The sequence below is a fragment of the Poeciliopsis prolifica genome, unplaced genomic scaffold, assembly GCF_027474105.1.
Source record: "Poeciliopsis prolifica strain line A6 unplaced genomic scaffold, Auburn_PproV2 SCAFFOLD020, whole genome shotgun sequence".
In the NCBI taxonomy this organism is placed as follows: Eukaryota; Metazoa; Chordata; class Actinopteri; order Cyprinodontiformes; family Poeciliidae; genus Poeciliopsis; species Poeciliopsis prolifica.
Window position 1 is genome coordinate 7,016,533 of NW_026562395.1, and position 287,567 is coordinate 7,304,099.

General features: G+C 39.1%; 22 protein-coding genes, 1 long non-coding RNA gene and 3 pseudogenes across 27 annotated transcripts; 19 read left to right on the forward strand and 7 right to left on the reverse strand.

Moving 5' to 3' along the window:
- Window positions 1–8,060: 8,060 nt before the first annotated feature.
- On the reverse strand, window positions 8,061–15,310 carry LOC129369173 (adhesion G-protein coupled receptor F1-like). The gene is made up of 9 exons (XM_055044542.1): window positions 15,152–15,310; window positions 12,659–12,716; window positions 12,526–12,538; window positions 12,302–12,388; window positions 11,021–11,199; window positions 10,166–10,342; window positions 8,700–10,073; window positions 8,567–8,608; window positions 8,061–8,449 (listed from the first exon to the last, which is right to left on the reverse strand). Exons 2-9 carry the CDS (start codon window positions 12,707–12,709, stop codon window positions 8,393–8,395), a joined length of 1,980 nt encoding a protein of 659 aa, XP_054900517.1. The 5' UTR covers window positions 12,710–12,716; window positions 15,152–15,310; the 3' UTR covers window positions 8,061–8,392.
- A 2,886-nt stretch (window positions 15,311–18,196) lies between these two features.
- On the forward strand, window positions 18,197–19,663 carry LOC129369283 (trace amine-associated receptor 1-like; annotated as a pseudogene).
- Window positions 19,664–20,957: 1,294 nt separating this feature from the next.
- LOC129369202 (trace amine-associated receptor 1-like) lies at window positions 20,958–22,225 on the forward strand. The gene has a single exon (XM_055044584.1). The coding sequence runs from the start codon at window positions 21,248–21,250 to the stop codon at window positions 22,220–22,222; it is 975 nt and encodes a 324-aa protein (XP_054900559.1). The 5' UTR covers window positions 20,958–21,247; the 3' UTR covers window positions 22,223–22,225.
- Window positions 22,226–30,078: 7,853 nt separating this feature from the next.
- On the forward strand, window positions 30,079–31,054 carry LOC129369284 (trace amine-associated receptor 1-like; annotated as a pseudogene).
- Window positions 31,055–31,618: 564 nt separating this feature from the next.
- Window positions 31,619–46,314, reverse strand: LOC129369164 (adhesion G protein-coupled receptor F5-like). Of its 2 annotated transcripts, XM_055044526.1 has the most exons (25): window positions 46,242–46,314; window positions 45,179–45,285; window positions 44,995–45,046; window positions 44,754–44,897; window positions 44,312–44,485; window positions 42,684–42,719; window positions 40,981–41,025; window positions 40,721–40,765; window positions 40,214–40,369; window positions 39,956–40,123; window positions 39,810–39,839; window positions 38,693–39,483; window positions 38,522–38,583; window positions 37,858–37,979; window positions 37,518–37,724; window positions 37,212–37,403; window positions 36,969–37,100; window positions 36,382–36,560; window positions 35,757–35,933; window positions 34,235–35,587; window positions 34,103–34,144; window positions 33,865–33,918; window positions 33,717–33,783; window positions 33,549–33,606; window positions 31,619–32,214 (listed from the first exon to the last, which is right to left on the reverse strand). In XM_055044526.1, the coding sequence occupies exons 2-24, from the start codon at window positions 45,278–45,280 to the stop codon at window positions 33,560–33,562; spliced, it is 4,377 nt and encodes a 1,458-aa protein (XP_054900501.1). In that variant the 5' UTR covers window positions 45,281–45,285; window positions 46,242–46,314; the 3' UTR covers window positions 31,619–32,214; window positions 33,549–33,559. The 2 variants fall into 2 exon arrangements, with proteins under 2 accessions (XP_054900501.1, XP_054900500.1); XM_055044525.1 differs by having other exon boundaries at window positions 31,619–33,606.
- A 1,460-nt stretch (window positions 46,315–47,774) lies between these two features.
- Window positions 47,775–61,902, reverse strand: LOC129369163 (adhesion G protein-coupled receptor F5-like). Its single transcript, XM_055044524.1, has 22 exons — window positions 61,676–61,902; window positions 61,179–61,262; window positions 58,668–58,762; window positions 58,511–58,562; window positions 58,268–58,411; window positions 58,005–58,178; window positions 56,657–56,812; window positions 56,416–56,574; window positions 55,799–55,837; window positions 54,482–55,638; window positions 54,318–54,379; window positions 53,604–53,725; window positions 53,286–53,483; window positions 52,603–52,791; window positions 52,115–52,252; window positions 51,823–52,001; window positions 51,387–51,563; window positions 49,936–51,306; window positions 49,805–49,846; window positions 49,629–49,676; window positions 49,476–49,536; window positions 47,775–48,723 (listed from the first exon to the last, which is right to left on the reverse strand). Exons 3-22 carry the CDS (start codon window positions 58,755–58,757, stop codon window positions 48,677–48,679), a joined length of 4,605 nt encoding a protein of 1,534 aa, XP_054900499.1. The 5' UTR covers window positions 58,758–58,762; window positions 61,179–61,262; window positions 61,676–61,902; the 3' UTR covers window positions 47,775–48,676.
- A 2,239-nt stretch (window positions 61,903–64,141) lies between these two features.
- Window positions 64,142–104,908, reverse strand: LOC129369162 (adhesion G protein-coupled receptor F5-like). 3 transcript variants are annotated; one of them, XM_055044521.1, is made up of 45 exons: window positions 104,825–104,908; window positions 99,565–99,671; window positions 99,378–99,429; window positions 99,127–99,279; window positions 98,829–99,002; window positions 97,117–97,155; window positions 96,334–96,489; window positions 96,097–96,255; window positions 95,888–95,917; window positions 95,299–95,454; window positions 95,038–95,205; window positions 94,794–94,823; window positions 93,044–93,079; window positions 92,723–92,869; window positions 90,260–90,418; window positions 90,100–90,135; window positions 89,068–89,223; window positions 88,817–88,975; window positions 88,608–88,637; window positions 87,982–88,125; window positions 87,737–87,895; window positions 87,577–87,612; window positions 76,009–76,164; window positions 75,755–75,913; window positions 75,546–75,575; window positions 75,033–75,182; window positions 74,782–74,940; window positions 74,516–74,545; window positions 73,791–73,874; window positions 73,175–73,321; window positions 72,925–73,092; window positions 72,795–72,812; window positions 72,459–72,688; window positions 72,289–72,350; window positions 71,593–71,723; window positions 71,287–71,493; window positions 69,873–70,061; window positions 69,643–69,771; window positions 69,355–69,536; window positions 68,792–68,968; window positions 66,641–68,020; window positions 66,480–66,521; window positions 66,331–66,381; window positions 66,178–66,244; window positions 64,142–65,773 (listed from the first exon to the last, which is right to left on the reverse strand). In XM_055044521.1, exons 2-45 carry the CDS (start codon window positions 99,664–99,666, stop codon window positions 65,712–65,714), a joined length of 6,291 nt encoding a protein of 2,096 aa, XP_054900496.1. In that variant the 5' UTR covers window positions 99,667–99,671; window positions 104,825–104,908; the 3' UTR covers window positions 64,142–65,711. The 3 variants fall into 3 exon arrangements, with proteins under 3 accessions (XP_054900496.1, XP_054900497.1, XP_054900498.1); XM_055044522.1 differs by lacking the exons at window positions 74,782–74,940; window positions 75,033–75,182; window positions 75,546–75,575; XM_055044523.1 differs by lacking the exons at window positions 75,755–75,913; window positions 76,009–76,164; window positions 87,577–87,612; ... (1 more) ...; window positions 87,982–88,125; window positions 88,608–88,637.
- On the forward strand, window positions 80,824–81,610 carry LOC129369213 (uncharacterized). Its single transcript, XR_008606928.1, has 3 exons — window positions 80,824–81,079; window positions 81,177–81,428; window positions 81,504–81,610. It is a non-coding gene; the product is annotated as an uncharacterized LOC129369213 (long non-coding RNA).
- A 4,680-nt stretch (window positions 104,909–109,588) lies between the features above and the next one.
- Window positions 109,589–110,575, forward strand: LOC129369200 (trace amine-associated receptor 1-like). Its single transcript, XM_055044583.1, has one exon. It carries the CDS (start codon window positions 109,589–109,591, stop codon window positions 110,573–110,575), a length of 987 nt encoding a protein of 328 aa, XP_054900558.1.
- Window positions 110,576–112,657: 2,082 nt separating this feature from the next.
- On the forward strand, window positions 112,658–113,554 carry LOC129369285 (trace amine-associated receptor 1-like). Its single transcript, XM_055044699.1, has 2 exons — window positions 112,658–112,901; window positions 112,974–113,554. The coding sequence occupies exons 1-2, from the start codon at window positions 112,658–112,660 to the stop codon at window positions 113,552–113,554; spliced, it is 825 nt and encodes a 274-aa protein (XP_054900674.1).
- Window positions 113,555–115,003: 1,449 nt separating this feature from the next.
- LOC129369286 (trace amine-associated receptor 1-like) lies at window positions 115,004–115,903 on the forward strand. Its single transcript, XM_055044700.1, has 2 exons — window positions 115,004–115,247; window positions 115,320–115,903. Exons 1-2 carry the CDS (start codon window positions 115,004–115,006, stop codon window positions 115,901–115,903), a joined length of 828 nt encoding a protein of 275 aa, XP_054900675.1.
- Window positions 115,904–116,035: 132 nt separating this feature from the next.
- Window positions 116,036–119,269, forward strand: LOC129369287 (trace amine-associated receptor 1-like). The gene is given in 3 exon segments (XM_055044701.1): window positions 116,036–116,048; window positions 118,378–119,178; window positions 119,181–119,269. Coding segments are annotated over 3 exon segments (903 nt in total).
- Window positions 119,270–122,291: 3,022 nt separating this feature from the next.
- Window positions 122,292–123,277, forward strand: LOC129369199 (trace amine-associated receptor 1-like; annotated as a pseudogene).
- Window positions 123,278–124,429: 1,152 nt separating this feature from the next.
- Window positions 124,430–126,756, forward strand: LOC129369288 (trace amine-associated receptor 1-like). The gene is made up of 3 exons (XM_055044702.1): window positions 124,430–124,553; window positions 125,864–126,100; window positions 126,173–126,756. Exons 1-3 carry the CDS (start codon window positions 124,430–124,432, stop codon window positions 126,754–126,756), a joined length of 945 nt encoding a protein of 314 aa, XP_054900677.1.
- A 2,620-nt stretch (window positions 126,757–129,376) lies between these two features.
- LOC129369198 (trace amine-associated receptor 1-like) lies at window positions 129,377–130,366 on the forward strand. The gene has a single exon (XM_055044582.1). The coding sequence runs from the start codon at window positions 129,377–129,379 to the stop codon at window positions 130,364–130,366; it is 990 nt and encodes a 329-aa protein (XP_054900557.1).
- A 1,953-nt stretch (window positions 130,367–132,319) lies between these two features.
- On the forward strand, window positions 132,320–133,315 carry LOC129369197 (trace amine-associated receptor 1-like). The gene has a single exon (XM_055044581.1). It carries the CDS (start codon window positions 132,320–132,322, stop codon window positions 133,313–133,315), a length of 996 nt encoding a protein of 331 aa, XP_054900556.1.
- Window positions 133,316–138,091: 4,776 nt separating this feature from the next.
- Window positions 138,092–139,033, forward strand: LOC129369205 (trace amine-associated receptor 1-like). Its single transcript, XM_055044589.1, has one exon. The coding sequence runs from the start codon at window positions 138,092–138,094 to the stop codon at window positions 139,031–139,033; it is 942 nt and encodes a 313-aa protein (XP_054900564.1).
- A 2,062-nt stretch (window positions 139,034–141,095) lies between these two features.
- LOC129369204 (trace amine-associated receptor 1-like) lies at window positions 141,096–142,040 on the forward strand. Its single transcript, XM_055044586.1, has one exon. It carries the CDS (start codon window positions 141,096–141,098, stop codon window positions 142,038–142,040), a length of 945 nt encoding a protein of 314 aa, XP_054900561.1.
- Window positions 142,041–145,702: 3,662 nt separating this feature from the next.
- On the forward strand, window positions 145,703–146,647 carry LOC129369289 (trace amine-associated receptor 1-like). The gene is made up of 2 exons (XM_055044703.1): window positions 145,703–145,982; window positions 146,055–146,647. The coding sequence occupies exons 1-2, from the start codon at window positions 145,703–145,705 to the stop codon at window positions 146,645–146,647; spliced, it is 873 nt and encodes a 290-aa protein (XP_054900678.1).
- Window positions 146,648–151,335: 4,688 nt separating this feature from the next.
- LOC129369290 (trace amine-associated receptor 1-like) lies at window positions 151,336–152,280 on the forward strand. Its single transcript, XM_055044704.1, has 2 exons — window positions 151,336–151,615; window positions 151,688–152,280. Exons 1-2 carry the CDS (start codon window positions 151,336–151,338, stop codon window positions 152,278–152,280), a joined length of 873 nt encoding a protein of 290 aa, XP_054900679.1.
- Window positions 152,281–156,400: 4,120 nt separating this feature from the next.
- Window positions 156,401–157,344, forward strand: LOC129369291 (trace amine-associated receptor 1-like). Its single transcript, XM_055044706.1, has 2 exons — window positions 156,401–156,680; window positions 156,752–157,344. The coding sequence occupies exons 1-2, from the start codon at window positions 156,401–156,403 to the stop codon at window positions 157,342–157,344; spliced, it is 873 nt and encodes a 290-aa protein (XP_054900681.1).
- A 4,696-nt stretch (window positions 157,345–162,040) lies between these two features.
- LOC129369203 (trace amine-associated receptor 1-like) lies at window positions 162,041–162,985 on the forward strand. The gene has a single exon (XM_055044585.1). It carries the CDS (start codon window positions 162,041–162,043, stop codon window positions 162,983–162,985), a length of 945 nt encoding a protein of 314 aa, XP_054900560.1.
- A 4,124-nt stretch (window positions 162,986–167,109) lies between these two features.
- LOC129369292 (trace amine-associated receptor 1-like) lies at window positions 167,110–168,048 on the forward strand. Its single transcript, XM_055044707.1, has 2 exons — window positions 167,110–167,389; window positions 167,462–168,048. Exons 1-2 carry the CDS (start codon window positions 167,110–167,112, stop codon window positions 168,046–168,048), a joined length of 867 nt encoding a protein of 288 aa, XP_054900682.1.
- A 4,140-nt stretch (window positions 168,049–172,188) lies between these two features.
- Window positions 172,189–206,346, reverse strand: LOC129369293 (uncharacterized). The gene is made up of 53 exons (XM_055044708.1): window positions 206,305–206,346; window positions 203,438–203,583; window positions 202,713–202,825; window positions 202,552–202,600; window positions 202,280–202,432; window positions 202,038–202,202; window positions 200,482–200,634; window positions 200,234–200,404; window positions 200,025–200,060; window positions 198,519–198,671; window positions 198,270–198,440; window positions 197,845–197,886; window positions 197,590–197,730; window positions 197,301–197,471; window positions 197,179–197,214; window positions 196,936–197,076; window positions 196,177–196,347; window positions 195,937–195,981; window positions 195,683–195,823; window positions 195,394–195,564; window positions 194,339–194,383; window positions 194,085–194,225; window positions 193,796–193,966; window positions 192,744–192,788; window positions 192,503–192,643; window positions 192,214–192,384; window positions 190,375–190,419; window positions 190,121–190,261; window positions 189,832–190,002; window positions 189,592–189,636; window positions 189,338–189,478; window positions 189,049–189,219; window positions 187,995–188,039; window positions 187,741–187,881; window positions 187,452–187,622; window positions 186,392–186,436; window positions 186,273–186,291; window positions 183,806–183,850; window positions 180,104–182,682; window positions 179,218–179,580; window positions 178,583–178,695; window positions 178,437–178,495; window positions 178,207–178,346; window positions 177,778–177,987; window positions 176,865–177,074; window positions 176,637–176,771; window positions 176,332–176,510; window positions 175,830–175,994; window positions 174,343–175,737; window positions 174,200–174,241; window positions 173,880–173,939; window positions 173,665–173,725; window positions 172,189–173,589 (listed from the first exon to the last, which is right to left on the reverse strand). Exons 3-53 carry the CDS (start codon window positions 202,821–202,823, stop codon window positions 173,516–173,518), a joined length of 9,900 nt encoding a protein of 3,299 aa, XP_054900683.1. The 5' UTR covers window positions 202,824–202,825; window positions 203,438–203,583; window positions 206,305–206,346; the 3' UTR covers window positions 172,189–173,515.
- Window positions 206,347–209,337: 2,991 nt separating this feature from the next.
- LOC129369294 (adhesion G protein-coupled receptor F5-like) lies at window positions 209,338–231,145 on the reverse strand. Its single transcript, XM_055044709.1, is given in 22 exon segments — window positions 209,338–211,162; window positions 211,245–211,314; window positions 211,481–211,540; window positions 213,331–213,372; window positions 213,483–214,149; window positions 214,151–214,881; window positions 214,979–215,143; window positions 216,386–216,564; window positions 216,649–216,777; window positions 216,859–217,068; window positions 225,090–225,260; window positions 225,351–225,491; window positions 228,283–228,315; window positions 228,420–228,584; window positions 228,655–228,810; window positions 228,904–228,951; window positions 229,087–229,257; window positions 229,371–229,520; window positions 230,257–230,421; window positions 230,498–230,650; window positions 230,941–230,989; window positions 231,098–231,145. Coding segments are annotated over 22 exon segments (3,747 nt in total). The 5' UTR covers window positions 231,116–231,145; the 3' UTR covers window positions 209,338–211,088.
- Window positions 231,146–237,657: 6,512 nt separating this feature from the next.
- Window positions 237,658–275,765, reverse strand: tnfrsf21 (tumor necrosis factor receptor superfamily, member 21). Of its 2 annotated transcripts, XM_055044537.1 has the most exons (7): window positions 275,422–275,765; window positions 266,747–267,443; window positions 260,992–261,570; window positions 250,763–251,028; window positions 245,646–245,747; window positions 242,302–242,563; window positions 237,658–240,693 (listed from the first exon to the last, which is right to left on the reverse strand). In XM_055044537.1, the coding sequence occupies exons 1-7, from the start codon at window positions 275,449–275,451 to the stop codon at window positions 240,464–240,466; spliced, it is 2,166 nt and encodes a 721-aa protein (XP_054900512.1). In that variant the 5' UTR covers window positions 275,452–275,765; the 3' UTR covers window positions 237,658–240,463. The 2 variants fall into 2 exon arrangements, with proteins under 2 accessions (XP_054900512.1, XP_054900513.1); XM_055044538.1 differs by lacking the exon at window positions 245,646–245,747 and having other exon boundaries at window positions 275,422–275,762.
- Between the last annotated feature and the right edge of the window lie 11,802 nt (window positions 275,766–287,567).

Consider the following 287,567-nt stretch of genomic DNA (forward strand, 5'->3'; position numbering starts at 1 on the left):
TCATGTAAAATATTGTTGGAACAAGTACATAGTTGATGAACCTTTCATTTATATGTTGTACTGAAAAGTTGAAGTTTATTTCATTATTTGCAATGAAATAAGGCGCTATCGTTTGCATATTTTTGTGGGATTCGTTTTATTACTTGGACCAAATCTTTTCTGTTAATTGTAGCCACTACAATTAACTGAAATAGTCAAGAGTTTTGCTTAGGATTTGCTGAATAAAACACTGGATGGATTTTTCTGTAGAATCTGTACATCTGTAACCCACTTGTAGTATGTGATTGTGAATAAATGATTGCGAAATCATTTATTCATGTAAAACAAAACGGGGAGACTTTTTAACGCAGGTATTTAGCACCAATCACCTCTGTGGTTTACATAAAACAGATCGATTTTTTTGACGTTGCCTTGGAATCCTACATATTGTTGCTCTCCACTATTAGGCCAGGTTTGAAGTTATTCCCAGAAATATACATTTGCATAACATTCCTGCTAGGCAACGTCTGTTGTTAATGTCCATAACATTTAATGTCAAAAATATATTTTTTTTCTATTTAGATGTTCAGTGATAGTTATTTAGTTAGTAGAATAGAAAATTTTTTCCCAATGGAAACCTTTTAAATGGACTCAGCATTTTCGACAATATGTACCAAAACAGAGTTGTGGATGGATTTAAATTCTATTTTGTTGGGTCAGAAGTGTCCAAAGTGCTACAATACCTCAGATTCACCAAGCAGCTCCATCACAGCTGGAGGGACGCAATCGCCTTGATCACCTCCAGATGTACCATTTTCATTACAAGTTACTGGACCTTTTCTGGTGGCCACCTCTATGAAACAAACAGACTCTTTATAATCCATGACCAAAGTGGAAATAATATTGTTTGGGAAATGTGAAAACTTGATATTTCAATTCTCAATCTCCAGACAAAAACATGTTTCTGTGTTCCATTTTCAGAGAGGAGTATGTCTGGCTAGAGTGAGCATGAAAATCCATCTCTCTGAGAATGCGGATAAGTTATTTTTAAAACTGATAACATTTTACAGATAACATTACAGATGTGTAGAGCTAGATCAAGAAATTGTCTACTCACCTGTGGTCTTTATGGCAGCAGATAGGTGATAATCTATTGTATTATGTGAAGGATTAGATTCTGTCATGGAGTATACATTATCTGCTCCTGTTGGAGTAAAAAAAAACTGTTGTCTTGTGTTCTTTGGTACAAATGAGCTGAATGTGTCACAGTCACAATAAGCAGAGTTTGTAGAAATAATGGTTTATCTACAGTATGCATTATAAATATACTTGTCTATAAACCTATGTGCAACCAAGAACTGGAGACCTTTTGACATACAAAAGGTTTGATTTACAAACCAAAAGGCCTGCAAATCAAACCTTTTGGGAAGAGTGAGCATGAGAATCCATAACTCTGAGAATGCTGATAAAATGTCACAGATAACATTACAGATGTGTTGAGCTAGATCAAGAAATTGTCAACTGACCTGTGGTGGTCATGGCAGCAGATACGTGGTAATCTGTTGTATTCTGTGTTGGATTAAATTCTGTCGTGGGATATGAAATATCTGCTCCTGTAGGGGTAAAAAAAACTATTGTCCTATGTTCTCTGGTACAAATAACAATGAAATTCCAACATTTTTACGATGGAGTTTCATAGCTAACACATATTTACAGAATGTGTAGAAATGACTTGAGAGCTTGTCAACTACTTTGGGGTAATACTGGTGGTACTTATCTCTTTAGGTCCCATATTTTGGTGTTCTGTTAATTTGTGGGGATTTATATCACCACTAATTTCATGTGTGGGCTTGAAATCTCACAGATAACATATTACAGATGTGTAGAGCTAGATCAAGAAATTGTCAACTCACCTGTGGTCGTCATGGCAGCAGATATGTGGTAATCTGTTGTGCTCTGTGTAGAATTAGATTCTGTCGTGGGGTATGAATTAGCTGTTCCTGTAGGAGAAAAAAACCGTTGTCCTGTGTTCTCTGGTACAAATGACAATGAAATTCCAACGTTTTTACGTTGGAGTTTTATAGCTAACACATATTTACAGAATGTGTTGAAATGACTTGAGAGCTTGTCAACTACTTTGGGGGAATACTTAACCTCTTAAGGTTAAGAAAATATACCTTCCAGCTCGTCACATGTGTAGACTATGATGATGTGGGAGAATCTGCTGCTGTTAAATATTTGGAAGTACCTGCAAACTGTACACATTTGTGGATTATGACATATTGGAGAAAACTGCTGCCGTTGGTCTTTTCGAAGTATAGGGGTCTCTGCATGATACTCCTTGCTTTTTGTGTTGTCATCGTCAGGGCAGCAAATTGGATGTTTCCCAGAAACACAGAGTATGCAGTTGGATTAGTTGACAATACAGTCAATGACACAGACACAACCTCTTAAGAAAATATACCTTCCAGCTCATCACATGTGTAGACTATAATGTTGTGGGAGAATCCGCTGCTGTTAAATATTTGGAAGTTTTTGTTCTCCGTTTTCCATGTGACATTGCCGCCGTCACTGATTTCCCGTTCCACGCTTTGGCCGAGAACTTGAATATTCCCATAAATGTAAAAGATACAGGCTTAGCAGCTGATAAGCAAACAGAGAAAATGTTCATTTTAAATAAACAATACATAAAGAACTATGGTAAGGAGAGGAAAATGTTTAAGGACTTAACTTATGTTATATAAATAACATTGTCGTCTTACCAGCAGTATTGTCCTGCAAGAGTAAACACAAGTAAATATCAGAATTATTAGTGATGTCAATGATGTTACAATGTGTTTAAATATAACACGATTTTGTCTTGATCTTAGCAAAAAATAGTTTATTGTTGACTTTGAGAAAAAAGGGTACCTGACAGAGGGCTTCAATAAGAAATAAAACCACCACAAGCTGCATTTTTACCCTGTAGGGGAAACAAATTTAAATTAACACTACATAAGGCAAATACAAAACGAAACATAATTATTTGTGTATGTGAAGTGTGAAAGCCATCCTGCATTCATAAGTGACAGTAATATTTAGAAAAAAGAACAGTTATCTGTCTGTTTGACAAGTAGGAATATGGATTGCCTATATGGAGGAGTATGAGAGGGAATATAGTGGACAGAGAGCTGACCTCAGCCAAAAGTTTGTTCTTGCCTTTGAATTTGTTAGTCATCCTACCAGGTGTTCCAACTAAAAGTGATCAACCCAAAGAAGACAAACTTAAAAGACATAGCACTATGCAGTGCTATGTAGCATGTAGCACTGCATAGATAGTCTCTCCTCTGGCTTTTTTAGGTTGGTAAACCTTCAGAAAGGTTTAGAGCCTGAAAGAAAAATGACTGAAAATAAAAAAAGAGGATGAAAAATGGTTTAAAATCAGTGAAGTCAGAGTTAAAAGACGCTCACATGAGTTTCAACCTCCTTCCATTGCAGAAGCTGCAATCAGAGGTGAGATTGGGGAGACAGTAATAACTAATGATGTATCAGGAAGGGAAATATATAACCTGCAAAGAAATGAAATCAAAGCCTAAACGTAGTCCCGAGTTCTGATCCTGTTTCTCTGTCACCAAATTCTTAAGTGATCACCATTCAGGTTTCTTTCCAACCTCTTTTCTTCCTCAAAGACAGCGGGTCCCCACTTTTCTTCTAGTTTTTAATAATGCATTGGACAATTCTCAACTCAATTTTTGCAGTTTCTGGAATCTCCTGAAACATATCATCTACTTCATGGCAAAGATTTGACCCTTCTTAAGCAGGCATACGTTCTACTAGAATGTCTTTCCACATGGTTGCTTAAAAAAGTCATAGTTAGTGATTGTACCAGCTGTGAATATGTCACTGGTTGCAGCTGCAAAACAGTTGTCCATGCATCTGACAGAAAACTCATCCCTTTTAGCTCAAATAATTCAGATGGCAACTTTCTTTGGCCACACAGTGTAATTGTTTGACTTTACGAGAGGAGGGAAATACTAGAGAAAGGAAACATGAAAATGAGCACATATGTGGAAAGTTTAAGAAAATTCTATATCTGGATCCTTGAATAATGAAGTTAGATTTCCATTCTGATATCAGGTTATGTGGCACCCGGTTCCACAACTTTCTGATTTGCTGTTAAAAACAAATACCAAAGCAGATTTGGATACAAAATGTAACCTGTCTTGGCTAATCCTATCATATCCACAACTGTGTGTTTATGAGTTAACATACCAGTGTTCCCTTGGAAATCGGGTCACTTTTGACCAGTTGACATAGTAATCAGTACACTGTTATGAAGTGTGATTGTGGTGCTACTATAAAATAAAGGTAAAACTAATACACCATGGTTTAGGTGTATGGATATGAAGTGAAACTAGACAGGGATTAAATGCAATATGCAAAGATGAAATGGGCAGTATTAATTTGAGGTGAGGCATATTGACTCATAAACTTCGTATGTTAGGTTTGTGAGTATAAGGCAGGACCGAAATTCAGACAACAGCTAAAGCAAAAGAAAGTTTTAATGAAAGGGGAAGAACAGTTCATGAAGCACAGGAAAAGTAATGGAACAGCAATGAACAACCAAAGAGGCTTAATATAGAGATGTCACTGAAGGGAATTGGACCAGTCCAATGAGGGGGACATAAAACAGAGATCACACACATGGAAGACTAACTTGGACAGAGGAGGATCTATGAATGAAAGAGGGAGAAAAATATTAAGCTAACATTCGACAAAAAATCTAAATGCATAGATGAAATAACATGAAAAATAAACATGGAACTCAAAACATTTGCAAGAAAATGTTTGAATTGGGTACTCTGGAACAGAGACACATCTGAAACATTCAGATACAGGGACTGAGACCAACTAGTTTAGAAAATACGATAACAATTACACATCGAAACACATGCGCTCACGCACCTCGCCCCTTGCTCCCCTCCCCGCCACACACACGAGCTTTGGTGTGTGTGGCATTGGAAGCATTGGAAACCATTAAGAATGGTTTCCAAAGTGGAGTCCAAGATTATGGGCCCCATGAAGACACAGGGCCCTTCTTTGTTGGTGGGCTCCCTGAGTTTTGACCTTCCATTGTAACAAAAACAAGTAATCGCACACACACATGCACACACACAAAGACTATATATTCATAGTAGAATTTCAAAATTAGTTTTAATATGAAGGATGACATGTGAGAGTGAGGATATACCTAAGGCAGTTAGTTGTATTTTATATTCTTATTCACTTAATTCTTATGAGTCAAAATATTATGTATTAAAGGGATTAATATATAGTTAAGTAATTATGTATTTTTAACTTTATTGTTTTATGTAGATTGCAGATAATTTACATACATTGACATTCAAACAATGAATGCAACCATTTGGCAGCTTTTGCTCTATTTTTCAAGAGATAATTATCCAAGTGTTCATACAAATATAAATATAAATGTAGTTTAGTTCAAAGTCTCTTGATGCAAAAAGACCTTTTGGCCTGAATATTTGCCTGATGGGTAAGAAAAAAACTTTTGTTTAGTTTCTGATACATAACAAATCTGATCTTCATTTTTAACATAAAAAGAAATTATTTTCATTAACAAAATATGTTGAACATTGCTTCAATGTTCAACTTTAAAGCAGTTGAACAATCTCCTTCTTCTGAACACTCTGATCACATCCCAAAATCATTTGCTGTTGGTCCCTGAGGCAGACTAACTTACTTTTGACGCTTTTTGCTGACATTTTAATGTCAGGCATTCAATTAAACAGTCCAGTGTACTACAACTTGTCATGTTTTAAACAGTGCAGACACAAAAAGGCAAAGAACAACTTCTAATAAAAAAACAAACCTCCTACCTTTTTTTCCTTTACTGCTTCAGTACAAGTAATATTAGTTTTGCATAAAATCCCTGTCAGCAATAAGACATTAAATTGTCCCATAACACAGAACATCAGCAAAAGAATTTCAAATGTGAATAATGTTATGAAACACTGAGTTATGCTCAGAGGGGTGTGACTGGGAGGGGTGGAGAGTTTCACTGGGATCGTGTGCTGTGGCATCTGCTGCCACATTCAGTAGAAATGAAAGTAAAACAAAAATACATCAAAACACCCAAATAGAGCATGTAACATATAAATTTATAAATAGATACAAAATTAAAACCCTTCATCAAAAATATAAAATTTGTTACATAAACTGAATATTACCATGATATATCTATAAAAGTAACTGCTTTTTGCAAAAATGATTTTACATCAAGGTATTATGAAAAAGTATATTTTCCATTGAAGGTGAGAACTTATGACTATGTTTCTAGGAAGCATAGAGGACACTGCGCCTCTGTCTGTGGATAAAGTGTTTTACATACTTTTAAGGAAGTTACTTTATTTTCCACTTTAATTTCAATGGACACCCACAATGGAAGCGGTAACAGACAAAAATCAAAAACAAACCAAACGGTGGCTGTTGTAACATGCTGCTCTGGCAACTTCTACACCGAGGCTGGTGCCAATGCCAGTGGCATGGTGGAGCTACAACAACGTATCAGAAGCCGTCACCAGATTCACCACCACAACGTTTGAAAATGACAACCAAATGGAGAAAATCTGACTGTATGCTACTAAAGAAGAAGAGAGAGCTCTCACCTTTGGCCGCTTTTGTGCATATGCAAACTTTTTCCATAGTTCATGTGTTACCTATTGATGGATTCTTTTGCAGCAGAAAGATGACACCAGAAAGAAGTATTTTTTAAAAATTATTTTCAGAACTTAAAAAGCCACAGTTTTGTCAATAACTACATTGGAGACCGTCATCATGCCGTCATCTCACCATAAAGCCTGTTGAGGAGCATTGTGTGTGTAAAGATTTAATATTTATAGAAAATGATACAAATTATTGACAGTGCTGCAGACAGTCAGCACTCCCTATTGTCAATGAAAGTATTTTCTGCATATACATTACCTTCCTTATTAGTCCAATAAGTTTTATATTGAAAAATACGTATGTTTGGAAAAAGGACCTTTAATTTTTTAAAAAGTTTTTATAATAATTTTGAACTTCTGGTCTGTCTGCCATCATTTACATTTTTCGAAATCTTTTTTATTGCTGAGGTTTTATTCCCAAAGAGCGTTAAATTGATGCTTTTTACCCTTAAAAGTTTTCTAATGAAACTTTTTCTGATAATGTCTCTTATTTTCATATCTAGCAAAACAGAAAAAAATATCAACCTTATTTTGGCTTGGTCATTGTCAGCATTATTTATACAAATGAACGTCATGATGACGGACGGAGGAGGTTTTCTGAATGTTCGATGCTTACCAGGAAGCCACTGCACACACAAGGATGATGGTGTGACAGACATTTTGCTAAAGTGAATTAAAACAAAAATTGTGTTTCATTTTCAAAGAAAATGATACTTGTGGTGACACCAAAATCTCATTACAACCTCTGTTTCTCTCATTATTCCATGACAAAAGTTCACAAGATTGGAAGTTCACATTGACAATCTTGACAACTTATAAAAACTATATTTTCCCAGCTTGATAAACCAAACAAAAGCTGACTTATGAGAGCTTTTTTCTGTGCAGCTTCCCAGGAATTGCCTACCTGTTTTGCGGTCAGAGCTAGGTGGGCGGGGCTAATGCAAAGTAATGGAAATGAACAGCTAATTTTGAGACTCCCAGGTTGTTCAGTGGAAAACTTTGAAAGCCATTTTCTCTAAATTTTAGGATTCACAGTTCCAATATTCAAACGGCCTTATCTTTTTTTTTTTTTTTTTTAATTTCCACTTGTTTGACATCATTAAATTTACACTCTTTGAATTTGTAAATATCTCAAAAGACCCCCACAGTAAACTTCTTTCTACTTTTGCTGCAGCCTGTCAAAAATGTGAAGCAAACTTTTTTTTAATAGAAGTTACATAAGCTAACTTTAAAGGCACATAAAAAATCTTAACCATGCAAAAAAAGATATTCAGTAAAGCCTTACAATGTTTTATTTTTTACAGCATGTACACATAATAAAAATCAGCAGGCGGCCAAAAAAAAAAAAAATCAGTTTATTTTACAAAAAATATAAATAATTATCTTCCAATATGGCTGCATCTCAACCGTGAAAACATTTTTGCCATGCTTCCTTGTTTTGAAGTTGCTGGGGTTGTTTAGTGTAGGGTTAGAGTTACAATGGTTCCATATATCATCATTTGGGTTTTTCAACCAAGATAAAAGGGCTTGAAAAGGATTTATTGTCATATACAGGGCTTTGGTATTACTGTACATTCCCATAGCAATAACGATAAATAAAATGTAAGAAAATGAATGTAGGACAAAGAGTGACAGGTTGAAATCAACGCTCTTCCTGCTTCATCACAGGAACTCTTCAGGACATTACTGCGTCAACCAACGGTGGACTTATCAGCTGAAGACAGTGACTTTATAGTTTCTGACCGCACCTGAAAAAAAATTGTAGTGATTGATTTATGCACAAAAAAACATTTCAAATCAATGGATTTTAAACAAATTTCCAAAATACTTAAAATTTTGTGTAAAGGGAGCAGAGACATGCACACCTTTTTGTCCAGCAGTGTTCCAAACACCCAAATGAAACAACCCTGCAAAACAGCAACAAGGATTTGAGAAAGAGTTTTAAAACATAAGGAGTTTTAGAATACTGATAGATAGTTAATGTGTGATTGTTGTTACCTGCAGTGAATTGCACAGGGTAAAAGCGAAATGAATCTCCTTGTGTTGTGGAGCAATCATGGTTCCGATTCCCAAACTCCAAGTCAGTCCGAAAAACGGTGTGAGCACAGCCAGACTCCTGGCAATCACCACCAGAACATGCTGCTCTCCTGCCTGGCCTGTACTCCTTACTCCTCTTCTGCTCAACATTTTATAAATCACTACCAGCAGGATGAGGAAGTTTATCGCCACAATCGCAAGTGCAGGAGCCAGAAAAGCCAACAGAGCTTTGGAGTCCTCCCAGTTCAGCCAACAGCCACTACCTTCTCTGACATATTTATGAGACGGGGCAGTCACTGCCATGGTTGTTACGGCGATGACCAGCGGAGCAGCGTACCCCAGAACAAATCCAATGACCAGCATGGACGCCTTGGACAATCCGCCCTCGAAGACGAAGACGGTGCGGTAGAGCAGCAGCAGGCCTGAGGCCAACATCCAGAAGAACATGGCGAGGTAGAAGAGGTGGATGAAGAAGGTCACGACTGTACACAGCGCAGGGTTTTTCTTCTTACCATCTTCTGTAAAGTACGCTCCGATGATGAACCAGATGTTTGCGATCAGGAGAGAAACGGCGATGTTGATGATGGAAATGTGACGCAGGAAGGCGGTGGTGTTGGTACTTATTTTTTTCCAAGTGAGAGCTTCTGTGATAAGACATATGATCAAAGAAGCCATGGATATGCCGACTCCAATTATTGTTATGTCCTTGATGTTTTCGTCCTCAATAATCTCAGGGGACATCAGCATGGAGAAGGAGGTGAGGTGGTTGCAGCTGCAGCTGATGGTTTCATTGTTGTGGGACAGCAGAGAGCAGCCTGAGTCGCTCCATCCTCCAAGACCATCAAAGAGTGTGAAATCCCAAAAAACACACTTTGGGTTTCCGAGGGTGTCATTCAGAATTTCTGACGTTATTGATATATTTCTGATTCTGGCCGTTGTCGTAGCAAGAACAACCTTTCCATTGATAACCATGGATGAGGAGTTGTCTTCATTTCTTGGAGGGAGCACGTTATCCATGGACGCGAATACGATTGTAGTAATGAATTGACTTCCTCCACTGGCCTCTGGTATGTATATTTCCACTGAGAATTTAAAATCTTGATGAAAATGTTTTTCAAACATAGTTTTATTCAGTATAATGTAACTTGTCTCAATGGCAAAGGATTCATTGGCAAGATTGTTGGTTACAGACTCAAAAAGATTCAGCAAGGCAGAGCTGGTGCTTCGTATTGTGGAGCCGTTGTTTTGGTTTTCTTTGCCTTCTTTCTTGTTGAGGGTGTCCCATGATCCCTTTGACCCAGTGGCTGTGAGAACGCCAGCCGTTTCCAGGATATGCTGTTTTTAAAAACACACAATATACGCATATTCGATTTAAACATGTACATTTTGAAATATGGAGAATTTACTTGACATACACCCTCACCTACCTTTGTTGATTTTTTACTTAGCGGCAAAGTTAACAATGTTGATTTGCCAGCCACATTGTTAAGAATTGTAACAATCGAACCGATCGTAGCTGGAGAAACAGAAACGATCTCAGTGTTGTTGACAGTCACATTTCTGAGTTCCTCCAAGAAATCTGGCAATGTTGAGTCATTTATTGTCTGTTGCAGTTAAAGAAACAAATGTCATGGTTTGTATTTGGTTAACTTTAGATTATTTCTGGTGATAAAACCAAATATAAGGCAATCCATTAAGAATACAGTCTTGTTTGCTTGTGCTACATTCAGTTTTCAATTCAAGTATTAAAAGATAATTGTAGGACGATTTGAATTCCGAAATTAGATTTAAAAAAAACAAAAAAAAAACATCTAATTTTCAGGTGTCTGGGACGTCATAACCAAAACATTAAATTTTGGGAGGGTTACATGATCATCATAACCAAAAAGTAAAATTTCCCTTGTACTTCAAATTTGTAATCAGTTTTATGTAAATACAGTTGGCGAAAATTGTACTGAACACATAAATTATTCTTTTAGATGAATTCGGAGAGAACATATAACATAAATATTTCAGACATCCAAACTGACATAGAACAGGAAAAGTTCAATATGATTTCATGTGAGGCAGCGAGAAAAACGGTTCCAAATATTTTCTTTTAGACAAATATTTGTAAAGAGGCACAAGCATCAGAAATACTTATCAAAAACATAACAGGATGTCATATCATTGATTTTTCTTTACCAATGTTGAAAATAACAATACAAATGTTGCATTCTACTGATGTCTGAGTCTGTTTTTATTGTGTTTTGGTGTCATGACAGTAAGCACGAGTGAGTTACCTTAGATTTATCGAGCATCTCCTGAATGGGTGCGAGGACACAGTTGTCCTCTTTTTGTTCATATTTCTCATTTTCCATACAAACTGCGGTCAGATTTCCCACCATGCCCTCACCACAGGGTGCCCAAACTTTGTGACCTCCCAATCCGATTCCAAATGGAGGCTCTGTACATGTAATTTCTGAAGATGGAAAAATATCTTGAGTTGAGCCATCTACCCAAAATTCTGAGAAGATAACAAAACGATTTTGACAGTTTGATTGACGGACACCGATTTCTCAAAATGGGCACAAATCATCCGAACGAAGGCATAACCTCATCACCACACGACGCTTACTAATGTAGAGGGTCGTCACAAAGATCTGACGGTTTAGTTTGACAAGTTGCACATCTCTGATTCTAACATTTCCTAAAACAGGGCAAAAAAACATTCCCTTTCACATTTGCTAAATCAGCTTTACAGCAAATATTACATGCTTGCTTACAGTTAGACAAAGCATGTGGCAGCCACTCTCATCCAGATGCATTATGGGTTTTAATGCTTGGTGCAAAATGGCATAGCAAAACATACTTGCTGAGCAGTACCAAAGGTTTTGACTTTCTTGATCTATCCCAGCAATGCAAGGATACTGTGCCAATATGGCAACCCAAATAGTTACATAACAGTCTGCTTTTGGCAAGCTGTTTGTGTATTTATTCTATATGCTCAACAGCTGTTTTTCTTACTTGATTGCAGGCTGTCAATTTTTCCCAGTAACAATTAGACTTTATGTCTTTGTAATAGATAAACCATCACACTGAGGCCTAATTCATTTGGCACCGACTCAGTCTGCTTCGCTGTCCAGGTGATGCAAATTTTACTTGGACTTTCATGGACGTTCGAGTGCAGCCCAGACTGTGCTGACTGTATAGGGACAATAATCCTGGAAGTCAGCAGGTGGCGCCAAACGCACAATGAAGGAGTGAGCAGATTTGCTGCTTTTGTCCGTTTACATCCGGGGTGGCCATAGTCGGTCCTCGAGGGCCGGCATCTCTCCCTGGTTTAACGCACCTGGATCAAATGGTGGCTCATTAGAAGGCCTAAGAAGAACATTGGCATGCTGAAAAGGTTGTTGGTACCACCAGGGAGAGAACTGAAACATGCAGGATGCCGGCCCTTGAGGACTGACTTTGGGCACCACTGGTTTAGATGGTTTATTTCTCAGGAGCCCCTTAAACACAAAACCCAGATAGAGCCTGGAAAAAACATCATCAGAAACATAAAATTGTTAAAATCAGAATACCAGTGATGTCTTTACACGCATAGATGGACGTGTGGACGATGTAGCTGTCAAACATCTGGAACAGTTGTTCAATATTGGTGCTTTCCGCTGTGTAGCCAGGATCATTCCATTGAAACACATTAGACACAGATGTGTGAGTTTGGAAGTTAAACACAGATTAAAACATTTTTCTAATAAACTAAGTACAAAAAAAAAAAAAAAGAAAATCAGTAAGCCATTGTTACCGTTTGAAATAATCTGTAAAGGAAACGAAATGTCCAAATTAGTCTTCAAGTAAAAAGCTTTGCACATTTTTTCAATGGGTCTCATGTTGGTGCAATATTATAAAATAGAGACAATAAAGAAATGAATGCCTACCTGCCACATGCAGACAGCTCTAATCAGAAACACAGACACTCTGACCCACATTGTCAACCTGATGCAAAAGCACAAAACACAGTGGCATCAAGAAATAACTTTATACAATCATATTCAATAAATTAGAAAATACGCTGGATGGTGTGGAAGTGTTCACCCGCTTTCAGATTGCAGTTTTTGTTTTGTTTGTCACACTTCAGTATCAGAACATCAAACCAATATAACAACACAAATGTCAAAAGCAAAAATAATACACATAAACAACATTTTGTGCTGGTACCAAGCAATTTTTAATACATCCTTATTAGTAAAACTGTAGAATTTAAAAAGGAGCAGCAGTCCAGTTCTGATGTTGTCTGTGGTTCTGGGGTGGCTTGGTCAGGAGGATGCGTCACTTGTAATCGTGTCTCGATGTATTTTGTGCGGTTGCAGTCCACTCCCTGTGAAGCTCCCCTAAATTTTGAAATTGATATTGGTTGACACCAGCTTCAAGGCTGAGGTTCTCCCTGTTGCAACTTTTCCCACCACATTTTTACCATCCACTCAATGTTCTGCCAATATGGACCCAGAACTGTGTGAACAACCAGCTTCTTTAGCAGAACGTTTGTCTTCTCCTCCTTGTGATGGGAGTCTGTGATTGTCTGACATCTGTCCAATCAGCAGTCTTCCTTATAAAGGACCATTTAAAGGCTCTGGGAACCTCTGCAGGTGTTCACAGTTTATTTATTAGCTATTAGAACGTGACACCAAGGAGTTTCGATTTCTGACATTTTTCACAGTATTCTAATTTTCTCAGACCAGGGATTTTGGGTTTTACGAGAACCAAAAGCTTTGAACATTTCACTCTGAGTGATAATGCATTATAATATACGCATTTCACTTCATGAGGTGACTGGCAGGAAATAGTACACGTTTATGCAGTATTAAATGTTTTTTAGATGTACCTGTATGCAAAGTAATTTGCTTGGTTTAGTCGATACTTTCTTTGTCTAACTCGGCTATGTTGGCAGTTTTCTGGTTTGGCTTCACCGGTTGATCAGATGACCTGCTGGCTCGGTGTGGGAGCGACGCGTCATTTGTTTCAACATGTTGGGTTTTTGTCCATGTTCAGAGATGCTGGCGTCTCTGTTCAGAGCTCAGAAACATGCACATCTAGTCACTGATGCAATCATTAAATGACTTGTGAAATTTTATTTCATTGTTGTAATTTGTGTTTTTCTGAACACAAATTAGAAAAACATCACTTTGCATCCAGGTAGGAGCTTTAAAATACTTTAGTTGTACAGTTCATCTCCAGAGAGCTGTGAACTCCTCCAACATGAATAGAAATGTTATAGATATACATATTTAAAAGTAGAAAATATTCTAGAATGGTCAGCTAGTGTTAGAAAAATGTTGAGTTGGTCTTTTCACTAGATTCCTACACTACATCGGTCATAGCTGCTGTAGCTACTAGTCACATTTGATCTTTATTGCATCATGCAAACGTCTGAGGTCAGCACAGTAATATAACTACAAAATTTATGACGCAAATGCGCAATGCTCGACAAATAGTAATAAAAAGTTCTGCCTAAAAACTACAAGCTAACCATGCCAGGTTTACTCATGGTTGTCATGACCACTGCGCTGAGTAATGAACTAGTTTCAGTCAGCAGGTTAAATTCTTATCCCTTGTGCCTTTGCACATTATTACGCAATAATTAATAGATTCTTTAGTGTGTGGATTAGCTTGGTTGTTCCTGATACGTGTTGTGAATGTCATGCCAATGAACGCTCCGTGATCACCAATACAGAGCTGAGAAAAAAACCCCTTCACTTGCCTGTAATGTATTCCAGGACTGCGCCGCTCATGGTGCCAGTTTGTTGATGTAACTCTATTTCATTGGTTTTGTTTGTTTTGTCGACATTTGCTCATATTTTTTGGACAAGTTTTACAATTGGAAGGATTTTTGTCTTTAGTCTTTGTCTTTCGAACAGCTACGATGTGCAACTATGGCACATCGTAGCCAGTTTGTACAGCTGGGAGCAGCGATTCGTATTCGAAAGTTCAAGTAACAACGTAGCACATCGTGATCGTCATGAGTCTCATACAGAAAACGCCTTCAGTCAAATTCATGGCCCGATCACCATCAACAACGACTCTTCGAAGACACTTGGACGATATAAGATATGACAATATTTGCTTTTCTGCCAATTCAATTTAAGTTCAATAGTTCAACTTCAATTTTTGTTTCAGTTCAATCTATGCTTTAGATTCTCATCCCACACAGCTTGTTGGCTGTTATTCCACTGTCAGCTTAGAAAAACCTCCAAATACTTTCATTTAAAATCTCATATATTGGAGACTAAAATACAACTTCCTGTGAAACCTTCTCCTGGTAGTTTAAAACGTCTTGCGTTCAGATTCCTTTGAGCTATTCAGTTACACATTAGTCATGTTGAAAACTTTGATAAAAAAAAAAAAAAAAAAAAAACAAGCCAGAAATATCCTACCTTCCCCGTTGCAATCAAGAAAAGAACATAAATCCTCCAACTTTCTGTAGCTGGACAGCAAAATATTCCCAGTGTTGGCAAGTAAAGAAAGAGAATCAAACTCTTCCTGGAACTCTGCGTTCTGTTGGAGAGAACGTCTGTGTCTGGGTTATGGAGCCAATGAGGAAATGATGGTGGAGATCAAGGATTCTCTTGGATTAGAGCCTTTTTGTTGACAGTCCATTTGCATTCATGGTGCCGTCAGATACAGTCCAACAACAGGACCATCAACCGGCATCGCACGAAAGGTTGTGAATTTGGAAACATTTGTTGCTGTGTGAGAGTTGCATCAAATGTCTCTTGTTTATAATTGAAAACAATTATAATAATAATGATAATACAGACCTTTGGTCACTTAAATAACTTAGAATCATCATAATATGTAGGAGAAAACATAAAATACAGAAATGTGGATGTAATGACTCCATTATTTGGCTAATAGGCTAATGTTCCCCTGGTGGTTTGGGAGTTTGGTTTTGCATAAGTAAATATTCACTTCCTGTTTCTCATCCATTCAACTGGAGGAAGACAAAGTAATGGAGAAATATCCAACAACCACAGGAAGAAAAACGACTGAGAAAACAAGCACATCTGTCCAATAACAACAATAATAATAATAAAAAAATCTGTAAGGTTATAATATTAATATTCATGTTTTAAATAAACACATTCGATCTCATGTACTAACATATATATGTATGCTAGTATACTTGACACTTTAGGAATATAACTAATGTAGAAATGAAAGAAGTTTCATTTAATAGAATTTTCACTTTAAAAAGAAAACAAAACTCAAAACTTTATTTCAATATTTTTAATGTGGTTTGAAAACTATGCAAAACACATATGATCAGGCCGGGTTAGTGTGGTAATGCAGATGAATAAACACACTAATGTTCAACAGCCTGGTTTTGTTTTAGTTATTTGCATCAAATTTAATGTAGCCAGTTCAATAAAAAAAAACAAGCTACGTGGGTTCTGACCTCCCACATTAACAAGATTCATTAAAAAAACAGTCACATATAAACTTTAAAGAAAATAAATCGACATTGATCAATATTTATCTTCCTACTGACACAGACTGAGATAAGATTAACTTAATCATGGCTGCAGGACGTGATTAGACCAGATGTTCTGAGTTTATTTGCTGATTAGTATGTGACACCAGGAGGTTCACATTTTTTTTTACTTTTTTCATACTTTTCCAAGGCCGTGACTTTAGGGGTTTTGTTCCCTGCAAGCCACAATTGTCAAAAAATGATAACAAAGGAAAGCTTGAAACATTTCACTGTGTCATGAATCAAGAGAGAATGCGGGTTTCACTTGCATAAAATTCATGTTTAACATTCCTAGCCATGGAAATCTTTTCTATATCTTAAAGAAAAGACTCCGATTGCGCCATTTCCCTCATTAGACGCCGACGTTGCACTGAGCTGCTGCTGCTTTTGTCCTTGTATTATAAAACCACACAACAGTATTAGGATGCTGCGTTGTGTCCTCATACTGTAGGATACAGTAGTTAAACTTTCCAAACGTTTCATAGATTACATCATAGTTGAGCAGGAAGCAATCTTTGTAAAGAAAAAAAAAAGAAAACTTATTAATTCTCTTGAATACACTGAAGGCTGTAACGTGTCCATCTAATGAAGCTCTTTGGGTTTAACTTTGTTCTTGTTTACGTCGTCTGGTGGCCTTGAAAGGTTTTGTTGTTTCTCTAAAGCTGTAGGGAGCCAGGTGTGTGTGCAGGTGTGTGTGAGCAGACTGTGACGCTGCGTTCGGGTGGAGGGTGAGTGTTAGGAGACTCGGGGAGCTCAGGGACTTCGCACCTTTAATTGATCCACCATGAGGCTTCGTTGGACCCGAGCAGAGAAAGTCCATCCTAATACTGAGGTTTATCATTATTTATTGTTATTATTACGCCACTTTATGTGGCGTTTTAGAGGCCTTAACATGTTCAAAACTCACCAAACTTCGACTAAAATTAAAGTCTTGAGCCGCTCCCAACACAGCTCGTAACTTCAATTATAAGTGTCTATTATTATTATTATTATTATTATTATTATTATTATTATTATTATTATTATTATCAATGGAATAATTCTGGCACAATCCAAACACTTGAACTAAATACAATGAAAATATTTCTCCTGTCCTGGATTGTTTTGTTTCAGAGAATTTTTTTTTTGAATGACACAAAGTCAACCTGAGTCACACAAAGTGGTGATCAACAGGTGAACAATCCATCAGAGTCAGTTTGAAGAGAACAAGGTGAGTGTTCTGGAGTGGCCCAGTCAAAGCCCAAACCTCAGTGTGATGGATAATTTGTGCCCGGCAGCCAAAACGTTCATCTGCAAACCAAAGGAGGCCACTGGTTCAAAGAATCAACACTTTACAGTTATTATATATGTAACTTATTCATTGTTAATGAGCGGAATTCCATTTTTACTTCAAAGGGTGTTTTACTCAAAATAAACAAACAAAGAAAATAACTACATTTTATTTCTCAGTGCTGATTTGTAAAAGCAATCAAAAAAATGACAGAAATGTTGCTCACTTCAAAGTAGCACTTTGGGTTTGTTGCTAACAACAAGAAATGCAAAATGTTCTATAAATTAGCAACAAATTAAAAAGGAACATTGTAAATAGTTTTAGGAAACCTCAATAGATCTGCATGTTTCCATTGTAAGAATTGATATTAACAATCATCTTAATTTTTGTTAGAAAAAATAATAAGGACATGGTGGAGCCTGTAGTGTGTGTTTATGTTACATTTGATTTGAGTAGCTTCAGAAAAATGGAAGGCTCAGATCAAAAATGTCCTCTAAAATCCCACCTGTTTAAAATTGTATTTAAAACGTAATAAATTACAAATTGAATGATGAATGAACATTGCATGACTTTGTGTTTTTGTGTTTATTGTGATGTAAAGCACTTTGAAATGCCTTGCTGCTAAAATGTGCTACGCAAAATAAAATTTGACTGATTGATCGATCAGTATAACTGGAATACTTTGAATAGGCAGAAGTTGTGCCTTGATGACGTCATCACAGACTGCAGTCCCCTGCTTGTTGTTATTGGTCGATCTTTGTGAATCCCACAGAGTGAAGATGAGGAGACGATAAAACCGTGTTGGTGGAGGCTGGTGCTTCCAGAACTCCTCAGGCTGTTAGAGACAGAGCTGATCGGGAAACACACCAACATTACCTGACTTTAATCTGCATGGTATACTGATTCGACTGATTCAATGTCTGTACTGCTGTCTCCGTTTCATGTGAATTAAATGTGATTTGTTTTTGCTCGTCATGGTCACAGAGGCCACCGTGAATGACTCACTCGTCCTGCTTTGAGGCGGACGCCTTCAGTTCCACACGACCTGCGTCCCACTCAGCTGGATGTGTGATCCTGTATGGTTTCCTGATGCTTCTGTCTCTCGTCACGGTGTGCGGAAACCTCCTGGTGATCGTCTCTGTCATTTACTTCAAACAGCTGCACAGTCCCAGTAACACTCTGATTCTGTCTCTGGCTGTGGCCGACCTGCTGGTCGGGTTGCTCATTTTTCTTCTCAGTTTGTGTTTCCCTCTCATCTCGTGCATGTACAATGTCAGCTTGTATTGCAAGATAAGAGACAGCATTGACACGCTGCTCAGCATATGATCCATTATGCACCTGTGCTGCATTTCAGTGGACAGGTACTACGCCGTGAGTCGGCCTCTGACCTACGGCCATAAATCAGCGGCCATGTTGTCGTCGTCATGATCTCTGTGAGCTGGAGCGTTTCTGTTCTGATCGCCATCAGTGTGGTGACGACTAGATCAAACCCCGATGAATGCACAGACATGTGCTTTATGGATGTTGTCATGGCAAATTTTGTTGGGCCTGTATTATCATTTTACCTCCCGGTGGTCATAATGCTTTGCATCTACCTGAAGATTTTCCTTGTTGCACAGAGACAGGCACGAAGCATCCAAAGCATGAAGTCTGGAGCAACTGCCAGTAAGATGGAGAGAAAAGCCACCAAAACTCTGGCGATTGTTCTGGGAATGTTTCTGTTTTGCTGGTCTCCTTTTTTCTTTTTCATAACTTTTCAACCTTTAGAAAACCATCTGGTTCCAGTTGCTGTGATTGAAACTGTTACCTGGCTTGGACTGTCCAACTCTGCACTGAATCCAATCATTTACGCTTTTATTTACAGCTGCTTCAGGTCAGCTTTTAAAATAATTGTTTCTGGCAAAATCCTAAAAGGAAATTTTGTTAACTTTAAGTGCAATGATGATTTTTTAAAATGCCTGTTTTCTCTATTTTTCTTATAAAGAATATAACACTGAAATCTACTGCGTTTGGGAGATTTCAGTGATTCCAGCATTATTAAAACTTGTAAACTCAACAGATATTAGACTTTATGTTAGATACTTCAAGAACACTCTAAGTGCAAAATAACTGATTTTTGTCTCAAAGATTGCCAACACTTCATAGCCAAAACTAGGCTATGAAGTAGCAAAGGCAGATTATCTTGATTGCCACTGGAGCAACACTGAGACAAGCACTGGGTAATGGCAAAGACAAGCTTCCTCAACCTCCACAAAGAACTTGGGAACAGTCAAACATTGTCATTTAAAGAGAAAAGGAACTGATAGAGAAGCAGTTGACCTTTTGACACAAGACCAGTGATCATCAAATCCAGGCCTTGAGGGCCGTTCTCCAGGTTTTAGAAGTGTCTCTGCTTCACAATACCCACATAGTCAAATAGTCAGGTCATTGTGGGATTCTGGAAAACTTGACTAGTTTTTGAGGATGTAATTCAGCTATTTGGTTGTTGTGTATTGAACCAGGTAAACATCAAAAACTAGCAGGACACCGGCCCTCCAAGACAGAATTTGAGAACCCCTACTGTGGATGATGAATGATTGACAAGATGAGGTTATATTTGAATCTATAGTCGCTGAAGTCTATTTTGTTATGAGTTGGTATGGAGCAGAAGGAGCTAGAGGATCGGGTCAGAAAGTTGTGTTAGTTACGGTGTGTCAAGTTATCAAAACTGGAGAAAAACTTTCTTGGGTTCACAATGTGGCCTGAGGTTTCCCTTCTCACATGTCGTCTCTTTGTGTTGATGGACAATCTCAGTCCAGAAACATCAATGTTAAGGATCTTCAGAGGATTCTGACCCTGCTCTATAAGTTCCCAGTTTTCAAGCTAGTTGTTTCCACGTTTCTGGTGATCAGAATGTGTGACACCAGCTCGTTTTTAAACCGGGTTTCAAAATGGAAATCTGCTCATCAGTAACATACAAAGGTGTGAAATACACCACGATTTGTGAAAACGAACATGTGCAGAATGTACAACTGCAGGGTTTGTTTTGGATGGCTGATAGCCTTGTGCTGTGTGTGACAAACTCTTCAGTTTAAAACAGCTTCTGATAAGAAATATAGATGTGCTACATGAGCACTCAGTTCATCGTTGATGAGTTCAAGTTCCTACATGAGGTGGAATCTATGGGTCGAAACTTTGGCGCATTTCAAACAACACGCTGAAATCACAGCACCACATATTGGCCTGGCATGAGAACTACAGGTCTGTGAAAACATACAGCTGAAAACCACATAACAATGCATCAACAGTGTGACATCAGTCCAACCGTGCTGGGGCCAATACACACACACACACACACACACACACCCACACCCACACCCACACACCCACACACACACACACACACACCACACACACACACACACACACACACACACACACGTTGCCATGCTACAAGGCAACATGGAGATTGCCCTTCCTTTTTGGAGGGAAACTGTGGTGTCCAAAGATAGGTCAGTGAGTAAGACATAAAAGCTTGTGCACAGAGACCATCATGCTGCAGAGCAACCTGCACTGACATGTTGCCTTGTTGCACTGACACTCACATTGCTGGAAGCAGTTAGCACAGCATGTAAGGTTGATCTGCAGTATCAGGTATCAGAAAAGCCACTCTTTGTTTAACCCTCTGTTGAATTCATTTTAAATGTCTGTCTTACTTTCAATGTAACCTGAATTCAGTTTTAGGTCTTCATGGAAAACAGGACAGATGTAGTGAATGTCTTACAGCATCCATGCTATGAAATGATTGACTCCAGTTACAAACTAACTGCGACTCCTTCTATTACATGTGTAATGTTATATGGATTTCTCATGCTATTATCTGTTGTAACTGTATGTGGAAACCTCCTTGTTGTAATATCAGTAATTTACTTCAAACAGCTTCACACACCCACCAACACTCTCATTCTGTCTCTGGCTGTGGCCGACATGCTGGTTGGGATTTTAGTATTTCCTCTCAGCATGGCCTTCTCTCTCAGTTCATGTACCTATAATGAGGATTTTCTTTGTAAGGTCCGTGACACATTTCATATCTTGTTTTGTACATGCTCTATTACGCACTTGTGTTGTATTTCTGCTGACAGGTACTATGCTGTGTGTCAGCCTCTGACATATAGATCTAAAATCAGCCGTCATGTTGTTGCCATCATGATCGCAGCGAGCTGGGGTGTTGCTGTTCTCACTGGCATCGGAGTGGTAATTCCCAGACTGTCCCTTGGAAAATGTGTGGACGCGTGTGTACATGATGTAATCACAGCAAGCATTATTGGACCTGTATTATCATTTTACCTCCCGGTGGTCGTAATGCTTTGCAACTACCTGAAGATTTTCCTTGTGGCACAGAGACAGGCACGAAGCATCCAAAGCATGAAGTCTGGAGCAACTGCCAGTAAGATGGAGAGAAAAGCCACCAAAACTCTGGCGATTGTTCTGGGAGTTTTTCTACTTTGTTGGACTCCTTTTTTCTTTTTCATAACTTTACTGCCTTTAGGAAACCATCTGGTTCCAGTTGCTGTGATTGAAACTGTTACCTGGCTTGGACTGTCCAACTCTGCACTGAATCCAATCATTTACGCTTTTTTTTACAGCTGGTTCAGGTCAGCTTTTAAAATAATTGTTTCTGGCAAAATCCTAAAAGGAAATTTTGTTAACTTTAAGTTGCAATGATGATTTTTTAAAATGCTTGTTTTCTCTATTTTTCTTATAAAGAATATAACACTGAAATCTACTGCGTTTGGGAGATTTCAGTGATTCCAGCATTATTAAAACTTGTAAACTCAACAGATATTATACTTTATGTTAGATACTTCAAGAACACTCTATGTGCAAAATAACTGATTTTTGTCTCACAGATTGCCTGCTTCTTGATTTTTTTTCCACAGTGAAGTTTATATTTCAAACTAAATGTCTTGAGTTTATAGATTCATAAAATTATAATTTTAATTGTTTAAAATCTGCTTTTCTGACATAATGTTGAAATACGTTTCATCTTATATAATAAAAAACAATGTCAATATTAATATTGAGTCTCAGTCTAATTGACCTAATTCGGCTAATTCTTCTTTCAGTCTTTGATTTGGGTCCATGAGAGCGTTTCCCATTGAACGTTGATGGTACAAATAATAACTGGGGACTAGACAATCATTGCTTTGATTTTTCATGATAATGTCAATGTTCAGTGGGTGATTGATAGCTTAACATTCAACATGCCAGTTTAAATGTTCATTGAGATTTAGACATGGCCAGAGAAAGTGATGGAAAAAACAATAATGTGAAAAGTTCTGGGTCTGGGAATGTGGAAGACATTCCACAATAAACACAACCCTAATATGGTGGGTGAAGTAGATCTACAAAGAAAGAAAGCAAATATGAATTAAAGCCGCAAGCGGCGTCGTGCGGCCCTAGCATCCAAACGCCGCTCCTGCCTATTGGCCACTGCGGGGTACTAGCAACCGCCGCCCATGCCAGACACCACAGAAACTCTCACGCAGTTTTCAGCGCCTCCGCCCGCACCGCGGAAGCTGCTGCGCAGTTTCCATCAACGCTGCCCACGTTCCAACACAGAAGTTGCTGCGCAGTTTCCGCGCCCGTCCACCAGGCGGTACGCATCGATGCGTTCGGTGGCGCTCCTTGACGACACACGAAAAATGTGGTGCAGATTTGTGGATTTAGTGAGGAGATATAGCTGGTGTATTAATGTAGGGGGCGCAGTGGAGTAAAAATTACATTTCAATGTTGTTGAGGTGTTGAGAGGTCAACAAAGGTCATACATATCCAGTTTGGCGCCAGTCGGATGATCAATGTGTCATTTAGAGCCGATCATATGCACATGGTGAAGAACTGCAGTTCGCCATTTCTACACCCCAATGCAGTTTGGTCAGCAGCCAGCATTCATAGAGTTCATCATGTTATCGTTTTTAGTCAGTATTCACATGATGAAACCCATATAAATTATAGAATAACAGTAAAACACACAGGAGAAAAAACTGGTGACTGCCTTTGAAAAGTGGGCGGGGCTAGGGTGATTTCATCAAGTGACCATGGAAATGTGTTCAGGACTGTTCTATAGAGAAACACAGGAAGCGTGATGCAGCTGTGATCTTGCATTTGGAAGTTTTTTAATGTTTATGTTTCATGGCAAATAGTCAAAGTTTTACACTAAGCCACGCCCACATGCGCATGATCAATGTGTCTTTGACGTTAACTACAACTGAGATCTAAATGCACAATCTTAGAACTCAGAACGTTGTAAGACTGTCGCTCCCGTCAATCGTAACCGATCATCCTGTAGTGTGTGGTCTGTTACGACTGATCGGGTCCAGTCGGTGGAACGTCGGGACCGCTTTGATCTAAAATCTGGGATATTGAGCAGATCTTAGCTGCTCAGGCCTAATAAGAAACAATACAAAAACAATAGGCCTTCGCAGCGCTTAGCTGCTCGGGCCTAATAATTTCGAGAGCAAAATGAAGCAGAAACTCTTTCTGACAACATTTGATTCATTGTTAAAGCAAACACTGATCCTGAGTACAAAGATATTTAATGACATTAAATTTAAGTTTTATAAAAACTTAAATTTTCAATTTAGTACATGTTCTTCTTGTGAATAATAAATATCAATAGATGATATATCTGAGAAAATATTCAATATATTAAAGCAGTAGTCCCCCACCCTGGACCTCAGGGCCCACTGTCCTGCATATTTTAGGCGTTTCCCTGCTGCTGCACTGGGTTAAATGAACAGGTGATTAACCAGCTACTGCAACAATTTCAGGAATGCAAAGAAGGAAATGCAGTCATCTGAATCAGTCTAGACTCATCAAAAACATGCAGGACAGCGGTTCCTGAGGACCAGGGTTGGTCCACTGTATTAAAGAATATTTACTGAACTCTGATCCAGAACCACACTGCATTCTGGGAAATGTAGGCTGAGAAGCAGCTTTAACCGCTCAACCCACAGACATAATAAAAGGATAGGCTCCGCATTGACTGCTTGGAGGCAGGAAACACGGTGGCCATCTTGGAGAGGTCGTCAATCCTACTTGGCTAAACCAGAACAGCAGACGATGCCTCAGCACTGCTGCATATTTTTGTTCAAAATGACGGACTATTCATGTGAGGGTTTGGGACATAACCTTTCAGTACGAGGACAATGTTGTTAATATTTTGCATTAATATATAGGGCTTGGTGTAATACTGGAGTTCAGCTCCTGCTACGAATGCTAACAGATTTATTTAGGAAACCTTCAAACCAAAAATGGAAGATCTGGGAGGTATCTTGCTCCAGCGAGAGGCGGAGTTCACCTTGGACAGGTCGCCAGCAACACAAAGACAGACAGGTGAAAAACAACCGTGAATGCACAGATTCACACCTAAGAATGGGTTTAGAGAAATCAATTAACCTAACAATCATGCTTTTGGACTTTGGGAGGAAGCCGGAGTACCCGGAGAGAACCCACACAAGCATGGGGAGAACATGCAATATTCGTACAAAAAGACTCGGCACAAAGACCCGGAGGTCAGCCGGAGACCAACGGGACTCCATACGAAGCCCCGGAGGTCAGCCAGAGAGTGTCTGATGACCTGGCGACAAATGGGATTAGAGTCTGATGGTCTGGGAACTCGAGGCCTCAAGTTCCCATGGCACCGCAGTCCTGCGGGCCACAAGCTCTCCCTCCAACATCTTCCGCCATCAGCCCCTAAGTGTCAAGCTCCCTTGACACTGCAGTGCGTTTGTTGTAAAGCTTTTATGCCCCAAATAATGAAGTCTGAAGTTTTCAGTTATCAACTTCAGACTGAGATACTGGATCGAATCACAATTCGATCCAGTATCTCAGAGTACCATTTTCGGACATTTTCTGGTATGTGTTGATGATACCTCCAACCACACGTGCGATTACTGACGGCTGGTCTGAATCCGACTGGCTCTCTCCGTGGGTTTCCTTTTTAGGCGGCTGCTGGTTCTGCTGTTCCACTTTGTCCCTCATCTTTTGGTCAGCTTTTCCCCTTCCAAGACACTTCCGATACTTTTCAGTTTCAGGGCGGCGTTTTGCTGTTCAAAGATGGTGTTTTTATCCTCTAAGGCAGTGGTCCTCTTCTCCAGGGTCTCGCTTTTCAGCTTCAGATCGGTGCTTATTTTCATCAAGGCAGCGATTTTCTGCCTCAGGCTGGTGTTTTCCTTCTCCAGCGAGCTTTTTCCCTCCTCCAAAGCAGTGATTTTCTGTCCCTGGGTGGTGATTTCATGCTTGAGGATGGCTCTTATTTGTTCCAAGGCAGTGGTTTTCCTCTCCAAGATGGTTCTTTTCTGCTTCTCAGTGGTGCTTCTCACCTTCAGAGTGGTGTTTTCCTCATTCAAGGCAGTCTTTTCCTGCTTGAGGGCGGTGTTTTCCTCTTTCAAGACGGTATTTATGTGGTCAAAGACGGTGATCCTCTCCTCCAAGGCAGTTTTTTCATGCTCCAATTTTATGTTTCTCTCTTCCAAGGTGGTCTTTTCAATCTCCAAGCCTGCGTTTTTCTGCCCCAGTGTGATACTTCTTTGCTCCAGAGCAGTCTTTTTCGTCTCCAAATCGGTCTTTTTCCTTTTCAAGGTTGTGTTTTGTGTTTCCAGGGCTGTGTTTTTGTCCTCCAAGTCAGTCTTTCCCTTCTCCAAGGCAGCCTTTTCAATTTCTAAGGCTGCATTTTTCTGACCCAGTGCATTATTTTTTTTCTCCAGGGTGGTCTTTTTCTTCTCCAGAGCAGTGTTCTTTTTCTCCAAGTCAGTGTTTTGTGTTTCCAGCGTAGTGTTTTTCTCCTTCAAGGCGGTCTTTTGGTTCTCCAGCATAGTGTTTTTCTCCTTTAAGGCGGTCTTTTGGTTCTCCAAGATCGTGTTTTTCTGTCGCAGTGCAAAAGTTTCTTTCTGCTGCGTGTAGGTCCTCTTCTCCAAGGCGTTCTTTTCAACCTCTAACGCGTTCTTTCTTCTCTCCAAGGCAGTCTTTTCTATCTCTAAGGCTGTGTTTCTCTCCTCCACAGTGGCCTTCTCCTTCTCCAAACGAGTATTTTTCTCCTCCAATGCGGTCTTTTCGTTTTCCAAGGCGATCTTTTTCTTTTCCAGAGCAGTGATATTTTTCTTCAAAGTGCTGTTTGCGTCCAACTGTTTCTTTAATTCGTCGTCTTTCTCCCGAACCAGAGCGTCTACTTCAAGCGCAGCTTTTTTCATATTTAGAACTTGGATGTTCAGCTCCTCATTCGCTTTCAGCAGAGACATTCGCTCGATGGACAACACGCTTACTTTTTCTACAAAATCATTGAGCTGCTGCGTCTGAATCGCTATGGTCTCTTGCATTCCCTTGCCTTTGAAATCAGAAGGCTTACTTATCTTATTGCTCTTACTCATTTTTAATTCGTTCTCTCTGAACAAATCTGAAAATCGATTAGAAAATTGACTATTTGTTAGTGCGATTAGTACAATACTTGTGCTTTCTCTCCAACTGCTGCAATAGCTATGACCGTAGATTCAGAAGTGATGCATTATAGCTCCACATAGGGTGCATCACTCCTTGTGACATCAAATTGCGTGATGTCAGAAATTGATGTCACTACCTCAGAAGGACAACTAGAAAACTGCTGAAGTTTGAATAAAAACAAACTTTACAGCTGAAGCTGATGGCCACTGGAGACAGTTCAGCTGGTAATACATCACCAAGGCTGAAATCCGCACTTGGGAGACAGCGGCTCTTGAGGACAATGGACTGGCACGGCAGGGTGGCAGGACCAACGGTCAAATGGTGCCTGAAAACAGAAAAAGGGGAAACTCAGCTGATGCCTTGGAAGCCACCATTTCCGACTGTTTTTCCCTCCTCCAAAGCAGTGATTTTCTGTCCCTGGGTGGTGATTTCATGCTTGAGGATGGCTCTTATTTGTTCCAAGGCAGTGGATTTCCTCTCCAAGATGGTTCTTTTCTGCTTCTCAGTGGTGCTTTTCACCTTCAGAGTGGTGTTTTCCTCATTCAAGGCAGTCTTTTTCTGCTCGACTGGCCTCAGATTTCTGGCCAGTGTCCATTCACTGGATAAGAAAGTGAATTTGTTTAATCTGAGGCTGAGGGTTTCTGCAGAGATGAAGGTCTGTGCCGTTCTTTGCCAAACGTAAACCTGGCTTAACAACAAGCTGGTATTCAGTTATTGTTACCTAGCAACTCACTCATTCTTTGGTTACCTAGCAACAGCCCGTTGCGTCACTTGCCCAGCAGCAGTTTCTGGTTTCGACTCAACATTCAACGGTGAGCTGAATATCAGTGTTTGCAGTGATTTTTCTGCGAGGACAAAGACAGCTGAAAGACAGTCAAGATAAGTTTCTTTCGGAGTTGAATACTTGAACACAACAATAAGACGGCAAGATAATTCGACATCTTCTTATCTTGTAAATAGTGTTCGCTTCAAATCTGCAGGGATGGCGGTGATTGTGATTAACGCTGCTGCAGCCGTTAATCTTTCCTCATTAAAAGTTACACAATAAACTGATAAGTTTGGTTTGTATCCTTGTATGTTTGAGCAGCACCCTGTGACCATTTTCACTGTGAAATCAACTTGATTAAAGCAACACCATGTGCGTTTTTTTCACAGATTTTAGAGGCGCGGATAGGTTGTTTTGACCTCCGTCATGGCGGAGCGGGTCGAGTTTCAAACACAGTGACGTCGCATGAAAAGAGTCAGTAGAGGAATAATAATAAAACTTAAATATGTAGCCAGTGACTGAACCTATCACTGGAAAAACAGTAATAGGTTCAGTTCTTCCAAATCACTTAGACGTTATAATTCAAGTAAGAGTAGATACTTCCTGATCAAATTACTAAAGTAGAATTAAAAAGTACAACATAGCAAAAATATTATTTTTCAAAAATGTCAAGTAAATGTAATTGAATAAATGCAACTAGGTTATAAAACAATAACTGTCAGAAAAGGGAGTTTAAATATTCCCCAACAGAAACTAACAAGTCATCCTGACTGTTTTTTGTTATTCTTCCAGTTTTTTAATCATTTGTTTTATCAGGCCGCATGTTGACGCAGCAGCTCCAGTTTAACTCACCAGGCTGGATTTGCATTTGTGTCTGTGACGCTCACAGAGCCAAATACATTCATTTATAATAAAAGAGCGAACTCTCAGTGGCTCCACTTCATAATTTAGCAACCTATTATTTTAACAAAGTGGTGACTGGAGTTCTGAGTTTTCTGCTAGTCATTTCAGATTCACTCTCAAAGGCTGCAGGTGTTTGATAAAGATGGAGAAAGTTCATATTTTAACTGATTTTCGATTTTTAAATCTTCCAAAGCATCAAGGATGTTTTGTTCCTCCTTATTTTGCATTATTTTAAAGTGAAATTTGCTAAAACTAAGACTGCATTCACACCTGCCCTGTTTATTCCACTATCATAAAAATCTAGTTTGTTTGTCTAGAAAAACGGAACGAGACTTTGGAGAAAGCGAATTCTGGTTTGCCTACAAACCTTGTCACTGTTCGGCTGAAGTGAACGGCTCCAAAACAGAAGCAGGAAGTGAACGACAACACAGGGCATCCAAGAAAGGTTCACAATGTGGCCTGAGGTTTCCCTTCTCACATGTCGTCTCTTTGTGTTGATGGACAATCTCAGTCCAGAAACATCAATGTTAAGGATCTTCAGAGGATTCTGACCCTGCACTATAAGTTCCCGGCATTCAAGCTAGTTGTTTCCACGTTTCTGGTGATCAGAATGTGTGACACCAGCATGTTTCTAAAGCAAGTTTCAAAAATGGAAATCCACTCATCAGTAACACCCAGAGGTGTGAAATACACCCCTTGTGCTGTGTGTGACAAACTCTTCAGTTTAAAACAGATTCTGATAAGAAATATAGATGTGCTACATGAGCACTCAGTTCATCGTTGACGAGTTCAAGTTCCTACATGAGGTGGAATCTATGGGTCGAAACTTTGGCGCATTTCAAACAACACGCTGAAATCACAGCACCACATATTGGCCTGGCATGAGAACTACAGGTCTGTGAAACCAAACAGCTGAAAACCACATAACAATGCATCAACAGTGTGACATCAGTCCAACCGTGCTCGGGCCAATACACACACACACACACACACACACACACACACACACACACACACACACACACACACACACACACACACACACACACACACACACACACACACACACACACACACACACACACACACACACACACACACACACACTGCCATGCTACAAGGCAACATGGAGATTGCCCTTCCTTATTGGAGGGAAACTGTGATTTCCAAAGATAGGTCAGTGAGTAAGACATAAAAGCTTGTGCACAGAGACCATCATGCTGCAGAGCAACCTGCACTGACATGTTGCCTTGTTGCACTGACACTCACATTGCTGGAAGCAGTTAGCACAGCATGTAAGGTTGATCTGCAGTATCAGGTATCAGAAAAGCCACTCTTTGTTTAACCCTCTGTTGAATTCATTTTAAATGTCTGTCTTACTTTCAATGTAACCTGAATTCAGTTTTAGGTCTTCATGGAAAACAGGACAGATGTAGTGAATGTCTTACAGCATCCATGGTGTGAGATAAATCAGTTTAGCTACAAACTAACCACGACTGCTTCTGTTACATGTGTAATGTTATATGTATTTCTTATACTATTATCTGTTGTAACTGTATGTGGAAACCTCCTTGTTGTAATATCAGTAATTTACTTCAAACAGCTTCACACACCCACCAACACTCTCATTCTGTCTCTGGCTGTGGCCGACATGCTGGTTGGGATTTTAGTATTTCCTCTCAGCATGGCCTTCTCTCTGAGTTCATGTACCTATAATGAGGATTTCCTTTGTAAGGTCCGTGACACATTTCATATATTGTTTTGTACATGCTCTATTCTGCACTTGTGTTGTATTTCTGCTGACAGGTAATATGCTGTGTGTCAGCCTCTGACATATAGATCTAAAATCAGCCGTCATGTTGTTGCCATCATGATCGCAGCGAGCTGGGGTGTTGCTGTTCTCACTGGCATCGGAGTAATAATTCCCAGACTGTCTCTTGGAAAATGTGTTGACATGTGTGTTCTTGATGTAATCACGGCTACCATTATTGGACCTGTATTATCATTTTACATTCCAGTGGTCGTAATGCTTTGCAACTACCTGAAGATTTTCCTTGTTGCACAGAGACAGGCACGAAGCATCCAAAGCATGAAGTCTGGAGCAACTGCCAGTAAGATGGAGAGAAAAGCCACCAAAACTCTGGCGATTGTTCTGGGAGTTTTTCTACTTTGTTGGACTCCTTTTTTCTTTTTCATAACTTTACTACCTTTTACAAACCGTCTGGTTCCAGTTCCTGTAATTGAAACTGTTACCTGGATCGGACTCTCCAACTCTGCACTGAATCCAATCATTACGCTTTTTTTTTTACAGCTGGTTCAGGTCAGCTTTTAAAATAATTGTTTCTGGCAAAATCCTAAAAGGAAATTTTGTTAACTTTAAGTTGCAATGATGATTTTTTTTATGCCTGTTTTTTCTATTTTTGTTATAAAGAATATAACACTGAAATCTACTGCGTTTGGGAGATTTCAGTGATTCCAGCATTATTAAAACTTGTAAACTCAACAGATATTATACTTTATGTTAGATACTTCAAGAACACTCTAAGTGCAAAATAAGTCATTTTTGTCTCACAGATTGCCTGCTTCTCAATTTTTTTTCCACAGTGATGTTTACATTTCAAACTAAATGTCTTTATAGATTCATGAAATTATAATAAATCTTGCGTAAAATCTGCTTTTTAAAAAAATAAAAAGTAGATTTTTGCACCATAACAGCTGAAAAAAATTGACATAATGTTGAAATACATTTCATCTTCTGTAATAAAACCAATGTCATAATTAATATTGAGTCTCAGTCTAATTTTTCTGTTGTACATTATTTCAAAACATATTGGATCTTTTAACTTTTGCTTATAATTTAGGCTAATTCTTCTTTTAGTCTTTGATTTAGGATCATAGTGGGTCCATGAGAGCCTTTCCCATTGAACGTTGTTGGTTCAAATAATAACTGGGCATTAGACAATCATTACTTTTATTTTTCATAAAAATGTCAATGTTAAATGAGTGATTGAAAGCTTAACATTCAACATGCCAGTTTAAATGTTCATTTAAAAGCACAATACAAGTTTTAATCTTGTATTCAATCCGGCTTTGGTACATAATCAGAATCACAATGCATTTTTATTACTGCTGCACAGAAGCTCAATAAGCCATAAAGAATATATGCGAGCGTGTGTGCACTAAGCGTTATACGTCTGTTCCCACCATTGTCTGGTAGTGGAAGCTTATCAGTGGCCTTGGCTGGAGTCCAGCACAGCTCTACAGATGTCAACACAAATACTGATCAGTTGACAATTACAGATTTTTGGCACATGAGATGCGTCACTCTATAGCAGTTAAATCTGATTCCCACGAAAATATGCAAGCAAAAGTTGGATCTCCGTTTCACATCAACAGTCGAAATAAAAGCAACAGTTTTCTTTCACTGTTGCCGTGCGCTTTCCATGCGAGGGTTACAGTGTAGAGAGGTGAGGGTGGGAGTGGCGGGGTGGTGAAGGAAGGAGGTTTGGGACCACTGCATTAGAGGAGACACTGAGACCAGTCAAAAAACCTATGAGGAAAAATACATCATTATCAGTCAACTCATAGTTATTCAATACAGCATTATGTACGCCATGTACACAATAACAGAATGAACTGTCATAATTTGCTGTCTTAAATAAACAGTAATACTGTATAAAATATAAAATTAGGCCAGACCTCAATACATGTGTCACACAGATATATATGTTACAAGGGTTTTACAACAGTACGTGATTTATTGCGTTTGACGCATTCATAGATCTTTAAATGTAGCATAGACTTTGTTGCCAGATGGGCTGGTTGTATTTGAAAACAGCTGATCTACTGGGATCCGAGGATCTCTCAGGTTTATAGTTGCCTACAAGCCACAAATTATTCAGTGTTGATTTCGGAGAAGAGAACAAACCGATAAAAACTCAGTGCCAACATGATCGATACCAGATACTGATACACAACATATGGTCTGAAACCATTTTCATTTCCTTCATGCGATACTGAAAGTACTTCAGTGTCTCTGTTTGAACTTACACCACAGGCATTTCAGTATCCAGCAGCTTTAAGACTGCTGGATACTGAAGATGCCAGGGTGTTTTTTTTTTCTTGTCAAGAACCAGTTACGTGAGTTTAGTCCTCTAACTTTGACTCCGGCCGATGAATTTATTCAAGAGAAAAACAAAATGAAAGCAGAAAGGCGCGAGAAATGACATTTCTGTACAAGAATATTTAGGTTTGGGAAGACATTAATAAATAAAATATAGAGTACTTTTATAAAAGTATAACACACACCATCCTGTCAAAAAGGATTTCTACACTCTTCATCCCAATGCGCACACACACACACACACACATGCACGCACACGCACACCTACACACTCACCTACACACACGCATTTTATGAAACAGGGAAGAGTCATCAGCTACTTATGGAATAAAATTCATTACTTCACATTGATATTAGAAGTATTATGTCATATTAGAGTCATTATTGGACTAAAGTGATTTGGGAAACTTTGCAAAAATGCGACTTTTCTGCATCTACTTTTTATATTATATGTTTATTTAAAATAATGTGATGTAAGCTTCTCAATATTTAACATAATTTGCACTTTTTTTGACCATAAGAAACAAAGGAAACATTTTTGTCAAGAGTTGGGATTAAAAATGTCTACAAACAGATATTACTGCAGATTATTATACATTTTAAAAAGACATGGACACATTATGTGAAGATTTATTATTACAAGTAGCAGCTGCTGAAAGCAGTGGATTCAGTTTCCTTCATTTGTTCACAATCCATTAACAAGCAAATCGAACTTGATGAGAATTAATCTGATCAAATAATAATATTTGAATTTGCTCAACTTTGCATTGGATTAAGTGTTGGATCCATCAGAAGACGTGTGGTAGCCCCTGGTAGAACCTGCAACAAAAATAGGTTTTGTTTAGTTTGAGGTGTGATTTTAAAATCTATGTAATATGACCAAAAGAGAACTATCAAAAAGGTCATCATGAAAAATAAAAATGACGTACGTCTTGGTTTCTTCAGCTTGCTGAAAAACTTGCTCACTCCACTGGAAAACGTTCTGGCGCTGGTGCTCTGAAACAAGAATAGCAGAAAATGTCAGTAGCCTGAACTGTGGCTATTCAATGAGATGAAAGAATTAAGAAAACCTCTTACTGTTGTCCTGCTGAGCGAGGAAGATCCCTGAGATATGGTCATCGCTGAGCGCACCTAAAACGTTAATTCCGTTGGTTAGTATGCTACTGAAAACCAGACAAATTATGTAGAAAAAGGAAATCCTTCATAACTTTTAAAATTATATAACATGAAAAATAAGATGTTTGTACTTTCTGTGCTTCAAATCTACCTTTCTACTGTATCGTTGGCAAAATCCTGACAGAGGAGACAAACTCACCGTTTTGTCCAACAGTGTCCCAAACACCAGAATGAAGAATCCCTTTTAAAAAACATCAAATAAAATCTTTTTCAATTTTTTCACATTGAGAAGCAGGATGGGCATATGAAAAGTATGTACGTGAAATGTTACCTGGACTGAGTTGAACAATGCAAACGTGATGTGTATCGCTCTGTTTTTTGGGCTGACCATGACGCCGACTCCCAAACCCCAAGTCAGTCCAAACAACGGCGTGAGCACAGCCAAACTCCTGGCTATCACGTACAGAACGCTCTTCTCTTCTGTTTGGGCTGCGTTTGCTCCACCTCTCCTGTTCAGTATTTTGTACAACACCACAATCAGAATGATTAAGTTTATCACCACTATCAGGAGAGCAGGGACCACGAAGGCCAGCAGAGCTTTGGACTGGTTCCAGTTGAGCCAACAGACGACATTTTCCCGGATGTACTCGTTCGAGGGAGCAGTTGAAGCTATAGTTATAGTCGCAATGATCAGCGGCGCGCCATATCCCAAAGAGAATCCGATGATCAGCATGGTTAGTTTAGACAGCCCTCCCTCAAAGACATTGAGAGTCCGGTAGAGCAGCAGCAGGGCAGAGGCCAGCATCCAGAAGAACAGGGCCAGGTAGAAAAAGTGGATGAAGAAGGTAGCGGCTGTGCAGGCCGGCGCACTTTTCGTGTTTGAAATGGCCGCTCCAATAATGAACCAAATGTCTGCAATCAGGAGAGACACTGCGATGTTGACGATGGAGACGTGACGCAAGTACGATGTTGAATGTCTTCTTATTTTTCTCCATGCGATGCCTTCAATGATGAGACATACAACCAGGGAGCCCATGGATAGGCCGACTCCAATGTAGGTTATAAAGTCCAACACAATATCCTTTGGGCTGTCGGGTGACATCAGAATGGAGAAGGAGGTGGTATGGTTGCATCTGCACCTGACTGTCCCGTTTTCATTGAGTACAAATGAGCAGCCTTCATCGCTCCATCCTCCAAGACCATCAACCAGATTAAAATCCCAGAAAACACACTTAGGCTTTCCCAGGGTCTCATTCAGAACATCAAATGCTATCGATATGTTGTTAATGTCTGATTCTGGCTGAATAAGCACCACCTTGCCGTTTATGACGCTGGACGATGTGTTCACGCTTTCTCTTGCAGGAAGCACGTTGTCCATGGAAGCAAATAATATTACTGCGACTGACTGCCTGCTTCCCTCGGCTTCTGGTATGTCTATTTCCACGGAGGAATTCAAGTCATCCTTGAAACTGTTTGTGAAGTTAGTTTTGGTGAAAAGAATATACTGTGTTTCTATGATTAAAGGTTTGTTGACGACGAGGGATGTTATCACTTCAAAGGCGCTCAAAAATGAAGAGCTGGAATTTTTGTTTTCTGAACTTTCACTTCTGTTGTCATTGTTCAGTGTATTCCATGTGCCTTTTGCAGCGTCAGTGGTAAGAATGCCCGCACTTTCCAGGATATTCTGAATTAAAAGACAACAAAAAAAGAGCAAATATAATATATCTATTTTTTTCATCAAACAAATGGGTAATTCATTTTTTCTGCTGTCTGTGCAATTCCCTTTTTAATACTGGCCAGGGCAACTGCCCATACAGTCCTGCACAACAACCACACAAATCTGCACTGCCTACCTTTGTAGAGTCCTCAGATAACGTGATTTTTAAAGAATTGGCCCTCTGGCCAATATTTGCAAAGATTTTCACCATGGCACTGATGGTGGCCGGAGAGTTAGTTATGGTCTGAGAGTTATTGATAGTTGCACCCTTGAGGTCTTCCAAGAATACTGGCAGAGTAACCACATCCAATGCCTGTCAAGGTTCACAAACAAACTTTATATTTACAAGTTATAGAAATACTTGCATAAAATGCAGAAGTTGTATCACTGCAGTATATCTATCCAAATTATGGGCTCATGCATGTATCATGAAGTTTGTGTACTTAGCTTAACATTTGCTAAATGTGGGCCTTTGATCAATTTGGTTTTGGATTTAAGAGTCCAGTATTATAGTTCAGGTTTTGTCAGCTTTAGAATGTATCCAATAAGGACAGGAGATGGTATGATTGGAATAAAATGTTATCAGAATTACATAAAATGGTAATTTTACTGTTAAAGGACATCATATATTCTCATATTTCTTGTCAGTCGTCGTTATGTATTGTACTCCCCATTTCCCGGAATTTGTCTGTTTGAGGACCGAACATTTCAGTAAATAAAATGTGTCATGAAGAGTCTAGACATGAGATGAACCGGTTTACCTCCGACTCACTGAGCAGATTCTGTATGACTTCTAGAACACAGTTGTCTTGGAATTCTCCATATGTGCCGTCCGCCTTACAGACGGCTGTCTTGTTTCCCACCTTGCCTGCTTCACAGGATGCAACAGCCACAAAGCCCACCGATCCGGCACTGAATACATCGTTAGCCTTACAAAGAGCTAAAAGAAAAAAGATAAAACGATTTAGCTGATTTTCAACATATTTTCTAATCACTATCCAGATCACTGTACAGCCCCAAAATGTGCACAACCCTGGCAGATTAACAAGTAAAACATTGTGTTAATTTTAAAACCCTCTTCTGATTAAAATAATATTGTTCTGGAGAGGCCTGCTCAGAGTACCAGCCCATTAAAACTCAGAACAAAAAATTGTTCGGAGAGTTTGAGTGTGATTTGACTGCTGGAAAGCCATTAAAGGAATTTGTACAAACTACAAAGATTATATATTATCCCGGTATATTTTTGGAGAGACCTGTGTCACTTCTAAGTTGTGACACAGTTGTACATGTGACCTGGTTTGTATTTTATTTAGCTTTTCAGGGTTCTGTTGTCTGGATTAATGCCCACCATCTTCGATTAATTCCAGAGTTATTATTTTAGAATCCTGTGGGTTTGTTGTCATTTGGCAGGTTATCGTCTCTTCCCGTTGGTTACATCCACCAGGGGCTGTGTATGTGTAGCTGATTTCCAAACCAGGAACTAAACAACAAAATCATAATACTTTGCTTAGAGTACAGTTTATAATACATACTTAACGTGCCATAGGATGTTATTATAAAGCATTAAAATATTTGCTTCTTGAATATTTACTTGGAGGATTCAGGCCTTTAAATTGAACCTGGTAGCCGGTGTTAACAGAACACTTCACAGTCACAGAACCACCACATTTCACCGTTCCTTTGACTGGGTTCACGGTAATCTGTGGTGCTGGTTTGGACGTTAAGGTGAGGCTCTGTGTGAAAGTGGCACCGTCATTCCGCTTCATTTTACACACATAAACTCCTGAAAGACAAAACCAAAGCCATCATTGTTGCTGTAATTTCCTAAAGCCGGATGTTGAATTACACGCAACCATCCCAAGCTGCAATGTTTCAACACTTTGAAGTGGACTCCTACCATCATGAATTTTCAAAAATTTTTGGATTTTGTAATTTGACGTTCTGTCTTGGCTGGGTTTGACTGTGTCCAGGAGAGTTCCAGAACGTGTCCACTCCACCGTCAGGTCTGAATCCAGATTTGTTGGAGGAGGTCCACATGTCAGGGTGACCGGAACCCCAGCAATTATTGTCTCGGGACTAACTGATGTAGTTAATTGTTCAACACCTGCGTGACACAAAGATGGGAAAAAAGAAGCACAAAAAAGCTACAGATTTTCCCCACCATACTATTTATAAATTTATGTGAGAACATATGAAGAAGGTTGAAACATGGTCCAAATTTGTTGAGGGTCACTTACTGACGAAGTCCACAGGATACTTCGTTGCCAGTTGATTTAACATGGCATCTTTTGCTAAATCAAATTGTTTTTCATCCCCAGAAGGACTACTGAGAGTATAGTCAGCGATGGTACTTCCACTCCTGGAATACATAATTATATCTGAATTTAAATTCAGTCACAAAGTGAAGTGAAGTTTCACGCTCTTAGCAGTTCATTATTTCTAAACCTGATTCTAACAGAGTTTTAAACAGTTTGAGGCAGATATTGTTCATTTAAGCAGCAATACAGTAAATTGTTATTTTTTTACTGTGTAACGTCTGAGAATTTTATTGTTATTTTATATTGACTAGTTATTGTCTGGCAAGGTTGGTAAAGTGGCCTGTCCAAGGAAACAACAACCAGACAGACGGTGCAGGGATTCAAACCACCAAGCCACTGATTATAAAATAAAAAAGTAATTTTAAACTTTAAATTCTAATGATTTATATGAACCAGCACATTAACTTTACATAGTAAATGGTTTATACTTACTATATTTAGATAATGTTTTATCAAGTCCAAAAGACTCCAAAGTTCTATTTATTACATTCAGCCATTCACGCACACATTCACACTTTAATGCCATGTGGTTCTGAAACATATATTTCTGAAGTAGTATGATAAACTCTAAATTGTGACTCACCGTAAGGTTAGACTCTTCACAGTACAATCTTTTGACACAAGCTCCTGACACTTTGTTTTAGTCTGTTTGGGACATTAACATGTTCAAGTAAATATTACAATATTACAATTTGTATTATAAGTTCATCCATGTTGCTACAAAATTGAAACATAAAAATTAAATATAACTTACAGTATCATAAATGTCTTTATAAACAGCGTTGCTTTCATCATTATACGACTCTTTGAAATCCATGTTAAGAGTAAATGTCCCTTTTGTAACAGAGGCTACAGTTGTAGCAACTGTTGGGATGTTTGTTGTCATTTCTGGTGTTGCTGCAAATATCATTGTTCTATTTGTCGATGTTGCATGTGTCACTGTTGTTATTTCTGGGGTTGCTGCGCTTGTCACTGTTGTTATTTGTGGGGTTGTTGCGCTTTTCACTGTTGTTATTTCTGGTGTAGTTGCATTTGTCACAGTTGTTATTTCTGGCGTTGTTGCGTTTGTCACTGTTGTTATTTCTGGCGTTGTTGCGTTTGTCACTGTTGGTATTGCTGGTGTAGTTACAATTGTCACTGTTGTTATTTCTGGCATTGTTGTGTTTTCCAATGTTGTTATTTCTGGCGTTGTTGCGTTTGTCACTGTTGTTATTTCTGGCGTTGTTGCATTTGTCACTGTTGGTATTTCTGGTGTAATTGCATTTGTCACTGCTGTTATTTCTGGCGTTGTTGCATTTGTCACTGCTGTTATTTCTGGCGTTGTTGCATTTGTCACTGTTGTTATTTCTGGCATTGTTACGTTTGTCACTGTTGTCATTTCTGGGGTTGTTGTGTTTGTCACTGTTGTTATTTCTGGTGTTGTTGCATTTGTCACTGTTGGTATTTCTGGCGTTGTTGCGTTTGTCACCGTTGTTATTTCTGGCGTTGTTGCGTTTGTCACTGTTGTTATTTCTGGCGCTGTTGCATTTGTCACTATTGTTATTTCTGGTGACAGACAGAAAAATTATCATGCATTTTACATGTGCATATTGTCAATGTGATCTACCAAGGTAAGTTTTCTCTAACCAACCAAAAGTTTTAGACCTCATACATTTATATGTACAGCGAGGCAAGATGGAAGCAGGAAAATACAGAAAGGCTTTTACTGTACATGTGACATGTATAAAATGCTTTTATGTTACTTGTGCTAAAGTATTTATGAAACACATATTTCACATATTTGGTTAAATCATTTCAGTCGACTGTAATCTTTTTGTCCTCACAAGACAAAAAGGTAAAAGTACAATAACCCAGAGCAATGTGTTTCATACCTGGAGAACTTGTGGGACACAAATCAATGTCTGCAAGCCAAAACATAAATGCTCCGGTTAAAAATGATATAACTGCATGTATTAAAAAAAGAGAAGCAGAATCCCCTTGTTTTAGTAATGCCTTAATAGGAAATTAGCAAGCTTACCTGTGATTGGTTGACAGAACTCTTCACTGGAAAGAAGGCCATATTTGCATGCACACGTTTGACTGCTGACATCTTTGCATGAATTGTTTCCATTGCACATGTCACACGGCCAAGCATAGCCATCCTCACATTCACACTTCAGTCCATCAGTGGCGTTTGGAGAGCAGGCTGGTGACATTTTAAAGGATAAAGTCATCATTGTCATCAGCAGCATTGCTAACATTACAAATTAGACTTTGAATGAACAGACTCTTTTACCTGTCGTCAGATTTAATTCTATCAATTCTACAAACTGTGAGAGGGCCACAGGAAATGTTTTATTTTCAAAAGCCATTCTTGTCAAATCAAGGACATCGGGTGGAACGTCGGAGAACGGGATGTGCAAATCAAGAACAATGCCAATGTCCTGTGATTCTGTTGAGGTGAACAGAAGACAACTCATCATTGTTGTTGTTTTTTTGTAATCATGCAATTTGCCATCCATAGAAACCTTTTAGCACTTGCATAAGAGATACTTGATCATTATTTGCATGCATTACTAAAACCCTGCTAGAGTGCCTGTTTGTGTCAAAATCAACTCTTTTTACCAAAACACATTTTACTCAATGGTGGGACAAAAGAGAGAGTTCTTAATGGTGCGATGTACAGCGTTTTACGTGGGTAATTACATTAGTGTACACATAGTCAGATGATGTGAGCAAAATGCAAACACTCGTCATTTCTTCTTACTTGACCTGGGAAAAAACCTTGCAATCGGTTTCATACCATAAAGTGTTGGAGATGATGCAGTTGACATGACGATCAATGTTTCTGTAATTAAAAAAAAGATCTTACAATCATCTCAAATTGCTTTCAAAGCTCCATATAGGATTTAAACAATTGGTTAAATTGTTTGCTTATTCTGAGTTCTCTCTTTCCCATGGATACACATTTGGTCTTTTTATCCTGATATATCTAAAAATTTGAATTTCAAGATCCAAGTCAAATAAATTAAATATTACTGCCTAACATTTAGTGTATCGTACCATAAGGTGGAGGCGATGATGTGGTTGTCAGGATGGCTGAGGTTTCTGTAAAATGTATATATAGAAAACATTTTAGAATCTGTTTTATGTTAAAAATGCTTTCATATACGTAATTCTAAAATCCAGTTTTGTCAACCCTTTGATTAAATCACTTTGCCATCAGAATGAAAGACTCCATTTTGTCTGAACCTCTGAACCTTCTCTGGTTCCTGGCTTTCTTTTCTTCCAGATTTTTCTTTTGAGTCATTGCTTCAAACTATCAGAGTTGGTTTTGAAATCACTTTCTTGGTCTCAGGTGTATAAAACCCAACAGCTATGCATGCAGACATACATGGTGAACTCCAGTATGGTTTTAGTGGCTTTATGTCAAAGACATCACAAAGTGACAGGCTGTGTATAATCACCGACTTGGGTCAGAAGAGGGTGGCATTGTGCATATATGTCGCCAATGTCCTGCATTGTCTCTTGATGCAAACCTGCCTTTCAGATTAGATCCAGAATCGTGAACTTTATGAAGGTCAGTGAACAAACCTTCAACCTTCATTCCAATGCCAGGCATCGGGTGCAGTGGTGCTCTCAGTCACTGAACACTGGAGCTGAGAGACAAGCTTCCTGGTGTGAATCATGTTTTCTGGATATCCAATGAAACAATCTGTTTGGCAGCTGTAGGGAGAATCACACTTGCCTGACTGCATTGTTACAGGTTGATTTCACATCGGTAGGGCTTGCTCTTCTGGCGTTGTTGCATTGACAAGAAAAGGGCAATTAAGGATGTTTATTATTTATTTACTCTTTCAGGGAAATGGTTTTAAAAAGTCTAATGAACATAAATCCTTAGTCCTTGTAAACAGGCCTGTTTTAGATGCAACATGGAGCAACAGGTCCACCAACGTTTTGTGTGTATATGGTTAATGATTTATATTTTTTGATTAATCTGTATCTATCTCCATACCTATGTTCTCTGTCATATTCACATTGGACGACTTGAAAATGTTTTTTTTTTACTTCCAGTCAGAAACATGTTGGTAAAAATCAAATAAAAATATATGGTTTTAAATTGAAATCTACCAGCAACATGAATGATTCAGTCTCACCAAAGATTTTGCATTGCTGGTGAAACTCAGAGGAAATGCTGATGAGAATTATTTGCAAATAAAAGTAAAGAACTGCACTGGAGTAAACCAGGAAAAAGCATTGAGAGCCACTGCTGTGTTCAGTTCTAATGGAAACCAGTTGGAGTTGATATTTCCATGGACAGCGAGAGGGATCTAATGTTTCCTAACCATGATTTCTAAACAGACAACCAGCACATTCACTGAAAGAAGCAGTATGAATATTTGATCCTGAAGCTAAACTCAGAAATGCAAATAAAACATTAAGAGACTCTTAGGAAGCCTTAGAATTTTCCATTTAAAATTCAACTTTTATACTTTTTTTTTGTTGTTGTTATTTTTGCATTTTCACATTTGGTGAATGTGATTTTGGAATAAAATTGCAACTCACAAATAACTCTGCATGACACTAACTAACAAATGTGTGTAGATGGTTAAAGTTATTAGATCTGATCGACATTGCGTGACGTTTGTTTTCAGTCGACGCCGGGTCAACTCAGAAAACAAAAATATCTATCAGAAAAAGTTTAAAATTATCAAATGAAAAAGGAGCGTAAAAAAACAAAAACACATGATCCATTACATTCATACCTGGAGCTGTCGTAGAGGACGGTGTTTGGGTCGTGACTGAAAGTTTCACACATTATTATTAGTAGAGACAGACACACTTATCAAAATCTGAAGTGAAACTATTTTCTGTTGCAGCTCAAACAAAAACATTGTGCATAAACATTTCTGCTTCAGGGTTGAGGGAATGAGAGTATTTGACATAATCACTTCCTCAGCCCTGTATAAACTGCTGCTTCTTACTGCAGTCAAATTCAAATGTTGCGGTTTCCAGAAAACAAGTCTGACGTGTGTTGAGTCCAACACATTCTTCTTCTTTTACACACAGGCATGGAGACAACTTCATTCCTGTTTCCTGCTTGTGTAAATCAGAGCACAAGGAGTTTTGAAAGCTCTACTGAACTGGCCAGGGAAACAGCTGCAGCTCTCACCTCGGATCAGCTCACATAATGACATTCCTTGTTGACGAGCATTTGAAGAACCGGATAAAAATTGTTTGGAGGCCAAAAAAGTTTTAAAAAAGTCATTTGAATCAATTGTAACTGGAACAAGAACAGTTGTCCCCGTTGAGTTACAAAAAAGCTTCAGTTCTAACATGAAGCATTCAACTAAAACCAATCATTTCCAGACTCTGTATGAAAATCACATGAGCTTTTTTCCCCACTGAAGTTAATCATATCATAAAAACATAAAGTGATCCATGGCAAATGATCCATTGTCTATGAGTTTATTCAGCTGGGTGACTGCAAACCTTTTCCTGTTTCAAATTAGTTGAAATTACAAAATGCTTCACGCCAGAATGAATGACATTTTATAGATTGCTCAAAAGTCTACATAAACCTTCTTGATATTTGTTAGAACTACCTTTAAACAGTGACTGAGATTATACATTTAGATTCTGTCCGAAAATGACCTACATTAGAACAGAGCTGGTGTAAGTCAAGTGGAGCTGCCACTTTATCAGCTCTGAAGATACATTTTTTATGGGATGGAAATTAGGACTTTCTGATAACACAATCAAGTAACTATGTTACCTCCAGTTGTTATGAAAATACTGTATATATCAAATATGACTTAGAAGAATTTTGACTTCTTAATTTAGCATCTTGAAATTAGGTCTCTGTCTCTTTAAAATCTCCTCTTTCTAGTTTCTTGACAGTCTGACTCCAGGAAGCCATCACAACATTGGCTCCTCTATTAACTCTTTAACAACGCTCTTACCAGCGTCATTCTGAGAAGGAGCTCGTTTGATGAGCTCACCGGGTCTTTGCTAATTGCTGCTGGCTAGTCTGAAGGAGCTGAGAGAGCGGAGGACTGTTCTGTGAGGCAGAAGCTCGACGTGGAAACGGCAGCTCTGAGGAGGAGCTTCGTCCTCAAAGGTGGAGCTATGTTCACCCAGGTGAATGGTTGCCATGGAGATTAAAGGATTTGTCAAACATGCACGAAAGAATCAAAGCAACATTCCAGGTATGTTTCTGATGAGGAAATAACATCATGACGTAAAGCTCACAAGTCTGTTTGACATGAAACTGCCTCTTTAATGGCAAACTTAAAATTAGTTATATGTATTAAATGTTATTTCCATAATACTTTGGATTCTGGACCTTTTTGTCCTGACATTCCTGAATATGTGACAGAGTTTCTGAACCTACCTGTTTGGCTGCTGTTCACCTGGCAGAACTGACCGTCAGCTGGAAGCTCGTTAATGCAGCCACATGCGTCACCGACGATGGCGTCACACACTCCGTAGGTGATACAGCTGTTATAAGACCAGGCAAAGTTCTCCTCACACACACACTGGTACCCACTTATATTTCGTGAACACACTGTGGAGGGGAGGGGGAAAAAACCCATCAGCACACGGTGGAAATTGTAAATGTTGTTTTTGAGAGAGGAAGAGATATCCATCATTATGAAATGACTCATCAATTTCTTTCACTCATTTAAAATGTTTACCAAATATCAACCTACAAATATCAAATCGTTTGTTTTCTACATGGCCTTGTTGCTCTTGAGACGCTTTATTTAGTGAGGGGGAACAATGGCTCATCGTTTTAGAAAGGTTGGTGACCTTGGCGCTGAACTGTACCGTACCTGTCGTGGCGTGAATGTTGGACATCTCACTGGTGCTGTTGATGGCGATGGGAAAACTGAGGTTGTTGAGAACCGTCTGAAGAATCTCCAGCTCAGACAGACTTACAACAACTTGGAACTCGTAATCAGTGAAATTTGTAAAAGCTAAAGTGAACACAGACAAAGAAAGACCATCAATCATTCTTCACAAAAACTTACACTGATACGTAGACAATAGCCATTGTGCATTGGAGTGACTCACTTTCTCTTTTCTCTCTAACATGAATGCTGGGTGATTTAACAGCCGTCAGTCCCTGTAAAAACACACAGATCAGTCCAGAACTTATCAACATCCAACTATTCACTGTATCAAAAGGAAGCGTCATTGGTTTGTCCCACATTTACATTTTACTACAGGTTTTTGCAGAACTATTTTTTATGCTGACCTCAAAGAAGACGGACACAGAGCGTCTGAATCCAGGCTTGTCCAGAGCGCAACATATTACCAAAAGAACAACAGCCAACCGGATCACCTTTGGTAAAGCCATCCTCGCTGCGGAAAAGTTCAACATCACCATTACAGAAAAAAAACATGTTACACCACTACGTCTAATACGAGGAACTGATTCTAGGAAAAGCTACAAGGACATAATGGTGATGATTTCCTGGTGTTTTCATGTGGTTATTTATCCTGTTTGAGAACATTCCTCTCAGACAGCACTGTAGCCTTAGCTTTCAAAAGTTTTCTCTTTTGTATCAAGGTTTATTCCATCACTGCTGCTTCCCTGTAGCTCGGTGGTAACCTTCTGGCATACAAATCGTAACCTTGACTTTTTACTGCTCTGCCACCTTGACCTGTGGAAGGAATGGGGCAGTATAGGGGCACTCAGGTGACCCTGCAATTTTCACCTCTGATAGATTCAATGGCAATAGCCATGTAGCTCTGCTGGTAAATATACTGCTCAAAAAAATAAAGGGAACACCCAAACAACACAATATAACTCCAAGTAAATCAAACTTCTGTGAAATGAAACTGTCCACTTATAGAAAGCAACACTGATTGACAATCAATATCACCTGCTGTTGTGCAAATGGAATAGACAACAGGTGGAAATTATTTTCATATTTATTTCATTCATTCAGATCTAGGATGTGTTATTTGAGTGTTCCCTTTATTTTTTTTTTGAGCAGTGTAGTTACACAGTTAGAAGCCAACAGTTGAAAGACAAAGACTTACAGACTATCACCTATTTGGTTGAATGTTGTTTCCTACCAGCTTCTAACAGTGTCAACATTTGAATAAATAAGAATTTGAGACATATTGGCTCAAATTCTAACAATCTGACCAAAAACAGGAGTTTTATAAACTCTTTATTTGCTGGCGATTTAAGCAGCATTGAGAAGCTGAAAGATAACAGTTTTTTAGATAAAAAGTTGAAATAAACCAGGCGTTAAGAGATAAAAGTAGTATAGAGTTGAGTAGGAAAGCAGTGGAATTGAATTATTTACCTCTCCATGCAGCCTTGCTTCCAAAGCAGCTGGTGTCTTAACTGCACAACTATTTTGCTGCTCTTGTTTAAAGACGAAAAGTCTTCCAAACAAGTAAAACACCTTTTGCGAACTTCCTGGAGTCTTTTTTATGAATGCACAATCTCTGCCAAACACACCCCGGACACTTAATTATTTTCGGTGTCCAAAAAAAAAAACATTTAGCGACATTTTATTTCCCGTTTGCATAAATATTTGCTCCATTTTCTAGTCAATTTATGTTCTTGTGACATACAAACACAAGAAAACCTAAACACAAATTTACGCAAAACAAGGAAAAGAATTCTCCATGCACCCACATGCACAATCACAATGCTCAAAGAATGTTGCACAGAATCTGTCCACCACAGTTACAATTCATCAGAACAATCAGAACACAAAAAAGGTCTCAGGTAGTTCTACACCTGAAGATCAACATTAGGTAAACTGGTTCCATCTTGTAAGTATGAATTTCCTGAAGACGATTTCAGAGATCTCTCTCTCTCTCTCTCTCTCTCTCTCTCTAGTGCTTGTTTGAACCAGATTTTAGCATTCTGACTTTTAGGGGAGCGATTTATGAATATACATGAAGTTAAAAATAGCTGCATAAACTATAGCTTTTTTTTCTTTATGGTAATTTCTGTAGAGGTTTGGTTGTTGAGACTTTGGTGCAAACATAACTGGTGTCTCTTAAGAGTAAGTGGACGAGGAGAGACGGTTCACTTCTGGAAAAACGAGCAGAGCTTTAAGGGAGGCTTGGAGGTGAGCAAGAAGGTATGTATAATGGAATGTCCTGAGTCTTCTATTATGTTGTGAGGTTATTCCCTCATCAAAACCAGACCCGGAGGACGTTTTGATTCTTTCTTGAATGTTTGAGGAATTCCAACCATTCAGGCTGCCTAAACGCCTGCTCATTACATAAGGCACCGCCTGGTTACCCAAAGCTCCTTGGAATTCCCCACAGAGCAACTCCCCCAGTCAACTCCTCCAGACTAGCAGCAGCAGCAATTAGCAAACACCTGGTGGAACTGTGCTGGTGTCTGCTGATCTCATTACACAGACTATTTCTCAGTGTAAAGCTCCTAAGAAATGAAATATTAACCAACATCTGATGTGTATTGATGACGGCACTAGACAAAATATAATGTTTATTTTTGGTTTTCTCAACTGCTGACCATGTCATGTTTAGAATGTTCATTCTTATGTATTCACAGTGTAAAGTGTGGTGAGCTGCTGTGTTGCTGAAATGTGCTATGCAAATAAACTTGATTGGTGATGATCAGAGGGCCCAGCAGGTGGCACTGGGGCAGCTGTGGCTACTATCCAGTAGCTTGCTGCCAGTAATGTATGTGTGTGTGTGTGGGTGGGTGTGTGTTTGTGGGTGTGTGTGTGTGTGTCTGCTTGGGTGAATGACTGTGAAGCGCTTTGAGGTCCTCTGGACTTGATAAGGCATTATACAAGTACAAAGCCAAGCCATTTTATTAATTGATTGACAAGAACAGTTGTTATCAACATAAGAGAGGAACGTCATAATGACAAGGGACTGTAGGAAAGAGGAGGAGCTTAAAGAAACAGGCATAGTTTAAGTCATATTTATTATATACAGCATTTTAATAACTAAAGGTAACAATTACTTTACTGTACTATAAAGTGGCATCATATTCCTGGGAAGTACATAATAAACCTTCCTTTGAAAAATCCTGAACAGGATCATGTAAGTATAGAAAATAAAAAGATGTACTTTATGGAAACAGATCTTACAGATTGAAACTTCCAAAAATAGTTTACAAGGTTATTTCAAGAAAGACTTTGTTGCTCTTGCAGAAATTTGCGTGACTAAAGTTGGATCACTAGTTTTGGGTGAGATATTTTTATTAGCAAAATGAAATGGTTATAATTTGTAAAAAGGAAAATGATCAGTCAGAAATAAATGGGTCAAGGCTCCCATGTTTTAAGTAATATCAGCCTATTTCAACAAACCATATCATCAAAAGCTCAAGCAGCATTTGCTTGAATGTACAAAAAAAATCAAAAAGAAAAAAAAAACAATAGAAAGCACATAATAAATATGATATACCCCACGTTCAGTTCAGGTTTCCATAATATTGAGGTAACGGAATGCATTATGGATTCCGAGTCAAACATAGAAATTATAAAAACAGAAGCATTCACTTCTCAACCCACTTTGACATTTACCAAACACGTATTCATTTACCTGAAACAACTGATTCTGACAGACTGTAACAAACAGGCAGACGTAACACTGCTCTGCCATGTTTAATATCACCTTAAACATAAACAACAAGGACATACATCAAGCTTAAGGCTTTAAAAACATATCAAAAATTAAACTAGTGCTTCCATCACTGGGCCTTTAAGGCCGTTTGGCTCAGACGGAGGCGTCATTAGTTGGATGATCAATCACAGGATCCTTCAAAAGACGAATGATGGCCTTTTTGGGAAACTGTAACAACAAAATGTTTATTTTTTTAAAAAAAAGGTTTGCAAAATCATTTGGTGAAATAACAGAGGAAAAAAATAATAACTGACAGAGACCTGTAGTATCATATAAACAGAGATATCTGAATGTTGATTATAGACAACACATAAACAATTACTTCAAGAACAGTGCAAACAAACAGACATTAGTGCCTTTTAAAGTTACAAAGTATGAATCAAGATTTAAATTTTCAAATGTTCTACAAAAACACGCCGGTAAGTCTATTTGCTTTGGGTTTTTTTTTTGTTTTGTTTTTTTTTTTGTTCTTGTAGTGCCACCTAGAGTGCAAAATGGCACACAGCTTATGTCCTGAATGTTAATAAGTATACATTTAGGACATAAGCTGTGTTTCTATAGCTACAAATACAAACCTGTGTGTTTATGTACTATCTACAAGAACACAGAAAGGACCATTGTAACATTTGTCACCAACAAAGGGAGGCCATTGTGGAAAGAAAGGACATTTCGCTCTTCTTCACTTTTTTCAATTGGAATGCTTATACTTCTACAAGTTAGGTGTAGAAGTATAGTTAAAGGAGTAGTGCAGGTGTTGACATGCCTGTCTCGAGATTATCAAGGAAGAATGGACGGGTCTAAAAGTTGTTTCCTATAGACATTTCACTAAAAGCTCAGTTGAGCAGAGCTCACTGGAGTGTCTTTGTAAAAAGATCTACGTGTGAATAGCAGCAGTCAAGACGCTTTGCGAACTGATATACCTGAGGATCTTCTTAACTTCCAGAAAAACCTTCCCAGAGTGACGGATTCTGAACCTGTGGTCTGAAACCAGAACAAGGAAAAAAAATTAGAGGACACCACATGAAGTATAAACAAAAACAGAAATGAAAGTTGATTGACCAAACTATTCTTACCTTTGTCTTTCTCTGGCAGGAGAATTTCTTTGCTAGCTCTGATGTTACCTAAAACGTTAGTAAGAGTTATTACACTGCATGAAAGGTTTAATGGAAATATTACAACTTATTTGAGTGCAGTAACTTATGCATAATATTTTTGGCTACAACAAGTCTGACAGCCAAGGGACACTAACCCTTTTGTCCAACAGAGTTCCAAACATCAGAATGCAGAAACCCTTTAGAAACACAAAGATAAGGCATATTTAACACATCAGAATGGTTTGACTGACAAATTGCATTTTAAAAATTCTGTAATTATTATTACCTGAAGTGTATTTAATACTGCAAATGCAACCTGGAGTCCAAAGTTATCTGGAGAAACCATAGTTCCGATTCCCAAAGCCCAAGTTACACCAAAAATCGGTGTTAGTACAGCCGAACACCTGATGATAACCAACAGTGCGTGCCTCTCTCTTGCTTGGGCTCCAATCACTTCGACTCTTCTCCTCAACATTTTGGATATCACCAGAATCAGGATCATGATGTTTATAGCCACTATAGTAAGGGCAGGGATCACAAACGCCAGTAACGGTTTATGCGTATCCCAGGTGAGCCAGCAGGCATTTTTTTCTCCAGTGTAGTGATTTGAGGGAGTAACAGCTATGGTTATTGTTGTAATGATCAGCGGCGCTCCATATCCCAAAGAGAATCCGATGATCAGCATGGTTAGTTTAGACAGCCCTCTGTCAAAGACACTGAGAGTCCGGTAGAGCAGCAGCAGGGCCGAGGCTAACATCCAGAAGAACAGGGCCAGGTAGAAAAAGTGGATGAAGAAGGTGGCGGTTGTGCAGGCCAGAGGATTCTTCTTGTCTGCGTCTGAAATGGCCGCTCCAATGACGAACCAAATGTTTGCAATCAGGAGGGACAGAGCGATGTTGACGATGGAGACGTGACGAAAGTACGACGTCATGTTGTCCCCAATTGTTTTCCAAATTATGCCTTCAATGATTAGACATATAATCAAGGAAACAATGGAAGATGCAATTCCACTGTATGTTATGTAGGTTAATATATAATGATCAGTCCTGTTGGGTGACATGAGAATAGAAAACGAGGTTGTGTGGTTGCACTGGCAGCTGGTCATTCTGTTTTCATGGGATACCAGCATGCAGCCATCGTCGTTCCATCCTCCAAGACCGTCAAAGAGGTTGAAATCCCAGAAAACACATTCAGGATTTATCATCCTATCGTCTAGAACATCAAATGCTAAAGAAATATTTGTGATTTTGTTATCGGGCCAAAGAAGTGCAACCTTTCCATTGATGTCTTTGGATGACGAATTGCTTTTATCCCTGGCAGGAAGCACATTATCCATGGAAGCAAATATTATGGTAGTTATCCAGTGATTTTGTCTGTCAGTGTTGGGTATGCCTATTTTCACCGAGGAGTTTAAGTCGCCACTGAAGGAATTCACGAACGTGGATTTGTTCAAACGCGTATGGGGCGTTTCAATGCTGAAGGACTTGTTAACGAGACGGGATGTGATTCTTTCAATAGAGTACAGTAGTGAAGAGCTGGCACTTTTTACTTTGACGCCTGTTTTTATTTCGTAAATGTTTCTTGTGTTGTTGTTGTTGTTGAGGGTTTTCCACGATTCCTCGCCAACAGTGAGTGTGCCCGCAGTTTCCAGGATGTTCTAGAATGACAGAAAATCAATATATCAAAGCTGAAAAGTATATTTCTCTTTAAAAACAACAATAACTGACAATTACATGCCTTCATGGAATCTTGTTCTATTTTAATTCCTAAAGATGATGACAAATTTGCTACATTAGAAAGGATCTTCACGATGGCATCAATGTCGGCCGGAGAGTCAATTATTGCATCAGTAAAGTCAACAGTCACATTGGAAAGTTGCTTGACGAACAGTGGAAGAGTGAGTTCATTCAAAACCTGCAACATAGAATAGAAAAAAAACAGTCTTTTAAAAAAGATATTTTCTTAATATGATCTGAAAAGGAATTAAAATTTTGGTATATTATTTTGTACTTCACACAAACTGAATAAATCCAAGCTGAAATAAAAGTAAAACAGAATTTTCAGCAGAATTTCGGAGAATTATTAGATTATTGTTCATTTAATAAAATGCAGTTCAGCAGGGGGATGAAATGATTGAGAGTGAGGAAAATCCAGAGAACCAGATGAAGATCACCTCAGATTGATCCAGCAGGTTCTTCACAACTTCTAAAACGCACTTGTCTTGGATCTGTCCATATTTACCGTCTGGCTGACAAACGGCTGTTTTTTCTCCCACCTTCCTCTGTGTGCAGCCCAACACGGCCATAAAACCTATCGGTCCGTTACCGTAAGTGTCATCGCGACATGTAATATCTTTGGAGAAAGAAAAATGTTCAGTTCTGGTTAAAGTTGTCGTTTGAAATATGTTGACATGCATTTTTTTTTTATATGTATTTGAATGTTATTCGGCATTGATTAAAACTCACTGTCTGATGGATTGAACATCAGTGTGATATTCTTTGTAAATCTGGATGAGTTTTGTGATTCACAGGTGAAGATCTTCTCTTTAATTGAACAATTTTTCACCGTATATTCGTGGGTGACGTGAGAAGCCGCCCCGACATCTGCAACACAAAGTTATCAACGTTACATTAGATGCCACTAAAGGGCAAAAGGACACATTCATTCAAGAAACTCTTACAGAGCGGGAACTTGAAAAACCATCGATGTTTCTCATTGTGTACCACAGTAAACCACAAGCTTCAATGTTTAGTGGGATTTTGTGGCAGACCAAGAAAAAGTAGGTTAACATGTAATGATGAATAAAAGTGACGCAAGGTTTTATTTTTTGTTAGAAAATACAATAATTCATCGTATTTAACGTGTGTATTCGTTGCTGTAGTTTCAATTAGAGGATGGTTTCTTTGTGTATATGGTCATATCATTGTCAGTCTTTTTCCTTGTTAGATTTTACCTGTGTTTAGAAATGTAACCGTGTGGCCGTTGTTGACAGAGCAGTCCAGTGGCACAGGGGACGGTGTCTCGCAATCCACCGATATCTTAACCGGGTTCACGACGATTTGAGGGATAGGAATGGCTTTGGCATTGATGCTCTGTTTGAAAGTTGAATTGTCTCCCCGTTTTAATTTGCAGACATAAATCCCTGGTGGAAAAAAGAAGAAAATCAAAGCAAAACGTTGCACAAGGTATTATGGTGACAGAGTAACGAAACAAACATGAAATAACTTCATACAGAAAACAGCACTGCAGTATGTGAATCCACTTATCCCTTCATTCGAACACAGACTGCATGTGCTTGTGGAAGTCGGTACCAATTAACATTCGTTGATGCTCTGCACTGCAGACAGCACAAAACAGTTCTCAGGTTCTACTCTCAACAATTTCCCACCTGATCTTTCTCAATTCTCAATTAAGTTTGTGTGTAACTAAAGTGTGATGTGCATAACTTCTAATATATGAACAAATATATTTCTATTATTCTATAACCTATAAACAATGTTAGCAAAACATTAGACAGCAGTTTTTGCAGTGTTAACATTTGCAATGACATCATTAAATCAGCATTGAAAATAAGAACATATTTAAAGGAACTGGGAATATTATTAGTGTAAACAATGGACAAAAAAACATTCTTACCATCATTCACTGGAAAAAAAGATGGCAGCGTTAGGACCGACTGTCTGTTCTCCAAAGAAATCCCTTCTCCAGTGACTCTACCCATGTGTGTCCACTCTACGCTTGTGACCACAGTAAAATTGAGGTCTTCAGGAGGAGGGCCACAGGTTAATCTCATCTCTTCCCCAGAAAATGCAGTCGTGGTATTAACTTCTTCCACTTTTTTTTTTTTTTTTTTTTTTTTTTTACATAAGCAGAATATTAGACAAATAATTAGACGATCCTCATTCCATACAGGTCATTTTTTTAGAAGAAGAGCATATTCTCCAGTTTACTTACTGACAAACTCCACCGGGTATAATTCTGACAGGCGCTTTAACATTTCGTCTTTTGCTAATTTAACTTGTGAAGCGTCACCAGAGGAGGCGGCGAGGGTGTAGTAAGTGATGGTACTTCCACTCCTGCAAACGACAGTTAGAGATGTAAAAATCCTTCGAAACCATTAGGATGAACATTCAACACTGATATTTATATCCTCCAAAAACAAATGGGGACTATTGTTTTTTAATAAAGACTTCAACGTTAATTTTGTTTAATCCCTAAAACAAAACAGAACAAAAAAACTCTTGTATGCTAGAAGGAATGGAAAGCGAACGACTTGAATTTTTGCTGAATCCTTTTGGCTTTTTACTTTAAGAAATTTCTAATTTGATTCAAAGATAGTTTATATCAACATTTTTGGTTACAAATCAACCAACGGTGACACGTGACGTGAGTGAAAAGCTTAGGAGGGGCACCGTTCCAATCCAGACTTATTTAGATTACATGTGTTTGGTATGAAACTAATGGCATATCTGGAGAAGTCAATCTACAACTTCTATATCAACTAATATGGTACCTTATATATTTGAAATATTCTGTTTCCACAGTTGACCGCTGTGAATGGCTTTATTTGGAAAGTTTTGACACATTTCTAAACTGCTACGTTTGTGCAATATTATGTGCACATGTGTGCACATGCATATTTCAAATGTATATAAAAACCAGACTTACCTGAAGGTCAAACTCTGGACTTCACATGTTTTTGACAGAAACCTCTGACAGCTGCGTTCAGCCTGTTTAAGACCAAATAAAAAGTCAAATAAAAATGTCTCTCTTTATCTAGAAATTCTTCATTGATGTTATAATAATAAAGATGGATATAAAATAATACTTACTGCATCATAGATATCTGCATAAACTTTACTGGATGGATTGTTGTATGAGTTATCGAAATCCATGTTAATTGTGAAGATTCCATTAAACTGTTTTAGTGTTCTGTTAACCATTCCTGGTGAGGTTGCATCTACTAATGTTGTGTTTAACATGGTTCCTAATGAAGATGGATGTATCGTTGTCGTTATTTCTAGTGTAGCTGCATTTGAAGTTGTCTTAACTGCTGCTTGTGTTGTGGATACATCTGTCGCTATATCAAGTATTGTTTCTGGTGACGTTGTATTTCCCATTGCTGTGTTTTGTCTTTGGTCTACTGTGGTTTTATTTGTCACTCTTGTGCTCAGGTTCATTCCTGACGAAGTTGCATCTATGAATCCACTATTCAGTGTTGTTTCTGATGAATATGTATGAGCGTCTGTCGTGATTGGCGTTGTTTCTGGTGACGTTGTATTGCCCATTGTTGTGTTTTGTCTTTGGTCTACTGTGGTTTTATTTGTCACTCTTGTGCTCAGGTTCATTTCTGATGAAGTTGCATCTATGAATCCACTATTCAGTGTTGTTTCTGATGAATATGTATGAGCGTCTGTCGTGATTGGCGTTGTTTCTGGTGACGTTGTATTGCCCATTGTTGTGTTTTGTCTTTGGTCTACTGTGGTTTTATTTGTCACTCTTGTGCTCAGGTTCATTCCTGACGAAGTTGCATCTATGAATCCACTATTCAGTGTTGTTTCTGATGAATATGTATGAGCGTCTGTCGTGCTTGGGGTTGTTTCCGGTGACGTTGCATTTCCCATTGTTTTGTTTTGACTTCGCTCTGGTGCGGTAGTATTTGAAATTGATGTGTTTGGGGTTATTCCCAGGGTAGGTGCATTTACTATTCCTGCTGTGGTTACGTTTGTCACTGTTGTGTAAGGATCTGTTTCACTAATCGAAAGAACAATTTGATTTGGTTCTAGTGTGGTTCCATTTAATGTTGTGTTTGGTAATATTGATGTGGTTGCATGTATCACTGGTGGATCTGGTGTTGAACTTTTCAGAGTTTCATTTTGTATTATTAATATTTCCATGGCTACAACAGTAGCTTTCAATCCTTTAGATAATGTTGTGTTTGTAACTTTATTGTCTGGAGTTGAATAATTTATTGTTGGTGTTGATGTCGCTGTGAAAAAAATCAAAGTACAGTAAGTTTAATAGTTTTAAGTTAAAAAAAAAACAATACAATTAAAAAGCTAACAGAAGCAATTGATTGTTTTTAAGGATTTGGGAGCAAAAATATTTCAATGGTAAATCAACAAAATACAATTCAATGTTTTTCATACCTGTTGGAGGTACAGGAGTTAAATCACATGTAGTGGCATCTGAGGAGCAAGAGAAGAACCAAAACTAAATAAAAGCAACATATGTAGGATCATTAGAACTAGACTCTGTAATACATATTTGCAGTGAAACAAACAAGGTCTCTACAGCCGCGATTCCATTCCGAATGTTTGCAAAACTTTTTTGATATTCTACGAATGTCCTCCTCCTACCACTTCCTGTTGCTTCTTCGTCTTTTCCGCCAGGAGAAACGTTCAGCTGTTGATCAGTGACTCGTGTGATGTAAAAAGTGTTTCCATTGCAGTTTTACAAAATACACACATTTCAATGTGACTGAAAAATGCACTCATCCTAATGCAAAAACTTTTCATAAAAAAAAAAAAGAGTCCTTTTTTTTTCAATATTGCTGTGTTTTCATTAAGCTAATTTATTTTCATAATTCCAATTTTTGTCAGCATTTGCATTGTTAACTCTTCTCTAAACCTATTTGGCTGCTGTTCAGCTGGCAGGTCATTAATGCAGCCACATGTATCACCAACTGAACACAACTGTTGATCTTGGACTGATGTCTATTTGATTAACACTAACTACATTTATTAAAACAAAACTGTATTCTTACTTGAGACCGGCTGACAGAACTCATCATTGGGAGGAAGTCCATATAAACATGTACAGGTTTGATTGTTGCATGAGTTGCTGCTGTTACACGTGTCACATGGCCAAGCAAAGCCGCTCTCACATTGACACTGGAGTCCATTAGCAGAGTTTGGATCACAGGCTGTTTATAAAAAAAAAAGGTCTTGAAATTTTCATTTAATTTGATTCACAAGGTAAATCACTTAACTTACACTGTTACTTACCTGTGGTGAAGGACATCTCTTTCACTCCCACAGACTGAGAGAGGGTTAATGGGAAGGAAATGTTTTGCAGAGTACTTCTGAAGGAGCTGAATATGCTTGACGAAACACTGGAGGTCGGGATGAACACGACGATGCCCACATTGATGTCCACAGCGTCTGTGTGTGAGAGGTAAGAGAAGAGTTCATGAAGCTTGTCAATGAGAAACACCTTCCACATTGACAGCTTAACTTCAGGCGAGTCAAACTGCATAAACTTTAAGAGGCTCAGTTACTTCTCTAGACCTGAACGGATTTATTTCACACCAAATCATCGACTCTTTTGTTCTTAGGACACTTATTAACCACGTCACCTGTGTGCTTAAGGTCATCATACGTTTGACCTCAAGGTTGAACATCCAGGTGGAGTCTGGATGTTGCTTCAATTATGTCATGGGAAACTGTTGCATGACCAAACTGAGTTCATTGGAGGCTCAGCTGTGGATGTACTTTAAGGCCACTGCACCAGTAAGCTGCTCTCTGATTTGACACGGTGGGAAAATCAACAGAAATCATCCAATATGTCAAAAGCAGAATTGATTGTGGAGCTGAGTGATCCTTGGGAACAATTTTCAAAAGCTTAAAGGCGCAGCGTTAATCTGGTCAAACAATTACACCCAAATATATACATGAAGGGAATGTCCAGTCATTATACCACTCAAGAAGAAGACTGTGTCCCAGAACCTGGAAGATTGTGTTTTGGTCTGAAATTTGGAAATTGGCCCCAGAACAAAAACCTTGTGAAGCTGGTAACACCGAGTCGATATTACCGACAGTGAACCATATCCTGTACGCATATCAACTGAAAGGCTGCTGAGCAAGGAGGAAGCTATTACTCTAAGAAAACATACAAAAGACTACAGTTTTCAAGTACTGATAGAGAAATGGCCTTAATATTTAGAAACATGTCCAGTGGACCGGTGAAACTAGAGTGGAACTGTCTGACCGTTGCTACATTTGGAGGAAAAAAGAAGCCTTGTAAAGCTTACTCTTTATTTATTATGTAATTACAGGCACATTGTGTTTCTGTGTGTGCTCTGGTGGCCAAGCAATATTTCATTGCCAATTTTACTTAAGTTTCTTTGAGCAAAGACAATTAAGAAAGTCTAAGTCTAAACCTGGGAACACCATCCCAGCTGTGAGTGGCTGCAGCATCATGTTGTGGGGCTGTTTTGGTGCAGGAGGAACCTGGTGCTCTGGGTGTCGTTTACTCTTTTCCCAGCTTCTACTTAACATCTCCAACAGAGGACGTATAGAAGTTGCACAAATTGAAATGTCAGCATTTGCATTGTTAATCCCTCTCTAAACCTACCTATTTGGCTGCTGTTCGGCTGGCAGAACTGACCATCAGCTGGCAGGTCATTAATGCAGCCACATGTGTCACCAAGCATGACGTCACACACTCTGTATGCAATGCAGTTGTTATTAGACCAGGCAAAGTTCTCCTCACACACACACTGGTACCCTGTTACATTAGGTGAGCATACTGGGGAAAAAACATCAGCACATAGTGTAAATGTGTAATGCCACACTCGCTGAAAGACTTCAAAAGTGGATCTGTAACCTGAAAAACACCTGTTGTTGTGTCCATGCTGGAAATTTGACTTGTGCTGTTGATCAGTATGGGGAAGCTGAGGTTCTTCAGAAACAGTTCAAGAACCTCCAGCTCAGAAAGGCCTAGAACAGCTTGGAACTCATAATCATTGGTATTTGTTGGAACTAGAGTGGAAACAGATACACACATTAAAACCTTTACGTTGATTCTGTAAGGCATATTTCACAAATAAATAATGAACATTGTGCTCTGCAGCGACTCGCCTTCTCTTTTCTCTCTTCCATAAAGCCTGGGTGAGTTGATTTCCATCAAGTCCTGTAAAAGTCATCAGATTAATCCGACTGTGAAACTGATCAATAATTGTTTTTGGTATTTATTGAATGGGCCGTGATGCCTGGTGGTTTAGTTTTCAGTGCTTACCTCATAGAGGGGTGTGAATCCCGGCTGGCTCACAGTGCAGCATGAAACCAGAGGAATAAAACCAAACCACACTGCTTTGATTGAAACCATTCTTACTAAAGAGAGAATAAAAATACAAATCATCATCATCATAAAAGATAAATAAATAAAATTATCGCCTGTGTCAGTGTTTCACAGGGTCAAGACTTAAACCATTAACAACAGGGTTCATTCTTCAGGGTACCTTTCTCAAGATACCCTGAAGAATGAACATCAGCTCCTGGTATAACCTGTGTAAGTTTGTAGTTGTATGGGGCAGTGAAATAATAATCAGAAAGTTCCCTGAAAGTGATCGCATAGCTGGTTATGAAAGTCCTATTGGCGAGTAAGTGGTAAGAGGTATCAAATGTAATGGGAAGTTAAAATGAACAGAACTACTGTCATTGACTGGTTCAACATGTCTGAATGAATTTGTATAAAAACTCCCACAAAAGAACCGAGCTCTAGTGGGTGACACATGGATTCATGGGAAATACCCCAGGAAGCCCACAAACGGTTCGACGTCTCTGTATTGGAACATGAGCAGGAAATGGAACATTCAATCCTGACACAACGTCCTTGGACACAGCAACAGGTGAACCGTCTCATTTTGTAGACACAAATGTGATTCTGCTGTCTGCCAAGAGCTTAGGCAATAAAAAAAAGAAATGAGATAATTATTGCCAGAGATCTTCTGAAAATATTAAGATAATTTCTAAATGACTTACTAGAGAAAAGCTTAGTCAAAATAAAGTTACCTTCAGCGGTTTAATAATTGATTCTACATCCTCCTCATACTAACGGATATTACTAGAGCAAAATCAGGTTTAAGTCCAGAATGTGGAAACACATTTAGCATTTCTGTAAATCAGTGACTTGTTTTATTTTTCATGTGATTTAATTGTTTTTTAAATTTAAATTATGATTATTATTATTTTCTTTTTTCCCTCATGTGAACCTAGTTGTGTCTTTAAAGCTGACAATGATGATGATGACGACGTTGATGATAATTTTAAATAGTAAATATCATGTGAACTTCTTATGCAAAATTCTGATCAATGAAAATGACAAATTTCTCCAATTATCTCACAGTTTTCTGCTAATAAAACTTGATTACTACAAAGACAGCTGTGCGGTCTAATGGGATGTAAACATTGATTTCCAGGAGCAGCGGTGGTTGCAGTTCAACTTACAACCAGTGGGTTGTCAGTTCGAATCCCCTCCTGTCTCAAATGTTGCATCCTTGGGAAAGACACTCCGCTTACATTGCCTGTTGGAAAAGGCTTCATTCAAGTTCAGGTCATTTGAAGAAAGTCCACCAATCCCCAGTCTATCCAACATCACACACATTTTTTGCCTATAAATTCTGGGGCTTAGTAGAAACATTTGGGTGGACAAATTTTACTGGGATTCGAACCGACAGCCCAAGCCATTAAGTAGGAGTTCTGTCCATCTGAGGTGGTAATGCTGTTCTCCTTTCAACAGAAACAAGTTACTCAATGGGATAAGCTAAAGTAAACTTCTGTCTTCACTTCTTACAGATGTCTTATGTTTCACTGGGTTTTTTCATTTGTTTTTGTCACTTGATTTTGTTAGACTTTTCTCTCTGAACTATCTGGCTGAAGGACAGGAACCGCTGCTGCTTTCTGGAACAACATATTCCCTTTTAGAAGTGCTTCATTAGAAGTGATTCAAATGGTTTTGGCTGGCCGCGGTGCCAACCGTCCCCCTGCTTGCCTGAACTGGCAATGCTCATAAATAAAAGCTGTTATGTTCATAGGTATGGAAACATGGTTCACCTGTTTCCATACAGGTGAAGCGTGAGAGTTCTGAGATAAATTTGTTTGACTAATTTGCATCTGATGATACAATAGGCCATTATACTTAGGAAAATGTAAATTTGTTGTACATGTGTGTTGAAATCAAAATTGAACTATTTTGAAAAACTGAGTGCATGCAACAGGTTAGAAAGTGATCAAAGCAGATTTTTCAGTTCAATTTTGCCAGCAAATTGTTTGAATCCTGTTTCTGTGACCAAAGTTATTTATCATATAACTGTTCTCCTCTTAATGCCTTCAAAATGCTCTCACCGGACTCTTCCAGTTAGCAAACTCCCCACACACTGACAACATCTTTAATTACTCTAAAATATTAAATTCAATCAGTGGCGCTCATTTTAATGCCTGCAAACATTTGATGAAGCAGCTCTCATATCAACAATCTTATTCTATGTATTAAGAATTTCTCCCCCCCAACATTTCAAAGCTTTTGATCGTTTCTAATTAACTTTGAGTCATGATAGATTTGTCGCACTGAAATCTTTTATAACTGAATGGTCAACTGTCTGATAATCTGTCATGTCTGATAAAATGGGAATGCAATGCTAAGCCAAGCCAGAATGGTTTCCACGATGAGTTTTGGATATTTGTGGTAGGAATCAAATAATACTTTGTTTTCCCATCAGCTGAGTACAGTGATGTGTGTAGAACTCACCTGTAGTCCGTTTCTAATCGGTGAAGCGGTTCCCACGTCGTCGTCTCTACCAGCTGTTGCAGAGTAACCACAGATCTCTGTTTGCTTTCTCAGAAAAAAGAGAAACCGATTTCATCTCAGAAATAGTACATTTCTGGAATTTTTCAACCGAATTTAAAAATGCGTCACAATTCATTGAATACAAACCGACTCCAAAAAAAGGGGAATCTTTTTTCTTTTTTATCGTTTTTAGTATTTCATCACTTGTCTCCAGTGATGTTTTGTGTTGAATTGTATAAACTTAAAGTAAATTCCCAAAAAAGAATTCAAAGAAAAGAAGAGCTGCTGTTTTTTTAAAAAGATATTTTATTCTAGTCTGTTCTGTAAACTCAAAAATGACAGCTGGAGTTCAAATATGTAGTCATTTCTTAAATACCAAGCTCCACTAAACATCATGAGGTGCTACAGTAGATTGTAGTTCCATGCTGTAAGAAAGGCGTGTGAAATAAAATGATTACCCGTCACTGTGTCCTGGATCCAAAGAAGTTGTGTCAGAGCTGAATGTTACTTTTCCTCCTCACTTTCAAACACACACATGAACCATTTGTGAGCTTCCTGAGGTGTTTTCCAGCAGTCACACGCATTATCTGCCATTATGCAGTCAAAAGCTCGTTCCCTGCTGAGCTATTTCAGTTTGACTGTCCTGCTTGTTCTCAGACTGACGTCAACACACTGAACATTTCAGCAGGACTGGTTTTGAATGGGGCAGTATTATCTATTTTTATTATCTATTTTCCTGGCCCATAGTGACACTTCGTAGCTCAATCAAGTAACTATGTTACCTTCAGTTCAAAATATATCAATTATGACTTCAATAAAATTCAACTTTGCTTATAAATGGGTTGAAATTTGGCCTCTGCCTCTTTAACTCTCATGCGATCTGAAAAGGCGGGGTCCAGTGGACTCTGCAAGTTTTACACTCTGTGGGCGGTCAGGTGGGGTTGCACTGCATGCACTTTCGTGGAGTTTGGGGGGCTGACAGTCTGACGGGACACACCCCGCTTCAACCCTGTCTGACATCTGCCCTGCTCCACCTGCGTGTCACGCTGAAAGACCTCAGGAAGGTTGAGAAGCTCCTCCCGCTTTTGGCACCCCACCTTCAGCATGTCACCACCTTCTTCCATTCAGACGTTAGCAAAATTTTTACAGGCGTTTCACTGAGAAGTAGGTTGAATGAAAATGCGGTTCCACTTCCACCAGATGTTTGCTAATTGCTGCTTCTGCTGTCATGGAGGAGAATAACATGATGACATTATGCAAAGGTCAAACAAGTCAATAACACTGGACCTTTAAGCAACCTTTTCCAATAGTCATTTATCTGTACATCATGCTGGCAAATTCACAAAATGTCAGGTTTACATGTACAATATAAAAATATACTGATATCTCATCATTAGACTGAAAACAGTCAAAGGTTGTTTTCAGCAGTTCAACATTCTTCAACAGTAGTTTGCAATATATTACAACCAAACTTTAGTTGGTTGTAATATATGTAACATAGTTCACCACCTGTATCTGCGCCCTCTGCTGGTGTAGATGTGCACAACGACAATAAATTTATGAAATGCACGTTATGTTCAACAAAAATTAGAGGGAGGACTGGAGAGTATTCTCATACATCACTTACACACAGTTACAATAGTTACAATAGTTACAATATTTCTATGATAATATTTTGGCAACCGCAGCTGCCTGTATTGCACCGTAAATTAAAGAGTTTTTTTTTTTTACAGTGTGGGTCAAGTTTGCAAGGACGTTTTCAACGTTTACAGAATTAGTTGTGGATTTTTTAAGGATGCTGTAAGACCTTAAGGATTACTTTTTATTTTACTTGCATACTTTATTTTTATTGTAAAATAATGGACTGAAAAACGGTTGTGGATTTAAATACCTAAATGTTTCACATTTACAGACAAACTATCATGAAGAAATAACCAAGTGCCTTTGATTAGCAGCACCGAAACGGCTCAAATGAACTCATCAAATGCACCAGACTTGATTGTTCAAATTCATTCATTTTGCTTTTGTTAAAGTTTCTAACATTTAATCTGTCTTGTGCTTTACTTTATGCAGGAATCTGCTTACCAAAACCTGATTCATATTATGAAATAACGGGTATGTGAAAACACTAGATATGGAAAGAGTAGTCAGGATTTGCTGTTTAGAGTCAATGTTTAACATGTTTTTCTTGTTGCCACAAAGACAGGCGCGCGTCACCCACATCAATTAAAACTGAAGGAACAGCAAGCAAGAGGGAGAGAAAGGCCAGAAAAACTCTGGCTGTTGACATGAGGGTTATTCTCATCTGCTGGACTCCTCTGTTTGTATGCATAACCCTGGTTTCATTCAGCGCTGACCCGGTGCCAGTTTCTGTGATTGAGACGCTTAACTGGGTTACTCTGACCAATTCCTTGCTTAATCCTGTAAAGCATGGTACAAGACAGCTTTTAGAATGATAGTTTCCGGGAAACTGTTTCAGGGGGATTTTACTAATTCAAAACTGTCTTCATGTCTGTGATGATGAAGAGCACCTAATATTCTTAAACAAATTATCATGTCGATTTGAGCGCAGCTAGGATATAGAAGGCTTAGCTTGGATAAAAATGACTCCATTTTCTTGGAGTCTGACCATAACCTAAAGGACATCTTAAGAAATCAAATTTAGGAGTAAATGAACCAGACTGAGAGAGAAGTTAAGACAGTTAACCTTTTATTGTTGAAGACTAAGGTCAAAATGCATCACAGCTACCAACTACTGTGACCACCAAACTGCAGGAGAGATTTCCAAAATGTTCAGATGCTGTATTTACTGCCACCTAGTGGCAAACAGGAAAATTGCCAGAACATTATTCTGGCAGGGAATGAGTTTATCATTTATTGAATATAATGATTACTCTGTGTGTAGTAATTATATTACACACACTGCAGTATAAATACTAAGCCCAGATAGACTCAGACCTGAACCTTCAAAACAACATAAAGACAGTTACTGTAAGGATTTCGTTTTTCTGTGTGTGTTTATTGAGCCTCCCTGTTGTCCTGCTGCCCCTTGATTGAGTCTCATTCCCTGAATACCTTCTGTGTATTTAATGCCATCTGTGTTCTATGTTCTTTGTCGGGTCCTTGTTATATCTGTCTTGGCAAAGTTGTTTAGTTACATCTGTTGCTACCGTCCATTGAGTTTCCAGTTGTTTCCAGTTTTTCAGCCTCAGCATCCGCTCTTTGTCTGTGCTGCCTGGATTGTTGTTTTTTCTGAATTCATCGTTAAACCATCGTCTCTTCTTTTGCTGTTTAGAGTTTAGTGAAATGTTTGTTAATGGTTTCTCAATAACTGTATGATGCTTTTAATACTTTATTTTGAACTGCCTTGCTGTTGAAATGTTCTACACAAATAAACTTGACCAACTGCAGACGGTCGAAGGAAGAGGCTTTATCACAAGACTTTATTTTAATATTCAATAATGTACGATAATTAAATTATTTTTCAAAGTAATGTGATATATTCAAGAAAGTGATTGCACACAAAAATAATAATTTCCAAACAAAATCTTAATCATAAGCTTGTGGATGTTTCATTGAGATACAAAGCAAACATGTCTGCCTAACTTTACAATCAAAACACAGATCGTAAAGCAAGATAAACATGTTTTTTACATCTTCAAACACCAGAGGCTCTCTGGAGATGAGCTGCCGAAGGTTTAAAGAGGATTTCTTTGAGTGTTTATGTCTATAGCTGAGTTTTGTGTGGTGCCCTTTAACAAAAACAGAAATCCCAGAATCCTCCCTGATCCAATGCAAATGTAGGAACAGTAAATGTTACACATTTTTAGTATCCTCTTGTGACCAGGAAAGACTCAATACAATGTCTTACATGTAAATAATATTAACCATCAATATAACATGACAAACCAAAACAGTAGAAAATGCTTCTATAAATGGCTGTCATTGCATAACACATCGATTACAGAGAAGTTATGCAAACACAGTGAAGTAGCTGTTCAATACAAAGATTACCATTGATTAATAACTCAATTCCATTTAGGGGATTTGACCATTTTTGCTGCAAGTTACATAGTTTAATTTTAAAAAATCCAATATATTTTCCAAAGTTTTTGTGGATATAAAACCTGACATTTAAACCACAAACAACTTTTTTCTCAAAATTTACTCACATGCCATTCCATCTGAGGAAAGTAAAATATATTACTTTAAATTTTTTTTTAAAATTATGTAGTACTACATTATTGTGCATTTCCCACAAACAAAGGTTCTGTAATATTAAAATATTTAGCTTTTCTGCATTACACATCTTTGAAAAGCTTTCTAAAATGCTGCTTTTACAAGATGGCAGAATTAATGCTTCCTTCATTTTTCAAAAAGAGAAACGAGCGGGGCTCTTTCAGATTATGTCATAACTTAAAGCTGTAGCAATGAGGGAAAAAAACTGATTTGTGTTTGTTGCTTTCCTGATATGGGCATGGTTTCCTGCACATGTTATGTGTTTAATGGCTCACTATTACTTGGTCCAGAAGACACATTGTACCCACTCCTGGAGCCTGTAACACACAAATACACACACATATTGAAATATGTAAAATCTTAAGCATTATCTCATTTTTTATACTCTCCATTGCAACCCCCCCTTCCCCCCATCATATTAAAACAAAAAAATATTGATAATAGAGAAGGTGATATTTTTTTTGCCATTTGGTGCTTTAATTCTTCTTAGAAGTAAAATAACCTCAAACATTCAGATTATTCTAGGGAAACCCAGATTTGTACGAGCAGCAAGATAAAAGTACAAAGTTTTCCATGCCATGCACATTAAAACAGACTGATTTTATTATACTTGCTGCACAAAAAGTGACAAAAAAGGCCAAAATCTCCTGCTAATCGGTCAAGAGGTGGATTGTTTCTCTAAAGCTCTCTTAAAAGAGATACTTTCAATGAAGTAACATACCTCTATTTCTTCTCATTCTCTGGAACAAGTTGCTCAGTCCACTAGATGAGGTTCCAGCACTGGTGCTCTGAAAGCGGAACCAAATTCTCAGTAAGAATTTGTAAAAGAGAATGAACGGAACAATACAACCTTTAACATAGAAACTTTTCTTACCTGTGTTCTACCCTGTGACGTCAGTGATCGTATGTTCATTGCCGACCACACCTGAAAGGTTAATTCTCAGAGGTTAGCACACTGCTGCTGATGCGTCATGACATGTGAGAGTTCTCCATCATGAGCTTCTTTTGAAGTGACAAACTCACCTTTTTGTCCAACAGTGTTCCGAACACCAGAATAAAGAAACCCTTGAGAAACACAAAGGAATAACTTTAGTTTCACTTTTTCAGTCCGTCATTCTGTAGCAAACAGTCAAAAACCAGAACATAGAGTTACAGAGTAATGGGCAGAAAAGTAAAATTCCTACCTGCAGTGAATTGAAGAAAGCAAATGCAACATGGATCCCAAAGTTTTTGGGGTCAACCATGGTTCCGATTCCCAAACCCCAAGTCAGCCCAAAAAACGGCGTGAGCACAGCCAAACTCCTGGCTATCACATACAGAACGTGCTTCTCTCCTGTTTGGGCTGCATTTCCTCCAACTCTTCTTCTCAATATTTTGTACAACACCACAATCAGGATGATAAAGTTTATCATTACTATCGTAAGTGCAGGGATCACGAAGGCCAGCAGAGCTTTGGACTCGTACCAGTTGAGCCAACAGACGACATTTTCCCGGATGTACTCGTTTGAAGGAGCAGTTGCAGCTATAGTTATAGTCGCGATGATCAGCGGCGCTCCATATCCCAAAGAGAATCCGATGATCAGCATGGTTAGTTTAGACAGCCCTCCGTCAAAGACACTGAGAGTCCGGTAGAGCAGCAGCAGGGCCGAGGCTAACATCCAGAAGAACAGGGCCAGGTAGAAAAAGTGGATGAAGAAGGTAGCGGCTGTGCAGGCCGGAGGATTCTTCTGGTCTGCGTCTGAAATGGCCGCTCCAATGATGAACCAAATATTTGCAATCAGGAGGGACAGAGCGATGTTGACGATGGAGACGTGACGCAAGTACGACGTTGCGTTCTTGTTGATTTTTCTCCATATGACTGCTTCAATGATGAGACAAATGACCAGGCAGGCCATAGAAATTCCGACTCCAATGTAGGTGATGAAGTCCAGAATCAGACTTCTAGGGCTGTCGGGTGACATCAGGATGGAAAAGGAGGTGGTGTGGTTGCAGTTGCAGCTCACCGTCTCATTTTCAAAGTAAACTAACGAGCAGCCGTCGTCACTCCATCCTCCGAGGCCATCATAGAGGTTGAAATCCCAAAAAACACATTTAGGGTTTCCTATTGTGAAATTTGTGTAATTTATGACATCAAATGTCAATGAAATATTTGAGATTTCAACTTCAGGACGAACAAGAGCAACCCTGCCATGGACGCGGCTGGAGGAGGTGTTGAGCTTGTCTCTTCCAGGAAGCACATTGTACATTGAAGCAAAAATGATTATGGTGATGAATTCTTCGTCTCCACCAGCCTGTGGTATTTCTATTTCCACCGAGGAGTTATACACACTGCTGAAAGGCTCTGTGAGCCTGGTTTTGTTCAGGATAATGAAATCTGTGTTGATGTCCAGCGTGTCATTGCCAATAAAACTTGGTAAGTTTTCAAAAACATTCAAGAATGCAGAGCTGGAGCTATCTTTCAATAGTTCTTCTTCTGTTGTATTTCTGGTGTCGTTGTAATTTAGAAAACTCCAAGACTCCCTGGCATCGTCAATCATGAGAAGGCCGGCACTTTCTAGGAAGTTCTAAAGGAAAAAATAAAAAGCAACACAAAGAGCATGTATTAATATTTTAACAGAGAAAAATACATGTAGCTTGTGATTGTGAGAATGAATGTTGTGATGTGTTTTGGGCACATTCTAATTATTTTTGTCTATTTTTCTAGATTGTTTTCATTTATAGACATCAGTTAAATGGTATTCTTTGCCCTTTTAATACTTTTTGAGGTTTAAGTAATTCTGTATGTTTTGTAACTAATATCTGATTGTTTAAATCTGTGGCGCCTTAGGGGGTATGTAGACACCTCTTTCATCTCTCTCTGCTCCATCACTGCCAGGATGCGTCCCACCTGACATGCGGTAGCTTCTGTTAGGCTCTTTGTTTTTTCATTGTGATTTTGGTCTAGTGCGGCTGGTTGCCCCGGTGTTGATGAATGTTTGAACCCTTTTTTGTGAGTCTGTGTCCTGAAATACATTGTGTCCTTTTAGGAAGTATCATATTTATGGGGGCTCGTTAAAACAAAGTCTGCCTTTCACAACTCGTGGTGTCCTGGGGTCTGTTGGCTTTGTTGAAGTAATGATGATTTTTTTCCCCCCTAAGCCCTTTGGCCCAGTTTGAGTGAATTTGGACGTTTAATTAGGACATCTGAACGTTGTGTTCTTGTAAATTTGTTTGTGTGTTGGCTTTGTTAATAATGTGCGTCTTGACTCTGCGCTGTGCTGCGGGCGTATGAACTCACACCTGAAGCACGTCGCCTTTTTGGATGGAATGATGTTTAATTGTACACAGGTACCTACCGTTGTGGAATTTCTCCCTAGATTGATTTGTAAAGATGTGGATGCGTTGGCGACGTTTTCAAAGATCTTAATCATGGCAATGAGGGTCGCCGGAGACTCAATGATCAGATTATTATTCTGTACAGTCGCATTTTTGAGATCCTCCAAGAATACTGGAATAGTCAACTCATTCAATTCCTGCCACAAGAAAGAAAAGAGATTTTCTTGGTCATCATGATCACATTACTCTAAGCAGATGTTTATGTATAATGTCTCTGTTATGAATGTGCTATACCTGTTGTTTGACAAAACTGAAAACAGAATCATCATTCTTTTAGTGCTTGTTTATGTTTGTAATAAGTGACTATTCATCATAGCATTGCTCAGACTCACACCCTCTTAGCGTCTTCTTGACTAGGTATCAAGTGATGTGTTGTGACCGACTACAACACATTGACATGCTTCATGTGTGATTTCTTTTTAAAATTCCTAACATTTAAAAAAAAAATCTAATAGGTTCAAAATAAAGCAACACAAGTATCTGTATTGAAAAGCTCAGAAAAAGCTCAAAAAAGAGAGCTCACCTTTGATCGAACAAGCAGGTCCACAATCACTTGTAGGACACACTTGTCTTGTTCATCTCCATATTTACCATCTTCCATACAAACTGCTGTCTTTTCCCCCTCATAGTTAGTGTCACATTTTCCAACACCTATATTCCCAATTATTGCATTTCCATATATGTCACTTATGCAGTCAAAGTTCGCTGGAGGAAAAGAAAACATGGTTAAGGTCATAATTCATGTGTGCTAGTAAACATGACTAGATTTTAAAAAAATGCAGGGAAATACTCTTGTTCGTTTAATACTCACGTTTTCTGGTTAGTATCAGTGTGATTTCTTTTGCACTGTCCCTTCCTGACAATTTACATTTGTACGTCAACACATCACCATCATTACACGAATCAGAGGGCACGAAGTTCCAGCTTGCTACGCCTAAATCTATCAGTAAAGACGAAAAGATAAATTCCCAAATTATAATTTTTTTTTGTATTGTAAAGAGTGTAAGAAATATTTCACTGATGTCTTTGTGTCACACTTACCATTTCCATTTGGATCGATCAATGTAGCTTTCAATTCATCTACTTGGCAGGTCAGTTCCCTTGTCCCAGAACACTTCACTGTGTCTCTGATTGGAGTCACAGTGATCAGAGGGAGTGCTTTGGAAATCAGCTGCCTCGTCTGTATGAAAGTTGAACCGGCTCCCCAGGTTATCTTACATTCATAGACCCCTGGGGAAAAAGATAAAAAGGTAGTGAAAAATTGCTTGATAGCTCATGCCACACCAAAAGCTTTGACGCTGCAAATAACTCTCAGGGTTTAGCTGTTGTGTTAACAATTCATCATAATTGATTGACTGTATATATTCTGATATGTGTATAAGGTTAGAAATTCACCTTATAAATAAGAAGATTTTTTCCTAAAAAATATCAATTAGAAAACTTTTTTTTTTTTTGGCAATAAATTGAATTTCATTTTAATTAAATCTTGTGATCAATATCACATCTACTCCTGAGTTTCAGTGCTATGATGTGGCAACGTTAAAGTCAGTCAAATAAAACTCCCAAACAGTGATGACAAAAAACAGAAAAGGTGAAATATTCGCAGGAAAGTTGGGATGTGTTCCACCCTGAAATAGAAAGGATTTAATTTATTCATTTGGCAAAATTAGGCAAAATAGGCAAGCCAGAAAAAAACAAAAAAAGAATTAAGGTTTACAAATGTGGTTTGGCTCCAACACTCTTCAACCACGTTTACTTCACATGTGAAGTAAAGAAATTCTAGATTCGACCAAATTGACAGCAAATCAACGATGTGCTGCATAGCAGCACAGCTGTAGGAGAGAAGCAGCCAATCCAGTTGAGTTTAGATATATAACACCAATTCAAAACGGATATTCTCACAAGGCACTGCACAGAAATAATGTTGCTCTGAGTGCCAGCTGAATTTTCAGAAAAATTAAAAACGCAATGGAAATCTTTCTTTAAAAAAGACTGAATATGGCAGTAAACAAATAGCTGATGGTAAAGTAACAGCTGTTACTTTAAAAACATTTTCTGTAACTCTATTGGTTTATTATTATTCATTTTTTTACATATAATTTATGTCCTTGTGTTTATTAAAAGTTTCCCTTATTTTCTGACCTGTTTTAAATCAAATCACACCACACACCAATCAGGATCCATTCTTATCTATGCTTATTGAAGAGTGCAATATAAACAATATTTGCTGTTTCTTGCTGTGTAAGATAAACTTTTATCCCATTTCTCCTTGAGTCCTTGTATTCATGGATAAAGTGCAGAAGGAGATGGGAGAAAACATGCAATTTAACAAATATCTTCAATTAAACCATGTTCTTTTTGAATACAGTGCATAGGGGCGCTAACAAAATGTCTTGACATTATTTCCAGTTTTTGATTTTTCTGTTTTATCCCAACTGGTAGATTTCTTTCTTACCGTCATCATATATTGAAAATTTAGGGATTAGGATTGAATATTTATCAATAATGGATTGCTTGGGAAGGGCTCCTTCTTTTCGTGTCCATGACACTGTCTCGTTAATAATGCTGAGGCCAGTTGAGGTGAGGTCAGATGGGTCACAGGTCACTTTTATGCTGTCCCCGACGTAGAGTGGATTTGGATCAACAGACAATGGCTTCGAACCTTCATAGAGATAAGAACATCATTAACCAGCTCTCCTCAAACATTTTAGGATTAAATAGACATTTTAAATGTTCCCCAGGTTTGTTAAGGTTTACTTACTGGGAATGCTGACAGGGTATTTTGATGCCACTTCTGATAAAATTTCATTTTTTGTTATTGTAACTTTGATATCTGGTGGTGGGTCAGGTGAAAAAACATTAAGCTCGTAATTAGCAATTGTACTCCCGGGCCTGCAATGAAAAAAAATAATAAAAATCTGAATTTAAATCTGCAAAGTTGTTGCAAATAAATAGTTACAGAAATGGTACAAGGGTCTTTTTATTACTGGAGACTGCAGGTCCTGATGGAGAAACGCAGACCCAGGTAATCACACTAACATGTCTGAGTGGCTGCATGAAAAGTTTTTCTGAAAAGCTATTTTGTTTTTTTTCTCACATATACCAGGATTCACACCTTGCAAAATGTTTCCATGTTTCATAGATTTCATCTCCCCACATACATACTCCTCCATCTGTCACTCTTCTTTTAATATTGTATGGTCTCCATGAAATGCATAATTGTCTATGGCTGAGTCCATTGGGTACTGATGGCACAAACCAGCTAACAGCACTTGTGGTGCCATGAAAATGAAACTGAACTAAAGGATCCATTTGTGTATGTACAAAGTAAAAAAAATAAAATTAAAAAATTACTGTTTCAGTAAACTTCTAGTTAATGTAAAAGCAAATTATACTTCTGTTTGATTTTTATAGGTAAGTTAATTCACGACAAAAATGAGAATAAAATTTTACTTACGTGAAAGTCAGATTTTTAACCTCACACTTGTTTTTTAAAACAATTGTACACTTGTTTAAAGTCTGTTTGAGAGAATGACAAAGACAAGAAAGAAATAAAAGTACTTGTTGTAATATCAAAGCTATGTTAAGAGAGCAGAAAGACAGGAACATTACGTAATGATGACTTACAGCGTCATAAATGGTTTTATAAACTTGATTGTTCTTGTCATTGAATGAGATGTCGAACGGCATGTCGATGGTAAAGGTGCCTAATACGTTTTTAGGCGTCGGTGTCGGTTCTGGCGTTGCTATGGTTGGCGGTGGTGTCGGTTCTGGCGTTGCTATGGTTGGCGGTGGTGTCGGTTCTGGCGTTGCTATGGTTGGCGGTGGTGCCGTTATGTTTGGCAGGGGTGTTGTGGCTAAAATCACAAGAAACGAATCAAAAGACCCGATTAAGGTTCTCGGATGCTTTAGATCTAAACAACTAAACACACAAAGAGCAGAACGGAAAATGTTTTTCCCTACCGGAACATGGTGTGCTACCTGTGAAGCAAACACAAGCAAAAGTTTTGTTTTATGTGCCTGTTTTTTAATTCCTTACCTTTCTTGCTGACAATAATATCACCTTTTGAAAGACATAAAACGACATGCTTACTTAGGAGGGGTTGACAATACTGGTTGATAGAAGAGAGTCCATTTCTGCATGTGCACTGCTGACTGGTGTCGCCATTGCATGAGTTGCTGGTGTTGCACAGATCACATGGCCATGCAAAACTGTCCTCACACTGACAGCGCAGTTGCACCGGTGTGATGGGAGAGCAGACTTTAAAAGGAATTTGAAAAGATGAAAGTCATGCAATATTATTTATTTATTTATTTCACTTGTTTTTTTTGTTTTTTTTTACCTGTGGTCAACTTTATTTCTTTCACTTTCAAAAACGCTGGGAGAGTTACGTCGTTGGTTAAGTTGTAAAATTTGCTTTTGAGTAGTTGAATTGGATAACTTTGCACAATGGAGGCTGGGATCCGGAAGACGAAGATCACGTCAGTGTCTGGATTTGCAGAAATAAACAGAGGAGAGACTTCATTAGGAGGAATAAAAAAAATGCCATTGTTTCCAGTAATCACTGGACGACTTCACTATTCAAATTGTGATACGAAAGTAATCTCATGTGTAGTCTTCTTCATTAAACGATTTAACACATTTTCCTAAAAAATGAAGTTTATGAAGACTTTTTTAAAATGCTTAGATTTTCATAATTGAGATGCAAGAGCAAACAACAAACAAAAACAAAAACCTAAAATGTGCCACACTAGACACATGTAAGTCATAAGCTGACAGTAAACCAATAGCCAAAGCAATTCGATCATTAATAGTGTGTCCCAAAACAAACATAGGCTGATGTACACAATAATTATCCCTTTTTGTTCAGCGAAGTGAACAAAAAGGCTTTATTTGAACTTACCGGTATACACAGAGAGAGATGATGACATTTCACAAATGAACAGGTTTGGTCATACCTTTCAGCGGCTCGATTGTCGCTACAGTCGTCGCTACAGTCGTCGCTACAGGCGTCGTGGCCGCTGTTGTCGGGTCAGCTGTGGCTGGAATCAGAAAGTTTAGCATTCCATAAGTTATCTTGCAGATTTCATACAGCAAGATAAGTTAAACTCTGAGTTTGTTAGGGTGATTATGGTGTCATGGTGACTGTGAACACAAACTATCCTTGTTACTGGAAGGTCTTTAACAGCAGAGTAATAAAGATCCTCTCTGGCAAAACACTGACTCCTAAATTAAGCAAATGCTGAACTGATGTGTATGGCTATGTGAGACATTCTTTTTCCATGGCCTGACTTTGCCAAAACTCTGTGTGAAAATAAGCTTCACCCATTTGCATGGATCCTGAAGATCCATTTGGATCCATTTGGATGGATCTTGGAGATCCATCCAAATGTTGAATCTTCAGGACTAGAATCTTAAATCCATATTTGCAGATGAACAAATACGGTCTGTAATATCCTGTGTAGACCATAAACAATTTACTCACTAGGTTTGGGTTCAAAGATGAAATCAACCTGGTGATGTTGCATTATATACAACATAGGAGCATGATTGAATCAAAGCTCCACTGTTTTCTCCAAGCTTTGTCGAGATATAATTCAGGTGGATTTTACGTTTTTTTGGTTTCTGAAGCAGATTACATGTGATTAAATGTGTTAAATTACAGCTGAAATTTTTTACATACCTGGAGTAGGAGTTGGGCACACAGAGGAATCTGTGGAGCAACGAAGAAAACTGTTTTTATATTTCAGAACTGGGAGCTAGAACTGAACATACAAGGAGAATTTGCAAGTTCTTAAAGATGCAAACATAAAATGTGATTTATATCCTGTACAAACATCTAAAAAAGAATAGTAGCAGAAGAAGCAATGTATCTATGATCCTCTACAGACGTCTAATAGAATAGTAATAACAATATTCATTTAAAAAGCAACAAAACTGTATTCTTACTTGAGACCGGCTGACAGTACTCATCATTGGGAGGAAGTCCATATAAACATGTACAGGTTTGATTGTTGCATGAGTTGCTGCTGTTACACCTGTCACATGGCCAAGCAAAGCCGCTCTCACATTGACACTGGAGTCCATTAGCAGAGTTTGGATCACAGGCTGTTGCAAAAAAGCCAGACGGTTTTTTAATTCTCATCCAAATCAAATCTGATTCAGGAGGTAAATCACTAAAGCAGCAGACTCTTACAGACCTGTGGTGAAGTTGACCTCTTTCACTTCCAGAGTCTGAGAGATGCGTATTGGGAAGGTAATAATTTGCAGAGTGCTTCTGACATCACTGAAAATACTTGGCAGAACTCTAGAGGTTGGGATGAACACGACGATGCCCACATCGATGTCCACTAGATTTGTGGTGTTTAGGTGGAGGGAGGAAAAAGAGGAGAGTTCATTTTTTTATACACAGCATTTATGTGAGCTGTCAATGTTGTTTTTACAGAATTTTGCATTGTCAGATTTAGAATGAAATCATTATTTTTTTATAAAACAGTAAAATACTGTTGTACCTGCAGTGTTTTTTTTTTTTTTTTTACAGAAGTTTCAACATTTGATTACAATTAGAAACATCCACCTTTTCATGGGATGATTTTACTTGAGCTCTGAGTGAAAATGTGCAGATTTTGCCAAAATGGAACTTAAACTTGAATCTTTCTCTAAGGTAAGTTCAACTGTTAAACTATAACTCAGTTCTTTGTGTTTTTATTTACCTATAGGAGTTGGCTCACATATAGTGGCATCTGGGGAGAAGAAGAGAAGAAATAAGGCTAAAAAAAGCAACTAATGTTGCATCATCAGAAATATAATCAAAGACACATATTGGCAGCAAAACAAGCAACGTCTCTATGATTCTCTACAGACGTCTAATAGAATAGTAATAACAATATTTATTTAAAAAGCAACAAAACTGTATTCTTACTTGAGACCGGCTGACAGAACTCATCATTGGGAGGAAGTCCATATAAACATGTACAGGCTTGATTGTTGCATGAGTTGCTGCTGTTACACCTGTCACATGGCCAAGCAAAGCCGCTCTCACATTGACACTGGAGTCCATTAGCAGAGTTTGGATCACAGGCTGTTGCAAAAAAGCCAGATGTTTTTTTTATTCTCATCCACATCAAATCTTATTCAGGAGGTAAAACCACTGAACCAGCAGACTCTCTCACATACCTGTGGTGAAGTTGACCTCTTTCATTTGCAGAGTCTGAGAGATGCGTATTGGGAAGGTAAGTCTTTGCAGAGTTCTTCTGACGTAGGTGAATATACTTGATGGAACACTAGAGGTTGGGATGAACGAGACAACGACCACATCGATGTCCACTAGCTCTGTTGTGTTCAGGTGGAGGGAGGAGAAAGAGGAGAGTTCATTTTTTTCATGCACAACACTTTTGTTCAATCTGTAAATGTTATGTTTTTCAGAGAATTTTGACTTGTCAGATGTAGAAAAATAATTATTTTTAAAAAGAAGTTTTGGTAATGTTTACAACAGGCACAGTTAGAAAGTAAATTAATCATTTGATTTGTTGTGTGTTGACATGTTAGGAGTTTATTTAAAGTTGAACAAAATCATATTATTGCTAAAGAAAAAACGCCATCAATGTGAAGGATGTTTCTCCGTCACACTGAAAGCTTCTGTTCAGTTCAGTCACAGCCAGGAACAATGCATAAAACACACACTCGCTCTCTCTTGCAGCAGATATGAAGAGCCCCAGTGTGTGTGTGTGTGGGTGGGTGTGTGTGAAGGGAGAAAGACCCGGCTCTGAATGCGCTGATGCCAGTCTGTGGGACTCCTTGTCTCTCCTGCAGAATAAGCCCTGCCTCCCCTCCTCTCTTCTGTGATTCCACCAACCAGACCTGCACGTTTCCACAGCTGCGTCGGAAACACACACTGCCTGCCTCCCAATCCAACCAAATGTTGGGAAAACTTTCTCCAGTATCACAAAAAATGAATGTTTCTTTGGATGTTGTAGTCTTTACGTGTTCACACCTGATAGACTTGGTTCGACCAAAATTGCTGCATTTGTTTTATTTTCAGCTGTTAGTTTGTTTTCACACCACACTGACTCAAACCAACATATTCCCCTCCTCGCCTGTGGCGGCGCTACACCAATGACACATGAACGCAACTTCCAGCTTCACAAAACATTTCCAAAAAATGAGTAGCGTCAGGTTTTAGCAGTTGTAGAATATTTGTTTTATCAAGTCATTTCTCCTGCTATCGCCAGCTTATAATGTTTGTTTTGGTTGTATTTACCCAGGATGCCCTGCGTGGTCGTTCACTTCCTGCTTTCCTGTGCAAGTGACGCAACGGGCTGTTGCTAGGTAACAAAAGAATGAGTGAGTTGCTAGGTAACAATAACTGAATACCAGCTTGTTGCTGTTAATCCAGGTTTATGTTTGGCAAAGAACGGCACAGACCTTCATCTCTGCAGAAACCCTCAGCCTTAGATGCAACAAATTCACTTTCTTATCCAGTGAGCCGACACCGGCCAGAAAAACAGTCGGAAATGGTTGCTTCCAAGGCATCAGCTGGGTTTCCCCTTTTTCTGTTTTCGGGCACCATTTGACCATTGGTCCTGCCACCCTGCCGTGCCAGTCCATTGGGCGTTGTTTTCCAGGGCAAGTTTTCAGTTATTATGGGGAAGAAAAACACAACCTTGGCGGAAATAAACACCGCCCTCGAGCAGGAAAAGACTGCCTTGAATGAGGAAAACACCACTCTCAAGGTGAGAAGCATCACAGAGAAGCAGAAAAGAACCATCTTGGAGAGGAAAACCACTGCCTTGGAACAAATAAGAGCCATCCTCAAGCATGAAATCACCACCCAGGGACAGAAAATCACTGCTTTGGAGGAGGCAAAAAGCTCGCTGGAGAAGGAAAACACCAGCCTGAGGCAGAAAATCGCTGCCTTGATGAAAATAAGCACCGATCTGAAGCTGAAAAGCGAGACCCTGGAGAAGAGGACCACTGCCTTAGAGGATAAAAACACCATCTTTGAACAGCAAAATGCCGCCCTGAAACTGAAACGTATCGGAAGTGTCTTGGAAGGGGAAAAGCTGACCAAAAAGATGAGGGACAGAGTGGAACAGCAGAACCAGCAGCCGCCTAAAAAGGAAACCCACGGAGAGAGCCAGTCGGATTCAGACCAGCCGTCAGTAATCGCACGTGTGGTCGGAGGTATCATCAACACATACCAGAAAATGTCCGAAAATGGTACTCTGAAATACTGGATCGAAATGTGATTTAAAAAGTGTCATGATAACTGAAAACTTAAGACTTGATTATTTGGGGCATAAAAGCTTTACAACAAACGCACTGCAGTGTCAAGGGAGCTTGACACTTAGGGGCTGATGGCGGAAGATGTTGGAGGGAGAGCTTGTGGCCCGCAGGACTGCGGTGCCATGGGAACTTGAGGCCTCGAGTTCCCAGACCATCAGACTCTAATCCCATTTGTCGCCAGGTCATCAGATACTCTCTGGCTGACCTCCGGGGCTTCGTATGGAGTCCCGTTGGTCTCCGGCTGACCTCCGGGTCTTTGTGCCGAGTCTTTTTGCACGAATATTGCATGTTCTCCCCCTGTTTGTGTGGGTTCTCTCCGGGTACTCCGGCTTCCTCCCAAAGTCCAAAAGCATGATTGTTAGGTTAATTGATTTCTCTAAACCCATTCTTAGGTGTGAATCTGTGCATTCACGGTTGTTTTTCACCTGTCTGTCTTTGTGTTGCTGGCGACCTGTCCAGGGTGAACTCCGCCTCTCGCTGGAGCAAGATACTTCCCAGATCTTCCATTGGTTTGAAGGTTTCCTAAATAAATCTGTTAGCATTCGTAGCGGGAGCTGAACTCCAGTATTACACCAAGCCCTATAGCTAATGCAAAAATATTAACAACATCGTCCTCGTACTGAAAGGTTATGTCCCAAACCCTCACATGAATAGTCCGTCATTTTGAACAAAAATATGCAGCAGTGCTGAGGCATCGTCTGCTGTTCTGGTTTAGCCAAGTAGGATTGACGACCTCTCCAAGATGGCCACCGTGTTTCCTGCCTCCAAGCAGTCAATGCGGAGCCTATTCTTTTTGTTATGTCTGTGGGTTGAGCGGTTAAAGCTGCTTCTCAGCCTACATTTCCCAGAATGCAGTGTGGTTCTGGATCAGAGTTCAGTAAATATTCTTTAATACAGTGGACCAACCCTGGTCCTCAGGAACCGCTGTCCTGCATGTTTTTGATGAGTCTAGACTCCAACACAACTAATTCAGATGACTGCATTTCCTTCTTTGCATTCCTGAAATTGTTGCAGTAGCTGGTTAATCACCTGTTCATTTAACCCAGGTGTGCAGCAGCAGGGAAACGCCTAAAATATGCAGGACAGTGGGCCCTGAGGTCCAGGGTGGGGGACTACTGCTTTAATATATTGAATATTTTCTCAGATATATCATCTATTGATATTTATCAAGTGTTTATCACAATATATACTGTTAGCCCTAAATTATGTTCAACATAATCAAGGCAAAAACTGCTGACTCACCGAACAGAAAATTATTGTAAAATTGAGCGGAAAGAAAAAAATGCAGTAGAAACAAGGATAAGATTGTGAGTTTTGGACAGGTTCATAAGGTGAAGACCCCACACAAAGACAACTCTTTGTGTTCCTAAATAAATCTGTTAGCATTTATGTAGGAACAGAAACAGAAACGTTATTTCTGTTTCAGCATGAAACAGAAATAACATCATTTAACTTGAGATTAAAGTAATGTTTGCCTTTCAAGAAGAAGATGATATGCAAACCAACAACCCAGAAGATCCTTTTTAAGGTGACTCAGTATAATTCCTTATAATAAAAAATAAATTAGAATCGATCTATGGGATATGCAAAACATTTTTGTTATATTTTTTGCACAAAATCATTATTAAATAATGAGACTGAAGTTCTGCTCAGTTCTGTCTGTTTTCAGCTATTTCAGTGCTTCTGTCACTTTAAATCCAAATAAGCTGCTGCTGGCCACACCCCCCAACTCATCATTTAAACTCACAAGTGAAAATGGCTGCAAACAGATGTGCAATTATACAACCGTAGATCTTTGAAAAGCAGAAGTGGAGCCTCCTGCACAACCAACAAGAACACATTTTTGTTGATTTCTGGATGGTGAGTCAACAACAAAACACCTTCTGTCTTTTCCAGCAGCCACTCTGCAGCGCATACAGTAGTAAAACCAGGTGACCAAATATGCTGGAACTCTGCCTGGGTTGCTAGGTAACAAACTAGGTTCAGCTGGGGTTGCTCGGTAACGGTGCAGTGAAATGTGGAACCAACCGTCAGGAGGTTTTTGAAATTGTCCAGACACCAAAATAAAAAAGTATTTCCCCAAAATTTTGCTTTATCTCATGTGTGGGTGGCGCATCTCTGTTTAGCGAGCCGCATTCCGTCTGCTGCTGCGAGAAACTGATGGATTCATTGTTATTATGAGAGAAAAGGTCAACTCCAGTGTTTTATTTATACATTTTAAACCTTAAATGAGCGCTTTGTGTCAGAGTTCCCACTGAATGTCATGAATCGATTAAAAAACTGACCACTTTTGACACATTCTGCAAGAATAACAAGATAATATTTACAAGTATATTAAAAATAATATACTAGCTGCTGGTTTTCTGAGTCAACTTTTACCATTTTGGGCAACTTTCCATTTTGATGATTAATATTTTTTGAAGGGCAATTTTGTTTACAGAGACATCACAATCCATTTTACTTATGGTTTCAGTTTTGTTTTTGGTTGTTGTGTTTCATTTTGGATATTTAAAATATCTTCCAGTTCTACTGTAGAGATTCTGTATGAAATTGAGAGGGCAAACTTGCATTACTTAAACATTCTCTCTAAACAGCAAGATTATCATTAATCACAATAATTCATTGGGTAATTTATCATACTGCAATATTTGTTATTTAAAACTGCTATAAAACTAGTCACAAAACAACATAAAGGCAAGTTGTGGAATAACTTGATGAGTGAAAGACAGTTTGTTGCTGAATGTCATTCCCTGTCTGTCAGGGTCTTGGGGTTGTTCTTAGCGTTTTGTCGCCATGGGTTTGGTTTGGGTGGTTGTGCTTCTTCTTTTCCACCAGAGGGCGCTGTCAGGACGGTGGGCTGGATTACGTCAGCGAGCACACCGGTTGCGAGTTGAGCTCATCAGGAGCAGCGTCTTCAGGAGCAACCTGCCAGTCTTCGGCGCCTGAGTGTCTTCCCGTATTGGTACCTCTGAGCCTCCCTGTTGCTGTCAAGCGTTCTTTTCCTCTCGTCTGAGATTGCCTCCTGTGACTGTCTCCTTGTCGCTTTCTTCTTTCACCAGACCATTCACCCGATGCAGTGGAAGGATTTCCCGTTGTGCTGAGTTTCTCGACTCACCTTCTCTGTGCAACAACAGGCTCCCCTCGGATTCCTTGGCTGGCTGCTCCCTCGCTCCTCGTGCCTCGCTCCTCGTCCTGCTCCGCGTTTCCACCGTGGACACCGAGCCCACCTGTCCGCCCGCCTACACACACACACACACCCTGCCGCTACCCTGCAGTGAATCTCTTCCACGCTTCAGCTGTCTACCCCTCAAGTAAGACTGTTCCTGTTTACCGTCACACCGTGTTTCCAACTGTCCCTGAACTCACCACCTCATCTGTTTACATAGTTCCCGATCGCTCCCCCTCCCGAGACGCTCCTGTGGACCGGACCCGAATCCCTGTCATTCCTCGTTCACTGTTGTGTAAAATAAACCTTGTAAATATTTGCACTCCACCTGGATCTCTCTGCGTATTGTGTTCTGCATATGGGCTGGAAATAAAATTCCCCATTATGACAGAACACTCAGGCCAAAACTCTCAGTCCAGCGGACGCAATTCGCAAAACGTTGATCGAGCAGCAATCTGAGATCCAGGCCCACAAGGTGGCGCTTAGACAACTCCATGATCTCCAGACGGAAACGAACCAGCGTTTAGGAGAGCTAACCGCGTTTCTGCAGAGCTCTCATTCACCACCATCTACTCCTGCCCCCGTTCCTGGTCCGATAGCTCCGGTTCCGCCCGTCTTTTCCGACGTCCGCCTCCCCGGGCCAGAAAAATTTTCCGGAGACCGTACAACGTGTAATGGTTTTGTGCTACAATGTTCTATTATATTCAACAGCGCTCCCCAGAGTTTCTCTCAAGACAGCACAAAGATAGCCTACATGCTCGCACAGCTGTCTGGTCAAGCCTTATTATGGGCAGAATCCCGTTTCCCTGACCCCACGGATTACGGTGTTTCATTTGACCATTTCCTGACTGAATTTAAACAGGTTTTTAGCTTGGACTCCGATAAGACCCACATTTCCCGTGAGTTCTTGCACATAAAACAGGGCAAACAGACTGTGGCTGATTTTGCTATCCACTTCCGCACCAAAGCCGCTTCCACGGGGTGGAATGCGGCAGCGCTAAAGAGCGTGTTTTTCCAGGCGCTTAATGAGCCTATACAAGACCAATTAGCCACTTTAGACGAGCCAAAGACTCTAGAGGACCTTATCAGTATCGCCATCAGGCTCGATAATCGTCTCCGCTTCCGCGCTCGTGAAAGAGGTCGGCACCGCTCTCCCGAGGCAGACCACGGACGGCTTAGAGCAGCCCCGCTAGCATCTCCTGCCCGCGTTTCGGCTACCCCGAACCCATGCAGCTGGGTGGTACGCGTCTCACACCGCAGGAGCGACAACGTAGAATGTCGAGTCGCCTCTGTCTCTACTGCGGTGCGCCTGGCCATTTCCGTTCCTCTTGCCCGCTCCGGTTAAACTCCCAGGTCCGCCAGCCGGAGTGAGGGTGGTGGCGGACCACCAGAATCAGAAGACCTCACCGCGACTCCTTTTGCCGGCTACCATAACCCACGCTAATCAGTCATTCCCATTATCCGCTCTCGTTGATTCGGGGTGTGAACGGAACCTATTGGACGAGGTTTTGTCAAAGAGAGGGGCGTTGAAACAGTCCCGTTGCCAACTCCTTTTAGAGTCACTTCACTAGACGGTAAGACATTACAGCCTATTACTCACCAGACGAAACCGCTCCACCTGACCATTTCCGGCAACCACTCTGAGTGGATTTCTTTCTTCGTGTTTCCCACTTCTAATTCTCCGGTAGTCTTAGGTTTCCAGTGGCTCAAACAACATAACCCCCAAATAGACTGGTCCGAGGGGCACGTCGTTTCTTGGTCTACTCCCTGCCACTCATCATGTCTCCGCTCTGCAGTTCCTCCCGGGTCGTCATCCGACTTCCTGCAGACGACAGATCAAATTGACCTCTCCATACCCCCTGAATACCACGACCTCTCTGCAGTCTTCAGCAAGGTAAAGGCTCTTTCCCTGCCGCCGCATCGACCCTATGATTGTTCCATTGACCTGCTCCCGGAGCTCTGCCCTCCAGTCGCCTATATCACATTTCCCGTCCGGAGAGGGAGACCATGGAACAATATTTAAAGGAATCTCTTGCGGCAGGGATCATCCGGCCTTCATCATCACCACTAGGAGCGGGGTTCTTCTTCGTTGGGAAGAAGGACGGATCCCTGCGGCCCTGTATTGATTATAGAGGACTCAAACAACATCACTGTTAAAAATAAGTACCCTTTACCGCTATTATCCTCTGCATTCGAGCCCGTCCAAGGAGCCGCCGTCTTTACTAAATTAGACCTGAGAAATGCCTACCATCTGCTCCGCATTCGCGATGGCGACGAATGGAAAACTGCCTTCAAGACTCCCATGGGGCAGTTCGAATATTGGTTATGCCTTTTGGATTGTCCAATGCCCCTGCGTTTTTCCAAGCGCTGGTAAACGATGTCCTCCGAGACTTCCTAAATGTATTTGTATTTGTTTACCTCGTGATATTTTAATTTTCTCCAAGTCAGTGGAGGAACACAGACTTCACGTGCGGCAGGTTCTCCAGCGATTGCTTGAGAACAAACTTTACGTAAAGGCAGAGAAATGTGAATTTCACCCTCCGTCTCATTCTGGGTTTCATCCTAGGGGGCGGACAGGTGAGGCCTACGGAGGAGAAGATCCAGGCAGTATTGGAATGGCCCGTTCCGGAAACTCGCAAACAGCTCCAACGATTCCTAGGATTTGCCAACTTCTATCGTAGGTTCATTCGCAATTACAGTCAAACCGCGTTACCCTGACGCTCTGACCCTCTAAGGTTCCATTCCGTTGGACCCCAGAGGCTGAAAGGGCCTTTAATCACCTCAAGAGCCTGTTCTCCAATGCCCCCATCCTCATTCAGCCAGATCCGTCTCGTCAGTTCATCGTAGAGGTGGACGCCTCTGACATGGGAGTCGGAGCTGTGCTGTCCCAAATTTCCGCAGTTGACAATAAAACTCATCCGTGTGCCTTCTTCTCACGCAGGTTGTCCCCATCAGAAAGGAACTACGACGTGGGGGACCGGGAACTGCTGGGCATAAAACTAGCCTTGGAGGAGTGGAGACATTGGCTGGAGGGTGCGGAACACCCGGTGCTGGTCTGGACCGATCACAGGAACCTCGCCTACCTGCAGTCTGCCAAGAGGCTGAACCCTCGCCAGTCACGGTGGTCACTATTCTTTTCCCGATTTAATCTGTCTATTTCCTATCGTCCAGGCTCCAGAAACACAAAGCCAGATGCACTGTCCCGGCTTTACTCTCCCGACGACTCTGACAACCTTCCTGCTCCCATTCTCCCACCCAGTTGCACAGTGGGAGCTCTGACTTGGGAGATCGAGGAAATAATCACGCAAGCTCAACACTCCGAACCCCCTCCAGAGTCCTGTCCGGCTAACAAGATATTCGTCCCTTCTTCCGTGCGCACCCAGTTCCTCCAGTGGATCCACGCCTCCCGATTTTCGGGTCATCCCGGAGTCAGCCGGACGATTGCCCTGGTCAACAGACGGTTCTGGTGGCCATCAGTCCACAAAGACGTCCGAGAGTATGTCCGGCCTGTTCCATTTGCTCCAGAAATAAATCCTCCCATCAACTCCCTTCAGGTCTCCTGCAACCACTTCCCACTCCTCAGCGACCCTGGTCTCATATCGCCATAGATTTTGTCACGGGTTTGCCACCCTCTAAGGGTATGACTACCATCCTTTCTATAGTCGACAGGTTTTCCAAGGCCTGTCATTTTGTCCCGCTCCGCAAACTTCCCTCTGCCCTTCAAACGGCTCAGCTCTTAGTAAAACACGTTTTCCGGCTTCACGGCATTCCCGCGGACATACTCTCGGACAGGGGCCCTCAGTTCACTTCCCAGGTTTGGCGGGAGTTTTGCTCTGCGTTAAACGCCAAAACATCACTCACATCTGGTTTTCACCCACAGTCGAACGGACAAACCGAACGGCTGAACCAAGATCTCGAGGCCACCCTCCGATGTTTTTCTTCCTCCAACCCTTCCGACTGGTCTCTGTTTCTACCATGGGTAGAATACGCTCACAATATTCATGTCTCCTCTGCCACAGGTTTGTCCCCATTCGAGGCGTCCCTGGGCTACCAACCTCCGCTGCTACCCTCTGATGAAGATTCCATCTCTGTCCCTTCTGTCCGTCACCACATCCGCCGTTGTCATAAGGTTTGGAGTTCCACTATTCATAATCTCCACCTCACCGCTGCACAGATAAAACGGCAGGCTGACCGTAAGCGGCGCCCCGCCCCGACTTACACACCTGGTCAAAAGGTATGGCTGTCCTCCCACGACATCCCCTTAAAATCCATTTCCAGGAAGCTTTCACCCCGTTACATCGGCCCATTTGAAATTGAGACTATCATTAACCCGTCTGCAGTCCGCCTCCGTCTCCCCGCCTCTCTCCGCATCCATCCCACCTTTCATGTCTCCCAGATCAAACCCGTACAGACCAGCACGCTCTGCCCTCCAGCCGAGGCTCCTCCGCCCCCCCGTGAGATCGATGGCCATCCGGCTTACACGGTTCGGAGAATCGTGGATTCCCGTCGTCGCGGTAGGGGGTGGCAGTATCTCGTAGATTGGGAGGGTTACGGCCCTGAGGAGCGTTCCTGGGTCCCGGGGTCTTACATTCTGGACCCGTCCCTTATTTCTGATTACCGGGCTTCGCTTCCCTCTACCTCGTCTGGGTTGCCTAGAGGCAACCGTTAGGGGGGGGGTACTGTCAGGGTCTTGGGGGTGTTCTTAGCGTTTTGTCGCCATGGGTTTGGTTTGGGTGGTTGTGCTTCTTCTTTTCCACCAGAGGGCGCTGTCAGGACGGTGGGCTGGATTACGTCAGCGAGCACACCGGTTGCGAGTTGAGCTCATCAGGAGCAGCGTCTTCAGGAGCAACCTGCCAGTCTTCGGCGCCTGAGTGTCTTCCCGTATTGGTACCTCTGAGCCTCCCTGTTGCTGTCAAGCGTTCTTTTCCTTCTCGTCTGAGATTGCCCTCCTGTGACTGTCTCCTTGTCGCTTTCTTCTTTCACCAGACCATTCACCCGATGCAGTGGAAGGATTTCCCGTTGTGCTGAGTTTCTCGACTCACCTTCTCTGTGCAACAACAGGCTCCCCTCGGATTCCTTGGCTGGCTGCTCCTCGCTCCTCGTGCCTCGCTCCTCGTCCTGCTCCGCGTTTCCACCGTGGACACCGAGCCCACCTGTCCGCCCGCCTACACACACACACCCTGCCGCTACCCTGCAGTGAATCTCTTCCACGCTGCAGCTGTCTACCCCTCAAGTAAGACTGTTCCTGTTTACCCTCACACCGTGTTTCCGACTGTCCCTGAACTCACCACCTCATCTGTTTACATAGTTCCCGATCGCTCCCCCTCCCGAGACGCTCCTGTGGACTGGACCCGAATCCCTGTCATTCCTCGTTCACTGTTGTGTAAAATAAACCTTGTAAATATTTACACTCCACCTGGATCTCTCTGCGTATTGTGTTCTGCATATGGGCTGGAAATAAAATTCCCCATTATGACACTGTCACAAGAAGAACATGTACGAAATTGAAAATTTAAGTTTTCACAAAACTTAAATTTAATGAGCATTAAATATCTTTGTACTCAGGATCAGTGTTTGCTTTAACAATGAATCAAATGTTGTCAAAAAGAGTTTCTGCTTCATTTTGCTCTCGAAATTATTAGACCCGAGCAGCTAAGTGCTGCGAAGGCCTATTGTTTTTGTACTGTTTCTTCTTCTTCTTCTTCTTCTTCTTCTTCTTCTTCTTCTTCTTCTTCTTCTTATTATTATTATTATTAGTTTGCAGACTTATTTTAACCCAAAAAAGACGTAATCAAAAATCAAAGCATTGGATTAAGAACTGGAGACATCGTGAGAAAGGATTATATTTGTTGCATTGCAACATGGAGGTGAGTTTTTTTTCTTTTTTTCATAAAAAATACAGTTTTTTATGTTTTCGATTTTGTCATTTAATAAATCGTTTACGTTTAATTTTATAATTTTTTGCTGTGTTTATATTGTTGTAAAATATATGCATATCACAGAATGACTGAAACATCAGAGCAGCTTAAAGTAGAAGAAAGCATTTCCTGAATATTCGTTTTTAGAAAATCAAATGGGAGTTATCCTTTTCTCCCCCAACTGACCGTGAAAACTTAACGTAGCCTATTCCAGCTCCTTTAATTGAAACTTATTGTATTGTTTAAAATTGTATTATGACTGCAGAATAAAATCAAATGCGCCTTTTCAACCAAAGATTGGAATGCGCTTCTCAACCAGATGTACTCTGTGCAATAATTTTATAATTATCTTACAAATCTACATGTTTTACATACCTGGAGGTGGTTTTGGTGTCGGGCATATGGAATTATCTGTGGACCAATCAGAGATTAAATTCTAAATGTGTGATTATAATTAATGTGATAATAAAACCTGATCAATTAAATAGTATCTTATTGACTCTGTGCAGGTTCCTCCTTCAGCTGTCTTTCTTACTTGTGATTGGCTCACAGAAGTCGTTGTTGGAAGGAAGTCCATATATGCACGTACAGGTTTGATTGCTGCATGAATTGTTACTGCTGCACATGTCACATGGCCAAGCAAAGCCGCTTTCACACACACACTGATATCCATAAGGGGAGTTTGGGTCACAGACTGTTGGGGACATTTAAAAAAGATAAAAATTACACATTTTCTAATAAACATCGTCATATTTTAAATAATTTAGCTCAAAGTTTTACCTGTGGTCAGTGTTATTTCTAACACTGTGAAAGCCTGATGTACATCAGGGATGGTTTTATTCAGCAGATTCCTTCTGAATGTATCGAGCGTGTTTTTCTGTAAACTGTCCACTGGGATGTGCACTTCAAGAACCAGATTGATTTCTAGTAAAATGAACATAAAATTAACAATACTGATCATTTACAATATGAAGAAAAATGCCAGTGCAAGAACATGTTCCGGGATACAGACGAAAATTGCTACCACATCTTCAGCTTAAGCAGATTTGAGTTATTCAACAGGAGAATGATGTGACATAAACCAAGTCCACCTTTACAAGGCAGTTACACCTGATTAATTGAACTCACTTCTTATGAAATTGTAAACTGCTCTTGTACCCACTCTGGTTAAGATTTATAAGATAATACACAAATGTTGCTTTGCAAAAACACATTTTTATGACATATATAACAGTAATTTAAACATCTGATTACAATTAGAAACATCCATCTTTTCTTGGGATGATTTTACTTGAGCTCTGAGTGAAAATGTGCAGATTTTGCCAAAATGGAACTTAAACTTGAATCCTTCTCTAAGGTAAGTTCAACTGTTAAACTATAACTCAGTTCTTTGTGTTTTTATTTACCTATAGTAGTTGGCTCACATATAGTGGCATCTGGGGAGAAGAAGAGAAGAAATAAGGCTAAAAAAAGCAACTAATGTTGCATCATCATGAATATAATCAAAGACACATATTGGCAGCAAAACAAGCAACGTCTCTATGATCCTCTACAGACGTCTAATAGAATAGTAATAACAATATTTATTTAAAAAGCAACAAAACTGTATTCTTACTTGAGACTGGCTGACAGAACTCATCATTGGGAGGAAGTCCATATAAACATGTACAGGCTTGATTGTTGCATGAGTTGCTGCTGTTACACGTGTCACATGGCCAAGCAAAGCCGCTCTCACATTGACACTGGAGTCCATTAGCAGAGTTTGGATCACAGGCTGTTGCAAAAAAGCCAGATGTTTTTTTTATTCTCATCCACATCAAATCTTATTCAGGAGGTAAATCACTAAAGCAGCAGACTCTTACAGACCTGTGGTGAAGTTGACCTCTTTCATTTGCAGAGTCTGAGAGATGCGTATTGGGAAGGTAAGTCTTTGCAGAGTGCTTCTGACGTAGGTGAATATACTTGATGGAACACTAGAGGTTGGGATGAACGAGACAACGACCACATCGATGTCCACTAGCTCTGTTGTGTTCAGGTGGAGGGAGGAGAAAGAGGAGAGTTCATTTTTGTTCTTGCACAACACTTTATTTGATCTGTTAATGTTATGTTTTTACAGAATTTTGCCTTGTCAAATGTAGAAAAATAATTATTTTTAAAAAGAAGCTTTGGTAATGTTTACAACAACAGGCACTGACAGAAAGTAAATTAATAATTTGATTTGTTGTGTGTTGACATGTTAGGAGTTTATTTAAAGTTGAACAAAATCATATTATTGCTAAAGAAAAAAATGCCATCAATGTTAACAGTTTTCATGTTGGAAGATGTAGATAAACAAAACAGGAGAAAGAGAATTGATACAGAAAAAGATTAGCAGTCAGAAAGCAAGCACAGGAAAACTTCCAGCTTCTGAAAAAGACAGTGATAGATCTGACAGTGATGATGATAATATAGATTATAACAGGTTTGATGATCAAGACTTTCAGGACAACAGAAGGAAGTATTATCATTTATCTGACATCAGTGTGTCTTTCAAGTTGTCGGACAATGAAGCATTTCCATTTAGCTTTCTTAACTCTTTCCAGGTGTTGGTTCTGTATGAATGCATGACCTCATCAACAACTATTGGACCTCTGACTTATCGCTCGGTGCTGAGACTTTGGACCCAGCATTACATGACCACCTTCATCATTCCAGAGGATTACTTGTCATTAATTAAATACTTCTCAGCTTTCTTATTTACTTCAGTCAAATTATTTTCTTGAACATCATCCCATCCTACTTTCTATGCTTCACTGTTTTGCATCTCCTGGCCCAACAGCAATGAATTCTGGGAGATTGAGTTTTTGCTGAACCTGCTTTCTGAAACAGTCAACAAACAAATCTACATGTTTTACATACCTGGAGGTGGTGTTGGTGTCGGGCATATGGAATTATCTGTGGACCAATCAGAGATTAAATTCTAAACGTGTGATTATAATCAATGTGATAATAAAACCTGATAGTTTAAATAGTATCTTATTGACTCTGTGCAGGTTCCTCCTTCAGCTGTCTTTCTTACTTGTGATTGGCTCACAGAAGTCGTTGTTGGAAGGAAGTCCATATATGCACGTACAGGTTTGATTGCTGCATGAATTGTTACTGCTGCACATGTCACATGGCCAAGCAAAGCTGCTTTCACACACACACTGATATCCATAAGGGGAGTTTGGGTCACAGACTGTTGGGGACATTTAAAAAAGATAAAAATTACACATTTTCTAATAAACATCGTCATATTTTAAATAATTTAGCTCAAAGTTTTACCTGTGGTCAGTGTTATTTCTAACACTGTGAAAGCCTGATGTACATCAGGGATGGTTTTATTTAGCAGATTCCTTCTGAATGTATCGAGCGTGTTTTTCTGTAAACTGTCCACTGGGATGTGCACTTCAAGAACCAGATTGATTTCTAGTAAAATGAACATAAAATTAACAATACTGATCATTTACAATATGAAGAAAAATGCCAGTGCAAGAACATGTTCCGGGATACAGACGGGAAAATTGCTACCACATCTTCAGCTTAAGCAGATTTGAGTTATTCAACAGGAGAATGATGTGACATAAACCAAGTCCACCTTTACAAGGCAGTTACACCTGATTAATTGAACTCACTTCTTATGAAATTGTAAAACTGCTTTGTACCCACTCTGGTTAAGATTTATAAGATAATACACAAATGTTGCTTTGCAAAAACATATTTATATGACATATATAACAGTAATTTAAACATCTGATTACAATTAGAAACATCCATCTTTTGGGATGATTTTACTTGAGCTCTGAGTGAAAATGTGCAGATTTTGCCAAAATGCAACTTAAACTTGAATCCTTCTCTAAGGTAAGTTCAACTGTTAAACTATAACTCAGTTCTTTGTGTTTTTATTTACCTATAGGAGTTGGCTCACATATAGTGGCATCTGGGGAGAAGAAGAGAAGAAATAAGGCTAAAAAAAGCAACTAATGTTGCATCATCATGAATATAATCAAAGACACATATTGGCATCAAAAACAAGCAACGTCTCTATGATTCTCTACAGACGTCTAATAGAATAGTAATAACAATATTTATTTAAAAAGCAACAAAACTGTATTTTACTTGAGACCGGCTGACAGAACTCATCATTGGGAGGAAGTCCATATAAACATGTACAGGCTTGATTGTTGCATGAGTTGCTGCTGTTACACGTGTCACATGGCCAAGCAAAGCCGCTCTCACATTGACACTGGAGTCCATTAGCAGAGTTTGGATCACAGGCTGTTGCAAAAAAAGCCAGATGTTTTTTTTATTCTCATCCAAATCAAATCTTATTCAGAAGGTAAACCACTGAACCAGCAGACTCTCTCACATACCTGTGGTGAAGTTGACCTCTTTCATTTGCAGAGTCTGAGAGATGCGTATTGGGAAGGTAAGTCTTTGCAGAGTTCTTCTGACGTAGGTGAATATACTTGATGGAACACTAGAGGTTGGGATGAACGAGACAACGACCACATCGATGTCCACTAGCTCTGTTGTGTTCAGGTGGAGGGAGGAGAAAGAGTTAATTTTTTTCATGCACAACATTTATGGGATCTGTTAATGTTATGTTTTTACAGAATTTTGCCTTGTCAGATGTAGAAAAATAATTATTTTTAAAATGAAGCTTTGGTAATGTTTACAACAACAGGCACTGACAGAAAGTAAATTAATAATTTGACTTGTTGTGTGTTGACTTTATAGGAATTTATTTAAAGTTGAACAAAATCATATTATTGCTGAAGTAAAAACGCCATCAATGATAACTATTGGACCTCTGACTTATCGCTTGGTGCTGAGACTTTGGACCCAGCATTACGTGACCACCTTCATCATTCCAGAGGATTACTTGTCATTAATTAAATACTTCTCAGCTTTCTTATTTACATGAGTAAAATTATTTTTTGCACATCATCCCATCCTACATTCTATGCTTCACTGTTTTGCATCTCCTGGCCCAACAGCAATGAATTCTGGGAGATTGAGTTTTTGCTGAACCTGCTTTCTGAAACAGTCAACAAACAAATCTACATGTTTTACATACCTGGAGGTGGTGTTGGTGTCGGGCATATGGAATTATCTGTGGACCAATCAGAGATTAAATTCTAAACGTGTGATTATAATCAATGTGATAATAAAACCTGATAGTTTAAATAGTATCGTATTGACTCTGTGCAGGTTCCTCCTTCAGCTGTCTTTCTTACTTGTGATTGGCTCACAGAAGTCGTTGTTGGAAGGAAGTCCATATATGCACGTACAGGTTGATTGCTGCATGAATTGTTACTGCTGCACATGTCACATGGCCAAGCAAAGCCGCTTTCACACACACACTGATATCCATAAGGGGAGTTTGGATCACAGACTGTTGGGGACATTTAAAAATGATAGAAGAAATCATGCACCGTTTTATTCTCAGGGTCAAACCAAAAATAGGGGAAAAAAAAGGAGTAAGTAATATAAATCTTACCTGTGGTCAAGGATAACTCTGTAATGTTTAAAGACTTTGAGAATGGTGTGAGGAAAGTTTTGTTGTTCAGAGACTCTCGAAACTCATCCAGCATGTCAGACTGGTAGCTTGAGATTGGGATGTGTACTTCCACGACTAAATCAATCTCTGTCGAGGCAAATAGATGAAAATTCCAACAAAATTAAGACGACTGACAAGGTGGGATAGACCATCCACGAAACTAAACCGTATAATCTCTGACCACTGAGCAGAAGAGGGTGAATGATAGAGACAACACCAATACTTGTTCATTATCATTATGTTTGTTTTATGTTGTCGTACCATAAATTGGTGAAGGAGTTGTTGAGACCGTTGTCACTAGAAATGAAACACAAAGAAATTAAAGAAACACTAGCATTCGCAGAAGTTGTCTTATATTTAAATTTCAATAATTCTTACAGATGTAGATGAGGAACCTCTAAATGTATTCTCTTTTGTTCAAATGATCCACTAGTAGACTATAGAAATGTGACCTCATGCCCACTTATGCAAGCTGATGCATTTCCATTTACCCACACATTTCTCTGTAATTTGAGAAATAATCTCTTTGGACAGTGCTGGGAATCTACCTGGTTTGAACTAACACATGCTTGAAGGCTGACAGCAGATATCATCAAATGACATGAGAACTAATCAGTGAAACCAACCATTGGAATGTAGATCAGCTTGGTGAGAAGCTTTGAGTAGCTGAGGGAAAGGTGCCTAACGAACATCGGAATGCTCACAAAGATCTAAAACACGGATGTAAAACTCCCGTCCTCAGGGGCCTTTAGATGGATCACTGTGTCAGCACTACTGAATCACATAACCCGGTCCTAGTAAGGCTCTGTAGGACTTGAACTTATTTCCTGTGTGTTGGACTTGGGACACACCAGAAGTTGAGTAACATCTCCCCTCACGGACTGGAGTACGGTAAAAGGAATCTCACCCAACAAAACCATCAAATGAGAATCTGAAGCGATACACACTGAACAGAACTCAACACTGAGCTAAGAAAAACACCACAAAAAGTAACCCATAAAAAGAGATGACACCAAAAGATAACATCAAGCCAAAAGGATCCAGGCACAAAGTTCAGTTTAAAAAAATGCAAAGTCGTAGTGATCATGATCAAGATGTTTTTCAAGCAGGAAGCATCTTGTGTGGCAGTCTGTGCTGAGCTGGCTTCAAAGAAATGTCTGGCATAAGAGACTCTCGCTGAGTCGCTGTATTGTGAAGAGGATGATCCAGATACAAATTTCTCCCCAGGTGTAGCACTCTTAGTAGCTCTTCTCAGGCTGTGCTGCAGTTGTGCCTACAAGTTGTCTAGACATCACACAATGGCAGACAATGTGTTAAGAACACATTCCAGGAACAACACAACCACAGCTGCAAGACCAGAATGATATGTTGCTCTTGCAGCTCTGGGAGAGGAGACCAAATGCCTCTGCCTTCAGTGAAGGTACATATGGGCCTTAAGCCTTAAAACTCAACTGATATTCACATCTACCACTTTTATGGAACCAACACAAAAGCTATGAGAAAATATCACAGCGTTGACCAAATAATGGCGTTACTAAATCTTGGGTTCTGTTTGCACTGTGCAATCAGTACCTAGAGAGGCTGCAACCAACTGCAATCCAACTTGTTTTCTAATTATTTCAGCAAACATCTATTTTGCTGCAAGGGGCCACATGAAGACTATAGAGTGTTTAACTTTCATGCTCAGATGGTCAGGCATTTAAAAGGGTAAATAAATCATTTACTTTATCCATGTACAAAAGATTTGTTGGTAAATGGAAATAAATTGCATTCTCATCTTGCCAGCATGATGGCAGAGCATAAACAATTTACTCACTAGGTTTGAGTTCAAAGATATAATCAACTCGGTGATGTTGCATTATATAGAACAAAGGAGCATGTTTGAACCAAAGTCCCCCCATTTTCTCTTAAGTTTCTTGAGATATAATTCAGGTGGATTTTTCTTTATTTGGTTTCTGGAGCAAATTCCAAATGTGTTAAATTATAGCTGAATTTTTTTTTTTTTACATACCTGGAGTAGGAGTTGGGCACACAGAGGAATCTGTGGAGCAACGAAGAAAACCGTTTTTATATTTCAGTCCAGGAAGCCAAAACATTCAGAGAGAAATTGCAAGTTCTTAAAGACGAAAAAAAACAAAACAAAAAAAAAACACACACACATATATATATATATATATATATATATATATATATATATATATATATATATATATATATATATATATATATATATACACAAAACTCAGTTTCCTTACTTGTGATTGGCTGGCAGAAGTTGTTGTTGGAAGGAAGTCCATTTAAACACGTACAGAACAGATTGCTGGGGTCATTGCATGTATTGCTGCTGTTGCACATGTGACATGGCCAAGCAAAACCTTCTTCACATTGACAGAGCAGTTCATCGGTGGAGTTTGGAGAGCAAGCTGGCAAAGATTTTACAAAAGATAGAAAGTAAGTATATACTTTAAAAAGCATCATTCCTGATAAGCCGGATTAATCGTTAGATAAGCTCTTACCTGTGGTTAACTCTACATCTAAAACATCTAAAGACTGCGAGAGCTCAATGGGAAAGGTTTCATTTCTCAAAGCTGCCCTGAGCAAATCAAGTAAGTTTGATGGTGCAGTGGTCACTGGGAGCTGCAGGTCAAGGATTACTTCAATGTCCACACATTCTGTTGACATAAAGACCATATTTAGTGGTTAACAGTTATCATGAGGACAAAAACTTTCTACCTGTAAACAGCCATGTATACTTATAGGTATTTTCTCCACCTACATAAAAAGAGAACCAATAACAAAGTCTTTCATGTATACTTTCACTTTACTTTAACATGATACTTTGTGTAGATGTATCATATAAAATTCCAAGAAAATACTCAAAAACGGGTTTGTAAACACATTTTTATGATATATATTATAGTAACTTCAACATCTGATTACAATTAGAAACATCCATCTTTTCATGAGATGATTTTACTTAAGCTCTGAGTGAAAATGTGCAGATTTTACCAAATGCAACTTAAATTTGCAATTGGCAAAATCTGAAGCAAACTAAGGTAAGTTCAACTGTTGAACTGCAACTCAGTTCTTTGTGTTTTTATTTACCTATAGGAGTTGGCTCACATATAGTGGCATCTGGGGAGAAGAAGAGAAGAAATAAGGCTAAAAAAAGCAACTAATGTTGCATCATCAGGAATATAATCAAAGACACATATTGGCAGCAAAACAAGCAATGTCTCTATGATTCTCTACAGACGTCTAATAGAATAGTAATAACAATATTTATTTAAAAAGCAAAAAAACTGTATTCTTACTTGAGACTGGCTGACAGAACTCATCATTGGGAGGAAGTCCATATAAACATGTACAGGTTTGATTGTTGCATGAGTTGCTGCTGTTACACCTGTCACATGGCCAAGCAAAGCCGCTCTCACATTGACACTGGAGTCCATTAGCAGAGTTTGGATCACAGGCTGTTGCAAAAAAAGCCAGATGGTTTTTTTGATTCTCATCCAAATCAAACCACTCAGCCAGCAGACTCTCTTACATACCTGTGGTGAAGTAGATCTCTTTCACTTCCAGAGTCTGAGAGATGCGTATTGGGAAGGTAAGATTTTGTACAGTGCTTCTGACATCGCTGAATATACTTGGTCGAACACTAGAGGTTGGGATGAAAACGACGATGACCACATCGAAGTCCATTAGATCTGTGGGCATCGATGGGGGGGATAAGAGAAGAGTTGAAAAAATTAGGCCTAGTGCTATTTGCAGGAACAACCCATCAGAGTCAGCAGGAAAGGCTTAGAATAGTCAGTCACACTTTGCCTCCTGCACACGGCGCTTATAAAACTGCCAAGATTGTTGGTTTGGTGCAGCTGTGCTAATTGTGGAGAACAACTTAACATTACAGAAAAACTGTTTATCTGCCATCATCAGTGGCCATGCTAACTAGCCTTAGCATTCACTGCAGGCTCTGTTGTGGTAACTAGCAAATAGTAATGGGGAGGATGTAAGCAGCATGTACATAAGTATGACTGCAACCTTCTTCCTGGCTCTGACTGGCTGTTTCTGACCAAGTGGAGTATTTCTTCCGATGGCAGTAGGGCCACTGGGAGGCGCTTGATTATTTCACACATCATCTCTTATTATACTGCCAGGTCATAGAGACAGTTTTAACAAATATGTAAAAAAAAAACTAACATTGTTATAAAAGTTGCATACTGCAGCCTTAAGAGGCCATGTTACATTTGCATGAACACAATGTTAGAGATTTTGTCTTTTCCCTGCCAGACTAATTTGACTCCACACACAAGAAAAAATAAACCGTGTCATACCATTTGCTTGTGTAGAAGATGGTGTTGCGGTCGTTGTCACTGTGGAAATGAAACATAAAATGGATGGGAGTCCATCAGCTCAACGCTGTCATAGCATACCAAGAAAATTTTCCTGATGCAGCAGATACATGATGTTTTTTTAAATAGCAGACATGGTGGTAAAAGCAGAAATGGAATCTCTTCCAAACAGATATGAGGGTTCTGAGAAAACTAGTCGGAGCACCATCCTTGTTCTTCCAGTTATAACAGAATGCACTTCCTTGTTTAAATTTTTTTGTCAGGTGAAGAATGGTTCAGTTAAGCACATCTGGGTTCTCATTTAAACTAAAGAAAAGCCACAATTAAAAGGACGATTATCTCCAAATGTATTCTAGTCGCACATAAAACGCTGAGTTTGGGTAAAGGTTTTAGTTTAATACCTACTCCCTGTAGTAACTGCATCTTTGTGAGTTTTCAAACACTTGACAGTGTTTTATCATTTTGGTAATTGATGTAACATTGTGAAAATTTTGGAAAAAGCCACTGGTTCAAATTTTCCAGAGGGGGGATATAAACATGTAGCAAAAAAAAAAAGATTCTCAAAACCAGTCTTTGTGTTTGTTGCTAAATGCTCTAACTAACTTTAAAAACATTTAGCTTACCCCAAATACATTTTTCTGGATAAATTTATTTGGTTGTATTGTAAAACTTTTAGTCAAAGTTTGAGATTCATATTCATGTTTCCTCAAGTAGTTCGACGTTTATATTCATGCTCTTATTTTGAAGTGGGTGAAGACTGTTTATGCAGAAGGTAGGTTTTTTTTTCTTTCATTCTCTCCCCATTTGTAATTCATATCAAAATTAAATTGCTGTTTTGAGAGTTTTAGTTTTCATGGACATCTTTTGAATTGAACTTAGGCCTTTAGCCTTAGCGTCCACTGAATACTACATTATTGTGATATTTGCTTTAGCATTAGTAGAACTATATTTTATGATGAGTGCTTTAGGGTTAGCGCAACTAGCCTTTCAGTTAATGGGACCCACCACAGCAAATGAGGGATAAAGTAAAATATTTTCAAAATATCCTTATTTTGCACATTTGTTCCAGTAAAAAAAGTTCTGTTGTCGGTTGTGGTTCACACCTTCAAATAATCTTAACCTTTGATAAACTACCCTCCATCAGTTAGCAAAATTATGAGTCCACAAAACAGAAATGACATCACAGTTTCAAGAAAAAAAAAATCTAACCAACAATATGAACAAATTATATAAAAATTGCTCCTCTTGTCTCCACTACTAGATGTCCTCGCTCAGCTCTGTTCTTTGTTCCAATTTCATCATCTGTTTCTCACACCTCCTTATCACCCACATTATCAGTGTGGTGGTTTCTATCTTGCATCTGCCAGCAACATACTTGCATGCATGTTCACCTTGTCTCTTAGACTTGAGTGGTAAAAGAAGTGGATATATCCACACTATTTTAACCAAAAATACACACACAGTCTCTCTATATGCTCTCCAAACACCCTGTCTGTCCTCAGGTCAGTGTTTTTAATGACATTCACAATTTAAGCATTAGTTATTTTTATTTTTGCAGCAATATGTTGCTATATTGTGATTTGACTTAATGATAGTTGTATATATTCAACATTTTTACAGGTTTTTAGTTCAATATAAAGCTTGAATAAAACTAATGCTCTACTAAATGATGAATGCTGGTTTTTCAGGCCTACCTGTTTGGCTGATGTTTGGCTGGCAGAACTGATCATCAGCTGGCAGGCCATTAATGCAGCCACATTTGTCACCAATAATGGCGTCACAGACCCCATACGTAACGCAGTTGTTGTAAGACCAGGCAAAGCTCTCCTCACATGCGCACTGGTACCCAGTTATGTTCGGTGTACACACTGTGGGAAGAAAAAAAAAACCCGTCAGCGCAATACAAAGACTAAATTTTGTTCCCAGAATAGGAGGAAATGTACAGTATTAATGTTTGTCAGAAGACGAAAACAACACTAAGCCGTGTTATACCTGTTGTTGTCTCGATGCTGTTGACTTCCACAGTGTTGTTGATCGCAAAAGGGAAGCTGATGTTGCTCAGAAGCGTTTGGAGACTCTCGAGGTCAGAGAAGGTTATGACAAGTTGCAGATCGTATTCAGTAAAGTTTGAGAGAGCAGAAGAGGCTGTAACAAAAACTTCCTTTAATGACTGCCCCAACAGTGGCATTAATGAGACACTTACTCTATCAAGAAAGGAGCCATTGTTTTCTACAGTGACTCACCTTGTCTTTTCTCTCTGGCATGTAGGATGGATGATGTGGCATCCCTCAGATCCTGTAAAGCATCAGCACATCTGCTTATGTTTGGAATTTTGACCAATGAAAGCAACTATTTATGTGTTTTACACTGTGAAAGGACAATTTCACGTGGCGTGACACTACAATAAGTTTGGTAACACATCAGGCTCACCTGAAAGAAGACAGACACAGACTGTCTGAATCCTGGTTGGTTGAAAGTGAAGCACATAACCAACATCAAAACACCGAACCGCAGGGCCTTTGGTAAAGCCATCCTCACTAAAGAGAAAATAAAGATAAATACCTTCCAAGCTTTGCAGTTTTCCTAGAAAAAAATCTACAATATGACCAGCAATTACGTATATACAATGCTACTGGTCTAATGTTATAAATTCTTGTAGTTGTTGGACCTGTATGATGCCATTCCATGTACTTAATCTGGTAAGCTGAGCTGTTACATATTCCCGTCCCAGAAATAGACATAAACGCTACATCCATTTCAGAAGAGACCAGTCAGTCATACCTATTTGGGTTCAACCATCAGTATTTACTTAAGAAGGGTTGTCAGAATAATTTAAGAATGGTGAAGGATTACTACAGTTTGGTTTATATTTCCAGTAGTTTGTTAGAAACTTAAACAAACAAAAGAAAAACTCGTCTTGGCAGAAGATAATGTTTGTGTAGCAGAAGAGAAAGTGAAACCACATGTGTGTTGCTTTAATTATTCCTTTGTTTGGCTAAAGCAAAACTATACTACAAACTTTATTTATTTTCCCCCCAAATTGTTACTGTCTTCCTCATTCAGTGTTTTAAGGGAAGATTAGATTCTGGTCAACTCAATTTTCTAACATCAGCAGATATGATCTTAAACAGAAAACATGGCCTTGACACTTATCACCTTCACCGAGTGATGGCTGCTCAGAATCTGAATGATAAACACGAGTTTCACACAATTCTTTAGGTGAAGAAAGACAAAACCCTTACAGTTAACACCATCACTGTAAGAGTGATGGCTTATGGGTTATGCAATGCATGATTTCAAGCATGAATTCAAAATGTAAGGATTAATACAAAACCTATGCCATGTCTTTTAAATTGACCAGGTAAGTAAACTTTGTGCTAACTTGGCCAAATGATTGAGCGTAAACATCTATTTATTTTAAAATCTTTGTAAGGAAAACTTTACAAAACCCCTGCAAACATGCGTGCAACACTGATGCAGCTAATATCAGAAAATTACAGAGGCATTAATGCCTAATGACAGCAATAATCGTAATTATTGTCAGTTTAGATAAAATAAACACAGCTGTTTACATATCAAGAAATATTTTAAATAGTCATAATTATGTAATAAAGGAGTTAATTCCAACCATAGATGCAAAATGATTACAATATACCATTATTAAAAGTTTTTTCCAAACTTGTTATGGAGGCCATGATCTTATAGAAGTACTAAAATCTTAGCAGGGAATAAAAAGTTTTAAGAATTCCTCCAGGTGATGCAGAATTGAAGACAAGATAGGATCACTCCTAGATTTATAAATGACACTATGACAACATTAGGATACAAAATGCAGTGTTTGCAAGTTTTGTAAGGATTGCTTATTGCTACATGAACGTACAGCAGTTGATGTCCTCAGGAAGGTGAAACTCAGCATTTTCTGCTTCAGTTTTTCAAGTTTTCTTATCTGCCTTGTTAGATGTAAGTCATCCGAAGGATAATGTATGTGAACCAAACTAACAAAGTGCGTAACTTACACGTACTTAAATTCCTGACAACTAATGAAGTTTAACCGCCTTTCTCTTTGTGATACAGAAAGTATGGCTCTGCTCCAAATAGCTTATGCATGTTTTGTCTAGTTCTGGAACAAACAGGCCCCAAGGAATTCCAAAATGGTTCTGAGTAGCTACACCCAGTTTTGAGTCTCAACTGTACTTTTTCATACAGCTGTACAACAGTGTTATGTAGATATTTATTTCATTATTTAATTAATAAAAAAAAATCTGATGTGGAATTCACCAATTATGGTGTTTCTTGCTTAGTTAGCGAAGCTACGGTCTTTGAAGACAACTAGTGGCTGCAACATCATACTGTAGTACAGTGACACTTGTCCAGGGGTGCAGCTGCCCTGTTTTATCTGCTGACTCTTTGGACACAATTGTTACTTTACATAAAAATGTGAAGTTTTTATGTAAAAAACTTGAGCATTACTGTTTCAATTGTTATTAACTACATTAATTTTATCCATTGAAATGGCCCTATTTCATGTCATCAATCAACGTATAAATGATGCATTTCAAAAGTGAAGCAAACTACTACTTGTGTAACTCTTCAGAAGTTGCAATACTGGTTTCTCTATAAATACACAAAAGAAAATACAGCTGACTGTACGAGTTTCACTGTCTAGGCAATTATTCATATGGGTGAGGCTGTGCACCAGCTTTTTTATTAATTCATTGGGTTAAAAAATTACTGGCATGTTTAAGCATAAAAGCACACATGACGTCGCTCAACTTGATTGACCATCTCACACTTGTTTTATTCGTAAACAAGCACAAAGTGACACCGGATGTTTTTTCTTGGTGACTTTTTGGCTGCATAATCACATAAACATCCTGAACAACCCACAAAAATATCTGACAGTTGTCTTTTCAACAATTTTCAAAAACAATGAAATATGAAGAATAAAAAGTTTCTTCCTTCTTTTAAAAGATTTACAATGAAGTCCCCCCCCAAAAAGAAAATAAAAATCAACTGGGCACACACATCGTTCAACCAGACATAAACCTATACACATATTCTGTTTTCAAACTCCACTGAAGTTTATTTCGCCCTTCAGGTTGCAACAAAACAAACTACAAACCATCTTTACAGTAAAACACAGTGACTCTTTTTTGTTGTTTTTTTCATTCATGCATACCGCTTCCCGAGTCCCCCATGAAATAGCAATGCGCCCCCACAGGGGCCCCCACAGGGACCCCCACACTTTGGGAACTACTGTGTTTAGGTCTCCAACTTTTATTTCTTTCTTTTTTCTTTTTTCTTTTTTGCAAATAATAAAAACAGAGTTACACAATTCTGGACTTTGTGAAGCAGAGTTTCTAACATCTCAAGTAAGTAAAGTGCTTGGTAATGTCATTCTGAAATACTCTTCAACACGTGTGGGGAAAAAAATATATATATATTAATGTGCCGGAATATTTTAATCTTGAATAAAAATATAACGTCATAAAATTCTAGTCTGAAGTACCACACACACACCAGTAGGTGGTGGTAGCAGAAATTATTCTCAGAAGATTTTTTTCTTCTTTTTCTGCTTCCCCATACAATGAATGAGATGTCAAGTCTAAATCATAAGTAAATCAGATATGGACAGGGTTTTAGTCATGTAAAGTGTTTGGAACATTCATTTGAGGCGTCCAGGAGGCATCCTGACCAGATGCCCAAGCCACATTCATTGGCTTCTCTCGACGTGAAGGAGCAGCAGCTCTACTCTGAGTCCCTCCTGGATGACTAAGCTTCTCACCTTATCTCCAAGTGAGAGCCCAGACACCATACGAAGAAAACCCATTTTGGCCACTTGTATCTGTGATCTTGTTTTTTCGGTCATGACCCAAAGCTCTTGACCGTAGATAAGGGTAGGAACGTAGATTGACCGGTAAATCGATCTACGTAATATATCATGGTCTCACAGATGTGGGTTTGGCCTCAGGTAAACAGGTTAACCCAGAGCCTTTTCGTCTTAGTTTCGACTTCATGATGTCCTCCAGCATCACCCGCATTGCTGCAGACAAGGGTTTTCTCTCTTCACTCCATTTCCTACTTCACCTTACAATTAGTTGTGAACAAAGCACAAAAAAATATTTAAACTTCTTCACTTAAGAAAGTTATTTCTCTTAAGACCTATGCCTTCCGACTTAGTAAAGATAACTCTCATGCAGGTGCTATGCACACTGCTACTAACTGCTGTGAATGCCAAACCTTGCACTAAAAGTGACATACTTTGCAAGCTTCAAAACGCAAGAGGAAAAATAGTTAAAGCAAGCCAATTAAACACACACACATGCACTCAATCAGACTGTACATCAACTTGTCAAGATTAAGACCATAGTTCTAAAAAATCTGCATGGAAGTCTCTTTGTCATGGGATCCAGGTATTCACACAGCCATCATCATCCCAATGGGAAAGGCAATGATGCTTTTTGCATTTGACCATGTCAAGATAGTTGAAATGTACTAGAATTACAAACCATAGAGCTTGGACACAGTAACCCAGTCATTTGATTTTTTCAGTTTATTTTTATTTTTAAAGATTGCCCATGCTGTTAACATCATGCACCACGCTGTTAACTTTTTTCCTTCATGAATATTGAAAATAATCTTACATTAGTTCATATGTGTCTTTTTGTTCATCTCTTCTTTCTGTTGTTACTACATGCTCATCCAGGAGTGACTCAGTGCAATCTGCTGGCTTTCCTTACATAGAGAGAATAAAACTACTTTGAATATTGAACTACAGTTTGATAATTAGGATCAACTGGAATGCATGTCTGATTTGTTGTGAACTTGTGCAAAATAAATAAACTGAATTGATTTTCATTTAAAACTCACAGAAAGCTCGTATGTTATGATGGAAAAGAGAATTCATTAAAAAAATGAATGTAATTTCCAAACTGTGGATAACCTTCATTTTGGACACAAAAACGTTTCCATTATTCTTCTAAATACCTGTATCATCCTACAGCAGTGTTGTTCAACTCATTCTGTATGGAATATTCCAAATTTGTACCTAAAAAACAATGTTTTTTAGGTACAACGTTTTTTAGGTACTACGGTCTGTTCTCTCTCACCATAGCATTAAATGTCACTAGGATAAACTGTGGCCTGTTCATCTTCTAAAATGCAACACCAGAACGTTTGAAAAACTTTGCTCCTTGCTTTCTAACCCATTGGACTAACTACAGGAGTAGTTTCTGACGGCATGAGCGAGACTTGTCTCTTAGTAAAAATATTTAAAGGACAAGACTTTTGAAAAGGTTTTAGCACTTCACAATTAAAAACCATTATTAGGTTTTAAAAATAACTCAGATTTTTTATTATACTTTTAAATTTGTTTTTGCATTATTGTGACTTCCCAAAATTTGAACCAAGCTAAAATATTTAGTCAAAAAGTCAGTTTTTGACTAAATATAGTAGTTAAATCTGTGCCTGGATATGTTTCTTACTCCATCTAGAGAAAATAACTAAATACCAAGTGATGTCATAAAATCATGTGACAAGGTATAGATAGATATTAATACATTAATGTATTAGTTTAACTGGGTGGTAAACAGGGTGCTTAGAACTTAAAAGTGTGACAAGTATCTCTTGGATCACATTAGACATTAATATTAAGCATGAAGATGTAAAAACACATAATATATCAACTCACCTACTCTTGACCTGAGGCTTCCTAAAAGACTCCTGTCAAGACGATGCTTTCATCTTACTGCTCTTCGTTCGAGACACGCTGATTTATGATACCTGCAAAGTAAAAGTCTTTGATTCAACTTCCTCAAAACAAACTCGTCAGGCACGTTGAGCAAGACAGGTTTTTAACAAATACTCAGGCAATTGTCTGTTCACTTTGACTGTGGGGATTGTCCTGTCAAAACAAATGTCTGCGTCATGCCTTTTCAGAGTGCCACTGTGTACCTGGAGGACATGTCTGTTTCCTTTAGTACTGCTTTTGTAGTTATGCTACGCTGACCATCTTTGTCTTTTTATCAATACACACAAAGCAGGCTCACAGATTTCATAAATAATGCAAACTTTCTTAAATCCTAAAGTGTATCTATGAATTACACAAAGTACAATCTGATCTGTGACCTGATATGTGGTGTCTGACTTCAGATAGTAGCAATTCCTGTGTTACATTTGACAAGAGGTCATATTTTCACGACTTCGGTTCTTTCAGTTATTTGCTCCTTTGTTCAGTTGAAGAGGCAAACCATTTAGACAGCAGCCGGTTTATTTAGATGACCAGATTGATTTTATGTCAGCAAATGTTTCCATGATGGCTGCTGGTTATTTATTAGATTCAACTATTAGCTCTATGAAGCCATGTAAATTCACCTTTCACATAAAAGTTAAATCTGTTCATGATGCACAGAAAAATGCTGCTGAATGTGGCAGATGTTTTGGTCAATTCAATGATCAGATCAGGCAACAAAACTTCTTCCACAGAATGAAGTTTTGTTGCACAGATCATGAAATTTTGCCTTTTAGGTAGTTAGCAAGTTGTATAGCTATAAGCTCAATTGTTATAACTATTGAGCTAGTTATAACCTCAATATTTTCAACCAAAGAACTTTTGAGAGCAGGAGAATAAGCACTGGATCAAAAGTTGTTAATTGAGAATTTTAAAAGATGTTTTTACTCTAAGGGTCTTATGAAGATTTCCAGAAATCTTTAGATTTACATAAATATATCACTGCACTTTACTGTATGGCTCGCTTGCTGTTACTGCCTCTTACTCTGCAGTTGTGGAGTCAGAATCTCTGAGATCGTGAGCGCCCCCTGCCATGAGGCAGGAGAACTACCTGCCTCACCTTGAATCTGTTCTTTGCTGTTTATGATCGCTCCTCAGCATACAAAACACATTACACACAGTTGGTGACAAAAAAACAAACACTGTACATTATGTACATAAGCTAAATTATTTTCCATAACTTAGCTCTGCCTCAGCTGTCACTGGTAATGACAATACTAGAAGGTTGGCATCTCAATTTTTTAAAAGAAAGACTGGATAAACGTAGTCAGGCAGGAAAAATAGACTGAAAAAGTGGAGGCAAAGGAGGGGATTACACAACACAACAACTGAAAGGGCTTTGTGATTAGATAAGTGACTTTTTATTGTCTTACATTATAGAAATATAAGCCCTAGAACCTGGGTGTGTGTTTGACAACTGGAAGCCCATAATAGTTAAACAGATGAGAAGGATCAACAGTCAAAGAAGCCTGAGGTAGAGCAAAGAAACATTAACCTCCAGGAACGGTTGTTGGAAATTACCCAATGGTATCAACACCATCTACATGAGACTGATAGAGAGAGGCCACACAAGGAGCAAGACCACAGCAAAAACATCAAACTACACAGCACCATGCAAGTACGTCACAAGCTACTATAAGAACTCTTGAATCTGGAAGGGGTGACCCAGCTCCTCTCCACAGTGCAATGGAAGAAAGGACTAAGAGCTCTAAAAGATTTAATGATTGAACAGTTATTAAAATTTCAGATGTGTTGCTTCAGGACTACAATAAGCTCTGGTGTGGAACACTTTGATTGTTTTATTTCTCAGAAAATGAAGTACTGTACATTGCTTAAAAATACTGTTAAAAAGCCACATTATTACCCAAGGAAAGTGAGTTTTTTTTAAAAATAAATTTTAAACATCCAAATAAGCAGGTCAACTGCCCTCATCTGTTTAATAAGGCAGACAGACAGATTTGCAGTCTTTGTTTAAACTTATAAAGGTCTGTGCACTTTAAGCAAAAGACTGTCATCTTTTTGCAAGACTATACACTCAATCTGTTAAACAGGTCTTTTAGAAAACTAATTAAAAAGGAAAATGTATAGCTTAATGTCAAAGCCAATTTCTTTTTGCAATATTCACATATAGTGGCTTGATGAAAACCAATTTTATCAAGTTTGGCCGTGAAACTGAATCCACACAGTCTTGGTCCGATTTGGAATTTAAGGCATGCTGTTCACCCAGTAACCCACATCCGGTTCTTTCGCTATCACTGGAAGAGATTTTGGGTTGTGCTTCACCCTTTGTAAAACCTTCCCAGGCTATCTGACAGAATTGTTAAAGCTTAGTCTAGTTAGAGCATTGTAAATACATTTGAATGTTTAATGTAAATAAGACTGAGCAGGTTTGTTGTAGCTACTACCCAAAAAGTTGTCAAAAAAGAATTAAGCCTGTTTTGTCATATTACTTCATGGTAATATAACAAATTAGTCAGTAGTCACCTCCAACTTCACTACTTTGAAAATAAACAGGATGCAGTTCTTTCATCATGCAAGTCCCTTGTTGGCTGGTGTCATTTCTGTTTCATTATCACTCTAAACTCTGCGAGTCCATTTTCACCACTTCTATCCTTCAGTGGCCATAACTTTGTTTTCATTTAGATCTTGTTTGCTTCACAAGCCCCTGTGGAAAAGATTAGTTGACAGTGTTCATGAGTATTCTGAGGTAACGGTAGCTAAGGGACCGTCAACAGACCACACACATTCACACCTCTAATTGAAGATTGTCTATCCAGAGACATCATCAAACATGCACTGTTTTTAGTTTGTGTTTATTTTAAAAAGTGTAACATGATATAATATTTCCAAATATGATGGTACCTTAATTTTAACAATTATTTTAAAAAGAAAAAGTCCAAACTAACTTACAACTTTTCATCTTATGATATTGATGGAACTGTTATATAGTTTTCTTGTTAATTGTAATAGTAGTTTGTCTTGCTTTGCTTTTGGATGCAATGTTCTACCTGGATCCCACATAAGGTTGAATTAATGCACCTGATTGAACCGTGCTGTGTCAAGATGGCTGGATTTCTCCCAGCTCCATGTTTTCACCAAATAATCAGAAAGGTCTATTGTTTTATATTTTTTTTCTGAAAGCCAGATGTACGGAAGTGACAAAGTTACCAAGTTTCCCATAACACTCCACTGATTAGAGATCTAAGATATCGTTCTTGGAATATACTGAAGCCAGACCCTTTGTTCAGTCTGTTCACATTTCTACCAAGAAACTTTCTGGAGTTTTTACATTCCTTTTCAGTCAGCAGTCTGTTGAATAACTCCAAAGCAACAGCAACTTCTAGATTCATCTACAGTTTAATCTGTAGATAAATACAATGAAAACTTTTTTTTTTTTTTTTACTTTGATGTAACTTAATTATTTGAATTCAACCAGAATTAAAGATGAATAATCATTATACATAAGTAGATCTATTTATTACATTTATTACTTCCTCCCCAGAAACATTGGAGGCATCATTGTTGAACTATATGGATCAAAAATAGCTTTGCAGGTATTCAGTAGAACCAGATCCCTCTTCTTTATCATTCAATCTAGCTTCTTCCTCCAATTGCTAAATTCTTCGCTGAAATTGCTCATGACTTCCTCCACATCTGTGTACCCGGCCTTAGTTGTTTACGTTTTTATTTACCTTCATTATGTCACCAGATGGGTCTGATGATTGACCCACTTATTACAGATGGAAACAGTGACACAGGTTGCTACAATCGATAGTAGCCATACAAGCACAGTCGCTAAAAGGAAACAAACGCACCGAGTACAACACTTTCATTGGCTGAAAAGTTGCCAGGCGATGGCGCATTTTTGCTCCAGAAGCAAGTAGAAAATGTTTCATAAGAGAGCAGAGAATCCAAGCAGAGACTAGATCTGAGTGTGAGAAGTTTTGAGTACAAGCATTACAAGTTTTGAGAAGAAAAACATGAAATCCTGCTTTCAGACTGAAAATGTCTGCTCTTGGATTATGGCAGAAAATTTCCCCCACAGTGTCAAGATCTTTCTTGCTGAAAATCGGACCAGCGATTAGGGTTACACCAATCTATCTGTGCCGATTTCCTTACTTTTGGGAGATGTGAAGTCAATCTTATCCACTGATCTTATCTAGCTTGGAAAAGGTCTAAGAATCAACCACTGTCTTCTTTTGCTCTGTGGTAAGAAAAAATTGACTGACAGATCGTTGCTCCAAGTTCTGTCTGCACGTTTACAATAAACAATAGTTACCCCATTGTTGCTAATACAAACTTTCTTGCAATGTTGAGTAACATTTTAGACAAGAAAAATTGGCTATATTTTATTCAACAGGTAGGATTTACAGACACATACTCTTAGACTCACTTGTCATAACTCCTGTCTGAAAGTTACAAAAATCTCATTGGACAGTAATTATGATGATGTAAGTGTGGTTGGCAAGAAATTCCTATAAAAGACTGCGCATAAAGTCTCACGGCACAAAGCAAATACTGCTAGTGAACTGAATGCTGGTAAGTGTTGACTGAAAGTTTCAAATAACTAAGAACTTGATGTATTTCTGATGTGCTACTACATGTATTATGTGTTATGTTGTCTATGCTTCAGACATGTTTTTTTATTTTTTTTATTTTTAGGTCATGGACCCAGATGTGTCTGTGAACAGTACAGTTATTACGACTGACTTACATCCATGCTATGAAATGATTGACTCCAGTTACAAACTAACTGCGACTCCTTCTATTACATGTGTAATGTTATATGGATTTCTCATGCTATTATCTGTTGTAACTGTATGTGGAAACCTCCTTGTTGTAATATCAGTAATTTACTTCAAACAGCTTCACACACCCACCAACACTCTCATTCTGTCTCTGGCTGTGGCCGACATGCTGGTTGGAATTTTAGTATTTCCTCTCAGCATGGCCTTCTCTCTCAGTTCATGTACCTATAATGAGAGTTTATTTTGTAAGTTCCGTGACAGCTTTGACATATCGTTTAGTACATGCTCAATTCTGCACTTGTGTTGTATTTCAGTTGACAGGTACTATGCTGTGTGTCAGCCTCTGACATATAGATCTAAAATCAGCCATCATGTTGTTGCCATCATGATCACAGCGAGCTGGGGTGTTGCTGTTCTCATTGGCATCGGAGTGGTAATTCCTAGATTAAAAAGTGAACAATGTTTTGAAAATTGTTTCATTGATGTTCTGATGGCAAATACTATTGGACCTGTATTATCATTTTACCTTCCAGTGGTCATAATGCTTTGCATCTACCTGAAGATTTTCCTTGTTGCACAGAGACAGACGCGAAGCATCCAAAGCATGAAGTCTGGAGCAACTGCCAGTAAGATGGAGAGAAAAGCCACCAAAACTCTGGCGATTGTTCTGGGAGTTTTTCTATTTTGCTGGTCTCCTTTCTTCCTTTGCATCACTTTTCTGCCTTTTATCAGTAATTCAGTACCAATTCCAGTGATTGAAACACTTAACTGGTTAACATTATCCAATTCAATGCTTAATCCATTCATTTACGCTTTTTTTTACACCTGGTTCAGGTCAGCTATTAAAATGATTGCTTCTGGGAAAATATTGCGAGGCAATTTTGCTAACTTCAGACTGCATTAAATAATATCAATATGGAAGTAGTAGAGATATTTTTAAGTGAATGCGAATTCATTGCAATATATCAAATTTTAAGAATTTAAGTTATGCTTATTTTAAAAATCTTGTCAGATGAACCAAAGCACAGATTTGTTGTGTTTGTTAACACATTCTTAAACAGTGAAAAGTTAAATTGTGATTTTTACCTGCAGTAAAAAAAAACAGGTAAGGGTCAACCCGGTCTACTGTTAAAGGAATGGAAGAAATATCTCTTTATATATAAAGAGAGAGATCTCTCTATAGATATAGCTCTCTCATTATATATCTATATGAGAGCTATAGTTCTATAGATAGATCTGTACATGTCTACAAATTAATATCTACAAATCAATATCTATCTTTACATATATATGTATATACAGTATATATATATATATATATATATATATATATATATATATATATATATATATATATATATATATAGAGAGAGAGAGAGAGACAGATTGATGTCGATATGTTGATATATATATATATATAAATATCAATATATAGATTTATATATGTATAGAGATAGACAAATAAATATATATAGATAGATCTATTGATGGAGCTATAAATATATAGATACAGATCTATAGCTGTATATATGTCTATATATACAGCTATAGATTTATACATCTAGATGTAGATGTATCCATCTAGATACATCTATGTATACATAGATATACATCTCTGATATTTAAATTTTTCTGTTTCTCTCTATAGATCTATAGATAGATACAGATATATCTATAGAGCTAGACACATAGAAAGATAGATTGATGTGTAGATATACATAGAAATATCTATATATAGATAGATTTATATATGTATAGATAGAATAGAATAGAATAGAACAAGACATACGTTGTTGATCCCCAAAGGAAAATTGCTTATTTGTTGAAAGCTACTCCATTTTAGATAATACATTCAAAGTTTGTGAAATATATATATATATATATATATATATATATATATATATATATATATATATATATATATATTACCCATCAAAACCATGGCATACACAAACACAAATATCATAATGACAATAGTATATTACATGAGTAATTTAAAATCAACCAAGTCAGAATCATGCCAAGGAACATAACATGAATTTAACATCAGAAATTAAAGCTTTAAGTTGTCCAACAACTAAGACAAAAGAATATCCTATCACTTGAAGAATGTGTGCAAAACAGCTTAAAGATCCAGCAGACTCCTATGGGCCCAATCGATGCCCCAGTCCTCCATATGATGCCAAAAGCCTAAAAAAAGACCTTCCTTCAGCTCCAAAAGGGCTGAAGGGACGTAAGATTTTTAACCAAATGCAACCTTAAATAACGTTTTTATTGTATGCAACTAAAACGGCAGATTTTTAAAGGGATGACTAATAGTTATCTTGTACTGGAATCTTTCTCCTGAGTTGTCAATCCCTGCAGTGACTGAACAATACACCATTAGGTTCTTCTAATCGGCCTTCGTACAGACTTTCAGTTTAGGTGGATGTTGATGTCTTGGTATACTTGAACGTGTGACAGTCTTTTCATGATTTCAGATGATGAATTTCAGATAAAACATATTTTATGCTTGTTTTAAGCCATGCTTAATTGAAGCCTATTGCACTTTAATTTCCAGCTCATGAAAACAATATAAGAAACGCTGTCACAAAAAGAAGCACGCTGCTTCCTCATGTCATGTGTTGCAAATAAAAAAAGACACTGCTCATTGGTCTTCAGTTTCGTCCCTTTTCATTGGACATGCTTTAGATTACGTAATGGGAACGCATACGTTTAAAGGGAAGGGAATTGAACTACATGGGAGCAGGACAGGTGTAGGTAATCTAATGTGGAAAGAAGCTGCTTGTGCAAATGTCTTTAAACTGCTATTATGTTTTATTAACACATTTACTTTGCATTACTTAAAAATCATTTTGCAATCCATTGTATATACAAATATTATTGATATTTGTAGTAAATATTAAGAGCAATGGAAGAAGAAACTGGTTTTTATGTTGGTTATGACTTCCACCCTTGTTATGAAATTAACAATGTCTCTAAGATAATGAGAAGGACTTCTTCTACAATATGTACTTTGCTCTACATTTTCCTTGGTTTACTGTCTGTTATTACAGTGTGTGGAAACCTTCTTGTAATAATCTCCATCGTTTACTTTAAGCAGCTCCACACCCCGTCTAACTGCCTGATCGTCTCTCTGGCTGTGACCGATCTGCTTGTTGGGATCGTAGTCTTCCCTCTGAGCATGTCTTTCTCGCTCAGCTACTGTCTGTATTACAGAGACTTGTTCTGCAAAATACGAGACAGCTTCGATGTCGTACTGAGCTCAACCTCCATTGCAAATTTGTGCTGCATTTCTGTGGACCGGTACTATGCAGTCTGTCAGCCTCTGACATACAGATCTAAGATAAACACTGGTATTGTTCTGGTCATGATCCTCATGAGCTGGGGCGTTTCCATACTCGTTGCAATCGGTTTCATTATTGTGGAGATAAATCAGGGAAGCTGTCAAGACAATTGCTTTTCTGATGCTGTGCTTGAAAAGGTTTTTGCTCCCATGATCTCATTTTATCTCCCAGTGACCATAATGCTGTATATCTACTTGAGGATATTTCTTGTTGCACAAAGACAGGCTCGCAGCATCCAGATAGCAGCAGAGTCTGGCGCAACTGTGAGCAACATGGAAAGAAAGGCAACCAAAACTCTGGCCATTGTTCTAGGAGTTTTTCTGATGTGCTGGCTGCCTTTCTTTCTCTGTTTTTCCTTCCAGTTATTAGGTGGTGTGTCAGTGATGGTGTATGAAACCCTTAACTGGCTCGCACTGTCCAACTCGATGCTCAATCCGTTCATCTATGCGTTCTTTTACAGCTGGTTCAGGTCGGCTTTCAAAATGATAATTTCTGGAAAAATCTTTCAAGGAAATACAAACACTAAGCTATTTTGATACGTTTTAAGTCAAAGAAGCAAACAACCCTCCAGTCTGGAACATACTTGTGAAAAATGTATCATATTGGATTTAAAAAGTTGAATGCAGTCTCTTTTTTTTTTTTTTTGATGACTCTTATTGATTTTGTTTATGGCATGCTGACAATGTGACATCAAATAATTAGATCAGGATCTTGCAATGTTTTATGGACAACAGAATTTATTAAAGTCCTGAATGTAAGGTACTGGTTATTATTAATATTACAAAGGAAAATATTTCCACCATGAAAACCTATTTGTCATCTATTAATTTGAACAATAAACATATTTAAACTATTTTACCACAATTATTCTTTATTGAAATAAATGACTCAATTTAAATCTGATTAAGTTTTGTGTGATGCTGATTACCATGCAGGAGTCAGCTAACATTTCTCTACAGCGATGTAAAGCACTTCATGAAAGCTGCTGCCTGAATTGGCATTTCAGTTGTTGAGCGTTTGGCCTTTATTTACATGGATAGGAGGGAAGTTGAATCCAGAGCTGCATGAGAAGAATGAAAAGAAAGGAGTGAAGTAGTGGTAATATTAAAGAAACTTCCTGCTTCATAACAGGGAAGTTGGCAGAGCAAAAATATCATCATAAATACTTGACAGCAAATTAAATTTCAATCATGGAGCTTCTGTGTTTAGGCTTCCTGGCTGTGATTCAACTGACAGAAGTCATCTTTAATAGATAAAACTACCTACCATAAAGCATAATAAAAGGGAAAGCATGATACTAAATCCATTAGGAGAAACAGATATTGATAGTCAATTAATGAGCTAAACTTGGCTTTTTATGTAACAGACACAACAACATAATGTAAATATTTCAGTCTAAGAAAAACAGAGAAGCTTCAAAGTGGCATCTAGGACTTTTAAGAAAAAAAAAACATGTTAAACAATAACTCATAAATACTATAAGTTTATGCTCAAGCAAACTTCCACTATTTTGCTGTCCTGAAAAGAATTGGGTCCAGAATCAGAGCATAAACACTATTAATGTGCTTTCAGTTGTAAATACCACATGATGTTATGTGAATGAAGGGTCTGTCGCAAAAAATGTAATTAATTACATCAATAGTTACACTGAGAAACAAAAAATGGTCAGTAAAAGCTTCTCATTGGTCTGCAGGTTCCTCCCTTCCTATTGGACGGGTTTCGGGTTGTGTAATGTTTAAGCATAAGAACTACCAAGACAAGGTGATTCAGCAGCACATTGACATGACAGCAAGATTTGACATTGGTTAGGTGGTTTAGCTGATTTGAAAGATTACACTAACACGTTATTTTCTAAAACAAGGTGGTATATGAATGTTTTTGATATTTATAGTAATTACAAAAAGCAATCAATGGAAGAAGAAACTGGTTTTTATGTTGGTTATGACTTCCACCCTTGTTATGAAATTAACAATGTCTCTAAGATAATGAGAAGGACTTCTTCTACAATATGTACTTTACTCTACATTTTCCTTGGTTTACTGTCTGTTATTACAGTGTGTGGAAACCTTCTTGTAATAATCTCCATCGTTTACTTTAAGCAGCTCCACACCCCGTCTAACTGCCTGATCGTCTCTCTGGCTGTGACCGATCTGCTTGTTGGGATCGTAGTCTTCCCTCTGAGCATGTCTTTCTCGCTCAGCTACTGTCTGTATTACAGAGACTTGTTCTGCAAAATACGAGACAGCTTCGATGTCGTACTGAGCACGACCTCTATTTTTAATTTGTGCTGCATTTCTGTGGACCGGTACTATGCGGTGTGTCAGCCTCTGACATACAGATCTAAGATAAACACTGGTATTGTTCTGGTCATGATCCTCATGAGCTGGGGCGTTTCCATACTTGTTGCGATTGGTTTTGTTGTTGCAGAGGTAAATCAGGAAAAATGTCAAGAAAATTGCTTCTCTGATGTTGTGCTTGAAAAGATATTAGCCCCAGTCTTCTCGTTCTATCTCCCAGTGACCATAATGCTGTATATCTACCTGAGGATATTTCTTGTTGCACAAAGACAGGCTCGCAGCATCCAGATAGCAGCAGAGTCTGGCGCAACTGTGAGCAACATGGAAAGAAAGGCAACCAAAACTCTGGCCATTGTTCTAGGAGTTTTTCTGATGTGCTGGCTGCCTTTCTTTCTCTGTTTTTCCCTCCAGTTATTAGGTGGTGTGTCAGTGATGGTGTATGAAAGCCTTAACTGGCTCACTCTGTCCAACTCAATGCTCAATCCTTTTATCTATGCGTTCTTTTACCGCTGGTTCAGGTCGGCTTTCAGAATCATAATGTCAGGAAAAATATTTCAGGGGGATTTAACAAACACCAAACTCCTTTGAGATGTTTGGAGTCTGAGAAGAGAAATTTATCTCAGTACTGAAATGTCTGCAACACTTAATATGGCCTAAATTGTTAGGCTTTAGAACAAAAATTTGAAACATACTGCAATCTTGGGTTTGATTCAGTTAAGAATGACGTGCCATGGTGAGAATGACAGTTTGTGTAGTTTTCTCAGTATCTCTTGTACACTCTGTCAGTTTCATCTCTGTGTTTTATACATTAAGATGTTCACATTATATTATAATTTACAAAGATCACAAAAATATCCCAGCTGAAAAAATAATAATCTTTAAAGAGAAATACATTGACAGAATTAATTTTGTCAATTAATCCTGGCAAAATTACATACTGTCAATGTATTTACATTCATACTCACAGTATGTATAAAATACATACTGTGAATGTATTTCATTGACAGTATTTGATTCTGTCCATGAAATACATTGTCAGAATTAATTTTACAATTTCTACTGTTCAACTGCTATAAAGTACAATCAACTTCAATAAAAGTGATAAAGTTGAAAAGATGAATGTATACAGATAGTTATGATTATGGTTATGATTCTGAAAAGCAGATTGAAATAATAGAATGGATTCTAATGCCTTTAAAAATATTGTTTGATGCTCCATAAAGGTGTCTTGCACAAACCTTTTGGATAGTTTTAGTGATAAAACAGGCAAAAATATCCACAAATAATACAAGTGAAGAGATGTGGCCTCAGTAAATGCTCAGGACCAGCGAGAATTGAAAACAATCGCCTTTACTTATTATCTTGAGTAACCCTGAAACACAGCGATCAGCTTATTTGCACAGAGTTTTCCCCAAGTAAACCCTGGTGACTCAGGAATAATGTAGAGAACATAAGATCTTTACTTTAAAAATCCATACTGGCTTGTTTTTAATTGAATGCTTTTATCCATCTAACCATGTAATATAAAATGTCTGTTTTCTATTCAAATAAATACATTTAAAAATATATCAAATGCAATAAAAATTAAACCAGCTGAGGATGAGGCTTTCATTTTGTTGAGAAAATTACAAAGAAAAAAATTTTCAAATCCAATTTGACTCACCAGGCTTAACTTGGGGAAAACTCCCACCAGGCGAAGCATTTTGTGTTTATTTATTATATATATATGCCTACGCCAGCTATGACTGGTCTCTTTGGTGAATGGTCACAATGTAAACACATGGGGACACTATGTGTCAAGTGTCTTTGTGTCTTTTTATTCACTGGATCTCTGAAACCACTTCCTGTCTTTACTGGTCTACATTTGAACAACTTCAGCAAATAAAGTGACAAAAGAAATTGGACACATTTATTAAGATCAAACAACTAAAGTGCAAAGAAAATGATATTTTCATTCTACTTATTTTTATGTTTACTTTTTTTTCATAAAAATACTTAGAGTTTCTAGTTTGGTACTCCAAGAGTTTTCTACTCTTTTACAAGGTTTATTTTTTGTGGGGTTTTGGAAACTGGCCCACTGACCCCTGGTTTCCTCTGTGTCTGACCGTGACATTTGCCGCTCCCCTCCTGACCGTCATACTGAGATTGTGGGAGCGTTAATAATCGCTTCCAATAACCTGGTCATATTTCAAATTTCAGAACGAGGGGATCATACAGTCGTTTGAATCTGGAGGAGCATAAACATCTCAAATATGCAGGACAGTGGTCCCTGAGAACTGAAATTCAGGAATACTGCTCTAGAGTTAATCTACTGGATGAAATAAACAGAAGTTCACATAGTTCAGAGAGAAGGCTCAGGGTTCCTTTGTGCAAATAGAACCATCTGAAATATTCGTTTGTACCACTCTCCTCAGTCTGATAAATAGTCGACTAGTGAGACCTGTACAGAGTGATAGGAGGCCCAGACAGTGATCAAGAATAGAATGAAGAAGATGTATTGAATGGAAATGACTTTGCTATTTTTATGTACTGCCAAACTGACATTTGTGTTTTTATGCATTTTTTACTTTTTGCAATGATGTTATTTTTATGTAGCTATTGTTATTGTCTTTTTTGAAGTATTGTTTATTGTTGTACTGCAGCCTAATCAATGATCTTATCTTAGTTTACATGACAAATGGTAATGTGTTGCTCATGGTTGTTGCTTGGGGATCTCTTGGGTGCATGATACCTCATCGGACCTATGTAGGGAGTTACTGGTTCATGAAGACAGAGGTAGAAAATGGAGGGTTCACTGCATGAGGACAGTGGACAGAGTAGAGCAAGTCCTGAGGTCACGCTGATATTTTGTTATGCACCGTGAATGAGTTGAAGAGAGACGAGATTACTGACTTCTTGACTTTGGTTTAAATGACTGATCAGATCTTTATTTTAAATTTATTTCTGTGAATATTACTGAGTAATGTGACTAAAAATGGAATTTGATTTTGGTCATTTTGCCGTTAACAACACTGAGTCTAATGTAAACCCTTGCTTTAAAATAGCTTCTTATCTACCGACAGGAACGCCTGCTATTGTGTGTGTATTTCTGAATGTTTTTCTTGGTTCCATATCTGTAATAACTGTTTGTGGAAACCTCCTGGTGATAATCTCCATCGTTTACTTCAGACAGCTTCACACTCCGACCAACGCTCTCGTCCTGTCTTTGGCTGTGGCTGACCTGCTTGTGGGCGCTCTGGTCTTCCCTCTCACAATGGAGTTCTCTATAAGCTCGTGTTTGTACCATGAGGAGACATTTTGCAAAGTGAGAAGCAGCTTCGACATAACGCTCAGCACGTGCTCCATTCTGAACCTGTGTTGCATTTCTGTTGACAGGTATTACGCAGTGTGCCAGCCGCTGGCATACAGAACTAAAATCAGCAGCCATGTCATTGTGGTGATGATCTTGGTGAGCTGGGGAGTTCCAGCTGTGGTTGCGGTCAGTCTGGTCGGGTTTAACAGATCAAAATGTGGACAAAACTGTTTGTTTACCGTTGTGCTGGGAAAAATTCTGATTGTTCTGATTACGTTTTACTTACCACTTCTGGTAATGATATGCATCTACGTAAAGATCTTTTTTGTCGCGCAGAAGCAAGCACACAGCATCCAGAGCATGAAAAGCTCCGGGGCATCTGTCAGTAAGATGGAGAGGAAGGCCACTAAAACCTTAGTGATTGTAATGGGAGTTTTTCTGCTCTGTTGGCTGCCTTCCTTTTTATGTACAACCGTTTTTACGTTCAGCAACGCTTCCCGGCCTGGCCCTCTGGTAGAAATCCTCAACTGGCTTGCTCTGTCCAATTCAACGTTCAACCCGTTTATTTATGCTTTGTTTACAGGTGGTTCAGGTCAGCGTTCAGGATGATTATTTCAGGAAAAATCGTTTCGGGAGATTTCACTGACTTCAAACTTTTTTGATGTTTGATGTTTTTCTGAGAGTAAATCCCTGATGCCTCAGTGAAATGAGCTGATAGCAGCTGTAGCTGTATGAGTGCTTGTATGTGCTTAAGAATATGTTAACTGCAAACAAAGCTTTGTCGAAGCAAAATCTTTGTCAGTGAAAATGGAAAAACTATTTATCAATGTAAAATTGATTAAATTAAACTCCTTTTTGTTCAAGATGTGTTTTTTGTAGACTGTCACCATATTTCAATAATGTCTTATTTACACACTCAAATTAAATGACTGTATATGGGCTACATGGAGGCTTTCAATCACATTTGTCTAATATGCGTTATGAAATGTTCCATTTGTTCTTGGTCTCAACAAATAGAAATTTGTTGCAAAGCAACAGATTTAGGAATGTTTTTTAAAAAATTAATTAATTGATTTGAATCAAATTTTCTTTGAAATGCCGGATATCCATTCATAGAAGCCTTAAATTGATTCTTTCAATACATCTTTTCCCCATAAGTCAAGATCTCTCCCATGAAGTCAGATCTTTCTCCAGACCCACCTTCTGGTCTCGTGTTGGGCCGTGGTGGTAATGCACTAGAGTCCCAAACAGCAATAAAAGTTCAAGAAGAAGCAAGATATCATTACTACATGTCACTAATATCATTGCAAAGCAACTTGGTGGAAGGATTGAAATCACTGTCAACAGACTTGAAGGTAAATGTGTGGAAGTGTTTTGTATTTAAAACACAAAGCAATAAACTGGAGAAGAACTGAACGGTATGTAAGATTTGCTTTGTGGGTGTGAAATACTGTGGAAACACAACCAATCTGAAACCAATTAACAAGACATCACCCACAAACACAATGTGCCTCTGCCCTCAAACAAATTCAGCTGAAGAAAGCTCTTTCATCATGCAAGTCCCTTGTTGGCTGGTGTCATTTCTGTTTCATTATCACTCTAAACTCTGCGAGTCCATTTTCACCACTTCTATCCTTCAGTGGCCATAACTTTGTTTTCATTTAGATCTTGTTTGCTTCACAAGCCCTGTGGAAAAGATTAGTTGACAGTGTTCATGAGTATTCTGAGGTAACGGTAGCTAAGGGACCGTCAACAGACCACACACATTCACACCTCTAATTGAAGATTGTCTATCCAGAGACATCATCAAACATGCACTGTTTTTAGTTTGTGTTTATTTTAAAAAGTGTAACATGATATAATATTTCCAAATATGATGATGCCTTAATTTTAAAAATTATATTAAAAAGAAAAAGTCCAAACTAACTTACAACTTTTCACCTTTTGATATTGATGGAACTGTTATATAGTTTTCTTGTTAATTGTAATAGTAGTTTGTCTTGCTTTGCTTTTGGATGCAATGTTCTACCTGGATCCCACATAAGGTTGAATTAATGCACCTGATTGAACCGTGCTGTGTCAAAATAGTTGGATTTCTCCCAGCTCCATGTTTTCACCAAATAATCAGAAAGGTCTATTGTTTTATATTTTTTTTCTGAAAGCCAGATGTACAGAAGTGACAAAGTTACCAAGTTTCCCATAACACTCCACTGATTAGAGATCTAAGATATCGTTCTTGGAATTTACTGAAGCCAGACCCTTTGTTCAGTCTGTTCACATTTCTACCAAGAAACTTTCTGGAGTTTTTACATTCCTTTTCAGTCAGCAGGCTGTTGAAGAACTCCAAAGCAACATCAAATTCTGGATTCATCTACAGTTTAACCTGTAGATAAATACAATGAAAACTTTTTTTTTTTCACTTTGATGTAACTGAATTATTTGAATTCAACCAGAATTAAAGATGAATAATCATTATACATAAGTAGATCTATTTATTACATTTATTACTTCCTCCCCAGAAACATTGGAGGCATCATTGTTGAACTATATGGATCAAAAATAGCTTTGCAGGTATTCAGTAGAACCAGATCCCTCTTCTTTATCATTCAATCTAGCTTCTTCCTCCAATTGCTAAATTCTTCGCTGAAATTGCTCATGACTTCCTCCACATCTGTGTACCCGGCCTTAGTTGTTTACGTTTTTATTTACCTTCATTATGTCACCAGATGGGTCTGATGATTGACCCACTTATTACAGATGGAAACAGTGACACAGGTTGCTACAATCGATAGTAGCCATACAAGCACAGTCGCTAAAAGGAAACAAACGCACCGAGTACAACACTTTCATTGGCTGAAAAGTTGCCAGGCGATGGCGCATTTTTGCTCCAGAAGCAAACAGAAAATGTTTCATAAGAGAGCAGAGAATCCAAGCAGAGACTAGATCTGAGTGTGACAAGTTTTGAGTACAAGCATTACAAGTTTTGAGAAGAAAAACATAAAATCCTGCTTTCAGACTGAAAATGTCTGCTCTTGGATTATGGCAGAAAATTTCCCCCACAGTGTCAAAGATGTTTCATGCTGAAAATCGGACCAGCGATTAGGGTTACACCAATCTATCTGTGCCGATTTCCTTACTTTTGGGAGATGTGAAGTCAATCTTATCCACTGATCTTATCTAGCTTGGAAAAGGTCTAAGAATCAACCACTGTCTTCTTTTGCTCTGTGGTAAGAAAAAATTGACTGACAGATCGATGCTCCAAGTTCTGTCTGCACGTTTACAATAAACAATAGTTACCCCATTGTTGCTAATACAAACTTTCTTGCAATGTTGAGTAACATTTTAGACAAGAAAAATTGGCGATATTTTATTCAACAGGTAGGATTTACAGACACATACTCTTAGACTCACTTGTCATAACTCCTGTCTGAAAGTTACAAAAATCTCATTGGACAGTAATTATGATGATGTAAGTGTGGTTGGCAAGAAATTCCTATAAAAGACTGCGCATAAAGTCTCACGGCACAAAGCAAATACTGCTAGTGAACTGAGTGCTGGTAAGTGTTGACTGAAAGTTTCAAATAACTAAGAACTTGATGTATTTCTGATGTGCTACTACATGTATTATGTGTTATGTTGTCTATGCTTCAGACATGTTTTTTTATTTTTTTTTATTTTTAGGTCATGGACCCAGATGTGTCTGTGAACAGTACAGTTATTACGACTGACTTACATCCATGCTATGAAATGATTGACTTCAGTTACAAACTAACTGCGACTCCTTCTGTTACATGTGTAATGTTATATGGATTTCTCATGCTATTATGTGTTGTAACTGTATGTGGAAACCTCCTTGTTGTAATATCAGTAATTTACTTCAAACAGCTTCACACACCCACCAACACTCTCATTCTGTCTCTGGCTGTGGCCGACATGCTGGTTGGGATTTTAGTATTTCTCTCAGCATGGCCTTCTCTCTCAGTTCATGTACCTATAATGAGAGTTTATTTTGTAAGTTCCGTGACAGTTTTGACATATCGTTTAGTACATGCTCTATTATGCACTTGTGTTGTATATCAGTTGACAGGTACCATGCTGTGTGTCAGCCTCTGACATATAGATCTAAAATCAGCCATCATGTTGTTGCCATCATGATCACAGCGAGCTGGGGTGTTGCTGTTCTCATTGGCATCGGAGTGGTAATTCCTAGATTAAAAAGTGAACAATGTTTTGAAAATTGTTTCATTGATGTTCTGATGGCAAATACTATTGGACCTATATTATCATTTTACATTCCAGTGGTCATAATGCTTTGCATCTACCTGAAGATTTTCCTTGTTGCACAGAGACAGACGCGAAGCATCCAAAGCATGAAGTCTGGAGCAACTGCCAGTAAGATGGAGAGAAAAGCCACCAAAACTCTGGCGATTGTTCTGGGAGTTTTTCTATTTTGCTGGTCTCCTTTCTTCCTTTGCATCACTTTTCTGCCTTTTATCAGTAATTCAGTACCAATTCCAGTGATTGAAACACTTAACTGGTTAGCATTATCCAATTCAATGCTTAATCCATTCATTTACGCTTTTTTTTACACCTGGTTCAGGTCAGCTATTAAAATGATTGCTTCTGGGAAAATATTGCGAGGCAATTTTGCTAACTTCAGACTGCATTAAATAATATCAATATGGAAGTAGTAGAGATATTTTTAAGTGAATGCGAATTCATTGCAATATATCAAATTTTAAGAATTTAAGTTATGCTCATTTTAAAAATCTTGTTAGATGAACCAAAGCACAGATTTGTTGTGTTTGTTAACACATTCTTAAACAGTGAAAAGTTAAATTGTGATTTTTCCCTGCAGTAAAAAAAAAAACAGGTAAGGGTCAAACTGGTCTACTGTTAAAAAAAATGGAAGAAATATCTCTTTATATATAAAGAGAGAGATCTCTCTACAGATATAGCTCTCTCATTATATATCTATATGAGAGCTATAGTTCTATAGATAGATCTGTACATGTCTACAAATCAATATCTATCTTTACATATATATGTATATACAGTATATATATATATATAGAGAGATTGATGTCAATATGTTGATACATATATATATATATATATATATTTATATATGTATAGAGATAGATAAATAAATATATACATAGATCTATAGACGGAGCTATAAATATAGATACAGATCTATAGCTGTATATATATGTTTATATATACAGCTATAGATTTATACATCTAGATGTAGATGTATCCATAGATACATAGATATACATCTCTGATATATAGATTTTTCTTTCTCTCTCTACAGATCTATAGATAGATATAGATCTATATACAGATATATCTATAGAGCTAGACAGATAGAAAGATAGATTGATGTGTAGATATACATAGAGATATCTATATATAGATAGATTTATATATAGATAGAAAAGAATAGAATAGAATGAAATAGAATAGAACAAGACATACGTTGTTGATCCCCAAAGGAAAATTGCTTATTTGTTGAAAGCTACTCCATTTTAGGTAAAACATTTGAAGTTTGTGAAATATATATATATATATATATATATATATATATATATATATATATATATATATATATATATATATATATATATATATATATATCACCATCAAAACCATGGCATACACAAACACAAATATCATAATGGCAATAGTATATTACATGAGTAATTTAAAATCAACCAAGTCAGAATCATGCCAAGGAACATAACATGAATTTAACATCAGAAATTAAAGCTTTAAGTTGTCCAACAACTAAGACAAAAGAATATCCTATCACTTGAAGAATGTGTGCAAAACAGCTTAAAGATCCAGCAGACTCCTATGGGCCCAATCGATGCCCCAGTCCTCCATATGATGCCAAAAGCCTAAAAAAAGACCTTCCTTCAGCTCCAAAAGGGCTGAAGGGACGTAAGATTTTTAACCAAATGCAACCTTAAATAACGTTTTTATTGTATGCAACTAAAACGGCAGATTTTTAAAGGGATGACTAATAGTTATCTTGTACTGGAATCTTTCTCCTGAGTTGTCAATCCCTGCAGTGACTGAACAATACACCATTAGGTTCTTCTAATCGGCCTTCGTACAGACTTTCAGTTTAGGTGGATGTTGATGTCTTGGTGGATCTGACAGTCTTTTCATGATTTTAGATGATGAATGTAACACTGCTATAGCATATTTTATACTTGTTTTATGCCATGCCTAATTGAAGCCTATTTTACTTTACTTTCCAGCTCATGAAAACAATATGAGAAACGCTGTCACAAAAAGAAGCACGCTGTTTCCTCATGTCATGTGTTGCAAATAAAAAAAGACACTGCTCATTGGTCTTCAGTTAGGGTTAGGGTTAGGGTTAGGGTTAGGGGATCATACAATCGTTTGAATCTGGAGGAGCATAAACATCTCAAATATGCAGGACAGTGGTCCCTGAGAACTGAAATTCAGGAATACTGCTCTAGAGTTAATCTACTGGATGAAATAAACAGAAGTTCACATAGTTCAGAGAGAAGGCTCAGGGTTCCTTTGTGTAAATAGAACCATCTGAAATATTCGTTTGTACCACTCTCCTCAGTCTGATAAATAGTCGACTAGTGAGACCTGTACAGAGTGATAGGAGGCCCAGACAGTGATCAAGAATAGAATGAAGAAGATGTAATGAATGGAAATGACTTTGCTATTTTTATGTACTGCCAAACTGACATTTGTGTTTTTATGCATTTTTTACTTTTTGCAATGATGTTATTTTTATGTAGCTATTGTTATTGTCTTTTTTGAAGTATTGTTTATTGTTGTACTGCAGCCTAATCAATGATCTTATCTTAGTTTACATGACAAATGGTAATGTGTTGCTCATGGTTGTTGCTTGGGGATCTCTTGGGTGCATGATACCTCATCGGACCTATGTAGGGAGTTACTGGTTCATGAAGACAGAGGTAGAAAATGGAGGGTTCACTGCATGAGGACAGTGGACAGAGTAGAGCAAGTCCTGAGGTCACGCTGATATTTTGTTATGCACCGTGAATGAGTTGAAGAGAGACGAGATTACTGACTTCTTGACTTTGGTTTAAATGACTGATCAGATCTTTATTTTTAAATTTATTTCTGTGGATATTACTGAGTAATGTGACTAAAAATGGAATTTGATTTTGGTCATTTTGCCGTTAACAACACTGAGTCTAATGTAAACCCTTGCTTTAAAATAGCTTCTTATCTACCGACAGGAACGCCTGCTATTGTGTGTGTATTTCTGAATGTTTTTCTTGGTTCCATATCTGTAATAACTGTTTGTGGAAACCTCCTGGTGATAATCTCCATCGTTTACTTCAGACAGCTTCACACTCCGACCAACGCTCTCGTCCTGTCTTTGGCTGTGGCTGACCTGCTTGTGGGCGCTCTGGTCTTCCCTCTCACAATGGAGTTCTCTATAAGCTCGTGTTTGTACCATGAGGAGACATTTTGCAAAGTGAGAAGCAGCTTCGACATAACGCTCAGCACGTGCTCCATTCTGAACCTGTGTTGCATTTCTGTTGACAGGTATTACGCAGTGTGCCAGCCGCTGGCATACAGAACTAAAATCAGCAGCCATGTCATTGTGGTGATGATCTTGGTGAGCTGGGGAGTTCCAGCTGTGGTTGCAGTCAGTCTGGTCGGGTTTAACAGATCAAAATGTGGACAAAACTGTTTGTTTACCGTTGTGCTGGGAAAAATTCTGATTGTTCTGATTACGTTTTACTTACCACTTCTGGTAATGATATGCATCTACGTAAAGATCTTTTTTGTCGCGCAGAAGCAAGCACACAGCATCCAGAGCATGAAAAGCTCCGGGGCATCTGTCAGTAAGATGGAGAGGAAGGCCACTAAAACCTTAGTGATTGTAATGGGAGTTTTTCTGCTCTGTTGGCTGCCTTCCTTTTTATGTACAACCGTTTTTACGTTCAGCAACGCTTCCCGGCCTGGCCCTCTGGTAGAAATCCTCAACTGGCTTGCTCTGTCCAATTCAACGTTCAACCCGTTTATTTATGCTTTGTTTTACAGGTGGTTCAGGTCAGCGTTCAGGATGATTATTTCAGGAAAAATCGTTTCGGGAGATTTCACTGACTTCAAACTTTTTTGATGTTTGATGTTTTTCTGAGAGTAAATCCCTGATGCCTCAGTGAAATGAGCTGATAGCAGCTGTAGCTGTATGAGTGCTTGTATGTGCTTAAGAATATGTTAACTGCAAACAAAGCTTTGTCGAAGCAAAATCTTTGTCAGTGAAATGGAAAAACTATTTATCAATGTAAAACTGATTAAATTAAACTCCTTTTTGTTCAAGATGTTTTTTTTGTAGACTGTCACCATATTTCAATAATGTCTTATTTACACACTCAAATTAAATGACTGTATATGGGCTACATGAAGGCTTTCAATCACATTTGTCTAATATGCGTTATGAAATGTTCCATTTGTTCTTGGTCTCAACAAATAGAAATTTGTTGCAAAGCAACAGATTTAGGAATGTTTTTTAAAAAATTAATTAATTGATTTGAATCAAATTTTCTTTGAAATGCCGGATATCCATTCATAGAAGCCTTAAATTGATTCTTTCAATACATCTTTTCCCCATAAGTCAAGATCTCTCCCATGAAGTCAGATCTTTCCCAGACCCACCTTCTGGTCTCGTGTTGGGCCGTGGTGGTAATGCACTAGAGTCCCAAACAGCAATAAAAGTTCAAGAAGAAGCAAGATATCATTACTACATGTCACTAATATCATTGCAAAGCAACTTGGTGGAAGGATTGAAATCACTGTCAACAGACTTGAAGGTAAATGTGTGGAAGTGTTTTGTATTTAAAACACAAAGCAATAAACTGGAGAAGAACTGAACGGTATGTAAGATTTGCTTTGTGGGTGTGAAATACTGTGGAAACACAACCAATCTGAAACCAATTAACAAGACATCACCCACAAACACAATGTGCCTCTGCCCTCAAACAAATTCAGCTGAAGAAAGCATTTAAATGCAAGTTACCAGCAAACTCTTCGCAAGCACAGAAAACAATGAAAGCTGTCACGACAAATATCTGCAAGGACATACGGCCAAAGAACAGAGTTAAAAATGATGGTTTTCGACGACCTTCTAAAGACTCTAGAGTCACTGTGATTCTGGGTCATGTAATATTTATTACATGTACAATCATTTGTGTTTTTGTAGTTTGAACAGGGATAAAGGAAAAAAGAAAGAAAAAGATGCTTTGCATTTCACCTGTGGGACAGTGTAAAGATACTACCCTCATGCAAATAGCTGAATGAAATGACAGTCCCAAATATATATACAATATATGGGAAGATTTGCTAATTCTCGGAAACCGGAGATTTTGAGGTCAGCGCTACCTGTCCCTGCCGATACAGAGTCACAATGCTGTTAAACCTCTATATGTGTCCAAATATTTACTTTATTATGATTTCCAGTCGACATCTTCTTGTGTTTTAACTTTATATTCTAACACGGTATTTAAAAGTGGTTCAACCTGTCTGCTTGTTCACACTTATGTTTTGAAGGGTTGTGACTGGCTGATGTAGGTTTTGTCTTTGCTGCTCTCTACGGGTTTGACATGTTTAAGACACCACTCAGTACTGTAATTCATCAAGTTTGTGTGGATGAACTTTTTTCTTTAGCTGATCAGGTCTGGACGAGATTATTTCATAAAAGCGAATGTCTCCACTACATCATTTTATTTTTTTTATTATTATTAAAGTTTTTATTTTTTTGAACATTTTTTGAACATATGTACATTACCCTCCCCCAACCTCCCCGTATCCCCTTACAGAAAACAAAAAACAGAGAAAAAAAAAAAGCATCCAGGTCTACATATATCAAATCAATAAAATTTTTCACAAAAAATTGGCATATACAAACATCCTGGGTGTTAACATAATCAACCATACTAAACAAAAGATTATAATAAACACTGTTGTCAAAACAGTAATTCCTCAAAGAGGTTTGCTTGTCCCAATATTGCAGGAAAGAAAATTGTTCCAAGACTTCTTAAAATTTTCTAAGTCATCATTTAACTTAGCCAGCATTTGTTCATATGATACTATTTCCAACATTGATCCCAACCAACTTTTGATATTCGGGACAGTTAATGATTTCCATAGTCTGAGGATTATTCTGGCAGCTGTAACCGTCCCCACCTGCACCACGGTGTTTTGTTGTTTTGACATGTTAGGTATCACTGTTTGATCCCCCAGTAAGCATAGTCTTGGTGACATAGGTATCTCCACATCTATCCATTTTCCAATGTGTTGTAACACTACATCATTTTAAAAAGACAAGGTTACATGTTGACAAGGCCTCAGTTTTCATTTGTTCTGAATAGGTTACAGTAATGTACCCCATTAAAATGCTCAGTGGTTACCAACACTAAACCAAATCTGTCCATCACATATACAGAGCTAAACTAATATATTCACATCACCATGGACAAGTTGAAGTGTGTCCCATCTGACTTGGTGACTGAACGTTTGCATTCATTATGATAATTAGACGGACTCCCCTATTTATTTGTCAGGCATGTTGGCAAGGTAATACACAGAGAGGGAAGAGAGTGAGTGCATTCTGACATGCTTGGTAAACTACATGAGTTTTATTCTGATGTTTTGATGTGTACGATCCATTCTGGTGTTGATGTTGTGGTTTTTAATAGTAAAATGTATTTATATTGATTGTGATATTTCAGATATCCTCCACTATGGAAGCCGTGGTGAATGCTAGTGGATCTACCATTCATCCCTGTTATGAATCATACGACTCATCTTACAAATTTATAAGCAATCCTTCTTTTATTTGTGTGGCGCTGTATGTTTTCCTCGGCTTACTGTCTCTCCTAACAGTGTGTGGAAATCTCCTTGTGATAACGTCAATCATTTACTTCAAACAGCTCCGCACTCCCAACAACTACCTTGTCCTCTCCCTCGCTGTGGCCGACCTGCTTGTCGGCGTTTTAGTTTTCCCCTTCAGCATGGCGGTAACTGTCACCTCATGCTGGTATGACGAAGATTTGTTTTGCAAAGTGCGAGGCAGCTTTGACGTAACGCTGAGCACAGCTTCGATTTTGAACCTATGTTGCATTTCCATTGACAGGTATCACGCCGTGTGTAAGCCGCTGACTTACCAAAGTACAATGACTGATCGTATCATTGCAATAATGATTCTGGGATGCTGGGGCACGGCGGCCTTAATTGGAATCGGTATCATCATTGCAGGATTCAATCAGGGAAAATGTGAAGGGGATTGTGTAATTGATGCTTTGATATCGACCACTTTGGCATGTATTTTTTCTTTCTATATCCCAGTCATTATAATGCTTGGTATTTATCTAAAGATTTTCCTTGTTGCGCAGAGTCAGTTGAACAACATCCACAGCACTGGCTGTCGAAGCAAAAAGTCAACTGCAGCTGTTAGCAAGACGGAAAGAAAGGCAACAAAAACCCTGGCTGTTGTGATGGGGGTTTTTATCTTGTGCTGGAGCCCCTACTTTCTGTGCATCGTCTTTCAGCCTTTAACATTCGATGTAACACCAATTTCTCTTCTTGAAACTCTAAACTGGCTAACTTTGTCGAATTCTATGTTGAATCCTTTTATTTACGCTTTCTTTTACAGCTGGTTTCGCTCAGCTGTCAGAATGATGATTTCTGGAAAGATTTTTCAAGGAAACTGTGCAAACACAAAGCTCTTCTAACCTTATGCTTTAATGGACATATAACTTTCCCTGGGAATTGATGTTCATAAAGTGAATAAACGTTAATGTTTCTACAGTATAGTGTTTATTTACGATACATTTACACAAGATGCCGACAACAAAAAAGACCAAAATGTATGAAAATATATGAATCAGATTAAAGCCTATTTCAAAGACTAGTAAAGAGAAATATATAAAGCTCAACCTAACTGCCATAGCTTACAATAAAAGCATAAATGAGTTTTAAATGACTCATACACTCCAGTAAATTATTGTATAAATTAGTTTTGTTGATCTACTTCCAATTGTCAACCCAGAAAACTGTAATTAAAATTCATAATTTCCAGCACAGGTTTTATATGTTCCATATGTATCTTCTTATATACAAGATGCCCAAAAATCCACTATTTGAAGAAATTATTCTCTCAGATTGCATCCAGTAGCTTGACATCATCGGTTAGTGAATGAGCCCTTTGAATCTTCAATAAGAGCATCATAAATAAAATGACTGTTATTGTTATCTGGTCAATAGCAGCACTATCTTAATAGAATTCTACCTTTAAGCGCTACATGCACGTCACATTGCTTTTGTCAACGATACCTTCAAGGAATGTGGGAATTTTTTGTGTCGCTACAGAATCATTATTTTTAAGCAGCAATTTAAAATAAATAAATAAATGAAAACAGCCACGAAGGAGCCGTCAAAGAGCCACCAGGTGCTGGAGAGACGCAGGTTTGCCTGTCCTGCTCTAGATAAACGTTGAATTAGTCCTCATCTAAACATCTGACCCAGTCAGATTTGGCCTCAACTTTGACTGCTGTCTGATGCTTATCATCTGATCTGTCAGCTCCAGCTGTTTCTGATATCTGTGCGTAGCTTTGAAAAGAAAGCTAGTCTGATAGTATGAGATGAGGAGCGCTTGCGTTTCTGTAAATGTTCAAGGAATGCTGTTTGTTGAGGCAACTCCCACAGAGGAAATGTAGCCTCCTATGGAATAATTAGATACGACAGCTTTTTTGTTTTTATTGTTTTGATTAACCTGGCATTAAAATCAGTCTCCACAATGTTTTATTGAATCAGCATGAATGTTTCATGACAAATCTTTTCCACATTATGTGTTGAAATGACCTCAACTTTGAAACTAAACACAGGAATGATTTAACTCTGGGTATTTTATGTAATAAGAAACAAATACATATACTTTTACTTTATTTATGTTTCCAATCACTAAACTGGTGCTACAAACTGTTGTTCCTGTTTCGACCAGAAATGTACCAACTGTGGTCTATATATAGGCAAACCAGTTTTATCTTAGTTTTGATTGATCGGCAGCCTCAGACAGACTCATGCAAGTAAAATGCTGTGAGTTAGTTTCACTTTTAATCTGCACAATTGAGGCAAAAACCACTTGATGCTTTAAAGTTAATTTTAAAAATTAGATCACAAATGGAATAACTCCGAACATCATCCGAGTTTCAGTGAGATCTACAAACAACATTATGCAACATTCATACACGCTGTTGGTGTTTCAACATCAAAAATCACTGGAGTTCTGAAATGCCAGTCAGGAATAGAGTTGCTGTGAGGAGTGTTCACAAAAACGTAAATATATTTCTTGAAATGGCATTCATGAATCTTGCTGGTTGTATGAAGATGACTATTTTTGAAAGTTTTCTTTGGATTATTTCCCTGTAAGGGAACCTGTTTCCACACTAAAATGCATATATTATGCAAACATAATAAAGGAGCTTACATCTAATTGGCTAATCAAATCATGTGGTCAATATGGTAATGAAAAATGGATCCTATAATCCATGTGCACACAGCTGAGCTGTAGACACATCGCAAGGTGAGGGTGAGTGAAAACAGTCCGTATAGCAAACCTGCAACACGCTCAACTGAATCCTGAATGCTTTTCTCATCGTCAGGTTGTTACCAGTGAATTCTTCAGCATGGATGCAGACCTTATGGTCAGCAGCAGCAATGACCCCATGCATCCCTGCTACATTTCAGCTAATGACACTTACATGTTTCCAAATAACCCCTCTGTCATATGTGTATCTTTGTACATTTTCTTTGGATTACTGTCTGTAATCACCGTCTGTGGAAACTTTCTTGTAATATTTTCCATCATTTACTTCAGACAGCTTCACTCTCCTACCAACTTCCTCATTCTCTCTCTTGCTGTCGCCGACCTGCTTGTCGGGGTCTTGGTGTTCCCCTTCAGCATGGCGATCACCGTGACTTCATGCATGCACTACGAGAGTTTGCTCTGCAAAATACGCGACAGCTTTGACGTCACAATGTGCACGTCCTCTATTCTCAACCTGTGCTGCATCTCCATAGACAGATACCATGCGGTGTGCGAGCCCCTGACGTACAGGACGAAAATAAACGCTCGGGTAACCGGGGCGATGATCCTGTTCAGCTGGGGCGTCTCTGTTCTAATAGGAATCGGCATCATTGTTGCGGGATTCAGCCAAGGCGCATGTGAGGACACATGCTCCGTTGATATCATAGTGGCCAACACTCTGGGACCCGTTTTCTCCTTTTACCTTCCGGCAGTCATAATGCTCTGCATTTACTTTAAGATTTTTCTGGTTGCTCAGAGACAACTGAACAGCATCCAGAGCACAAACGGCCAGAGCGTGAAGTCTGGAGCAACGGCGAGCAGAACGGAGAGGAAGGCCACCAAAACCCTGGCAATTGTGATGGGAGTGTTTCTTTTGTGTCTCACTCCCTACTTTATCTGCGTCGTCTTCCAGCCGTTATACTACAACCCACCACCACTTCCTGTGATAGAAACACTGAACTGGCTCACGCTGTCAAATTCAATGCTGAATCCTTTGATTTATGCCTTCTTTTACAGCTGGTTCCGGTCAGCTTTCAGGATGGTCGTCTCAGGAAAGATATTCCGCAGCGATTCAGCCAACTCCAGATTATTTTGATATTCATATACCGCTGTACTTTATGTATTGGGATTTTCTTATAAATGATGATTCATGATAAAACCATGTAACAGGAGTATAGTTTTGAAAAAGTACGTAGTCTATTTTTATTTGCATAAAGAAACAGCATGTCAAGAACTATTTAAACCTTCTCAATAATTAATGCAAAAATCTTTAACGTCAATAAAGTTCTTCTTTCATTTGCTGACCAATTTTCCTTTTGCACATCACTATTTATTTTTAGTTATTCTTTTTTTTTTTTGGTTTTATACATTTGTCAAACACAGGTTTGGTACATATCCGGTCAAAGTCGCACACATTAAATGGTCTGATTCAACTAGATTTTTTATCATTTGGACAAATGCTAAAATTTGAAATCAAAAACACTTTATTGAACACAGAAATAAATAGATGTTGCAGTTCATATCATCCAGCATTCTTTAAAGAGTCATTGCAGATACTGATGACTGTGAGCAGGAAGGAACTCCTGTAGCAGTCTGTATCACAGTAAATCTGAAGAACCCTCTGACTGATAACACTGACGAGGACGATGCTCAGGGTTGTTTATAAATTGTCAGATTTTATGAAGAATATTTTTGCGTCATATTTCGATGAACACTAAGGTATTTATATTCCCCACCAATACTTTGTCTCCTGTAATGGGATTAGTGTTTTTATTGTTCTGCTCACTTTACATGGTCCCACACCATGATACAAAGCTCCACCAGGGTTCATCAGGGTTCATTAGCATCTTTTCCATCTCTGATGAACCCAAAACTCGAGTCTAAAAATACTGTTGTTAGTTTATAAATCACTGAATGACTTGGCACCAGTATGCAATAAAGACCTGCTGATGGAGAACACGAGAACAGCATTCAGCTTCTATGCACCACGAAGCTGGAACAAACTTCCAGAAAACAAAAAAAAAGTTGAACCACTGAGGGCCTTAAATAAAGGCATCATTATTATGGTTCAAGTTGATCTTGAATCATAGTAATTGGAACACTGATCAACATATTTGATGTGTACTGATGATGCTAATGATGGGATTTTGTCATCAGTCACCCAGTCAACTTGTGACTGTATGTATTTTTTTTTAGCTATGGCAGTTTGAACTGCCTTGTTCTAAAATGTGCGATGCAAATAAAAGTGACTTGTACAACTAAAATCTTTGACGCATTTCCTCTCCGTCTCACTGTGTTTCCTGTAGCAAGGAGCCGTGACCTGATCATGAACCGTTGACTCTGAGGTGCAGACCAGAACCTGGTTCTTTTACAGCCTGACACAGATTAGACAGGGATTATCACTGCAGCCAAAGTGGAACTATTCAATGGAATGTTTCTGAAAGCTCTATTGTGTTCTATATTTTCACATTTGTCAACTAAGTGTGGAAAAATTTTGATTACTTTAGAGGTATGTGTAAAAGAAATTTTTAATGTTGCATTTCATGCTTTGCTTTGGCCTCAGATGGCTAAAATAGCCAATTGTCTTAGCAGAGAATAATCCTGGTTAAGGTTGATTGAAATGCTGGACCGAAATTGAAGTCAGTCCGCATATTGTAAGCAAAATTCTTAAGACTTTTCACAGTAGTGAAAAAAAATGGATAACTAATTGGATATAGAAAACAGGAAACCTTAACACCAACAAAGTCGTCTGCCTCTCTGAAACATTGTGGCTGAGGTAACCACAAAAAAGAACACCGTCTGTCTTACCCAAGTATTCCTTGTTTATTTTCTAACTTTATTGGAAACTTTGTAAATAGGACATAATTGCATTGAGACAGTTGGCTTGGTTACATAATGCAGACCTTGGGGAGAAGAAAAGTTCTGCAGCACCAGCAGCTCAGGGACTGAAGCCTCTGTGGTCATTTACACCTTTAATGACTGCAGGTGTTGGGTTGCATTATGTCTTTGCATTAGAAAACAAACCGTTACGTTTGTCACAGTGAGTTAAAGCAACTCTACTGCATCATAAAGACATATTTTTAATAGAAATCAAAAACTTTCATTTGAGATATTCAAATTGAACTCAACAGATTTAAGTAAAAAAAAATATCTCCCTTTATTTTCCTACAAAATGAAAAGAAATGAATCATTTTCTACTCGAATCAAAGCCATTTTCTGGGGCAGTGAAAATCTAGAGAACCTGTTTTTATTGACACAAGGCTCTCAGCCGGGTCAGTGGTGCTGGATGGAAGAAGACCTTCCATCAGTGCGTCTTAGGCCAGTCTCAGTGGAAGGTTTGGTCCTTTAGCTGCTCAAAACTTTTCGTGTCCATTTTCTTGGAAATATGTCCTTGGATACAGAATCAACTTGGAGGTCACAAAGCTCATCTTTGTAGTTAAGGCCAAGCAAAATGCCTGGAATCAAGGCAAAAATACCCAGGGTGGTAATTATATTGAAGAGAAGATTAACAGGCTCAAGCCTCTTTTGTATGTAGACAGAGTCAGATTCAATCAATAAAACCAAAAAGCAAATGGCCTCTAAAAAGAATTGCATGACGCAAAACTCAAGTTGCAAGAATGTAAGTTTAATGAAAACAATGGGAAGTGAGACAAAAAAAGAATCAAACACCGGTGGCATAATGCTCTCCAACAGCTAAAATCTCCTCAAGAAAAGGTGACACTTTCACAGAGAAAGATGGAGGAACGTCCAGCCTTATTTTAATAAGTTTTCACTAAGTTTCAAACTGACATTATTAATCTGTCAGAACAGGCGGCAACATTGGAGGAAGAGCTGGATATAGAAAGAACAGCTGACTCTGAGCAACCACAAACTAAAAGCCTCTTAAGAATGTGAAGGGTGAAAACAAAACTGAAGAAGTCAATGGCAGTGACATCTGACAACACGGAGATGAAAGAATCATACCAGGAACTAAAAACCAATTACCAAACTGATGTTGAAACCCTGATACAACAAGTAGAATCAATATAGGAGAAGTTAAATTGTTACAAAGACGCTCATGTTTAGGTGATGAAAATGAACCAAACACTGAAGGCGGGTCCAGGAGCTGAGAATGAGGATCTTCATCAAAAACTGTCATCCTTGCAAAATGCCTCCAGAGAAACAGAGACTCGTCTCCAGAGCGATCTGGAGCAAGTCAACGAGGCAAACCTGGAAATGGTCAAGAAGCATGAAGCCGATGTTTGAACCTTTAGGAAGCAGATGACAGAAAATTGCATGTTAAGATGAAGGTGAGATGGTGAAGATGAACAAAATGCTGAACGTGGATCTACAAACTGAGAATGATACTCTCTGTCAAAAAATAGCATCCCTGCAAAACACTTCCATAGAGGCAAAGAGATGCTTCCAGAAAGAGCCAGAGCAGGTCAAAGATGCAAATCTTGCAAAATAAACATCGAGCCTGAAAACCTAATATGGTAATGACTGAATGCCATGTTTTTAACGTAACCTCTGCTCGGTTTGTGGGGCCCAGGTGGTTGCCAAGGCAACAGGTGTACCAAAATGACAAAGAGAGAGTAAAGAGGTACAAGTTGTTTTGATTTGATCACCTGTTTGGGTTATTTTACCTCTGCTGTGACGCATCACAGCCGCTGTAATTTCTGAACGTTAAATACACGACAAACTCCGACTAATTACCTCATTCGTTAGCCAGTATACCTCATTCACAACAAACATCAAACACGGTCAATGTGTTTTCATTAAGTACTTAAACAAATGGATTCTATTGTGATAATTATGTCCAATTAAATTAATTGTCCATCATTTAGAAAAAAAAATAGTTTGGTGTTCTCTGGCCTCTGGCTTTGAGCTCAGAGTCTGAGAGGCTTTTCCTCTGTCAAATATGCTAATTATCTTTGACTCTTCTTTAGTGGAAATATTGATGTTGATTTTATATATAAATATATGGTTGCTCATAGTCAGAAGATCTGAAATTTGGTTTGACAACCTCAGCATGAGAAATCGCAGACTGATAGGAACCAAAGAGCACAGCTCAGTTAAAGCCACAGGTTCTGAAGTCTGTGTCACCTCCAATCAGCTGTGTTTCATTTGTCACATTCCACATTGCAATGTGATTCTTGATGCTTTGTATCTATCTTATGATTTTGTTTGTGGAGCGGTTTTTCCAGGCTTCTTTTTGATTCCATTAACAATTTTGGTCAAAGCTTGGTGAGTTTTTAGATACAAGTTTCTATTTTCATGCAGAAATCATGGCATTGTAATGGGCCTTCGTAGCGCTTGAATCTACCAAGCCTAATTAAACTATATGATTTAGGCTAATGTTTTATATGTTACTTCAGACACAGCAGTCCGAAGTAATCCAAATCAGATTTTTTTTTTTTACCTTATGCGACATATATCTGATTTTTGGTTGACAGTCAGTACAACACAGGAGATTCACATACAAGTCGAATCTATTTGAACGACCACTCAAACAAATCTGAACCGATGCAGCATGAATGCATACTTAGTTTGAACTGCAAATTTGTCCCTGTGTGAGTTTAACAAACATGATATGTAAAGGTCATCAAAGTCAAGCAAGCATGACTACGCTGCCTTCAGCACTAATGGCATAAATGACTTGCATATTGTTGCTCTTGGCTACACCCACTAACTTGTTTAGCCAATGAACACATGAAAATGGAATAATAAATCTAGTATAAGTGTGTTTTTCAGTCGTGGAGAACACAATGTGCAGCTTCGTGTGAAACGAACAGTGAAGCACAGAGCACTTAAACATCTGCCATCTCCACAACTCCATCAAAGCAGGCAAGATTTTATTCAAAGATTTTTTTTTCCAATAGGACTGAAAAAAATGGTTGAAGATCAGCGTCTCTGTAATGAGTCAGCACAGCTGCATGGACAGACTGTGACGTCTTCTGTGTTTCATGCTTTTGTTGTTTCTTTGTCACTTCTGATAATATGTGGAAATCTTCTTGTCATCATCTCTGTCGTTTACTTCAAGCAGCTCCACACTCCAACAAACTACCTCATCCTCTCTCTGGCTGTGACTGACCTGCTGGTTGGAGCTTTAGTTTTACCTTTCAGCACCATATTGTCTCTGAGCTCATGCTCCAGTTCAAGTTATTTACTCTGTAAAATGCGAGGCCTGTTTGATATTTTGCTGTGTGCGTCATCTATTTTAAATTTGTGCTGTATATCCATTGACAGATATTTTGCAGTGTGTCATCCTCTGACGTATGGAAGTAAAATGAATGTCCGTGTTACTCTGACCATGATCCTGGTGAGCTGGACTCTTTCAGCTCTCCTGGCGATAAGCATCATTGGACGTGGGTTAACTCAAGGAAATCTCAACCAAAGGTGTGCTATATTTATAGCTACAAAGGAAACCAGTCCTGGACCATTTTTTGAATTCTACATTCCAGCTATTATCATTTTAACTATCTACCTTAAGATTTTAATTGTGGCGAAGAAGCAGGCGAGGCGCATCCAGAACACTATGAAGTCTGAAGCAGCTCTCAGTAAGATGGAGAAAAAGGCCAACAAAACTCTGACTGTAGTATTGGGAGTCTTCCTCATGTGTTGGACTCCTTTCTTTTTATCTTTAGGTTTATGCAGTATGGGAAAATTCACTATACCTGTTGTTGTTATGGAAGCATTTAAATGGTTAGGATGGTCCAATTCTATGTTAAATCCATTAGTCTATGCTTTCTTTTACAGGTGGTTCAGGCAGGCCTTTAAAATGATCATTTTTGGTCAAATATTTCAAGGAGATTTTTCCAATGCAACTTTGTGAGATATTTTGATTCTTATCCAATTGAACATGTTATGTCTTTATTGTTCACAATATTTTAGTTTAACATGGTAGAATTTTGTAATGTTACAAGATACATCTTGCTGACTTTCATTACTTTCAACTGTGAAATATTACAAATCCGAAAAGAAAATAGAAGGTATTATATTTTTTATTTTAATCTGTAACATAATGAAACTGTCATCTATCACATAATTTATTCCCAATTGAAAGCTTCCTGTTTCTGTCTTTTGGAAAGTTGGGAACAGTGTCGTCCATGACAACCTACACTACCTGCGTGATTTCAAATACTTTTAGCACTTCATGCCTCATCACTGAATTATTATTCAATTGAACTGTGCATTGCAATGATTGTCAGATTAAGAGTTGCGTATGACGATGATGTTCAGGGAGAATTTAAAACACTTCACTGGGCTAAGATTTCTATACCTAATTGTTTGAACAGTGTGTTTTGCTAATTTAACAAATACATTTATTTTTGTTGGCAGAAATTCATAGTACTTAACAGAAATAGAGCCGCCTTGAAAACATCTGTCTTTTTTATTGAACTGCGTAGTGGTTCACTCTGTGAATTGGGCTAATGAAAGAAATAGCAAGTCTCTGTGTTAGAAATTAGCGAGGCCTCCCAGATCTGTTTATGTTATTCTAATACATTGTTATAACCATTTTCTTTTTCCTTGTCTTAACTCTTTTCTTGATGTTCATACAGAAGTTTCAAATAAAATTTTGTGCCAGTTTTCTGAATTATACTCTATGCCAACACCTTAAAAGAAATAATAATTTTTTTTTGATTATTTGACTCCAAACTTTTCAAAGACTGACTACCCCACTCATCGCTTCCTCATTCACTCAAGGCCAGCAGGCCGATAACCTCCAATTCATATTTATTGACAGCCCACATCGTCAAAGCCACCTGCTCCTGTCATATCAGTAATTACTTATTTCATTCATATGGCGCTTACAAAGCCTCAGTGAAAACCTGTTTAATATTATTATTATTATTATTATTATTATTATTATTATTATTAATGTTTTGGTGCAATGACTCCAGCCATGAGCCCAGTGATGCTATAATCAGCCCTATGCTTTCATCTTCAAAGAACAGTCTGCAACCGCTTGCCTTCTGCCAATGAAACCACTTGAAATAATAACATATCAATAAAAAGCACTTGAACCATGTCTTCATTGAGCATTCAGAATATAAGTAACAATAATTGATCAGAGCTACATTGGTGAATCTATCAGACATTGTGTGCATCCGCATGAAATCTCATATTTCCATTGGTCCGAAATGCATAAATCCTGTTCAAAAAACTAATTTAACAAAGATACACTTGAATCTTGGTTTTTGAGGCTTCTGATTGGCTGATTTTGAGGAATGCAGGACTTTGCGACATTGATTCTGGCGCCGGAACTCATGGAGCAATAAATCTCGGGTCAGACACCAGAGGCTAGCCGCGAACGTTTGCTTATCGTTTTATAAAGTGTTGTTAAGGACTGCAACGGTTCCTCGAATGATTCGAGTACCTCGATAATTAAAATTCCTCATGGAAAATGTGTCTGCCTCAAAGCTTTTTTTAAATGATGTTTTAGTATTTTGAGCACCGTCTGGCCAGGTCATTATTTGTGTTGCACAGTCAATTCCTTTTTTAGAAACATCCTGCTATTTTGCTGTTTACACCTTTATCTACTCTAAATGACTGAAATGTTAATGCATCGTGGTTATGTATTTGTAAGACCAAAAGGGCAAAGAAGATCTAAAGTAAACGCACAACTCAGTTAGCACTAAAATGTAAATGAGTCTCATCAGTGACACCAGGGAACACGTCACCGTGGATACCAAAGACACAAACCAGTTGAGCCAATAATCACATGGAGATGAAGCAATAAATCTAACAAGAGGCTGCTTGGACAGGACCAGAGTTAAAAACACTGGTCTTCACATTTACTGCAAAGCTTAGAATGAATCACACACTGGACTAAAATCTGAAAACAAGTGCATTTGTATTGTCACTATTGATTCTATTTCAACAGGACCGATGATATGATTGATGATCAGCGTGTCTGTAATGAGTCAGCAGATCTACATGGACAGACAGCGATGTCTTATGCTTTAAATGTTGTCGCTGTTTCTTTGTCAATTCTGATAATATGTGGAAATCTTCTTGTCATCATCTCTGTCGTTTACTTCAAGCAGCTCCACACTCCAACAAACTACCTCATCCTCTCTCTGGCTGTGACTGACCTGCTTCTTGGCAGTTTAGTTTTACCTTTCAGCACCATATTGTCTCTGAGCTCATGCTCCAATTCAAGTTATTTGTTGTGTAAAATAAGAGATATGTTTGATATATTACTATGTACATCATCCATTTTAAACTTGTGCTGTATATCCATCGACAGATATTATTCAGTGTGTCATCCACTAGCATATAGAAGTAAAATGAATGTTTGTGTAATTCTGACCATGATCCTGGTGAGCTGGACTCTTTCAGCTCTACTGGCGATAAGCATCACAGTCCGTGGGATCGGTAAAGTGAATCCCACCTGGAGGTGCAAGATATTTATAGCTACAAAGGAATCAAGCCCCGGACCAATTTTTACATTTTACATGCCAACTGTGATAATTTTATCAATCTATCTTAAGATTTTCATGGTGGCAAAGAAGCAGGCAAGACAAATCCAGAACACTATGAAGTCTGAAGCAGCTCTCAGTAAGATGGAGAAAAAGGCCAACAAAACTCTGGCTATAGTGATGGGAGTCTTCCTCATATGTTGGACTCCTTACTTTCTATTCAAAGGTTTTTACAGTTTGGGAATAGTCACAATACCAGTTTCAGCCATTGAAGGATTTAAATGGTTAGGATGGTCCAATTCTATGTTAAATCCTCTGGTTTATGCTTTTTTCTACAGGTGGTTCAGACGAGCTTTTACTATGATCATTTCTGGTCAAATATTTCAGGGAGATTTTTCTAATACAAAATTGTTGTGATATATAAATAACTATGTTGATATGATCCGATGTATGTCAATAGATTGTTTATCGTTGGCCGCATATTGTAGCGATAGTAAAAAATGAGATTAAATTGAAATTATTTATATTTATTGATAACGTCAGCATCAAAGTTGTAAAGGTCTAACAAATGTGTTGTGTTTGTCTTTGCTCTTGTTTTTGATGTTCCCACTTTCTTAAAAAATAAAAAACATCTATTTATGTTTTTTTAGTGTGTTAGATTTGTCACCTTTATGCTTTTCTCTGCATAATCCTTTGAGTTTCACACATGAAACACTTAAACATAGTCACAGGAAAGTTCATCTTACTATTAAAATATTACACAAAAGTAAAAACAACAAAAGAAAGTTTTTCTTACGTAACAGAACAAGTAAATGAACGTAAAGTAATTCTCATAAGCTATTTGCTTTTGTTCCTCTCGTCCCACTAAAGGCGAGGAATGTGAGGACCGTTGGACAGCGTCTGTAACTTTAGTTTTGGTTGTTCTTGTGTGTAAAGGAGATGGAGTTCAGCATTCTAGGCCTATCACCACAGAACGTTTAGATGTATCTCTTTTCCAACAAACCCAAGTCAAATTCATAAATTTACCAGGCATATTCATAAGCATCCGACTGCTCATAACAAATATCAGCTGTTTGCTTTGCTTGTGTTGGAGCAGTGATGTTCTAACAGAAGCAGGATGGTAGGTCTGGAGGCCTGGACTTAACCTGGACCTTGTGTAAAGTACGTTAAAGCATTATAATCAATTACTTCTGTCAGTCTTAAGTTAATGTTTTTATTAAGTCAGAGAGCTCAATGACTTTTTCTGTGTAAATAGAAAGTGAGAGTCACACTTCAACAGTCATAAAATGTGGCATTTGTTCAGTTGTAAGTTCAAAAACATTTTAATCAAGTGGACTTTTTTTTTCTTCGGGTGGTTCAGACGAGCTTTTACTATGATCATTTCTGGTCAAATATTTCAGGGAGATTTTTCCAATACAAAACTGATGTAATATATGCAGAATTGTGTTCTGATTAATATTTTGTTTCTGGTTTTTCTCTCTAAATAGTTAGTCTTCCATGCCATGCCTATGAAGTAAAACCAATGGCGCTCTGAACATGCACATTTTTTGCTTTGTGTGTATTTCACGTTTCAATTTACTTCATCAGTAATGTTGTTGTTGCTTTCACATTTTTTAAATGTATACGTGTGAATCTTCTTGTTGGAAGGACATCAGAATTTAAACACATGACTTGAACTGGGCCATTTGTCTGGATGTCCAGATATTGTTGAGAGTTAAATTTGCATTAAGTTCACTAAAATATGAAATACAGCACATTTCCACCGCCTCCCCACAATCCTCAGCTTCCTACATTTGTTTCATTCTCTTGCTTAGAAAATTGCATTAAGGAGGAACTTTCCAATACCAATGCTGTACCCTAATAAACAAATATAGGAAAAATGAGCCAGTTTCTATTACTTAATTATAAAACCCTAGAAGAAATTGAAAGTCAATTAAGCTCAAATTCCTGCTGTCTGGATGTTCTACCCACACATTTCTTTAAGAAAGTCCTTCCTTTTATTGCTACTGATCTGATCCAAATAGTAACTCATCGCTCTCATCAGGCGTTTTCCCCCAGGCTTTGAAAACAGCAGTCATCAAACCACTGCTAAAAAAGAACAATCTGGACAAATCGCTGCTGCAGAATTAAAGGCCGACTTTTGACCTCCCATTCATTAGCAAAGTTATTGGAAAAGCTGTTCAAGTAATTAAACAGCTTCCTAACAATAACCAACCGCTTTGACTCCTTCCAGTCTGGTTTCCAATCTCGCCACAGCACGGAGACTGCCCTCACAAAAGTGTTCAATGATATCCATATAAATACAGACTTTAGGGGAACCAGATTGCTGGTTCTGTTGGACCTCAGTGTCGACCATGACATATTACTGAATCGATTGGAGAGTTGGGTCGGACTCTCCGGTCCGGTGCTCGACTGGTTTGAATCTTACATAAAGAACAGGGATTTCTTTGTTTTAGTTGGAAACTTTTCATCAGAGGTCAGAGGTCATATGTGCAGGACCCCAAGGTTCAATCTTAGGACCCCTCTTTTTCAATATTTACATGCTCCCACGAGCTCAATTTAAACAGGAAATAATATTAGCTACCATCACTATGCGGATGACACTCAGCTCTACATTATGATATCACCAGGTGACTCAGAACCATCCAGTCACCGAATAAATGCTTAGAACAAATAAATGTGCCAAAACTTTCTCCAACTGAACAGAAACAAAACTGAAGTTATTACTGTTGGACCAAAAGAAGAGAGATCAAGAGTTATAAAATTAGAGACAATGCACAGCTTCACCTAATACAACTAAAAACAAGAGATCAGGTCAGAAACCTGAGAGTAGTGACCTGAACATTCAGAGCCACATAAAGACAGTTACAAAGTCGGCCTTCTATCACCTGAAGAACATTTCAGAACTAATGTCTCAGCCAGATCTAGAAAAACTCATCCATGTGTTTATCTTTAGTCGCATTGATTACTGCAACACTGTCTTCACACATCTGTACAACAAATCAAACAGCTGCAGCTGATCCAGAAGCTGCTGCTCACTAAAACCAGGAAGATAGAGACATAACACCAGACTTAAACTCTCTACACTGGCTCCCTGTAGCTCAAAGAATAGACTTTAAAATACTGTTGTTAGTTAACAAATCACTGAACGGTTTTGCGCCACAATACATTAAAGACTTTCTACTGTTGCATCAACCTTCCAGATCTCTCAGGTTCTGCTTCTGGTTCTGCTCTGCATCCCCAGAACCAGAATCCAATGAGAGAAAGCAGCTTTCAGCTTCTAGACATAATAAATCTGGAACAAACTCCCAGAAAATTGCTGGAACACTGAATTCCTTTAAATCCCAACTAAAATCCCACCTGTTAAGAATTGTATTTGAAACATAAACAATTATGAATTTAATGATGGCATTTGACTTAATGTCATGTTTTAATTGCTGATTCTATGTTGTATGATTTGTGTTTTTGTGTTTGTTGTGATGTAAAGCACTTTGAATTGCCTTGCTGTTGAAATGTGCTACACAAATAAAATTAGATTTTGATTTGATCACTGTATTTGTTTGCAGTATTTTCAAAAACTTTTCAGTGAAACTTTCTCTTTCCTCCAAGTCCAAAAATAAAGACAAAATACATCTGGATTATTGTGTGTCACGTCATGTAAAAAGTCTCCAATAGATATTCAGTTTGACAGAAAAAAACTTCTTTACTTTATGGAAAGACAGATTATTCATAGAAGTGTAATTAAGATACTAAGCATTGATGTCATAATAGCATTAGCACTAATATGTGAAATGTTCCTCATTGTGACACCAGGGAGAACGTCACTTGGATACAAAGGACTCCTGGCAACGACTATAATATTAACCAATGAACACATGAACATGGAACAATAAATCAAACACATGGATTCACTTTAGTCATGAAGAAACCAAAGGACACAACTCTCCACCCTGACTGACACTGAATCACAGACAGCAACTGAATTGTCTGTTATCTCCATAAATATTTGAAAGGAAGCAAATTTGTTTTTGTTCATTATTGTTTTCAATATTGATTTGTTTTATAACAGGACTGAAAAAATGGTTGAAGATCAGCGTTTCTGTAATGAGTCAGCACAGCTGCATGGACAGACTGTGACGTCTTCTGTGTTTCATGCTTTTGTTGTTTCTTTGTCACTTCTGATAATATGTGGAAATCTTCTTGTCATCATCTCTGTCGTTTACTTCAAGCAGCTCCACACTCCAACAAACTACCTCATCCTCTCTCTGGCTGTGACTGACCTGCTGGTTGGAGCTTTAGTTTTACCTTTCAGCACCATATTGTCTCTGAGCTCATGCTCCAGTTCAAGTTATTTACTCTGTAAAATGCGAGGCCTGTTTGATATTTTACTCTGCACGTCGTCTGTTTTAAATTTGTGCTGTGTATCCATTGACAGATATTTTGCAGTGTGTCATCCTCTGACATATAGAAGCAAAATGAATGTTTGTGTAATTCTGACCATGATCCTGGTGAGCTGGACTCTTTCAGCTCTATTCGCTGTTGTCATCATAGCACGTGGGATAAATCAAGAAAATCTCAGCAGGAGGTGTAATTTATTTACAGCAACAAAACAATTCAGCCCTGAAACCATTTTTCAATTTTACATTCCAGCTATTATAATTTTATCAATCTATCTTAAGATTTTCATGGTGGCGAAGAAACAGGCAAGACAAATCCAGAACACTATGAAGTCTGAAGCAGCTCTCAGTAAGATGGAGAAAAAGGCCAACAAAACTCTGGCTACAGTGATGGGAGTCTTCCTCATATGTTGGACTCCTTTCTTTCTATCCATAGGTTTTTACAGTTTGGGAATAGTCACAATACCAGTTGCAGCCATTGAAGGATTTAAATGGTTAGGATGGTCCAATTCTATGTTAAATCCTCTGGTTTATGCTTTTTTCTACAGGTGGTTCAGACGAGCTTTTACTATGATCATTTCTGGTCAAATATTTCAGGGAGATTTTTCTAATACAAAACTACTGTGAAAAAGGACTTAAGTGTTTGCCATTTGGGGTCATTATCATATCCTAAATGGCAGACACTGTTTTATCCAGACACTTACCTGAGCTCTTTACTTACCAAGATGTTGTATTGTGTTTTCTGTTATCTGCTTCATCATTTTAATTTATGTTTTTGTAGACGAACTTGAGAAATCCCCCACCGCCTTAAACATATGAAGGTGTTATGGCCACTTCAGTGTCTACCTGCAGTCAATCTGTGGGCACAAAACAGGCATGCTATCCAACATGACGGTATCTGAAGTAGATGAGGCATGGAGGGATGCCACGGTTTGAGATTAGGGATTTATTATGAATGTAAGTGAAATGATATTGCACATGCTCCTAAATTGCCAGCGCTTTATGTGTTCCATTGAGGAGCATTCACATGTGCTCCTACTTCCTCTTCTGAGAGGGGAGATGTGCTTCCAGCTCTCCGTCTAACGCAGGGGTGGGCAACCCTGGTCCTGGAGGGCCGGCGTCCTGCAACTCCTCCTAGAAGCCCCTCCCTCTATGTTTGTCTCTGTGGTCTTTTTTTTTTCCCACTGTGATTCTGAGTTTATTTATTATGTGAAGTATTTTTGTTTTGCTAGTTTTGTGTAAATTAAGATTTTAATTTTACAAAATAAATGTAAAATCAGCTTTTACTTACAGTCCCTCTGACCCGACTAAGGAAAGGAGATCGGGCTTTTTCTGTTGTTGCTCCTAATTTATGGAACAATTTGCCTTTTCAGATTAGATCTGCTAGCAGCCTGGATCATTTTAAATCGCTTCTTAAAACTAATTTTTATTCGTTGGCTTTTAACTGAAGCAATTTTTGATATTTTGTTTTTATCTATTTGTGCTACTGTCGTTCTTGTGCAGCACTTTGGTGCAGTTTTATACCTGTTTTAAAGTGCTATATAAATAAATTTGACATTGACATTGACAAAATAAAGGTATAATTTATAAAAAGTCATTTAAAAAAAACGAATAAAAGCAAATAAAAATAAAAGAGGAAAGTTTAGGTGGGTAAAATCATTCAACAACTCCCCCCACTTCATCTGTCGACTGGGCAGTTGAACCTGGGGAGTCGAAGGTCATGCACGGGCCACCGCAATGCCATTTGCAGCTCCCCGGTTTTCTGGCCGCACCCGAGAAAATGAGAAAGTTGTCGATGTGGATATGTGACCATGGCTGTCTTAAAATTCCCTAAAACTCAAAGAAAACCTAAAAACGTCTAAACTGACTAATTCATATTCCTAACAGTAAAATCATTAAATAAGTAGATAAATAAATGAAGGGTTAGGATTAGGAAAGAAAGATCGAGCCTGTCCCCTCGAGAATGCAAGAGCTGCTTGGTCCTTCCTCCCCCATGTTCCATTGTCTCTTGTGTGGAAATAGATAGGGGGACATTACCTTTGTCTCCTCCCATACATAATCACTTGCCAGGTGTCTTCTGGCCACATGTTTTTTGATTTCTCCAGTCAGCTTTATTACCCAGTCAATAAATGTTATTTTAGGTGTCTTTACATAAAATATGTATATATCAATATATTTATTGTTTATGTAATTTTTTTTTTGTTATTTTGTGTGGGTTTTTTTTTTAGGAATAAAAAAACAGAAAAAAAGATCCAAAACCCTTTTTTATGTAAAATAAAGTATATTAAATGAATTAAATAAATGCGTGCCTACTTAGCAATGTTTCGACTGCTGTGCATCTTCTTCAGGTTTTGATATGATGTCACAAGATTTTAAGCTATTTTTATACTCCTCCCTCTATGTTTGTCTTTGTGATCTCTTTTCTTTCATTCTGGTTCTGTTTTTATTTATTATGTGAAGTATTTTTGTTTTGCTAGTTTTGTGTAAATTAAAATTTGAATTTTACAAAATAAATGCATAATTTATACAAATGTATAAAAAAGATAAAAAAATAAAAACAAAAGTAAAAGAGGAAATGTTAAGGCTAGGAAGAGGTTGGGGTTGGGAAAAGCGGAATGGTCAGGGTTAGGGAAAGGTTAAGGTTAGGAAAAAGGGTAGAATTTAGATAGAAAATTTTGGTTTCAATATCAAATCATTCAGATGTTCCTATTTTAGTTTATTTTTTGTGTAATCCATTTGGGCTCTTTGTGTTCAACCAATAAATCCATCTTTCCCATTTTTTTCTCTTTTTACTTTGAATGCCCAAAATTTTAACTGAATTCAAACAATGATTAATAAAATGCTGAACCAACTCTGTGTCTGTTTCTTTTTTATGTGTTATATTTCTGTTGCCAAATTCATACTACTAATGTATTTTTTGCCTCTCCAATATATTGTTTTCCACAATATGAACAAATGACTATGTACACACAATTTTTTGATCGGGATAAAAAAAACTACCTCATCCTGTCTCTGGCTTTGACTGACTTGCTGGTTGGGGCTTTAGTTTTACCAGAGGAGACTCTGGAGGAGCACTAGGGAAGGCCCACTGACTGGCGTCCCTGAGTCCTCAGGAGACTCAGGAGCGTCGGCAGGAGCTGCTGCCGCGGCGAGGGGCAGAAAGGCTGAAGCAGACTCGGGAGAGGTGGCAGGGTCAAGAGCGGAGCTGGGGTGGGCCACGCCACCAATCGAGCTGGCAGTCGACCCGCCTGTCGACCCGGTACCAGGCAGGCTGCCTGGTAACCCATCACCAAAGAATCCATGCCGGGAGCAGTGGCGGGAGCAGCGGCAGATTCTGCTGCGGCACAGACTGGAGCTGGGTTGGTGGACCGAAAGATAGGAACATCCGGCTTGGGAGGCAAAGTGTCACCAACCATGAAGGCGAGAGCTATTTGGCGTTTCCACTCTGCCTCCTGCTGCAGCTCCACCAACCCAAGGTACGGGAGCCGCGGAACCCGGTAGTCATGCAGCAGTCCCAGGCGAATTGCAAAACCAAGCCGTCTGCACGTGGCGTAGGGTTTGGCCATGTCCTCGACATACTCCTTGATTGTTAAAGTTAGTTCCTCCAAGCCTTCTGGGTCTGTGATGCAATCAGCGTCTCTCTGTGGTTGTGGTCAGGTCCTTCTGTCATGAATTGGTGCGATGTGGTGGTGAGGCAGATGCTTGAGACCCAGGTAGAGATGTAAAAGGTGCTTTTAATGGTGACAACAGGGATCCAAAAACATAGTCAAAACAGCAAGTCCATGGCCAGGCAGCACGGCTGAGCAGAAGCCAGGGCTCACACCGGTAGCAAACTGGTCATACGGGTGACCAGGACAACAGGCATGACTCGACAACCAACGACAAGGACCAGACAGGGAACAAAGGACACAGGAGGGATTAAATACACAGAGGGTAATCATGAAGACGAGACACACCTGGAAGCAATGAAGGGGAAGACAGGAGAATCGGACACAGAAAATTCAAAATCAAACACAGAAAAACACAGATCCTGACAAGAGATCAGGTCAGAAACCTGAGAGTAGTGACCTGAACATTCAGAGCCACATAAAGACAGTTACAAAGTCGGCCTTCTTTCACCTGTAGAACATTAGAGGACTAATGTCTCAGCCAGATCTAGAAAAACTCATCCATGTGTTTATCTTTAGTCGCATTGATTACTGCAACACTGTCTTCACACGTCTGTCCAACAAATCAAACAGCTGCAGCTGATCCAGAAGCTGCTGCTCACTAAAACCAGGAAGATAGAGACATAACACCAGACTTAAACTCTCTACACTGGCTCCCTGTAGCTCAAAGAATAGACTTTAAAATACTGTTGTTAGTTTACAAATCACTGAACGGTTTTGCGCCACAATACATTAAAGACTTTCTGCTGTTGCATCAACCTTCCAGATCTCTCAGGTTCTGCTTCTGGTTCTGCTCTGCATCCCCAGAACCAGAATCCAATGAGAGAAAGCAGCTTTCAGCTTCTAGACACCATAAATCTGGAACAAACTCCCAGAAAATTGCTGGAACACTGAATTCCTTTAAATCCCAACTAAAATCCCACCTGTTAAGAATTGTATTTGAAACATAAACAATTATGAATTTAATGATGGCATTTGACTTAATGTCATGTTTTAATTGCTGATTCTATGTTGTATGATTTGTGTTTTTGTGTTTGTTGTGATGTAAAGCACTTTGAATTGCCTTGCTGTTGAAATGTGCTACACAAATAAAATTAGATTTTGATTTGATCACTGTATTTGCTTGCAGTATTTTCAAAAACTTTTCAGTGAAACTTTCTCTTTCCTCCAAGTCCAAAAATAAAGACAAAATACATCTGGATTATTGTGTGTCACGTCATGTAAAAAGTCTCCAATAGATATTCAGTTTGACAGAAAAAAACTTCTTTACTTTATGGAAAGACAGATTATTCATAGAAGTGTAATTAAGATACTAAGCATTGATGTCATAATAGCATTAGCACTAATATGTGAATTGTTCCTCATTGTGACACCAGGGAGAACGTCACTTGGATACAAAGGACTCCTGGCAACGACTATAATATTAACCAATGAACACATGAACATGGAACAATAAATCAAACACATGGATTCACTTTAGTCATGAAGAAACCAAAGGACACAACTCTCCACCCTGACTGACACTGAATCACAGACAGCAACTGAATTGTCTGTTATCTCCACAAATATATGAAAGGAAGCCAATTTGTTTTTGTTCATTATTGTTTTCAATATTGATTGATTTTTTTTTATAACAGGACTGAAAAAATGGTTGAAGATCAGCGTCTCTGTAATGAGTCAGCACAGCTGCATGGACAGACTGTGACGTCTTCTGTGTTTCATGCTTTTGTCGTTTCTTTGTCACTTCTGATAATATGTGGAAATCTTCTTGTCATCATCTCTGTCGTTTACTTCAAGCAGCTCCACACTCCAACAAACTACCTCATCCTCTCTCTGGCTGTGACTGACCTGCTGGTTGGAGCTTTAGTTTTACCTTTCAGCACCATATTGTCTCTGAGCTCATGCTCCAGTTCAAGTTATTTACTCTGTAAAATGCGAGGCCTGTTTGATATTTTACTCTGCACGTCGTCTGTTTTAAATTTGTGCTGTATATCCATTGACAGATATTTTGCAGTGTGTCATCCTCTGACATATAGAAGCAAAATGAATATTTGTGTAATTCTGACCATGATACTGGTGAGCTGGACTCTTTCAGCTCTATTCGCTGTTGTCATCATAGCACGTGGGATAAATCAAGGAAATCTCAGCAGGAGGTGTAATTTATTTACACCTACAAAACAATTCAGTCCTGAAACCATTTTTCAGTTTTACATTCCAGCTATTATAATTTTATCAATCTATCTTAAGATTTTCATGGTGGCGAAGAAACAGGCAAGACAAATCCAGAACACTATGAAGTCTGAAGCAGCTCTCAGTAAGATGGAGAAAAAGGCCAACAAAACTCTGGCTATAGTGATGGGAGTCTTCCTCATAAGTTGGACTCCTTTCTTTCTATCCATAGGTTTTTACAGTTTGGGAATAGTCACAATACCAGTTGCAGCCATTGAAGGATTTTTATGGTTAGGATGGTCCAATTCTATGTTAAATCCTCTGGTTTATGCTTTTTTCTACAGGTGGTTCAGACGAGCTTTTACTATGATCATTTCTGGTCAAGTATTTCAGGGAGATTTTTCTAATACAAAATTATTGTGATATATTCGTCATAAAATTATGTTTCATATATTTGATGTTTAATTGTGTATTATTATGTTTTATCTGTGCAACACGTCTCTGAAAGATGTTATTTCGATAACATTTGCATACGTATCGTACTTCTAGAGATGTTATTCGTTTTTTGTATTATGTTGTTCAGAAATCGCAGTTTAGTTTTGAAATGTGAATGATTATCATAATTTATTGAGGCAGTTATTAGTAAGACTATTGCTTTAGGTCCAAAATTACTAAGTTGGGCACCACTTGGTTCACAAGAAAATCAGTCTATTAGTTGAAGCTCAGTCGTCATTTAAAAACTCCTGCGTGGAAAGAGTAAGTATTTAAGTAATTAATGAAGAAATAAGTCCACTGGTGGACAGCAACACATCACACAATTTATATTCTATTTCTATTTAGAAGAGTTTCTAAAAATAATTCAAATTTTATAGAAACTATAGTTTCTTTTTTTTTAAACAAACTTGCAATGTTTTTTTTTTTAAATGAACAATGCTTAGTTTCTATAAAAATGTGAAATATGAAACTATAGCTACTAAAGGTAGAGCATTAAACTTATGAGAAAAAACTGAACCAATAAAATCCTCCAATGATGTCACAGTTCAGTGTGAATAGTGAAAATTGAGAAACCAGATTCATTTCATGAGGAATCTGGAGTGTTGGTTAGTTTGAACTAATTCAGATTCGTTTACGGCAAAATATCCTGTTGATTCTTCGCATTGCAACACCAGAAATATGAAACAAAGAAAATATGAAATATCCAGGTAACATGATATATAGTAATACTACAGTCCAGTATATATGTGCATGCTTAAAGATTAAGGATTGTATTGATAAGTTTTTTTGTTGAGACCAAGTAGCTCAAAATTAAGAATTAGTTCACACAAATTGACACTTTGCATGGATTTCAAATACCATTTCATAATGCAAAAGAAAAAACATTATTTTGAGGAAGTGATGTTTTTTTGACATTTTCGACTGATTTACAATGTTACATTAAGTCAGGGGTGGGCAGTGCTGGTCCTTGAGCGCCAGTTTCCTGAAACCTTTAGATGTATCTCTACTTCAACACACCTGAGTCAAATAACGAGGTCATTAGCAGGACTCTGGAGAACTTGACTGCATTTAGGAGGTGATTCAGGTGTTGGATTCAGGTGTGTTGGACCAAGGAGACATGAAAGAGTTGCAGGACACCAACCCTCAAGGACCAGGAGTGCCCACCCCTGCATTAGGTCCATCCATATCTAACTTGATTCTCACAACTGAGACACTCTTCTCCCTCCACCTCACTAAGAATACACAAAGAAAATAAAGATAAAATAAATAATAATTCCCTTCTCACCTACCGCGGGTGGTTCTTATCCTCTGAGCTCGGTCCTCTACCAGAGGCCTGGGAGCTTGAGGGTCCTGCAGTATCTTGGCTGTGCCAAGGACTGCTGCACATTTCTGGACTGAGATGTCTGATGTTGTTCCTGGGATCTGTTGTAGCCATTGCTCCAGTTTGGGGGTTACTGCCCCGAGGGCCCCGAGGGCCCCGAGGGCCCCGATGACCACAGGCACCACTGTGGTCTTCACCTTCCAGGCCCTCTCCAGTTCTTCCCTGAGGCCCTGGTATTTCTCCAGTTTCTCGTGCTCCTTTTTCCTGATGTTGCAATCACTTGGTATTGCTACATCTACCACAACGGCTTTCCTCTGTTGTTTATCCACTACGACAATGTCTGGTTGGTTCACCATTACCATTTTGTCTGTCTGGATCTGGAAGTCCCACAGGATCTTAGCTCTGGCGTTCTCCACCACCTTTGGGGGTGTTTCCCACTTTGATCTCGGGGTTTCCAGTCCATATTCTGCACAGATATTTCTGTACACAATGCCTGCCACTTGGTTATGTCGCTCCATGTACGCTTTCCCTGCCAGTATCTTGCACCCTGCTGTGATGTGCTGGACTGTCTCAGGGCCTCCTTGCACAACCTACACCTTGGGTCTTGTCTGGTGTGGTAGATCTGGGCCTCTATTGCTCTGGTGTTTAGGGCCTGTTCCTGGGCGGCCAGGATGAGGGCCTCTGTGCTGTCCTTGAGTCCAGCTTTTTCCAGCCATTGGTAGGATTTACTGATATCAGCCACTTGGGTTATTTGCTGGTGGTACATCCCATGTAGGGGCTTGTCCTCCCATGATGGTATCTCTGGCACCTCAACCTCCGTTACCTGTTGTCTGAGACATTCACTGAGCACATTGTCTGTTGAGGCTTTGTCCCTGATGTATTTATGGGTCTTAGTTGTTTCGTCCTGGACAGTGGTTCTCACACTCACTAGTCCTCTGCCTCCTTCCTTGCGGCTCGTGTACAGTCTCAGGGTGCTGGATTTGGGAACCCTCCATGTATTGTTAGTAGCTTTCTAGTCTTAATATCTGTGGCTTTTATCTCCTCCTTTGGCCAGCTAATTATTCCAGCAGGGTATCTGATTACTGGAAGGGCATAGCTGTTTATCGCACGGATTTTGTTCTTGCCATTGAGCTGGTTTCTCAGGACTTACCTTATTCGTTGGAGGTATTTGGCTGTGGCTCCTTTCCTTGTGACTCATCGAGGTTGCCATTTACTTGTGGTATACCTAGGTACTTGTAACTGTCCTCTATGTCTGCTATTGTTCCTTGTGGGAGTGAGACTCCTTCTGTGCGGATCACCTTCCCCCTCTTTGTGATCAGCCAACCACACTTCTCTAGTCCAAATGACATCCCAATGTCCGTGCTGTAGATCCTGGTGGTGGATCAGTGAGTCGATGTCTCGCTCACTCTTGGCGTACAGCTTGATGTCATCCATGTAGAGAAGGTGACTGATGTTGGCCCCATTCTTGAGTCTATACCTGTAGCCAGTCTTGTTGATAATTTGGCTGAGGGGGTTCAGGCCTATGCAGAACACCAGCAGGGACAGAGCAACTCCTTGGTATATGCCACAATTGACGGACACTTGTGCAAGTGGTTTGCAGTTGGCTTCAAGGGTGGTTTTCCACAGCTTCATCGAGTTTGCAATGAAGGCTCTCAGAGTGCTGTTGATGTTATACATCTCTAGGCATTCAATGATCCAAGTATGCGGCATTGAGTCATAGGCTTTCTTGTAATCAATCCAAGCCATGCACAGGTTGGTGTGTCGGGTTTTGCAGTCTCGGGCAACTGTGCGGTCTAAGAGGAGTTGGTATTTGGCTCCTCTGCTATTTACACCGATACCCTTATGTGCTGTGCTCATGTGTTTATCCATGTGTTTGCTTATCTTGGCCGCTATGATGCCTGACATGAGCAGGAAGAAGCTTTCAGCAACTATGCACCAAAAATTTGGAACAAACTCCCAGAAAACTATGAAACAGCTGAAACCCTGACTTCCTTTAAATCGTGGCTAAAATCCCACCTGTTAAGAATTGTATTTTAAACATAATCAATGATGAATTTAATGATGACATTTGACTTAATGTCATGTTTTGATTATTGATTCTATGTTGTATGTTTTGTGTTTGTTGTGATGTAAAGCACTTTGAATTGCCTTGCTGTTGAAATGTGCTACACAAATAAAATTAGATTTTGATTTGATCACTGTATTTGCTTGCAGTATTTTCAAAAACTTTTCAGTGAAACTTTCTCTTTCCTCCAAGTCCAAAAATAAAGACAAAATACATCTGGATTATTGTGTGTCACGTCATGTAAAAAGTCTCCAATAGATATTCAGTTTGACAGAAAAAAACTTCTTTACTTTATGGAAAGACAAATTATTCATAGAAGTGTAATTAAGATACTAAGCATTGATGTCATAATAGCATTAGCACTAATATGTGAATTGTTCCTCATTGTGACACCAGGGAGAACGTCACTTGGATACAAAGGACTCCTGGCAACGACTATAATATTAACCAATGAACACATGAACATGGAACAATAAATCAAACACATGGATTCACTTTAGTCATGAAGAAACCAAAGGACACAACTCTCCACCCTGACTGACACTGAATCACAGACAGCAACTGAATTGTCTGTTATCTCCATAAATATATGAAAGGAAGCCAGTTTGTGTTTGTTCATCATTGTTTTCAATATTGATTTGTTTTATAACAGGACTGAAAAAATGGTTGAAGATCAGCGTCTCTGTAATGAGTCAGCACAGCTGCATGGACAGACTGTGACATCTTCTGTGTTTCATGCTTTTGTCGTTTCTTTGTCACTTCTGATAATATGTGGAAATCTTCTTGTCATCATCTCTGTCGTTTACTTCAAGCAGCTCCACACTCCAACAAACTACCTCATCCTCTCTCTGGCTGTGACTGACCTGCTGGTTGGAGCTTTAGTTTTACCTTTCAGCACCATATTGTCTCTGAGCTCATGCTCCAGTTCAAGTTATTTACTCTGTAAAATGCGAGGCCTGTTGATATTTTACTCTGCACGTCGTCTGTTTTAAATTTGTGCTGTGTATCCATTGACAGATATTTTGCAGTGTGTCATCCTCTGACATATAGAAGCAAAATGAATGTTTGTGTAATTCTGACCATGATCCTGGTGAGCTGGACTCTTTCAGCTCTATTCGCTGTTGTCATCATAGCACGTGGGATAAATCAAGAAAATCTCAGCAGGAGGTGTAATTTATTTACAGCAACAAAACAATTCAGCCCTGAAACCATTTTTCAATTTTACATTCCAGCTATTATAATTTTATCAATCTATCTTAAGATTTTCATGGTGGCGAAGAAACAGGCAAGACAAATCCAGAACACTATGAAGTCTGAAGCAGCTCTCAGTAAGATGGAGAAAAAGGCCAACAAAACTCTGGCTACAGTGATGGGAGTCTTCCTCATATGTTGGACTCCTTTCTTTCTATCCATAGGTTTTTACAGTTTGGGAATAGTCACAATACCAGTTGCAGCCATTGAAGGATTTAAATGGTTAGGATGGTCCAATTCTATGTTAAATCCTCTGGTTTATGCTTTTTTCTACAGGTGGTTCAGACGAGCTTTTACTATGATCACTTCTGGTCAAGTATTTCAGGGAGATTTTTCTAATACAAAACTACTGTGAAAAAGGACTTAAGTGTTTGCCATTTGGGGTCATTATCATATCCTAAATGGCAGACACTGTTTTATCCAGACACTTACCTGAGCTCTTTACTTACCAAGATGTTGTATTGTGTTTTCTGTTATCTGCTTCATCATTTTAATTTGTTTTTGTAGACGAACTTGAGAAATCCCCACCGCCTTAAACATATGAAGGTGTTATGGCCACTTCAGTGTCTACCTGCAGTCAATCTGTGGGCACAAAACAGGCATGCTATCCAACATGACGGTATCTGAAGTAGATGAGGCATGGAGGGATGCCACGGTTTGAGATTAGGGATTTATTATGAATGTAAGTGAAATGATATTGCACATGCTCCTAAATTGCCAGCGCTTTATGTGTTCCATTGAGGAGCATTCACATGTGCTCCTACTTCCTCTTCTGAGAGGGGAGATGTGCTTCCAGCTCTCCGTCTAACGCAGGGGTGGGCAACCCTGGTCCTGGAGGGCCGGCGTCCTGCAACTCCTCCTAGAAGCCCCTCCCTCTATGTTTGTCTCTGTGGTTTTTTTTTCCCACTGTGATTCTGAGTTTATTTATTATGTGAAGTATTTTTGTTTTGCTAGTTTTGTGTAAATTAAGATTTTAATTTTACAAAATAAATGTAAAATCAGCTTTTACTTACAGTCCCTCTGACCCGACTAAGGAAAGGAGATCGGGCTTTTTCTGTTGTTGCTCCTAATTTATGGAACAATTTGCCTTTTCAGATTAGATCTGCTAGCAGCCTGGATCATTTTAAATCGCTTCTTAAAACTCATTTTATTCGTTGGCTTTTAACTGAAGCAATTTTTGATATTCTGTTTTTATCTATTTGTGCTACTGTCGTTCTTGTGCAGCACTTTGGTGCAGTTTTATACCTGTTTTAAAGTGCTATATAAATAAATTTGACATTGACAAAATAAAGGTATAATTTATAAAAAGTCATTTAAAAAAAACGAATAAAAGCAAATAAAAATAAAAGAGGAAAGTTTAGGTGGGTAAAATCATTCAACAACTCCCCCCACTTCATCTGTCGACTGGGCAGTTGAACCTGGGGAGTCGAAGGTCATGCACGGGCCACCGCAATGCCATTTGCAGCTCCCCGGTTTTTCTGGCCGCACCCGAGAAAATGAGAAAGTTGTCGATGTGGATATGTGATATGTGACCATGTCTTAAAATTCCCTAAAACTCAAAGAAAACCTAAAAACGTCTAAACTGACTAATTCATATTCCTAACAGTAAAATCATTAAATAAGTAGATAAATAAATGAAGGGTTAGGATTAGGAAAGAAAGATCGAGCCTGTCCCCTCGAGAATGCAAGAGCTGCTTGGTCCTTCCTCCCCCATGTTCCATTGTCTCTTGTGTGGAAATAGATAGGGGGACATTACCTTTGTCTCCTCCCATACATAATCACTTGCCAGGTGTCTTCTGGCCACATGTTTTTTGATTTCTCCAGTCAGCTTTATTACCCAGTCAATAAATGTTATTTTAGGTGTCTTTACATAAAATATGTATATATCAATATATTTATTGTTTATGTAATTTTTTTTTTTTGTTATTTTGTGTGGTTTTTTTTTTTTGAGGAATAAAAAAACAGAAAAAAAAAGATCCAAAACCCTTTTTTATGTAAAATAAAGTATATTAAATGAATTAAATAAATGCGTGCCTACTTAGCAATGTTTCGACTGCTGTGCATCTTCTTCAGGTTTTGATATGATGTCACAAGATTTTAAGCTATTTTTATACTCCTCCCTCTATGTTTGTCTTTGTGATCTCTTTTCTTTCATTCTGGTTCTGTTTTTATTTATTATGTGAAGTATTTTTGTTTTGCTAGTTTTGTGTAAATTAAAATTTGAATTTTACAAAATAAATGCATAATTTATACAAATGTATAAAAAAGATTAAAAAAAATAAAAACAAAAGTAAAAGAGGAAATGTTAAGGCTAGGAGAAGAGGTTGGGGTTGGGAAAAGCGGAATGGTCAGGGTTAGGGAAAGGTTAAGGTTAGGAAAAAGGGTAGAATTTAGATAGAAAATTTTGGTTTCAATATCAAATCATTCAGATGTTCCTATTTTAGTTTATTTTTTGTGTAATCCATTTGGGCTCTTTGTGTTCAACCAATAAATCCATCTTTCCCATTTTTTTCTCTTTTTACTTTGAATGCCCAAAATTTTAACTGAATTCAAACAATGATTAATAAAATGCTGAACCAACTCTGTGTCTGTTTCTTTTTTGTGTTTATTTCTGTTGCCAAATTCATACTACTAATGTATTTTTTGCCTCTCCAATATATTGTTTTCCACAATATGAACAAATGACTATGTACACACAATTTTTTGATCGGGGATAAAAAAACTACCTCATCCTGTCTCTGGCTTTGACTGACTTGCTGGTTGGGGCTTTAGTTTTACCAGAGGAGACTCTGGAGGAGCACTAGGGAAGGCCCACTGACTGGCGTCCCTGAGTCCTCAGGAGACTCAGGAGCGTCGGCAGGAGCTGCTGCCGCGGCGAGGGGCAGAAAGGCTGAAGCAGACTCGGGAGAGGTGGCAGGGTCAAGAGCGGAGCTGGGGTGGGCCACGCCACCAATCGAGCTGCCAGTCGACCCGCCTGTCGACCCGGTACCAGGCAGGCTGCCTGGTAACCCATCACCAAAGAATCCATGCCGGGAGCAGTGGCGGGAGCAGCGGCAGATTCTGCTGCGGCAGAGACTGGAGCTGGGTTGGTGGACCGAAAGATAGGAACATCCGGCTTGGGAGGTAAAGTGTCACCAACCATGAAGGCGAGAGCTATTTGGCGTTTCCACTCTGCCTCCTGCTGCAGCTCCACCAACCCAAGGTACGGGAGCCGCGGAACCCGGTAGTCATGCAGCAGTCCCAGGCGAATTGCAAAACCAAGCCGTCTGCACGTGGCGTAGGGTTTGGCCATGTCCTCGACATACTCCTTGATTGTTAAAGTTAGTTCCTCCAAGCCTTCTGGGTCTGTGATGCAATCAGCGTCTCTCTGTGGTTGTGGTCAGGTCCTTCTGTCATGAATTGGTGCGATGTGCTGGTGAGGCAGATGCTTGAGACCCAGGTAGAGATGTAAAAGGTGCTTTTAATGGTGACAACAGGGATCCAAAAACATAGTCAAAACAGCAAGTCCATGGCCAGGCAGCACGGCTGAGCAGAAGCCAGGGCTCACACCGGTAGCAAACTGGTCATACGGGTGACCAGGACAACAGGCATGACTCGACAACCAACGACAAGGACCAGACAGGGAACAAAGGACACAGGAGGGATTAAATACACAGAGGGTAATCATGAAGACGAGACACACCTGGAAGCAATGAAGGGGAAGACAGGAGAATCGGACACAGAAAATTCAAAATCAAACACAGAAAAACACAGATCCTGACAAGAGATCAGGTCAGAAACCTGAGAGTAGTGATGGACTCTGACCTGAACCTTCAGAGCCACATTAAGACAGTTACAAAGTCGGCCTTCTTTCACCTGTAGAACATTAGAGGACTAATGTCTCAGCCAGATCTAGAAAAACTCATCCATGTGTTTATCTTTAGTCGCATTGATTACTGCAACACTGTCTTCACACATCTGTACAACAAATCAAACAGCTGCAGCTGATCCAGAAGCTGCTGCTCACTAAAACCAGGAAGATAGAGACATAACACCAGACTTAAACTCTCTACACTGGCTCCCTGTAGCTCAAAGAATAGACTTTAAAATACTGTTGTTAGTTTACAAATCACTGAACGGTTTTGCGCCACAATACATTAAAGACTTTCTGCTGTTGCATCAACCTTCCAGATCTCTCAGGTTCTGCTTCTGGTTCTGCTCTGCATCCCCAGAACCAGAATCCAATGAGAGAAAGCAGCTTTCAGCTTCTAGACACCATAAATCTGGAACAAACTCCCAGAAAATTGCTGGAACACTGAATTCCTTTAAATCCCAACTAAAATCCCACCTGTTAAGAATTGTATTTGAAACATAATCAATTATGAATTTAATGATGGCATTTGACTTAATGTCATGTTTTAATTGCTGATTCTATGTTGTATGATTTGTGTTTTTGTGTTTGTTGTGATGTAAAGCACTTTGAATTGCCTTGCTGTTGAAATGTGCTACACAAATAAAATTAGATTTTGATTTGATCACTGTATTTGTTTGCAGTATTTTCAAAAACTTTTCAGTGAAACTTTCTCTTTCCTCCAAGTCCAAAAATAAAGACAAAATACATCTGGATTATTGTGTGTCACGTCATGTAAAAAGTCTCCAATAGATATTCAGTTTGACAGAAAAAAACTTCTTTACTTTATGGAAAGACAGATTATTCATAGAAGTGTAATTAAGATACTAAGCATTGATGTCATAATAGCATTAGCACTAATATGTGAATTGTTCCTCATTGTGACACCAGGGAGAACGTCACTTGGATACAAAGGACTCCTGGCAACGACTATAATATTAACCAATGAACACATGAACATGGAACAATAAATCAAACACATGGATTCACTTTAGTCATGAAGAAACCAAAGGACACAACTCTCCACCCTGACTGACACTGAATCACAGACAGCAACTGAATTGTCTGTTATCTCCACAAATATATGAAAGGAAGCCAGTTTGTGTTTGTTCATCATTGTTTTCAATATTGATTGATTTTTTTTTATAACAGGACTGAAAAAATGGTTGAAGATCAGCGTCTCTGTAATGAGTCAGCACAGCTGCATGGACAGACTGTGACGTCTTCTGTGTTTCATGCTTTTGTCGTTTCTTTGTCACTTCTGATAATATGTGGAAATCTTCTTGTCATCATCTCTGTCGTTTACTTCAAGCAGCTCCACACTCCAACAAACTACCTCATCCTCTCTCTGGCTGTGACTGACCTGCTGGTTGGAGCTTTAGTTTTACCTTTCAGCACCATATTGTCTCTGAGCTCATGCTCCAGTTCAAGTTATTTACTCTGTAAAATGCGAGGCCTGTTTGATATTTTACTCTGCACGTCGTCTGTTTTAAATTTGTGCTGTATATCCATTGACAGATATTTTGCAGTGTGTCATCCTCTGACATATAGAAGCAAAATGAATGTTTGTGTAATTCTGACCATGATCCTGGTGAGCTGGACTCTTTCAGCTCTATTCGCTGTTGTCATCATAGCACGTGGGATAAATCAAGGAAATCTCAGCAGGAGGTGTAATTTATTTACACCTACAAAACAATTCAGTCCTGAAACCATTTTTCAGTTTTACATTCCAGCTATTATAATTTTATCAATCTATCTTAAGATTTTCATGGTGGCGAAGAAACAGGCAAGACAAATCCAGAACACTATGAAGTCTGAAGCAGCTCTCAGTAAGATGGAGAAAAAGGCCAACAAAACTCTGGCTACAGTGATGGGAGTCTTCCTCATATGTTGGACTCCTTTCTTTCTATCCATAGGTTTTTACAGTTTGGGAATAGTCACAATACCAGTTGCAGCCATTGAAGGATTTTTATGGTTAGGATGGTCCAATTCTATGTTAAATCCTCTGGTTTATGCTTTTTTCTACAGGTGGTTCAGACGAGCTTTTACTATGATCATTTCTGGTCAAGTATTTCAGGGAGATTTTTCTAATACAAAATTATTGTGATATATTCATCATAAAATTATGTTTCATATATTTGATGTTTAATTGTGTATTATTATGTTTTATCTGTGCAACACGTCTCTGAAAGATGTTATTTCGATAACATTTGCATACGTATCGTACTTCTAGAGATGTTATTCGTTTTTTGTATTATGTTGTTCAGAAATCGCAGTTTAGTTTTGAAATGTGAATGATTATCATAATTTATTGAGGCAGTTATTAGTAAGACTATTGCTTTAGGTCCAAAATTACTAAGTTGGGCACCACTTGGTTCACAAGAAAATCAGTCTATTAGTTGAAGCTCAGTCGTCATTTAAAAACTCCTGCGTGGAAAGAGTAAGTATTTAAGTAATTAATGAAGAAATAAGTCCACTGGTGGACAGCAACACATCACACAATTTATATTCTATTTCTATTTAGAAGAGTTTCTAAAAATAATTCAAATTTTATAGAAACTATAGTTTCTTTTTTTTTTAAACAAACTTGCAATGTTTTTTTTTTAAATGAACAATGCTTAGTTTCTATAAAAATGTGAAATATGAAACTATAGCTACTAAAGGTAGAGCATTAAACTTATGAGAAAAAACTGAACCAATAAAATCCTCCAATGATGTCACAGTTCAGTGTGAATAGTGAAAATTGAGAAACCAGATTCATTTCATGAGGAATCTGGAGTGTTGGTTAGTTTGAACTAATTCAGATTCGTTTACGGCAAAATATCCTGTTGATTCTTCGCATTGCAACACCAGAAATATGAAACAAAGAAAATATGAAATATCCAGGTAACATGATATATAGTAATACTACAGTCCAGTATATATGTGCATGCTTAAAGATTAAGGATTGTATTGATAAGTTTTTTTGTTGAGACCAAGTAGCTCAAAATTAAGAATTAGTTCACACAAATTGACACTTTGCATGGATTTCAAATACCATTTCATAATGCAAAAGAAAAAACATTATTTTGAGGAAGTGATGTTTTTTTGACATTTTCGACTGATTTACAATGTTACATTAAGTCAGGGGTGGGCAGTGCTGGTCCTTGAGCGCCAGTTTCCTGAAACCTTTAGATGTATCTCTACTTCAACACACCTGAGTCAAATAACGAGGTCATTAGCAGGACTCTGGAGAACTTGACTGCATTTAGGAGGTGATTCAGGTGTTGGATTCAGGTGTGTTGGACCAAGGAGACATGAAAGAGTTGCAGGACACCAACCCTCAAGGACCAGGAGTGCCCACCCCTGCATTAGGTCCATCCATATCTAACTTGATTCTCACAACTGAGACACTCTTCTCCCTCCACCTCACTAAGAATACACAAAGAAAATAAAGATAAAATAAATAATAATTCCCTTCTCACCTACCGCGGGTGGTTCTTATCCTCTGAGCTCGGGTCCTCTACCAGAGGCCTGGGAGCTTGAGGGTCCTGCAGTATCTTGGCTGTGCCAAGGACTGCTGCACATTTCTGGACTGAGATGTCTGATGTTGTTCCTGGGATCTGTTGTAGCCATTGCTCCAGTTTGGGGGTTACTGCCCCGAGGGCCCCGAGGGCCCCGAGGGCCCCGATGACCACAGGCACCACTGTGGTCTTCACCTTCCAGGCCCTCTCCAGTTCTTCCCTGAGGCCCTGGTATTTCTCCAGTTTCTCGTGCTCCTTTTTCCTGATGTTGCAATCACTTGGTATTGCTACATCTACCACAACGGCTTTCCTCTGTTGTTTATCCACTACGACAATGTCTGGTTGGTTCACCATTACCATTTTGTCTGTCTGGATCTGGAAGTCCCACAGGATCTTAGCTCTGGCGTTCTCCACCACCTTTGGGGGTGTTTCCCACTTTGATCTCGGGGTTTCCAGTCCATATTCTGCACAGATATTTCTGTACACAATGCCTGCCACTTGGTTATGTCGCTCCATGTACGCTTTCCCTGCCAGTATCTTGCACCCTGCTGTGATGTGCTGGACTGTCTCAGGGGCCTCCTTGCACAACCTACACCTTGGGTCTTGTCTGGTGTGGTAGATCTGGGCCTCTATTGCTCTGGTGTTTAGGGCCTGTTCCTGGGTGGCCAGGATGAGGGCCTCTGTGCTGTCCTTGAGTCCAGCTTTTTCCAGCCATTGGTAGGATTTACTGATATCAGCCACTTGGGTTATTTGCTGGTGGTACATCCCATGTAGGGGCTTGTCCTCCCATGATGGTATCTCTGGCACCTCAACCTCCGTTCCTTGTTGTCTGAGACATTCACTGAGCACATTGTCTGTTGAGGCTTTGTCCCTGATGTATTTATGGATCTTAGTTGTTTCGTCCTGGACAGTGGTTCTCACACTCACTAGTCCTCTGCCTCCTTCCTTGCGGCTCGTGTACAGTCTCAGGGTGCTGGATTTGGGAACCCTCCATGTATTGTTAGTAGCTTTCTAGTCTTAATATCTGTGGCTTTTATCTCCTCCTTTGGCCAGCTAATTATTCCAGCAGGGTATCTGATTACTGGCAAGGCATAGCTGTTTATCGCATGGATCTTGTTCTTGCCATTGAGCTGGTTTCTCAGGACTTACCTTATTCGTTGGAGGTATTTGGCTGTGGCTCCTTTCCTTGTGACCTCATCGAGGTTGCCATTTACTTGTGGTATACCTAGGTACTTGTAACTGTCCTCTATGTCTGCTATTGTTCCTTGTGGGAGTGAGACTCCTTCTGTGCGGATCACCTTCCCCCTCTTTGTGATCAGCCAACCACACTTCTCTAGTCCAAATGACATCCCAATGTCCGTGCTGTAGATCCTGGTGGTGTGGATCAGTGAGTCGATGTCTCGCTCACTCTTGGCGTACAGCTTGATGTCATCCATGTAGAGAAGGTGACTGATGTTGGCCCCATTCTTGAGTCTATACCTGTAGCCAGTCTTGTTGATAATTTGGCTGAGGGGGTTCAGGCCTATGCAGAACACCAGCAGGGACAGAGCAACTCCTTGGTATATGCACAATTGACGGACACTTGTGCAAGTGGTTTGCAGTTGGCTTCAAGGGTGGTTTTCCACAGCCTCATCGAGTTTGCAATGAAGGCTCTCAGAGTGCTGTTGATGTTTTACATCTCTAGGCATTCAATGATCCAAGTATGCGGCATTGAGTCATAGGCTTTCTTGTAATCAATCCAAGCAATGCACAGGTTGGTGTGTCGGGTTTTGCAGTCTCGGGCAACTGTGCGGTCTAAGAGGAGTTGGTGTTTGGCTCCTCTGCTATTTACACCGATACCCTTATGTGCTGTGCTCATGTGTTTATCCATGTGTTTGCTTATCTTGGCCGCTATGATGCCTGACATGAGCAGGAAGAAGCTTTCAGCAACTATGCACCAAAAATTTGGAACAAACTCCCAGAAAACTATGAAACAGCTGAAACCCTGACTTCCTTTAAATCGTGGCTAAAATCCCACCTGTTAAGAATTGTATTTTAAACATAATCAATGATGAATTTAATGATGACATTTGACTTAATGTCATGTTTTGATTATTGATTCTATGTTGTATGTTTTGTGTTTGTTGTGATGTAAAGCACTTTGAATTGCCTTGCTGTTGAAATGTGCTACACAAATAAAATTAGATTTTGATTTGATCACTGTATTTGCTTGCAGTATTTTCAAAAACTTTTCAGTGAAACTTTCTCTTTCCTCCAAGTCCAAAAATAAAGACAAAATACATCTGGATTATTGTGTGTCACGTCATGTAAAAAGTCTCCAATAGATATTCAATTTGACAGAAAAAAACTTCTTTACTTTATGGAAAGACAGATTATTCATAGAAGTGTAATTAAGATACTAAGCATTGATGTCATAATAGCATTAGCACTAATATGTGAATTGTTCCTCATTGTGACACCAGGGAGAACGTCACTTGGATACAAAGGACTCCTGGCAACGACTATAATATTAACCAATGAACACATGAACATGGAACAATAAATCAAACACATGGATTCACTTTAGTCATGAAGAAACCAAAGGACACAACTCTCCACCCTGACTGACACTGAATCACAGACAGCAACTGAATTGTCTGTTATCTCCATAAATATATGAAAGGAAGCCAGTTTGTGTTTGTTCATCATTGTTTTCAATATTGATTTGTTTTATAACAGGACTGAAAAAATGGTTGAAGATCAGCGTCTCTGTAATGAGTCAGCACAGCTGCATGGACAGACTGTGACATCTTCTGTGTTTCATGCTTTTGTCGTTTCTTTGTCACTTCTGATAATATGTGGAAATCTTCTTGTCATCATCTCTGTCGTTTACTTCAAGCAGCTCCACACTCCAACAAACTACCTCATCCTCTCTCTGGCTGTGACTGACCTGCTGGTTGGAGCTTTAGTTTTACCTTTCAGCACCATATTGTCTCTGAGCTCATGCTCCAGTTCAAGTTATTTACTCTGTAAAATGCGAGGCCTGTTTGATATTTTACTCTGCACGTCGTCTGTTTTAAATTTGTGCTGTGTATCCATTGACAGATATTTTGCAGTGTGTCATCCTCTGACATATAGAAGCAAAATGAATGTTTGTGTAATTCTGACCATGATCCTGGTGAGCTGGACTCTTTCAGCTCTATTCGCTGTTGTCATCATAGCACGTGGGATAAATCAAGGAAATCTCAGCAGAAGGTGTAATTTATTTTCAACAAAATTCAGTCCTGAAACCATTTTTCAATTTTACATTCCAGCTATTATAATTTTATCAATCTATCTTAAGATTTTCATGGTGGCGAAGAAACAGGCAAGACAAATCCAGAACACTATGAAGTCTGAAGCAGCTCTCAGTAAGATGGAGAAAAAGGCCAACAAAACTCTGGCTACAGTGATGGGAGTCTTCCTCATATGTTGGACTCCTTTCTTTCTATCCATAGGTTTTTACAGTTTGGGAATAGTCACAATACCAGTTGCAGCCATTGAAGGATTTTTATGGTTAGGATGGTCCAATTCTATGTTAAATCCTCTGGTTTATGCTTTTTTCTACAGGTGGTTCAGACGAGCTTTTACTATGATCACTTCTGGTCAAATATTTCAAGGAGATTTTTCTAATACAAAACTATTGTGATATATGCAGAATTGTGTTCTGATTAATATTTTGTTTTTCTCTCTTAATATTTAGTCTTCCATGCCATGCCTATGAAGTAAAACCAATGGCGCTCTGAACATGCAAATTATTTTATTTTGTGTATTTCAAGTTTCAATTTACTTCATCAGTAATGTTGTTGTTGCTTTCACATTTTTTAAATGTATACGTGTGAATCTTCTTGTTGGAAGGACATCAGAATTTAAACACATGACTTGAACTGGGCCGTTTGTCTGGATGTCCAGATATTGTCGAGAGTTAAATTTGCTTAAAATTCGCTAAAATATGAAATAGAGTAAATTTCCACCGCTTCCCCACAATCCTCAACTTGCCACATTTGTTTCTTTCTCTTGCTTAGGAAATTTCTGTCAGTATAGGTGTCTCACTCTTTTCATCCAACTATGTTTCTGTTAAAAACAGCAGTAAGATTATGCTCTATACTTACATCTTCATTAGAAATAACTTCATAGACAAAGATTTAATGTTGAATAAAACCAGTTTTTGTGAAAAACACTTTGAACAGTTGAGGGAAAAGGAATGTACTGAATTTGTTTTCTCTTCCAGAAGTGAGAAACTATGATTTTGAGTACAAAAATGTGCATGTTTACTGCTTTCTTTAACAGAAGTAAACCTGCAATGAACCAAACTGTGAAGACTGTTTCATCAGCCATGGTAATATTTGCTTATTAAATGGATGCACTTTAACAAGTTGAGATTTTTACAATAATTTTGAACATAATTTAAACTGTGCAATGTATAATCACCAAGGTAATAGAATGACATTTAGTCATGTAGGCTTATGGAAATAAAGGCCAGCTGTCCGCACATGATGACCACTTAGCGGATATATCAACAGGTTCGCCTCGGCATGTCTCCCCTTAGCACTCACGTAGCAAACCTCACTTCATTTAAGCCGCCTGCCTCTGACTCCCCAGTGGATCCACCACTCTGCGTTTCTGAGGTCTGAGCCCAGGGTCCAGATATTACCTTACACCCGTCTTCCTCCAGAACATGTCTGGCCCCCCGGCTCTGCAGAACAGGACATTACCTGTCCGGATTACTACAAGAAAATGTACAAACAACAGAAAAACAAAATACAGCAATCCTAATCTTGTCATGTCGGCTACCAACTCATTTAAACTAGTTGTTTTAAATACCAGATCTCTCTGTGCTAAAGCTCTATTCATGATTTCATCACTGAGCTTAATATTATGTTTCTGACAGAAACATGGCTGAATGACAATAATGAACCAACCTCCGAACTACAATTTTTTAAGTGAGAGTAGAAAACATAAAAAAGAAGAAGGAGGCGTGGCTTCAATATTTAAGAATACTATCAATTGTAGTAAAATCTCTTTGGGTCATTTCACCTCTTTTGAGTATCTTGGAATTGAGGTTAAAGGTCACAAATGAACTTTAACACTCACTTTATTCAAAACTCCAACATACGTGGAAAATTTCTTTATTGACGTGAATGAGCTTCTATCTCTCATATGCATTGATTATTATTGTTTAATAATTGCCGGTATTTCAATATTTATGTTGACAACTCCTAAGACAGAGGAGCAAAAAGCTTTGAATATATTAGAGAATTTTGGTTGGATCTTATCTTAGAGTGCATTTAATTGTTTCACATGTACAATTAAATACATTCCATATATATATATATATATGACAAATGGGCTACTGGAACAAGACGGAAATGGGCGAGAGATGAAAATGTGGATCTGTTGGATTGCTACTACTCAAGTAACCCTAGTCAGAGGGGTTACATGCAAAGACTGGGAAGGAATGGTCACTTCGACATCCCCAGTCAACACTAAGTGCTAAACAACTAGTAGCTCAGTGTTCCAACATCCGCAAACGGCAACTGCTATCACAACTTGAGATTGACGAGATACAACACAAATGCTACGGCAAAAGGGAGGTACCCGGATGTCAGATCTGTGGGGACTTAACTACAAGTCCCCACCCAGTGAGGGGATACACGGCCCCAATGAGCGAAACAGAGCTGAACGAGACAGCTGCTGACCTGAGAGAGATTGCCCGAGACTGCAAAACCCGACACACCAACCTGTGCATGGCTTGGATCGATTACAAGAAAGCCTATGACTCAATGCCGCATACTTGGATCATTGAATGCCTAGAGATGTATAACATCAACAGGATTCTGAGAGCCTTCATTGCAAACTCGATGAAGCTGTGGAAAACCACCCTTGAAGCCAACTGCAAACCACTTGCACAAGTGTCCATCAAATGTGGCATATACCAAGGAGATGCTCTGTCCCCGCTACTGTTCTGCATAGGCCTGAACCCCCTCAGCCAAATTATCAACAAGACTGGCTACAGGTATAGACTCAAGAATGGGGCCAACATCAGTCACCTCCTCTACATGGATGACATCAAGCTGTATGCCAAGAGTGAGCGAGACATCGACTCACTGATCCACACCACCAGGATCTACAGCACTGACATTGGGATGTCATTCGGACTAGAGAAGTGTGGTCGGCTGATCACAAAGAGGGGGAAGGTGATCCGCACAGAAGGAGTCTCACTCCCACAAGGAACAATAGCAGACATAGAGGACAGTTACAAGTACCTAGGTATACCACAAGCAAATGGCAACCTCGATGAGGCCACAAGGAAAGGAGCCACAGCCAAATACCTCCAACGAATAAGGCAAGTCCTGAGAAGCCAGCTCAATGGCAAGAACAAAATCCGTGCGATAAACAGCTATGCCCTGCCAGTAATCAGATACCCTGCTGGAATAATTAGCTGGCCAAAGGAGGAGATAAAAGCCACAGATATTAAGACTAGAAAGCTACTAACCATGCATGGAGGGTTCCATCCCAAATCCAGCACCCTGAGACTGTACACGAGCCGCAAAGACGGAGGCAGAGGACTAGTGAGTGTGAGAACCACTGTCCAGGACGAAACAACTAAGATCCATAAATACATCAGGGACAAAGCCTCAACAGACAATGTGCTCAGTGAATGTCTCAGACAACAGGGAACGGAGGTTGAGGTGCCAGAGATACCATCATGGGAGGACAAGCCCCTACATGGGATGTAGGGGCAAATAACCCAAGTGGCTGATATCAGTAAATCCTACCAATGGCTGGAAAAAGCTGGACTCAAGGACAGCACAGAGGCCCTCATCCTGGCAGCCCAGGAACAGGCCCTAAACACCAGAGCAATAGAGGCCCAGATCTACCACACCAGACAAGACCCAAGGTGTAGGTTGTGCAAGGAGGCCCCTGAGACAGTCCAGCACATCACAGCAGGGTGCAAGATACTGGCAGGGAAAGCGTACATGGAGCGACATAACCAAGTGGCAGGCATTGTGTACAGAAACATCTGTGCAGAATATGGACTGGAAACCCCGAGATCAAAGTGGGAAACACCCCCAAAGGTGGTAGAGAACACCAGAGCTAAGATCTGTGGGACTTCCAGATCCAGACAGACAAAATGGTAATGGTGAACCAACCAGACATTGTCGTAGTGGATAAACATCAGAGGAAAGCCGTTGTGGTAGATGTAGCAATACCAAGTGATTGCAACATCAGGAAAAAGGAGCACGAGAAACTGGAGAAATACCAGGGCCTCAGGGAAGAACTGGAGAGGGCCTGGAAGGTGAAGACCACAGTGGTGCCTGTGGTCATCGGGGCCCTCGGGGCAGTAACCCCCAAACTGGAGCAATGGCTACAACAGATCCCAGGAACAACATCAGACATCTCAGTCCAGAAATGTGCAGCAGTCCTTGGCACAGCCAAGATACTGCGCAGAACCCTCAAGCTCCCAGGCCTCTGGTAGAGGACCCGAGCTCAGAGGATAAGAACCACCCGCGGTGGGTGAGAAGGGATTTTTTTTTTTTATATATATATACACACACACACACACATATATATATATATATATATATATATATATATATATATATATATATATATATACAATGTTTACAATATATATATATATATTGTAAACATTGTATATATATATATATATATATATATATATATATATATATATATATATATATATATACACACACACACACACACACACACACACACACACACACACATCAAAAAGAGAGACAGGACATTTTTATAAAAATGTTTATTTCTTTTTTCAAAGTCACAAGTTTACATATACAGTATACTGAGGCCCCATAGCCAATGTTGTTGCCTTGTGGAGTTAAATTTAAATGAGCCATTGCTGACATTATATTGTGAAAAAGTAATATTTCTCTTGATTTGTGAATAATTTTTAATTCAACTTGTTGTCAGTGAGCATTACTCAGTGAGTTGTGTTTTAACTCAATGCATGGGTGGGGCATGTCAGGTGAGTGATCAGAGAAAATGAGCAGCAACTGGACAATCTTTGGACTGTCGATAATAAAAGACCACCACAACATGTTGAATTTTGTCACAAATCATAATGCTTCAGATGTCACACATCATTTACTAGCATGCCATTGACATGTTGGATGCAGGGATGTCCAGCAGAGCAGTAGCCACATGGCTCAATGTCCACTATCGGACTTCTGGCCGTTTAAGAGTTCGTTTCCAACAGAATGGCACGACTGTAAATCCACCACATCCTTGTCGGTCATGTGTGACCACTCCAGATTGGCACATCCGGCTTGTCAAACTGCAGAATGCGCTAAGCCCAGCGAAATGCAGCTCATGAGACTATTGGTCTGCACAACATCACACCTCAGACTGTCCATAACTGCCTATGAGAAACCAACTGGGTCAAAATCAAATTCCTCAAACTGATCATGTTCAAAAGACTGTCAATCTGCCACAAGATGCCAGACCAAGATGTTGTTAACGCTGATACGAAGATCACTAATTACTAAAAATATACAGTGAATTTCTCTATATGTTGCGGAACCCAAATGTTCATGAAATCCTTATGTTAAAATGTTTGTTCTGTGTATTTCCATGGTATTAGGTAGCTTTTTTTTTGAGTCAAGTGTTTTGGATTTTCTTTCACAATCTTCCAGTAAGAGTTTGCTAGAACTTTGACCCATTACTCCTGAAAGAAGATACATAGATCTCTTTGCTTTGAAGACTCCATTTATGTCTGCACATAAATATTTTAAAACACTGATATTCCTGTGATGTCACAGAATAGTAAATATATTTCACAACTAACTCTTTTATAATCATCTTATTTTGGAGGTTTTTCCCTTTATGTTGCTCTTTGAATTGCACATACAAACCATAACTCTGTGATTTTACACTTCTAATTAAAATAAACAGCAGCGTTATATAAAGACGTAGAAGTTCATTAAAATGCTATTGCACAGTTTCCTTCACAAATTATTGCCACTGAACCTCACATTCAAGATATCATACCTGCATATGTGATTGAATAAAAATAACTGAAAGATAAGATACATTTCAGCTTTACAAGTGAACAGATTATTTGTACAGAATCAGGTGTTGGCAAATGACTCTGATCCACTACTGCTGGTGTTTGAGTTTCCAACCTGCGAAACATTGTAACCATCTGGAACATAAAAAATAGATTGTGAGGAAAGTGGTTTTAAGGTAGCAAAAAGATAGACGAAGCAAAGCAACTTACTCCTTCCTCTGCGAAGTCGACCAAAAACGCTACTCAGAGCTGAAGTTCCACCACTGGTGCTCTAAGAAAAAAAACAATTACAGAAAAAAGTTAAAATTAGAATGTAATTTGATAATGCAACACTTTAGAAAAAAAAAACTTATCTGTTGGTCTGATACCAGGTTAAATTGATTGTTTGCTACATTTTTGCAGTGCTTCTGCAAATTACAACTTACTCTTGTTCGATTAGAGGTCGTGCTTAGAGCTGGTACATTCCTTAAAATCAAGGAACGGATCTACAGACAGACAAATATGTTGGTGATAAATCCAGTGCAAACTGCTTTGCAAATTGAAAAAACAAGTGCATTTCTAACACTTCAATCAAAAATTGTAAGAGTGCAATATTTATTTTAAAATAACTAACTATTATACACCTACACCCAAATGGTTAATACATATTTTTGTTGGACTAATGTAAAACCAAAGAACAATGATTTATTATTAGTAGTAGTATTATTATCATTTTGTATTAGCTAGTCTAATGAAGAAAACATACCTTGGAATCAAACAGAGTCCCAAACACCAAAATAAAGAAACCCTGTAGAGAGTAAAACATTCGTTAACAGTCCACAAGACCAAAAAAAGGATTAAAATGCCAATTTCAAATCTGTATCCAACTCAAACACAAATGCAAAATACCTGTAAGGAGTTGAAGAAAGCAAAGGCAACATGGATCCCTCCATTTGTTGGGTCCACCATGGTTCCAATTCCCAAACACCAGGTCAGTCCGAATAATGGAGTCAAGATAGCCACACATCTTAGAATGACGAGCAGGGCATTTTTCTCATCTGCCTGGTTTGTGTTTCTTCTTCTGAGCATCTTGTACAAAACCACCAGAATGACCAAAATATTGAACACAACTATTGCCAAGGCAGGGATCACTAAGGCCAGGAGAGCCTTGGTCTTTGTCCAGTTTAGCCAACAAGCTTGATCTTCCCTTACATATCCACCCCCAGGTGCAGTGGCAGCAACTGTAGTAACAGCTATTATCAGAGGGCAAACGTATCCAACAGTCAAGCCAATGGCGAACATCGTCCATTTGGACATTTGGGAGAAGACCATGACTGACCGGTACAAGAGCAGCAGGCTTGAGTCAAGCATCCAAAAGAACATGGCGAGATAGAAAAAGTGCATGAAGAAGGTTGCTGCACTGCATGGTCCAACTGGAACTTTGTAGTCCTCGCCTGGGTTTTCTTTGGGGTTCTTTGCAATGGCGGCCCCAATGATGAAACAGATGTCAGCAATCAGCAAGGACAGGGCTGTGTTAACAATGGCAACATGGCGCATAAAGGCAGTGCTGTTTTTAGTAAGGGGTCGCCATACGATTCCTTCAATGATGAGACAAATAATTAAGCTGATCATTGATATTCCAACACCGATATATGTCATTATGTCCAGTAATAGTCTTAGTTCTTCAGGGATGTCAGTTGACATAAGAATTGAGAACGATGTGAGATGGTTGCAGGTGCAGGTTACAGTGTCGTTTATATCAGAAACAAACTCACAGCCCTGGTCATCCCATGCGCCAAGATTATCAAAGAGAGTAAAATTCCAGAAAACGCACTGAGGGTTCAGTTCCAGAGTGGTATTGAGCTTTTGATAGCTCAGAGTGACATTGTTAATCACTTCATTTACTTTGACAAGCAGAACAGCACCATTGATGACATTCTCGGGGTAAGTTTCATTGCTGGTTTCATTAAAAAGGCTCAGGTTAAATTCAGGGGTCCGTGGTGGCATAACATTATTCAAGGAGGAGAAAAGAATAGTGGTGATAAATGTATTGTCAAAACCCGTTTCTGGAATTGCTATGGTGATTGTGGAGTTCAGTTCTTCATTGAATGGGTTTGTAAATTTGGTTCTCTTGAGCTGAATCCGTTGAGTATTTATTGTAAATGAACCATTCAGTCTTTCTGAAAGTGTCTCCATTGAAAACAGCAATCGTGAGCTGGAATTTTGGGTTTCATTTTTATTCAGAAAGCTCCAAGATTCCTTTGCATCGTCACTAATGATGACATCAACAGTTTCCAATACATTCTGTAGATGAAAAGATATTCCATAAAATCCACAACATTCTCAAACATTGCAAACAAAATTGTTACATATAAGATGCAGCATATTCACCATACCTTCATGACATCTTTTTCTATATTGTTTGAAACGCTTCCAATGGTATTTAATATATCGACAATGGCAGAGATTGTTGCAGGTGATTGAGTGACTTGTTGTACTTTCTCGTTGACAGCTTTAGTCAAGTTCCCTGTAAATTCTGGAACTTCTTCTTTTTTCAGATCCTGAATAAAAGTGAGAATACAAACAAAAACTGCATAAAATATGGAAAAATATTCAGAATCAGAAAAGTTCATTTTCAGCAGAAGCAAAACAGCTTTGTAGTAACTGACCAGTCACTTAAAGTCTGATAAGTTATTGTCTTAAACTTTTAACCAAATGAATAATTGAGCCAGTTATAGGGGAAAATTAATTGTTCAGTGCCTGGAGGACACACAGTATGAGGTCTTCACATACTGTAAATTTGATGGCCAACTCTCAGTAGGTATGAAACATAGACATGATTCTACGGCATCATCAGATTCTGGGATCCACAACATTTGTAAAATGTAAACTACCTACCAATGACTCAGTTAGCAAATCTTTGATTACAGTTACAATGCAGGTGTCTTTCCTTAGTTCCCAGGTTCCTGAAGCCAAACAAACTGCAGTCTTGGCTCCTGTTTGACCTTCTACACAGTTTCTTTCCTTCCTGTCATTTACTCTTCCTTCTCCATACTCAGCATCATTGCAGATAATAGCTAAAAAAAAAAAAGAAAAAAAAATCAAGTCCCTGAAATGAAGAAAATCGTTTTGATTGGAGACGTTTGCCCTCAATCAAAACGCTAACAAAACAGCATGAATTTAACATTTTACTCTTTGCTTACGCCCTAGAAAAACCGTCAGAAATGTTTCTTTTTTATAATCCTTCGGATCGTCAACTTGACAGATGAATGTTGCTTTCTTTTCTTCAGTGCATTGTCCCATAATATACTGATAAGTGATGCAGTTTGAGGTTCGATCTGCAAACATTTTGAATTGTGTTAAACATGATTAAAAGTTATCCAAATTCTCTGAGTATTTAGAATTTGCGTATTTCATCATTTACTGGATACCTGATTGTAATTCTGTATTTCCTTCATACCATTTGAGTTTGAAAGGAGACTGGACACAGCACGTTAGTGGTACACTCTTCCCTTGGTCACATTGAGAAAGTACTGTACGACTGACACTGATAACGGGAGCTGATCTGATGTTGCTAGACAACACATTCCTGTTCTGATAGACAATAATATCTTTTCCTTTTGATGTACATTCATAAGTCCCTGAAATGAAGAAAATTATAATTAGTAATTATATGCATGAACCAAGTGTTGCATAAATGTGTAAGCACTCGTGAATACAAAAATGTCTTGCAAACTTTTGTACATAAAAGATTTATTAGGACCTTAAAAAGGGACAAAGTTTGTCGTCTTATTGAACTCAGTTTTGATTATTTTTGCAACAACAATCTATAACTGATTATTTTTGGAGGGCAATATCACTGATCACAATTTTTTACAAGTATGTTGTGGTATGTTTGAAGTCCCTTAATTTACTTGAACCAAAAATTAATTCTACATCGTTGCTCTTCCTGTGTCTTCACGAGATCATAAGTGAGACAAGTTAAATGCTTTAAAAAGAAGTAATTTAATACGACCAGATTGCAGAGCGATAGTGTTCCTGTCTCAGAGATAAATATAGCAAATATTTCAACTTTTTTGCACAGTTGAAGATGATGCATCACTTTGCTTAAATGTTTTTTTTTATTTCTCAAATTCAGATAAATTTGTTCTACACACCTATAAACCTACACGTTTGAAATTAGAAAATGTGATTAAGTACTCTTGATGTTCTATTCTATGTAAAGAAATGAAGAACCACATGCAAGGTTAAGTAATAAACTTGCTTAAATGTCACACTAATATTTAAAATGTACAAGAAAGTTTCACTTATTGTTTTTCTAAAATAAAGTTGCCTTTAACTTACCTGCATCAGAAGGAATCACTTGGGCAATTTCCAGTGTGAATGGATGTATAGAAGAAATTTTATGTCTCTGTGATGGGGAAAGTACCAATCCTTTAAATTTCCATGTAACACTAAAATTGACTTTCAAATCAAAACCAGGGGGGGCACATGTCAGTGTCATGGTTTCATCAGTATAGATGACATCAGGTTGTAAGGTCATTGGTGTGTCGCCTACAGAGAGAGTCAAATGCAACTGAAAGCAGGTATTTACATACAATTATTTCTGTTTTCTAAATGCCAGAACATTTTTGTAATTTTTCTTGAATTCAGAAGTTCACATATATTTGTTCAGTATCTGGGATAAATATTTTCTAAACTGTTTGACTTGGGTCAAACCTTTTGCAGTTTCTTGTTAAATAAATGCATAATGAAGAAGCACTGGACACTCACTTTGGACTTCTGTAACTTTTCCATCAAGAACAGGAGCAATTTCTTTTCCGATGGCTTTAATCAGTTCATTATTTGCCTCAGCCATCTGAGTGTTATATTCAGATGTCCTGACAGTAAAGTCTACAATAACACTTCCTTCTCTGTAAAAACAAATAAAATCCAAAACTATGATGAGAAGCATGTTCAGACTAACTCACCTTTTACTTTAGACAACTGTTAAAGCCAAATACCTGATGTTAGTCACAAAAGCAGCAATGACTCCAATTTTGATGTTATATTGTTGTGAAAGCTGTGGAAATAGATGTGTTTGAAATTATAAGCATCAAAGCACAAACAGCTGAAAATTTTAAATCATATTGAGCAAAAAAGTACTTACCAGTCCCTCAAATTGTTCTTTTAAATCTATGTATGCACGACTGCTCTTATTCTTATAGTCCTCTATAAAAGGCTTATCTAATCTGATTGACCTTTTAATTTCAAGGACTGTTCCTGGAAAACAGAAAGTTACTTTTTTGGGCACAATAGAAACGTGAACTTTCATACAAAACACATACATGGTAAAGAGTGTTTAGGAAGTTCTGTTCGCAGTTCTAGGAAGAAAAACTGTCAACTGTGATAACAATAGTTGTCTTTGTACTAACAACTATTAATAAAATAAAAATTAGATATTTGGTTGCTAGCTGAATGCAATTTAGTAAAAAAAACACACACACTTCATGGATAAAAATATAGAAACAGTAGAACAAGTCAACATCGTTCTGTTTAAAGATAAATAGCTCTGAAAAACATAGTTTGCACTGAAATTATTTATCTTTTCGTATTTCTGGGGACAAAAACATTAAATTTTTAATGTTTAATGTATCATAATTTACAAATATTTATGAAGAAGCATTTAAAATTATTATTTATTCAGTTATTTTAAAGCATTACCAAGTCAACTCTCCATGACTACCAAAAAAATGCAATCCCAGAAAATTACCCAGGTAAATAATCAAAGAACAACAATGTTACCTGTTGGTGTGGGTGAAGGAGGTAAGGTGACAGTGGTGGTCGGGACGGTAGGTGAAGCAATTGTGGTAGTAGGGACAGTGATAGCAGGTGTATTGGGCTGAGCAGAAGTACTTTGTGGTTTTGTAATGGCAGTAGTCATGTTTATTGGACGAGTAGGGATAAATGGGGTAGTTTTCGTCTGGTGTGTGGTAAGAACAGCTGTGGTATGATTTGTAATACGGATAGTAGTAATGAGGATGGTAGGGTTAGTTGTGGCATTAGTTGCAGGAGCGATAATTGTAGTACTGGTTGTTGTCGTGAGAGCAGTTGACAGGACCGGAGTGGTTGGAGTCATTGTTGTGTTTTGTGGCATCATGCTTGTACCTGAAAAGGAGAAAGTTGTGACATAAATATGTAGCAGTGTTTCTCAAACTTTTCCAGGCTGAAAAACCCGTTTAACAAACACTCACGGACCACCTAACTGGAATAACGCAACATGTTAATAATATGTACAAACTGAATGAAAATATTCAGTCTTTCTCAAACTGGTCCCCAGACCAGCGGTTGGGCAATTTCCAGTGTCTTAAAAGACTGATCATGCTTCCCTAGATATTGATTAAAATCGGTTTGTAATAGCCAGAAGAAAGACCAAGTCTGACTGCATTGTGTAAAGTTTGCTGCAAAGGGGTTTATGTTGTGGTGGCTATGTATTTCAACCCCTGTAGAGTTGTAGTTCAAATATTTATGGATCACACATCTGAGCCTTCTTGGGAAATTCTACTATGGACCTTTTAAAGTATTTTAAGCAGAGTAGAATACTGGTGAATGATTAATTATTTTTCTTTAATATATTTGCTGCCAATGCATTTTAAGGAAATTTATATATTGATTAATAGAAGTCCCTTACCTATTGTCGTTCCTGGTGTTGTTGTGTTCGGCATCATCGTTCCAGATGTTGTTGTATTAGGCATAGTCGTTCCGGGTGTTGTTGTATTCGCCATAGTTGTTCCGGGTGTTGTAGTGTTCGGCATAGTCGTTCCGGGTGTAGTAGTATTCAGCATAGTCGTTCCGGGTGTTGTAGTGTTCGGCATTGTCGTTCCTGGTGTTGTTGTATTCGCCATAGTTGTTCCGGGTATAGTAGTATTCAACATAGTCGTTCCGGGTGTAGTAGTATTCAGCATAGTCGTTCCTGGTGTTGTATTCGCCATAGTTGTTCCGGGTGTTGTAGTGTTCGGCATAGTCGTTCTGGGTGTAGTAGTGTTCGGCATTGTCGTTCCTGGTGTTGTTGTATTCGCCATAGTTGTTCCGGGTGTAGTAGTATTCAGCATAGTCGTTCCGGGTGTTGTTGTATTCGCCATAGTTGTTCCGGGTATAGTAGTATTCAACATAGTCCTTCCAGGTGTAGTAGTATTCAGCATAGTTGTTCCTGGTGTTGTATTCGCCATAGTCGTTCCGGGTGTAGTAGTATTCAGCATAGTCGTTCCGGGTGTTGTAGTGTTCGGCATTGTCGTTCCTGGTGTTGTTGTATTCGCCATAGTTGTTCCGGGTGTAGTAGTATTCAGCATGGTCGTTCCGGGTGTTGTAGTGTTCGGCATTGTCGTTCCTGGTGTTGTTGTATTCGCCATAGTTGTTCCGGGTATAGTAGTATTCAACATAGTCGTTCCGGGTGTAGTAGTATTCAGCATAGTCGTTCCGGGTGTTGTAGTGTTCGGCATTGTCGTTCCTGGTGTTGTAGTGTTCGGCATAGTTGTTCCTGGTGTTGTATTCGCCATAGTTGTTCCGGGTGTAGTAGTATTCAGCATAGTTGTTCCTGGTGTTGTATTCGCCATAGTTGTTCCGGGTGTAGTAGTATTCAGCATAGTTGTTCCTGGTGTTGTATTCGCCATAGTTGTTCCGGGTGTAGTAGTGTTCGGCATAGTCATTCCGGGTGTAGTAGTATTCAGCATAGTCGTTCCGGGTGTTGTAGTGTTCGGCATTGTCGTTCCTGGTGTTGTAGTGTTCGGCATTGTCGTTCCTGGTGTTGTTGTATTTGCCATAGTTGTTTCGGGTGTTGTAGTGTTCAGCATCGTCGTTCCTGGTGTTGTAGTGTCCGGCATCGTTGTTCCTGGTGTTGTAGTGTCCGGCATCGTTGTTCCTGGTGTTGTAGTGTCCGGCATTGTCGTTCCTGGTGTTGTAGTGTTTGGCATCGTCGTTCCTGGTGTTGTAGTGTTTGGCATCGTCGTTCCTGGTGTTGTAGTGTTCGGCATTGTCGTTCCTGGTGATGTTGTATTCGCCATAGTTGGTCCGGGTGTTGTAGTGTTCAGCATCGTCGTTCCTGGTGTTGTAGTGTTTGGCATCGTCGTTCCTGGTGTTGTAGTGTTCGGCATCGTCGTTCCTGGTGTTGTAGTGTTTGGCATCGTCGTTCCTGGTGTTGTAGTGTTCGGCATCGTGGTTCCTGGTGTTGTAGTGTTCAGCATCGTCGTTCCTGGTGTTGTAGTGTTGGCATCGTCGTTCCTGGTGTTGTAGTGTTCGGCATTGTCGTTCTTGGTGATGTTGTATTCGCCATAGTTGGTCCGGGTGTTGTAGTGTTCAGCATTGTCGTTCCTGGTGTTGTAGTGTTCGGCATTGTCGTTCCTGGTGTTGTTGTATTTGCCATAGTTGTTTCGGGTGTTGTAGTGTTCAGCATCATCGTTACTGGTGTTGTAGTGTCCGGCATCGTTGTTCCTGGTGTTGTAGTGTCTGGCATCGTCGTTCCTGGTGTTGTAGTGTCCGGCATCGTCGTTCCTGGTGTTGTAGTGTTTGGCATCGTCGTTCCTGGTGTTGTAGTGTTCGGCATCGTGGTTCCTGGTGTTGTAGTGTTCAGCATCGTCGTTCCTGGTGTTGTAGTGTTCGGCATCGTCGTTCCTGGTGTTGTAGTGTCCGGCATCGTCGTTCCTGGTGTTGTAGTGTTCAGCATCGTCGTTCCTGGTGTTGTAGTGTTCGGCATCGTCGTTCCTGGTGTTGTAGTGTTTGGCATTGTCGTTCCTGGTGTTGTAGTGTTCAGCATCGTCGTTCCTGGTGTTGTAGTGTTCGGCATCGTCGTTCCTGGTGTTGTAGTGTTTGGCATTGTCGTTCCTGGTGTTGTAGTGTTTGGCATCATCGTTTCGGGTGTTGTAGTGTTTGGCATCGTCGTTCCTGGTGTTGTAGTGTTCGGCATCGTCGTTCCTGGTGTTGTAGTGTTCGGCATCGTCGTTCCTGGTGTTGTAGTGTTTGGCATTGTCGTTCCTGGTGTTGTAGTGTTTGGCATCATCGTTTCGGGTGTTGTAGTGTTTGGCATCATCGTTTCGGGTGTTGTAGTGTTTGGCATCGTCGTTCCTGGTGTTGTAGTGTTCGGCATCGTCGTTCCTGGTGTTGTAGTGTTCGGCATCGTCGTTCCTGGTGTTGTAGTGTTCGGCATCGTCGTTCCTGGTGTTGTAGTGTTCAGCATCGTCGTACCTGGTGTTGTAGTAATTATTGTTGTTGTTGCAGCTGAAGTTGAATATAAAAAATATTTTAATGTAAAATGTGACAAATTTTTCTTCAATAGATATTCACAGACTATCTATGCAAAACATGGCATTCCTCGGTTGCATTTGTGATGATTGGTAATGCAACAGTCAGCTCAGCATTTGGAAAAAATAATGGTTTGAAATATTAACATTTGTTTATAACAAACAGAAAGACTACTATTGGCAATGAAGTGTATCTCAAATAATTCTAATTATTTTTATCACTATTGAAATATAAATTAAGAAATATATTTCAGTTGAAAAACTTACTCTCCAAACTGCATATTCCAATATCTGACAAAAATATTTTCTTGTTGGAACATTTATACAATAAATAATACATCATTGTTATGTTTAATTAAATTACTAAAAATATACAATATTTAATAAAGTTTTCAATTAGCTCTAACTTACAGGTTGAACACAGAAAAATGTTACAATATAGCACAAGGAAGAGTATAGCAATTCTCACCAGTTGTTGGTGATTGTGTTGGGCAAGAACTTAAATCTGTTGAAAAAGACAGTTTTTTTAATCAAGTAAAACTGATCAGATAATTACATAACCAAGTAAAATAAAACTTGCTACTCCCACCTGACAGTGGCTGGCAGTAAGTATTATTTGGAAGAAGTGCATTGATGCATCCACAGGTATTGCCTTGAACGTTGCTGCATTGGCCATAAGTGGAGCACATTTCACAAGGCCAGCCATACTGAGCCTCACATCTGCACTGGTAGCTCGTATTATAGGGGGAGCACACTGAAAACGAGACAGGCTGTTTATTTGAAGTTATTAATAAAACATTCGATATAATGTGTCTATATTATTAAATTTACAGTTATTACCTGTAGAGATGTTAATATCGGAAATCAGTAGACGACTACTGAAGCCGATAGGGGAAGTGATGTTTCTCAGCTCTTCTACAGCTCTAATGTCGGTGGTTCTCAGCTCAAAGGAAAGCAGGTATTGACGGACCTCTGGTGAGGTTGTGTCTGCTGAAAATAACGATAACATGCAGAATTTACACTGCAATAAATTCAGGGGACATTTTTCAAACACACCTGGTTCTGTGGGTTAACCTCATACAATATGATTTAAGACTTACTTGATGGCATCACTGTTGTTGATGTTCGAGGGCATGCTGTAAAGTCTGAAAAAATAAAAAGACAGAAATCAACATTTAAAAAGTTGATTTTAAATCAACTTTGATTTAAAAGTTGATCTTAAATCAACCTTTTAAACATTTAAATCAACTTTTTAATATTGATGTAAATGTTTAAATCGGGATGATAACATTATCCTGAATATGTTATGAGTTATTTTTTGTACAGCGATAGAGTAACACCTAGATCTACATCTATGCACATTCAATTCATGCTTTTTAATTGGATTTTAAAATATTCCAGATATAATTTCAAACTCAAAAAGTTTTTTAAAAGATTGTTTAAAAAAAAAAGCAAAATGGAAGTAAAGTATCTATTTCCTTCGGGGTTTTTTTTATTTTTATTTTTTATATCAGGTACACTTTCAACTGTTTGAGTACAAACTGTTCTCTCTAGGACAATCTCCTTTTAAAAGGAGATCGCTCCAAACTGATATATCATAACTAAAATGGAAATTCATTGAATGTCACTGGTGGCTTTAATTTTTTTCTAAACACTTCTAATTTCAAGCTTGTTCCTTCTAAAAAAACAAATGAGGCAGTTATTTGCTTCTCATAAGAAAATAGCTGTCATACATTTTTCAAAACAGCAGATGGCAGTGTTTTTACTGTTATTGTGTGGTGGTAAACCAGTTAAAAACAATACCACGAATGCTTTGAAACTGCTTCCAAGATACTCAACTTTGTCAAAAGCTGTCACATTTATCATCAATATATTATCATCAGTTTTCCATTTAAAAGTTTGAAACCAAACCAATATTTTTAAAAAGAAGGAAATGAGAATGGATCAATATCCAACCATTTGTTTTTGAGAAAGAACAAACTTGAAGTTAGAAGTGTTCAAATCAGATTTAAAGCCACCAAGTCTGACAGTGACATTAAAGACTTGGTAGAGACATTAATTTCCGTTTTTGTTTGGCAGTTTTTCAGATGCCAATGTTGAAAGTTCTGAACATTCTGGACTGGATTTGGCCGTTTTTATTACAAACTGTATCGACAATGGGAGAAAACCGACTCTGCAGTGACTTACAACATTACAGGGGACACACATTCCAGACTCCTAAAAAGTTTCGAGTTTGAAAGGCTTCTTCAAAGTTGCATTGTCAGCTGGGGCAAGATTTGTGGCAGAGCTGTCAAGAAGTCCTGCTGGTTGTAATTCTTGGCATGAAGCCAACCATATTTCTTTACCATCGAGTGAAGGACTTCAAATTTTCCAACTTGTTTTTTAGATGGAGAAGAAGTGGTTAATGAAAGTGACGCTCAGATTGATTATGTTCACGAAAAAGTTCAACGGAAAAGAAAACTCTTGATTCACCAGTTTGTTTCAAACGAAGAAACTTTTTTTTCAAACAAAAGAAAAAGTTTGTTTGTGTTAATGTAGTGTAAAAAGGCTTAAGGAGAAGTGCTTTAAACAGATGTGACTAATAAACAGGTTATTCAGGAACAAGGGCATGACAAGGCAGGGTGCTGGTATGTCACATACCTCATTACCGGCAAACAGTGCAATCATTATTGTTAATAGTTCAGTGTGTTGAAAAAACTTTCCAGTCATTCTGAAAAAGGAATTCCTACATTCTTGAACAGATGGCAGAATTTCATGTGGCTTCACTTCAAGCAGTTATGATCAGGGTGTGTCAGTAGTATGGCATAGTAACAATGTTATATACTAAAAAAGAGTAAGATAGCAGAGAATAAAAGTAAAGCAAGTTAATCTCAAAACAATTAAGAGGGAAAAAAATACATAAAAGTATAGATATGATTAGAGACTGATATACAATAAATATTAATCGGATTTAGTAAATATCGAAAACCATGAGAGGTGGTGGAATAAACAATGATGAGGTCTTGATTTAACACCACACGTTACACAGGTAATGGCAAAATATTGCTGTGTTAGGAATCAAGATAAGAACTTGCTAAAAAGATAGAAAGCAATGTATGTCTAAGTATACACAAACGTTGAAGAATAAAACACAGAAAAAGCATTAGAGAAGAACTCACTATATTGATCCTCAGCCTGGCAGTACTGTCCATCAGCAGGAATGCCACTGATGCATCCACATGTGTCACCAGTGATGTTGTCACATGATCCATATGTTACACATTGGTCACATGGCCAACGATACTGATCCTCACATCTGCACTGGTAATCACCACTGATTGGAGAGCAGACTGAAAACAAAACAAAGGAAATATTTCATCAGTTTCAGAGCATGCAGCAGTTTGATTAAAATTGCTTCAAATGTTTCTGTTAGAGCCTCAAAATCCAATGAAATCTGTTTAGTCCTACCTGTAGTAATGTTAACATCGGAGATCCGGAAGTTCCTGTTGATGCTGATGGTGTTGTTGATGTTCCTCAGCTTTTCTACGGATGTAACTGTGGAGTTCAGCTCAATGGAAAAGCAGGTACTGATGGAAGAATGGTGGACCTATAGAGAAACAAATGAAAGACCAAATGAATAACAAAAAAGATGATTACCCATGTATTGTTGAGTGACTGATCAACATGATCCATGCTTTCAGTCTTACTTGTTGGTTGTGGAGTTGTTGTGGTGATTGGACATGCAGTAAAGTCTATAAATATGAAGAGAGAAAAGGAGTAAGTTATTGATACAAATCCATTCTCTGACATTTCTGAGGAAAAAGGTTTTGCTCTCACTCTCAGTTAGCTCCAGTAGAACAATGCCTCATATCAATAACTTAACTTTCAACATTTCAAATTATGAATATTTATTTTAAAGCAAACAAAGAATGATTTCCAAAAAATAAAAAGCCACAGAAAGCAAATCAAATTCATATTCAAATTCCAGTATGGCTGCCTCATATAACCACCGCAAGAATTGCAGTAATATGTTGTTTGGCACCAGTTATTTTTTGTATGTCATTAAATTAGTCAAATATATACACAATGCTGTGCAAATTTGATATACAATTAGAAAATTAAAAACTGACATTAGATAAATTGATGCATCTGGTTAGTTGTTGACTATTGTTGCTATAACTTGCTAGTTTTCAATCTGGCTTTAAGCTTGGTGTTTAATTAGTTGAAACATATACTACTATGCTACAATTATTAGTATTATCCAGTTTTCATGCAAGACTTTAAAAGCAGGTGGTTATGATTTTAGATGAAAGTTATTAACTAACAATCAAATATAAAAGGCACTGATACAGAAATCTAGTTTGATATGGCATTAAGCTATTGTAACCAATCAAACTAAAAATGCTTATGTGTTTAGAAAAAGTGAAATGATGATGCAGAATGGCATTTAAGAAGATTCTAAATGAACGAAGATAAAATTTCATCATGTTTGACGATACTAGAAAGCAAGTCAGTCTATGAGTTGATAAGCCATCAGACATAGACCAAGGTTCAAAAAAGGTGCTGAAAACAGACAAGATCCCACTATTTTATTTCTTCAAATACTTAAAGATAAGATTTTCCCAATGGTGACAAATGTGTAAAAATATCTCTTTGTGTTTTGGTTCATGCAAATTTGACCAATTGTGTCTTGATTCCTGAACATTACACAATAGAGAAAGACTTACCCTAAAATGTCAACCAAACAAACTGTCCAGAAATACTCACTGTATTGATCCTCAGCCTGGCAGTACTGTCCATCAGCAGGAATGCCACTGATGCATCCACATGTGTCTCCAGTGATGTTGTCACATGATCCATATGTTACACATTGGTCACATGGCCATCGATACTGATCCTCACATCTGCACTGGTAATCACCACTGATTGGAGAGCAGACTGAAAACAAAACAAAGCAAATATTTCATCAGTTTCAGAGCATGCAGCAGTTTTATTAAAATTGCTTCAAATGTTTCTGTTAGAGCCTCAAAATCCAATGAAATCTGTTTAGTCCTACCTGTAGTAATGTTAACATCGGAGATCCGGAAGTTCCTGTTGATGCTGATGGTGTTGTTGATGTTCCTCAGCTTTTCTACGGATGTAACATCTGTGGAGTTCAGCTCAATGGAAAGCAGGTACTGATGGAAGACTGGTGGACCTATAGAAAGACAAATGAAAGACCAAATGAATAACAAAAAACATGATTACCAAAGTAGTTCCAATTTGTATTGTTGAGTGACTGATCAACATGATCCAGGCTTTCAGTCTTACTTGTTGGTTGTGGAGTTGTTGTGGTGATTGGACATGCAGTAAAGTCTATAAAGATGAAGACAGAAAAGGAGTAAGTTACTGATACAAATCCATTCTCTGACATTTCTGAGGAAAAAGGTTTTGCTCTCACTCTCAGTTAGCTCCAGTAAAACAATGCCTCATATCAATAACTTAACTTTCAACATTTCAAATGATGAATATTTATTTTAAAGCAACCAATGTTAGATTTCCAAAAAATAAAAAGCCACAGGAAGCAAATCAAATTCATATTCAACTTCCAATATGGCTGCCTCATATAACCACCGCAAGAATTGCAGTAATATGTTGTTTGGCACCAGTTATTGTTTTTATGTCATTAAATTAGTTAAAGATATACACACTGCTGTGCAAATTTAATATACAATTGGAAAATAAAAAACTGCCATTAGATAAATTGATGCATCTGGTTAGTTGATGACTAATGTTACTATAACTTTCGAGTTTTCAATCTGGTTTTAAGCTCGGTGTTGAATTAGTTGAAACATATCCTACTATGCTACAATTAGTATTATCCAGTTTTCATGCAAGACTTAATAGCAGGTGGTTATGATTTTAGATGAAAGTTATAAACTAACAATCATATATAAAAGGTACAGACACAGAAATCTAGTTTGATATGGCATTAAGCTATTGTAACCAATCAAAATAAAAATGCTTATGTGTATAGAAAAAGTGAAATGATGATGCAGAATGGCATTTAAGAAGATTCTAAATAAACGAAGGTAAAATTTCATCATGTTTGACGATACTAGACAGTGTGTCAGTCTGAGTTGATAAACCATCAGACATAGACCAAGGTTCAAAAAAGTTGCTGAAAACAGACAACATCCCACTATTTTATTTCTTCAAATACTTAAAGATAAGATTTTCCCAATGGTGAAAAATGTGTAAAAATATCTCTTTGTGCTTTGGTTCATGCAAATTTGACCAATTGTGTCTTGATTCCTGAACATTACACGATAGAGAAAGACTTACCCTAAAATGTCAACCCAACAAACTTTCCAGAAATACTCACTGTATTGATCCACAGCCTGGCAGTACTGTCCATCAGCAGGAATGCCATTGATGCATCCACATGTGTCACCAGTGATGTTGTCACATGATCCATATGTTACACATTGGTCACATGGCCAACGATACTGATCCTCACATCTGCACTGGTAATCACCACTGATTGGAGAGCAGACTGAAAACAAAACAAAGCAAATATTTCATCAGTTTCAGAGCATGCAGCAGTTTTATTAAAATCGCTTCAAATGTTTCTGTTAGAGCCTCAAAATCCAATGAAATCTGTTTAGTCCTACCTGTAGTAATGTTAACATCGGAGATCCGGAAGTTCCTGTTGATGCTGATGGTGTTGTTGATGTTCCTCAGCTTTTCTACGGCTGTAACATCTGTGGAGTTCAGCTCAATGGAAAGCAGGTACTGATGGAAGACTGGTGGACCTATAGAAAGACAAATGAAAGACGAAATGAATAACAAAAAAGATGACTACCAATGTAGTACCAATATGTATTGTTGAGTGACTGATCAACATGATCCATGCTTTCAGTCTTACTTGTTGGTTGTGGAGTTGTTGTGGTGATTGGACATGCAGTAAAGTCTATAAATATGAAGAGAGAAAAGGAGTAAGTTATTGATACAAATCCATTCTCTGACATTTCTGAGGAAAAAGGTTTTGCTCTCACTCTCAGTTAGCTCCAGTAAAACAATGCCTCATATCAATAACTTGACGTTCAACGTGTCAAATTATAAATACAAGGAGAAAAGCATCGCGTGTAAGAACTGATCAACTCACTGTATTGATCCTCAGCCTGGCAGTACTGTCCATCAGCAGGAATTCCACTGATGCATCCACATGTGTCACCAGTGATGTTGTCACATGATCCATATGTTACACATTGGTCACATGGCCAACGATACTGATCCTCACATCTGCACTGGTAATCACCACTGATTGGAGAGCAGACTGAAAACAAAACAAAGCAAATATTTTATCAGTTTCAGAGCATGCAGCAGTTTTATTAAAATTGCTTCAAATGTTTCTGTTAGAGCCTCAAAATCCAATGAAATCTGTTTAGTCCTACCTGTAGTAATGTTAACATCGGAGATCCGGAAGTTCCTGTTGATGCTGATGCTGTTGTTGATGTTCCTCAGCTTTTCTACGGCTGTAACATCTGTGGAGTTCAGCTCAATGGAAAGCAGGTACTGATGGAAGAATGGTGGACCTATAGAGAAACAAATGAAAGACGAAATGAATAACAAAAAAGATGATTACCAATGTAGTACCAATATGTATTGTTGAGTGACTGATCAACATGATCCAGGCTTTCAGTCTTACTTGTTGGTTGTGGAGTTGTTGTGGTGATTGGACATGCAGTAAAGTCTATAAAGATGAAGACAGACAAGGAGTAAGTTATTGACACAAATCCATTCTCTGACATTTCTGAGGAAAAAGGTTTTGCTCTCACTCTCAGTTAGCTCCAGTAGAACAATGCCTCATATCACTAACTTAACTTTCAACATTTCAAATCATGAATATTTATTTTAAAGCAACCAATATTAGATTTCCAAAAAATAAAAAGCCACAGGAAGCAGATCAAATTCATATTCAACTTCCAATATGGCTGCCTCATATAACCACCGCAAGAATTGCAGTAATATGTTGTTTGGCACCAGTTATTGTTTTTATGTCATTAAATTAGTTAAAGATATACACACTGCTGTGCAAATTTAATATACAATTGGAAAATAAAAAACTGCCATTAGATGAAATGATGCATCTGGTTAGTTGATGACTAATGTTACTATAACTTGCGAGTTGTCAATCTGGTTTTAAGGTCGGTGTTGAATTAGTTGAAACATATCCTACTATGCTACAATTATTAGTATTATCCAGTTTTCATGCAAGACTTAATAGCAGGTGGTTATGATTTTAGATGAAAGTTATAAACTAACAATCAAATATAAAAGGTACTGACACAGAAATCTAGTTTGATATGGCATTAGGCTATTGTAACCAATCAAAATAAAAATGCTTATGTGTTTAGAAAAAGGGAAATGATGATGCAGAATGGCATTTAAGAAGATTCTAAATGAACGAAGATAAAATTTCATCATGTTTGACGATAATAGACAGCAAGTCAGTCTGAGTTGATAAACCATCAGACATAGACCAAGGTTCAAAAATGTTGCTGAAAACAGACAAGATCCCACTATTTTATTTCTTCAAATACTTAAAGATAAGATTTTCCCAATGGTGAAAAATGTGTAAAAATATCTCTTTGTGCTTTGGTTCATGCCAATTTCACCAATTATGTCTTGATTCCTGAACATTACACGATAGAGAAAGACTTACCCTAAAATGTCAACCCAACAAACTGTCCAGAAATACTCACTGTATTGATCCACAGCCTGGCAGTACTGTCCATCAGCAGGAATGCCACTGATGCATCCACATGTGTCACCAGTGATGTTGTCACATGATCCATATGTTACACATTGGTCACATGGCCAACGATACTGATCCTCACATCTGCACTGTAATCACCACTGATTGGAGAGCAGACTGAAAACAAAACAAAGCAAATATTTCATCAGTTTCAGAGCATGCAGCAGTTTTATTAAAATCGCTTCAAATGTTTCTGTTAGAGCCTCAAAATCCAATGAAATCTGTTTAGTCCTACCTGTAGTAATGTTAACATCGGAGATCCGGAAGTTCCTGTTGATGCTGATGCTGTTGTTGATGTTCCTCAGCTTTTCTACGGATGTAACATCTGTGGAGTTCAGCTCAATGGAAAGCAGGTACTGATGGAAGAATGGAGGACCTATAGAAAGACAAATGAAAGACGAAATGAATAACAAAAAAGATGATTACCAATGTAGTACTAATATGTATTGTTGAGTGACTGATCAACATGATCCATGCTTTCAGTCTTACTTGTTGGTTGTGGAGTTGTTGAGGTGATTGGACATGCAGTAAAGTCTATAAAGATGAAGACAGAAAAGGAGTAAGTTATTGACACAAATCCATTCTCTGACATTTCTGAGGAAAAAGGTTTTGCTCTCACTCTCAGTTAGCTCCAGTAAAACAATGCCTCATATCAATAACTTGACGTTCAATGTGTCAAATTATAAATACAAGGAGAAAAGCATCGCGTGTAAGAACTGATCAACTCACTGTATTGATCCTCAGCCTGGCAGTACTGTCCATCAGCAGGAATGCCACTGATGCATCCACATGTGTCACCAGTGATGTTGTCACATGACCCATATGTTACACATTGGTCACATGGCCAACGATACTGATCCTCACATCTGCACTGGTAATCACCACTGATTGGAGAGCAGACTGAAAACAAAACAAAGCAAATATTTCATCAGTTTCAGAGCATGCAGCAGTTTTATTAAAATTGCTTCAAATGCTTCTGTTAGAGCCTCAAAATCCAATGAAATCTGTTTAGTCCTACCTGTAGTAATGTTAACATCGGAGATCCGGAAGTTCCTGTTGATGCTGATGCTGTTGTTGATGTTCCTGAGCTTTTCTACGGATGTAACATCTGTGGAGTTCAGCTCAATGGAAAGCAGGTACTGATGGAAGAATGGTGGACCTATAGAGAAACAAATGAAAGACCAAATGAATAACAAAAAAGATGATTACCCATGTATTGTTGAGTGACTGATCAACATGATCCAGGCTTTCAGTCTTACTTGTTGGTTGTGGAGTTGTTGTGGTGATTGGACATGCAGTAAAGTCTATAAAGATGAAGACAGAAAAGGAGTAAGTTATTGACACAAATCCATTCTCTGACATTTCTGAGGAAAAAGGTTTTGCTCTCACTCTCAGTTAGCTCCAGTAGAACAATGCCTCATATCAATAACTTAACTTTCAACATTTCAAATCATGATATTTATTTTAAAGCAACCAATGTTAGATTTCCAAAAAATAAAAAGCCACAGGAAGCAAATCAAATTCATATTCAACTTCCAATATGGCTGCCTCATATAACCACAGCAAGAATTGCAGTAATATGTTGTTTGGCATCAGTTATTGTTTTTATGTCATTAAATTAGTTAAAGATATACACACTGCTGTGCAAATTTAATATACAATTGGAAAATAAAAAACTGCCATTAGATAAATTGATGCATCTGGTTAGTTGATGACTAATGTTACTATAACTTTCGAGTTTTCAATCTGGTTTTAAGCTCGGTGTTGAATTAGTTGAAACATATCCTACTATGCTACAATTATTAGTATTATCCAGTTTTCATGCAAGACTTAATAGCAGGTGGTTATGATTTTAGATGAAAGTTATAAACTAACAATCATATATAAAAGGTACAGACACAGAAATCTAGTTTGATATGGCATTAAGCTATTGTAACCAATCAAAGTAAAAATGCTTATGTGTTTAGAAAAAGTGAAATGATGATGCAGAATGGCATTTAATAAGATTCTAAATGAACGAAGGTAAAATTTCATCATGTTTGACGATACTAGACAGCAAGTCAGTCTGAGTTGATAAACCATCAGACATAAACCAAGATTCAAAAAAGGTGCTGAAAACAGACAAGATCCCACTATTTTATTTCTTCAAATACTTAAAGATAAGATTTTCCCAATGGTGAAAAATGTGTAAAAATATCTCTTTGTGCTTTGTTCATGCCAATTTCACCATTGTGTCTTGATTCCTGACATTACACGATAGGGAAAGACTTACCCTAAATGTCAACCCAACAAACTTTCCAGAAATACTCACTGTATTGATCCACAGCCTGGCAGTACTGTCCATCAGCAGGAATGCCATTGACGCATCCACATGTGTCTCCAGTGATGTTGTCACATGATCCATATGTTACACATTGGTCACATGGCCAACGATACTGATCCTCACATCTGCACTGGTAACCACCACTGATTGGAGAGCAGACTGAAAACAAAACAAAGGAAATATTTCATCAGTTTCAGAGCATGCAGCAGTTTTATTAAAATTGCTTCAAATGTTTCTGTTAGAGCCTCAAAATCCAATGAAATCTGTTTAATCCTACCTGTAGTAATGTTAACATCGGAGATCCGGAAGTTCCTGTTGATGCTGATGGTGTTGTTGATGTTCCTCAGCTTTTCTACGGATGTAACATCTGTGGAGTTCAGCTCAATGGAAAGCAGGTACTGATGGAAGAATGGTGGACCTATAGAGAAACAAATGAAAGACGAAATGAATAACAAAAAAGATGATTACCAATGTAGTACCAATATGTATTGTTGAGTGACTGATCAACATGATCCAGGCTTTCAGTCTTACTTGTTGGTTGTGGAGTTGTTGTGGTGATTGGACATGCAGTAAAGTCTATAAAGATGAAGACAGAAAAGGAGTAAGTTATTGACACAAATCCATTCTCTGACATTTCTGAGGAAAAAGGTTTTGCTCTCACTCTCAGTTAGCTCCAGTAGAACAATGCCTCATATCAATAACTTAACTTTCAACATTTCAAATTATGAATATTTATTTTAAAGCAACCAATGTTAGATTTCCAAAAAATAAAAAGCCACAGGAAGCAAATCAAATTCATATTCAACTTCCAATATGGCTGCCTCATATAACCACCGCAAGAATTGCAGTAATATGTTGTTTGGCACCAGTTATTGTTTTTATGTCATTAAATTAGTTAAAGATATACACACTGCTGTGCAAATTTAATATACAATTAGAAAATAAAAAACTGCCATTAGATAAATTGATGCATCTGGTTAGTTGATGACTAATGTTACTATAACTTGCGAGTTTTCAATCTGGTTTTAAACTCGGTGTTGAATTAGTTGAAACATATCCTACTATGCTACAATTATTAGTATTATCCAGTTTTCATGCAAGACTTAATAGCAGGTGGTTATGATTTTAGATGAAAGTTATAAACTAACAATCAAATATAAAAGGTACTGACACAGAAATCTAGTTTGATATGGCATTAAGCTATTGTAACCAATCAAAATAAAAATGCTTATGTGTATAGAAAAAGTGAAATGATGATGCAGAATGGCATTTAAGAAGATTCTAAATGAACGAAGGTAAAATTTCATCATGTTTGACGATACTAGACAGCAAGTAAGTCTATGAGTTGATAAACCATCAGACATAGACCAAGGTTCAAAAAAGTTGCTGAAAACAGACAAGATCCCACTATTTTATTTCTTCAAATACTTAAAGATAAGATTTTCCCAATGGTGATAAATGTGTAAAAATATCTCTTTGTGCTTTGGTTCATGCCAATTTCACCAATTGTGTCTTGATTCCTGAACATTACACGATAGAGAAAGACTTACCCTAAAATGTCAACCAAACTGTCCAGAAATACTCACTGTATTGATCCACAGCCTGGCAGTACTGTCCATCAGCAGGAATGCCATTGATGCATCCACATGTGTCACCAGTGATGTTGTCACATGATCCATATGTTACACATTGGTCACATGGCCAACGATACTGATCCTCACATCTGCACTGGTAATCACCACTGATTGTAGAGCAGACTGAAAACAAAACAAAGCAAATATTTCATCAGTTTCAGAGCATGCAGCAGTTTTATTAAAATGGCTTCAAATGTTTCTGTTAGAGCCTCAAAATCCAATGAAATCTGTTTAGTCCTACCTGTAGTAATGTTAACATCGGAGATCCGGAAGTTCCTGTTGATGCTGATGGTGTTGTTGATGTTCCTCAGCTTTTCTACGGCTGTAACATCTGTGGAGTTCAGCTCAATGGAAAGCAGGTACTGATGGAAGAATGGAGGACCTATAGAAAGACAAATGAAAGACGAAATGAATAACAAAAAACATGATTACCAATGTAGTACCAATATGTATTGTTGAGTGACTGATCAACATGATCCATGCTTTCAGTCTTACTTGTTGGTTGTGGAGTTGTTGTGGTGATTGGACATGCAGTAAAGTCTATAAAGATGAAGACAGAAAAGGAGTAAGTTATTGACACAAATCCATTCTCTGACATTTCTGAGGAAATTGGTTTTACTCTCACTCTCAGTTAGCTCCGGTAGAACAATGCCTCATATCAATAACTTGACGTTCAATGTGTCAAATTATAAATACAAGGAGAAAAGCATCGCGTGTAAGAACTGATCAACTCACTGTATTGATCCTCAGCCTGGCAGTACTGTCCATCAGCAGGAATGCCACTGATGCATCCACATGTGTCACCAGTGATGTTGTCACATGATCCATATGTTACACATTTGTCACATGGCCAACGATACTGATCCTCACATCTGCACTGGTAATCACCACTGATTGGAGAGCAGACTGAAAACAAAACACTTTTTTATGTAAAGGCAGATGTTTAATACTTTGAGTTTTGAAAAAAAACGTCTCTGTGCAGTTAAGTATTTTCACTTTCTGGAACAATAGCAAAAAATTAATACAAAAAATTAATTAATGAAACACTGCAACAATGTCTGAATGTGATTCAAACTATTTTTCTTTTTTGTCGATCATACGGAACTTTTTAAAAATCTTTTTTTTTTTTTTTTAAGAAATGAGAAAACCCTTGACCATGTTGATGAATGGACATAAGTACAGTTGTGTTTCAATAAACTCATGGAACCTATGGCAGTTTCTGACTGACAGATCATAAAATACATTAGATATAAAATAATAAAAATAAAAATGCATTCTGGAATACAAGTTTTATGATAAAACCAAACTATGAAAAAAGTGTGACTTATAGAAAAAAAAAGTGTAAAAGTTGACTTCTTTCTGTTACAATGGCAACATTATTTAAAGAACTGTAAGTTAACTTATTGCTATAAAAAAAGATTTGATATTTTCTTGTATTATCGATGAATACATGAACAACAAATAATAGATCCAGTAAGAAGGACAAATTTTTACCTGTGGAGATGTTAACATCAGAGATCTGTATGTTGCTGTTGATGCTGACTGGGTAGGTGATGTTTCTCAGCTCTGCTACAACGTCATCATCTGCAGCCTTCAGCTCGATGTCTATCACATATTCATACAGAGGGTGAGGAGCTGCGGAGAAAAAAAAGAAAGAAATTAAAAAACCGAACAAGAAACACACCTGATTTATGTTTCCTGTTACATGTTCGTGGTAATGTTAAAGAAATATCTTACATGGAATAAGTGTTGGAGCCGGACATGATGTAAAGTCTGTGGAAAAAAAATATATACAAGATGTTACAAAGAATCTTATATGAAGTGGCAAAAACCATTGTGAACATATTTAATCTACTGACTGTATTGATCCACAGCCTGGCAGTACTGTCCATCAGCAGGAATGCCACTGATGCATCCACATGTGTCACCAGTGATGTTGTCACATGATCCATATGTTACACATTGGTCACATGGCCATCGATACTGATCCTCACATCTGCACTGGTAATCACCACTGATTGGAGAGCAGACTGAAAACAAAACAAAGAAAATATTTCATCAGTTTCAGAGCATGCAGCAGTTTTATTAAAATTTTTTCAAATGTTTCTGTTAGAGCCTCAAAATCCAATGAAATCTGTTTAGTCCTACCTGTAGTAATGTTAACATCGGAGATCCGGAAGTTCCTGTTGATGCTGATGGTGTTGTTGATGTTCCTCAGCTTTTCTACAGCTGTAACATCTGTGGAGTTCAGCTCCACATAAAGCATGTACTGATAGATGACTGGAGGAGCTGGACAGGTGGAATAGAAGGAAAATGTAGTACAGTAGTGAGGGTTGGTGAGGTGTTCACCAACTCTATATACGGTTTATATTGTTTACACATTAATCAGATTTTCAGTCTTACTTGTTGGTGTTAAAGGTGTAGTAGTCAGACATGCTGTGAAGTCTGGAAAAAATAAGAGAAAGAGGAGGAACTGATTTAGAAATGCAAATATAGACACTCATATGCTAAGAACTAATAGCTTTGCTCTAATGACAGTCTAAGTCAGTCTTTCTCAAACTGAAAGTTCAACGCTACAGCTAACTTTCCAAAGGATTGCGTTAAAAGTGATAAGGGAAAACTTGCTTAAAACCAGGTCACTCAACAGAAAAACTGCAGATATCACTAGAAAAAAACAACTCCTTAACATATTATGATCAGAGGAAGCTAAAACCACAGCTGCTGAGTGTTGATGTTATTTCTTGTCTTGTCTTGTTTCATGGACATTACATGATACAGAAAGACTTACCCTAAAATGTCAAGCCAACAAACTCTGCAGAAATACTCACTGTATTGATCCTCAGCCTGGCAGTACTGTCCATCAGCAGGAATGCCACTGATGCATCCACATGTGTCTCCAGTGATGTTGTCACATGATCCATATGTTACACATTGGTCACATGGCCAACGATACTGATCCTCACATCTGCACTGGTAATCACCACTGATTGGAGAACAAACTGCAGGAAACAAACATTTAATGAATCAAGATTCCAACAGGGAACTTTCCAGGGTTTCCCATGATGCTCCTCTGTCACCTGTAGAGACGTCAAGCTGTGTGACATTCACTGTTGGACTCAGGGTTAGAAAATTGCTGCCATTGCTCAGGAGGCGTCTCAGGAAGTCCACTGTTGCAGTGTCTGTTAGATTCAGCTCCAGATCGATCACATATTCAGTTTGAACCAGCAGCTCTGAAAGGCAGTGGGAACAGGATTTATGTTCGGTTCTTTTCATGTTTGTTAACAGACCTCAAAAGAACAAACTTGATGCATCGTACGTTTGGTCTGATTTAGTCAAAAGTATCTAGAATTGAAAAAAAGTAGCACAATTTCAAAAGTCATCGAGTTCTAATGAAAGGAAGCACACACTCTTTCCCCAAAAATCTCTGCATGCCATTAGCTGGGAAGCACCGCATGATCTCATGAGAAACCTGTTTATCCTGAAGTTTATGAACTCCGACACATCGGCATTCTTGCATTTATGTAACGCTGTAAGTGGGAAAAGAAATCAAGTGCCAAATCTCTCCTTCCTGTGATGAGGGACAGAAACAGTGATATTTATATGTAGATCTGTCTATAATAGAGCAGTATTTTTATTGTTCAGAAATTATAAAGAACCAAGCAATTTCTTCATCAAATTCCCACGAGTCATGTTCAATGTGTCATGGATTCTCTAACTTGAAGCCTGATGGCATTAACCTGGACATGAAAAATAACAATGAATAAATAAAACAGCTCCTTAAAACATAAGGAGTTTCAGATCCTAGTTCACTAAGTTTGTTAATGTTATGGTCAGTAAAATATTTCTTCTCAATATTTGGCCTGGTTTCAACAAAAATGTGGCACTTTGGCAGGAATTTCTTATCTTTCATCCGAAAAATAAAATATGTATATATTTTTTACTTAAATAAATATCATGATCTGTGTTTTTATTTCACTTCAGGTCTTGCCATGTCGTGCATTATTGAAGTCTTCCCATATCAGTTTATTACTTTGTATTTATTTTATTAGTTTATTCCTGTATTTTGCTCTGTGTGCATTTGTATTGAATTTCCTTAGATTAGTGTAGGGGGAAACTCCCCCGATCTAATGTAACACCTGTTACAACACTGGAAACAGTCCCAGAAGGCCAACGCACTGAACAATGCAAATAAGGTCCCAAGACGCTGAGAAGCAGAAATGAAAGGTGCTGGTACTGGTTCATGCCGGCCAACTTAAACAATGAGGAAATGTGCCCAAGATTTTCTGATAAAAACCTTTCTCACGTCCAGTATCAGCAAAATGTTTTGTTGTTTATTATTTTTTTTCATTTATGGTTTCTATTGGCATGCCTTAAATTCTCAGCAACATTCCTGAAACTTGTTTGTTTTAGAAATGTGATTCATGCAAAGACAAAGACATTTTAGACAGACCCACAATTTGAGATAAAATTTTTAAAAGTATCCCTTAATAAATTTAAACGAACACTTATTGGCAAGCCCGCACATTTCCTGTCTAGGATGTGTTTTTGTTTTTGCTTGTGGCCAGGCTGCATTTCCATCTTACCTGGAGCGCGTGTTGAAGCAGGACATGATGTAAAGTCTGTAAAGCAAATAATTCATATCCACATTACAAATTAAGCTCATGAAACAGCACAATAAAAACAAATGAGTGAATTTTTCTTTATACCAGGTCAGCCCCAGTAAAAACTGTTTTTACAGCAAAAACAGTAAAAACAAATAATGGGATTCGAAGGTTTCATTTCATCAACTCACTATATTGATCCTCAGCCTGGCAGTACTGTCCATCAGCAGGAATGCCACTGATGCATCCACATGTGTCACCAGTGATGTTGTCACATGATCCATATGTTACACATTGGTCACATGGCCAACGATACTGATCCTCACATCTGCACTGGTAATCACCACTGATTGGAGAACAAACTGCAGGAAACAAACATTTAATGAATCAAGACTCCAACAGGAACTTTCCAGGGTTTCCCATGATGCTCCTCTGTCACCTGTAGAGACGTCAAGCTGTGTGACATTCACTGTTGGACTCAGGGTTAGAAAATTGCTGCCGTTGCTCAGGAGGCGTCTCAGGAAGTCCACTGTTGCAGTGTCTGTTAGATTCAGCTCCAGATCGATCACATATTCAGTTTGAACCAGCAGCTCTGAAAGGCAGTGGGAACAGGATTTATGATTGGTTTGGGGTTTGTTAGTCTGAGTAGCATTAAAATTAGGAAACTAATGTAAGATGGAGTGAACCTCAAATTTCTCTGATTATATTGTTTGCAGATTTTTTTATATATCTGTTTTATTTATGTTGGTACATTTGAACAAGAATTACAGTGAGAATATTGATCAGTGTCTGGAAGTCTTTTACGTCACTAAATACAGTAAAGTGTAACTTATTTGTAGATTTCAAGTGGCTGTGCAGTGTAAAAGGCCATGTTATGACCACGACCTGCCTTTGTTTGCATTCCAACAGTAACATGTTATGTGTTACGTTGCAGCCACGGACTTCAAGTTGTTTCATTTATAGCACAACACAATATGGCATGATTGTGAACAGCGGCAAAATTATTCTTGATTAATGAGTTTTTCACCAAATCAATCTAGAAGGTGCAGAAGTCTAATATTCTGCAGTCTGATGGTGATTCTACGTACATCTAGACACAATCTTTTAGCCACTTTTTAGAGAATTCCAACAAAAGCAGAGAGCAGTCACATTCCTCGATACAACAAGATAGTATCACAAAATAGTTCTGAGTGTTTACTTGAAATGATGAGATGATTATCTTCTCTTGAATGCTCATGATCGGGTTTCTCAGTGTTTTTAAATCCTGACTAAGAACAGACTAAAGCTGAAAATGCCAGATGATGGCACATCTAACACTGATAAACATGACATGACTAACATGCATAAGTCCTCTCCCGCTGCTGTAACATGCATTTGTAGGATGGAATCAGGCTTAACATACACACACACAGCCACGCACACACGGCACACACACCAAGCATGTCGCAAAAACAAAGTTTGTTTTCTTGAGCTAAGATCATTATCTCCAGGAAACCTTTAGAAAAATATTTATGCAGAGAACATAAAGCTTTCCGCTTCTGCACATAAGTTCAGTCTGTCTGGATAAACATCACAAACTACAGTCAGTTTCTCAATCAGTTTTGGTGAAGGCTGTTGTAAAAATTGATAATTAAGTTTGAGCATTTTGACCATGTGCCTTTGGGTTCCAGCCTCTTTGCCTTGATCATGTCTCAGACCTGAACTCCTTGCACTTTTGTGTACTCCAGTAAGTCAGGTTAAGCTCCTACTGGGATTCTCACATTGGGTTTTTTTCAAATCTTTGTTATTTATTTCCTTTCTTATTGAAATGTTTTTTTGCAACTGGTACAGACGGTTTCAAGAACACAGCACCCTTCTGAAACATGAGTAATTTTGACTTTTAACTGCTCACAGGCCTTTTAATTGTGCACTCATGCAGGATAAATATAAAATGCATTATTATACACAACAAGTATGCCAATGCATTTCTTTTGTCCATAACTGAGCAGCGATTACCTGAGATCAGCTGACAGGAAGAGCCGTCAGCTGGGATCGCTGAGACGCATTTACAGACGCCGCTGGATACGGAATCACAAGCTCCATATGTGATGCAGGTTCTGTACGGCCAGGCAAACTGCTCTTCACACTCACACCGGAAACCAGTTTCAGTGGAGACACACACTGTATGAGGACAGATGAAAAGAAGATCACTGCGTAATGTCCATACTGCTGCTGTTTGTGTCACACCCATCACTCACCTGTGGTAACAGTGATATTTTGGATCTCTGTGGTGTTATCAAGCTGGAGAGGATAACTGGTGACGTTCAGGGTTGACAGCAGCTGCTCATAGGTTTCCACATTTGATGCATTTAGTAAAATGTTTGCTGAGTAAATATTGGGGTCTGAAAGCACTGCAGAAATTAACATCAGAAAAGATTCATGTCAGTGGTGGATATTTTTAAAAACATATAAGATGTAATATTGAATACGAGTAACTAATTCATGTTCAGTCGTCTCTCGTCCCACTGACCACTTCTTTCCTGCCGTATATGAGGAAGAACGTGTTCTCCTTCCTCTACCTAAGTCAGTATAAATAACTGTTATTCATCTAGAAATAGAAATGTCCATCACATCAAATCCCATGTGTTCAGTTTAGTGAAATAAATAAATAAATACATAAAGTGGCCTTACCAAATAACCCAGGGCAGGAAAGTAAAACTGAAAGTTATGGTTCCTTGTTTCCAAAATAAGCACAGTCACTACAAGGACAAGGATGGTCAAGGTTTTCAGACATGAGGCCATTCCTTTAGAGGAAATGAGAGAAGGACAATGGGGCAAAACAGAACATCCACTTAGGTTTCGTAAATACACTTTCCAAAAGCTAGTATTGTCATTGATTAACATAAGAGTAATTATTCCCATACAATAAATAGAAATAAGCTCACTTCTAAGGGTAAACATACTTTAGGAAGTGAACGGCTCTGATCTATGATGGCCTATTGTTTTTATATAATCTGTTTTAAATTAATCCTTTTTTAACAGGTTTCTACAACATCTGGATGCATTCAGGGATTCGGCTGTGTGGAGACAGGAAGGTTTGAAAAATGCAGTATAAGCAATTTAACCAGATCCCCACCACTGAAAAGATGCTCAGTTCTAATTCAATTTGAGTTATGTTTACAAATTTTAGGATAAATTCGACCCATATTCAGGATTAAGCAAAATCCAAAACCAAATATTAACAGCAAGTGACCACTTCACTGCACCACTGTTCAAAACTTCCTTTTAGATTTTTTTTCTTCTACATGTATGAAATAAATCAGGTTTGAATAGTAAGTCCCATGAGAACGGACACAATTCAAATGGTTGTTGATACGTTTTCAGACTACTTCACAGTGTTTTCTTATCATACGCACCTTCTGTGACTTGTACTCTTCAAAATAACTTCAGCTGAAGTAGAAGGAGACGTCACGCACCACTGGTTATGGTTCCAGTAAATTCAGTGCTGCTGAAAAGCATGTTGTGTCAGAGAATATTATCTTTCTGCTGTCAGAATGGAAACCTAGGAGGAAGTGGGTAAAAAAAATAGACATTCATGTTATATTTATAGAGTGGGGAAATATGGACAGACTCAGGACGTTTTTAAAAACCACTTCATATTCAATTCTCAGATTACCAAATAGCAGTATGTAACTTTTTTTTAAAACTTCACGAGCTGAAATCCATTCCACCGAAAGAATGTTGGTGTGAGGTTACCAAGAGTCAACCTGTTCCGATTGGTTTAACCTCAGCATGAATTTTTACATGGGCAGAAATCCTCAATGTACTTCAGTCTAATATTCTTCTGCCTGTCAAACGTTGACAGATTGCGGTTTACATACCTGATTGTCATAAGATGCCTGACTGAATGTACCAGACTGTCAAGCTTCACATTCTTTTACCCAGTAGTGATAACGCATTTTCACGAAGAGAGCCCAGTGTCACACTACAAACACCGTCACATCACAGTCCCACACTCACAAAGACCAATGACTGTTTTACTGTTTAGTGTATCATAAAGGTTCTGAGAAAATAAAAAACCCGAAAATGCAGTTTTCAGATGAGGAATTCCTACATGAAGGCGCAGAGTTATAAACTGCTGGACAAACTTCTGCAGGATTTCAGAAGGAGGGCAGAATCCAACGCTTTATCAGTCACAGCAAGTCAATCAGATCCAGATTCAAATCTCCATTCATGTTTCAAAGAGCAATTCATTTTACAGCAAGTCAGAAAGAAAACACTAACAACGCTTAATATTTAATTAGAGGGTGTGGAACTAAATGTTGCTGCTTCAAACAATGGAGGTGAGAAAACACAAAACTTGTAAATCAAAAGCAAAGAGCTGGTTAGACTAAAGAGTAAGCAAACCATTAAATACAGAAAAGTTTCATGTAGCTCACAGGCAAATTAATGAAATTAACGAAAACGTACGAAGGAAATACCTCAAAATTTTATTTACTGAGATAAATTTACATTTTGATATTTCTATTGAAATGATTTTTCTTGATTACAGACAGAAAAATGGTAATTAAAAGTCTAAGCAAGAAGTACAAGATATTTCTGGGAAAATAATTTGAAGCCAACTGAGAGGCTTCTGGTTTTAGACAGGCTAAACCAGTCATATTATGATGATCACAAGGTAGCAGTGAATGATAACCGAAACATGACGGACACTTTCTGGTTCCAGTCATAACAGCTTATCAAGTCTAACATTTATTTTCACTTCACGTCCCAGATTAATCTCATGGGGGATTTTGATCGTGACAGGAATTAAAGTGTGAATTGTAAAAATATAAAGACAGGTCACTTTTACCGATTCTGCCCTTATATAAGCAAAGTGCTGGAAAAAAAGAGCTGAACACCAAAGTAAACAAATTAAAAAGCCTTCCCACTTATCTAGCAAGCAACCGAAGTATTGATTATGGGATCAATTTGATCTGATGAATCAGCACAAAATAGAAAAGCTACAGGTGCATATAAATGTCAGCTACTGATAACAATGACTTCAAAATAATGTTTCCGAAAAAAAAAAAAAAAAAATCAGGACAAATGAGCTTGTAACAAATAACTTGCCATCTTTCTCGTGTTTTTTTTCTGTATTGGAACTACAACAGGACAGTGTTGGAACCGTTTTAGGGAATTTAATAGCTCTGAATTCAATTTCATAATGAATTCATAATGAATTTAAGCTTGATATTGCCTAAATTATCGAACAAAAAAATTAACTAAAAACAAGTTAGAAATAATACATAATGAAGTAGCAAATGACAGTGAAACATTAAGAGCTAATCAATTTAGCACCTTGTGTGGAAAGTTTGTAATGTTGGAACATCTAGAATTGATGTTAAATTCAAGACTTTTGCATTTAAGAGCAACTTAGGTTATAAGAACAAACAAAGCAATAAGGGTTCCTAGTAAGAACATTAGACAACAAACTAAGAAAGAGACGACAACATTTGATTGGTTTAGTTTCAATCACATTTAAGGATTCTGGGCACAATTTAGGAATACATTTATTATTTTAGAGCTCTTCTTAATCAAATCTATTTACTTTGATTTAGTAGAAACGAAAATTGTACTTTTTATTTTAAAGGTTTTTGGCTCTTGTGGCCTTTATCTGTTAGTGATCTGACAAGAAAGCGGGTTAAGAGAGAAGGCAGATGTGACAAAAGTCACTGCGCCGAGACTCGAACTGAAACCTGCGAATAGGAGTCACCATGCCACTGCCCAAGAGATTCATCTTATTTGTGTTTTGATCAGTAAATGAAAGCAGCACCATATTCGTTAACAGCGGCACCTATGACGGCGTAAAATGTCCAGATAAAGAATGTCCTTCCAAAGAGACGCAGACATGTCCATTTCTCTCTCCCTTCACAAAGTGTCATGCAATATATCAAAATAACAAGCACTAACCTTATTTGTAATCTAATCTCTGTTTTACTTTTACATTTTCATACACATCAGTGTAAAATATCACCTCAGTATGCAAGATACTCATAAACTGGGTTAACTGTGAAGAGGTTAGTAAGAGACACTGCCATGAAGCTCTTTAGTGAAATCCTGTTTGCAGAAGCAAATCTCCTAAGACAAATGAAATTGATTATCTTTGTTCCAGTGTCAGTCATACACTAATATTGTTTTCTGTAGGAAAGCATACAGAAAACAATATTTTTCACATGAACCACATTATGAATAAAGACCCGTCAGACTGAATCAAACAGCAGAAAATAATCTCCCTACTTACCATGAATCTTCTCCCGGTCTTACAGCCCGACGACGTTCTGTGTACTGAGGACACACTGTGAATGACAGCAGAGAGTAGACTAGAGCAATAAAAACATTAAATAACAAGCAACAAAGAGCTTCCTGAAATAGAGCCAGGAAGAGTCAGAGCTCTGGTACTGACTCAACAAGTTCCATCGCTTCACATGCTTTGCTCCTGTCAACCGTGAAGGGAGGTACGCTGGCACGGTGATCTGTTCAAAAAGTGATTTAAAGGTCTACAGTCTCTGCTGGATGATATTCCATTTATGGATTAACATTCCTCTGAAAGGATTTTGTCCATTTTGTCCATTTGAGTCCAATTATTTTCCACCAGCTTGGGAAGTGGTGGAAAAAAGGCACATACATTTTTTCTCACTGTCCAAAGTTAAATCTGATCAAACTTCTCGTTTTAGGTGAGACAGAATTCGCCAAATTATTTTATTTGCTAAATGCCAGAAAGCGTAATGAGACATTTTTGGGAAGTTTTTCCCACTTTGACCCTGGAGTTTCCAGTTCATATTCCACAGAGATCTTTCAGTACAATACCCCACTACTTCCTTACTGTAAGTGTCTGGCTCTCCTCAACACTGCTGTGGATCCTGGTGTTGTGGGTTTGGAGGGTCAGAGAGAGGTTTAATGGTGGCTCCATTAAAGTGAGTATCCATAGGCAGTCATGGATACTGACTGCCTATGGTTGGCTGAGGGTCAAAAAAAATCAGCCAAGCTATCAGGAAGACGAATCTGGTTCACCCATTAGATCAATTTACCTTTGCTTAAAGGCATCGCATTCATCTGTTCAAACAATTACCTGCAAGAATAGATATGATGGGAACATACAACCATCATACCGTTCAAGAAAGAGACGAGTTCTGTGTCCCAGAGATGAATATGTTCTAGTCTAAAATGTGCAGATTGAAGCCAGAACAAAAGCCACAGACCTGGTGTAGAGCAACTGGAGTTGATAAGACAGTCATAGCTGCAGTCCATCCGTCCTGTACCAACATGGGCTGGAAGGCAGGAGCTAACTTTACTTCAACAGAAAAATAAAAAGCCAAAAGGCAGTTTGACCTCAGTCCTGTAGAGAAGCTGTGAAATCAGAGGCGGCCTACAAACCTGACCAGTCCTCTCAACAGAACTCTAGTAACTATGACTTGGGTCAAACCTTTTAGATTTCCCTTAACAAGCTTCTCACAACACAGCCTAAAAGATAGCTATCCCTGATTTAATACTGACAAAATGTATGTAAACCTTTGAATTTGAGGACAGTTTAAGAAACATCTCTAAAAACCGTCCTCACCAAGTTTTCTGTCATTCAGTAAACAGAAATAATTTTGATAAATTTAACAGACCCAAATAGAAGTTTGGTCTGAATCAGCTTCAGACCGTGAGAAGAGAAATTGCGTGTGCAATAGACTTTTATTCAGTGTATGTTAATATCTAGTTTCAAATGTCATCCTGTCATCTAATCTCACCAAAGCATGCTGCCGTTCTTGCTTTGCTCCAACTGTTCTTATGAGATCTGCTTTGAGATCTGCCAAGTTTTTTTTTCTTTACACTTCTTTTGAAAGATGCCAAAGAATTATTTTCCTCCCTGCATGCTTCTTTGCAGTATTCCAGTAATTCCAGTTGACACGTGCAAGCCCTGCCTCTGACTTACTGGAAGGTTCGTTGTGGCCTGACAGGAAGTTTCTCGAATTAGCTTCTTATATTTGTGACATTTAATCAAATGTGGGGAGTCCTTATCTACCACAGCATCCCTATCACAGTATTTTCAACTCGTATAGGACGAGAATGTCAAACTGGAATTGAACTCGTAGAATTTACAGAATTATTCTGTCTCCAATCGCTGTCTTTCAACCTGCTCTGGGTGGTTCATCTGACATGCCCCCTAAAACGAAAAAGAAGAGAGATCTCATTAACAGACTGGAACAAAATGAACACGATTTTAATTTGAGATTTTTAGTTTGCAATTGGCCTCACTTGGGGATCGGTGGGAAAAAAGAGCTCCTCTGTCTTCTCCCAGTGACACCTGGAGACAACCAATCAGAGTCAGAACATGCTGCTCATACCGTCTCATATGATACTGTTACAACAGTTTTAATGTTTAAAAAATAAAACAGTACATTTGGTTTTTCTTTTACAAAAAGTTAGAAAATGCAGCTTTAAGTGTTATTCAATGTGCAAGTGAAAATAGGTATGCTTTGGTTCAAAGGTCACAGTATTTTTTCTTTTTGACCTACCTTTTAAAGTTGCGTGCCTTCCTAAGCCCGACCCCTTTCACTTCACCTTTGAACACGAGCATCAAAAAAACATTTCAGAGGAACGGCTGTTTGACCAAAACACATTGCGAATGGTTTGGGTTTACAAGCCATGATGATGACTCAGCAAATTTGACGGGCACAACAAGTTGAGGTCTTGATGGTGACGACTTGATTCTCTGCATGCCGAGTAGGACAATGCTTAACTTTGGACCAAATTTATTAAGTTCTGACCAAATTTATGCATAAGCTCTTTTGGATTATAATTATTTAATAATTCTTAAAAATTATTTTTATTTGACAAAGAAAAGGCTCTGAAACTATGTAGTATTAGTTTGTAAAATATTAGCTTTTTTATTTAGGATGGTGAAATACTCTTCCTAATAATCAATAAAAACAAAATTAACAGCATTAAAGCAATTAAACCGTTCTAACCGCTGATGTTTGCCTTAGTTGCAAAAAGAAAAAATATATATTTTAAAGTCTGCGGTGCTGCATCAAAACACTCCATCCAACTTGACGGGGTAAAAAGTCTTAGTGTCTTAAAAAATCTCCACTGTTACATCTGAAAAGCAAGTTCTCTAGTCAAATAAATGCATCCAAAAGCAGTCCTCCAAGACATTTATATATTGCTGGTAGATAAATTTCTGTTGATTGCTGAAAGGTTTGCAGCAGAAAATGAATGAACAATAAGCACAGGGCAAAGATTGAGTCACTTAGCAGCTTTATTGTTTTGAAAATGAAAACAACTTTTTCCAAAACTGGAAAGAAATAATCATAGAAAATATTCATCCTCAGTGGAAACAACCTGAGGATGAATGTCTGTAAAACTTGGTCACTTTCATTCAAAAGCTTAAAATAAGTGAATAACTTTGTGTTGATGCAATCAAAGCACCTACATTTATTTAGTTCTAACAGAAATATCAGCTTTAAAGAAGCATTTCTGTGTGACATGACAGACAACACTTAAATATAAACGGTTCATTTTGCCCTTTGTGTTGTATCAAAGTGTGTAATTTATGATTCCACGAAAAATATACAATATTAAGCAAATGCAACTATAACAAATTTTCATTAGTACATGTTTACATATTATGAGAAAAGTTCCTCTGCAAGTTAATTATACCTTTAAACATTACAGGAAAAGGTGATATATAGTTTTCATTTTTTTAAAAAGAGGTTGCGGTAAATACCCTGATCCAACTGAAAACAAGAACAGTAACTTTATTTACCCCAACCATTTGATACAACTGCCCAGCAGGTCATACTGCGTGTATTCAGTGGGAGAAAAAAGGAAACAAGTTTTCTTGGTTCAATAACTCTCATTGCTTTATTTTCAATCTTCTCGAATCTGCAGCTTTTCTGATCAAATGTTATTAATTATCACCCAAGTCAAACAATTGTAAATTATAGTAAATCATCTTCAACTCATCTCATGTCCACATCTTTGAATATCCATATTTTACGTGAATTTCTGTAGAGATTGACATTTTTGAATTCGCCTTCAATATTTTTAAAAAATACTTTCACTCCATTTTCCAAAGCGGCACCATTGTATCTTTGCTTTAATTTTAAGTGCATTTCCTAATATGACTGTTTTTATGTCAGCATATTTCAACCATCTATGAAATGGAGCCTAGGCGTAAATTCAATCTGGAAGACTCTTTAGCTCCACCCGCAGGTTTCAGTAGGTGCGTCCCGCTAATCACTGACGACCTATCATCTCTAGACCTAGCCATGTCGCAGCCAATCACCGACCACGCCCCAGTTCATAAGGACGTCCATCCAAAGTGCCTCCCGTTTCGCTGCTGCGCTCAACACGTTCATTCGCACGCCCCAGCTTCCCAGCAAGCCATCCCAGCGGATCCCTTTCTTCGTGATTCCTTGCGTACAGCTGCTTAGCCGCGTCCTCGGCCCTTCCTTCCCCATCAGACGCTCCCGAGTCTGCGCTCAACCCACCTCCACCGTCCAGGCTCCCAGGCATACTCATTCACTGACCTCCACCACCAGGCCGGGTCCCGGGGGGATGTCATTCCTATCAGCATCCGGAATGCTCATCCGAGCTTATCGCGTCAGCTCGATGTCCTTAGCCGGGGCCCGAGCGCCAAAGACTTACTTAACTTTTCTAATCGCTTTCATTCTCATCTGAGTCTCTCCTGATTGAAATAATCTTGCGTAACATTAGCAGAAGAGTTCAGGGGGGAGGAAATTATTTTCTTCTTTAGCTCTTTGCATTGCGTTGTAAAAAGTCCTATACATTCTGACTGTCTTCACAATATCAAGACAGAATCAGCAGTAAAGTGTCAAGTAGTACAAACAAGAGATGTGCCACTGTGTTAAAATACTATTTCAGCTTCCTTCATAAGTTTGTGGAATGGTGGTGATGCTGGACTATTTATGCATCACCACCATTTCCTATCTTTAAAAAGGCAACATTTATAAATAAATTGACAACAAAAAAATGAGGAATTTTGTGCATAAATCTGCAGACATGTCTTGAACTGATTTAGATGCTGCTGTACGACTGTGACGAGTCAGTGTTGCTGCTTGTGTTTGGAACTTGTGAAACATGGTACACTCCTGGAAGACAAACAGCAACATGTCAATCATGATAGGAAACTCAAGTTCAACAGTGATCGTAATGAAGATGAAAACAACTTACCCCTTCTCCGAAAAATTCGGTTCATGACATTTTCTGCACGACTGGAAGAACTTCCTGCACTAGTAGTGCTCTACAGTCGGAAACAGGTGACATTAAAAGTTTGCTTTGTGTATATTTCATGACATCAAAGGTTTATTGTAGACTGACATATCAGGAATCCAAAACATAAAATTGATCAAAATAATAGTTTTTTTTTTTGACATTTGGTGATTTTTAGTTTTCAAATTTGAACTTACCTTTGTGCGATTAGAAGTAGTGCTTAATGCAGGTACTTGTCGCAAAACAAGAGAGCGGATCTGAAAATATATATATATATATTTGTTAAAGAAAAAACTAATAAGTTTGTGGGGAGGGGTGTGTGAACTGTCCAAAATACTACAAAACTCATTTTGATATTTTTGTTCAGCTAAGACAATTTCCTTTTCTGCAGTGAGATTTTCTAGAAATTTAGGCAACATTTATTTCCTAGTCCCATGGTTTGGATGTGAGACCAAACCAAACATCAGCCTTATTCACAGGTTGAATGCAGTCTGTCAGAAACCTTTTATACCCGCAACAAGGACGTGGGAGGATTTCCATGTGGGGATTTTATTCTTTTATTATTTCTTTAGTTATTTGTTTCTGGGTGAAAATGTTATCATTTTATTTATTTATTTTTTTCAAGTTTACAGGTAATGTGGATTTTGTGAATCTTCAAATACATTCATTTGAATTTTGGAGTGAGAAAAGTTTTCTGAGGATCAAAAGCAACATCACTGACTGCAGTTGGAAGTTTCTTTTTACTGACAAAAGACTTTATTTCACAGAACTGTCGTTGGGCCAAGAAAGTAAAGTAAAAATTTGCTATAAGAATGTTTCTGATCTCCTTGGTAATAGAAATAAATGTGTTTTATGCATTGAGCTGCACAAGAGGAACAATTTAATTTTATCAGCACTTATGTGAGTGATGAAACATCCAAAAAAAGAACTGTGTGGAAATTAGATGAGATGTGTTTGTCTTTGAATGTGGATGACAGAGAGAAATTAATATTTTAGTATTGAACATCAGATTCTTGCTTTTAAAATTCATAGAAATTGTGTGGAAAAGGAAGAAAAAAAAGACTTTGAAACATCAGTATACACTAGAAATAGAAAGACTACCGTATTTTCTGGACTATAAGTCACAGTTTTTTTTCATAGTTTGGTCGGGGGTGTGACTTATACTCCGGAGCGACTTATGTGTGGAAATGATCACATCATGATATCATATCACATGTTATTTTCACACTAAACTGCAAGAGGGCATTCTAGGCCTGTTATTCTAGTTTAAAAACAACATTGAGGATGAAGATTTCATTTAGTTTATTGATTTGGAGTGACACAGATGGTTTGATAAACTTGTTAGCATGTTATTTATGCTATAGTTTTCTGAATAACTCTTAATATGTTATGTTAACACACCAGTTCATTGTTCCTGTGTCATGTAACGTTAGCATACCATGCAATTATTCAGCCTCTTGTTGCCTCTATTCTAATTTTATTGCCTTTCAAGACGGCATGTCTCTTCTTGGTGTAGGATTTTTATCAAATACATTTCCTTATATATGAAAACAACTTATATATAAATTTTTCTTCATTATGCATTTTATGGCTGGAGCGGCTTATAGTCCGGAAAATATGATAATATAGAACGTGGGCAGTTTAAAAAACTTGGAAGTTAAACACAAATATTTGTGGTAGTTTGAGGAGAAGGACCATTTGAAGGACTACTTCATTTTACCAAAAACTGCCACTAGAAACTTCCATTGCGTACTGAGTAATGTAAGTTGTGTTGCAGGCAAGATTCTTTATAAGCTCTACTACTGAAAACAAATGAATGTTTTAAACCAGCACCTACAGATCCAGATTGTTTACCCTTAGATTTAATATTCCATTTAAATTCAGATATGGCTAATTTAGATTGTTCTTTATCACATAGTCTTTGTCACAGCTATTAGTGTGAAAACCTGTCTGCCCCTTCGTTTCGAGAAAGTACTAGCACATGTAGATCCACAGTTCAAAAGAAACAAAGAAAAAATTACTACAAAATGTTAAGAAGTCAACCTACCTTGGCATCGAATAACGTCCCAAACACTAAAATGAAGAAGCCCTGAGGAAGATCAAAAATTATTTCATTTCATTAACAGAGTGCAAGAAAAAAAATGGATACTGAAATGCCAGCAATAAATTTCAATTGTTTTTGTGATCAAATGCAAATACCTGTAAGGAGTTGAAGAAAGCAAAGGCAACATGGATCCCTCCATTTGTTGGGTCCACCATGGTTCCAATTCCCAAACACCAGGTCAGTCCGAATAATGGAGTCAATATAGCCACACATCTTAGAATGACAAGCAGGGCATTTTTCTCATCTGCCTGGGCTTGGTTTCCAGTGCTTCGTCTTCTGAGCATCTTGTACAAAACCACCAGAATGACCAAAATATTGAACACAACTATTGCCAAGGCAGGGATCACTAAGGCCAGGAGAGCCTTGGTCTTTGTCCAGTTTAGCCAACAAGCTTGATCTTCCCTTACATATCCACCCCCAGGTGCAGTGGCAGCAACTGTAGTAACAGCTATTATCAGAGGGCAAACGTATCCAACAGTCAAGCCAATGGCGAACATCGTCCATTTGGACATTTGGGAGAAGACCATGACTGACCGGTACAAGAGCAGCAGGCTTGAAACAAACATCCAAAAGAACATGGCGAGATAGAAAAAGTGCATGAAGGTTGCTGCACTGCATGGTCCAACTGGAACTTTGTAGTCCTCGCCTGGGTTTTCTTTGGGGTTCTTTGCAATGGCGGCCCCAATGATGAAACAGATGTCAGCAATCAGCAAGGACAGGGCTGTGTTAACAATGGCAACATGGCGCATAAAGGCAGTGCTTTTTAGTAAGGGGTCGCCATACGATTCCTTCAATGATGAGACAAATAATTAAGCTGATCATTGATATTCCAACACCGATATATGTCATTATGTCCAGTAATAGTCTTAGTTCTTCAGGGATGTCAGTTGACATAAGAATTGAGAACGATGTGAGATGGTTGCAGGTGCAGGTTACAGTGTCGTTTATATCAGAAACAAACTCACAGCCCTGGTCATCCCATGCGCCAAGATTATCAAAGAGAGTAAAATTCCAGAAAACGCACTGAGGGTTCAGTTCCAGAGTGGTATTGAGCTTTTGATAGCTCAGAGTGACATTGTTAATCACTTCATTTACTTTGACAAGCAGAACAGCACCATTGATGACATTGTCAGGTATAGTTTCATTGCTGGTGGTGTTGGACACAGTAAGGTTAAACGAAGAATTCCGAGACGGCATAACGTTGTGGAGGGTGGAGAATACAATAGTGGTTATAAAGACGTCACTGAGGCCTGTATTTGGAAGAGTTATGGACACATTGGAGGTCAATTCTTCACTGAAAGAGTTACTGAACTTGGACCTGCCCATCTGGATCCGTTGAGTACTTAAAGTAAAATTTCCATTCAGTTTGTTAGAGATTGTCTCCATTGAACCAAGAAGTGCTGAGCTTGAATTTTGGGTTTCGTTTGAGTTCAGAAAGTTCCAGGAGTCTTTTGCTCCGTCACTAACAAGGACATCGACAGTATCTAGCACATTCTGTGGATGAGAAATAAAATATTGGGAGAGTAAAATGTTAGCAAATTTATTTGTACCTATTTATTAAGAGGTTAAAAATATAGATCACTCCACTGACCTTCATAACATCTTTAGTAACCTCTTTTGAAACATCTGCAATTGTCTTTAATAGGTTAACCACAGCTGATATTGTTGCTGAAGATTTTGAGATTTTCTCCTCCTCTTCTTTGACAACCTTACTTAGATTTGTTGAAAATACCTGAATCTCTTCTTCCTTCAGATCCTAAGACAATGAAAATGGGCAAAAGGAAGATATAAAAATTGGACAAACAATTTGATTTCAAGTTTATACCCTTACTTTATTCTCTGGTGGTCTCTTGGTGACCACAAGAGAAACTGAATGAGAACAAAGTTCTTTATTGTAATTTTTTATCAAGATCCATTCGAGGTTGTTGTAACTTTTACTTACACAGCTAACTGTCGATAGAGTGATTTCTTTTTAATTTCAGGCATTGAGAAACCGTGACTAGAAAGACGGATGTGCTGTTTTTTTGGGTATGGTGCAAGTCCAAAAGGATCTAGGTTGTGCAGTAGTCTGTCATATTTTTCAGTCAGTTATAAATGGTTTCTCCTTCCTACCCGCTGTATTAGAATAACTTCACAAACTGTTTTCATTGTCTAATATGTTTTTATTTCATTAATCTTCCATGATACAAACCTTCTAGAATTGTTATTGGATTGGAATAATGGTTCTTAGATTCAAGATTACTTTGATTGGAATTGAGAAAAAAATTGTTAGTGGAAAATCTTGACACAAATGATTTGAATTAAGTTAGTTAACATCCTAATTTTTCTGGTACATAGGATCCCAGGTATTTGTGTGGGATATGGGTCGAAACCTCAAAAGAATTTTATGAATGTGATTTTAATAGTTCATATACCAATATGTAGAGTAGAAGCCCGCTTGGCACAACCTTAGAGGCAAAAATCCAAAGTTTTTAATTATTTTTGCTATTGGTTGTACAACCAATCAATGCCGAGGAAAATGAAGGGTGCCACTGGATTGGCTGCTTTGAAACAACAGCATCTCAAGTAGCAAGTGTCGAGGTAGTCCAGCTTTCCTAGCTGCCATACCTTTTAAATATTTTAGATTTGCTGCATAAAAAATCTGCAAATATGCAGGGTCTCCACTTTGTTGTCCCTGATCTCTTTGGTTTTTGTTTTTAACTGCACCTTCAACAATTCTCTTAAAACCCTGTGATGGAATGTGACAACTAGAGTTGCTAAGGTGGAACGAATGGCACACAATTAAGATGTTCAGAAGACACTGAGATGAAGATATTGGTTCTTTTCAACACTTCAAACAAGAGTTACTAAGATGTTAATCATATATGGTGCTGATTTCAATAGGAAGCAACAGAAACAAATTGTAGGAAAACCTAGAAATTATTTCAGGTCTGCATCATAACATCAACCGTACTGTAACTTATTTAAAAAAAAAATACTATGGCACAAAGCTACCTACCACTGACTCAATAAGTAATTCATTGATCTTGGTTACAATGCAGGTGTCCTCCACAAGTTTCCATTCTCCTGATTTCTGACACTCGGCAGTCTTGTACCCCTCCAAGCCAACAGGGCACATTGCGTTTGCTTTGTCACCGGTTCGTCCAGACCCATACTCCTCATTGTCACACACAATAGCTTAAAGGTGCAAAAATATTTACAATCAATAAACAGAAAACTAAAACAGAGCAAAATATTTTATATTTCAAATGCTACACTTACGATCTGTAAAAATGGTCAGGGTTGTTGTTGCGCTATACGTCTCGTCTTCAGTAACTTTACATGTGAATGTTTTTGTTTGTTGTACGCTGCAGCTTTTCATTGGATATTCATACTTGATGCAGTCTGACCCTGCACCAGCAACAGTGGACATTTAAAATGTTTATAGAGAACTCAGCTGAGTAATATACAACATATTTGTTTCATACTTACCAGAAGTTAAAAGCTTTGAACCATCATACCACTTGATAGTATAAGGAGACTGCACACAGCAGTCTACTGGTTGATTTTGTCCCTCCTTGCATTTCGCCAACATGGTTTGCTGGACTCGCACGTTAGGAGCTGATTTGATCTCATTTGTTCCCACATTTCTTTCTTGGATGAAAGTCATAGAGTCTCCTTGCAGTGAGCATTCATAATTTCCTGTGGTTAGGAATTTATCAGAGTGTTTATTGATTTAATAAAGTCCAAGCAGAAGAATTGCATGAATCCTTGATCATGTTGATCCAAATAGCTAACTCTTTTTGATGACACGATGTAACTATAACTCAAAGGAGAGTGGTTTGCTTGTAACTGGAAGTTTGTGGGTCCAATTACCGGCCACGCAATGTGCTTTTGGGCATATTTGTGTTGGTTGAACACATTAGTAAGAGGCTGGGTGAATGTTGCTTGACTGTAAAAGTACAATTTTCTTACTAAAATGTGCATATTGTAGTATTTAGACGAGGGTCCTCTTTCCTTAAAATCTAATCAAGATGAGCAGAGTTCTGACCTGCCATTTGTTTTCTGTTGTTTGTATAAATATTGTTAGTTTTTCAGCTGGTAATTTCTTGGAGCACCAAACTGTTATCCATGCAATCATTTCTTAACATCTGGTCACCTTTAATTCACTTTTAATTCGTCTTACAAAACTGATAGATCGTTTGCAAAGGGTTTTTAGTGCTTGTGCTGGACTTCTAACCAAGTTGTCTTACTCTAGTTTCTCCTGCTTTTGGGATGTTGTTCAATTCTTTATTGGACAATATGCTGATTATTGCTACCTGACCCAGTATCTGGTTTAGATTCTGTTCATGCTACTATTTTACTTGGATGTCAAGAGTAGGATTTGGTGCTTGCCTCCCTAACTCTCAACAACCTTCTGTACTGACTGACTCAGAAATGAGTCTCTCTCCTCTACACAGCTTAATTAAGGAGTTTTACAACACAAGACAAGCACAGGTAATCTTCTCATGTTTTGAAATTATTCGCTTTCATCTGTTACAAAATAGCTGGAAACCTTTCTTGTTCTGTGTGATATTTGGATCAAGTCATTTTTTTTTAATTTTCTGGATGGGAAAAACAACTGGCACCGCTGCATTGGGCATTAAAACATGACCTTTGGTTGCATTTTGACCTTTGTGAATTGAGTGGAAAATAGTGCTCCATTTAGATTCTGTATGACAAATAAAGATAGCTTTAAATGGACAACTGCTCTAAATATTCTACTGACTAAACTGGAACATCTGTTCATGAGTTGGTTTTCTGGCATTGCGATGAAAAGTGATGTAAAGAATTGAGCTATCAAAACGCATACTTGAATAAAGGATATACTGTAATATTTAAATTTCACATTTTAGTAATTTTTTTAACTTGGTAAATTTGTTTTTAACTTACCAGCATCGCCAAGAATAACTTTTTCCACTGCCAGCTTGTACTGACTTCCAGAAATATACTTTTTGTGCCGATCTGACTCGAGTGCAACCTGGTTATGTCTCCATATAACACTGTTAATTTTTCCCAGACTGGCCTCAGTAGGGTCACATGTCAGTGTCATGGTTTTACCAGTATAAATGAACTTATTTACACTTGACTGAAGTTGAGTTGAACCTTTAAGAGAGAATAAGGTTAGTTAGAGATATATTCACAAAGAGGTAAAAAAATAAAAAAACAAATATTTTAGACTTACTGTAGTACTTTGCAGTCACTGAGCCAATAACAGGAGCAATTGATCCCAATGCTTCATTGAGTTTCGAATTAACTGCATTCACTTTAGTCTCATCAACTGATCCAGATTTGATCTTAACAGTAAAATCTGTAATAACACTTCCTTTTCTTCAGGGAAAAGGAAACCAAAAACATTGTATTGAAACATACATTAAGACTACTAATGTAACATTTACTTTCATGAAGAAACATATATACCTGAATTTTGTCACAGAAACACCAAGGAAGCCGTCCAGATTGCGATACTGCTTCTCAAGCTGCACAAGAAAAAATCTGATTAATTATATCAACATTAAAGGAAGTCTAAAACCTGTTACTGAAATGTAAAATACTCACTAATACAGTGATATTTCTTGAAAGGGTTTTGTACTCAGGACTTTCTGGCTTGTCATACTCCTCTTTAAAATCCATGTTCAACTCAACTGACATGTCTATTGCTGATTGGTTGAAATAAGATGGATAATTTTACTTTCAGAATTTTCCAAAACAAATATTACACATGAAACACAGATTTTATAAATAGACAGTATTCATTCTCCACAAGCATCAAACACCCTCATTAGGTGAAAAAATATACATATACAAGTTCACAGATTTGACAGTCTGCAAAACAAGTTGAGACAGCATCTTGCTTACTGAGCTTCTTACAAAGCCAAATAGTCTGTTGGCAATCATCATCAAAATCTTTTATTATGAAAAACTCACTAAAAATGATCAGACTGTAAGCCGTAATAGCTGGTCTGTGGGCATGCAAAATGAAAAGTTCAGTTTCCTCAAAACCAATGATGACGTTCTGTTCTTGCAGCGTATGCATAAAGATTTCATGATTTTCACATTTTGACATTGCATTGTGTGACAAAATAAGTATGGTTTAATTAAAAAAATAATGTGTGTGTCAAGCTTTAAACAAGCAAATCATTCCTGCTTCTACACCACAAGAGTCCGAACGTTTAGTAAAATGGGCCAAAATCAGCTCAAAAGTTACAAATATTTAACTTTTTTTACAAACAAAAAAATCACAATAAGTTTTGAGAATTTATTTTCTACTTAAACCAAGTAAGAATTTATTTTTTTTAAATAATGAAAATGGTCTGATTTTTGTAGAAAAGGACAGTGTAAATTATTGTTGAACAAAAGCTTCAAAAGGGTTCCAAATGTTTTCGATATTGAAAGAATAGCAATCCCTTGACAAATTTATTATTACGGAAAAAGACATGATCTACCCTTAGCAGAAAAAATATTGTATATGTCACTCTTTATTTGAAAGTTTTTAAGAATGCAATTGAAAGCAGATTTGGGTGCATCAAAGTCTGCTTAACTCAGTGGAGAGTTGTGGTCTAATCAACCTCGAAATGAAAGGAAAAGCATAAAACTTGGTTATTAAAATATAGAAACTTTATGTTATTCCTAACATTTTTGTGAGAAGATTTTAACTTGTGGGTCATAATTGGGAAAAAAAAAAGTCTCCACCTGGACACAACTATCTGCATGTTTGAACACATTTTTAAAATTACAGCATCACAATCATTCCAAGAGCTTCAAATGGCCTCCAGACTGAAATTCCGATACTCCTGTGGTACAAAATATATTCACAAACAACATACAGTGGTAAATTTTAATTGTAAAAATCTCTATTCACACTCATGGAACAACATACATAATCTAAAAGGATAGCTTTCATGGTGTGTTTAAAAGTATATTTTCAATGTATCATTACCTGCAGCAGTGGCAGTAGTTGTAGAGGCAGTGGTAGTAGTTGTGGAGGAAGAGGTAGTAGTTGTGTGGGCAGTGGTAGGAGTTGTGGGGGAAGTGATAATTGTGGGGGCAGTGGTAGTTGTGGGGGAAGTGGTATTAGTTGTGGGGGCAGTGGTAGGAGTTGTGGGGGAAGTGGTAGTAGTTGTGGGGGAAGTGGTATTAGTTGTGGGGGCAGTGGTAGTTGTGGGGGAAGTGGTATTAGTTGTGGAGGAAGTGATAGTTGTGGGGGCAGTGGTAGTTGTGGGGGAAGTGGTAGTAGTTGTGGGGGAAGTGGTAGTAGTTGTGGGGGAAGAGGTAGTAGTTGTGTGGGCAGTGGTAGGAGTTGTGGGGGAAGTGGTAGGAGTTGTGGGGGAAGTGATAATTGTGGGGGCAGTGGTAGTTGTGGGGGAAGTGGTATTAGTTGTGGGGGCAGTGGTAGTTGTGGGGGAAGTGGTATTAGTTGTGGAGGAAGTGATAGTTGTGGGGGCAGTGGTAGTTGTGGGGGAAGTGGTATTAGTTGTGGGGGCAGTGGTATTACTTGTGGGGGAAGTGGTATTAGTTGTGGGGGCAGGTAGTTGGGGGAAGTATTAGTTGTGGGGGCAGTGGTAGGAGTTGTGGGGGAAGTGGTAGTAGTTGTGGGGGAAGTGGTATTAGTTGTGGGGGAAGTGATAGTTGTGGGGGAAGTGGTAGTTGTGGGGGAAGTGGTATTAGTTGTGGGGGCAGTGGTATTACTTGTGGGGGAAGTGGTATTAGTTGTGGGGGCAGTGGTAGTTGTGGGGGAAGTGGTATTAGTTGTGGGGGCAGTGGTAGTTGTGGGGGAAGTGGAAGGAGTTGTGGGGTAAGTGGTATTAGTTGTGGGGAAAGTGGTATTAGTTGTGGGGGAAGTGGTAGTAGTTATGGGGGAAGTGGTATTAGTTGTGGGGAAAGTGGTATTAGTTGTGGGGAAAGTGGTATTAGCTGTGGGGAAAGTGGTATTAGTTGTGGGGGAAGTGGTAGGAGTTGTGGGGGAAGTGGTATTAGTTGTGGGGGAAGTGGTATTAGTTGTGGGGGCAGTGATAGTTGTGGGGGAAGTGGTAGGAGTTGTGGGGGACGTGGTAGTAGTTGTGGGGGAAGTGGTATTAGTTGTGGGGGCAGTGGTAGTTGTGGGGGAAGTGGTAGGAGTTGTGGGGGAGGTGGTATTAGTTGTGGAGAAAGTGGTATTAGTTGTGGAGAAAGTGGCAATAGTTGTAGGGAAAGTGGTATTACTTGTGGAGGAAGTGGTATTAGTTGTGGTGGAAGTGGTAGTAGTTGTGGGGGAAGTGGTATTAGTTGTGAAGGAAGTGGTATTAGTTGTGGGGGAAGTGGTATTAGTTGTGGGGAAAGTGGTATTAGTTGTGGGGAAAGTGGTATTAGTTGTGGGGAAAGTGGTATTATTTGTGGGGGAAGTGGTAGTAGTTGTGGGGGAAGTGGTATTAGTTGTGGGGGCAGTGGTAGTTGTGGGGGAAGTGGTAGGAGTTGGGGGAGGGTATCAGTTGTGGAGAAAGTGGTATTAGTTGTGGAGAAAGTGGCAATAGTTGTGGGGAAAGTGGTATTACTTGTGGAGGAAGTGGTATTAGTTGTGGTGGGAAGTGGTATTAGTTGTGGGGAAAGTGGTATTAGTTGTGGAGGAAGTGGTATTAGTTGTGGGGGAAGTGGTAGTAGTTGCGGGGTAAGTGGTATTAGTTGTGAAGGAAGTGGTATTAGTTGTGGAGGAAGTGGTATTAGTTGTGGGGGAAGTGGTATGAGTTGTGGAGGAAGTGGTATTAGTTGTGGGGGCAGTGGTATTAGTTGTGGAGGAAGTGGTATGAGTTGTGGAGGAAGTGGTATTATTTGTGGAGGAAGTGGTAGTAGTTATGGGGGAAGTGGTAGTAGTTGTGGGGGAAGTGGTAGTAGTTATGGGGGAAGTGGTAGGAGTTGTGGGGGAAGTGGTATTAGTTGTGGGGAAAGTGGTGGGGAAAGTGGTATTACTTGTGGGGGCAGTGGTAGCTGTGGGGGAAGTGGTAGGAGTTGTGGGGGAAGTGGTAGGAGTTGTGGTGGAAGTGGTAGTAGTTGTGGGGGAAGTGGTAGGAGTTGTGGGGGAAGTGGTAGTAGTTGTGGGGGAAGTGGTATTATTTGGGGGGCAGTGGTAGTTGTGGGGGAAGTGGTAGGAGTTGTGAAGGAAGTGGTATTAGTTGTGGGGGAAGTGGTATTAGTTGTGGGGGAAGTGGTAGGAGTTGTGGAGGAAGTGGTATTAGTCGTGGGGGCAGTGGTATTAGTTGTGGAGGAAGTGGTAGTAGTTGTGGGGGAAGTGGTATTATTTGGGGGGGCAGTGGTAGTTGTGGGGGAAGTGGTATTAGTTGTGGAGGAAGTGGTATTAGTTGTGGGGGAAGTGGTATTAGTTGTGGGGGAAGTGGTAGGAGTTGTGGAGGAAGTGGTATTAGTCGTGGGGGCAGTGGTATTAGTTGTGGAGGAAGTGGTATGAGTTGTGGAGGAAGTGGTATTATTTGTGGAGGAAGTGGTAGTAGTTATGGGGGAAGTGGTAGTAGTTGTGGGGGAAGTGGTAGTAGTTATGGGGGAAGTGGTAGGAGTTGTGGGGGAAGTGGTATTAGTTGTGGGGAAAGTGGTATTAGTTGTGGGGAAAGTGGTGGGGAAAGTGATATTACTTGTGGGGGCAGTGGTAGGAGTTGTGGGGGAAGTGGTAGGAGTTGTGGGGGAAGTGGTAGTAGTTGTGGGGTAAGTGGTAGGAGTTGTGGGGGAAGTGGTAGTAGTTGTGGGGGAAGTGGTATTATTTGGGGGGGCAGTGGTAGTTGTGGAGGAAGTGGTATTAGTTGTGGGGGCAGTGGTATTAGTTGTGGGAGCAGTGGTACTAGTTGTGAGGGTAGTAAAGGTAGGTGGGAGATCATTCATGGTAGTAATCGTTGTGGCAGGGTTGGTGGTCTGGATGTTCACCGTTGCACCTGATAAAGTAACAACTTAGACAAGTTTGAAGCATCATTTGTTGAACTTAAGTCCAGTGATTACATAAGACAAATAAGGAAATGCTAAATGCAGATGAGGAGGAGTGATTCACCAATACCTTTATGTTACATTGAAAACAAATTCTGAATTCCATTGATATTTTCTTCTCTTAAATTCTCTGGTGTATTTTCTTAGAGTTCACAACTGTTGCCATGATCTTTGTTTAATGACTACATTTATATCAGAAAAGGCTTGTTGGGTTGTTCTTGTGACCATTTATCTCTGAATTGTCAAAACTGTAGATGGAAAAAATCTTGACAAAATATTAGTTAATATGAACAACACTTAATTTTCTTTCTGTTTTTGATCAATGTTGGAGTTTAAATGGTCAATCTGAGAAGTTTTTTTTAATGCAAGCTCCATTCCTGAATAAAAAAAGGCATTCATACCAAAAGGTTACAGATAATCCATGCAATCACAAAAACTGGAGAAGCCCCTTGAGACAACTGCTTTGTTATGCAGTGTCAGCAGTGTTGGGTAAAAGAAAAGAAGCTGATTTCTTTTTTGTGTCCTCTGACTGAAACTTTGATAGTTGCTATTGTTTCTACTTTCCTTGCTTTTGTCAATGACATATGTATGGTAAATTTCTCTGTTTATCATTCAAGGGTTAATTAATTTTCAGTAGAGACTCTTAAAAAATAATAATCAGTAATAGTGTCCTTACTTATATTGGAAATATGTTGTATCATGTTAAGCTTGTTGGAAAGTCTACAGAGCAGAGAAAGCTAACAAGCTAGTCAGACTAACACAGTGTACTTTAGCTAAACTGAGTAGATTGACACTTAACCTTCCTTAGTATGTTGCTTTTAAAAACTCTCAGTAGTTTTTGTGATTGTGAACAGGTAGCACTATCATTAAAAAGGGAAGAGACCAAGAACGAAAAAAATGAATTACTTCCTACCAAGGGATGGAGAGGTGGGTATCAGGCAGGAGTCAATATCTGTTGAAAGAAAATATTGGGAATTGCAAAAGACAGAATAAATTAAATTAAAAAAATCTCTATAATGAGTAAGAAATGGTAAAAAACAGAAACTTGCTACTCCCACCTGACAGTGGCTGGCAATAAGTATTATTTGGAAGAAGCGCATTGATGCATCCACAGGTACTGTCCAGAACTTTGTTGCATTGGCCATAAGTGGAGCACATGTCACAAGGCCAGCCATACTGATCCTCACATCTGCACTGGTAGCTGGTATTATAGGGGGAACACACTGAAAACAAGACAGGCTGTTCACGTTGACAACATTGCTTCCAATACAGTAATGGGGCAAACAGTTTTACCTGTAGAAATGTTCATGGTGGAGAGCTGGATGCCTTCACTGAGGCTGAGGGGAAACTGATGTTTCTCAGCTGCTCTACAACTCCAACATCTGTGGTTGTCAGCTCAACAGAAACAATGAATTGACGGATGACTGCTGGTGCCGTGGAGGCTGCAACTAAAGAAGAAAGGAAAACACGAAGCAATGCTTATTACCAGAATACCATTAAATACTTTATTTTCATTGCATTAAGCATTTTTTGAGTCTTACTTGTATGTGTTAGAGTAATTGCTGTTGTTGGAGGACAGGCTGTAAAGTCTGTAACAATCAAGAAAGTCTTTTAGCAAATGAAATATCAGAGTTTGTTAACTGAGCTTTTATAAAACCAGGGACAATATGTGAGTGATGTTGGCAGTTACATTTCAGATTCACATGAATCCATTGGCTACTCACTGTATTGATCCTCAGCCTGGCAGTACTGTCCATCAGCAGGAATGCCACTGATGCATCCACATGTGTCACCAGTGATGTTGTCACATGATCCATATGTTACACATTGGTCACATGGCCAACGATACTGATCCTCACATCTGCACTGGTAGCTGGTATTGTGAGGGGAGCACACTGAAAATGAGACAGGCTTTATTAATACAATCCAATTCAATACATTTCAATTAATTCCATCAGTAGCATCAGACATGTTGAAGTTATTACCTGTAGAGATGTAAACGTCAGTGATCTGCACTAAATTGATGGAGCCGATGGTGTAGTTGATGTTTCTCAGCTCTTCTGCAGCTCTAACATATGTGGTTTTCAACTCAAGGGAAATCAGGAATTGATAAACAACTCGTGAAGCTGGACAGAGAGAAATCAGACAATGTGTAGTATTCCAGAGAATCGCTTTTAAATTAGTTTGGTCGTCTGCTTCTGGTGTTCAGACGAGTTTGTAGAGATCAGAGATAAATACATGAAAAATATGCTGTTTGCATAATGTAGACCAAAGTGTAGACCAAAGTTTTCCGAATTGTTTTTAATGTATCATGTAAATTTATGTAAAAATGTAAATTTATTTGGGCGAAAGGATAATTAAAGTATACCAATAAATTAAAATATGCAACACCTAGGAAGATACACAGGGAAGAAATTATAGCTTTTCAAAGTTCGAGTGAGATTTTTTTTCTGTTTACACTCAAATTTATTTGCATAGAACGTTACTTATGGCATCATCAAATGAAGTAAACTTTACGATGGTATATAGGATTTTAATGCAAGGGGAAGGCCAATTTACAAGTTTGAATCATTTTAAGAATACAAATCTAAAAAGACTTCATTACTATCACTCTCCCCTAATTTACCCTGAATAAAATAAAATTTATTCAGGGTAACAGAAGTCACAGTAAAAAGCTACACAGTAACAAGTTGAATATTTGTAAAAATGTATCACTCAAAATTCCTCAGCGGAAAAAAATAAAATTGAACTCAGAATAATAAGTGACAATGATCAAATAAACATCACTGTTAACATGTATAATTTTATACATCTGAAAACCGCTTCTCTTTTCCCAATGATGGTCAACTTTTGCTTTGAAAAAACAATGTGATGGGATGCTGGAAAACATCCCATCAGGTAGCCTATCATCAAGCATCATTTATCATTCAAGCCTAAAATAGCATCTCAATGCTAAACAGGTAGCAGCAGCACAGACATCCCCAACCCTAATGTCAGCCTCCAAGTTCACATTTCTAATTAAGTTCCAGCAACAAGTTTGGAGTGCATTTCCACTGAAAAGCAGAATAGCATTTACTTGGAAGCCTTACCCATCTCTGTAGTTGTTGAGTGGGTTGTTGTATAAGGCGTTGTTGTGGGCTCAGTTGTTAAAACTGCAAAGAAAGAGTTAATACTGCAAACTGACATTGTTTGAAGAAAAATGCAAAGGACTATTCAGCAAGTACTGCTCCCCCACCTTAATAAAACCCATTTTTAAGTTGCAGCCCACCCAAAGAACAAAGAGCAACCTTACTTGTAGTAGGTAGTGTAGCGGTTGTTGTTGTTGAATTAGTAACAGGGTTTGTTGAATCTGTATTAGAAAAAAGTATTTAAGTTATTGCCTACTATGAACCAAATAACAAAGAGCCACTTTAAAATAGAGTCTCTTACTTGTAGCAGGTGATGTAGCAGGTGGTGTAGCATGTGGTGTAGTTGTTGCATTAGTAACAGGGGTTGTTGAATCTGTAATAGAAAATAGTATTGAAGTTGTCTCCCTCTATGAACCAAAGAGCCACATTAAAATAGAGTTTCTTACTTGTAGCAGGTATTGTAGCAGGTGGTGTAGCAGGTGTTGTAGTTGTTGCATTAGTAACAGAGGTTGTTGAATCTGTATTAGAAAAACGTATTTAATTTGCCGCTTACTATGAACCAAATAACAAAGAGCCACTTTAAAATAGAGACTCTTACTTGTAGCAGGTGGTGTAGTTTTTGCATTAGTAAGAGGGGTTGTTGAATCTGTATTAGAAAAAATATTAGAACTGTCTGTAACATGAGCATTAAAGCACTGACATTAGAAGTGTGGAATTTGATGTGCAGAACTCTGAAAATCAAATCTAATCACTGTTACAATTGTACAATAGAAAGAGCTATTTAGTAGTATTGTATATTGAGTTTGAATGAAATCAGTTTTACATGCATCACATATTAACAACAAGCAAAACTGATGCCAAATGTTTATATAAAGCAATTCTAAGAGTAGTTGAGTTTTGGCGAAACATGTTTATCATTAAACCAAGCTTGGAAACCAAACCCATTTTTAAGTTGCTGCCCACAATCAACCATATTACAGAGACTATTTGTGTCAAAATTAAGTACAAGTCATGTGTAGATGTAGTTGGTCCAAGTTGTTGCTGTGTGTCTTTGGTTGATTTCTATGGTCTTCATGCTTTATGGATATATATCTATGTTGTAAATAGATTTAGCATACATTGGTGATATGTCTATGTTGCATTATGCGTTTGCTGCATATGTAGATGTTATGTCTTCAGCTGTGTTGTGGTTATTATTCACTGTCGCCTTGTCAATTCATCTGCAGTGAAGCAGTGAACCATTGCAGTTCTTTTTTGATGCTACTGCCCCCTTCTGTTGGTTCATGTAATTGCCTGAATGTCTTTAACTTCTGTGATTGCTCAATGTCGTTGGTCCAATGACTATTTCACACTGATTTTGAGTTGATGGGCCACATGATCTAGAAGCTATTGAAGGAAAATACAAAATTCTGAAAAATAAAAATGCTAAAAAACAAACAAAAAAAAATATTAAAAGGCATAAAAATGACAATGCCTCATCTATCCAGTCTACTGGAACAGTTTCACACTGACTTAGTCAATGAGGCACATGACTAGAAAGCTACTGAAGAAAACTTTATATGATCTAGTATCAAAATCATTTGAAATATTGAATATGACTTAAAAATTCAATAGAGAATAGTATGTCTCGTGTAACATCATGAATTAACATTATCATTTTCGTTCACTTTGATATTAAAGCTCTACTTTCTTGCCTCAGTCATATCAAAACACAGCGAGCTGCTCTCACATACTAAACCAGCGCAGCCACCAAACATAGTAATTGTAGAAGTGTTGTAGTTTTTCATACCGCTAGGAGTTGGTGTTGGACAAACATCGAGATCTGTTTGAATGAGGTGCAGGGAATTTTTGAGAAAAACACCCAAAAACATCAGGTAAATATGTTGAAAAAATTATTTTAGATTCTGAGAGATGTGCTCCACCTACCTGACAGTGGCTGGCAGTAAGTATCATTTGGAAGAAGCGCATTGATGCATCCACAGGTACTGTCCAGAACTTTGTTGCATTGGCCATAAGTGGAGCACATGTCACAAGGCCAGCCATACTGATCCTCACATCTGCACTGGTAGCTGGTATTATACGGGGAACACACTGAAAACAAGACAGGCTGTTCACGTTGACAACATTGCTTCCAATACAGTAATGGGGCAAACAGTTTTACCTGTAGAAATGTTCATGGTGGAGAGCTGGATGCCTTCACTGAGGCTGAGGGGGAAACTGATGTTTCTCAGCTGCTCTACAACTCCAACATCTGTGGTTGTCAGCTCAACAGAAACAATGAATTGACGGATGACTGCTGGTGCCGTGGAGGCTGCAACTAAAGAAGAAAGGAAAACACGAAGCAATGCTTATTACCAGAATACCATTAAATACTTTATTTTCATTGCATTAACCATCTTTTGAGTCTTACTTGTATGTGTTAGAGTAATTGCTGTTGTTGGAGGACAGGCTGTAAAGTCTGTAACAATCAAGAAAGTCTTTTAGCAAATGAAATATCAGAGTTTGTTAACTGAGCTTTTATAAAACCAGGGACAATATGTGAGTGATGTTGGCAGTTACATTTCAGATTCACATGAATCCATCGGCTACTCACTGTATTGATCCTCAGCCTGGCAGTACTGTCCATCAGCAGGAATGCCACTGATGCATCCACATGTGTCACCAGTGATGTTGTCACATGATCCATATGTTACACATTGGTCACATGGCCAACGATACTGATCCTCACACCTGCACTGGTAATCACCACTGACTGGAGAGCAGGCTGCAGACAAAACAGTCCATTACCAATAACTCCTAAGGATGTCCTTTCATAAATTCTTTAATGAATTCTCTCCAGTATTTGGTTTATCTGGACTTCAAGCAGTGAATTCCTACCTGTGGTGAGGTTCATTTGTGTGACATTCACTGTGGGGTTCAAGGTAAAGAAGCTGCCATTGTTCAGAAGGCTCCTGAGAAATTCCACTGTTTCAACATCTGTTAGATTTAGCTCCACTTCAACCTCATACTGAGACTGAACAAGCAGCTCTGCAAGATAATGAAAAAATAAAACATGTTTCTGTTTTCTGGGTGCGTGAGTTCCAGATACACACACAAAATTTGAAATCATAAATATCACACAGAAATTGTCCGTGCAAAATTGTTATTATTAAAAATTTATATGCCTTTTAGTCTTAATCGGCCATCAAAGTAACAGCAGTCATTACATCAAGTAATGTTTGACAACCAGTTCTCGATTTTGTAACTTTGAAGGATAAGGGAGATTAGGGAGCTGGTCAATCAAATGGACACACCGTGATGTGATCAAGTGAAAACACAGAAGTGTGACAAACACGCAATAAAAATAGGAAATCAAGGATGGGGTCCCACCGCATATGCAACACGTCATGTTTGATTCAGCTTACTGTCTTTCCATCACAAAAAAAATTCCTGTTCCACACCTCTGTGGCATTTGTCTAGATAAACTTACTTTTAATGACCAAGATCTTAAACGAGATACATCAGTATCAGTATTTTATTCTGACGTGCAGGTGAGTATTATTGGCTCACTAAATGCACATCAAAATCACAAAAATCACTGGGCTTTGGTAATATAGGCATTAAATCCATAAGTGCAACTTTGGGCCACACACATTACATTAGAATAACAAAAAAAAAAAAATTCAGAAGGGGCCTTTTTTTATCCAACCACCAGTGTTGCTACAACACCAGCCACATCTCTGTGTGCCACTGTGATTTTGGTCCATAACTGAGCTGCGATTACCTGAGATCAGCTGACAGGAAGAGCCGTCAGCTGGGATCGCTGAGATGCATTTACAGACGCCGCTGGATACGGAATCACAAGCTCCATATGTGATGCAGGTTCTGTACGGCCAGGCAAACTGCTCTTCACACTCACACCGGAAACCAGTTTCAGTGGAGACACACACTGTATGAGGACAGATGAAAAGAAGATCACTGCGTAATGTCCATACTGCTGCTGTTTGTGTCACACCATCACTCACCTGTGGTAACAGTGATATTTTGGATCTCTGTGGTGTTATCCAGCTGGAGAGGATAACTGGTGACGTTCAGGGTTGACAGCAGCTGCTCAAAGGTTTCCACATTTGATGCATTTAGTAAAATGTTTGCTGAGTAAATCTTGGGGTCTGAAAGCACTGCAGAAATTAACATTTGAAAGGGGATAGTCGTCAATTTTCCCTTATTAACAAACTGATCTGATAGTTCGGCAATGACAACATACTTTTGCAGGGGGGTGTTTTTGTTACTATATCTAACATTTACAGTTGAAATCAAACGTTTACATGCACTGTTTAAAAAGATACTTGTTTTTTTCTCTCATTTTGTAAAGATAAGAATTATTTATATTTGATAAATGCCAGAAATAGAGGTTTATTTATTTGTGTCTTCAGAACCAGAATTCTGCAATTCAATGGATCAAACTAACCATCTCTTTTCTCCCGTGTGTGAGAAAGAAAGTGTTCACCATGTGGCTCCTAAGGAAAAAGAAGATAAGCACAAATGGTGTTTATATAAAACATAGAAGCTCTGTAGTCATCAACATGTCCCATGTTTGGAGTTATAAATACATGAAGTTGCCTTACTAGAAAATCCAGAACCATAAAGTGAAACTGGAAGTTGAAGTTTCTTTTTTCCAAAGCCAGCAATGTTGCCAGAAGCACAAAGACAGCCAAGGTTCTCTTGGTTATTGCCATTCCTTCTGAGGAAATTACAGGACGACACACAATTAAAAAAACAAACAAACAAATACGACTTCAGAAAGTCATTTGGGTTATTAATCAGACAGATACATTTCCAGTCTTATGATACGCTGACATTTTTTCTTTAGATGTAATGTCACGTGTCATGAGATAATACATCAATAAATAATAAAAGAAAAAGTATGTAGTAAAGGTGATCAGATTAATTAGGACTTCTATTAGTAAGTAGGAACATTTTAACTACCAGACATGTAACTTCTTCAGCTTTTTTTGTACAATCCAAATATTTCAATTTGTTTGTGAAAATGTGTTCATGAGTGGACTGAACAAACTCACGAAAAGAAACTAGTTACATTTTTAACTAGTTGACTCTAGTTAAAAATGTAACATAAATTGACTGACCCACTATTCTAAGCAAGCTTGTTTATTTTTTCCTATGCCTTCTGTGACTCAGACAACATCTGACAAGGTTCAGGTAGACAAGTGCATGTAAGTGTCTCTTTTTTTATTCTGCCTTTTCACCTGTCTGCAGCACGTCTGTTCCGTTCCCTCTGCTTGGCAAATAGGAGAAATATTGGTTTTATGTCACACTTAGAGGGTTTGGCAGTTTGAGATGGTTACATAAACAGAAATATCTCAAACGTGCTTCCTTCCAGGCACCTGATAAAGAAACCTTCCAAAATATATTTAACAAAGCCCGTGTTTTCCCTTGTGTGGCCACCAGGGGGCGTCAAAGTGGCCTCAAAGTAGGATGAAAGATCAGAAAAACAAAACGAATCTAATCTTTTTTTTTACTCATACATTTTTTTATGCATTTATGACGCTGGGCAAAGAGATATACAACTCAGAACAATTTATGTAAAAAAAAAAAAAAGAGTTTACAGATTACGAACAGAAAAATGAAAAGCAAATGAAAGCAAAACCTAAGAATGCTCATGAGAAAAGAAGCATTTCATTTTATCTTTCTGATCTCTGTAGCTGGACATATAAGCAGGTTTCAGGAGGAAACAGATTGCTGATTGAGTTTATCGCATGTGTGCCACATTCCAACTTACGTGTGCTCTGACACAACAGCTGATTTTTATTCTATCTGCTCCTCATTGCATCACATGGAGTAAAGAGGGGGGGAAAAAAGATTCACTGACTGACCTTAAAATATGTCAAACATTTCTTGTTTTATGTCATTTGGATGAACCGGAATTATTGTGTTTGGCTAAGAATAGGAATAAGAAGAACGGGGAAAAAAATAAAAAATGACGGTGCATATCAAAAGTCCCCTACTGTTTGTTTTCTTTAGCATTTGGGAGAAACGCTCTTTAAGTTGTATGGTTCCATTTGTAAAGTTACACAGTAAACAGTTAACAGCAATGTTTTAGTATATTTTAGTCTATTTATCAAAAAATTATATGTGGTCATTTTTAAGTCATATTTTCACCATGTTATTCACACATTGATAGATTTTCAGAGTTTTACATAAGAGCTCATTTGCAAATTAGTGGTGATGTTAATATTGGGCCTAAATATTTAGTTAGAATGGAATCCTTCCAACTAAGTATTTATTTAGTAAGCTAAATAAAGTCTTAAGTAAATATTTACTATTAAATAAATATTTAGCTAGCAAAATGTTTATTTTGGGTGCTACAAAATAAACGTATTTAGCATGTGAATTAAGGGTTAGGTTTAGGAGTTCCTCTCTGACATTCACTGCACAAACACAACACTGAAAAGCTCTGGAAGTGTTGCGCTTTCTGTCTGCCTTTAAGCTGCCCTGACAGTCTGTCTGGTGCAGAGCCACTTTAAATCTCTCTGTAATTGTGAAGCTGCTGTTGCAAGAACAGGCCTAACTGTCTGTACAGCCTGGCAGAATTAAAATATTATCCTCTGATCCACACCCAAGACTGTAAATCTGCTTAGACTGTAAAATATCTGTTGCAGGGTTGAGGACAGACGTTTAAAATCAAGTTATTAACAAACACCTGGACAAAGTTCTTCATTTCATCAATGTGAGCGGATGGATTCTGGGCATTTATTGAGGTCAACTGGCTTGTGTCATCAGAAAATCCACACATAAGATTTTTATGTAAGTGACGGGACTTGATGTTTGACGAAATGCGAACATCAAATCATTTCTGAACAACTTAAAAAGCTCCAAGAAAAGAAGAACCAGTACTGAGTTTCTAAATTAACGCAACTAAACCTGTTTAGTTTCATCATCGTGTGGGAATGAGAATGGTTTAAGTCAATGGGTTTCCATCCAGTTTTCTAGAAAAGTCCATTTAGGTTAAGAATACCTTGACAAAAAGAAGATCTAAACGTTTTTTCTGGCTTCCTACCAAAAGCCATATTAATACAGAAACAAGTCCCATGAAAAAAGGTTTTCATCAGTTTCCTGTTTATTCCTTCCATAATTCAAATTTTAAACAGGCACACAAAAATGCGTGTTTATATCATCCATGCCAGAAACATGTTGTCCAAAGTCAGGACTCTGGGGAGTGGTAATCCCAATATTTTCTTTTTTTTTTTTTATTGAATCAGATTCATAGTTATGACTTTTTTTTTCATGTTTCCAAGTCAAATTTTCTTAAATGTGCAGCAACAAAAAATAAACCCCAAAGATGATCCGAGCGCCACAGAACACACACTGCTCCTTAAAATGAGGTCAACTGAGACGACGCGTATCTACCACGAGCCATTTCCTAACAATATTTATTTTCACTTCATGAGATCTCATCCTAGTTTACCGTTTTATTTTTAACAGGCTCAACAACAAGCTTTATTTGCTCATGCCACCCAAACTTTCGCACATCGTCAGTGAAGACATCAATGTCATATCTTTACACTTTTGAATCTTAAAACAGTTGAAATTCCCAAGTCATCCCCATCTTGCTGCATAGATCGGCTCGGTTTGCAGGAGCGTTACAGCTGGAGGTAAATGAATCTGATTTCAAAACCATCTGTGCACTTACGATCTGAGAAAAGTTCACAGAATACACCTGGCAACATGACAAACAAGTGATAGAGAAGAGATAAAGATTCACCTCTGAGAAGCACACACAAAAAAATATATATATAGGTCAGACAGAGTGAAGAAAAGCTTTTCCATAAAAGAACTGAAACGTCGCCTGGGGCAGAAAATAATGGGTCGTCTTACCATAGTCCTCCTGCCGTCAGTGTTAGAGAAACATGCTGAACGCTGGCAAAAGAATGTCAAAGCATTAAAATCCAAGAACCACAGAGGGGAAAAAAGTTTAAAGAAATAAATAACTTTCCTCAACAACTATTAGCCACAAACTGTACAGATACTGACTGAACAGGTTCAATTATTCCACTCAGTCTGATTTTTATCAGGGGAGGTTCTTTTGTGCAACACTGTGGGTAACACAAGACTTAAAATCTGCAAGGTCAGCTATAGTATAATGGATTTATTATATAACCACATTTTCCTTTTTTTTGGTTTACTTTATGGAGGAATATTAACAGAACGGTGGAAGCGATTAGAGGAAACACGAGTTCCAGTCGCCACGCTGTGAAAACCGCTTCATGTTTGCTGAGGTTTATTCAGAAAACATTAGCATCACCCAAATGATGCTAATGTGGGTTAAATCATGTCTATCAAGAGGCAGACGCTGTGTGGGAAAAAAAAAAAAAAAACAGCAACGGTCACTGAACCCCAGCTAGACTTGCTACAGCTGATCACACACCAGATCAGGACGATGTGGATCCATATGTTGTTGTGCTTAGATAGTTCGTCGTAACTTTCAGCAAAAATGAAGTCATAATCTTTGGGAGTGAAGAGAAATGATCAAGAGTCAGCACGCAGCTTCAGTTGTTACAGGTAGAAACCAGAAATCAGGCTGAAATCTTTGTGCAGTGATGAATTCTGACCTGAGCCATCAGAGACGCATAAAGGCGGTTACAAAATCAGCCTTTCATCACCTGCCGAACATTTCTAATGCCACATCAGGCTGTAGAAAAAAATAATCTTACAAAAACAAAGCTTGTGCAGAAACAAAAAGGCTTACTTCAACCTGACCTGCAGGTGTGACTGAATCTCATGCATTTTCAGTTTATTTCTTCATTTAGTAAAATGACTTCGCATCAGCAGCGGTCAAGGCTATCAAAAACCGTTTTCTTGTGTGTCTTGTGGATTTTTCTGTTATAAACGCACACATGAAGTGGACACTAGTGCATCATACAATGCACTATCAACTTCTGGTCATCCACTGCAAGAACAAGAAAATATTTGTAAAATCCAACATGGCAGACGGCCGAAAAATCATGCCGACAAACTCCAGTTTCCACTCACTTGCTGTAAACTGGCACCAGCAGGTTTGGACAAGTTTATTTCCTGTAGAACTTTTTTATTGACATCACACACATTAAGCAACAGAGCAACTGGATTATACAACTTAGTAATTGCTGCTAGTTACGACAGAGAACAAATTCTATTGTCCGTCTGTTTTGTCTTGCATCATGTTTTTCACACTCAAAACAAAATAACTTGTAACACAACATGTATATCCCTCAAACCTGAGACTGTGGTCAGAATAACAGGAGCAGGAAGCAGGGAACCTCTCGTTAGTCATTTGGAAACTAAAAACTCAAGTTGCTTAAAAATAGTTAGCAGTTGTGAATACAGAACACCTCTGTCGTTACGGGAACAATTCATATACTGTCTTTTGTTCTGTGACCTGAAAAAAAAAAAAACTAGTTTGGTAACTTCAACTTGAAACAGTTGAAGGACGTGAACAACTATGACATCACAGCATGTACGAGTGGAAAACTGGATTCTCAGGGGGAAAAGAAGTGACCCTGATGAATCATCAAATTATTCTCACTTATTCCTCAAAGCTCAGTGTCTCACTTCTACAAACAACATGTTCACAAAGTTGTTAAAACTGTCGCTGTGTTCAGAGAGTATAACTTGAGGCAGGTAATCTGTCGTTAAACGCACACTGGAAAAATTTTATCAGTTTTTAAGTTTGTTGTTTGATCAGTAAGATAAATCTCATCAGAAAAACCCCGAAGCCTGGAATGTGTGTGATCAGGACACGGAACCTTTTTTTTTTTTCTATGTCAGAGGGTCAGGGAGGTTGAGCTTCTTATATAACTTGAACATAATAACCATCCTTCAGTTTAAATAAAAATTCAGGATTCTTTCATGTCTTCATCAGGTTGATCATAGAACACCACTCACACAAAGCTGCTTCCTGTTCAGTATTATAAGTAAAACACACAGCAGTGGTATTTTACTTATCACAAAGTCAGTTTGATTTTTAATCCAACTAGAGCCACATCTCCAAATGCAGACATCTTTGGCGCCTCAAAGTGCAAGCCAGAGTCTGGACAGGCATGTTAAAATATTATTTAATTATAGTCCAAAGAACCAACGTACATGAAGTGTTATGAAGAAATGCAGAGCGAGTCCAAAAGGAGAGACGAGGGGAGGGAGCAGCGATGAGAGAGAGGCGGCTGGGAGGTTGAACGCTGGAGCAACGATGGACTGGGACTGATCAGGTGAAAGGTCAGAGGTATGAGGTGGGAGAGCAGGAGGGATGCATTAAAGGGGCAGTATTATGTATCATCAACTTGTTTTTAACCACTACATCATGCCCTAGTGTTAATTCTTTCACCAAAAACATACCTTCTGGTGTTGCTTTGATTCTTTCATGCTGGTTGGACAAGTCTTTTAATCTCCATGGCAATCATTCAGTTGTGCAAAACACCCAGGTGGACTGAGCGCCGCCTCCTCGGAGCTGCAGTTTCCAAGATTTCAATCTTTCACTTCACAGTAACCCCTCAGTCAACTCCTTCAGACTAGCCGGCAGCAATTAGCAAACACTCATGATATGAGCGACGTCTCAGTGAAACGCTGATTAAAATCGTCGTTAAAGGTTTGAGAAAGTGACATGATGATTTCCTGAAGTTTCAGGAAGAGTAAGAGCTTCTCAAATAGACAGTGGCCCAATTTGAATGCACTAAATGACAAAGTCAAAATTTCAATATCTTGGCACGCACACACAATAGAAAACTCTACCTGAACTTAAAAAAAAAAAAAAAGAATAACTATAACGAAACAAGATTTATTGGCTTTAATTGATTGAATTCAGTAATGTCGATATATTATTTTGGTTCCTTTTAATTTTCACAAGCTTTGCTCTGTCCTTCCAACAATCATTTAAAATCTAAAAGGCTCAATTTAGATGTTTTAAACCGTTTCTCTTTTCTATAATTTGGTTCTGCAGTCAGATTCCCAGTTGGCAGAAAGAAATTCTCTCTTAGTAGCCGACCGAATGCCGCAGTGACGAAGGTTAGTTATTCTGCACTATTGTTCATATTTGTGTTAAATTCTGTTCAGATGAGTTAGTGTAAATAACTCCAACACACATTGCAAGACAAACAGAAACATACCACATGTTCAAAACGACAAAACTGCACAAGAATCTGAAAAAAAAATCAGCTTTATTTAGTTAATCTGAAGAGTAAACATACTGGTTACATTTGACTTGCGAATTTGATGTAATCATCTCCTCAGACGCGTCCTCTTCACTTCCACCTGTCATTGTTCCAAAAAAATCCCAAATAGTCCGTTCCACCGCTGTGGCCCCCGCAGCGCAGCGGAGGGCCACTTCACACTTCCTCACCGCCGTCATCCAGTCTGCAGTCCACAGCAGCGCCGCCGTCAGTCACATCAAGCTATCCCAAACCCTAACCCCATCCCTACCCAGCTGTCCTTCTTCCATCATGTCCCAGTTCTCTACTGCCAGGCCAAAAGGCGAGAGTCCACACCACGGAGGTTCTGGCAGAACCCGGACGCTCTGGTTCCGTGATGCGTTGAAGACAGAGGGGCTTATGAGGTTCAAGATGCTCTTGGTGAAAGGAATCGGTAGACTGCACTCTGTTCATTGGTGAGCTCAAGTAACAGATTTCAAGTAGAGTACAGAGTATGCATATGTTACAACCCAGCCAGGGATGGAGGGCTTCCAAAACATACGAATGCCCAGGACAGAGAAACCCACATACTACAATAACTAATAATAGTAAATCAAAGTGAGTATGGAAAACAAAACATAACAAAAAACAAAACAAAGCACGTACAGAAATTACCATTAGTGCATGAGTATTACATTTGAATATCAAGAACATAAAACATCTAGAAAATTGGACTGAGTTATTTCCCTTGATGGCGCCAGGAAGCTCTGAGATGTATCAGGAATGCTTTCTCAGCGCAACATGTGGGGTCAGGGTTCACCAAACGGGCATTTAAGAAATTTTCTCTCCCAGTGAAGTTAAAAACAAAACGGGGAAAAAAAAAGGCATTTCTCCTACTGGCAGGTGAACTAAAATAATGTCTAAGTATTGATATTCTCTGAGCTTTTCAGCATTTTGTCACCTTGCAACCAGAACCTGTGATGCATTTCACTGGGACTTTATGGCCTTTCACTGCATTTGGGGTAACTTTATATTTCACATCTAAAACCTGAAATGGTTCTGCCTGTTGGAAGGAGAGTCTGTCTAAACACCTAATTTGAAGTGGAGCTAGAGATGTTCAACTGGACGAAAGTCTGGACTTTGACTAGGCTATTTATGTATTTCAAGATCCTCAAACATTAGTCCTTGGGGGGAAGGGTAGGGTGCAACAACGTTTTTATGGTGTTTTCACTCCTGATAGTCTGGTAGCCTGGATGTGATTGAGAACCAAAGTTGCAATATTTGTTCAATTGAATGGTATAGCGATAGAGTTTAGTGGTTGGAGGATTTTTGTTTAGTCTTTGATGAAAGACCACCAGACATTTCTCCCACTAGCGCAAGACCCGCATGTTTGTTTTGGTTGTATTTGTCCACAATGCCTTTCACTTGCACCACTTCCTGCTTTTGGAGCGACCTCTGATCCGCTTGGTGGTCACATGTGCATTCCGACCGCACCAGAGTTTACTTAAACCAAACACAGGCCCAAGTTTTTAGATGGACCAGAGTTGATTTTTTGGCCCTCATCACTTTAACTATGCATTCACACCTCCCCCAACGAACTGGACTTTCTAGACAACTGAACAAGAGTACAGTGTACAGTTTTCTCATCGTTAGTTTTGGTATGATGGGTATTTCTAACGAAGACCTCAGATTTACAGGGTCACAGAAGCAACTTTAAGCAACTGATCAGCTTTAACCCTCCGGGTGATAAACCACACAAAGAAAACCTCGTAAAACACACATGTGGTCCAAATGGTCCCATCTCTTAAGACCGCCAGAGATGGTCAAAAAAAATCTGCCCACACATTGCCGGGTCAGAAAATTCAACAAAACAGCACACCACGCTTTTCAAATTTTGATGTTTATCTTCTTACATTCACCTCATAGCAATACCCTACTTTGAGTTTGGCCTTTAATATAAAATCCCATAAAAAGAACATTGGGTTTGTGGTTGAAAAATGATCAAATGTGGAAAAGCCCGAGGTGCTTCATGAGGCACTGCATTCCTTCAGTCTTGAGTCATTTTAATCGATGCATTTGGTGTCAGACTGTTGAAATGATGCTACTGCCTGCTGGTGGTCACAAGCTACTAGCCCCTCAACCCCCCTCAGGATCAGGCAGCAGGAGGGAAACAAAACGAGGAGCTGTGAAAGGGAACACGTTTAGGCACACGACTCAGAAATCAGCCCAATCTGTTTGATTTACTAGAACCTTAATCAAAGAATAATACCAGTGTTGTTTAGAGTTATAGCTTATATACCATTGCCTGTTGTGTTAATAATAAATATGACTTTTACACTGAAATATTAGTAAAGGCAAGAAGAGCCTAAATGATTGGCACAAACAAGAAAAAACACCGGTATTGTCCTTTAAACAAGAAGGCGTTGGCCGTTTCAGATAAATAAAGTGCTACTTGAGTGGAGTCTGTACATAATTCACGCCGTTTGGACTCAACTCTTTAAAACCCAGAAGGCCTTTGAGCCTCACGGTCAGCATCACCGGTGGTCATGTGACGTGGCAAAGCGGATTTTTATACAGAAGGAACGAAGGAGTGATCAGGACTGACCGGATTCATCAGAGAGAGCAGACCAAAGGTAAAGAACCTGCCGGAGTCACGTTACACCAGTGGCCTCATGAGTCCAACTCCACCGGTTTGAAAAAAATCAACTCAAGCTAAATCTCAACTACACCCCATCCCTTTGCCTTTGAACATCTGTGTGCTTCCTTTTTTTTTCTAATTTTTTTAAATCAGTTATTCCCTCTTCCCCGTCCCGTCCACTATAACAGGTCAGGCAGGTGGCTGTAGACAGAGTCCAACAGCGTCTGGCTGGCCTCTTGACTCTTCACTCCGGCGATCTCAAACAGCTGGTCCAGCTTGTCCTCGGCGGTGGGGATCTCCTCAAGGACGTGCAGCTCCTCGGGGTTCAGGATGTGCAGCATGTCGTCGAAGATCGGCTGAAGGTCGCACGGGTCCAGGCGAACCTGCCGGAGAACCGTGTCTTTCTTCTCTGCAGAGGGACACCAGAAGAAGATCGGATTAGATCATTCTGGTGTTGAATGCAATTATCCTTCAACTGAGAACGAACCAAACCTTTCTGTATAAGTCTCACATTCCATTCATAATGTTCTTTATAAGAAATAAAGTTGAGTTGGCGAATCTTACGAAATTTCTGTTGAAACTGCGTGTGTGTGTGTGTGTGTGTGTGTGTGTGTGTGTGTGTGTGCGTGCGTGCGTGCGTGCGTGCGTGCGTGTGTGTGTGTTTTACTAGCAAATTAAGATGAAACGTCCCCAAGATTTAAACTGAGGTTTTGCTGCCCTCCAGTGGAGAGACCTGTATGTTTTTTTTTATTTTACTTAAAAGTCTTTATTGAAATTAATCATGGATATAAATGTGCAACTAAATAAAGCTAGGCAGCTGCACACTATCCTTTGTCATTCTCTTGGTCTACAAAAAGTTTCTTTTTTCTAACTGGTTCTTTTTTGTTCTTCATAAAACTTACACACTGCATCTTTAACCGTGTGAAACATTTTGGGTTCTCCCAATAGTTTCCTGGGATTTTGACCTTCAAACGGAAAGACGCAGAATTCAAATGTCAAAAATAAATAAGAGCAGCTTCAATCTGAACTTGAATCAAAATGTTGAGATGGTTTTCTTCAGTTTGGCTTAAGTGGAGAAGTGTAATATTGGACAACATTGATGTCAATTATCTTTCACACCAGCAACTTTCTGTCCTTGTTCTTTAGCTCTTATAACAATTGGTATGATTTAATGCAATAAAAAACGTCAACAATCTCTCATCGATTGTGGAAACAAATTCATAATAGTGCCGACAACATTCACAATCAGATCAGGTTCCTCGTGAATATACAGATCGTAATGACAAGAACAGACCACACGAGGGCACTCAAACATCTATTTATAACTGGGAGCCATGTTTTCTCACATTTCTTTCAACAGCCGTAACATTACAATAACAATGAAACGACATTAATGAGAGTCTGGATCATTTGTCAAGGACTTGAAGAATCTGAAACAGCTGAGCCCAAATGAAGAATCTGTGCTGCCGACCGTGACACCAGTCCATCTCTGTGACTTTACTTTATGTCTAAACTTTGCATTGTTCAGTGTATTACATTACCTGAGCAGGTTCCACACATGTTCAGAGCAGTGCGTAACCCACTCACCGATGCTTGCGGCGTTTACAACAAAGTCACCCGGTGACACAGTTTCTGTGTCAGAGTGACTCACAGGAGTGACTCCGCAGAGACCGCAGCAGATCTGTTCTGTTATCTGGATACAAGCAGCAGGTGGCGACGAAAACACCAGTCACATTCAGACAGACTCATAAAGTGACACTTTCTTCCTCATTATTCTTTGTCTACTTCCATCGATTACATAAGAGTTACAGATCCTCCTGGACATGTTAAGGACTCTGAACATCGACAGCTTTTTCCTTATTTACAGTGCTGAGTTGTTGTTTTTATCGTCTTCAAATGAACACCAATTATTAGGTTAATAAGAAAGCTTGTCCGGACATTTTCAAACTATATGAGCAAGTAAAGTCAGCTAACACTTCGTTTTGTTGGGGTCTCCGACATGAACTTCACCTCTCACCTTTGGTAATGAAGGAGCCGTTCCTGCTGAGGGCGGAGTCTTTGCTGGACGTGGAGTCGCAGCGAAGGAGCGGTTCCGATTCGTCGGCGAAGAAACCTTTGGTTCGGTCCATGGGTGACTGGACGGGCCCGACGCCGCCGGCTCGGTACGCACTGCTGCTGCCCCCGCTGCTGGCCGTGCTGCCGGGCGACTCCAGCAGCTTGTTGATGGGACTGAGGCTTTGGCTTACATTCACTGTGGTCGTCAGCTGGTTGATGTCAAACTGCATGGAGAGGGGAGACAGGAGGATTTTAACTATCAACCAAACCTCACTGGGTCTAAATAATAGTACTGACGATATTATAAAGAGACATTCATTTCAGGTCATGTTTTAAAAAGGGTTGAAATCGTTCATTTCACAGGTAAAGAAATGAATTCAAAGAGCCTTTGGCTGCTTGTAACCTTGCATCATCAATCTACCCCTCTTTTCTCTCCATTTTTATTCTATCTACAAACTCAAGTTGAAGAGAGTTGGGGTAAACGCCGTCAGCCATTAGGAGGCAGGGCGTCAGACTTCTTCTGCTCTATCTGGTTCATTCCTAATATACCCCATCTCCTCATTTATAAACAGTAACAGATATCTTATGTTTTGATACCAAGCATCATAAATGAAGTTAATTTGTTCATTTCAGTATACATGTTTTAGGTAGCTAGCATGTTGAAAAATGTTTTTGACCAAACTCTGACCACTAGATGGCGGTAGATAACTATGTGTACAATATGAAGCAACAGGCGTTAGTGGTACAGATACTCAAAGCTGCATGATGCTTAGGGACAGTAGATTAAAACAGGATGTATATCAGTTTTGCATGCGAGTTTCTGTGAATAAACATAACTTCTTTTTTATTTTAAACATGGTAAAATCTTCACATAATTCAATTTAAGGTATTTTTGCACACTTCCTATTTCCATGTGTTTAGGTTCTGATTCTTGTTTGAGGCGGTTGATGATGGAGATATGACTTCAGATTAAAAGACGACCACTTTAAACAGTTTCCTGCTGGCAGATGTTATCGGTCAGGTAATAAAGGTTTGTGCTTTGAGATTGCCTAAGAAACCACACGTTAAATATGTAACAACATCAGCATCCCCCAACCAAATTTAAGCAATTTTATTCTTCTTTATGGTACATGGTTCTTTATCTGTAATTCCTCCTCGTTCTTCTATTCTTCCTACTCCTGCGCTTTTGTCTCTGTTTGGTTTTTCCTGTCTTCCCATCCACCCTGTTTTCCCTCTCTTCCCCCATGGTTCTCCCCCACTTCCCTCACTCCCTCCTGTCTCTGTCTTTGGTGTGGTAATGAACCTGTGGTTTGAACCAGTAGCGACTGGTTTGGGGATGAGCTCATGAGAGAGCTTCTTGTTTTTCACTGCGAAGCCCCACTTGGGCTGAAAGGATACACCAGTAGAGGTCATTTCATCCCCAACATAACGAAGAGGACCCAGGACAAAACGGGGTCTTTGCCCCCCATCCCCCTTTTTTTGTTTTCTCAGTTGTTGAATCCAAACCGTTAGAAATGTTTGCTCACAACATAAAACAGGAAAATAATAGCAGCTTTCCTCCTTTGTTCCCCAACATCTGGTTTGCTGTATTTCAACAGAACACACATGCTTTGTTTATCTAGCTAAGGCATATTTACATCTATATGCAGAGTCCGGACAGCGATACCCTGAATGAATACAGTTGGAAGAAATATTTTTCTGACAGCAGCTGCAGGAAGCAGCGGGATCCACAGGGAACCATAAACAGCATCTCCAGGGGACAGGAAATCATGCTAGCATTTGCTAAGCCAATACTTCTGTGACACAGATCTGTCTCTTTTGTAAGCAAATATTTTTGGTTTCTGTTTCACAGTTTGGTTAAGTTGTGCTGAATGACAGCATCTCTGTTTTGGATAAAGTAGGTCGGTCCAATTGATTCACATGTTATTGACTCACTGAAAAAAACAAAAACAAATCGGTGTTATGTTCATGTGAAGAAATGTGTGTTGTAGATTTCTCGGGGTACTCCAGCTTCTGCCCACAGACCAAAAGCAGCGCGTTCCTTGAAACGAATCATTCTGTATGATCCTCATGTGCTAGTGAGCATCCATAGCGGTTTGTAACATGTGATCCTGTGTTGTCCTGTGATGAGCTGACCGCCTGTCCAGGGTTTACCCCACCTAGTGCCTTTCAGCCATAAGCACATTTTTAAGGATTAAAAAGGACAGATTGGCTCTCAAATAAAGCATGCATCAGAAAAAAAGCATCTGGAGATTGGTGAATTCCAAAGTTCTTTGATATTTTGATTCAATTCAAAAATACTATATTTATCATGAAGAAAATATAAGTGTTGTCAAGTATCTTCAATCATCGTCGTTATAGATGGTGATGCTGTGGTTCCTGACCTGAAGAGGCCTCTGACTGAAGTCTGCTGCTGTACGACGGTCACATGCCAACAGCCCAATTTTCAGGTGGCAGGAACGGAAGATGTGGACAGTTCCTGAGTCCAAGAATCCAAGAAACTCACCATTTTTACAAAATCATTGGTCCCATGTTGTTTTGCAATCGCTACATCTTCTTCGTTACAACCATGTGTCAACAACTGACAGAATCATGCCTGGATGATTCACTCAAAACGAAAAATGGAAATATCCCATCCATTTGCTTAAAATTTGCATTGCAACTGGATGGAGACAACGAACAAACTTAACAGAACCAAGTAAGCCGACAAAACGATCTAATTCCAGAAACGCAATAAAGCGCTTTTGAAATAAATGAAGAGCCAGAATTTGTCGAGCCAGAAGGAAGAGAAAAGATGGACTGCATCAGATCTGCCTACCTCTGCAATTATCTGGTCTAACCCCAGAAAAGATGAGTTCGACCACTGAAGGAAAATCAGTCAAAGAGTACATGGCGTTCCCACAAAGGAACCCACAAGTTCTCGAGCTGACGAAGTCATACAGCTGCTTCAAGCACAGATGACTGTGCAGAGCTGTTACCAAATAAGAAAGGGCTCACTTTGAAGGTTTGAACATATAAATCATACTTTGGTGTTGAACCACATTTTGCTCTCAGTGCGCGTTTTGGTGCTTAGTTTTCCAGCAAAATGCTTTTCATGACTGAGTTAATCTGCTTTAATCAACTAGATGAAGTAGCAGATTACAGTTTATGCATAGCGTCAGACCACAGTGCCAAACAACAGAAGCTTTGTCCCCAGTGAAGCATGACGGGCCACCCAGGCAGAGTCTTTTTGCAAATACGTATGTATTCCATCTGAGAGCCTCTGGTAAACCATTGGGAGTCCTGTTTCCTTGCACTGCTACTCACATGCGGTACGTATTGAACTGCAGAGGATGACGAGGCAGAGAAGGGGTCACGGAGAACAAGAAGGGAACGACGGCTCCAGAAAGCTCCGAGGCCTGAGTGTTCCTGTGCATGTGGGCGAGAAAACCACCAGACTGAGTTGCTGACCGTTGCTTTCAGCGCAACGCGAGGGCCTGCTGGGGACAAGACACACACACAACTCCCCAGCACACAGCCTGTTTAGACGTACACACTCTGAGGGACTGCGTCAGCCAGGCTCACTTGGCAGAAGTGGCAGTCTGCAGCAGAATGAAGGGTAGCGGGGAGAGATTCACTTTATCAGATCAAAAGATTAACTTGTCACTCCAAAGTGTTCTTTTTTTGCTTGCTAAGATGCAGACTCGAGTGGAACTGTGTTCAGCTTCTCAACTTTTAGTTTGAATTCGATACAGCCTTCGTTAGTCCACTTTAATCAAACTTCTGGTTAATTTGGGGAGGTGTGAATGCGTAACTGAACCAAAAATGAAACCCTGGTCCCCCTACAAACCTCAGTCTTGATTTGGCTGATGGGCATATGGGAACACCAAGTGGGGACAAGACATTCACCAGAGTGTCTTGAATAGAGACCTCCCCAAAACAGATTACATCGCAGGGCATTCTGGGTAAAGCAACCCCATGTGTCTAGCACCAGTGGGAGAAATGGCTCTAGACTTCTAGACAGGAGAGAAATCAACTGCTAAAATCTGATGACGCTCCATTTTTGTTTGCATCTTGTGAGAAAGAAAGTTGTTCTCAGGATGTTCTTCTGTTTTGTTTCAGTGGTTCTTGATGCAGCGCCTCCACAGGTGAGGAGGTGATCGGGTTTTTCAAAGGGTTTGCCTCGTTTCACACAGTGAAGGCTGAAACTGAACCACAACAGCTGAAAACGGGACAAATGTTGCCATTTTGGTCCCCAATGGAATCATGTCTACCAGACTATGGTAATGTAAAAAGACTACTAATCTACAATATTCTGACTAAGACATTAGTCCTAATTTTTTCTAATCAGTGCATGTCGTGACGAATGCAAAGATCTGTTAAAATCCACACGTTTTTTAATCAGGGAATCTTCAGCTCGTCTTTGTTTAGTTGCGTTTCTGGTTTGGAACAGAAACCTGACCTGTATATAAATGCTTTGTAGGGTTTGTTTCGCTTCCTCTTTAATAGTAGACCATATCTTACGTCTGATATACTCATTCCAACTCCCGACTTTATATTGATCACCCTTTGCATGTTTGCTGTACTGTTGATGTTGTCCTTTGACACATTGCCCTTCAACATTTTTTCCTATAGACATGGTTTAACTCCTTAATCTGAAGTTTTCACTATGATTTCATGAAGGTTTTCCCCCTTCAGCTTGGGTCTGAATGCTGACTTACACACCCCCAGCGGGACAAACACAATCGCAGACGTGATGGCGACGGCCCCCAATTGCACTTAAAAAGGCTCAAGAGGAAATCTTCGAAATTGTCGTCTTTTTCTTTAGAAAGAAAAGCATGTGCTCTTTCGCTCTGGGGCTTGGTGGAGAAGGGACTGAAAGGCTGCTAATGGGAACTAAGCAATGAGCTATGTCACAAATTGCCTTTGATTGTGTCTTTTCATGGTTAAAAAGCAGAATAGGATTACAGCATTTTTGCTCTTTTAGTGGTGGACTGTGAAAGATTGCTCAAAGAAGCAAAGGGAGGCATTTTAGAGTTTCCACATGGTACTGAACACACATGAATTTTCTTTTAACCCTAGTGATGATGGTGCCATGGTTATGTGTCTGACTGCAGAACCATGGCTCAGAGACAATGAAACTGCAAATCAAGGGGTGCTGTGGTGGCACAGCGGCAAAGCACAACCCACATATTGAGGCCACGATCCTCGTGGCGGTGGTTGTAGGTTTGACTCCCGGCCTGGCGACATTTGCGCCATGTCTTCCCCCTCTCTCATGACCCTCTTTCCTGTCTAACTACTTTCAAATGAAGGCTATTAGAGACAAAAAAACCTTAAAAACAAAAGAAACTGCAAATCAAATACCTTAGGAATGACCCAATAATAACATCGCTTAATCTAACCATCGTATCTGGTGACATTCGATGGTTGGAACTTCGGCGCTCACTTGTTGCCTATTTATTTTGGCGAGTAATTCTCAGGCCTCTTGAGGTAACTCATTACTCTCTGACATCTTAATCCCAGACGGTCAGTCGATGCTTCACCTGGTCATGATGCAGCAGAACACTGTCAATCTCACACTGATTGCCAGGGTATTCGATATTCTACCAAATCCCATTCATAGAATGTAATTTGCTGAATTTTACCCAACAATCTAACTTACGAACTCCAGAAAAATTGTTTATTTACTTTCTGATTTTGAGTATCAGGGCAAATTTTAAATGGAGTTCCTGTATAAAGGACATGGTGATAAAAGAAGAGGTTGTTCTGTTCTGTCTTGCAGCTCTGTGTGAACTTTGCTGTGGTCTTCAACATGATGCTTTCATTTACTGCGCTCTCGCAGGAGCTTTAATCAGTCATTCACCGTAGAAGTTGAAAGGCGCAATGCAATCTCTTTCAGACACATAATCCACAAAGGCTTTGCCTCACTTTGCTAGTAAACTCTGATCTCATAAAACGGGGGATTTGTATGTGAAAACCCCCTTATTTTTTCTCTCTCTCATCACTTAAACCATGCGCAAGAGCCACAAAAAATAAATGCTTCCTTACAAGAAGACAAGCATGTGAACCAGAGGTGTCCAAAGTCGGTCCTGGAGGGCCGGCATCCTACACGTTTTAGTTCTCTTCCTGGTGGTACCAACAACCTTTTCATTGACCTTTTTAAAAAGGTCAATGTTCTTCTTAGGCCTTCTGACAAGGCATCATTGGATCCAGGGCATTAAACCAGCGAGAGAACTAAAACACGCAGGATGCCGGGCCTCCAGCACCCACTATGGGCACCGCTGGTTGAAAACCATGACTGTGACATTTTGTTGGTGATGTAGCACAACAATGGACTGTATGCTAACTAATAAATGCTAACCACAAACATGCCACAGGTTGAAACACCAAAGTCTCACCTCAAGATAACATTTCTTCTGTGTAACTAATTATTGTGACATCAGTCCATCAATGTTTCTGTTGATAGATGAGATTAAAAAAAAAAAAAGAGAAGAAGCCTGTTGGCTTTCCATCAAAGCATAGATTCTGGCTCATAACTATTTTAGCATCACTGCAGTGCTGCAAACACACAGCCTGGACGTTCTGTTGAGGTGCTGCTCCAGTCTCTCAGAATGCCTCTAGGCTTTCTGTGAGCAGAAATAGAAATGAGGGAAGAGAGGCGATTACATTCGTCTTCTGTCTGGCTTCAGCTCTCACAGTGAAGCGGGGACAAAAATAGAAACGTCAACAGCAGCAGCAGCAGCAGTAGGGTAACCACCGACACTATGACAAAGCAAAAGCCGGCCTCAGATATCTCCACTGTGTAAGAAGACGCACCGACGCGCTTCCCAAAAATGCAGCACGACTGAGTCATTGAGAATTAAGGACTAACGTGCTGTTCATCAAACGGTCATGACCTCAGAAACAGCCCGTACATTACGACTGTTTCATTTTTCTTGGAATAGCAAAAGTACGAGAAAAAAAAAAAAAAAAAGAAAAAACTTACAATGAGGAAAAGTCAAAGAAGCAAATCTAAATGACTTTAGCATCAGTCATGGACTGATCATCTGATCCTCACAGATGCAAAGTGTACCAAGACTTCAATCTGGATGGAATCTGATTAGTTCTATATTCTATAATCCTGCTTGGCTTGTGCTACACAAACATTGTTCATTTCTTGTGAAAGGGGCAGGGTTAGATGACAACCCAGTTAGCCAAAGAACCTTAGAGGTAAAACTGTTTTGTTTCTGGATGGGGAGTGGATGAGGTTGGTCACATGTTGTTTGCTTGGGTCCATGTGAGAATGATAAGGATGCAGCAAAGAATTGTGGGAATTTTAACTGAGTCAGTTAGTAGGATGGTTGTATTTTCTAAGTGTCGAAAGTATAGTGAAATACATCTAATATATACAATATCAGTAAATATCAGTAACCGGCCATAACAGCCATTTTGGTCATGGATTATACACACACACACACACGCAAAGATATATGTATATATCTTTGCCCATACTTCCCTATTGGTGCATCCTTAGTTTTCAGGAACTTATTATCTTGGAATGTGATGGTAAACGAAGTAGAGAAGTTTGTTTTGCTCTTCTCTTCTTATCGACATGTAGCAGGGCACACCAGGCTTGGTCAAGTTCATAGTGAGAAAAGTAAAACCAGAATTAAACTGACAGTTTCCCAACGTTGGTTCAAGACCAAACCACCTAACCGCCATTTTGCCAGGCAGTTTCATTCTATGCGGTTTTAACAACCTGCACCTTTAACGAGGTGAGGTGATCTGATAATAATAAAGCAGAGATGAAAAAACACACGAATCTGGCTGGTGCGCTTAATGTGCAGACCTGACCTTGGAGAGTGTGGTCAAGAGCACTGATTCAATAAAAATTGTTGAAACAAGAGCAGAAGGACAGGAAAAGAAAGGAGAGAAGCTAAGTAAATGGTGATGAATGATCCAAAATGTCCATAAAGGATTGCAGTGCAAGGTCAAAACTCCTTGAGTTTTACTAAAGTATGCATGCAACAAGTCACGACCTATCGGCACATGTGCACACAGAATCCTGACCCAAATTTGTATTAAAGACTCCCTTATCTCTCTTTTTTTCCCCCTAAGCTTTGGAGAATGCTGCAACACAGGCTGCAATTAGCGCTGAAACATCAAATCATCTTCTAAAAGTGAAGTGGTACTTTAATGTGGGGAATGCAGCTGAGCCTCCGGGATCGGCTTCAGAGGGAAAAATCAGAGAAATCTTGCCTCCCAGATTAGATTTCAGTAAAACAGACATGCAGAGAACAGTGTGTACCAGAACATGTGCGCCTGATGTTGATAGAGCCCTTAATGGAAAAAACATGATGCGAGCAAAGGTCACACATATTGTTGTTTTTTTAATTTTTTCCTGACATCCAGAACAAACTGGTTTGGAGCGCTTCGAGCTGGGTGTAACGTGGACAGAAACGTACCTGTGGGTTGTCCTCCATGATGCAGCGGATCTTCTCCACTACATCGATGCGGCGAAGGCGGTGCAGGGCGTTGATCAGCTTGGCCAGGTTGGCCCCGCTGTCTCGGATGGTCCAGTGCTGCAGCGCGGCGTACGCTCGCTCATGATCGGAGGAGTAGCTGTTTGAGAAGGCGGCCACCTCCCGTTCGGTGGCATTGGCCAGGGACTGATAGATGTCCACCCACTGGTTGCCCACTTGGGCCGCCACCAGCTTCAAGATGTCCACCCCTGAGCAGAACACATACAGAGGGACGCGTGTTGAAAGAATGACCCATTAATGGATGTGAAAGTTCCTACAATGACAATTTACTGGATCTTGTAAGAAATACATGGCTGCTCTCTGTAAGTGACCTACAAAAATACAACAGGACTAAAAGTGGATTTGTGACAGGAGGTTTAGACCCGGCTGCCCATTGAAAACATCTAGACTGGCACTCTACCAGTTTGGAGGTCAGTGAACTGGTACAGAATTGTGAAATGTCTTCAATGAGACTGAGGCTGCTTTGTGGAGCCTGGAACAAGCAGTCAAGTGACATCACTCAATCTCAGCGTGGGCTGGGAAACAATTCATACAAGGGTACAAGACTGGCACCCTGGGGTCAAAGTGAGTTATGTAACGCCATGCAAGTCAGACTACATGTTTACATTATCTGAAGGTCGGTCTGCCAAGTTTTCATAAAAACTGATTAAAATGACATACGGAGTACCGCAAGGTCCATCCTGGGGTCCCTTTTATTTGATACATACAAGTTCACTCTAACTCAGATCATAGGTTATCATAACCATGCAGATTACATACAGCCATGCATCTCAATGTCACCAGGTGACATTGAGATGCACCGAACAAATAAATGTGTGGATGTGCCATAACTTCCTCCAGCTAAACAGAAAGAAAACTAAAGTTGCTGTCATTGGAGCAAAAGGGAGCAATCAAGAGTCAATGCACAACTTCAGTTATTACAGCTGGAAACTAGTGATCAGAATGAAATCTGGGCACAGTGATGAAGTCAGACCTCAACCTTCAGACTCACATAAAGACAGTCACAAAGTTGGCCTTCTGTCACCTGAAGAACATTCCGTAGGATTAAAGGACTAAAGTCTCAGCAAGAGCTGAAGAGATTCATCAAAGTGTTTGTCTTTAGTCACATTGATTACTGCAGCAGTGTCCTCACAGATCTGCATGAAAAAAAGTAAATTACAAATTAAGTTGATTGAGAATGGTGCTGCTGCTCGTGTTCTCACTAAAACTAGGAAAACAGAACATCGCCCCAGTTCTAAAGTCCTTCCACTGGCTCCCTGGAGCTCAGAGAATAGACTTTAAAATACTTCTGCTGGTACATTAATCATTGAATCAGAATCAGAACCAGAACCAAGCATGGAGAACAACCATTTAGTTTTTATGCTCCTCTAATCTGGAGCAAACTTCCAGAAAACGACATAAATGCTGAAAACACAGAGTTCCTTTAAATCAAGCGTTGCCTTTGATTAGTAATAACTCAGACATCATTAATTTTAGTCTGTATTCCAACTTTTCATTACTTTTTCATTACGCCTCTGCCATGCTATCATGTAAAGAGCACTTCCAATTGCTTGGTTGCTGAAACGTGCTATTCAAATAAACTTGTCTTGGCACTTTAGTTCCAATAAATCTCACAATCTGCAACTTTGAAACGCTGACTCAGCAACGACTCAATTCACTTTTACGTTTCGAGTAACTCGTTTAACGCCAACTCGAACTCAGCCTTTTGTTTTCGTGCATCAGCAATTTATTTTGAGTTGCAACAAGGCCAAGGGTATCCTAGTAGATTGCTGGTCAGACTGAGATATTTCTTATTGAGATATGAAGAAATATCTCAATATTGTATCAATATTTTTGTTTCAGTCGCCAAGAGAAAGACTGCGGGAGCTGTTCAGCTGCACTTAACATTTTGAGACATAGTTACCGGGATGAAAGCCTGGCATTCTCAGAACCAAGTCAAGGTTTATCAGTTCGAAACACTTTTCAAAAGAATGTTCTTTCTTCATCGGCGTCTCAACACACGAGGCCCGTCGACGGCAGAAACACGAGCTCATTGTGCTCCTTCCACAGCGAGCACATTAGGTCAAAGGTCATTTGTGGATGGACGAAAACAAACTGTTCAGATGCTGCGTGAGATGGAAGAGTTTGTAGAGCTGCAAGCAAGCAACTGTCTTTATCTAATGTCTCGTTTTGAAATGCGTGGCTTTGACAGGAAGGACGGTGTTACATTTGCTCCGTTGTTGCCCTTCAACCAACCAGCAATGCAGAAAGTGGCAGAAACGAGACACATGCGAACATTTTTCCACCATACGCAGAGGTTATCATTCCCTGCGGCGATATCTAAGGTGTGTCCTCCATGTCTCCTTCTTCCGCCTTTGATATGTAGAAGCTGTCAGATAAAAGCCAACTGAGTCCAAAAGCCCCGAAACCCATCTTGATAGAAAACCTCCTCAGGTTGGAACTTCCTCAAAAACTGACATCCAATATGTCGTGACAGTATGGCATGCAGGATGAAAAGATTGAGCTCCTCTGTGTGTGTGTGGTCCGGTCTAGGAACAGGTCACCGCTAAAATTCTCCGACCAGAGAATAAAATCGTCTGAACTGAAATTGATATGCTGCCGGACAAAACGCAGCCACACACACACACGCACAAAACATACTCGCGCACCCTCAAAACAAACACTGCGTTTCTGGTAACCACCAAACCCAGAGCTGGCCATTAGCTTGCCAGACAGCCCATCTCCATGGTGCGTCGCACTTCCTGGCGCGGCATTTGGAAGTGGCTGCTCGCATATGAGGAAGAAGAAACACTATGCATTCATTGAAAACACATTACATCCAGAAAGGCTCAACATGGCGCGGCGTTCCTCCAGTTTTGATGAGCATCAAGTTGATCCCTGATTATCGTCTGCGGCAGCAAGCATGCTAAGTACATAAATCCAGGATGAGGCGCTCAGACCTGAGAGGAGAGATTAGGCTGCTGTAAGTTCATAGTGACTCGCGGTGTGACACATATATGAGGAATCACATGTACGTCCTGAAAGTACGAACAGAGAAATTAATGAACGCAAAAGTCAAGAGGGAAGTCTTCATGTACATGTGAGGTATGGATGTTTAAAGAGGCAACCAAAAGATGCATCCAAGACTGAAAAGGTCATGGGGTGGCAAGAAGTAATTTGTTCTTGGGTGTTTTTACACCTGATAGTCACTGGACTCGCTTCGATTGGGGACCAGAACTGGACTGATTTCAGCTGCTGCGGATAGTTTTCATACTGCACTGCGACAAACGAGCCAAAGACTTTTAAAAAAGCTGCTCCACCTCATTGCCCGTGGTGGCACTTCACCAAGAACTACTGAGAAGAATGACCTCATAACCTCTGAAGAAGACACAGAGGGCAACTTCCGTCACGAAATGGAAATAAAAATGGAGCGGCATCAGATTTTAGTGGTTGTAGGATTTCTCTTTTGTTGCATCATGAGCCATTTCTTGCGCTAGCGGTAGACTAGCTCGTTTGTTTTGCTTGTATTTACCCAGAATGCTTTGCACTATAGTCTGCTTCTTGTTCTTGGATTGGTTTCCAGTCTACTCGGTGTTCACAGGCGCATTCGACCCGCACCAGGAGTTCACCTTAACCTTACCGATCCCAAGGTTTGTACCAGAGTTTACGGTTTAGGTCCTCCTCATAGTTCAATTGGACATTCACACCTCCCAAAACATTCGAGGCAAACAAACTAAAGTTCGACTTGATTTGACCTGATTCTTTAGACATCATTTGCCAAACTGAAGATCCACATTAACAGATTTTTTTTCTCACATTTCAGATGTAAACAAAGCTCACTTAATCTGACCCCAAAACACTCAAAAAGATTTGATAAAAATCCCTTTAAAACCAAATAAAATCACAACTGTTCCAAATATAACAATTAATAACAAATTTAGGTCCCAAACTGGCTAAACTGTATTCTTGAGTCGTTCCAAGGAAGAGAAAAATATGAACGGAACTAATGAGTTACAAGAATTGAACAACATTATTCATATCCGTTTTATTTGACCTCAATAAGCAGTGTCTCTCTGTCCCAGATGGCTTCAAGCTGAAGCACACACACTCCACTACTTCTGCTCCAGATGATACAGCTGATATTTCATCAGGTCAGAGGAGCTCGCGTGCCGGCCTTTTGGGCAGAGAGCCTGTCAAGTCATATCTGCCTCTCTGGCCTCGACACACTGCGGCAAAAAAGAAATCCCCCCCACGCCGTATACTTCACTAGCTACAGCAAGCTGGACTCGTTTAAATGACCTATATAAGTCACGTGAAGATTCAGTGTGTCAGAGTGCAGATGTGTTAGTCTGGTAAGTGGAAAAACTGAGTTCGATCGAGGCTTATGCCGGATAACGTGTTTGTGTGTTTGCGGTATGGAGAGTCTGCCCTTTAAAGTGACATACTGGTGCCTAAATGGGACAAATCGAGTGATCCAGTAGTGCGTCAACGACGCAAACGTGATTTTTGCATGAGAAGCGCTTAATGAGACAAAGCTCGCCATATTTGTTGCACTGAATGAGACATAAGTCTCAAGACCGACGCTTGACTCATAAATGTGCAAAAAAGTTATTCATCTTACTTGGCGATTTGTTGTTTTCTTTCACAGTGGCATGAACAGATAAGACATCTCAGATCATTGCGATAGAAGACAGATCAAATCTAAGGGGGCTCAGAGTTCTGGAAGAAAAACAGGTTGTGGAGGGCGAAGTGGGCAGAGAAACCCAACAGCGACAGCAAAAACATCAGAGTGAGAAAGATTCATTATCTGTGTTTCTATCAATGTTTTTCAGAAGCATGTTGATGTATCACATTAGGAAAGTTTGGTGGAAACAACAACAATCTGAAAAACACTTTCTCGGTTTTGCAATAAAGTTTTTTCTTACACTGGCGGCTTTTTCAAAAGAGAAAATACATCCTGATGTACCAACATTTACCTCACATGACCTACAAGCTGTTTCTGCTGTCGGTGAGCATTAAAATGTCTTTTTCTACATCTCCAAATAGTCAGTAACATCACCAATACTAGTTCACATGACAGAACAGTTACAACTTCCCTGATGGCAACGCATTCCATGCTAAGCTGGTTTTATTTCAGACACACACTAACGTTTGACCGTGGCGTGTGCAACGCGTCAGTTTGACAATGAGAAACCACTGCGAAGAGAGAAGGCTCGACCTGAACGAATTCAACATCAGGCCGTTCACTTCCTCCACTGCAGGCAGACTACAATTCTATAACAGCGCCGAAAATCAGCGTCATTGTTCACAACTCCTTCTGTTCATTGATGGGCCCGGTTGGAACTCTACCAGTGTTGTGAGGTTTATTGACGAGGTCACACTTATGTGGCTCTTTCAGAGTGAGAGTGGCCCCATAAGCTAAGTGCTATTTTGTTTGTTTTTATTGACAAGCCTTTTCCCAGAAATTGTGTTTTTTTTTTTTTAAACACACATTTCAAACACCACATGGACATGAACAGACCCAAAACGACGCCTCGGCTCCGAGCCCCGTCGCAGTCTGCAGCAGGACGTGAAGCAGGGCGGTGTGTGCGTCAGCATCTTAACAAACACCGTTCAGTTGAATTATTCACGACATAGTCCTCTCCCGTTAATTCAGGAACACACAAAACTAAATTGATGAAATGTGTGTGCAGCTGTGTGGTAGCACAGCAGGCGCTGCGAAACTCCAACCAGGCAACAACCCCCTCAAATTCTGCTCCTTGCAATCAGTCCCAGGCTACCCCGGCCCACCCTGATACTGCACACAGCAGCGTAGTCAAACACATGGCTCCCCGCTGGCTTTGGATGTGGTACTTGGCATTGTTAAAGGTGTGGATGTTTAACGAGGAAGGATGGTGGGCAGGTACAATGTTGTTTTTCTTCACGTTTTCCTCCGTGTCTTTCTTTGGACCTGCATGCTGTAAATAACACAGCTCAAGACCACACCCACCTGATCTTCTCTTCAGGGTATGGCCGTTGCCTTTGTGCTGAGTTTCACTTTCGGGATTAATCTGCTGCCTTGGACACCGCTGGTGTTTTCAATAAAGCCGTGACGACGTGAAATACGTTCTCTGGCAAAGAACCAGAAGGAATAGTTCATTCGGGACCAATGTTTACACACTCCGGGGTTCTGGCAAAACTATAACGGGAATCAAAAGGAATAACAGGTGAAAGACACTTCACCCGCCTCACCTGTTGGTGGTGGTTAGAGGGTCTGGTGATGCTGAATGCATTAGAGCCCCCTTTACTGTCAGACTGTTCCAGGGCAGCTGTGGCTACATAGTAGCTTGCCACCATTGGTGTGTGAATGTTTATGAAGGGGTCAATGAGCTTTGGAGTCGTCTGAACTTGACAAAATGCTATACCAGCACAGACCAGTTGAACACATCCTACTGTCCAGAAAAACACTCAGATGAAGCTGTCGTCGTACGCCTGCAGGATATGCAGACATAGGGGTTGCTAGAAAACTACACGGTTCCCGTGACAACATAGAGCGGCACAAATCTCAATGCACTTTGAACAACTGAATATACTACATGATCGTCAGTATCTGTAGTTACACTGTAATTGCCATTGGCCACTCAAGCCAGCCTTTATTTGGCTTTGCATTTTGAGAATTTCCACTTAAAAATACACACACACCCAAAATATTATTTTTTATCACTTTTGTCATTCATGTCAGCAAGATAGCCAGGGTTGTCACAAATTCAGTAGCTCATCAAATTCGCTGAAGATAATTTATTCAGTGTTCATCACAATGTCTAAAAAAGTTTGGAAATCAAGGATAGTTGTGATTTGGGGTAAAAATAAAGTGTCAAAATTTTTCAAAAATTTTTTGTTCAAATCAAAAACCCGGAAGTTTTGTCTCTTCAGCAAAGCACATAACGAGTAAATCAAGCAAAAATGCTTAGAAAAGTGACTTGGAAAATAATTTCAAAATCTAACTTCATGTTGACAAACTTTTAATCAACAATCAACCAAACAGATTCTGCATCTGCATCTAGAGCCTCCAGATTCACCTGAGGAGAATCAAATGACAACATTCATGTTCTTTTTTATTACTGCATAGCTACAATAGGGAAGGTATACAGAGGAAATTAACCTATTATAGTACAGTTTAGTTGAGGGAAAATGTTCAAAAGTTTCAGGGCTCGTAAATGTCTCGAATGTAACCTTTATGAGACATTTTTGTGATTCCTTTTGTGTGACGGCTCCACCCTCACCACAGCAACACAAACGTGGCCCGGGGCCCCGGAAAGCCCTGCCTGGCCTTACTGTGGAGGAGTAGCATTTTTTACCATTTCCTGGCTGGCTCAGAGCGAATGCCAAGCGGTGCACGTGTGTGATCCATGCTTGAACATTTCCCCTTCTTTTCGCCTTTATTGCCCGACTGCTTTAACTGCTCTAGTAAAGGTGGATTACAACCTTCAAGGGGAGCCAGCCACGCACCTTGGAAGGATTAAGAAGCAGTTTCGTTTTATGTTCCAGAGAATAAATAGCAGCGTAAACTAGCTGTTTGAGTTGCATGTGCATACATATAGCTCCACATAAGTGCATGCATATGGGCACGGCATTACTCATCAGGAGGGAACACACATCGGGAAAACACACATGAGCGCAATAAAGGGAAAGGTTGAAGTGGAAAACAATTCCTCCAAAGCTTTGCTAATGCTCAGCTTTCATTGTGACACACAAACACATTTCATCGGGTCACACTATCGAGATTACTGATCGATTCTATGCGAGGGTTTTAGTACTTTTTGATATTTTTGCTGATTTTTTTTTCCAATTCACACAGCATATTTTATCGTTATTGGAAGAGGTTGACCACCGAAGATAGTTGTTTGGTCAAGCAGTGAAAGGGAAAATGTGTATTAGTTTAAATAGTTTTTTTTGGTTTTTTAAAAAATAAAAATGTTTCAGACATTATTCAACCTCCACTTATTCTATTGCCATGTCCACACCCAGCCACATCTATCTTTGAGAAAATTCTGTATTTATTCACTTTCTTGCTTTGACATGATTTTCAATTAACCCGTTTTAGTAACTTTATCCTCTAAAATGCTATTAAAAAAATATTTAAACCTATTTGTCGACACAAATGAGCACCATATTTAACTCCTAACAGGAAGTCGTTGTTGTTTTTAAGCGCTCTGATTGGCTGGTGTAGGTTTGAGCTTTGCGCTACGCTGCCCCCTATGGGTTTGGCATGTATGAAACAATGCTCAGGGGTGGATTTGTGCAACTGAAAATGTTTCTGAAGCCGGATGATGTTATTTCTGTAAACAATGTCACAGCGACATTCATTTTTATAAAGACATGGCTAAGTTTGTACAAGCCATAACAACTAAATAAAGTCAGTGCAGCAAATACTCTGCTACCTAGTTAGGAAGTAGAGTCAGCATGTGCGGACTTTAATCTCAGTGTGAGAAGAAAGCTAATGAACAGTCAGCATAATGAAGATCAAGGAACACAGAAAGATCCAAGAGAAAATAAAAGAGTATATTGCTGCTCTACCCAGAAGTGGTTGGGCTGAACACAGGAAAGCAGGAAAGGAAAGCATTAATCAGAGAAGCAACCAAGACAACAATAGTGACTCTGGAGGAGCAGCAGTTTCTGTGCAAAGTGGGACGTGCCTTAAAGAACTGGGAGCTCATATGATGGGGAGTTTTTGAATTCATTTGAACAAATTTGAAAAAGTATGTGACGTTCCTTCTGCTTTGAATGTATGCACTACTTTGTCTATGACATAGAAAGTGAAGACAGTCAAATTTGTGGTTTGTACAAATATTTTAGCAATGAGCTGTAGAAGCAACTCTAAACCATCGAATACAATCAACACAGCAGACACAAGAGCGGCAACTGAAATCCTCTTGTCACTGTGTTTGGTTGTTGTTGTTTTTTTGTTTTCTTTTTTCTTCTAAAACTTTATACATCTTGCAAAGCAAAACTACAGCAAGGAAACATTATCATTGACACACATCAATAGCACTCACACTGACACACACCACTGTATTGTTTGATGTACTCTCCTCATTGCTTTCTCTCCATATGTCTCTTTGTTGTCCCGCTGGAGACCCGATCGACCCAATAATGTGCCTTGCCAACCCAACAACAACCCTGGTTCAGCTGAAACCAGATTATTCCAGTTCTCTGTGGGCTGTCACTGAGGGAGCACAGTGTGAGAGAGGCAGGTGGCTCAGCTTCATCTCAACAACACATACACACACACACACACACACACACACATACTAACTTTCAAAGGGGAAACCTGAGTGTATTAACCGAGAGGTGTCCCCTTAGTATTGGGTCACCTTTCTTTGTCTAAGAGAGAAACTGAGACCTTGGAGGTGGAGAAAGCATGTTCCACACCTCCTCATAGAAGGTAACAGATGTAAATACATTTTAGAAGAGAAACAGTGAGTGCAACTGGAAACAGAAAGAAGGAAAGGATTGTGTGCAACAGAAAAACCACACAGAAATAGAGCAATGGCAACAGACAATGTGAAGCCGTAAGAAGGAGACCGAAAAGGGAATGAGAATCAGTAGAATTGGGAAAACTTTGTAAAAGAAAAGACTAAGAGGACCAATATGAAGGTGATGGAAGCAGAAAAGAAAGTTCATGCAGAGGTGAAATTTGAGAACGGAGGTCTGGAAGTGAACCTGAATGTAGACGTTGAGAGAGGACAGCAACAGAAGGGTGGTACAACAGGGTCATGTCCTCATTTGTGTAACCGCTGCCCTGTACAACATGTGCTCTGGGGTACAATTGATTGGATTAGAAGCTAACAGCAGTTCAAACACATCAACACATGGTTCCACATCAGCAGAGGCATGTCGCGACACTCGAGTGGAACCACGAGTGTGCAACATGAATTCAATATTTAGTCATGAAAGCTAAAACTGTGAAGCAGATTAAGGCATCGCTGGTGAGATGCTGAGAACGTCCCAACTGTAGAGTGGTTGATACCTGTTAGAAATCTTCCTACCCTTCAGCAATACCAACTACCTGAAAGGGAACTATTGTATCTAGTTGGGACATAATATACATAAATATTTATACATGGCTAAAAAGTAACCCATCAGCATTAAAGCAGTAGACTAAATGCTAAAACTGAAAGAATCATGCTTACCCTGGCCATTGGAGTAGTAGTAGATCCATTTCTCTCTGGCCTGTGTTGGAGTCCCAGTTGTCTTCTTGTGAATTGCCTTCTCCATGATGCTGCTTGGGTCCTGCATTGGGCCCTTCTTGAGTACCCGAGAGCTCCTCTTGACGCTGCACACCACGATCACAACCAGCACCAGCAGGAGCAGCAGAACTATCATCCACGGCAGATGCTCGTTGATGTCAAAGTGATCATGCATGGTTGGCCTCGGTGACCCTCTGCGGTTGGGTCTGTAGTAGTTGGAGGCTTCACCCGCATTCCCCAAGTTAACCAGGTTACTGATGCCTGTTCCAACCCTAACAACTTCTGGGCCTACTGCACCCTCCATTCTTGGTTTATTTGCCCCAGGCTCAGGATCAGTTTCAGATTCGCCCAATTCTTTCTTGAGATCCATGGCTTGCTTTTGAGCCACCAACAAGGGAGTCCATGACACTTCCTGATTTGGTGGAGTGGGGACGCCAGAAAGGGGAAGCATTAACTCCGCTCCGCCGTCTTCCCCGCCTACAGCTTTCCTCAGTTGAATGGCTGCTGACTGGCTCGAGGGATCTGTGTTGTTTGACAATGGATTTGATGGAGACAAAGATATGGTAATAAGATGAGGAAAAGGAACGGAGATGGTACAGAAGAGATAAGAAGCAACAGAGACACAGACATAGGGAATTAAATTCACTCCATTTGAGATTTGCTCAGGAAAACAGAAGGTATTACAGGAGGAAATCCTCATCTACGCAAACAATCTGGGACACTTTTCCCCGTTTCTGTGTGTGGCATTTACTTAGGAAGAGTCTAGTACTTCTGAGGTGTTGAGATGGTTAGCACTGTATTTTATAAAAACTAATCAAAAAACTGATACAATCAATTGGGGAAGAGTGCTGGAGCTGGATAGAACTTACTCTTGGTTATTATCGACTGCTCGCATGGATCAGGATTCCATCGTGATATCTTATGTTTTAGTAGTTTACGTTAAGCATATGTTCAGTTGAGTGAATTGAATTAGATTTTCTACCCGTTGCTATAAATGATGCTGGAAACTGGCAAACATGGAGTGACACTCTTTGATCATGCCATATGATATTAAGTTTAGAAACTCATCAATTGTCTAACTCTGTGCAAGTAAGCGAGAGAGGTTTGAGGATAACAATTAGCTGACATGACTGTGGAGCAGTGGTCTCAAATTCCAGTTCTTGTGTCTTGCAACTTTTCAGCACATATTAGCTCATTAGCAGAGATCTGTAAACCTCGACTTCGTACTGGTGACACGTTCAGGCATTTAATTCCAGTGCATAGTACATATTCATTCCAGGCTAGTAGGTGACAGTAAAAGCACCTTAAGATACCAACCACAAGTAAAACTCGAAAGAAGAAGAGAGACCTCTTGAGGTTGCAGGACACCGGCCCTTGAGGTCTGGAGTTTGAGACCACTGCTGTGGAGAAATATTTGATCCTTCCATCAGGCTAGTAGGTGTCACTCTACAGGTTAATAATTGAGTGCAAAAGCAAGCATGACCTTCAATTAGCATTTTTAAAGAGTCTTCCCCTGATATTTAGATTGCAGCTATAGCTCCAAATGTTTTAAGTGTGGAGTTTTACGAGGGCCATCATCTGCGACCTCATAAGCCATAGTTCTGCCAGTCTTCCACTGGCCTTAGAACGGCTTAAACCTCTGGGGAAATAATTCAAAACAGTGTCAAAAACACAGTTTAGAAAGATTGGTCCATAATGACGTGATAGCACCGTGCACTCCTGTTCAACCACACCCCAAAAGGAGCACATTGTCGTATTTGGAAGCCATCAGACGGTTGCTACATTGCGGTCATAAAGGGGTAGACATGGTCAGCAAAAATACTCAGATAGAGTGTTGTGCTTAAATGACGTTTGATTGGTATAAAGCAACCCATAGCAACAATTGAGAAAGAAGACCTTTTCCCAATCTCCTATTGTCCAGTTTTGTTGAGGCTGAGTCATGTTTTAGCCCCAGGCTCCTAAAATTAGCCGGTGCAAGTTATAATTTGCTTCAAAGGTCTACATATTGTATGTTCAGAGATGGTTTTCCACATCGCTTAGTTTCAATAGTGGTCATTTAAACGACTGCTGTCTTTCTGCTATTTTAAAACAGTTTTGCTCATCGTCTCCTCAAAGCAGACAACCACATCGAGTCAATTAAAACCACTTTTTTTTTTCATTCTGATGCTCAAACTGAGATGCATAAATGCACCGAGTTCCTTCAGTGCGGCAGGCTGATTCCCTGTTACGTGGCTACTCAGTGTACATTTCAGGCTTTGCTAGAGAATGATTTCAAATTGGTATCATCACTGCAGAGTAAAAAAAAGAAAAGAAAGATAATCATAATGCCGATGAGCTCATCCCCACAAGTTACATTTGGAGGCGACAAAATGCACGCGTCACACAAATTGTGAACCATCAAGCTGTGGCTGATTAAGGACCCTTAATCTCTGTCTGCTCCCACTGCTTTGCTCCAGCCCTGGCTGGTAATCCCACAGCAGATACAGTCCAAAATGGCTCACGCCACAGTTTGCTTATTGATTAAATTGAAGCCAGGGGATACCTAATCAGGATTCGACTCAGCCGAAGGAGCAGTTTGAAAAGTTGTCCTGGCCGACACTTCACAGTCGGTGCTGGACGCATCAGCTGGATGGGTGGAGGCAGTTAGGGTGGTGTGTTGCACCCACCACTAACAACAGCTGCTTAGTGAGTGTTCTCCAGGCATGGAAAAGAAAAAGTTTGTCAATGTCAGTGCGTCACTTCCTGCCATTGATTATCGATGCAATCTCCCTGCTGCTCTCTGTGCTTCAGCAGCCCTAATGACGATGGGATCTGAGTTCCATAATCTCTAAATTGTCATTCTGATGTATAATAATCCTATTTATCCTCTCATCAGCAGAACATTGGCCAGGTGCGACTCTAATCCAGAAATTAAAAGTGACATTTTGACAAGAACTGTAAAGCAGGGAGACAAACCAGTCAATGACAAACACGGGGACAGAGAAGGTGTTGGGGCCTTGGAGAGGCTTTGACTTTATACAGACACACTTTTGAGTATATATATAACAGGATTTGTGGCTTGATTATCTTCCGAAACTAAAACTGTAAGAAAGAAAATGTCTATCAACTCAATCAAAAGAAGTTGTTGAAGTGAAAACCAGTGTGGCAGATGTCTCATAATGGAGAACTTTGCATTAATTCTGCCAGCAGTGTAAAATTGAGTTATTTCTATTGATTGGACAACTGCTTAGCTCAAGATTTATGGGTCTCGAAGGGCAAAGCTAAGAGTTTTTAGTCCAAATTGAGTCTACTGACACTAATCCTATTAGTTTTCAGGGTTAACCATATAAATATGTCCATAAAAAAATACCTTTGGCTTGTTATTACTATCATGAGTTATTATTATTATCATGAGTTTTTTTTATGCTGCAGGCATTTATAGTTCGCGGGCAGAAGCGTACATGCTGAGCATCTACATATGTCTAAATGTGACTTAAAGTGTCATGTATATAACATTTTCACTCCAGGTGGACTAGAGAAAATTAATTTAAAAAGTGCATCGAATGCAAGTTTTAAAAAAAAAATTATGGAAGTTAGTTGCTTAAATATTCTATACTGTATAAAGGTCCGTTTGGATATGCATTTAAGCAGTAAAAAAACTAATAAACTCATCCCATGACGGGTTGAAGAAACAAATCTCACCACCAATTTAGTCAAAATGTCAAAATACTCGATTATGTGAAGAGTGTACCTTTAAATTAGTGGTGGAGCTTAACTGATAGGTCTGTACTTAATTAAATGCAATTAAATCAAAAACCAAATTGGCAAAAGCAACATTTTCAATTTTAAAAAAATTGCTGCCAGCTTAGTGAATGAAGACATATGAGCTCGACTACAAGGATATTTATTGTTCTTGATTTGTTATTTATATTAATAAGCCATCAGATTGGTGGGGATTTCTATTCAATTTTCAGATGTTTCAGGATCCCCTGATCATTCATGGAATTTCTTTAAAAGTGAAAAAATCTTTCTTTAGAAATGTGGACGACAGACGCTGACATTAGCGTTTTGTTTGTCTGCTGCTGCTGCATGTTTAGTTCTGTTTTAAGCTATAAAATATTCACTGATAAGCTAATTGTTTTTAGCACATTTCCAGAGTCCAATCAGATAGTTTTTTTTTTTTTTAAATAAGGTTAACCCCCAGAGGGCCAAGAGATGCAGCTTTGTCGCCCATCATTGTTGCTTGCGAATGTTGCTTGTGCATCGGATTTACAGGCGTACCAGAAACAAAAAAACAAAGGTTCCTCCTCTGGGCTTTTGTACGTAAACGAGCGAATTGTGCTTAAATAATTTCCTGTGCTAGATTCCATAGATTCCATGTATTTAATGAATTTAAAGTCTTAAAGCTTAAATAAAACCTGGAAAAGCCGACAGCCCGCACTGCGTGAGGTGGATACAACAATCAATGCAACATCTCTGCTGAACATTTCTGGTTGCTAGGAGATGTGTGATGTAACCTCCAATTATCTTACTTATAGAAAAAAAAAAAAAAAAGGAACACAAACCGACTTCTTTTACAGAAACTTTACAACTCAATCTAATCTTCCTCTCCTTTCAGAATGAGGGTGAGCCCCGCCCCCCATCTTTCATTGTAAATAGAACAGCCCCAACCACTCGCCCACCCCCCACCACGGTTCTAACAGCTCAGACGGTGTCAAATTAACTGGCTCAAAGGCCATCGATCCCCTGCCAACACAAACAGCAGTGACAGTATTATGGCTGTGGGGGGTTTAGTGGAGGAGAGGTATGCTGGCTATGGATGGTTGATTCTGAGAAATGACTGCGTGGCTGTCTCAGACGGGCATGACGTAAGAACGGGTACAGGCATGACGAGTCAGGCAAACAAAACGGGAAAACGTTGGGGGAACTACCGAGGGTCTTTCCTCCACCAACACCTCCAGTCACCTAGAAAATGCAATCATTCCTGGCATACAGGGTCAGCCTGCTGTTTCCATGCCAACAGAAATCCTACCTATGGGAATTCTAGCCTGAACGAGAGAGGGGGGGGGGGGGGGGGGGGGGGGGATGTGTGCACTGAGGACGTCAAAAAAATACACAATCTGCACCAATGTAACAGTTTTCATAATGTTTCCACATTTCTTCATGTGCAACCACAGCCCTCAGTGTGCTTTACTGGGATTTTTTTGTAATAAACCAACACAAATTATCTCATACATAGTTTAACTTTTTTTTTTTCTAACAAAAATGTGACACACATTTCTATGAAGCGTGACCCAAGTCAAGACTTTGTTGAATCAGCTTTAATGTTGCTACCGGTTCACATTTGGACACGGAAGGTTTTTCTTTTTAAAGTAGCTTCATGTCAGCCAATATATATTCTCCACATATTCTCTATGTAGAGAATACGCAAGGGTCTATTTCCAAGTCTTATCACAGTTTTTCAGTTTTAGGTGTAGACTTTGACAGGGCCATTTTAACACATGAAACACTCCACTGTATGTTTGGGGTTGTTTTCTTATATTCTTAAGTGAACCTTAAAACTTCCACACTTTTAATTCTTCTAACAAGTTTTCTTACCAAATGCAGTCACTTATGTTTTGTGTCATTTCTCCTCTTGGGATTTGCTTTCACTGAGTCAAATAAATACCTGAATGGGAATTCTTCTCAACAAAAGAGAAGTGTGTTATGGCCGCCTCACCTTTACGTGCATGTCCATTCAACGATGGGGAGACCGAGGACATCATCGTCTCCTGAACAAACACAGCCTGCGCAGGCCCCAGTGGAGCGGTCGGAGGAACAGATGACAAAGTGGCAGAAGGGGGTCCACACACGTTGTCCGTCTGTCTTGTCCCCGGTGTCAACAGCAGTCTTGCCAGAGCTTTGCAGTTCGTGTGATTTCTGCAACTCATGGCGCTGGATTCCACCTGAGAAAACGTGCCCTTCGTGCACGGCTTGCAGAGAACGTCTTCCTTTTCGGTACCGCGCCTTTTCACCCGGGACCCCGGCGGGCACAGGGAGTGGGGCTTGCACTCCAAACCGTCGGCCTTCGACAGAAATGTGTTGGGCGGACAGGTGCAGACTCGGTCCTGGGTGGCCGTGCAGGGCGCCTTCTCGACGAAGCCCACGGGACACGGAGCCCTGCAGCGGTGGCATTGCTGGACGCCGTTCTCTCCCCGTGTGAAGGTGCCCCTGGGGCAGGGGCTGCACTCCCTCACTGTTGTCGGAGAGCAGTGGACGGAGACGTAGGTGCCTGCTGGGCACTTGTCACAGACCAGCTGGGTGCCAGAGTCCCGGTCTGTGTGCTGATAGTGGCGTGGAGAGAGGAGGGGCTGGTCGTCTGCGGTGGATGTGGTCAAAGCTCGGGCTGAGATGTCAGCCACCACCGTGCACAGGAGCTGAGAGGAGAACAGGAAAGAGCAGGTGAGTTGGTTTGGAATATGAATTATTTTCATCTTGCTTTGGCAGGATCTTCTGACATCGGCTTCCTCTGTTCAGATGGTAGTTGAAGACATCAGTGCCAAAGTTACTAACTGTTGGAATAATTGTATGTAAGTTATCCCATGTATTGTTTTTCTTACTATGTATGTTGGAATGCTGTAAAACTGTTACTGTGAAGATTAACTACTTATTCTGTTTGTTGTCCGGAACAAGATTATCACGTACAAGATAATTGTGTTACATAGAAGAAGATGCAATCACAATATACATTATCAAAGTACTGTCTTTGCATCTCCTGAGGTTACAGTTTGTTTGTTGTCCCTGGGGTCATAAAGTTCAGTTCCTGAGACTTTGGGTTGCATGCAAACGACCCATTCTTCCTATCAGGCTGGATGTTGCCCTGGCCATCCGAGGTGACAGAATCATCATCACTTCAAAGATAAAAGAAACACAAATTGATCCCAGGGGCATTGTATTCTCCTGGTCTTTGTATTTGTATCTAACACTTAGTTGGGAATTGAGAACTGGCACTGTAGCTGTGTGATGAATTGTTTACCCAATCCCTTTTAGAGCTACAGTGTCCTTGTGTAACCAGGGTGACCTAAGAAAATAAAAGGCGTTGAGAGCCAAGACGTACTCAGAGTGTGTTGGAGATTGTAACTGATGTACGTCTCTGGGGCACTCTCCTCGCGAGTAAAACTTAACTGATGTGTTCTGTCTTTCTTTCCAGGTAGTGTTTTACTAATGTTAGGGGTTTAAACCTGACACTAACATCACTTTTTTTGTCCTGATTTGTGGCTGCACATGTAAAAGCTGAAGTGTGTTAAGTTACAGTTACATCCTGAAACCTCTGCCATCGTAGAATTCCTCATAATGAAACTCAGTGACTCATCCTGAGACTCAACCAGCACGGAGTTCGTGGGCTTTTTGTCACAGCTGATGATTCATCCCCCAGTGTAAGCTGGAGTTATTGCTTTGCCTCCACAGAATGCCCTCTGACCTCTGCTCGGAAGTTGTCAGCTTCCTGGTTTTGGTGGAATTACACACACTTGTGGGTTCAGCATCACAGACATATATATTGAGTCATACCTGCAACATGAAAGGCACAGATATTCCGCTGTGGAGAAACTTAATGCATCATTTTGTAGTTTAATTAAGTTTTAACTCTCAAACTAAAGATGGTAAAAGCTGCTCCACATGGTAAAGCTGTGTGGTTTAAAGAGTGCAATACTTTCTGAAACAAATGGACCATACAGCCTGAACTACACCAGTAAACAGTGGTCTGCTGGTGAGAAGTGTCATGTAATGTACATATGTGCATAGCCTGAGTCAGTTAAACAAAGTGCCCTTCACAGTAGTAAACCGAGGGTCGGACGTTCTGTTTTAGGATTTGCTGCTATGATGCTGTTTCTCCTAAATCGTTTAATTTAGAAACTTTGCGGTTGTGCAGTTCATGGTTCCCCTGGTGAAAGAAGATCCAGGGTTCTTCTTTGTCTGGACCATACACATTGTCTATGGCTGTTTGTCCTGTGAGTCGATGTTTTGCTTTGTGATAGCACGTATTGAAAATAGGTGGATCTTTTAGTGGTACATCATCCAACAGGAGAGAACCTTCTAAAGAATCCCACTTTTGTCTCACCCGTCCCCTGAATAGGTCCCCAAAGATCCTGGGATGTTTTTTTAGCACATGTGCAATGGGGCAGGGTGTTCTTTTGAGTCACTAGTGAGTTTAGACTTGGAACTCTCCCATGCTGCTATTCTTGTTGCTGAATCATGAACACTGACGTTAACTAAGTAAAGCGAGGCCTGGAGTATGTTCGGTGTTTGTGTTTTATGAATTCCATACAACACAAATAAATTGGATAAATTGATGATAATCTATAGTCCAATCAATAGGCCATCACCCCTATTGGACTGATGTTGTTCGGCCAGTCCAGTAATTGAAAAGTTAATTATAATTTAATTGTTCATTATACACATATGTTTTTTAATGTGTGGATAATGTCTCTGACTCTGGTTTAATAGAGTCCCAAAGCTTTCAAAATGGCTTTTCAAGCCCTTCCAGGCTGAGAAATGTAAATGAAAAACATAGGCTCAGGTAGGACAGCGTAGTTAAAATTTATTTAAAATATATCAGATCAGATTTCGTACAGTGCATATTTAGTCTTTGGGGGCTATAGTTGTTTCCCATATCTTTAAGTGTTTTCTTAATCTGATACAGGGCACATACCTTCCTTAACTCTTTTTAGCCTTATAACTTGTTTACCAGTCCATGTTACTTGTTACTAAGCCTTCACTAGGAAGATTTTACACCCAGATCACATAGGAGTTGAAAGGACAAATCTGTGGTATGATTGGAAGTATTTTTTGAAAAGTAATTTCCAAAACTCAGTCTTTACAGCAATTACACAAACACTAGCAATACCTTCAGTGTTGTCCCTTCATCCACCAGTCCACTGCCCTTCCATCACCACAACATCCTTTCAGTCCATTGTGTTCATTCCCAGAACCTCATCCATAAACATCAGAGAGTGTCGTCAGCGTACAGCGTCCAACTCTGTTGCGTCAGTGAAATCAATGCGTTCATTCACATCCATGTTCAAAGTGAAAAATTCCAGCAGGGAGCACGTGTCGTGGGAAAATGAGAACATTCTGCTGGTTCCAGGGAACAATGGACAATCTGCCCCGACCTCAGCTTGACCCTTATTGTTGCGTACTTATTTACCAATCAGTGTGAGTTTTGATCAAAATCTTAAATAAAGGAAAAGTGTTTCTATGTTGGAAAAGGTACTAAGTATCCAAATGTTATTCAATGGAAAATTTTGAATAATTCTGGAAAAATATTTGTTTTTTCCAGTACTAAGATATGCTGTTCATCCAAACAGTGTGCACACCTGTGGTAAAGAGCCGTATCCCTGTATAACATCATGAGATATGTCAGATGGAGGTCATTCCAAAGCAGCATTAGACTGTTTGAACTCACATTTATGCTGAAAAGTCAACTATGGTTTTCTAGCAGACACAGGAAGGTTTTGGGAACTGACTGGTATTCAAAATTGTCATAAAGAAACACATATTGAAATTTCAAGTACACACTACGCACATAATATTCTTGCATTGCCTTCAGGTTCTTAGCAGCCATTTTGTCCCATTTCAAACTTAATTGTCCTGTATTTTCTGTAACTAAAGATGGCTGACTTCGCTGTGCCACGGTCACTGTTGGCATCATAAATCTCCATAACCGCTCATTTTTTTATGCAGAAATGTATTGATAAATTACCAAACAATGCAAATTTACAATAATGAGGCCATTTCTTTTTTCTTTTTTTTTAAAAGTAGCATTGTTAACCGAACAGCGAATGTCTCAGACAGCAGGAATAAATGCCGTTTGTACCCTTCTCTTGACTGAAACCTTGATACAGTGATGCTCCTCAGCAAACTGTCCACTAACTATGGCATTACTAAAGAATGAGCTGATATCAGGACAATCCTTCAGGGACAGCAGAGCTTTCACTATAGCATTAACTAAAGGCTGTGCAGACTTGTGCAATCAGGCTCCTGGAGTGTTTTTATCTTCTACATTTTCAGATTTGAGGCCCGGAATTTATATAACTGGTACTTTATCCAACGTAAACATAGATTTGAATTTTGTTTGTCTTCTAGAAGAAATACTCACCGGTTCTTTTAAAGACTGAGACTACAGGGTTAAAAGGCTGCTGATTGGTCCAGGTCAAGGCTCCATCTTTTGGGCTTTCTGAGCTAAGCAGGCAGATTCCAGATGTCTCAGCACTTTTTAACCATATGGTGCTAAGCACTGTGACAGCTGCTACTCAGCATGTTAAGGGAGCAGTGCGATGGGCAACAATGGCAACTAAATACCTGCTCCTAATTAGCTGCTTGTTCATATCTGTGTCTCCTTCCCTGTGTGGTCAACAACCCCCCCGCGGTCATCTAGACTGAAATCAGCCCTGTCATTTAGAAAATAAATTTAAAAAAGGCAAAGTCATCAAAGACACAAAGCAGAAGAGGAAACAAAGTGCAGTACTAGCATTTTCACACTACACACACTTAGAAAAATGCACACACACACGGCATGGAGATACTGTCTGGAGCCACTGTAGCAGCCACCTCTGCTGATCAGCACTACAGTAATCCATTTCAGTCCTTCTGCTGCCAGGGTTGGGCCTTTCCTGCCAACTCCTCCTCAATCCGCCTGCACCACTAAATACATGATCTGCCTGGGGCACAGGACGGCCAACCAATGAGAGACCCTGATTCAAGGTGGGTTAAGCCTGGGGACGGGGCACTTTTATTTACCCCGGCCTCAACCATCATCTCTGCATGCAAAATTGACATACATGAGTAATCCTAAAGTCTCTGAATCCCAAGTCCAAATTCTTTCTGTCACACATTCAAAAGAAAATGCTGAAGAATATTAAAACTAAACAGAGCTCTGTGAGGTTTTAAGTTTTTTTGTGATTCCGCAACAGTGGGAATTCAGATAAACTCAACAAGTTGTTTGTGCGAACGCATAGTGGTAAGTTTGTTGAAAACTTTCCTCAAAAAATGGTCAAATTGAAAACATTGTGTTTCAGTAAGCGCCACCTCCCACCAGCAGGCCGTTTTCTACCCAGCAGGCGTTCACACGACACAAATCGCGCCAGAGTTCACTTCCACCATGATGAGACATAAGTTTGTAAGTGGAGAGAGAGAGTTTGGTCCACATCAGAATTCGATTAGATGGTCACGCCTAACAAATGAACCAGACTTTCTAGAGAAACGGACTGGAGTTGGATTAAAGCGGACGGAACAGGAGTGGGATGAACTCACCCCCACACCCATAAAAACTAAAACATTACAGAACCAGAAACTGAACACCTGGAAAATCTTTGAAATGACATAACTAACTGTTCTCTGTTTATTGACTGCTGAAGGCAGTTGGTTGTACTAACTTTTATTTAAGGCTACCAGCGTGCGCTTGTAAAAAAATAAATAAACATAAAAGAGAAATCATTCAAAATGCATCTATTGTTTCACAGAGACAACGTATTTTCTGTTGACCTATTTCATAATCTAATAAAATGCTTTGAGGTTTTTCAGGTGTAAAGTGACAAACTTTACACCTGAAAGTGACTCAGGACTTCCTCATGAAACAAAAACACCCACAGGTCCAGTCAAAGCCCATCAATAGGACAGGAATTCTCTACCTCCAGCGGCAGTCACAGTGTGATTCAACCAGAGACATGTTCAGCTCTCCATCTAATCGCATGCGAGCGTCGTATACCAGGGCAACACATGATTTAAACATAACCCCAATTGCTTCAACTTCCCTATTTTTTTTTTTTTTTTTCTCCCAACAGCATAAAATAGTCTGAACGTTTCCGGCATGTGATGGGCTGCCAGAGCAAAACGCATACTTCATCACGCAATGTTTGTTTGGTCCTCTCTGTCAAAAATGCTGAATCGTGTCCTGCATTTGATTAGAATCGGGGCCAAAGCTTCTTGGCCGGAGCACAAACCCCGTGGAAGTTAAGGACAAGTACATCCAACCAGCGGACACATTAGATGAAGAACAGACAGCGGCGAATATGAGCGTCTTAACATTTCCAAACATCGTCCTAAAATAAACCGCTTGCAGATGCCCATCGCCACAACCGGCCCGCCACTGACAAGATGTTTGTCTGTAAGGCGTTTGATATGGTTTCAGTCGTCATTAAAGCATGTTTCTCAACTTCCACTGAAATTCCACGGAGGTGTACACCAGGGATCCATTCTTGGTCATCCTATTTTTTCATATTACCTTCTCCCATTATTTTCTGTAAAAAAATAAAAGTTTATTGTTTTCGTTTGTTTTTCTTTTGTTTTGTATGCAGACAACTGTCAGGTTTATCTTCAGCTGAAGCACATTGCTCTGTCAAGTTGTCTCTTGGATTGGATTGTTGACAAGTTGAGACAGATGGTGCTCTCGAAAACAAGAAAAACACGATGACAAATTTGGTGTAACGTTTCTTACTTTTACAGACTCAAATTTCCAGATTTCTCAGCCCTTTTGAGACACTTTGAAAAAAAAATCACCTGGTAACTTACAGTACATGTTTATGGCGTCTAAAGATGGATGGGTGAATGGATCTCTATTGCCTTTTCTCACGTTTATCCGTACCAGGAACACACCAGAGTACAGTACACCTCCAGTATTCACAGGGGTTAGGGTTACGATAACAGGTAAAAGGCTAAAAACTTTGTATTTTAATAGTTCAGACACCAAATATACCTTAATCTGCAATGACATTGAGAGACTGTAGAATATTTTCAATACTGTGGAAAAACCTGCAAAAGATTTGGAGAATTTATCTCCAAACATAGCTAACAATCCAACTTTCGTAAGCAGTTCAAGAATTAAAATCCTACAAAAACTGTTACTTCTGTTGTTACTGTTACTTCATTAACAGTACATGTCGTGTCATGTTAAGTACCGCAAGTGGCCATTTAAAAGAAGTGTGTTACATAAAGACCTGTGTGCATGCATGGGTGGAACGGCTTTGGCAGACACTTGGATGTCATTACTGTCCAATTAAAGTACGGCTCACAACACACCGCGTCAAATCAAAACTACATCAAAAGTATACACATGGGAACTTCCTCTAATACGCACACACACACATACACGTTTGCCTGGCACCTGCTGCGGTGTGTCCCAACGCTATCGTCCAGCACAGCTGAGAGAAAGAGGCTCTGTTTAGACTCATTCACACTGGATTTATCACTGACAATAACTGGCAACAATTATCTGTTGAGATGTTTCCACTTCTCTACTAATGACGGAAGCTGGGAGCTCTGCCAGCTGAGCTGTGTTCTTCCTTCGTGGTGAAAAATGACGTCTGAACTGTTGACTTTGGTTGTCCGGGATGTCTGTGCTGAGCAATTTCACACTGTGGGTATGTTGGAATTCAAGTCAGAGGGATTTTAAGCATAAAACTAAAGATTCGAGACAAACAAATTTTTGTTATGGCACCACCACAAAAGTCTGTATTTATTGGGATTTCATGCGACAGACTAAAGCAGTCTGTTTTGAAGCATGATGGTCATTTTGCAATGGAGTCAGTGTGTTCAGGGCGGATCGAGTGTTAATTTTGAAAAACACATCTAATTATCCATCGACTTCATCTATTATGTACAACATTATGTTGGTCCATCACATAAGATCCCGATAAATGGGTGTGCATCTGCAAAGCAAATGCGACAGACTAATCGTCATCAACATATCTTTACCAGTAATGCCTGTTGAGGCATATTCAACACATACCAAGGATCACCATGGTAACACAGATGTACCTAGATTTCAGAAACGCATAATCACTACTTAGATGTACTGTCGTTTTATGATTTATATTCAAACAAATCACATATTTTTAGTTTAGAAATATATATTAGTTTAGTAAGCAGTTGACTTGCAATTATGACTGGATGCCATCTATCAATCTATAGACTTAATTAAAATTCTAATGACTTATTTTTTATGATTACAATGAATCCAACAAATTCTAGATCTGGACAATAAACCAACAAACATATCTGCAGCCTTTTCGGGGCTGATTCTGGATAACAATAGACTGCTGGCTGCCCTTTGTTTGTCACCAACTGCAAACTTTTTTCCCCTCTTTTGTTCTGTTCACCCACTGTTAAATTTCCACCTAAAAATACTTTTTACTTACCATACAATAAAATAATATCTTTTAGTCAATTTCTCTCTTTCTCTCCTTATTTTTACCATGTGACATTAATTTCAGTCAATTGATTCCAAGTTGATTCAGAAATTTGTTCTCAAAAAAACATGCGCTGTCCCTTTAAATGGAGAACCTGCCGAAGCAGCCCCCTTAGAATAAACGATTAAAAGCGGTCCGTGGAGAGAGCTGGGCGGGTGTGTGATGCACTCACCACGGCGGACACATGGATGACAGACATCATCCTGAATCAGAGAGCACGGCTGAGGGTCGAGCAAACGTCCTTGTCCGAGTTGTCTGCTTGAGTAACACTTCTCATCTCTAGATGTGACTGATCACCATCACCGTAGTCCTCCTCGGCGCACCGGAGGAGGGAGAGCTGGTCGGGGCTCTGGGCTGCTCTGCTTTATACTCTGTGTCTCCGGGTGGAGCGGGCTGAGGGCTCGAGTCACTCAGGACGCTGCGCTTAATTCCCATAGCGATGATGGATGCCGCCTCGCCCCTGCCGGTTCAGTCGGTGTGCAGTGCGGCTCGCCTGCCCGCTGCAGACCCACACGGACAGCGCAGTGCTGACGCAAGGCGGGTGGGCGGGACTTAGCGGGTCGCCTCGCCAATGGCTGCTCCGCGAGAGGCGCGCACGTGCACCGCACCGCAATTGTGAATCGAGGAGGGAGGAGAAGACGAAGATCCCCCGGCGAGAGCTGTAATGTCACATCCTCAGTGTGAGGAGACGGTGGGATGCGAGACTGACATCGTGAAACAGTCTGAGGCCGGGAACTTGTAATAAATACCTCTCCCTGTCCCAGGAGTCCCACTCGGCTTGTTCCACTGGTAGTCGAGGCTCGAGCTGTTCTTCGATAACTCAAAATCCACCCTGAAAAAAAAATTGCCTGTGTACGTACCATTTGTAATGTTACCCGGTCACACTTAAAAAATTAACATTATTTTTAGATTATTTAACCTGTCATGAAGAGGAAATAATTGATTGTCAATAAGCTAACTTGTATGTTAGCTAAATATTTGCCGACCCAAGATTGACATTAGCTAAATATTTAGTTAGCATGCTAAATATTGAGTTAATATCAGTCATGCTAGCCTGCAAGCTAGCAATATTTACCTTGCCAGCTAAATGTTTAGGTCCAAGCTAAATATTTAGTTTGAAAACTAAATACTTGGTGTTAAAAATCTAATGTTTAGTTTGGAACACAAATAATTTTGTTTGTATATTAAATATTTAATTTTCTGAACCAAATATTTAGTTACCAAAAAAAAGTCAAACTAGTTGGAGACAGTGTATTGCCCCAGAGTGACTCGCCAATGAATACGAACACCTTTCAACTAGACGAATCTACTTCTTTACAGTGAAGCTTTTTTTTGCGTGGTCTCAGCTATCACATTTTCCTCTAATAGCCAAAAAGTGGCGGCAAAGCATTTATTTTATTTCCTCAAAAAGCTGATAATGATCTTACATATAGCTTTTTCAATTGCTCCAGCTGTTGTGAAAAATATCATGTATTCTAAACCGATAGACCAAAAACGTGCAAGCACACGAGCAGCAAATCAGCCAACACAAAGTAATCAGACTTTACTTTTTTATTCTTTTTTAGCACTAAAAAAGAGACGCTTACCATCAAAGACTAGAAGTGAAAACAAGGGCCCCGAGTCTATACAGCATTTCTTTTAAAAACGGGAAGATTTGTTGCTTATGATCTGAGAACACGCCCAGTGGTCATCCGATGTTCTGCATCACCTAAATCTCTATTTCCTTGGAGATGGGAGTGAGGAGATGATTCAGTTTCTGTATCTGTTACAAATACAAAGGCCTTTGTGTGAAAGTATGAGAATGTAATGTGTGTACAAGCGAATGTAATGTGTGTAAAAGAATATGTGTGTACTTGACCTTGGTAAGCGCCTCAACACAGCCTAGCCTTACAAGCTCCTGGGCAACTGTGTGTACTTCCTCCTGGAGCCAATGTTAGGTGGACAGGTTGCATCCTCACATACCGTTCATTATGCTTTGCTGAGTTCTATCAATCATACGATCATATTCAGGAAGACTTGTGTTTCCATTAAATCAGACTGATAATATTCCCTAAATCATCAATTAGGAATGTATTATGAAAGCTGAAGCAATTTTAGAAAGTGCTTACTAGCATAGAACCATGCATGCATGAATAATTTAACAGGCCTGTTGACTGCGTGCTTTAAATCTCCTGTTTACAAATAGCCTGCAAATCTCTATTTGCTGTAGAAAGGAGGTCATCTGTATCCTTTGATAGGATTTTTATGTTTAACACCAATGCAGTGAGCTGCTTCAATACACTGAGAGCCCGAAGTCATTTAGACTGTGACAAATATGAAGAGATAACAGGATTTTTGTCTCTTGATCTATCATAAGACAGCTTCATTGTGTTAACCTGATATCTTGTGGGGTCAGAAGTCCCTTCACCTCGTCATGCAACAGATCTGTTCTCAGATTGACTGAGTAATGCTCTGTGTGCCATTACGTTGGCATTGTATAACCTGCAACGTGCGAGTGGTTTAATGGGAACACTGTTGAGTTTCTCTCTGCCCTCTATTTATCACCAACTTTCCAATTACAATCATACATCAATACAAATTGTATTTTCTACTAAATTTGAGCAAGGAGGAAGTCTGTCCAGTGACTTCTGAAGTGAGACACGTGATTGGGTATTCTGCTTTGAATCAAGTCTGTATGTGAGAATAAATTCATAACAGATCGGTTCGATTTGAGCTCAAGGGATGTTAATGCATGCGACTGGCATTAATGTCTTCAAGAAATGCCATTCAGTGTCCCATGCCCTTCAGTCTTTCTCCATAGAGTTTGCATGTTAAAACCAGGTACTGCAGACAGTCACATCCAAAGACACATGTTCAGTTAACTGGTTACTTGAAATTACCCTTAATTTTGAGAAACCAGTTGTTTCTCCATTTGTCTTTAAATTGTCCTGGGATGAACTGGTGTACCCCGCCTCTCGTACAAAGACATGCACCGCCCTCTTGTGATCCTTCATGGACCATAGATGAATAGTCCAAGGAATGTTTTTAGCCTTTTTGAGTAATTCATTGAGCAAAGTTAACACAAGCTGGCCTACGAGGCAGACATGAGGTATGTGTCGAACCTGTGAAACAAAAAACTTAACAGTTTGCTGTGCACTATTTAGCAGCATAATTTAACAATTTCCCATGACTTTAGCTTGCATGTCAGGTCAGACGTGGCCTGGTCGTTGCCTTAATGCGTTATTCCGCTTGACTCAAATCTCACTTACAGCACAGTCTGGGCTTTCTCCCGTTGATTTGGTTTTCCTCCAGCATATTTTCAACGAACAGAAGAAGAAGAAGAAGCTTTGAATGATAATTTTCTGTGCTCTTTTAGAATTGCCTGCAGTTTTAACAATGGCAGCAGAGGAAATGAGGGAAGTTGTTCAGTTGGTCACGCTTCCCCAACCATTGAATTAGCATTAGTAGCCATCTTGTTTGGGTTGGGAATGGCACATTGCATATGTCACAGACAAACATTAGCGATTAGGTAATATTTGAAATATCAACATAGTCAACGTCTCCGGCAAGACATGGACCATGTTGTTTCTCAATTGTTGAGAGCTCAGTGCTGAGCCTCTGTATGAGGCAACATACAGATCAAGGAGCTGGTTTTTACCAGGCCGGGTCAGAGATGGTCAGGTCTGGTCCTTCAGTGTCCATGTTTTAGTTGTGCTCCAGACCCTACGATACTGATTCATTCCTGATTTATTCCTCAGCCTGCCTTCCAGGAAGGCGAGAGCTACTGACCCATTTATTGAAATTGGGTTAGCTAAAGCACAGAAAGACCTAAAACATACAGGACACTGGCAGTGGAGAGTTGGAGTGCCTCAGTGTAAGGTGCTTCTTGCATTCACCACCACCTGTTGGCAGCCATGTCTTTATTGGACTAATCCCTCAATCTGAGTCTGAGACACCAACTGTCAGACATCCAGTGTCCCATATGTTTGAACTGAGCAAACCAGCTTTTTGCCAGGCAGGCACTCAGTCATCTGCTGAGCCGAAACCGCCGTCCGTGCGCTTTTGGTCCTGCTGTCACGCATCTAAAACGTAAGGGGAGGGAGTCCATCGACTAATCAGCCCCAGTCGGGCACGCGACCTGCGTGCATGCGACCTGCGTGCACGCGACCTCTCTCAGCCGTTTCTCCAAATAGCAGCGGCGGATAAAAAGGGTAGAGCACCATCTGCCCCGCACGTGGGGCAGAAAGGCATGGATAGAAACTGATGGGGAGGGATAAGAGATAACGGGATGAAAGATGCTCCTCTTGTTTAACTGCAGGGGGACGAGCTGACATTAAGTGGGTCACTGACTCAGCATTTAGAAAGGAAAATCCACAGTGAGTGGAAAGTTAAGGCTGAATCATCTATGCCTGAAATACATGGCTGTGTGTGAGCCATGCCAGAGAGAGTCTTTGTCGTAGCTGCTCTCGTGCCGCAGAGCAGTGCTGAGGTGCTTGTCGGCTCTGACGGGTTGCTGTGGCTGTGGGGAGGGGTGCCGGGGGGGGAACACAGAGCCTCGCACTGCATTTACTGGAGGAAGTTGCCTTTTATAGAACTGGAGCTATTATGTGGGGAAATGGGGATCCACGTGTGGCGATGAAAAGAGGGAGCACCAGTCTGAGCGAGGGGCAGGGAGAGAGTGCTGCCCGTCACCGGGGCATTTGTGCACGCGTTTTCCTTTTTATGAGAGCCTCTAAAACCAGATATGCTACAAAAGCTTCCACAGTGGTCTAACTCTCTCTCTCTCTCTCTCTCTGATACACACACACACACCCACACACGCCCACACACACAAACACACAACGAGCTTCCATCCAAGCATTTACCATCAGCAGCCCACCCTGATACAAACAAGCACCTTGGCAAACATTTAAATCAATGCTGCTGTAATTCCCTCTGAAGGATAATTCCAGTTTATTACAGCCTAGGTCTATTATTTTCATAGCTTAATCAACATCTGTAAAAAGAAGTCAGGCAGAAGAAAAGAACACAAATGGCAAACTAAATTTGAAAGGATTAAGAGAAGAACTGTTGAATTCTAGCCTAATACTGTAAAAACATCTGTATGATGATTTGACTGCTCTGTTTGGTCTGTTTGGTGTATCCTTGAAGCTTTGTCACAGAAAAACAGCTGCACTTCCTCGACAAATGCGCTCGAAACTTTGTCTGTATTAAATCAGGCCCAAAATCTGGGAATAGTGATGGACTCAGACCTGAACGTTCAGAGACACATAAAGACGGTTACAAAGTCAGCCGTGTATAGCCTGTAGAACATTTCCAGAATCAAAAGAGTAAGATTCCAGCAAGATCTAGAGAAACTCATCTGTGCTTTTATAGTCGCATTGATTACAGAGGCTCAGACTCTCTGTACAAGATGAGGCTAGTTTATATGTGTTATACTAATAAACATGACTTGAATCAACTGCAGTATTTGGTAGTTATTTGATGCAGTTTCTTTTGCATGACTTGTGTCAAATTTCTTCAGTGCGTGTAGTTCACTGGTATTTTGGGACAATGCTCCTGAAAGAACTGATTGGAACTGAAATCAGGACTTTGTGATGCCCACTCCAAAAACATTCACTTGTTCTCCTTGAGCCATTTTCTGACTAAATTTGGTATGATAGGGTTCTTGACCAGATGTTGCCTATAGAGAACAAAGGCAATATGAAGAAAGACTTTATATCCCACAGACTACTTCAATGAAACAAAGGTTTGACGGCATGATGCAGTGGGCCTGCTTTGCATCTGGAGGAACAGGTAAGCTTGTAAATGTTGATGGGAAGATGGATGGAGCAACATACAGGGCAATCCTGGGAGAAAACATGTTGGAGGCCACAGCAGACCTGCCTGCACGTACATATGTTTGCATGACTCACTCAGTTTTTCTTGTAAAAAACTCATTGTTCACCCCTTTCCTTGGTGCATGACTTACTGTAAGCCGTATTTACAGATCATTGTTCTTGATTTTACAAGAACAATGAAGTTTTCCTGTAAAAACGTAATTGTTCACCCCGTGCCTTGGGTGCAAGGCCGTAAAGCGTACTGATGATGCGTGAGATGACAGGTGGCTGCCAGTAGGTGGTGAGTTCCTGTACTCCCAAAGCAAGTACACCTTAATTGGAAAGACTTTTATTGACTCTGGAAAGCTTGTGGAAACCCAAAGAAAGGAGGCCAACATGGAACACAGCAGATGTTTTACGGCTTCAATATATTTATAATCTATGATTGTTAATATCCAAACTGCCATTCACCTCCTGCTTTCGTGTGTGCAGGTGGGGAACCTCTTGTGCGAAGCATTCTGTTTCCATTTCCTTCTGCTTGTGAGTGTTTGCCTGACTTCAAAGCGACCACCCAGGACGCGTGTAAAAGAGGTTTTGTTAAAAGTGCTAACCGAGTGCTGTTGATTTGTTTTCAATCCGCTGCTCCCTCTCGAGCAACCCACTTCTCATCCAGATGACGAAAAGTAATGCTCGAAGGCAGCGTTTTGGAATTTTGAGGTTTTCTTTGGCAGCTGATGGAACAAAGTCAAACTCAAGTGTTCCTCCCAGGAGGTCTGCGAAGTCTGAAAAGAGGCATAATGTGTTTATGCCCACATCAACAAGGAGGTGATTGCTGCTCCGCTGGGTTCACCATATCAGTGCAAGCCTAAATTACAACCTAACAACCTCTTTGTAATGTTCCAGCCACTGACTGATGAATGGATGGACACAGATTAGGAGTCAGTGGGTGGTGCAGGTTTCCCACCCTCAGGATAGTTCTGAGCAATTATCCTTCCACACATGGTCCAACTGGTGTTTTTGGGAAGGGGAAGTTGTTTGTTTATGCAGTCCCACTAAATTACGCACTTCATCACATGCTGCAGCGACTCTCAAAAGTCTACGCATCCCTGCTAAGATGCCATTTTTTATGGCGTAAAAATGAAGGCACATTGAATAATTTTTAAACCATCCTTTGCATATAATGTGACATGTGCAACTCAGCTGAATAGCAAATAACTCAACAAAATAAAACAGCTGCAATAAGGCATTTAATCTTCCGCATGCTAGCGGCAACCAGAAAGGTTTTACTCGAAACTGCTTTGGAACTTCTTCTAACAGTCCTTAATGGCCAGAGTCCTGCAGTTTTAGAATGTTTGCAACATTTGTTATATGTTCAGCTTTCACACTGCACTGCGTGAAACAATCCAAACCCCATGAAATACCTGTTTACCCCTGCGCCTGTGCTACTGCTCTCATGTTCTGACCCACATGCAGAATCAGACCGGGAAGCAACAGTAAGTTAAGAATTTATTTACAAAGTGTACAATCACTGGTACCTTGCAGGTTATTCTTTGGATCGGGTCCACGGTTCATCTGGAAGCAGAGAGACACCTCGTCAATGACTGTGTGAGAGGTGGACAGAATAGGACAGCAGGAGAAATGAGCTTCTCAATGGGGGAGGGAGAAGGAGCAGGTTGGATCCAGGCAACCAACCAATTGGAAAGTCCAAGGTAAGTTTCTCCGGCAGGAATGAACTGTGGGCTGGAGTGGGCAGACAGGTGAGTTTTGGAGCTGCAGGTGGGATTACAGGTTTGGGTCAGACCCCCAAACAGAAAACGGGTGGGGGAAGCGGAAAACAAGCTGAGGTTTTCTCAAGAAGGTCGCATATAACTAGAGGTTCTCAGGAGAAGGTCCAGCAAGTTGAGACCGAGGTTTTTAGGTAGGCCAGAGTTAGTTTATGGTCTGCATGAGGGTTCATTACACATTTACACCTCTCCAAACAAACCGGACTTTCTAGACAAATGAACTACAGTTCAATAAAAGTGGACTAAACAGGACTAGTGTGAATGCACCGAAACCATTGACGCTCAGAAACAGAACGGCTGCATGTTAAGTGTTCTGTCTATTGACTTTTGAAGGCAGCTGGTTGACTGAACTGTATGCTAGTGAGGCAGTTTCACCATTAAATTTCAGTGTGTAGCACAAAGATGCATTTAAAAATGACAGGAATCTGACTCGTGAAAGCTGCAGTTTCAGACCAATGAGTTGTAATATCTTGTTGTTGTTTTGACCAAAACAACTGTTATATTCCAGAGCAGGATGATGCTGTCACCACACCTCACAGTGGACATGATGATACTGAAACTCAGAGTGGTTTTGGCCAGAAATGTGCCTCTTCTAATTCAAGTTAAGTTTCAAAATTTTGGAAGATTTTAGCCAGGCCTGGACATTTCCTTTGTCTCACAACCTGACTCCCTAACCAAAGCACTTGCATAAGAAAAGGCTGATACTATACATTTCACTTCACAGTTAATTGATTCGTAGTCTTGGTCTATGAGAAGGAAGTACTCCAAAAAATACACAGCAGCTAAAAAATGAAATGTATGGGTTAAGAATCCAGAGTAGCTACAAATAGCACATTTCACTGAGCAGTGACACTGTTATTCAAACCCAGTAAGTTTTACACAGAACTTGAACGCTTAGGACAGGTCTTACAGTGATGGTGACCTCACACCTGCCAGTAAAGGTAAATCTTGTAAAAATCCAAATTTGGCAACTGACTGAGTTGGACATAATGCCTCAACCTCTGTTTCCTTTCATCTATTTCCTCCATAAACTTTGAATTCTGCAGCCCAGTGTTTTATTACTGTTTCCTCCTGAGCAAGCTGCAATACAAAAAAAAAAAGAGTACAGTGACCTCTTCTGGACAAAAACTGCCACAGCAGATCAAATGAGCCTCCAAAGTGCTGCCTTGTTTAGAGACGCTCTTCATTCTGATAGATAGAGCATACTGATGAATGTGCACCGTGCCTTTAAAACACACGAAGAAATACACAAAACAAAACCTTCAGCAGAGTAACGAGAAGCGAGTTGTTTGAAGGTTTGAGAAATCCACTAAAACAAGCCGGACGATTCAGCTTTCATCCTCATTTCAGCTCATTTTTTTATTTTTTTAAATGATGACTATAATTCTTGTTTATGAAGACATCTCCAACCAATACTGTGACACTGCAGTAACATTCTACTTATTCAATATATGAAAGACACGTTTAACTGTGTCATATTTGTATTTTTAAAGACCCAAATTCAGAGCAAGCTTAATGAAAATGGAGCAACTGCAGTAAAACAAAAACTTAACAGGGGCAGGTAGCAAGCAGACAGACTGACGGACGATGAATAATTAATGTGAATTATATATTTAGCGTCCCAAACCACACTCCAGTCCACTTGGAGGTGGTGATGCATGTAGACGCTGCTTGACAACTGTCACTAAACAACAAGAAGATGAATGAACTCTAGCAGCTGAACAGAGAGAACACTAGTCTAAAATCCAAATGTACAAAGAACTGAAAACAAGAATAAACTAAAGAACTAGATACAAGTGAATGAACTGATAAGGTAGAATCTTTTGAGTAACAACAGGCTCAAGCTGTACCTTCGTCTTTAAACAGAGCTTCTTGTGGAATTTCAGGTACTGTCTACAATGCTGCCATCTGGACGGATTTTCAAACCAGAAGGTAAACAGGGACAGGAGGGTGACCCTGTCCGATGAGACCCTCCACCTCATTGTGGAGGCTTCCACAGATGTAGCAATGACCATGTTGTAGAGTCATTGATACATAGCATACATTATGACAACATGAAGAGTCTTCCAAGTACATTCCTGTATATTTGTGGTTGCAGTTTCACATTTTGTCCACATGGTGGCTCCAGAGTATTAGAGCTCATACAAAGTAAAGGTCCAGGGATCAGCCAGAACTGAAACTGTCAAGTAGCTCAAGTGAACCTGTATTATCTGAATGTTTAACATGGGAAAGTATGAGATGAGTCTGGTTCATTAAAGTTTGCTGTTCTATTATCAGCTAAAGCAGAGTCAAACTTAGGTTTTTACTTCTTCAGCAGTTTTTTTGTGTTTTAGATCGTCGACCTGCTGACCTGTCACTTCGTTTTCAGCTTTTGTTTGCCGATGCGGCGTCTTCTGCTCTGACAGTCTCCCTGAGGTGTCCTGAAAGTATTCTGTTTGGATTGGTCAGACGGCATACTTCAACTCTCAGTTCTCACCTCTTCATTCAGCAGTGACTCTTGGGAAATGTTATTGCTTTATTGTATCATCATTCCACGACGTAGAAGGTTTATAGTGCTTTGCTACAACTTTTACGTTTTCACATGTGTCATTTCACTCCCACAGGCTTCAATGTGTGTAATTGCAACTTTACATAGTAGAACCAGTTTTGGCTCCAATTCCACCCTCAAACATTTAGAATATGTTGTTACCACCTTCGCACATTTTCAGACTGAAACATAAATTTCAGTCAATCCTGCCACATATTCTCAGTTGGCATTACGTCTTGACTTTGACTGAAGCAACTTTATTGTGCCCAGCTTGAGGCTGTACCACCACCCTGTTTGGTGTGTTCAGGACGTCATGCGGGTTTTGATTTCCTCTACACTTTATGCTTTGCATGAACGCCTTCCTTTACATATTCGCCGTGTCCTCTACACGGCTGGTGGCAAACTGCAAACAGGGCTTGGAGTGGTTTTCCACAGGCAACGGCTTTGTCTCTAGATCCCAGAATTGTGAAGTGGGTAGCTAATGATTGAATGCTAATTTTAGTTGGTCAATCTGACAAAATGCAACTTTTTCATTTATTCTTGAACAACTTTCACCTTCCAGCCTTAAGACTTCTTGTCTTTTCTGAAAAGTCTCTGCCTGTTCAGGCACTCTTTGTATGTTCTCCCTCCCTGTGGCATTGAGATGAATTAGCATGATTCACCCATCAATCACCCAATCAGTCATCTTCATGATTGATTGGATAGTTTCCATCTATGACTAGTTTATCTCGCCAAGGTGTGAGATGTGTGTGAGTGTCATGCAAACACCTTGTCATAAAATTCTATGTATTCAACGCTGCATAATTTTGACCCAGTATGAGTTAGAAATAAAAGCGCCTCCAAGAGGTGAGCAGAAGGGGCCAGGAGCCCCCACAAACCAGCCGCCTGCCCTATAATAAATGAATAAATAGATTATGTATGACATGATAAATACATCTATCAATATGTAGCAGTGATTGGTTGGTAAGCAATTGCTCTGTTGAAATAAATCACATTGTCACTGAAAACCATGAATCTACAAAGTGAACATTTAGAATGTATTATTTTTCCGCCAATTGACTGAACAGACGCGTGAGCTCAGCAACGAATATATTTGCTGTTTCAAATGTGTTTAAGTTAATTTATAATATTTAATGAAATTTTAATAAAAAAAAAAAGTACATCGACAAAATGAACGTTTTCAGGTCAAAAACACATTTTTACTGTTAAATTATTGTGAAAACATAAATATGAAACCAACAATTAGGACATTTATTATCCTTAAATTTGTCTAAATTATTTAACCTTTAGGTTGGTCTCAAGTGTTTTCAGGTGTTTCATAAACCCCTGATTATTGTTTTTTTTTTAAACATTGTTCTTTAGGAATGTGGACAGTGGACTTTGACCTCAGGGTCCGTGACCTCTGTGCTGCTGCAACTTGTTTACCATTGAGATGCTATTTTAGGTTTGAATATATCAAACGTTGCCTGACCTGTGTACTTGCTCTACATTCCAGAGCTCTAGACAACAGGAAGTTGTTTAGTGTAATTCCAACAAGAAAAGTGTCAGGTACCAAGTCAGCAAAATCCTAGTTCATGCAATTTGCTTAAAACATTTTCCTCCTTCGCAAGAATCCGAGTCGACAACAAACCGCATGTCGTCATAACACAAAGAAACCACAATTGCAACTGAGGGCAGTTGTGGTTTTCATGTCCCACTTGGGACAGTGTTGCATTCACTGCAGCCAACAAAAACACAGACACACACACACCACTGCATGCGTGTGTGCTCCTGTGGTCAAACACATTTGCATAGCATTTGGTGTTTTGCGTTGCCTTTTGAACGCTTGTTGACATTTTACTCAAATGGCCCCTTTGAGAGTGAAATTACCCTCAACTACTTCCTTTTCTAGCAGTCCACTCTCTGGTGGCACCGAGATAAGCCGGGTAATTGGCAGTGGGCGCTGTGCCCGTCTGCAGCCAGAGCTGTGGAGGAAAAGCTCGGCTTTTCATAGCAGAGCAGGCAGGGTAGTGAACGCAAGGAGGCGTCTCTGGGATCGCTGTGTGCCAACATACTCTGATGAGAAAAGTGTGTTTCCTGCTATGCAGTCAGTTTTCTCTGTATCCCTGCTGTTTGAGAGCAACAGTTAGCATGTTGTCAGGCAGGAATAAAAGGAAATTCAGTTTGAATTGCAGGTAAATCAGTGTGGTTAATGTGCAGAAATGATAGA

Coding starts and splice junctions, on each gene's coding strand:
- LOC129369173 (XM_055044542.1), bottom strand. CDS start 12,709: ATGTGGGTCAGAGTGTCTGTGTTTCTGATTAGAGCTGTCTGCATGTGG. Junction 10,074..10,165: donor TAAGTAAAAAATCAACAAAG/GTAGGTGAGGGT, acceptor TTTTAAAAACAG/CATATCCTGGAAACGGCTGG. Junction 8,450..8,566: donor GAACACTGCTGGACAAAAAG/GTGTGCATGTCT, acceptor ATTTTTTTTCAG/GTGCGGTCAGAAACTATAAA.
- LOC129369202 (XM_055044584.1), top strand. CDS start 21,248: ATGGAAAACAGGACAGATGTAGTGAATGTCTTACAGCATCCATGCTAT.
- LOC129369164 (XM_055044526.1), bottom strand. CDS start 45,280: ATGGCTTTACCAAAGGTGATCCGGTTGGCTGTTGTTCTTTTGGTAATA. Junction 45,047..45,178: donor CTGTGTCCGTCTTCTTTGAG/GTCAGCATAAAA, acceptor GTGTTTTTACAG/GGACTGACGGCTGTTAAATC. Junction 35,588..35,756: donor TATCTGAGGACTCTACAAAG/GTAGGCAGTGCA, acceptor CTTTTAATTCAG/AATATCCTGGAAAGTGCGGG.
- LOC129369163 (XM_055044524.1), bottom strand. CDS start 58,757: ATGGTTTCAATCAAAGCAGTGTGGTTTGGTTTTATTCCTCTGGTTTCA. Junction 56,575..56,656: donor AGAGATGTCCTTCACCACAG/GTAAGTAACAGT, acceptor TTTTATAAACAG/CCTGTGATCCAAACTCTGCT. Junction 54,380..54,481: donor ATGCAGATATCTATGATGCA/GTAAGTATTATT, acceptor GGTCTTAAACAG/GCTGAACGCAGCTGTCAGAG.
- LOC129369162 (XM_055044521.1), bottom strand. CDS start 99,666: ATGGCTTTACCAAAGGCCCTGCGGTTCGGTGTTTTGATGTTGGTTATG. Junction 96,490..97,116: donor ATCTTCTACACAAGCAAATG/GTATGACACGGT, acceptor CGATGCCCACAG/ATCTAATGGACTTCGATGTG. Junction 66,245..66,330: donor CGTCACAGGGTAGAACACAG/GTAAGAAAAGTT, acceptor TTCCGCTTTCAG/AGCACCAGTGCTGGAACCTC.
- LOC129369200 (XM_055044583.1), top strand. CDS start 109,589: ATGGACCCAGATGTGTCTGTGAACAGTACAGTTATTACGACTGACTTA.
- LOC129369285 (XM_055044699.1), top strand. CDS start 112,658: ATGAGAAGGACTTCTTCTACAATATGTACTTTGCTCTACATTTTCCTT. Junction 112,902..112,973: donor GTATTACAGAGACTTGTTCT/GCAAAATACGAG, acceptor GCATTTCTGTGG/ACCGGTACTATGCAGTCTGT.
- LOC129369286 (XM_055044700.1), top strand. CDS start 115,004: ATGAGAAGGACTTCTTCTACAATATGTACTTTACTCTACATTTTCCTT. Junction 115,248..115,319: donor GTATTACAGAGACTTGTTCT/GCAAAATACGAG, acceptor GCATTTCTGTGG/ACCGGTACTATGCGGTGTGT.
- LOC129369288 (XM_055044702.1), top strand. CDS start 124,430: ATGTGTGCAAAACAGCTTAAAGATCCAGCAGACTCCTATGGGCCCAAT. Junction 124,554..125,863: donor TCCAAAAGGGCTGAAGGGAC/GTAAGATTTTTA, acceptor ATCTACCGACAG/GAACGCCTGCTATTGTGTGT. Junction 126,101..126,172: donor GTACCATGAGGAGACATTTT/GCAAAGTGAGAA, acceptor GCATTTCTGTTG/ACAGGTATTACGCAGTGTGC.
- LOC129369198 (XM_055044582.1), top strand. CDS start 129,377: ATGGAAGCCGTGGTGAATGCTAGTGGATCTACCATTCATCCCTGTTAT.
- LOC129369197 (XM_055044581.1), top strand. CDS start 132,320: ATGGATGCAGACCTTATGGTCAGCAGCAGCAATGACCCCATGCATCCC.
- LOC129369205 (XM_055044589.1), top strand. CDS start 138,092: ATGGTTGAAGATCAGCGTCTCTGTAATGAGTCAGCACAGCTGCATGGA.
- LOC129369204 (XM_055044586.1), top strand. CDS start 141,096: ATGATTGATGATCAGCGTGTCTGTAATGAGTCAGCAGATCTACATGGA.
- LOC129369289 (XM_055044703.1), top strand. CDS start 145,703: ATGGTTGAAGATCAGCGTTTCTGTAATGAGTCAGCACAGCTGCATGGA. Junction 145,983..146,054: donor CAGTTCAAGTTATTTACTCT/GTAAAATGCGAG, acceptor GTGTATCCATTG/ACAGATATTTTGCAGTGTGT.
- LOC129369290 (XM_055044704.1), top strand. CDS start 151,336: ATGGTTGAAGATCAGCGTCTCTGTAATGAGTCAGCACAGCTGCATGGA. Junction 151,616..151,687: donor CAGTTCAAGTTATTTACTCT/GTAAAATGCGAG, acceptor GTATATCCATTG/ACAGATATTTTGCAGTGTGT.
- LOC129369291 (XM_055044706.1), top strand. CDS start 156,401: ATGGTTGAAGATCAGCGTCTCTGTAATGAGTCAGCACAGCTGCATGGA. Junction 156,681..156,751: donor CAGTTCAAGTTATTTACTCT/GTAAAATGCGAG, acceptor GTGTATCCATTG/ACAGATATTTTGCAGTGTGT.
- LOC129369203 (XM_055044585.1), top strand. CDS start 162,041: ATGGTTGAAGATCAGCGTCTCTGTAATGAGTCAGCACAGCTGCATGGA.
- LOC129369292 (XM_055044707.1), top strand. CDS start 167,110: ATGGTTGAAGATCAGCGTCTCTGTAATGAGTCAGCACAGCTGCATGGA. Junction 167,390..167,461: donor CAGTTCAAGTTATTTACTCT/GTAAAATGCGAG, acceptor GTGTATCCATTG/ACAGATATTTTGCAGTGTGT.
- LOC129369293 (XM_055044708.1), bottom strand. CDS start 202,823: ATGGCCTCATGTCTGAAAACCTTGACCATCCTTGTCCTTGTAGTGACT. Junction 194,384..195,393: donor CCAGGCTGTGGATCAATACA/GTGAGTATTTCT, acceptor TCATCTTTATAG/ACTTTACTGCATGTCCAATC. Junction 177,075..177,777: donor AGTGATTCCTTCTGATGCAG/GTAAGTTAAAGG, acceptor TCTTCATTTCAG/GGACTTATGAATGTACATCA.
- tnfrsf21 (XM_055044537.1), bottom strand. CDS start 275,451: ATGATGTCTGTCATCCATGTGTCCGCCGTG. Junction 251,029..260,991: donor CTACTACTCCAATGGCCAGG/GTAAGCATGATT, acceptor TGTTCTGCTCAG/GGGTGGACATCTTGAAGCTG. Junction 240,694..242,301: donor CGGCTCCTTCATTACCAAAG/GTGAGAGGTGAA, acceptor GTCCCTCTGCAG/AGAAGAAAGACACGGTTCTC.